At 62.6% G+C, this 232,417-nt stretch overlaps 7 protein-coding genes across 32 annotated transcripts; 4 read left to right on the top strand and 3 right to left on the bottom strand.

Annotated features, from left to right (window-relative positions):
- The first annotated feature begins 6,293 nt into the window (after window positions 1-6,293).
- On the top strand, window positions 6,294-22,351 carry CAPN10 (calpain 10). 4 transcript variants are annotated; one of them, XM_047083518.1, is made up of 13 exons: window positions 6,294-6,618; window positions 8,063-8,115; window positions 8,846-8,977; window positions 10,085-10,281; window positions 11,072-11,289; window positions 12,871-13,012; window positions 13,715-13,881; window positions 14,247-14,527; window positions 14,987-15,189; window positions 15,335-15,590; window positions 16,886-17,085; window positions 17,303-17,348; window positions 17,620-22,351. In XM_047083518.1, the coding sequence occupies exons 1-13, from the start codon at window positions 6,294-6,296 to the stop codon at window positions 17,647-17,649; spliced, it is 2,250 nt and encodes a 749-aa protein (XP_046939474.1). In that variant the 3' UTR covers window positions 17,650-22,351. The 4 variants fall into 4 exon arrangements, with proteins under 4 accessions (XP_046939474.1, XP_046939476.1, XP_046939475.1 ...); XM_047083519.1 differs by lacking the exon at window positions 8,063-8,115 and having other exon boundaries at window positions 6,446-6,618; XM_047083520.1 differs by lacking the exons at window positions 8,063-8,115; window positions 8,846-8,977 and having other exon boundaries at window positions 6,442-6,618; window positions 10,209-10,281.
- Window positions 22,352-35,865: 13,514 nt separating this feature from the next.
- LOC124515372 (G-protein coupled receptor 35-like) lies at window positions 35,866-42,635 on the top strand. Of its 7 annotated transcripts, none has more exons than XM_047084200.1 (3): window positions 35,866-36,051; window positions 36,781-36,930; window positions 41,345-42,635. In XM_047084200.1, exon 3 carries the CDS (start codon window positions 41,355-41,357, stop codon window positions 42,276-42,278), a length of 924 nt encoding a protein of 307 aa, XP_046940156.1. In that variant the 5' UTR covers window positions 35,866-36,051; window positions 36,781-36,930; window positions 41,345-41,354; the 3' UTR covers window positions 42,279-42,635. The 7 variants fall into 7 exon arrangements, with proteins under 7 accessions (XP_046940156.1, XP_046940153.1, XP_046940155.1 ...); XM_047084197.1 differs by lacking the exon at window positions 35,866-36,051 and adding an exon at window positions 36,278-36,389; XM_047084199.1 differs by lacking the exon at window positions 35,866-36,051 and adding an exon at window positions 36,472-36,627.
- A 2,045-nt stretch (window positions 42,636-44,680) lies between these two features.
- Window positions 44,681-48,278, top strand: GPR35 (G protein-coupled receptor 35). Its single transcript, XM_047084082.1, has 2 exons — window positions 44,681-46,199; window positions 47,050-48,278. The coding sequence occupies exons 1-2, from the start codon at window positions 46,046-46,048 to the stop codon at window positions 48,171-48,173; spliced, it is 1,278 nt and encodes a 425-aa protein (XP_046940038.1). The 5' UTR covers window positions 44,681-46,045; the 3' UTR covers window positions 48,174-48,278.
- A 19,098-nt stretch (window positions 48,279-67,376) lies between these two features.
- On the bottom strand, window positions 67,377-71,170 carry LOC124514826 (aquaporin-12B-like). The gene is made up of 3 exons (XM_047083129.1): window positions 70,564-71,170; window positions 68,878-68,994; window positions 67,377-67,582 (listed from the first exon to the last, which is right to left on the bottom strand). The coding sequence occupies exons 1-3, from the start codon at window positions 71,168-71,170 to the stop codon at window positions 67,377-67,379; spliced, it is 930 nt and encodes a 309-aa protein (XP_046939085.1).
- A 7,131-nt stretch (window positions 71,171-78,301) lies between these two features.
- Window positions 78,302-147,659, bottom strand: KIF1A (kinesin family member 1A). Of its 17 annotated transcripts, none has more exons than XM_047083844.1 (48): window positions 147,554-147,659; window positions 139,047-139,123; window positions 138,220-138,399; window positions 137,417-137,482; window positions 136,759-136,937; window positions 135,606-135,717; window positions 134,281-134,358; window positions 133,514-133,579; window positions 132,974-132,991; window positions 126,408-126,483; window positions 124,825-124,903; window positions 124,319-124,461; window positions 123,847-123,873; window positions 122,305-122,516; window positions 120,891-120,970; window positions 120,520-120,595; window positions 118,507-118,586; window positions 118,155-118,261; window positions 117,348-117,431; window positions 116,278-116,458; window positions 116,074-116,146; window positions 115,817-115,910; window positions 114,669-114,817; window positions 114,241-114,419; window positions 112,464-112,601; window positions 111,567-111,833; window positions 104,862-104,980; window positions 102,748-102,833; window positions 101,813-101,951; window positions 101,465-101,636; window positions 101,242-101,332; window positions 99,741-99,859; window positions 98,653-98,708; window positions 98,384-98,492; window positions 98,125-98,191; window positions 97,941-98,025; window positions 95,540-95,645; window positions 85,620-85,734; window positions 84,522-84,655; window positions 83,480-83,541; window positions 83,015-83,160; window positions 82,550-82,750; window positions 82,009-82,086; window positions 81,340-81,464; window positions 80,404-80,556; window positions 79,652-79,844; window positions 78,697-78,815; window positions 78,302-78,344 (listed from the first exon to the last, which is right to left on the bottom strand). In XM_047083844.1, exons 1-48 carry the CDS (start codon window positions 147,657-147,659, stop codon window positions 78,302-78,304), a joined length of 5,445 nt encoding a protein of 1,814 aa, XP_046939800.1. The 17 variants fall into 17 exon arrangements, with proteins under 17 accessions (XP_046939800.1, XP_046939806.1, XP_046939807.1 ...); XM_047083850.1 differs by lacking the exon at window positions 111,567-111,833 and adding an exon at window positions 93,124-93,150; XM_047083851.1 differs by lacking the exon at window positions 111,567-111,833 and adding an exon at window positions 86,967-86,990.
- A 50,417-nt stretch (window positions 147,660-198,076) lies between these two features.
- Window positions 198,077-209,221, top strand: AGXT (alanine--glyoxylate aminotransferase). Its single transcript, XM_047082564.1, has 11 exons — window positions 198,077-198,422; window positions 198,522-198,714; window positions 199,890-199,954; window positions 200,595-200,695; window positions 201,705-201,775; window positions 203,344-203,428; window positions 204,354-204,449; window positions 205,099-205,168; window positions 206,344-206,439; window positions 208,159-208,287; window positions 208,865-209,221. The coding sequence occupies exons 1-11, from the start codon at window positions 198,192-198,194 to the stop codon at window positions 208,970-208,972; spliced, it is 1,245 nt and encodes a 414-aa protein (XP_046938520.1). The 5' UTR covers window positions 198,077-198,191; the 3' UTR covers window positions 208,973-209,221.
- A 6,206-nt stretch (window positions 209,222-215,427) lies between these two features.
- On the bottom strand, window positions 215,428-225,089 carry MAB21L4 (mab-21 like 4). Its single transcript, XM_047082999.1, has 5 exons — window positions 224,606-225,089; window positions 221,883-222,108; window positions 220,672-220,825; window positions 216,425-216,781; window positions 215,428-215,520 (listed from the first exon to the last, which is right to left on the bottom strand). The coding sequence occupies exons 1-5, from the start codon at window positions 225,087-225,089 to the stop codon at window positions 215,428-215,430; spliced, it is 1,314 nt and encodes a 437-aa protein (XP_046938955.1).
- Window positions 225,090-232,417: the final 7,328 nt, after the last annotated feature.

The raw sequence follows: 232,417 nt of genomic DNA, 5'->3' as shown, positions 1-232,417 counted from the left end.
GGGCTGAGCCGGGTTCTGCTTACGGTCGCCCACGGGCTCAGCCTCCTGCAGAGCCTCACGCCAGGCCCAGAAAGGACACATCACCTGGGCCACAGGCCAGCCCCGGGCACAGAGCCGCACTCTGCACAGGGGGCTGGGACTTGAGAGGACTGCAGCGTCTTGCCCAGCCGCCAGGTCACCAGTATCCCGTGGACTTTTCTGCTCTCTAGACCCCTCTGCCCCGGGGGACGGCCCGGTCCCCACGCACCCAGCATCTCGGGTGGTCTCCGTGAGCGTGGGTTTGTGCATCAGGGCTGAGTGGGGTTCCACTCAGCCCAGAAACCTGGGAACCGGAAGGCTGGTCACCCACCCTGCAGGGGACGGACAGGGCCACTGCAGCAACGTCCTTGCGGAAGGGAGAACACAGGAGGCGTCCGGCAGCCCCCGCCCCACAGCAATCCTGGTGCCCTGCAAGAGGCCTCGTCCTGGGCTCTCTGTGGCCCCTCAGGAGGATCCGTTCTCTTCCCAAACCAGGTGCCAACGAGAAGCCCTATTGGGGCTGAGCCGCTCTCTCGGCCTCTTCCCTGCAAGAGGGGAGGTTAATTTCAAGTCTCTAGTCACACCCTTTTCAGTCCCGGGCTCTTGGTCTCATTGGCAGTTCGGCGCTCTCACGATGCCGGTCTTGCCGCGGACTTGCCCGCAGCTCCACGGCCACGGTGCCTTCCCGGATGCTGCTGGGTGCACTTTGCTCCCTGCCTGCCGCCCCACCTGCCCGCTCTCTCCTGACTTTGCAAAGCTCAGAAGCAACTCCCAGCTGTCACAGCTAGCAGGATGACGCCCATCTCCTTGATAATGTCCTTGTCACAGTCCTTGTCACGGTCCTGGCTCTGAGCGACCCTCTGGAGCGAGCCGGAGCACTCCCAGCCCCGTGAGGCCCTGCGTTCCTGGCGTTTCAACATTCCTTTCCCTCCCAGCTCGCAGCCCGGGCACCCTCCCAGCTCGCAGCCCGGGCAACACTTTCTTGGCCCATCTCCTCCTTGTAGTCTCTTGCCCAACGCTGCCTGTGACCAACACATGCTGCTGCTCTCCCACCAGGCTCTCGAGCACATCACACGCCACCTGCCTTGTGAGTCACCCCGGCCGGGTGCTGACCGTGTTGTGCCAGCCACCACGGAACCCCACCTGCCAACGCTTCCACTTCCGGAGCGGCCCCGCCGGCCCCACGCCCATGGCACACGTGTCCTGTGTTCTGATAGAATGGCACCCTCTTCTAGGGGCTGGTTTCTAGGCCACAAGCTAAGTCACACTCCAGCAACAAACACCTCTGAAATACCAACGTTTGCAACAAGGCGTGTTTCTCATTCAGCTACAGGCTAGCAGTTGGGTGGCCTTCCCGACACCATCACTCCTCAGGGACCCACCCATGCTGACGAGGGAGAGGACATCTGGAGCGCTCCAGGCACCTTGCCAGAGATACGGGAGAGCTGGGGAGGGGCTCACACTGGCCACTGCCACCACGTGCACGGAAGGGGGGGGTGACAAGTGGCAGTAGTGACCACACAGGGCTGGGGGCAGAACGCTGGGCAACAGCTGCATTTTCGGGCCAGACAAGGGAGCAGCCAGGCTCCCCAGGTAGGAGGGTGAGGACCCGGGATGCGCAGAACAGCCAGGGCCAGAGGTGGGCTCCCCTCGGAGAACCAGCATCAACTGTGGAAATGATCGTCATGCACGTGACCCCTAGGGCCACTTGGGAGCAATAGGTTGGGGGGGGGAGGGTCCTATTAGGAGCTTGTATTATTATTTTAGAAATGTTATCTAAAACATCACCTGAAAAGAATCCATCCCTCCGTCGCAGAGAGCACAGTGGGCAAGGTCGGCCTGGTCTGAGGTGCTGGCGGTGTCCCCACTATAGCAATGCACCCCTGGGCTGTCGCCTCCTCCCTTTGGGATGTGCGAGGACCACGCAAGCTCAACACAGAGTGTCTCAAAGGAGTTGGACCCTTCGAGCCCTTAGAGGCGGAACCCACTCCTCTTGGAGAACTGACTGCGAGCCGGGCAGGGCAGAGCGGCCCTGTTCCAGCCCGGCCTGGGAAGGCTCCTTCCGCTGGAACCTTCGGGCCAGGGAACAGGAGAGACTTGGGCTTCTAGGGGCCGACGCCCACGCCACCCCGGACGTGCCCAAAGAAGCAGCCCGTATTTGTGGCCCCCGCTGACCACCCCCACAGCCCGGGGCCGTGACCCTCGCTGACCGCCCCCCTTAACCCGGAACCAGCCGTGCACTTTGCGTTTCCTCACCTAATCCCCACAACCACCCCGGGCCCTCTGTACCACAGGGTTTGTGGCCAGGAGCAGCCAGGAGAATCCTTACCCAGGTGACTCCAGAGCGGCCCGGGCTCTGGGCCCCTGGACCTGCTGGGATGGTGGCCCGGGCCCCTGCCATCCCGCAGTGTTCTGAGGGCAGTTGGCTCTGGGACAAGCACGGTGGAGGCGGCCCCTGCAGGCTGGGGACCTCGCCCCTACGCCCTCCCTCATTTGGAGACTCCCGGAGACAAAGACTTGCCCACAGGATCGGGACCTTAGGCCCCTCTCTGGCTGCTGGGGGTGGGAGACAGGGCCCACAGTTCTGTGGGCCAGAAACTGCCCTGCCATTCAGACCCGCCAGTGTAACTGAGAACGTGCCTGGCCCAAGTCCGCGTCAAGGCCGGTCCCTGAACGAAGACTGTTCTTTTGCTGGGAGTTCCAGGAGCTTCCTAAACCGGCAGGGCATGAAGCTAGTCCCTCAATTCCACAGGGCCCGGGGCACCCTCCCTCTCTCTGACTCAGGTGACTAGTCACCAAGCACCTTCAAAGAAACTAAATCTCCTTCTCCATCGCTGCTTCAAACCCTGGGCCTCCGGGCTCACTCTCCCACCCTAGCCTCGAGGACCTCCTCCCGAGCCCGCTGCACAGGGCACGATCCCTTAAAGTGCCTCTGGACCACGCCAGGGCCCGGGCCCCCCAACTGCTCATCCGTTTCCCACGCACGCCCCACTCTCACCTCACCCCTCGGGGGGCTTAACTCGCGTCCGCAGACTCTCTGACGCTCCTTCCCTGGTGTATGCACTGCACTGGGTGACTCGCTCCCAGCGAAAGGAGTGTTGTGGGAGCGATGGAGCAGGACACCTGAGCTGGGTCGTGAAACACCGCAGCTTCCGCCCTCCTTTCCCTTGGGTCGCTTGCTCTGGGAGAACCCAGCCGCCATGATGTGAGGACACCCAAGTAGCTTCGTGAAGGTCCACACGAGGAACTGAGGCCTCCAGGCCCAGCCAACCTCCAGGGGACTTCGGTTCTGGCCAATATTTTGACCGCTATCTCCTCGGAGACCGTCAGCCAGAACCACCCACGGGAGCGGCTGCCACATTCCTAACCCACAGAAACTGTGACATAATACATATTGTTTTAAGTTCCTAAGTTTTGGGGGTCATTGGACACACGGCAGTGGATAATTAACAGAGGTCTCTGCTTCAACAAAAGATCCGATTCAAAATTTACTCAAACAATAAAACTGCATTTACAACCTATGACCAGAAATCCCAAAGTGGACCATTCTAGCGCCAACAAGTTCAGGAGCTCAGAGACGTCAGCAGGTCCTTCATCCTTCTGCTCTGGAGTCTCCGTAACGCTGGCCTTTGTCTTCCGGCTTGTCCCTTGTGGTCACCAGCTGGCCGCAGCAGTTTCTGTTCCCACGTTCCCACACACGGGCATCCAAGGCGGGTTCCAGAACATGCCATCGTGTGCCCTTGGGAAGCTTGGAGACAGCTCCAGCGTCCCCCCCCCCCCCAGGGCTGTTCCCCATGTCCCGTTGCCCTGAGTTGGGGCGCACACCCCTTTCTAACTTCTGACCCTGAGCCAGGGAGGGGTCCGGGCTCCCCGGATGACTTCAACAGCAAGTGAGCTGGCCTCCTGCTGGTGAGGCAGGGTCAGCCACACGGTGGATCCTGACGGGATGTGGCGCGTTGCCAGCCCAGGGCTGCAGCCTCGGCCCAGCTGTCACCAGCTGTCCCTTCCCCTGGGACACCTTGGCCTGCCCTCCCCCACCCTGGGTGAAGTGTGGGCAGGACACTGGTTTTAATCTCTGTGTCCACACGAGAATGCAGTGCCTGGTTGTTGCCCGCTGACCAGAAGAGCTGTGGGGGTTCGAAGAGACAACCCCCAACCCCAGCTGCGAAGCCAGGGAACGTCCCTTGAAAAACAACAAGGACGGTCATCCAGGCACAAGTGTGAGCAAAGCCACGGAGCACAAACACCCCAGAGCAGTGATAACCCGGGGAGGGTGGAGGGGAGCAGGCAGGTTTCAGGTTCCACAGGACCCATGAACACCCACAGGCTTGGGAAAGGAAATGGCTAGACGTGCGCCGTCCACGGGCTGGGAGGTGGTCAGCAGGGAGGCTGGTCCTGCCTGACGGCTGGGGGACCTTTACCTTCATTCTCCTGTAACCTCCCAACAGCACTGTGACATAGGGTGGCATTCCCACCTGACAGTGACAACCCCGAGGCCCACACTTCAAATAACTAACTGCCTGTCGTAGGGCCTGTGGTTGTGGGAACTGGGGGTCATGAACTAGCTGCCTCCAGAACACCTTCTTGTCACACCCCTCAGGCTGCCTCCAACTCCTATTAATACTCCAGGAGCCACAGGCCCCACTCTGCACAGGGCTGCGGGTGGGCCCAAGCGGCAGAGGGGAACACGGGACACACGGGGTGACGGTGGTGTAGGAGCCGCGGCAGGCAGGCCTCAGACCATCTCGGTACTGGCCACTCACCTGTCACTCCGGGCCTGGGCTGATGCCTACCCAGCACCACCTGTCTCCGGGCCACTTCTCTGGGCACAGGCCCACCCCTGGACGATGACACGTCTGTAGGAGGCCGCCTGCTCTCCAGGCCTCACGAGCCAGGGTGAGTGACACAGCAAAGGCCGCTACGTAGAGTCCAGATCCTGGGCTGGCCTCGGTTCTGCCGCTAACCGCCCCCATGTGTTACCTGGGGAGAGGAGTTGTCCGGCACCCTAGGGCAGGTAGGAAATCTGTCTCTTACTCCTTCAGGATCCCTACGAGAAGCAGAACCCGGGGCCTTTACGGATTCCCTCCAGCTACGGCAGCCACCAGCCTGCCAAGGAGTCATTAGCATCTTCTGGGGGAGTTACTGCCACAGGGATGCTGAATGGTCATGCCATAAGTCCTAGCATCCCAGAGGCAGGCGCTGGGCTATGTAGTTTTCTTCTAGAACCGCAACAGGAATATCCGAGGCCCCCCCAAATAGCCTGGGGGGTAGGGCTAACACAATGTCACACTACCACCAGCAGCTGCCACTCATACAGGCCCTTCTTGGCCTCTCAGAGGGAGGAGCTGCAGCTGTCAGAGGAACCTGGGGCAGAGGCTCCGGGACCAGGTTCGGTTTGTTCTCTGGCAGTAGGGACTTTCCAGGTCTGCAGAAGGGCTTCAATCTGACCACCGTTCATGTCCAGGGGGCTGGGTAAAAGTCTGGGAATGCAAGATCTGACTAACCTAGGAGGTGGCACAGAGCTGCCACGAGAAGGGCTCAGGCCGCCTTCTCCTCCCCTGCCCGACCCTCTGTGAAGGCGCCAGACACAGTGAAGCAGGCTTGGAGGGGCAGGCAGACAACAAGCCTCTGGCCGCTCGCCCTCCTTCCCGGGAATGGGGAAGTGCAGGCACCTGCAGCAAAGGTGAATGCTCAGGCAGGTCCCTAAATCGCCGTCCTCGCCTCCCCGCAGCACCGAGCGGCCAGGAGCTATAACCGCACATCCAGCAGGTCACTCACTGTCCAGCCCACCAGGACCAGATGCCCGGTCATCTGCCGCAGTCCCATCCCCTGTCCCGCTCAGGATCCAGCGCGTCCGATCCCAGACGGCCTCGAGACAGCCTCCTAGGCCCGGAGGACCCCGTCCCCCCGCTCCACGGGCCGGCTCGGTCCCGGGAGCACACCACCGCCGCCCACCGCTGCCTTCCCAAGCGACCCGCGGCGCTCGCTTCCCGGATCCTTCCGCCAACAGGCGGCCCGACCTGCCGCCAAGCGCCGGGACGAGCGGCGCATTCTGGGAGGCGGTGCTGCATTCTGGGATCTGTAGTCCGCGGCCCGGACCTCGGCCCAAGAGCCTCTCCGGTCCCTTAAGCCCCGAACGCCCGCGAGTCCAAGCGGCCCCGACGCCCCAGCCCGAGCTGCACCGGCCAGAGGACACGAAGCCCGTCAGCCTCCCGTGAGTCTCCGCCGGGCGAGTTCGCACACACCTCCCGGGGAAAGAAAAGTGCCGCACGGCGATGGCACGGTCTCGCGAGAGCCGAGCTCGGGAGCCACGCCCCCGAGGGTGGGATACTGGGAATGCGTTTAGACTTCCGCCGCTCGAGTGCGATTGGGCCGCTGTGTCACGTGGCCCGGCGGTTACCGCGGCGACCGGACGGGCGCGCGCCGGGCCTCGCCCACCTTCCGGGTTGTCAATGGGAGCCCCGAGCGCCCAGGATGCGGGCGCCGGCCAGGGAGCTGTTCCGAGACGCCGACTTCCCCGCCTCGGACTCCTCACTGTTTTCCAGCTTCTCCACGCCGCTGGCCCAGTTCCGGGAGGACATCACGTGGAGGAGGCCCCAGGTGCGGCCCCTGGCGCGGCTCTCGAGCCGAGGGCCGGGCCCCGGGCGCTGCCTCCCGCGCCGTGCGCGGCGGGAGGGGTGGCCGCGTCTGCCGCGTCTGTCCCAGAAACGGGGAGGGTGGTCCGTCGGGAGGGAGCCCCTCGGAGCTCCGTGCCAGGTCCGTCCCGGGTGTGCGGGAGGGCCAGCGCCTGGCCCGCGCCTGTGAGAACTTGGTTCCGGAGGAGGCTCGGGGCCCGGCGACAGGGCCCACAAACCCAGCCCCGCTTCTGCCCCGACGGGCGCCTGACCGCACTTAGCTTCTGGTGTGCACGGCCCTCCTGGCCGCCAGCGGGCCTGCCCCGTTACTTGTGTTTGCTGGTATCTGCTACGCCTGTGGTCTTCTGGAAGGGTCAGACTGAGCCTACGAAGCAAAGTTGTTTAGGGCTTCGTGCACCTGCATTTTCAGATGTAAACGCTTTAAGGTGGCAATTTGCGGGGATGCTCCGGCCCAGTGCTCTGTTGATAATCCTTAGAAACAGTGTATCTGCCCAGTGAGACTTCTCAGGTACGACCCTCCCCCGTCTGCACGGACACAGCCTGCATGGCCAGCAGCCCTCAAAGCCAGAGCAGCTTGGGGCTGGCGACTGAGGCATTTGGGCAACACGGAAAGTGCCCGTTTGGTGTGGAAGGACGGGAGGGCCAAAGCATGAAGAGCCTCACAGGCCATGCCAGTGGAATTCGGGTTAAAAATGGATTCTAGGCCACTTGGAAGGCCACTGGGGGTTTTAGCAGAGGAGCGATTTGAGTGGGTTTATGTTTGAAGAAGCTCACTTTTACTGCTGGCTGGGCGGTGGATTGACCCGGCAAGCAAGCAGGCGGCCATCTCAGTAGTGATGCTCCTGGTAGCATGGCCACCTAGGATGGCTTCGGAGTGGGTGGGTTTGAGAAGTACTTTGGAGGGGGATTAACAGGTTTTGCTGACCAACTGGAAGTGGAGGGTGAGGATAAAGCCAAGCTCAGGAATGACTTCTAGACTTCGAGACTGAGCACCTGGGTGATGTGCTAGGCGACACGGGGAGGTGGGGGAGAGCTAGGGATGGAACTCTCGGGTTGGGTTTTGCTCTCTCAGGCGCAGACAGAGCTGTCAGAGGCAGGTGGGCATGAGAGTCGGGCACGCAGGAAGTTCTGGGCTAGAGGTTCCCTCTGGGAATGGGCACTGTCACAGGGCTCAGGGCCCTGAAGAGTGTCTCAGGAGAAAGTGGGGCTGGAGAAGAAGAGAGGGCTTGGAACTGAGCCCTGAGGGACCCTCACACTTCCGAGGGTGTCCAAGCAGGTGTCCTGGCAGGTAGCCGCGAGAAGCAGCCGGCAGTGAGGGAAAAGGACAAGCGGGGACACATGGAACCCTGGGAGCCAAGAGGGGACTGTGGGGAAGTGCAGGGGCTCAGCCACTGTTCTGATGCCTGCAGGTGCCAGGAAAGATGAGAACAGAGAGATGCCTGCTGGATTTGACCACACAGAGGTGACCGGCTCAGAGGCTAGAGGGGCCTATGCTGAGGGAGGAGGAAGTAATGAGCAGCTGTTTCAAGAAGTCTGCCAGTGAAGGGAAGCCTCAAGGGGAGCTAATGCAGGGGGGATGGTCTGTTAGAGAGGATGGGGGTTCTCTCTCCGTCTTCTGCTGGTGGGATTCTGCCTGTAGGGGTGAAAGGGGGGGGGTCATGGGAGGAACCCAGGCTCCGAAGACAAGAGGGGGTCAGGTCAGGTTGCTTCTGATGAAGCTTCTGGCAAGGTCATCAGCTCAGAGGGGCTCAGGCAAGAGGGGGGCAGTGTAGAAGTGTAGAGAAGAGGGAATAAAGTAGTCTGGGGAGTGGGCAATTAAGCCTTGGAGAGAAGGGTTTCGGTTTCCAGCAGTATGGAGGACCCATTTGAGATCTGCCAGTGTGGACTTAAGTGAAACCATTTTCTAGGCCAACAGTTAGCTGTTTGGAGAAGGGGGACGTGGGATCCATCCCGAGCTGGGGTTTTGCCACTTAACAAAGGTAGACAGAGAAGAGGACCCTAGAACCTAAGCCAGATGGGATGATGTGAAGCCAGGAGGGCTGACAGACGGAGGCCGCGGAGGCCAGCTGCTTCCCCTCCCCTCTTGGGCAATGCGGATGACCAGAAAAGCTCCTCCCCGGCGCCTGTCGCCTAGATCCCGTGTTCTTCGTTTTAAAGACTAGCCTTCAGACGAGGTGAACTCTTTATTTCAGGAGATCTGTGCCACACCCCGGCTGTTTGCAGATAACCCACAGGAAGGACAGGTGAAGCAAGGGCTGCTGGGAGACTGCTGGCTCCTGTGCGCCTGTGCTGCCCTGCAGAAGAGCCGGCGCCTCCTGGACCAGGTACCTGCGTCCGAGCGTGTTTCTCTTCTGCTCTGTCTTCCTGTCTGCCGAGCACAGGAAGGAAGCGGGAGGCGAGGCAGCCGAACCTCCTGTTCTGCGGGGCTCTGCTGAGGTCGCCCAGCATGGCTGGTGGAAAGGGAGGGCTCTGCTCACAGGCCCCAGGGGCTCCAAGGCACAGACACCGTGTCCCCCTCTCACCAGGGCTCCCCGGTGCTTTCTGCCCTGCCCTGCCCTCCAACACCCTTGGAGGGATGCACAGATGAGCAGGCCAGCCCAGAGTAGGAATGCCCCGGGTTTGGAGTAAGTTTTCCTAGCTGGTTGTTGTTGTTGTTTCTTAAACAAGCTTTGAATGCAAATTGGCAAAAGGTGATTAAAGTGGTTTCCGAGGCTGGGCGGCTAGCACAGGTGTAGGAGGGCTGCTCAGAGTGCTCCCCCAGGAGCACCACAGCTCTTTGTTTGGCTCGTCGCTAGAATGTTACTGATTAATGCAGCAAGGCTGACAGTGGTGACCCATCCAGAGCTCCTCCTGGGTCCCCAGGCCTTGCTAAGCACACCACAGTTGCTGGCATTTGTTCTCCGGGCCTCTCTGGCTTTGACCCCGGTTCATAAGTGAGAGCACGAAAACCACTGCTTTCGTGTTTGTAGCCGCTGAGGGGCAGAGCCAGGACCAGACAAGTGTGTCCGGGGCAAAGCCCACACCTGTGGGGTCACAGCACCAGAGCCAGCAGTGGACGGGCTGGCCCGGATCCCGAGGCACCAGCCTCCAGCCGGGGGGGTTGCTGTGCCCACGGTGACCTGCCGTCTGCCACCGGCTGTGCTGAAAATTGGGTCACTCGTGCCTGTAAAAGTCACGTTTGTTTTGGATTCAGGTCGAGTGCTTATTTGGGACAATAGGACATAATGGTTGGCTTTAAGCTTCTGGAGACACTCGGCTCCCTCAGTGTGGCCCCGAGATACGTACATTGAAAAGTCGGTTAGCTTTCCGTGGGATGATTAGGTTTCTGCAGACCGGCAGGGTCCCCTGGAACGGCTCTCATGAAGGTGCTTGGAGGGCGCTGCGTGCATTGCCTCTCACGGTCTCCTTTTGCCTTTCCCTGTGCACGGTAGGTCATTCCTCCAGGACAGCCGAGCTGGCTCGACCCAACGTACCGCGGCTCCTTTACCTGTCGAGTTTGGCGGTTTGGACGCTGGGTGGAGGTGACCATAGATGACCGTCTGCCTTGTCTTGCAGGGAGACTCTGCTTCTCCCGGTGCCAGAGAGAGGATGTGTTCTGGCTTCCCTTACTGGAGAAGGTCTATGCCAAGTACGCGTGCCGGAGGCTGGAGGGTCGGGGTGGGCAGGGAGCCACAGCGGCCTGAGTCCGCCCCCGGGAAGCACGTCCCCGCTCTCCCTGGGCTGCAGTGTCCTCCTCCGTTCCAGGGACCTGACAGCCGGGCTGGCGTGGGGACTGACTTGTCCAGAGACAGAAACTCTGAGACTCGGCCTGTGGTTTGCCCCATCCCCGGCCCGCTCCCCCTTTCTCCGCACTCATCTCGAAGTCGGGCATGAAGGCATCGCCTCCAGAGGGAGAGGGTGTGCGTTTCCCTCCCCTGGAAATGGTGGGAGGTGGGAGGCCACCCAGGTCGCAATGCTTGTTTAGCCTGGTCCTGCCTGAGACCACGACCCTCACCCGGGGTCTGAATCGAAGAAGCCTCCTCTTAGGATGCACATATCAGCTTGCCCAAAGAGGCTGCACCGATAGGCCTTAGCCCTAAGGGAGCGAGGAAGGCCTGCAGTGATATTGGTGCGAGTGAGTCCCTCCATCCCCTGGCCAGTGTGGGGTTTGATCTCGAGAGGCAAGTAGCGGGTGTTCACAGGCTTGCGCCCCGCACCGCCTCGTGCTGATGTCTGCCCTGGAGGCGGCAGGGCGTTGCTGGGCCGCTGTGCGTTACAGCCTTTGAGGGTCAGGTGATGCCTGGACTTGATGAGAATGAGGCAGGAGTAAAGAGAAGCAATCGAAGTGGTGGGCGAGGTGATCTGGGGGTGTTGGGTGTGGGGATGGAAGGGGCAGGGTACCCGGGCCAGAGGCTCACTGGCTGCGGTTGTCTCCCTAGGGTCTATGGGTCCTATGAGCACCTGTGGGCCGGGCAGGTGGCGGATGCCCTGGTGGACCTCACTGGTGGCCTGGCGGAAAGGTGGAGCTTGAAGGACTTGGCGAGGACCGGCGGCCGACAGGACAGGCCTGGCGGCTCAGAGCACAGGACTTGTCGGCAGCTACTCAGCCTCAAGGACCGGTGCCTGATAAGCTGCTCGGTGCTCAGTCCCAGAGCAGGTGAGACGCAAGCGGGGGGTGGGGGGGGGGCAGCGCGAGAGGCCCGCACACACGTGCGTCTTCTTCTTGCGGCCCCGTCAGGGCCGAGTGGAAAGCAAGACATTTATCCTTGAAAGCTGGTGTCTGGTGTGTGACTGTCCCCGCCACCCGTCCTTCTCTGGAGGGAGGTGTCCCTTGCTCCCCGACTCACCGCTAGGGTGAGGCCGGAGCCCTGCGGGCGGCCGCCGTGTGGAGACTTCGTAGGAGATGGGTGGCGGCAGCATCTGGGGCCGGCTGGCGACCTGGCGGAGTCAGCACTGAGGCTTCCGCCTTGGCGGTCCTCGCACTCGTCAGAGAAAGCTTGTTGAAAGGAAAACAACACGCAAACAGAGCTCCGTTGAGTTTTTCGCGGACTTTAGTAGGTCTTTCCCACCAACACGTGTGTGTTTTGCATTTTGCACCGTATGCCATTTTCTCAGGTGCCATGTAAACTGTCAGTGTCAGTTCCGTTCGCAGATCTGCTGTGGTTTTCTTACTCTTTCCCTTAACGTCAGACCTTTAAGGTCTTTTCGGTTTCTCGCGTTATAGACGGCATTACTGAACGTGTTCATATTTGAGAGCGTCCAGGATGAACTTCACTATGAAAATCATAATGACCCCAGAATAGGGACATTGAAATAAATGGACACGTGTGGACAATTCAGTTGCCCGGCCTGTGCTGAGGGCTGGGTCTGCCCCACCCCCCCCCCCGTGTGGGAAACGAGGGAAGCCCGCGGAAGCCTGTGCGTGACACAGCGTTAGAACCTTCCCTGAGTCTTGGCATCAGCTGCCCCCAGGGTGGGTGGGGTCAGTTCTTGGCGCTCCAGGCTTTGCAGAAGCCCCTAGGCAAAGAGGGGGCTGCGGGAGGTCATCGGGATCCCCCTGGAGCGTCTCAGGGCTGAGGACTGAGGCAGACCCCGAGAGTGGAGGCTATAATGCCGTTGTAAATAAAGCTTTTCAAGACATTCCTGGGGTTTCTTCTCCTTTCTGGACTGCCACCCCCCTTCCCAGGTTGGAGTTCCTTCACTCTTCGGCCCCTCCTTTTGCATGTCTGTTTGTCCCAAGGGCTCTGGGCAAATGGGGTGGTTTCCTCTCTGGAGCCTCCGGTCCCCCTGCCCTACACCACGTGTTTCCTCCAGCAGTACCTGCTGTGCGATGCCGCCCGAGCCAGCCTCGCTGGGAGGTCACAGACCTGCCGCTGACAGTGCTGGTGGCAGCACCAGGGGCCCTGTGCCCCTTGTCGGTCGGCCAGCCGGCCGGCCATCCTCTCTCGTCCGCCCAGGCAAGGACCGAGCCACCGAGAAGGGAATGAGCTGCCGGGCCTGTGGCCGCGGAGCCAGAGTCCAGACCCGGGTCCTTCACCGTGGCTCTGCCGTGGCGAAGGCCGCTCCTAAGCTTGCTTGTCCACAGGGTCGGGAAAGGAGCCCCACTGGTCCGTGGGGATCTGGGTGCTGGTGTGGCCGCAGCAGGGTGGGCTGGAGCAGCCCGCGGGGAAGGAGACAGACCCGTGGGTCTGCTCGGCTTGGGGACTCCCTGCCCACATCCCAGCCGTGTCTCTCCCAGGTGCCAGGGAGTTGGGGGAGTTTCATGCCTTCATTGTGTCGGATCTGCGAGAGCTCCGGGGGCGGACTGGCCAGGCCATCCTGCTGCTGCGCATTCAGAACCCCTGGGGCCGGCGGTGCTGGCAGGGGCCCTGGAGAGAGGGGTGAGTATGGGCGAGGCCAGAACGAGACTGCCGTCAGGCAGGCCGGGAGGGTGGGGCCCCGAGCGGCAACTCAGAGCTGTGTGTGTCACAACCGCGTATGTCCCGGGCTCTGGTGCCGTGGCTCGTGGCAGACCGTTCATAGCTGGTCAGGACGGTGCATGCTTGGTCTCCAGCAAGGCCCTCCTGGCACCACCTCCGGTCCCCTGAGTCCTGTGCTTGGCCCCAGACAACCTTAGGAGGCCGGTGTCGTGCATGGTGCCGGGACCGAGGCAACCCTAGACCCTGGGGTCCCGTCTCGAGGGTGCCCACGGAAGGGTAGGTGCCCCATCGGGCTGCGGGTGACAGGGACATGTGAGTGCTCAGCTTTCTGACCTTCACTGGTGCTGGGAACCTGGATTGAATGAGGGTGCTGGACCCGCTCCCCGTGGCCGGCCGTGGCCGGTCAGCAGATCCGACGCTTGCCCCCGAGCCCAGGCTGGTGGCAGCTCCACCCGAGTCGATCAAGCACATCTCTCGTTCACCTGCTCGGGGACACCGCTCTGGGGAGATGTGTCTAGAGACGGGGGCCCTCGGGGAAGGACAGAGGTGACTGCCTGCGGAAGGGCCAGCGTGGAGCCACCCGAGCCGGCAGGGCACAGGGCTCCTCGGTCAGTGTCGTCCGCTCTCGGATGAGAGGCCCCTCTGAAGTGCCGTGTCTTCCAGGGGCGAAGGGTGGAGCCGGGTGGACCCGGCGGATGAGGCTACACTGCTGTCCCAGCTGCAGGAAGGGGAGTTCTGGGTGGAAGAGGAGGAGTTCCTCCAGGAGTTTGACGAGGTCACCGTGGGCTTCCCGATCACGGAGGCTGGCCACCTACAGAGCCTCTACTCAGGTAAGGGGAGGCCCGCACGCTGGGGGAAGCCCGTACCCTGGGGGAGGCCCGCACGCTCACCCTGGGGGAGGCCTGGTGGGGTGGGGCGGGGGGGCGGCAAGCCGCATGGGCTCTGCCTTCGGAAGTCAGGGCTGAGCGGAGCCCGCGTCCCTCTGGGGGCCCCTGGGCACCAGCCTGGCCACAGGCCCCAATCTGCTTCCTTCAGTGCAGAGAGATGGTTCCACTTCCTCCCGTCCCTGGCAGCTCAAGGTGTTGGGAGGCACGGGGCTCCCTCCTATAGGGTGCCGTGGCTGGTGTTGGTGAGAGTGGCAGGAAGGGCGGCATGGGAGCCCTTTCCTGGAGCTGATGCTTGGTTCTCCGTCTAGAAAAGGAGCTGTGCCACACTCAGGAGCTACCCGGGGCCTGGGTCAAGGGGCAGTCTGCAGGAGGCTGTCGGAACAACAGCGGCTTTCCCAGCAACCCCAAATTCTGGCTGCGGGTCTCGGAACCAAGCGAGGTGTATGTTACCGTCCTGCAGAGACCCAGGGTGCGCACAGCAAACTGGGCAGGCCGGGCTCGGGCACCGTTGAGGGACAACCGTGCCTCATGGACCCCGGCCAGCCTCCCGGGCAAGGACTACCAGGCCGTGGGCCTGCATATCTGGAAGGTAATTCTACCTGGGTCCCAGCTCCCTGCTCAGGGCCTAGGGGCGCTAGGACAAGAGTGACACCGGTGACCGCCAGGAGCCTCAGGTGTCCCCCGCCTACCCCAGGGTCATACACCAGCTGGCGCTCCCACAGACCCGGCCCCGCCTAACGCAGCCGGCCTCCGTCAGACAAAGGGGCACGAAAAGAAAAGCAGCCGGTGGCGGAACCCGCCGGAGGGACCAGGGCACAGCCCTGTCTCGATCCCCCTCTGCTCTCCCCAGAGCGGGAGGGCTTGGAGGCTCGCATCTGGGACAGGGCCACTGACCCCTGGGGCCGAGTGAGAGCCCTGGGTTGGTGGGCGCTTTGAGCCGTCCCCTGCCGTGCTGGGGTGGGGCCCACAGGTCCGGGCGGTTTCTTTGTGCTGGGTGAAGGCGGCAGGCCGGTCTCGGGACGTTGGCACGCGGGCCCCCTCTCTGCAGGTGGAGAAGCGGCGGGTCAGCCTGCCCAGGGTCCTGTCCACGCCCCCCGTGGCTGGCACTGTGTGCCACGCCTACGACCGGGAGGTCCACCTCCGCTGTGAACTCGGCCCCGGCTACTACCTGGCTGTCCCCAGCACCTTCCTGAAGGACGTGCCGGGGCAGTTTCTGCTCCGGGTCTTTTCCAGTGGGAGAGTCTCCCTCAGGTGAGAGGGGCAAGTGGGGTCTCCAGGCCGCACTCCCTCGAGGGCCTCAGCGGAGGAGGGGGGAGCGGCCCGGGCGGCTTCCTGCGGTCCGTGTGCGTCTGCGGCCCATGACAGCCGGGTCCTCCTGTGTGTCTCCCCCGGGCAGTGCCATCAAGCCGGCGACCGCGAGCCCTGCCTCTGGGGAGGCCCTGCCCGCAGGGGAGTGGGAGACCGTGCAGCTGCGGGGCTCTTGGAGAATCGGCCAGACGGCGGGGGGCAGCAGGAACTTCGCCTCCTACCCTACCAACCCTTGCTTCCCCCTCTCGGTCCCCGAGGGCGCAGGGCCCCGCTGCATCCGAATCACTCTGCGCCAACACTGCCGTGACAGCGAGTGCCACCCCATCGGCTTCCACGTCTTCCAGGCAAGCCCTTCCTGTCCCGGGGGGTAGGCGGGCACAGGGCGGCCCTCGGGGGCGCTGGTCCACACAGGCGGCCAGGCCGGACAGAGAGGCCCGGACGCGGTCACGTGGGCACAGCCAGGCTGGCTGGTCCCGTACAAGATCCGTCTCTGGGTTTCGTGAAGTCTGTAATTCACTGGGGTCATAGGTCAGCTTAGAACCCTGGCTCAGAACAAGCGTCACGAGGTCAGGTCTGCTCCCTAGAACCGTGCCTCCCGCCCAGGAGACCCGACGGCGTGCCCCAGGAAAGGCGGTCCGCCAGGAGCCGCCCCGAAGCCATGACGCAGTTCATGGCACAGGTTCGCGGGGAAGAACAGGAAAGGGAGCCCACCCGCCCACAGAGCCGGCGTGAGGGCCTGGCAGACAGATGCCCCCGATCGCAGTTGCTCAGGTGATTCTCAGAGCAGAGAGCTGTCCCCCCGCGGTAGGAGAGGAGGCTGTGTTGAGGCCGGAGTAGGGCCAGCACGTCACAGACGCCACCCCAAACCTCCCTCCACCTCCGTCTGCCCGCCCTGTGTTGTAACGCAGCCGGGACAAGCCCAGCAGACCTGTAGTTGGAGGAAGGGGGACAAGTGCGGTGCCAGAGGTCAGGGGTCGTAAGCCCAGACTCCACGGGGATGAAGTGGCTCCCAGCTCACATTTGTGCCCCTGCTGGGGGCCCCGCTTCATGCTGGGTGCCGAGGAGGGCATGGGCCAGGAGGGCAGCCTGGAGCCGTGTCCTGGGCGCCGTTGTGGGGTGGGCACACAGAGCCCGGGGTGCAGATGATATGAAGGAAGGGTAGGAATTTCTCTGGTTGAGAAGCTTCTGTACCCTTGGGAGGACACTGTGCTCCCCAAGAGCTGAGGGCTCATTCTGGAGCTTCGCTGCCCCCGGGCTGCCAGCGGGGCACCCAGGAGCTTCGATACAAGTGCCAGTGCCAGGAGCCGGTCAGACAACCCTCAGGACAGAGGCCTGGGCAGTGGTGGTCGTGGCGGTCCCCCACGCCTGATGGGGCCGCCCGCCTGACAAGGGCGGTGGGGCCTCGGTGAGTGTGAGCCCAGCTTCTCCAGCTTGGTGGCCCTTCCTCCCTGGAAAAGGGAGTGTGACGTGGGAGACGTCACCGTGAGATCCGGGCAGACTGCACCGGGCGCCTCCCCACCCTGGACACCCCGGCCTCGGAAAGGGAGTGCGGTCCCGAGACTGGGAAGGACTTGGTGGCCGTGGCAGCCCAGCGGACAGCCCCACCCCCCGACCCCGTCTGAGCCCACGCCTCCGCCAGGTTCCGGTGGATGGCGGGAGCCAGGGCGCGTCCCTCCGGCTGCTCCAGGACCCTCTGCTAAGCTGTGTGCCACACTGCTACGCCCAGGAAGTGAGCCGGCTCTGCCACCTGTCGGCGGGGACCTACAGGATCGTGCCCTCCACCTACCTGCCAGACACAGAAGGGGCCTTCACGGTGACCATCGCCACCAGAATAGACAGGTGGGGCTCCGGGGCTGGGGGTGGCCCTCAGTGTCTTAGTATTCACCTGCCTGTTCTCTCCCGCCTGCCCTGCTTGCCCCAGCGCTTGTCTGTCCCCGCAGAGCAGCAGCGGGCAGGGCGTGAGCCTTGGGACCCCTCCTTGCCTGGGAGTCTGGGGGGGAGCGTGGCTGCTCTCGAGCTGGGCGCCAGGAGGCCGACCGTGTCTTCTCTCCCGCAGGCGCTCCATTCACAGCCAGGAAAGGCTGGGGCAGCTTCTCCAGGAGGTACGTGTGGGGCCTAGGGCAGAGGGCCACCCCATTACTCTGCCTCGAGGCCGCCTGGCGCCCTAGGGTCTGAATTACCCCAGCTTCCCCCCAGAGGCCAGGCTGCAGGCCAGGCTGTGCCCGGGGACACCGGCACACCGGTGTGTGAACATGGGGGCCACCAGGCAGAGCCCCTCAGCAACCGAGAGCCCGGGGCTGCAGTCCCAGCGCCTGGCAGTGCTGCTCGGAGGAGGGCGGCCCTGCCCAGACCTCGCCGTCTCTCGTCCTGCAGGCCTCCTTCATGGCAGTTATGAAAACCTAACTGGGTGACCCCCGTGTCGGCTCCGGTGACTGGGGGGTGAGAGGCCCCCTCCCACGGTGCCACCAGCCTCCCTGCTGTGGCTCACAGCCCCGAGTCGGACGGCTGCACGTGCCCGCGGGTCCTGCAGGGAGGTGGCCGTGGGGCGAAGCAGGTGCCTCGGAAAAGCAAAAACCGCTGCATCGGGCGTCCTTGTTCCGTGGCGCTGAGGCCGGAGAGCCTCCCAGAGACCCTCGGCGGCATCTGTCCCCGGCTCCGGAGAGAGGCCTCACAGGGGACAAGAGTGCGTCAGGACAAATCTTGTTTAGAACTAGTTATTACGGCAGACGTTTTTGGGAAGAAACTTTATGAATAAACGTGAGTACTGAGCGGTTTGCGGAGCCTCGTCTCGGGGAGCCGCAGGCCGAGTCCACTCTCCCTGAGGAGCAGGGGAAGGCCCGGGCCCTGCGCTCCCTCGGGGCCCTGCTGGCCTGGGAGGCGGGCAGGCCGCTTGAGGACGCAGTGGGTGGTGGGAGCCTGGAGGGTCGTGGAGGGGCCGTGGGCGCCCGCCCCGTGACGGGAGCAGGAGGGAGCAGCCCAGGGCAGCACCTTGGTGCCGGCCACGTCGTCCGCCCTGTCCCTGCTGGGCCTTACCCCGCCTGGGCGTCCGGAGGGACTCTCGGCCTCGGCCTCCCTTCCGTTTGGAGGTGCCAGATGCAGTCGTTCGCTCTCGACGTGGGAGGAGGCGTCCCCGGGGGCGCCGGGCCTCTGACCGGTTGGACGCGGTCAGCCCCGGTCTCGGCCGGGCCTCTCTCCCCACCCCCGCTGCTTCCCTGACTGGCCAGCGCCGTGGCGTCGCCGTCCTCACCTTCCAAAGGAGGGCTGGGGGCCGCGACACAGGCCCGAGGAAGACCTCGCTGCCCCACGCCCCTTCGCGTGTGAGCAAGACCCCTCGCGGTGACCAGTTCTCTGGGGTCGAGTGGAGGACGGAGGGGCTCCAGGATCTGGAGGTGCCACGGATGGAGAGGCAGCCTGGCAGAGGCGGCCAGACACCAGCCGGGCTTCCAGGACGTGGCTGGGCCGGTGGGGCACGGGCCGTGGCCCCCGCACCAGAGGAGGCTCGTGCCCTCCTGGCCGCCAGCCCCCTGGGCCTGCGCCAGCTTGTGGTTCCGTCGCATGGTTCCTCCGTGGGAGGCAGAGCTGAAGGAGACCTCACCCCCAGGGCATCCTCAACAGGCAGGCAGGCCCGGCTGTCCTGGGCGTGGCCGCCTCCCTCCGACCAAGTGACCTCCAGAAGTAGCTTGTGTTCTCTGGGCTTCGATGTCCTTGCTGAACACGTGTCCGAGCCCTGGCCATACTCAGTGTGCCCCCATGTCTGCCCTGGAGTCCTTGGCCTGGAAGGGCCTGTGGGGTGGGCACCAGCGGGGCTCATTCTGCTGAGGACAAGAGTGACCGAAAGAGGGCTCTTGCCCGCTCCCACCCCACAGGAGGACCCGATGCACGGGCGACTTCCAGTCTCCGTCAGCCACCTGACGTTGGCCCCCCACCCAGCCCGGTGTGAGCTGGGGCTGCAGACCACAGACCCCACGGGGTCCGGGCCGGTGTGCTGCTGTCTCACCCGTCCTCTGTATTGACCTGAGCCCCGCCTCGGACCCGGCCCGTGGCCCCGGGGAGCTGGGCAGCAGCAACCAGCCACGCCCTGGAGGCCTGGTTCTGTGGACGGGCCGGTGGGGGACTGCTCGGGTGAACGGCCTCCCTCCTGTGTCCGGGGGCCCTGGCAGACCCCTGACGGGCAGGTCTGGGTGTGTGCGTGTGGGAACGCCACCTTTTCGGGCCTTCCCAGCAGACTTTGCCCCACACCGCCTGTTTGGTTTCTCGTTTCCACTTCCTGCTTGGGGCAGGTGGACCGTGCCTTCTCCATGGGAGCCGTGTCCTACCCAGTCCTGGCCCTGGGTCTGCTCTCGTTGTCCTCGCCTGCCCTCCTTCCCCTGGGCCTGGGTCAGCTTTGGGGGCCGCAGGGGTCCTGGGCGAGTATCAGGATCCTGGTGTCCTCAGAGCGGCAGTCAGGGAGAGGGCCTGGCTGGGTCTGGGCTTCCGGGGCGAGAGGAAGGACAGAGCTGGAGTGAACGGGACAGGGCCAGCCAGACGGGGCCAAGGTTCTCAGATGCTCCAGCCTCTTTCCTCTCTGTCTCTCTCTCCATTAATAATCATTTTTTTCTCACTCAGTGTCCCGTGTCTGCATCATTTGGTTTTACTGGATTTTTTTTTTCTCTGTAATATTTAACAGATTTAAGCTAGATACGCTGCCTTTTGAAATGAACAGAAGAGTCATTTTTTCCTAGGGACACTTTGGGGGCTTTTTGGACCCCAACACAAGGCCTTGGACGTGACTGCTCCATCAAGGGGAGGGTCGTTGCTGGTTTTGAGGATGAACTTTAAGGGGCAGGCTGGGCCTTCCAGCACCCAGGAGTACTCAACTCAGCGGCTCTGGGGCCCCGTCCCTCCCCAGGGGACCTCAGACGCAGGGCTCTGGCTGGGACCCTCTGGCTGTGCCTCTGGTTCCCAGCAAGCACAGGCTGTTTCTGCACAGACAGGACAGTCTGGCCTGGGAGCCGGCTCACTCAGCGTCCTGGGGAACTCAGACCATGGAGTTTTAGTCAGGACCGTGCTTATGCTTGGTTCCCTAAAGCACCTCCCCTCCAGGGCTGGGGCTCAGGCCATACACAGCCTCAGCTGCCTGTCCCTTCACAAATCACCCAAGAGGGGAGGCTGATGGATCAGGAAACAGCTTTGGCTTGGACTGGGCTGGCTGGTCTATCAGGGGCCGGTCCTAGTCCCTTGTGGGTTCCTGGTGCCTGGGCAGGTGTGACGCTGGGGCACCATGACGTGTGTGTGTGTGTGCGCGCGCGCGCGCGCGCTCACGCGCACGCAATCTGACTGACGTGGTCTCATCCCTCACCCCCCAAGGCCTATTGAGAAGACCCACCAGCACCAACACATCCCTCTCCACTACCCTGATCCCCTGTCCCTTCATTCTGAAGTCCCTCTGTGAGTGTGTGGGGGGTGCTATGGATGGGGCTCAGATGCCCAGTACCCTGCCCTTGAGGACTGTCTGCACACAGATCATCTGGACGGTACTGATGATGAGGGATAGATGATGCATTGATGTGTAGGGGTGGCCCTTGATCAGCCTGGGGTCAGCAGTGCAGGGCAAGCAGGGGCTGGCAGAGGAGTTGAGCAGCCTCAGGAAATGGAAAGAAGCTCTCTGTGCCTGCAGTGCGGCAAGTAGGCTCAGCAACTGTGGCAGGAGCTAAGGCTGGAAAAGTAGGTAAGGGTCTTGAGGTCCATTTAAGGAGCTTGGGTCTCACATCCTGGGTGGTAAGGAGCCACTACACAGTTTTTAAGCAGGACCTGATAGGTGTATATGTGACTTCTCTCTCTGGTCGAAGTCTCTAGATGGGGAGGGGACCAAATAGAAGGCTGTTGCAGACATCAAGAGACAGATGATGGTGTCCTGGCCAGAAGGGAGGTAGGAGAGGCAGAGAGAAGAGGTCACTGTTGAGCTACATTTAGAAAGCAAAAGCAGCAGAACATGATGCTTGATGTTTAAGTAGATTGATCGCCTAGAGCAACATGAAGAGAATTGATACCTTCAAATCCATGAACATGGTATACCTGCCCATTTTTTGAGGTCTTCCTTAATTTCTCTCAGCAATATTGCGTGTCCTGGAGCATAGATATTTTGCACTTATTCTTACCTGCTTTGTTTTCCAACACTTACAAATTATATTGTATGTTAGGTTTCATTTTTCTAATTTTTTTTTTGCTAGTATATAGGAATACATTTTTTGTACATTATTTTGTGTCCTATAGCCTTGTTAATTCACTTATTCATAGTTTGGGGGTTGGGTTGTTGTTTTTTGTTTGGTTTTGGTTTTGATTTGTAAATGTCTTAGGATTTTCTACATACAGAATTACGTCACATGTGAAAACAGAAAGCTCTGTTTCTTCCTTTCTTACCTGAATTCACTTTTTTTCTTGCTTTATTTCTGGAGGCTCGGACCTCCAATACCATTTTGAGTAAAAGTGATGAGAGCCACTTTCCGTGTTCCTGATCACAGTAGGAAAGCACTCAGTCTTTCACCATTAGGTATGATTTTTTTTTTTTTGTAGATGTTCTTTATCAGACTGAGGGAATTTCCCCCTATCCCTAGTTTTTGAGAGTTTCTATCAGAAACAGATGTTGAATTTTATCAAGTGATTTTCTTCCATTATATAAATGCAAGGAAGATCGGAGGAGATGACTATATAAATGTTCCCCTTTATTAATGTAGTCAATTATATTGGTTGGCATTGTGATGTTAAAACAAACCTTATATCCTCAGGATACTTGTGTGCAACGTATTATTTGTTTTATACATTGCTGGATTCAGTTAATATATTTTAAAGAATTTTTATATCTGTGTTCATACATGACATTGTTCTGTATTTTTGTTTTCTTGTAATATCTTTGTTCAGGTTTAGAATGAGGGTATACCTTGCTTTTGAAAACGAGTTTTAAGAAGTGTTCTCCTTCTTTACGTTCTGAAAGTGCTAAGGATTGATATTATTTTATTCTTAAATGTTTGGTAGAATTCACCAGTGACACCATCGGGGTTGGGGGTTTCTTTGTGGGAAAGTTTTAGATTATGAATTCAACAACTTTAATAAATATAGACTATTCAGATTTTCTATTTCTTGTACAAATTTTGACAAGCTGTGACTTTTAAGAAATTTGTGCATTTCAGAGCACCTGAGTGACTCAGTTGATTTCACCTCAGGTCATGATCTCACCGTGAGTGGGACTGAGCCCCACATCAGACTCTGCACTGACAGGAGGGAACCTGCTTAGGATTCTCTCTCTCTCCTCTCGCTGCCCCTCTCCTGCTTTCTCTCTCTCTTAAAATAAATAAATACACTTAAAAAAATAAATTTGTGCATTTCAACTGAGTTGTCAAATATATTTGCATGACATTATTAATGACGTTCTTTTATTATTCTAATGTCGGTAGGATCTGAACTGATGCTTTCTCTTTCATTTCTGATATTAGTAATTTGTGGGGTGTTTTTTACCTTGATCAGTGTAGCCCTAGGTTTATCAACTTCATTGATCTTCTCAAGAAAACCAACTTTCAGTTTATTGATTTTATCTGTTATTTTTGTATTATATTAAATTTCTACTTTTTTAATTTCCTTTCTTCTACTCACTTCATTTTAATTTGTTGTTTTTATCCTAGGTTCCCAAAGTGGAATCTTAGATCAATGATTTTAGGCCTTTTCTCTTTTCTAATATAAGCACTCAAAGCTACACATTTTCCTCTAAACATGGCCTTAGCTTTGTCTCATAAACATTGGTAAATTGTGTTTTCATTGCCATTTAGTTCAAAATATTTCCTAGTTTCCCTTTGATTATTTATTTGGCCCTTGAGTTAATTATGTTGTTTAAGTTCCATATATTTGGGCATTCTTCAGATATCTTGTATCTTTTTGTTATTTCTAATTGCATCATATTCAGAGAACGTACTCTATATGATTTAATTCCTTTTAATTGTATTGAGACATAAGTTGTGGCCTAGTGTTTGGCCTATTTTAGAGAATGTTCATATGTGCACATGAAAGGATTACATACTCCTTTTGGGCACACCGTTCTCTAAGTATCAGCTTGGACAAGCTGATTGTTGTTCAAGTCAGCTATATCCTTATTTGTTTTCTCTCAGTTACTGAGAGAAGAATGTCAGAATAACCCATTGCAGTTGTGGATTTTTCTATTTATCCTGCTAGTTCTGTTAATTTACTTCCCATATTTTGAACCTCCGAAATTAGGTAATACACATTTGGAACTGTTAGACATGCTTGATGAGTTGATCGTCTTATTGGTATGAAATGTCCCTTTTAATCTCTGGTAATATTCCCAGTATTGAAGTCAACTTTGATATTAATTTACTCATTCCAGCATTCTTGAGGTTAGCATTGGCGTTTTTTTTCTCCATTCTTTCATTTTACCTTTTTTTTTTTTTTTTAATTTTTAACCTAACTTTATATTTAAAGTGTGTGTTCTGGGCACCTGGGTGGCTCAGTCAGTTGAGTGTCTAACTCTTAATTTTGGCTTGGTTCTGATCTCACAGTTCGTGGGATCCAGCCCTGCATCAGATTCTGTGATGACAGCGCTGAGTCTGCTTGGGATTCTCTCTTCTTCTCTCTCTGCCCCTCCCCTGCTCACGTGTGAGCTGTCTCTCTTGAGCTCTCTCTCTCTCTGTCTCTTAAAAAAAGAATAATAAAGTGTCGTTCAGACAGTATATTATCATCTTTTGCTTCTTTCATCCAGTTTGAAAATCTTTACCTTTTAATTGGAACAGCAGACCAATTACATTTAATGTAAGTGTTGATACAGTTGGGTTAAATCTACCCCCTGACATTTGTGTACTATATCTCATCCGTTCTTTGTACCTGTTTCCTCCTTTCTTTGGGATCAAATGTTTTGTTTTGTATTCCATTTATCTCCTCTATTGGCTTATTTATTATAACTTTTATTTTTTTCAATGGGTGATATTAGGTTTACAGTATGCATATTTAACTTACTGATGGCTGATGGGATATAGAAGGGAGGGGGGGAAGAAGGGAAGGGGAAATTGAGTATCAAGAATGGTAGTCAAATATCTGGCCTGGGAAGCAAGGGGGGGGGGATCATTCTCTGAGATGGGGAACTTTGAAGGAAGATTACTGTTAGAGCAGGAGGTGAAGGGGGGGTCCTGTCGGTTTTGAACAAGTTGCACTGCAGGTGCTTCTAGGGCATCCAAGGGAAGATGCCTGAGGGGCAGTTCCACGTGTGGTCCAGGAGTCTGGGCTGGAGCTGGCAGCTGGAGTCGGGCATTTGGTAATTGATGAACCAATGGCAGTGGGTATATCTGCTTATGGAGAGTGCGTGATGGGGCAAGAAAAGGGTCCAGGACCAAGCCCCACGCACTCCAACTTTGGGACAGAGGCGTGAGGGGAGAGTCCGGAGAGGAAGGAGCAGAACCGTCTAGTGTGCCACCTTGGAACCAAAGAAGGCGGCAGCTCCAGTTGCCCCTGGGGGGCGCTGTGAGAGGGTTTCAGAACTGGGGCAGGGTGCAGGGGCGCTTGAAGGTCATTGGAAGCTCCGTTTCTTAATTTGTGAACGTGCACGTGGCTGTACATTTAAATCTATTCAATACTTTGTTAAAACACTGAACAATGAAGAACTCCGCCAAATGTCGCTGGGAGTCAAGACGGTGCCCGTTAGGTGCCTGCCGGGGTGCGGACTGCCCACGGTGGGGTCCGGACCTCAGTGTCCGAGCATCGCAGGGGTTTGAGGAGCTAGACGCTGCATGAGGACACCTCCTTCAGGAGGATCTGACCTGCGCCATCACACGGTGCTCTGGCAGGGATTGGCAGACAGCTGGGACCACGGCGGAGGTCCGGTCTCTCATCGAGACTGCACCTCTGGCTCCACACGGGGTGGCTTTCCACAAGCCTGCGACGTGGCTTCCGGGAGTACAAGCCCCACCGTGGCGGGAGCTGGCCTGGAAGAGGAGGCAGGACCCGCTCAGCTCAGCACATATGTGCTGGAGGAAGTTGAAGTGGGCAGGTGGGCACGGGTGGGGCTGGCAGGGAGTTGAAGTGGACAGGTGGGCACGGGTGGGGCTGGAGGAAGTTGAAGTGGACAGGTGGGCATGGGTGGGGCTGGCAGGGAGTAGAAGTGGACAGGTGGGCACGGGTGGGTCAGGCAGGGTGTTGAAGTGGACAGGTGGGCACGGGTGGGGCTGGCAGGGAGTTGAAGTGGACAGGTGGTCACAGTGGGGCTGGCAGGGAGTTGAAGTGGACAGGTGGGCACGGGTGGGGCCCCAGGGAGTTGAAGTGGACAGGTGGGCACGGGTGGGGCTGGCAGGGTGTTGAAGTGGGCAGGTGGGCACGGGTGGGGCTGGAGGAAGTTGAAGTGGACAGGTGGGCACGGGTGGGGCTGGCAGGGAGTTGAAGTGGACAGGTGGGCACGGGTGGGGCTGGCAGGAAGTTGAAGTGGACAGGTGGGCACGGGTGGGGCTGGCAGGGAGTTGAAGTGGACAGGTGGGCACGGGTGGGGCTGGCAGGGAGTTGAAGTGGACAGGTGGGCACGTGTGGGGCTGGCAGGGAGTAGAAGTGGACAGGTGGGCACGGGTGGGGCTGGCAGGGAGTTGGAGTGGACGGGTGGGCACGGGTGGGGCTGGTAGGGAGTTGAAGTGGACAGGTGGGCACGGGTGGGGCTGGCAGGGAGTTGAAGTGGACAGGTGGGCACGGGTGGGGCTGGAGCCAGTTGAAGTGGACAGGTGGGCACGGGTGGGGCTGGCAGGGAGTTGAAGTGGACAGGTGGGCACGGGTGGGGCTGGAGGAAGTTGAAGTGGACTGGTGGGCAGGGGTGGGGCTGGCAGGGAGTTGAAGTGGACAGGTGGGCACGGGTGGGGCTGGCAGGGAGTTGAAGTGGACAGGTGGAACGGGTGGGGCTGGAGGAAGTTGAAGTGGACAGGTGGGCCCGGGTGGGGCTGGAGGAAGTTGAAGTGGACAGGTGGGCACGGGTGGGGCTGGGGAAGTTGAAGTGGACAGGTGGGCACGGGTGGGGCTGGCAGGGAGTAGAAGTGGACAGGTGGGCACGGGTGGGGCTGGAGGAAGTTGAAGTGGACAGGTGGGCACGGGTGGGGCTGGCAGGGAGTAGAAGTGGACAGGTGGGCACGGGTGGGGCTGGAGGAAATTGAAGTGGACAGGTGGGCACGGGTGGGGCTGGAGGAAGTTGAAGTGGACAGGTGGGCACGGGTGGGGCTGGAGGATGTTGAAGTGGACAGGTGGGCATGGGTGGGGCTGGCAGGGAGTTGAAGTGGACAGGTGGTCACGGGTGGGGCTGGAGGAAGTTGAAGAGGACAGGTGGGAAAGTGTGGGGCTGGCAGGGAGTTGAAGTGGACAGGTGGGAACAGGTCACCGGTCCTGGAGGAAGTTGAAGTGGACAGGTGGGCATGGGTGGGGCCGGAGGAAGTTGAAGTGGACAGGTGGGAAAGTGTGGGGCTGGCAGGGAGTAGAAGTGGACAGGTGGGCACGGGTGGGGCTGGCAAGGAGTTGAAGTGGACAGGTGGGCACGGGTGGGGCTGGAGGAAGTTGAAGTGGACAGGTGGGCACGGGTGGGGCTGGAGGATGTTGAAGTGGACAGTGGGCACGGGTGGGGCTGGCAGGGAGTTGCAGTGGACAGGTGGGCCCGGGTGGGGCTGGAGGAAGTTGAAGTGGACAGGTGGGAACGGGTGGTCCTGGAGGAAGTTGAAGTGGACAGGTGGGCACGGGTGGGGCTGGAGGAAGTTGAAGTGGACAGGTGGGCAAGGGTGGGGCTGGAAGGGAGTAGAAGTGGACAGGTGGGCACGGGTGGGGCTGGAGGAAGTTGTCGTGGACAGGTGGGCACCGGTGGGACAGGAGGTTGTTGAAGTGGACAGGTGGGCACGGGTGGGGCTGGAGGATATTGAAGTGGACAGGTGGGCACGGGTGGGGCTGGCAGGGAGTTGAAGTGGACAGGTGGGCACGGGTGGGGCTGGAGGAAGTTGAGGTGGACAGGTGGGCACTGGTAGGGCTGAGAGGGAGTTGAAGTGGACAAGTGGGCTTGGGTGGGGCTGGCAGTCGTTGAAGTGGACAGGTGGGCACGGGTGGGGCTGGAGGAAGTTGAAGTGTACGGGTGGGCACAGGTGGGGCTGGCAGGGAGTTGAAGTGGACACGTGGGCACGGGTGGGGCTGGCAGGCAGTCAAAGTGGACAGGTGGGTCGGGTGGGGCTGGCAGGGAGTTGAAGTGGAGAGGTGGGCACGGGTGGGTCTGGCAGGGAGTTGATGTGGACACGTGGGCACGGGTGGGGCTGGCAGGGAGTTGAAGTGGACAGGTGGGCACGGGTGGGGCTGGCAGGGAGTTGAAGTGGACAGGTGGGCACGGGTGGGGCTGGAGGAAGTTGAGATGGACAGGTGGGCACTGGTAGGGCTTAGAGGGTGTTGAAGTGGACAAGTGGGCACGGGTGGGGCTGGAGGAAGTTGAAGTGGACAGGTGGGCACGGGTGGGGCTGAAGGAAGTTGAATGGACAGGTGGGCACGGGTGGGGCTGGCAGGTAGTCGAAGTGGACAAGTGGGCACGGGTGGGGCTGGAGCAAGTTGAAGTGGACAGGTGGGCAAGGGCGGGGCTGGCAGGGAGTTGAAGTGGACAGGTGGGCACGGTTGGGGCTCGAGGGAGTTGAAGTGGAGAATAGGGCACGGGTGCGGCTGGAGGAATTTGAAGTGGACAGGTGGGCATGGGTGGGGCTGGAGGAAGTTGAAGTGGACGGGTGGACACTGGTGGGGCTGGCAGGGAGTTGAATTGGACAGGTGGGCACAGGTGGGTCGGCAGGGAGTTGAAGTGGATAGGTGGGCATGGGTGGGGCTGGCCGGGAGTTGAAGTGGACAGGTGCTCACAGGTGGGGCTGGAGGAAGTTGAAGTGGACAGGTGGGCACGGGTGGGGCTGGCAGGTAGTCGACGTGGACAGGTGGGCAGGGGTGGGGCTGGCAGGGAGTTGAAGTGGACAGGTGGGCACGGGAGGGGCTGGCAGGGAGTTGAAGTGGACATTTGGGCACGGGTGGGGCTGGAGGAAGTTGAAGTGGACAGGTGGGCATGGGTGGGTCTGGCAGGTATTTGAAGTGGACAGGTGGGCACGGGTGGGGCTGGTAGGGAGTTGAAGTGGACAGGTAGGCACGCGTGGGGCTGGAGGAAGTTGAAGTGGACAGGTGGGCACGGGTGGGGCTGGCAGGTAGTCGAAGTGGACAGGTGGGCATGGGTGGGGCTGGCAGGGAGTTGAAGTGGACAGGTGGGCACGGGTGGGGCTGGCAGGGAGTTGAAGTGGGCAGGTCGGCACGGGTGGGGCTGGAGGAAGTGAAGTGGACAGGTGGGCACGGGTTGGGCTGGCAGGGAGTTGAAGTGGGCAGGTGGGCACGGATGGGGCTGGCAGGGAGTTGAAGTGGACAGGTGGGCACGGGTGGGGCTGGCAGGGAGTTAAAGTTGACAGGTGGGCACGGGTGGGGCAGGCAGAGAGTTGAAGTGGACAGGTGGGCACGGGTGGGTCTGGCAGGTAGTCGAAATCGACAGGTGGGCACGGGTGGGGCTGGCAGGGAGTCGAAGTGGACAGGTGGGCTCGGGTGGGGCAGGCAGAGAGTTGAAGTGGACAGGTGGGCACGGGTGGGGCTGGAGGAAGTTGAAGTGGACAGGTGGGCACGGGTGGGGCTGGCAGGGAGTTGAAGTGAACAGGTGGGCACGGGTGGGGCTGGCTGGGAGTTGAAGTGGGCAGGTGGGCACGGGTGGGGCTGGAGGAAGTTGAAGTGGCCAGGTGGGCACGGGTGGGTCTGGCAGGGAGTTGAAGTGGGCAGGTGGGCACGGGTGGGGCCGGAGGAAGTTGAAGTGGACAGGTGGGCACGGGTGGGTCTGGCAGGGAGTTGAAGTGGGCAGGTGGGCACGGGTGGGGCCGGAGGAAGTTGAAGTGGACAGGTGGGCACGGGTGGGGCTGGCAGGGAGTTGAAGTGGACAGGTGGGCACGGGTGGGGCTGGCAGAGAGTTGAATGGACAGGTGGGCACGGGTGGGGCTGGCAGGGAGTTGAAGTGGACAGGTGGGCACGGGTGGGGCTGGAGGAAGTTGAAGTGGACAGGTGGTCACGGGTGGGGCTGGAGGAAGTTGAAGTGGACAGGTGGGCACGGGTGGGGCTGGCAGGGAGTTGAAGTGGACAGGTGGGCACGGGTGGGGCTGGAGGAAGTTGAAGTGGGCAGGTGGGCACGGGTGGGGCTGGAGGAAGTTGAAGTGGACAGGTGGGCACGGGTGGGGCTGGCAGGGAGTTGAAGTGGACAGGTGGGCACGGGTGGGGCTGGCAGGGAGTTGAATGGACAGGTGGGCACGGGTGGGGCTGGCAGGGAGTTGAAGTGGACAGGTGGGCATGGGTGGGGCTGGCAGGGAGTAGCCTGCTATGGGCGGACTTGCAGGATGGGCAGGCGGGGAGGGGCGAGCAGAGGTGGGGTGCTCCAGTGAGGGTGAGATCTGAGAGCAGGGCCCATGAAACTGTGCGTGTGCGTGTGCGTGTGCGTGTGTGTGTGTGAGAGAGAGAGAGAGAGAGAGAGAGAGAGGTGCAAAATGAACAAACCTTTTGGATTCTCTAAGAGAAGAGTTTGCTTGAACCCAAGTTAGAACAACTGCCAGGAAACACGCCTTCGCAGGGAAGAAAGGCGTCTAGAGAATGAACGGTTTTCCAGGGTTATATACTTTTCACGTCTTGTAAAAGCTCCAAAGGTTGGAGATTAGCGCGTAGCAGGAATCCTGAGTTTTACCGTCGAGGGATGCGGGAGGTAGCAGCATGGGTCCATGTGTGAGGGACAGGATGGTTTTCCTGCAGGTACTTGTTCACAAGGCAGGTGCACAACATGGGCCACAAGCCAGGCTTTTTGGTTTGAACCAAAGCTTGATTTCTTTCTAAGAGGAAATCCAAAATGGCTTCGCTTGTATGCCAGGCCTTTAAAGAGTTTGTCTCTCATCAAACACACACATGGGGCACCTGGGTGGTGCAGGCGGTTAAGTGTCCGACTCCTGATCTCAGCCCAAGTCGTGATCTTACGGTCCCTGGGACCCACCCCATGTTGGGCTCTGTGCCGAGCATGGAGTCTGCTTGAGATTCTCTCTTGCCCTCTCTCTCGGCCCCACCCCTGCTCACGCACCCGTGCTCACCGTCTCAAAATAAATGAACATTTAAAAACAAAACAAAAAACCAACACAAAATTCTGGAAAGAGAATCTCGGACTCCAGATTTTTAGAATAAGCGAGTATCAAGTAAAAGCTCAAGGCTTACCTCACGACTCCTTAATGCTTGGCTCTAACCCTGCCCTAACACAGTCCTAACCCTGACCCTGACCGCCCTCTGACCTCCCCCTCACTCCGGCCCTAGGCCCAACCTCAACCTTGGAGGGGCCCACTCTCCTCCCTCTCCCTGTCCCCGTCACCCTCACACCCCGACCGTGCGCCCCCTCCCCACCTCTGTGGCCCTCCCGCCCCCCACGGCCCACCCGTGTCTGAGGGTCGGCTCAGCGCCCTCGCTGCTCCTTCCCTGGCCTTCACCCCAGGTGCGTGCTGCATCCTCAAGTCTGCACCGGCAAGAGCCCGGGCTGGGCGTTCCGGTTCTCTCCTCTGCTCACCCCGGCACCCTCAGGCCAGTCCCTGCCCCACCTGGGCCTCAGTTTCCCACCTGGGCGGTGCAGGTTCGGAGCCGGGGCTGCAGAGGCTGGTGCCCAGGTGGGTGGTGGAGGCAGCCCAGCCCCCCTCCGGACTCCCCTCCAGACTCTTGGCTTTGATGCCCTGCCCTGCAGAGCGGCCCCAGACCGGGGTTTGCTGCTTGCACCCCTAGGGCGTCACTTACTGTATCCCACGCCCTCTGTGGCTCTTGTCACAGGTGGCGAGCTCCAGGTGCTTCTTCAAGTTCAGGTGTGATGTTTGTTTTTGGCAAGCTACTTGACACATGAAGTGACAGGTCGTTTGTTTTTAAGTTTAAGTGCAAATTCATGGATTTAAGCGATTTTTTTGAGTTCCAATTCATGGAAATGATCCTCCTATTGGTATTCAGATCATCTTATCTTTGGCCAGTGGGAGCGAACTCGAGGTCGCTCCTGAGTCCTCTAGACAGTGGCCAAGAGTGTGGATCTGCTTCGTTCTCTAGGGCGAAATGCAATTCCAGGCTCATTTTATACATGTTCTGACCCAGGCCTGAGAGCGTCCGCTGCCCTCAGGAGCCCCTCTTTCTCTTCAGGAGAAATGATACCTACAGACCAAAATCTGGGTGTTTAGGGTGCTTGCTTTTAGGTCTTGTCAACGGACAGAATTAAGATACTAACTTTTCTTTTTAAGATAGAACACAGTACAAGGATATACTGATACCTTTCACTCAAATTCAGAGCTACATACTTAAAAACTTCTTAACATTTATTTATTTTTGAGAGACGGAGACAGAGCGTGAGCAGGGGAGGGGCAGAGAGAGAGAGAGGGAGACACAGAATCCGAAGCGGGCTCCAGGCCCCGAGCCGTCAGCACAGAGCCCGACACGGGGCTCAAACTCACAAACCGCAAGATCATGACCCGAGCCGAAGTCGGACGCTCGACTGACTAAGCCACCCAGGTGCCCCTCGAGGTCTAGCTTCTATTCGTGGCTCCCTTCTCCTCCTCCCCACCTGTTCCTCATAGGTAATGATTTAATTTTAAACAAATTTATTGGCTTATCCTTCCATTTGTAAAATATAAGCTGTTGGTGTGCTATAATAAATGCACATCAACACTATTTTTCGTTCTTCAATCGAGCCTGGAGAAAACCACTGAGTAATGGATAGAAATATTTCTCCTTCCTTTTTTACGACTTCCTGGTGCCCCGTGGTGTGGACGGCAAGCATCTCATGCCTCCAGGGCTTGATGGACTGACGTCCGGGTGGTTTCCAGGCCCCGCTTCACTACAGCACCGCGAGGGTAGACCCTCGAGTATCCTTTTCAGAACCCCACGGCTCTGTTGTGGGACAGATGCCCGGAAGTGTGGTCGCCGGGTCAAAGGGCAGGGCATCTCCAACGTTGCGGGATTGCCAGGCCCTCTCCGCGGGGAAGATCAGTGGGCCGTATCTGACGATGTTCCCCGCCTTCGATCGCTGCCAAGTGCTCGGACTTAGCTCATCTGACCGGGAGAAGCCGAATTGCCGTGCACTTTGAGTTCACGTTTCTCATTTGAGGAGTGCGTGGGCCCCTTTTAGATCTCCAGTGAGTCCTCTGCATCTCACATCTCCTTTTCTGTGAGTCCGTTCCTGTCTCTTGTTGGCATCTTGCCGACCTCCAAAGGCAGAGGTCCTGGGTGGAGACAAGGACAGGGGCTGACACAGAATGCTGGGCAGAGCGCTGCAGGGTGAGGGCGGGGGGGGGGGGGGGCTCCCTGCCCCGGCATCACCTGGCGCTGGTAAAGCGGGCGCTTCTTGGCCCGCCCCAGACAGACTGGCTCAGACGAGCCCAAGCCGGAGGCCATCTGCCCTTGGAGGAGGGGAGGCAGGGAAAAGCCCTCCAGACAAGCCGCTTTCAAGGGAGGTGGCCCTTCCCCGGCTCGGCGGCCGGCGCTGCACCTTCACAGCTGACTCTCGGGCAGGGGTGAGCCGCTGCTCTCCGCCCATCTCAATCCTCAGCCCGGGGTCCACAGGCATGGAGCCCCCCCACCCCCCCACCTGCGCCCCAGCAGCACCGACTGAAAGAGGAGCCATCCCCGGGAGGATGGCCGCAGGGAGTGGGGAGGACTCCCCAGGCAGGGCAGGGAGCCCAGGGCCCAGGTCGGTTGTGGGGGGGGGGGTGCAGGGAGACCGCAGCCCCAGGCGTGGAACCTGGGGGAGGGGGCAGCCACCAGCCTTGCCTTCGGAGCCGTCTGGGGCTGAGAAAGGGGGAGGTGCCTGGGAGGGCAGAGGAGCACATCAGGGGTCAGCATGAGCAGGAAGAGGCGGAGCGGAACCTGCAGCGGTCCAGCACTCGCCCCACCCCCGGGTCCCCCAGGGGCTCCTCGAGGAGCCAGCCCAGGAGGAGGGGAGCAGGAGCTGTCGGAGTGAGCCAGCTGTCCCGGGCAGCTGGAGGCCGGCACCTGCCCGGGTCCCCGCTCACCCCCATCCCCCACGCCCCGTGCGTGCAGTGGCCGGCCTGCCGATGGGGCACTTTTGTCATCTTCGAGTGTCCAGATGTCCCGAGGCATCTTCCACCCCGGGGCAAAACAAGCAGAGGTGGCGGGAGGTGCCCCGGGTCCCTGGTCCCTGAGTGTCCAAGGGCACAGGTCGGGGGAGGCTGCCCACCGCTGCTGTTGAAGGGGTGGGGTAGGCAGGAGGACGGGCAGGGAGGGCGGCACCCACCGTGCTCCTCGCTGAGCCTGTGCATCTGTGAGGCTGTGGGGTGGGGGTGGGGGCAGGAGAGCAGCCTGCCTCGACCCCTGGGGACCCTGTGCCCATGCTGCCCAGCCAGTGACAGGCCCTAGGATGTCACCGGCGGGAACAGCCCAGCCAAGGTCAGCAGACCTCAGGACCCCCTCAGGACCCCCCCAGGACTCCCTCAGGATCCCCCCAGGAACCCCTCAGGCCCTCAGGCCCCCCTGAGAACTCTCTCAAGATGCCCTCACATTCCCCAAGTTGCCACAGTGTCCCTTGTGCTGTGGTGCCTTCTCCTGTCTGACAAGGCCCCCTTCCCCTCCTTGCTTGGGCCAAATCTCTGTCCAGGAAGGGCTGTGGACGTGCCGTCTGAGCGCCTGACTTGGCCCTGACCCTCTGTCCCAGGGAGGCCTAGCAGAGGCGCTTCCTGGGCCCAGGGCCAAGGGTTGGGAAAGGGGCTCCAGGGGCAAATGTGGCTGAAGGCAGGGTCTGTCTGGGGCACGGAGGGTTCACAAGGGGACGCCGAGGAGAAACGCAGGGAACAAGACCAGGAGCACCGCGCCGGGCACAGCCAGGGCTGCCCGCCCAGGGCTCCGGGGTGCGCATCCCGGAGGCGGGGCCTCTGTCCGTGGGGTGTCGGCGTGTGCCGACTGGTCATCGGCAGCGCGAGAGGCCGGAGGCCGAGTTGTGTCCTGAGCGCCGGCTGTCCAGCCCGAGGCCCGCAAGGCTGTTCTGCCCCCCCAGATGTGTCTGCGGGTCCCTGGGAACAGGGTGGCCATCCTCCGGTGCCCCCTCACAGCCTGTCCCCGCGGGCCTGGGCCTGGGGTTTTGGCTGGAGGCCGGGGGGGTGGGAGGCTCTTATCCTTGACCTTCCCTGCACCCCAGCCACTTCCTGTGGTACAGGGTGGATGCCAGAGGGAGCAGAGGGAGGGATGTCAAGGGGGCAGTGTGGCCAGGAAGGTGTCACCGCCCCCCCCCACTTCCTCCCCCTGGGGAGTCGAGGCTGGTTTCTGAATGCCAAGGGAAGACCCCGGGCTGAGGACGCTGGGAGAGAAGAAGCCCTCTTTTTTTTTTTTTTTTTTTTTAAATTTTTTTTTTTTTTTAACGTTTTTTTTATTTATTTTTGGGACAGAGAGAGACAGAGCATGAACGGGGGAGGGGCAGAGAGAGAGGGAGACACAGAATCGGAAACAGGCTCCAGGCTCTGAGCCATCCGCCCAGAGCCTGACGCGGGGCTCGAACTCACGGACCGCGAGATCGTGACCTGGCTGAAGTCGGACGCTTAACCGACTGCGCCACCCAGGCGCCCCGAGAAGAAGCCCTCTTAATGGGAGACAGTGCCTGGGGGTGACCTAGGGACAGGCCCATGCGGTTCGAGAGTGTTAGCAAGTGACAGGGCCTCATTTTCCCAGGAGGCAGAGGGACCCTGGCAGGGGCCCGAGGGGCCTGAGGAGGGGACAGGGCTGGAAGGGTCTGGGAAGAAGAGTTGGGGGGGCCCAAGGCCGGGCCCCCCAGCTGAGGAGGGGAGGGGGACTCGGGTGCGGGGGTGCTGGGGGCAGCTGACCCCTCCCGGGACCCCTCCAGCCCCTTGCCGTCCTCATCCGGCTCTGGGCCAGACCGGGGGAGGGGGAGGAGGTTCCCAGAGACAGTTGCTGGGGACAGGGGAACAGAAAGTGTCAGCGGTGGCAACGGCTTCCGTGCCAGAGGCCCGGCTGGTTCCACCCCCAGGTGCCTGGAGTTAGGCCGGGCAGGGGTGAGGCGCTGGCCTCTGGCACAGCACCCAAGGGGCTGCCGACAACTCGGGCGTGAGGATTAACCATGCTCTGGTGCCACGTTTTCGTACTCGGAGGCTGATGCGCAAACCCGCCGAGCAAAGGGTGAGCGCGGCCGGTGAAGGCAGGCTGGGGGGCCTGGCGTGCCTCGGCTTCAGGCTCCAACGTGGGGGGACCGGGAGGTCGTGAAAGACCCACCCGACCCCCAGTGTGGCTCGGAAGGCGGCCCCCTGGCCAGCTTTCGGCTCTGCTTCTCGGGGCTCCGCTCAGGCTCCCCCCGCCCCCCCCCACCCCCGAACCAGAGGAAAGGGCCGCGGCTCCGTGCAGACAGTCAAGCCACGCCCCTGCCCGCTGTCCGCCTGAGGCTCCCTTCCTGCTCCTCCTGCAGCTTGCTCCCTCCCTGCCCCTGGCCACCTCCTCCTAGAAGCCTCCGGTCCTGCCCTCTGTGAACCCCCAGGAGTCGGAGGCGATGTGAGTGCAGGGTCCCGCTCCTGGGGCGCCTGCCTCAGCGTGGTGCCCAGCGTGGTGCCCAGGCAGGGCCCAAGCGTGGGTGCAGAAGAGGGAGCAGACCAAGAGTAGACGGTCATTTTAGGTCAGAGGGGACGCACGTTTTGGCTCAGGGAGTCGACCCCGGGCGGCCGCATTGCCCAGTGTCCTCAGGATCATTTGCCCTCTTCCTAGGTGAGGGTCCCGAATGCCCCCGTTCTCAGCACTTGGTTTCCGCGTGACCCAAGTGGGCAGGGGCGCGCTTCCCACCCCAGGAGGGAAGCCCCCCGGAGGCAGGGGCTCAGCGTTTCCTGGGCCCGCCCCTGGGCCCCATCCGGCAGCCTCCTGCGGAGTGACTCAGACCCCCGGGCTCACTTCCCTTGGAGGCTCCCGGCTCTCAGCAGGGCAGTGACGTGTCATCTTGACATCAGCCGAGTGGCCCTTTTCCCTCCAACCCCTTCCATTCGGAGGGGCGAGGGCCAGGAGGAAGGGGCAAGAAGGATCCACCACACGAGGGTTGCCACGTGGGCTCTGTGCGTGCAAAGCAGGAGCGGGGACCGGGACCCCAGGCGGGGGTGGCGGCCAGGGGGTGCGGGTCCGCTGAGCCCCAGTGCCCCGGCTGGTGGCGGCTCTCAGGGGCTCCGCGGTGGGTCTCGGGGCGGCGAGCGGGGCCTCGCAAGCGCTGCCTTGCGGAGGCCCGTCGCTATGGTTCGAGGCGGCCCGGCAGCCAGAGGACGGGCCTGGTCTGGCATCTGGAGCCTGCCCTGCGAGGTCAGGACTCTTGAACCCGCGGGATCCGGTGGGGCTTGAGGGGGAAAGGACCCGGCCCCAGCCCCGCACAGGGAGGGAGCTTGGCAGAGGGAAGGTTCCGACGCCCCAGCCCACCCGGGGCAGACGCTGAGTCGAGGCCGCTACTGTTTACAGGATGCCCGTGAGCCAAGAATCCGGCTTCTCCCTCGGCACGCGTCGCCGGCTGGATTCTCCCTTCGAGGCCGCCGCCGACTGGTTAAAACGCTTTAGGGAGGCCTCACTCCACACCAGGCACTGACAGCAGCAGGCGGGTCCCAGCCACAGGCAAGAACCGAGTACACGGAAGAGCTCTTCTAATTCATGAGAAATTCTATAAGGAAAACCAGACCGAACGGGGCGCTAGGAAAGGGTGGGGCCCCCAGAGAGGGGCAGAGAGGCGGGAGAGGAGGGGGGGCAGGCTGGCTCTGGAGGGCTGCGCCTGGGGCTGCTGTGGTGGGGGAGGGGGCCCTGGCCACAGGGCCAGGAGGCCCGGCCCAGCCACTGCCTTCTGGGGGCCTCGGTTGCTGCCTCCGCCAATGAGCAGGGGTGGTGGTGATGGCTCGGCGCAGAGAGAGAAGCCGCAACGACGACGAGGAGTCGGGTCCCTGCCACACTGTGCGTGCCGCGCCGGGCTAAGTGGGAGGAAGACGCGAGGGCTCGGCGTGAGCTCAGAGTGGGGAGGTCGCCCCAGGAGGCCCCTGGAGCAGGGCCGCCCGTGCGCGCAGAGCCGCAGGAAGTCGCCTGTCTGGGTTGGCACCGCCGGCCCGGAGGAGCCTCTGTGCCGACACACGTCGGTGGGTCGCGGCGGGTGTGCCCTGGAGGGTGCCTGCGCGTGTGGCCTTCCCGCCGGGGGATGCTGGCCTGGGGGCGGGGGACACCGACCTGCAGCCCCGGGGGGCCCCGTCCCAGAAAGGTCCCTCACTCTGCAGGGTGGATGGGTAGAGAGGCTGGGGTCAGAGGAGCGGTCTCGCTCTCTCTCGGGTTGTTTCTAGGACGCCCCGTCTCCGCAGACGTGTCTGGGGAGGCCATGCCACTCCCCACTTCCCTTCCCAGAAACTACCCCGGCAGCCCTGAGCCGGCACAGGTGGCGGTCCCGGCACCTGCGCTCTGTCGTCCGCCAACCCTGCCACCTGCCTGCCTTAAGGTCGGGGGACGGTCGGCCAGGGCTGCCCCTACTTTCCCATCTGGAGCCAGGAAGCTTGGAGGTGAGGGGGTGATGGGGGGGTCTCAGAGGGAGTGAGCGTATGGTGGGGGGAGTCTCAGAGGGGGTGAGGAAATAATGGGGGGGTCTCGGAAGGGGTGGGGGTGTGATGCGGGTCTCTGAGGGGGTGGGGTGTGATGGGGGTCTCTGAGGGGGTGGGGTGTGATGGGGTCTCGGAAGGGGTGGGGTGTGATGGGGTCTCGGAAGGGGTGGGGTGTGATGAGGGTCTCTGAGGGGGTGGGGTGTGATGGGGGTCTCTGAGGGGGTGGGGGTGTGATGCGGGTCTCTGAGGGGGTGGGGTGTGATGGGGGTCTCTGAGGGGGTGGGGTGTGATGGGGTCTCGGAAGGGGTGGGGTGTGAGGGGGGTCTCTGAGGGGGTGGGGTGTGATGGGGTCTCTGAGGGGGTGGGGTGTGAGGGGGGTCTCTGAGGGGGTGGGGTGTGATGGGGTCTCGGAAGGGGTGGGGTGTGATGGGGGTCTCTGAGGGGGTGGGGTGTGATGGGGTCTCTGAGGGGGTGGGGTGTGATGGGGTCTCAGCGGGTGTGAGGGTATGATGGTCTCAGAGGGGGTGAGGCTGTGGTGGGGTCTCGGAAGGGTGCGGGGGGGAGCTCAGGGGAGCATCCTGCCAGGGGTGCTTTGTGAGGACGACGATCTGGAAAGGAGGGCCGCCCTCCATGCGTGTGGGGGGGCGTCCAGCGTGGGCAACAAATGGGAAGCAACTTGGGGTCCCCTCCAGGGCCGGGACTCGCACCTCATTCGAGACCCTGAAACCCACTTTGTGGGCTGGGACCGGCGCTTGAGAAAGTAGAACAGAAAATGTTTGCGCGCCGTATTCCCGCCGCGGGGATCTCGGCTCCGCGACGCTTCGGTCACCCACGCGCATCCGTCCCGGATCCTGGAGTGTTTCTTGCGCGGGGCCCCAGCTCCAGAGGCCTCTACGGTGCTCAGGCCCCAGGGTCTGCACCCCAGCCCCTGCCCCAGGTCCCGCTCAAGGCGTCTGTGGGGCCCCGGGGCCGTGGGGTGGGCCGGCCTCCCGGACCCGACCCCGGGCCCCTGTCGGGTCATGACAGAGGTGCCTCAGTGCAGAATCCAGGACACCTTTTCACTGGCGCGAGGAGGCAGACTGATGGCGCCATCAGGAAGGAAGCGGTACCCGGGAGGTGCCGCTCCCCTCCCCCCCCCCACCCCCCAGCAGGAAGCTCCCAGCCCGTGTCACTCAGCGCTCTGCGCTGGCCGTGCGGCAGTGGGGCCACTAGGACACTAGGACAGCGGGGGCCCTGCCCTGGACGCAGGTCCCCACGCCAGGGCCAGACACAGGCAGGACATGCGGTGCCATCGGTGGCTTCCGGACGGCCCCGTGCCTCTTGGGCTGGACCCGCGACCTGACTTCCCGGGCTTGTACGGGAGGCGCCCCAAGGACACAGATGCGGGCCCCCCGAGCTGGCCGAGTGTTCAGGACCCCACCGGGTACCTTCAAAACCATGCCAAGCCCTGTCTGGGACGGTGAGGAGAGCTCGGGCCACACCGAGGCCAGCCTGTGAGTCATACTCCCAGACACCCAACCGCACGCGGCCCCGGGCATCTCATCCTGCCCCCCCCCCCCAGGTCAGCCAGAAGGCAGCAACCGTTCACCGCTGCTGGACCCGTCTCGGGTGGGGGGGTCCCACGGCGGCACCGTGACTCTGTGGGGCCTTGAGGTACCTTCCCAGCAGGTTCTGAGGAATCTGGGCTGGTGGGGGGCTTTGACTGAGCCGCCGGGAAGCTCACACATGCTTGGGGGGGGGGAGCTGCGGCCGCGAGGGCGGGGCAGGCAACGAGGGAGGATCCCCGTGGTCAGTTCTGGTGGACTCGGGGCCTGTGGAGCTGGCTTGTGGTCTGAGGGGCCTCAGAACCTGGGTGTCACTCAGAACAGAGAGAAGAGCAGACTCCTTAAAAACAACAAAAAAAGGAGAGCACCTCGTCAGGGGCGCGGAGAGCGGAAACCATGGTGAAGGCTCATAAAGCTTTGGTTGCTGGCAGGGCCGCCCTTTGAAAATTCCGGAGATAAAATGGGATGGTTTGGTGGAATATTTCTGTTCGAGCTGAAATCTGTGCTCCCGCTTCCCTAAAGGACTGTGGTCTGGAGGTTCCCAGGGGGCTGCGGCTGAGGAAACGAGTCCCCCTCCCACCCACCCGGCTGCAGGCACTAATGAACCTAATGGTTCTAGATATTTCTTCTCTTCCTGTGTGGGGAGGGCTCAAGGCAGTAGAGCTCGCCCAGGACCCGCCCTTCCTTATCGGCCCAAGCGCAGGGAGCACCCCTCCCCCCAGGGCCTGGTGCTCCTGGGGGCGGGGAGGCCACGCCCACCCGGCCCCTCCAGGCCCTTCCAGCCGGGGGGAAGTGAGGTGGGGGCTCGGTAGTGTGTTCCCTGTGCTAGGCACTGGCACAGCGGTCACTCACACAAGTGCTCCATGACCCCACATGTGTGACACCAGAACCCCTTTGTGCTCGGGAGGCCAAGGCTCACCCGGCGCTCGGGTGAGTCCGGAGTCCAATCCCTACATCACAGGCCAGGCCCTGTGTGTCAGACCCCTGACCAGGTCCACCCCGGCCCTGGGGGACCGGTCCCAGCCCTCCTGGGCCCTGTCGTGGAGCTTGTCCAAGGGAGGGAGGGGACAGTATGGGTGGTGGAGGGTGAGGCCTTAACAGTGGCCTTGATGATGATGGAGCAGGGGACGCCCCAGTGCCACCCGGAGGCCTGTTCTGAACCGTGGGTCTGGACCTCTGACCACAGAGGGCTCAAGGGGCCCTTGCAAGTGGACCCCAGGGCACAGCACTGGGGTGGGCGGGCACTCGGAAGGTGGTGGTGCCCCGGGTGGCACGGGAGGGAGGGAGGGAGGGAGGGGGGACAAGGGTGTTCTGGGGTTTCCCGGGGGGCTGTCCTGAGCCGCAGCCCCGCTGCCTAAACGGCATGTCAGCACCCCTGCAGCCAGAGACTGGGTGGGGGGAGGGGGGAGGGGGCAGTGGACGGCCCTCAGGTCTCTCCTCGGAGCCACCCGGAGAGCGGCAAGGGCTGGGGCCAGGCTGGCTGCCCTTCGGGCTCCCTGTCCTGAGAGCTGGCACCGTGGGGGGCCCTCAGGATTTGGGCGCTGGCCAGTGGAGACTGAGCCCCTGAGCCCCTCCCACCTTCCTCGCCATCCAGGAGATCTAGTCCCAGCCCTGGGCTGGCTCGCTGTGTGACCTTGAGCCCCCCTCAGGCCTCTGAAAGCCCCGGTTCCCCCACTCGTCCAGCGGGCAGGGGTGTGGCCTGGAGGGTGCTTCAGAGCCCCTGATGATTTCTAGGATTTTCTTTGGGAAGGTTCGTTTTGGGCTGCTGGATGTAGCGGTGCGGGGTGGGGGTGGGTGGCGTGCTCACCTCCTGCATCCCTGGCCAGAGGTGGGCGGGGCCTCGCTGGCCCCAGGGGCGCCCCCCCCCCCCCCCCCCCGCCAGCCCTCCTCATCCCTGCTTCTCTCCTGCAGCCGCAGGACCATGAACGGTACCTGTCACTCCAGTGAGCTCACCTGGCCCTACTGGGTCAAGAACGTCGTGGACGCCTACGTGGGCCTGCTGCTGGCGCTGGGGCTGCTGCTCAACGGCCTGGCGCTGTGGGTGTTCTGCTGCCGCGTGCGGCGGTGGACGGAGACGCACATCTACATGGCCAACCTGGCCGTGGCCGACCTCTGCCTGCTCTGCGCCCTGCCCTTCTTCCTGTATTCCCTGGAGCAGAGAACCGAGGACACGCTGTTCTGCCAGCTCTCCCAGGGCGTCTACCTGACGAACAGGTACATGAGCATCAGCCTGGTGACGGCCATCGCCGTGGACCGCTACGTGGCCCTGCGGCACCCGCTGCGCGCCCCCGCCCTCCGCTCCCCGCGGCAGGCCGTGGCCGTGTGCGCGGCGCTCTGGGCGCTGGTGACGGGCTCGCTGGTGCTCCGGTGGGCCCTGGGGGTGCGGGAGGGCGGCTTCTGCTTCCTGAGCGTCTCCCGGCAGGGCTCCAACACCACGGCCTTCTCCCTGCTGGGCTTCTACCTGCCGCTGGCCGTGCTGCTCTTCTGCTCCCTGCAGGTGGTCGCTGCCCTGGGCCAGGGGCCGGCCGCCCACGCGGACCAGGCAGAGGCCACCCGGAGGGCCACCCGCATGGTCTGGGCGAACCTGGTCGTGTTCGTGGCCTGCTTCCTGCCCTTACACGTGGTGCTGGCGGTGCGCGTGGCCGCGAGCCGCAGCGCCCCCACCCCCGCCCTCTGCTACGCCCTCTACGTCACCAGCAAGCTCTCAGATGCCAACTGCTGCCTGGACGCCATCTGCTACTACTTCATGGCCAAGGAGTTCCAGGAGGAGGCGTCGGCACTGGCCTCCATGCCCACTGCCAAGGCCCACAGGAGCCGGGACTCTTTCTCTGTGACCCCGGCCTAGGACGCAAGTCGCGGGCACGCGGGCCAGGTCCCGGGCTCTCCGGGAGGTGCTGCCTGCTGGGGGCGCCCCGGCTCACCGTGGATGGGGGCAGGCTCCGGGGGGCCTGGCGGGGTGGCGACGACCCAGGCACGGACCCTGCGGTGGTGACGCGCCCATCCCCGGGGTGGAAGAGGGTGGGAGGACTGAGCGAGGTCAACCCCTGGGGCCCTGAGATCGGGCCAACACCTGCAGTGCCCAGGGTGTGGTGCCCCTGGGGTACTGGGGTGGACGCTTGCTCTGTGCCCGGAGGCCTCCATGGCCAGCTTTCCGCAGCCAACCTACAGCGGTTGGAATAAAGCTGTTCCCCTGACCTTGTCAGGGCTGTGTGTGTGTGTGTGTGTGTGCGCGCGCATGTGTGTGTGCTTTTGGACACGCGTGTGCTGTCCGTACTCGGATGGTGGGAGGTAGGAGGGCCGGGGCGTCTTCCTAGACGGCCAGCCACTTGGGGGCTCTCCTTGGGTCCTCCCGCCTGCTCCCACCCCGCAGCGCGCCCAGCCACCTGGAGGGCCGGGGGCGGCGCTGCTCTCTCCCTTGCCGAGGCAGGGCCAGGGCCCCTGGACCCCTCGTAGGGGCTGCACAGCCAGCCGCACTAGCCTGGGGGTGGGCTGGGGGCGGTGAGGAACCGGCCGAGGTCTGTCGAGGGGGCACACTCCCCTTGTGCTTCCTTCAGGGAAGCTGGTGGCCCTGCCCGGTGGCCCGGATACCCGCCCAGGCGGAAGTGTGGATGCCCGGCCTGGTGTGCGCTGTGCCCACCTCTCCTCTGCCTCCCCGCGTGGGACCCCAGCCAGAGCCTTCCAGAGGCCGCCCGGGGTGCTGGTCCAAGCAGGGCTGGGGTTCAAACCCCACCCCACCTGCACCCCCGGGCACCAAACAGCCTCCCCGTCCTGTTCTTTCTTCCGCGTGTGTGACCGGAGCCGGAATGGCAGCCGTGTCCTGGCCCCAGGGGCCTGCGGACTCAGGGGGCCCTGCCTTGCGAGGTTGGTGCTCAGGGAGGCCCCCACTCGGGTGGACCCGTGCCCGGGAAGAGCCACACTCAGGGGGGCCCCGTGAAGCTTTACCACAATGCTGCCCGATCCTGCTGCCCGATCCTGGCCCCAGGGGTGCGGATCCTCCCCAGTCTACGGCTTGGAGAGGGGATGTGTGCACAACCTCTCCCTCCGGCCTCTCCTGGCTCCCAGCAAGTGGAGGCAGCTGGACTTTGCACGAAATTCCTGAAGGAACAAGAAATGGGGCAGAAGCAAAGTCAGAGAGGTTAAGCGTCCCCACAACTGACTTCTGAACCCTACTCACGGCCCACGCGCTCAGTATCCTACACCAGAGTCCAGCCTCTGGGCTGTGCCAGGCCAAGTGGAAGAACCTCTATCATGAATGTATGCACAGACCACCCCCAGCCCTGGCCCAGAGGGCTTAGGGGGCAGTCTGGCCATTGATGAGGACTGGGCTTGCCATTAATTAGCAAACGACCGGCGTCTGAAAAAAAGCAGATTCATTCTGAGGCTGCATCATCAGGAGTATAGGGCCCAGAATGTGGGAGGACACAGTTCATTCTCCCTCCACTAGGATTACCCCTGGGGTATTTTATCTGGCCAGGGCACTGTTCTGTACCAGGCCTTGGTCACCCGGGAGAGGGTCTGGAGGGTTCAGGCTGCTGAGGGCTTGGCAACCCAGGCCAGCTGGCCACAGGCAGAGGAAGTATGGGCAGTCAGATAAAGTGAGGTGCGGCCCAGGAAGTGGCAGCATCTGCAGTCCCCGAGAAGCAGATGGGTCTGGGTGGCTGCAGAGGACAGATCCCCAACGGGGAGGGACTCAGAGAACCTCCCAGGACTGGGCAGAATCTAAGTGTCCAATAACGTTCTTTTTTTTTTAACTTTATTTATGTTGAGAGGAGAGAGAGAGAGCAGGGGAGGGGCAGAAAGACAGAGAGAGAATCCCAAGCGGGTTGTGCACTGTCGGCGCAGAGCCCGAGGTGGGGCTCCAACTCACAAACCGGGAGGCCGTGACCCAAGCTGAAACCGAGAGTCGGACACTTAACCGCCTGAGCCACCCAGGCGCCCCGAGTGCCGATAATTATCAGAAAGAGAGAAGGTGTCCCGGGAAGTCCATGCCCCTCGCTGGGGGTTCGAGCCCGGCTGCAGCCGGTCTCAGAAGGCAGTTTGGGGGGGCAGGCCGGCCATTAGTGGGTAGAGCCACGCTTTGTGTCCTGTTCTCCGGGGCCCCCTGCTGCTGTGCCTCGGAGGAAACTTTCCTAAGAGTAAGTGTCCGCGGTCAACGGGGCAGCGGGCGTCAACCAGACGCGGGGCCCTGCAGGGTCTGGGGAAGTGGGTGCCGGGTGGGGGGGGCTGCCAGCCCCCAGGCCAGCCCCCCCCGCGGCTGCAGTGCAGGGTTTGGGGCACCGCAGGGACCCCAGGGCTGCCCCTCCCAGCAGGGAGGGGGCGGCAGATCGCAGAGCTGAGCCAATGGGAAGGTCGGTACTGCAGGGAACTGCTGCCCACGAGTGACCTTTCGGATAAAGGCGCCCGGGGATGGCACCCCAAGTCCACAGGGGAGCACGCGTCGGCCTCCGCCTCGCGTGGGCACGCTGGCCTGCACCTGTCCCCGGCGGCGAGGTGTCTTTCAGCTCCTGCCACCCGGGAGGGTAGGGAGGAGGGCAGAAGTGACACTGAGCACCGCGAGCCCCCCCTCCGGCGGGGGGAGACCTCACCTCGCCCGGCTTTCAGAGCCGCTGCCGTCCACACGGGGCCGCGCCTGCCCCTGCCTCCTGGTCTGTGTGGCAGGCCGTCCCTCTCAGGGTCCCCTGGGCACCCGCCCCCACGTCACCCACCTCACAGCTTCACAGGGTGCCGTGTGCCCCAGATTCGTGGGAGTACGCGCCCCCTGCTTTCCTGAGCAGGGGGTGGGGGGAGGCAGCTTCCTCTGGCCTCCTTGTTCCTTCAGGCGGCCGGGCCAGGTCCTGGGACAGCAGACCCTGTGCCGGCCCCACACCCCCACCCCCAAGAGCCCCTCACACCGGCCCTCTGGGGGAGCTGCTGGTGTGGCCAAGGTCGGGGCCGTGCTGGTGCTGGACAGGAACACACCCCTGCCTCAGGGTGGGTTCCAGAAGCCTCTCTGACGTGGAGACTGGCACGCAGGGGTTTCTGTGGGAGTGCTCTTGGGAACCCCACCCAAAAAGGAGCTGGCCAAGCGGGATGGACGGAGGGAACAGCTTCCGTGCCCATGGGGAGCTCTGGAGTTGTGACCACACGGCTGACCATACAGGGCTACCGTGGGTGCACGGCCTCTGATGTGTCACTTGCTGAAGGTGATTCTGGAGGGGCCTCCGGCCGGCAAGGCAAGCACCATGTGCCTCGGTCGTGACGCCCCCTCCCCCCCACCAGAGCACCCCACACCGTCCACTACAGCCTCCCACCCTGTCCGGCCAGGCGCCCGGACCCCTGGGCCACATGGGTAGGGGCTCCTGGCCAAGGGTCTCTGGGTTCTCCAGCCCCGAACTCTGCAGGCTTCCTGCCCGGGGTCTCCCCGCCCGGTGCCAATCATGGACGCACACAGGCAGGGGGCACCACCCGGCCAAAACGGGCCTGCCTGAAGCCCCGTGCAGGCCGTCCCCCCGCCCCGTGTGAGAGGCACCCTCGGTCCCCATCCAGCCCTGAGCTCCAGGCTGCTGCAGAGGGGCCCAGAGCTGTGGTCTGGGTGTCACAAACCGCAGGCAGAAGCTGCGGGCCCAGGCACACATGGCCCAGAGAAGGGGGGGGGGGCTACCTGCCAGCTGCACGGAGATGGGACCACACCCACTCGAGAGAGTACAAAAGCGCAACCACAGCCTTGGGGCTGCAGAGCAGCGAGCGGCCCAGCCGGAGTCTCCGAGGCCCCAGCCATCCCAGATGGGTGAGTCCGCCCAGGCCTGGAAGCCCCCTGCTGTCGCCTCCATGAGCCCCGTCCTGCCCTTGCCACGCCGGCCGCCACAAAGGGCCCCCGGGAGCGGGGCCGTGGGCCTCATGCATCCCACCCGAGGACCACGCCTGGGCTCCAAGCCCAAGCAGGCGTTAGGGCAAGGGCTGAGGGGGCAGTTAGCTTCTGCGGACGGACAGTGAGGGGGGCCGTGGGGGGGCAGAGGTAGACAGGAGGAGGAGAGAGATAGGAGATGGGGGGGAGTGCAGGGGAAAGCTTTGGGGGGAGGGGAAAAGAGGGCCCCAAGGAGGAAGTGGATAGAGAGGAAGGGCAGAGTGGGGTGGCTGGGGTGAGGGAGACACACACACAGAAGTGGGGAGCCTAACAAAGACAGAGAAGACTGGGGTCAGTCCCGATGCTCTCCTGATGGGCTGGGGTGCTCCCTCTCTGCAGACCAGGACCCCCCGTGGCCCCCGCCAGGGGAGTCTGGGGTCCCGCTCCATGGGTCATGCGTTGAGGGACCTTGGACAGGGCCCCAGGCGGCGGGGGACGGCAACGTGGCAAAGGTCCCCGGCTGAGCTAAAGCCTCTGGTGGAGAAGCCCAGAGAGAAGCCCCCCCAGAGTCCCCTTCGTGGCAGGGGCCACCGTCCACATCTAGGAATGCAGACCCTCTGGGCGGGGCAGGGAGGGCGGCCCCAGTGGAGCGCTTTGAGGTCAAGAGAGGGAGCCCCGGGGCTGGCACAGGAAGTAGGGCAAGGGATGAGGGGGGAGGGGGGAGGGGGGGCCGCGGGAGGGAGGTGAAGGGGGAGGGGCGAGGCCACAGCAGCCTTTCCCTCCCTGCCCGCAGGTGAAGCTGGGGCGCCCACCGCCGTCCCCGTCCCCGGGAACGGCTCTGAGGGCTGCAGCACGGAGAGGAGCGTCCTGTCCCAGGCGGCCACCAGCGTCTCCATCTACGTCATCTTGGCGCTGGGGCTGCCGCTCAACGGCCTGGGGCTCTGGGTGTTCTGGTGCCGCCTGCGCGGGTGGACCGAGACCCGCGTCTACATGGCCAACCTGGTGGCGGCCGACTGCCTGCTGCTGCTGAGCCTGCCGGGAGTCCTGCACACGCTGGGCCAGGCGGCGGGGGCCCAGGAGGGCGTCCTGTGCAGGGCCGTGCAGAGCTTCTACTACGTCAACACCTACATGAGCATATGCCTCATCACGGCCATCGCCACCGACCGCTACGCCGCCCTGCGCTTTCCGCTGCGCTCTCGCGCCTGGCGCAGCCCCCGCCAGGCCGCCCTCACCTGCCTGGCCCTCTGGCTGCTGGTGTTCGGGGCCGTGGCCCTGCCGGCGTCCTGGCTGCGCGCGGGGGAGAGCTTCTGCTTCGGCCGGGGCCGCACCCGGGGCCCCAGGACCCTGGCCTTCTCCCTGCTGCTCTTCCTCCTCCCGCTGCTGGTCGTCAGCTTCTGCTCCTGGCAGGTGCTCCGGCACCTGGCCCGCAAGCGCGCGCGGTCACCGCCCCAGGACGCCGCCCACATCCTCAGAGCCCTGCACGTGGTGGCGGCCAACTTGGCCACCTTCCTGCTCTGTTTCCTCCCACTGCACGTGGCCTTGCTGGCCATGCTGGTGGCCCGGTGGACGGACGCGGCCTGCCCCACTCTCCAGGCGGTGGCTGCCTTCGTGCAGGCGACCTCCCGCGTCGCCAACGCCAACTGCTGCCTGGACGCCGTCAGCTACTATTTTGTGGCCAAAGAGTTCCAGGAAGAGGTGGGGGCCGTCCTCAGCACGTCCCGGCCTTTCCGGGGACGGATGCGGGGCGCTCCTACACGTGACCACCCTGACCGGGCCGTCCGGGCGTGGGTGGAGGAGGACAACGGCGCGGGAGAGGCCCCACGCGTGGCCCTGCAGCGCGCGGCGCGGGGAGCCCCGGGCCCCCCCCCAGGCGACTCCTCCCCCCCCCCTCCCCCCCGCGGCGTGCGCCAGAAATAGCCTCACTGCGCACGTGTGACTTTGGATTTACGGGTCCTGGGGACGCGGACTCTCCCTCAGCAAATAGAATTTAGCCAAGGCATTAAAAAATTGCCACCCCACGGATCTCTTTTCCCAGACGGATGTCTCTTCTCAGCGCCTGGGCGGCCCCCTCGGCAAGAACTGGGGAGGGCATTTCTGTCACCTATAGACGGTGATTAGAACCAAAATCTCTCAGAGGCGACCAGGTCTCTCCTCAGGCCGGTGACACCACTGCAGACAGAATCCAAGTACATCCCATGGGCCGCAGGACGTTCACAGAGACACAGCCACTAAACAAGCTTAAAGACACTCCTTTGTAAAAACCGTTCCGTGGGTTCTTACAGAGCATCGAAGAGGTCCCGTCCTGACCTTCGGGGATTCGGGGTGCTTCCCCGAGCCCCCGTTCTCCCGCACCCCTCATGCCTCCCGGCACCGCTGGGGGCCTCCCACTCTGGGCCGGGCTCGTGGACACCCACAGGCTGAGCTGAGGGTTGGGGGGTGCCTCTCTCCCCACAACGCTGAGGTTCTCAGGAGGTGTCCACCCTGCCGGGGCCCGAGGGCCCGGCTTGGAATGGACCTACGGGATCGGCGCAAACACCTCCGCTAGGAAGCCCGGGCAGGACACAGACCTGAGGGGCCCGTGCTGGAGGCTGGGGGCCCCAAACTGGGGCCGAGGAAGCAGAGGTGGGGGCTCCCGACAGCCTCAGGTGACTAGAGGGAGAATGGGAGACCCGGACCCCTACCCCCGACACCTGCACCCTCAGACCCGTCTGCCTGGCAGGGCCCGCGGCCGCACAGGGAGATCTGTTCCTGAGGAATGAGAGCAGCTGGGCCTCTGGGCTGGGCCCCAGGCCGGACCTGTCAGCCTGCGGCGCCGCCACCTTCGAGCCGAGGCCAGGACCTGCACGGCGGTCGGCACGGCCTGGTGGTCAGTCCTGTTCCGCGTGTGCAGGTGCCCCGCCAAGGCCTGGTCTTCCGCTGCCTGGAGACCCAGGCTTGACTGGCGTCCCCAGCAGCGGCTCACCTTCCCCCCGCCCACTCGTTCTGGTCACCACTCAGCAGGCTCCTCGGAGAGGCCATCTGTGTGGCCAAGGCCGACGGCGGCATCGGTGCCTTTGGCCACCGCTCCAGGGCCGAGGCCGAGGGCAGCTGTCCGGTCCTTGCCCCAGGTGTGGAGCTTGCCGGGGTGCCGAGAGTACGGCCACGGTCACTGGCCCCTCCGTCCTCTTGGGGCTGCCTAAGCGGCAGCTGGCCGACCGGGGCAAGTACGGCCTTGGCCCGCATCGCCCCCCTCCTCACACACAGAGGTCGTAGGGCATAAAGTCCCCGGTCCAATCCTCACCACCAGTGCATCCGGAAGGGGCTCCCGAAAGAGGGGCGCTCCCGTGTCACCATGAGGTGGAGCCCTCCCCGGGAGAGAAGCCTGGGCTGGGAGTGTGACCCCTGGAGGGCCAGGCCCTCCACAGCCACCTGTCGGAGCACACTCGGGGCGGCGGTGAACGGAGGTCCCGGCTCGGCCAGGCGGCCTTCCCCTCCGAGTCCACGGCTGCCGTCCGGCCGCCCTCTGCCCAGCGAGCCCACGTCCCACTCTGGGGAGGTGCGCGTGGGGGTCCAGAGAGGTGGGGGCTCTTGCTCGTTGGGGCTCAGGCTGTTGGCAAGCACGCGGGAGGCACGTGGGCTCACCCCCTTCCCCAGCACCCCCTTTAGGGCGCCTCCCCCCCAGGAGGAGCGCCCCGGAGTCAGCTTGCAGGACTGATCCCTTTGAGACCCAGGCCGTCCCAGCCTGGAGGCAGCGCTGGGGCCCAGCAGGCTGAGGGGCCGCCACGGGGGACCGGACTCCTGGACACCTTGGGTGCTGCTTTCCGGGCCGAGCTCCGGTGTTGACCATCGGCAGCGTATATCGGGACCCGCCATGCTGCAGACACCCTCTAGGCGCTGAGCCCTGAGACGTGCACACGGGGAGCCTCACAGGCTCGCGCGGAGGGGCGGGCAGGGGAAAGGCTGGGTCACGGAGGGCCTGGCAGGGGAGAGGCAGGCCTCGGACGGTGTTCGGGAGGCTTTGCTTCAGACCGGTGCGGCACCTCCTTGTGCTGCAAGTTGGGGGCTGGGCGGCAGGCCCAGGACGTCAGTGGGGGCCCGGGGGTGGCAACAGTGAATGTTGACCAGGATGGGGGCTGGGACTGTGACGGGGGCCAGGCCGTCAAGGGTGAGCTGGGGCGGCAATGGGGGTGCAGCGCTCTCGAGTGGTTTGGCTACGGGGGAAGAAAGCGGGCTTCCAGGAGTTAGGGTGACCCCGGGCAGGTGCGGAGGGGCACGAGGGCCAGGAGGAAGCAGGGGGCAGGCAGAGGCAGGGGACCCAGGCAGCCGGGAGGCAGAGGTGTGACCCCCTGCCCTCAGGTAGGTGCTGTGGGGAGAAGAGGGGGGCAGGGCCGCCCAAGGGGCCATCTGTGTCCCCACTCACCTCAAGGACACGCCCTGCGCCGCGGGCACTGGCCGGGGTATCTTTTCGTCTCACTCACCAGGGCCGAGTCCGCATCGCTGCCCCTGGCGCTGCTCTGCAAGCCTCCACCTGGGCGACCTTGGGGCACCCCGGGCCGCGGGGGCGGAGCCGGAGAGGGGCCTTGCCACCTGGCCCCGCCCACCCCGCCCCCGCCTCCCTCCCTCCCAGGCTGGTGGGTCGGCCGCGGTCCCTACAAAGGTTGTTGCCCGTTCTGTGCGGCTGACGCCGGCTGGTCCAACCCCGTTCTCTCCCTAAAGACGGCTCTGGGTTCCCGAAAAAAAGCGAGGGGCGGCCCCTGGCGCTGGGCACAGGGGCAAAGGTGGGAGAGACCCCCTCTCCCCACCCAGCTGCTCCAGGCAGGATTGAGGTTTTAGGTAATCTAGGGAGGGAATCCCCAATCGACGGGGACGCGCCAAAGTGCAAACAGGCCATGCGTGGTGGGGAGGGCCTGCCAGTTCCCGCGGTCAGCACGGGGCAGGGGTCCGGGGGCTTCAGTCCTGTCCTGAGGTCCCCTGACCCTCCGGTGTCTCTTGGCTCCGGGGCTGTTCTTAAATCTGCTCCAGCTGCCGTATGGGAACACCACGGACTGCGCGGTCTTTATTTCTCATGGTTCTGAGGCTGGAAATCAGACATCAGGGGGGCGATAGGGTCGGGGTCCGGGGGAGGGCGTTCTCCCTGCTTCAGACACCTCCCGGGTCCTCCCCTGGAGGGGCTAGGTGGCTCTGCGCCGTCTCTCTCCTAATCCCATCACGTCTGTAATTGGGATTTCTACCTATGAATGGGGGGGAGGGGAGTGCACGTTCAGCAAGGAGTAAGTATATCACCTAGACCATGCCTGGCGCGCAGTTGGCATCGCAAAGTGTTGGCACTCGCTTAGGGAATTCCACGCCCTCCCAGACAAGGTCCACTTGGGTAGTGAGGTGCCCGCCCCTGCCATTTCCCGGCGAGAAGCAAAACTGAAACCCAGGGTCCCTGCCCTCTGCCCGATTCCCGCCCAGCACACCCCCGGGAGCGCCGCGCCAGCTGTTAACCTGAAAACGACAACTGCGGGTATTTTACCAGCCAGAAATGGTTACTTTGGGAAGAGCAGAGAATTGCAACCCAGGACCAGCGAGCTACAGCAAAACCATAGACAAGTCCAGAAAACCAGCTGCACCCACCGCCCCCCCAGGCAGATCTTTTCTAAGGAAAGGGACTGTTATAAACTAAAAGCCCATTGGAGGAAACTAGGCGCTGGTAGTGGCTTCTTATTGGCTGGGCTGTCTTTGGCTGTGACTGCCTCTCATTGGCTGGGCTGTTGCCAGGGGAGGAGAAAACCTTCCTTCCTCCTGCGGGCAGAGTAAAGTGGTGGCCAGCCACCTGCAAGGTCCCTCTCTTCCTCTGGTGAGAGAAAAACTCTCTCAAGCACTGTTATATGAGGGAAGCCATTTTAGATTTCTTTCTAAGGCAGCATGAGTCTATATTAACTTTATATTTCAACCAAAAGCCCGATTTGTGGCCCACCCACCGTGCATATCTTACACACCTGCTTTGTAAATGAGTAGCTTAAAGGAAAACCATCTTGTCCTGCACGTATGGATCGATGCTGCTACTCCTTTGCATTAATTATACTCATGACATTAATACTCATGATCCTGCCTACGCGCTAATCTATAATCTTTTTGAACTTTAACAAGAATATACCTCTGACGTATTGATTTGTGGCTCTTTATGCAAAAGGTATAGAACCCTGTAAAAACTGTTCACTCTCTGAAGCACTTTCTTCCCTGCGAAGTTCGTGTTTCCTGGGCAGCTGTCTTAATCTGGGTTTGAACAAAATCCTCTATTTTCCTCTTATATTCCTCTTATATTTCTGGTCAGCTTGCCTAGTCACCGGCTGGGTCTGCAATTGACAAACAGCGCTGGGCACGAGAGCTCCCCCTGCTGGCCTCCAGACTCCGTGCTAAACAAGGTTTCCTTCTACTTCCACACCCATCCCACCTCTTCCCATTTTTACCCCACAGCAGCTCCCTCCTTAGTCCCTCCCCCCCACCCCCCAGCCTCTGGAACCTGCCTACCACTGCCCTGTTGGGCTCTGCCCAGGAGTCCAGGGTGCTGGGGCCCTCAGACACTGAGCTTGCACAGGATGGCCCATGGTCCAGCAGTTAAGAATATGGTCCTTGAGGGGCGCCTGGGTGGCTCAGTCAGTTAAACGTCTGACTTCAGCTCGGGTCACGATCTCCCGGTTTGTGGGTTCGAGCCCTGCATCGGGCTCTGTGCCGACAGCTTGGAGCCTGGAGCCTGCTTCGGATTCTGTGTCTCCCTCGTTCTCTGCCCCTCCCCTGCTCACGCTCTGTCTCTCTCTCAAAAATAAACATTAAAAAAAAAAAAAAAAGAATGTGGTCCTTGAACCTGGCTGCTGAGTGCAAATGCAGGGGGCATGCTTACCGGCCTGCTGCCTCTCTACCTCGGTGCTCTCCCATGTGGCCTGAGGACCCTCGGATCCAGGGGGGTCACCCCTAACATTCGTGAGGTCCAGGACATGACTACAGGTGGAGACCCACATGCCAGTCTAAATATTTAAAGCTTACGTCTGTGCCTTTGGAGCCTGACCTTAGCTCCCACCTCCGGTGCCCCCACCCCACCCCTGGCTGTAGGTCACAGGGCCGAGGAGCTGCCCTCTCTCCGGCCCGGACCTGGGAACCTGAGCCATAGCACCGTCTGTGGGACCAGGGCAGGACTCCTGGGGTGACTCCCGAGCGAGGGATAATGGAAGGCCTGCACGGGCACTCCCTCAGCCACTGCAGAACCTCTAGGACCGCCCCACACAGCTAGCAAGTGAGCAGACGGTGCTCTGAGAAACAGCCCCGGCCCTTGTTGGGACGCCCTGTGGGTCCGGCCACTGCAGGCTTTGGTCCCACTGTTTGTGCCATCGGGGTCAGTCCAAGAGGCTGGCCAGCTGCTCACCATCTCTCTGCCAAGATACTGGGGTGGCCCTGCCTCAGACTTGGGAAGCGTGGTCTGGCCTGGAGAGCCCCGGCGACGGCACCGGCTTTGGGCTAGAAATGAGAGGCCGAACATGAGGGCGGGACGGCCCCCCGTGACACGCAGTCAGGATTCCTTTGGTAACACATCCACCTGTATCAAGGCCACAGCCAGAGACCAGGAAGATGCCGTCAGCATCCCGCGTCGGTTTATCGCTTTCTGCAGTGAGGGCGGGGGGCCGCATCTCCAGAAAACGTGGGGCGAACAGAGGCCTCGCGTTTGCGGGAGGATTTGGGCCTGTGGGAGTGACTGGACCTCAAGAAGTGGTCCTCCATGGGGGCCGGACGGGTGATACTGGGTCACGTTTGCAGGGGCCGGATATGCCTTTCTGTCTTGTTTTCATCCCAGACAGAGACCCTTCTCGAATGCTGACCTTCTGTGGGGCCACCCGCGGTGGCTGGGGACCACGACGGCTCAGCAGTGAAGCGGCCGCAGGGGAGAGCAGGGGTCTGTGACGTCACAGCTGCCCTTTGTCGGAACCTGCTTTTGCGGGAGGCCGCCCGGAGGCGGCATCCTCGGTGGGTCCAGAGCAGCCACGGCAGAGCCCTTGAACCAGACAGCCGCCCTGCAGGCAGCCGTCAGAAATGAAGCGCCCCTTCGTCCCGGCGTGGGCCGCAAAGCTGGTCCCGACCGGCCGTCAGCACGCTCCTCTGCAAAGGCTCGGAGACTTGGTATTTTCGGTCTGCTGTGGGGCTCGCCAGCGGTGCCCGCGGGGGAGAGCAGCGCACGACGCCGTGCGGGCAAGGCAAGCGGGCAAGGTCACGTTCCAACAAAACTTTACGAGAAGCGGCAGCAGGCTGCTTTCAGCTGCTTAGCCCGCCCCCGGTGTGCGTGCCGGCCACCAGGGCGGTGGGCGTGGGCAGAGACGTGGGCGGCTTCCTCTGTCGCCCGTGCACGGGCCGTTCTCCTTGATCTGTGCGCCGTGGGCTCTGCTGTAGCCCGGAGCCCCCTGGGCTCACGAAGAAAAGGCAGGGGCTCCGCATTTGCTCAGGCAGCCCTGGAACAGAAGAAGCCCGTGGGGCTCAGGTGCCCGGGAGCAGTGGCCCCCTGTATGGCGGCACTGTGGGGCACGGAGCCGCGGGTCCCAGGGGCATCGAGGGGCCACCCGCTGGTGCCTGAGGGCGGCAGGTGTCCGGGGCGGGGGGGGGGGGGAGTTTGCAGGTCGTGGTCTCAGGTGCCCGTGGTCTCTTACGTGCCACGCAGTCCCTCCTCTCTCCCACCACGGGGAATATTGTAGCCGAGAGCCCACCCGAGTTTCCTTTCCCGATGGGCTGGGTTTGTTGACAGAGTTAGAAGCAGCTCAGTAGGAGTCTTTGATTCATTTAAGGTCCAGTCTCCGGTTTTCCAAAATTGAAGGTTGAGATAAAAACTTGAGGGAAATTTAAGTGTCAAAGGTGACCTTGGGGGTGGAAATCTACCTTCGGAAGTATTTAAAGGAACAGCTGCTACGTGTAGGTCCGCGGGTTCCAAGCGCAATCGAGGGGAAGGACGGGTCACGAAGCAGTGGGAAAGACCAGCGTCCAGCTACAGGAAGGTAAGCTGGTCTGCCGTCCCGGGGAGCCGCCCCGGAGGGGGCAGCAGGGGTTGATGGGACGAACTGGGCGGTGGTGAGGGTTTTGTGACCTCTCTGCTTTGGGGGTCGTGGCCTCACACATATTACAGCTACTCCAACCGGGGGGAGGAGCTAATAGCTAAGTGCTTGTGAGACCACGGCAGCTGGGAGTTCAGATCTGAGGGTCTGAGTGACGCAGAAGCTCTCGGCAGTGGGACCGTGTCGTTTGTGGCTTAGGAGGTTCGTCTGGCCATACGGCTGTAAGGTGAGACGGGGCAGGCAGGCGGAGCCCGGCGGATGTCCCAAGGTGCCCGGGAGCGGCCGGACACGGGCAGAGTGCGGCCCCAGCGCTGCCGGCTTCCAGCTCTGGATTTCGGGCCCAGCACGAGGCGCCTGTGCCCCCATCCCCGGGCGACACCCTGGCGCACTTTGGTCATGTGTGGGGCAGGAGAAAAGGAGGAAGCAGGTGCGGGAGGTGGGGGCAAATGAGTGGCGGCGGGAATAGGACGACCAGAAAGAGCCAGCAGGGACCTCCCCCCAGGTCCGGTGCCGTGGCCTCGGCAGGCGTTGGGAGCGTCCTCCGTGTCCAGATGCCATGGCCTTTTCCAGTGCCTTTTTGTTCCCTGAACACCCGGGCAGCAGCCCACACAGCACACAGGTGGGGGTCCCCGCCTCGCAGCGTCTCCCGGGACGGGCACCTCCCGTCACATGACGATCGCGGTGGGCCTCCTTCCAGGGGACCCGACTGCACAGGAGTTCAGCCTGCTGGGCAGAAACCGGCAGGTGAGTCCAGGTTTCCAAGGGAAATGGAGACTGAGCCTGAACGTAGTCCCCGTCGAGGGCAGGAAGGGCCTCCGCTGGCCCCTGACTGGGCTGCTGAGACTCGGTTGAGCTCGGCAGCTGCTCGAGCCCCGAAGTGGCAGGGTGACCACTGCACTCGGGGAGCAAGTGCCCCCGGGTTTGTTCTGGGAGCAGAGGATCCAAGCAAGGCCTTCTCCGCTTCTGGTCACAAGGCCCACTGAGGGCGGCCACAGGCAGAGCACCACGCATCGCGGGCCCGGACGAGTCTGGTTCTGATCAGCCCAACGGGTTCAGCAGAGGGGGCCCTATGGTTCCTGGAGGGGCCAGAGTCATTCCCTGTCACGCGCAGGCTCGAGGCGGGCCTCCGTGTGACACTGCGACCAGGGAGGAGATCGGAGACCCGTCCCCCTCAGGCCCGTCCTGCTCAGCCGACTGGGGCTCTAGCTGGACCATCTCAGGGACCCACATGGGTGGTTCCTGGGCACCGTCCAGGGCTGGACAGAGCTCCGCGCCCTCTGCGTGGACAAGCCCGCTCACCACTTCCGTGGGCCGTGGATTCCAGGTGGACGAAGTCCCCAAAGCCCCCACGCACACCTCATTCAGGGGCAGCCGTCTGTGTAGAGCTGGGAAGGAGGCCCGCCATCCCTCCAGGTGGTGTGGACGTTTGTCCCTGGCAGTGACGTGCTCTGACAGCGCTTTGAGGATTGAAGGACAGCTGGACGCCCACGGCCGGGTCTCACAGCAGCTCTCCCCAGCCTGACCACAGGGTGGTGGGGAGCTGAGACCAGCACGATTGCCCAAGGCCAACCGTGCTTGTGTCCCCAGGCCCCACCCTGCCGAGTTCTAAACTGACCACATTCTGTTCCAACTGTTACTGGGGATGGCCAGGCCATGGCTGAGGTCAGAGGGGGCCAGGGAGGGGGCGAAAGTGCCATTTGACCTCTTAGGTCTTTTCCAAACCAAACACCAGAACTGAGAGCAGGGAAGGGGGTGGGGGGTTCCTGGAAAATCCTTGTCACCTTCATAATCTGCCTGGGGCAGGCCCGGCTAGAGGGTGGCAGGTCTGACCTGTGACCTCTGCTCAGGGTCACCTGGGGCACTTGCCCTGGTGAGGTTCGGGCTGTCTCCCTGCAGAAGGCCCGGGGAGGTTGGCTACAGCAGATCGAGCCCCACCCCGTGCCCTCGGGGTCACTGCTGGGCTCAGGTCCCCATCGGATGTGCCCATGGGCCCGTCTCGTCTGTGGGAACCCCCAAAGTGAGCTCTGGGGAGCCGGGTCCTGAGACGCTGACCAGGGGCAGAGTGGGGCAGGGGGACCCTGGGTGAGGACGGGCTGCCCGTGCAGGAAAACTCACAGGCGAGCAGGAGATCCTTGTCGGGACCTGGTTCCCGGGGCCGAGGCGGGGAGGCAGCCGCGTCCACAGGGCCGGCCTCCCGGAGCCGACACGCTCACACCGTGAGTGTTGAAGGAAACCACGACCTGTCGTAACGGTGTCCCCCAAACTTTTTTAACGTAAATTTAGTGAGTTGAACCTATCGGTCTCCTGACTAGAGCGAATCCATCTGTCCGTCCACACCCAAGTTCCTGTTCGGGGCCCTGAGAGCCGGCCGCACCCCCAACCCGTCCTCCGGTCCAGGACCCGGGAAGGGACGGGGCGCTCGGAAATTCTCTGCCATGGAAGCTCCGCGCACACATCGCTGTCCCGGGGATGTCAGTCCTGTCCAGCGTCAACCTGAGCGATGGTCCCCTAACCACAGCAGTGACACCAAGTGGGAGGAAATTGCTTTCTGCGAGAGAGCCCAAATATCGCAGTTTCTGGATCAATAGAAGAGACGCGTTGAATAGAGTGACGGGAATGTTCGATTTGCTCCATCTAGAAATCACATGAGATGGGAGCCATTTACTAATAAGATTCACATGTGTGGAACGAACCCATAAAACACCACCCTGAAATGGTAATCTTTCCAGGTCTCCACTTGAGGTGTTGGGTAATCACTTGATAATAACCATGAAACCAAAAGAGAAAAAATTGCATTTATTTTAGGAGACCAAATCTGGCCGTGTCTGGGTTATTGCATTCGTTAGCAACAACGAAATACTGTAATGACACTTCCCACAGACAGAATAACACTGAAGCACTTGTAAGAATTGGCTAAGCCACCTGAGGCTGTAGAACATCATCTGAGAATTATAATCTGAGAGGTTCCCACGTGAGCCATGAATGACCCCTTAACAGCAGTAAAACCGAAAGAGAAAATCAAAGCTATTTCAGCAAAAAGAGAAGCGTCTTCCTGTAGACCTGCATCCTCAGAAGCAGGCTCACTGGAGGGTGGGGGCGATTCGGAGGGACTCCCTTCGGGGACCCCTTGGCGTGGGAGCCCCGTGCGCCGATTCCAGAACCTTCTGGAAGCAGGCTGGGAAGGTCAGGGAGTGCAAGGCGGTTGCACTATAAGGTGAAGGTTTGGATGAAAACTGGAAAGTGTCCGTGAGGGATTCGCATCTCACATCTGCTGTACCTGACCGTGCTGTGGGGACAGACGCTGTGCTGGCCGAGGGGCTCCTTCCCCACCTGCTGCAGTCAGCCAGAAGGCATGTCAACGCCCCCTTCAGCCGGCATTGAAATGGGGGCCAGTAAGTTGGCCCAAGCCCGAAGAGGCTAATATTTCGAAAGAGGATGGGACACCTGGTGGGAAAAAGGGATGGCCACCGGACGCGTGCGCTGTCAGAAGCTGGAGTGCGGGAGGACAGGTGCTCCCTGTGCTATAGCTCTGTGTGGAGCACAGACAGACTATGGCAGAGGCCAGTGAGTGCCCCCCGGGGGCGACCACCGGGATACTGGACCAGAAAATACCCAATTCGCGGGCTGTTTGGTTTTGACTGACGTCGCTTATGGCCAAATGACCTGATCCTGAAACCCTAAATACTCGTAGCGTCCTGAGTGATGCCCGAGAAATCCTGCAGTGGGAGTTCAGTGACCAGAAGAGGCCTGGGACAGGGGGACATTTTATTATGTATTTTGCAGGCGCACATGCCACTACGGGGGTGCAAAGAGGTACTCACGTCTGTGAGCAGGGAGCCCCCCGAGGAGCTGCCAGGTTCCACTGCCGCGTGCGCAGTCCCCGACGTGCAGCTCTCGGCTGGCCCACCGAGGGCTGCCTGGCTTGTTGCTGGCTTGTTCCAAGGGGAACGGGCCGCGTCCTAGGCCACCACTCTGATCAAAGGCGGCACAAGTGAATCGGTCAGTGAACGGAACCGCGTGCCGTCGGCCCCTCTGTTGGGTTTTTACTGATGTACAGGTGGTGGCCGACGGGCTGGCCGTGTGATCGGGTGGACGGAAGATGGAAACCCAGTCTGGGACAGAGATGGCCCCGTGCAAACCCCTGTGCATATTTAAGGGGTGTGTTTGAGCAGGACGTGTTGATTTCACAGGAAGAACTCCCTTCCGGGGTCAGAAGTGACCGGGATTGGCAGGTGAGTGTCTCAGCGCGGCTGCCTGTCGAGGCCACCGCGCCCGCGAGATGGGTTGAAGGGGGGCACACGGAGCCGGGCCGGGTCTGCCCGTGCCCCTTCCGGCACCCTGGAGCCAGGCGTGCCCATAGGAGCTTCTCCGTCCCCAGGAAGAGCGGGTCCGCACACAGCTGTGGGGCAGGCTCCCCGGCGGTGGCTCCGGAAGTGGGCGCGCCGCCGACAAGCTGGACCGACGCCCGGTGGCCCCAGGGGGCCCGGTGGGTCCTGACCGAGTGGGCGCCGACTCTGGACAGGGCTTTACTTACCTGGTGCCCTGGGGACGCAGCGCTCAGAGCGCCGGGGGACAGGAGCAGAGGGCGTCACCGCCACCGGGACCGTGCAGGCCAAAGAGCGTACGTACTCTTATCTTCCGAGTGGCGGTTTGACAGAGGCCTGGGATGGGCGGCTGAGACCCGGGTGGCGTGCATTGTGCGAGCGCACACCAGGCCCCACAGGCCGCAGGGACGCTCCGGTTCTCTGGCAGATCGGGAGGAGGCAGAGAAGCGCACACGCGTCCTTCCGCAGGGGGTGGACTCTCGTGTCCCTGGAGGCCTGGTGCGCACGCGCTGGCCTGGTTTTCTTGCCCGGAAGTGTGTATCTGACACCGCGTAGCCGCGCCTCCTTCACCAGGGCCGGTGTTGGCGTGCTGGGTCTCCCCCCGTCCTCTTACCCTCCACCTGCCCGTGCGGTTACAGTTGATCTGAGTTTCTTAAAGACCGTGTGGATTAGAGCCAGGTTTTTATAGCCATTCTGCCAAGATCTTTCCATTGTGTATTTGATCCACTCACATTTTCTGTAGGTGTTGATGTAATAGGGCTTAATCCTGCCGCATAAAAAACTATTGTTCGTTCTCTCTGGTTTTTGTCTGTCTTTTTTTTCTCCCCACAGATTTTGTTTTTTAGAGTAGTTTTAGGTTTACAGAAAGATCGAGAAGTGCAAGTACTCCCCATATACTCCACGTCTACGGTCTCCTTTGGCTAACGCCTCACCTCAGTACAGTCCGCTTGTTACAACCCACGAACCCATGTCAATTGTGTTCATTCATATAGTTTAGGTTTCTCTGATGTATGTTTCAGTTTGTATGTGTTTCTCTTCGTTTTGCTTTAAGTTTGTTTATTGGAGTGAAAGAGAGAAAGCACGAGCAGGGGAAGGGCAGAGAGAGAGAGAGAGAGAATCCCAAGCAGGCTCTGAGCTGCCAGGGCAGAGCCTGACACAGAACTTGATCCCATAAACCGTGAGATCATGACCCGAGCTGAAATCCAAGGTCAGATGCTCAACCGACTGAGCCCCCCAGACCCCAGTATGTGGCTTTTGTCTAATGTACTTTCTCCGTTGCAGTGCACCAGGCCAGAGATGACACTGTGTTTGATTGTCACGACTCCTCGGTCCTCTTGGCTGGACGGCCTCTCAGACTTCCCTTGTTTTTGATGACCTTGATCATTTTAAGGAGGACTGGCCAGGCATTTCGTAGGATGTCCCTCTATTAGAATTTACCTGACGTTTTTCCCTGTTAGATTGTGGGATTGTGGGTTTGGGGAGGAAGACCAAGAGGTCAAGGCCATTCTCATCACGCCCTACCGAGCACGCATACTGTCGACGTGACGCGTCACAGCTGATGTTGACCTTGGCCACCTGCTTCAGGGGGTGGGTGTCAGGCTTCTCTACCCCAATCTTTTCCTGTTTCCATCCTGCCGTCTTCAGAGGGAAGTCGTTATGAGCAACCCACCCTGTGGGAGTGAGGAGATAGGATCCCTCCCAGAGAGCAGAGTATCCATGTCAAATAATAAAAGATCTGGAATTCTCCTACACAGGAGTTGTCTCCTTCTACCTCATTGATTTATTTACTCAATAATTTATGTATATCGGCATGGATTCACGGGCACTTGCTTTATAGTTTGGGTCAGTAATTCAATATTATTATTATTTTTTTGCTCAGATGGTCTTAGTGATGGGGGGCTCTTTGAGTTGGCCTCTGTATCCCTTTGACACGCTCCCATCCATGTGGGTGTTGGGGGGGCGCTCTCTAACTTCCTGGTGCTACCAGGTGCTCTGGGCTCACTCGGGCATGTCCTGTCCCCGTTCCAGATTCAGCCACGTCTCCACAGAGCCCTGGTCCCATCACTCTACCCCCTATAGCGGGCCCTGAGCAGAGCCCCCACCCCGCAGCTTGCCCCTGGCTGGGGGGCTCCCCCAATAGAAGCAGGGCCCCCCAGGGCCTTCCTCAGCTGCCCATTGGACCCTCTGGTCCACCCCAAATCTCTTTCCTGTGGCCCTGCCTCCCTAGAGGGTCCAAGGCAGAGGCGGGCACCACGCGATCAGAGTCAACGGGCAGTTGGTGCGCACAGGGGCTGTGAGGGCTCAGCCAGGGACGGAGGAAAGGCCCCTCAGCACGTTAGTGGCCTTTTCCCTAAGTGGCCGGCACAGGGACAGGAGCAGGTGCCCAGGCTGCTTCGTTAGAGCCAGTGCCTGCCAGGGGCCAGAGGAGCCCGGGGGCACAGGCCCTGAGGCACTCACCCCACATAGGCCAGCTGCTAGGGGGCCTTCCGGGCCCCTGTCCTGAACGTGCACATTTAAGTGAGCACGTCCACACACACAGACACAAACACGCAGAAACACATACATGTTCCATTACGCACTCAAGGCGATTTCCTGCAGTGGCCACAGGTGGGGTGGGACACGGGGGCCCCTCCGGGTGAGCCAGCCCGGCTGGGTGAGGAAACGTTTCACTTAGGAGAGCGTGGTCGGGCGAGGGGCCCCGGGGGATGGTGGGACAGGGACCCGACGCGCTGAGCCCGCGAAGCGGCTGGCTCGGTGCTGGTCCTGCTGCGGAGGGCCTGGAGGCTCCGCACACGCCTCCAATTTGCAGAAGAGGAAATGAGTGAGCAGGGTGTAGCCAGTGCTCTCCGCGGGCTGACCACACTCAGCTCCCCGGAGTGGCCGTTGGCATTTCTTTTAGTCAAAACGATTGCTATCGCTGAAGCTTCACGCGAGCAGGCAGGGTCTCCCCTGGGCCTGCTGGACGCACGGCTCAGAAACGCTCGTCCGTGTTGCCAATATTTGCCGGGGTCAGCCACGTGCCTGTGACCTCTTCCTGCTTTTCCACCTCACAGCCTGGGCTGCCGACTTCATGAGCCGGAGGGGCTGCGGGCCTCTGACCGGCACCCCGAGCACTCTTATCCCCCGGGAGGCCAGCCCTGGCCCAGGAGGCACTTGCTCTCCAAATCTCTCTCCGCTCACCCACCGTTCCACCATTCAGGATTCACTCCTTTGACTAGATCACAGTCTCTCCACTGGCCCTAGAAAAGGTTACACTTTCAGGCACTGACACCGGACAGGTGTGGGCCCCGCTGGGAAGGACAGTCTGCTCAGGTGAAGCGGATACGAGGCTCCAGGCTTGGTGCCCGGGCTGAATCTAACCCCCTCGAGTGGGCAACTTCCTTGCCACCTGCATGGCTGGCATAACAGTGAGTGGGCTCCCCGGCTCTGTCCCTCTGAGAACCCAGGTTATTTCGGCCACGAGCAGTGACGCCCAGAAGTGGCGAGGAAAGGTCTCAGAGGCAGGGGCCTGTGCCAGCTCTGCGGGAGGCCCTCTAGGTGTGACCCTTGGGTACTATGGTGCCCCCAGGCAAGAGCTGGATGCCTGGCTGTCCCCCTGAGCGGGTCCGGGGTAGCCCTTCGTCCCCTCACCCCCCCCCCCCCACCCACACACGCACCCGGTGCCCTGCGGGCCCAGCCCAGAGCTGCACGCAGGGCTTGGGGCAGCAGCCGCCTGGGGGCCTGTGTGCAAGTCCCAGCCCTGCAGAGTCCGTGGGAGAGAGCGCAGGCTCTGGGGGGTTGGGGCCCGGATGGTGACCCAGCTGGGGCCAGGAGGAGCTGAGGGCCACCTGGGCTGTGGTTTGTCCCCTTGAAGGATGTGGGCCTCCCCCCAGCTGACGGGGACCGGCTGCCACCAGAGGGAGGCGGTCTGTCCCTTCCCTCCACAGCCCAGGCCTGTTCCCGGCCCTGCACTGCGGGAGGCGGGGTCAGGGTGTAGTGTCCTGTCCTAAGGCTCCGGAGTGATGGCCGGGCCGGGAGCAGGGTTTTGTCTGAATTCAGGGGCCCCGTCTTGGGGCCGGGCTCCTGCGGCTCAGCGGGAGCTGCCTGCCCTGCAAGCTCGCGGAGGCCTGGCTTTGTGCAGAGAAGCTGTGGTTTTTTTGGTTTTTTGTGTTTTTTTTTTTTTTTACCACTGTGGGGAGGAACACTGGTACCTGATATGGTTTGCGGTCCTCTTTATGGGCGCGAGCCTGTCGCTGTGCACCGAAGTCCATTTCTATTCATGGTTTGCTTTTTTTCCCTGTTTTTTGAAAACAATGAAAAAAAATGTTTTAATGTTCATTTATTTTTTTAGAGAGACACAGAGACAGAGTGCCAGCAGGGGAGGGACAGAGAGAGAGGGAGACACAGAATCCCAAGCAGGCTCCAGGCTCCCAGCCGTCCCAGCCTGACACGGGGCTCGAACTCACGAACCTCGAGATCGTGACCGACTGAGCCGCCCGGGCACCGCTAAAACTATTTTTTAAAGAGTTCTTTGTACATTAGTCTTCACCCTTTGTGACAAAGGTTGCCAACTCTTTCTCCCTAGTTTGCTATTTGTTATAGGTATCGATGCTCTTTATTGCTTCTGGATTTTCCGTCACGGTCAGAGAGATCTCCCCCGCTCCCAAGTGTAGAAAGAACGTCACCCCCGCTTTCACGTTTTTACAGTTAGGTCTCCGATGGCTTCGAGTCCCTTCTGGGAGTTCACTCCGGTGTGAGGCACAGAGTCAACCCTCCCCCACACGGCCCGGGCACCATTTACCGCGATGTCTGCCTTCTCCCCAGTGACGCTGGGGCCGCGCCCGTCAGATACTGAGTGTCCTTTGTACTTGGGCCTGGTTGTGGACCGTCATCTTTGTCCACTCGCCCGGAGCACGTGCTGTGACTGCAGAGGGTTTGAGCTGTGTTTGGTGACCTGACCACAGTGCCACCGCCCGCCTGTGTCTCCTGCGGCGTTTGCTTGGCTTTCTCGCTGGCTGTTTTCATACTGATCTGGGAATCTGGCATCCAGCCTCAAAGCACTCTGGCGTTATTATTTGTTATTTTTATTACTATTATATATTTACAATTCTGTATTATGTAATTTTATGCTAATGACTTTATTATTATTACTGTATCATCAACATGTATGTGTTAACTTGGGGGGAACTGACATCCTTAGGATGTTGGGATATCGTTTCTAAGAGCAAGGAATGACTTTCCGTGTTTTCAAGTCTTTCGGGAATTAAAAAAAATTTTCACTGGAACCAGGATTTACGCATTCCCTGTTAGATTTATTTCTAAGCTCTTTATAGCTTTGCTGTTACTGATATTTTTCTTCTCATTGTATGCTATGTGAAGCCTGTTGGATGCCTATTTTTTTTTTTAATTTTTTAAATGTTTATTTTTTTATTTTTTTTTTTTTAATTTTTTTTTTTCAACGTTTATTTTATTTTTGGGACAGAGAGAGACAGAGCATGAACGGGGGAGGGGCAGAGAGAGAGGGAGACACAGAATCGGAAACAGGCTCCAGGCTCTGAGCCATCAGCCCAGAGCCTGACGCGGGGCTCGAACTCCCGGACCGCGAGATCGTGACCTGGCTGAAGTCGGACGCTTAACCGACTGCGCCACCCAGGCGCCCCAATGTTTATTTATTTTTAAGAGAGAGAGAGAGTGTGCATGAGCGGGGGAGGGGCAGAGAGAGAGGAGACACAGAATCCGAAGCAGGCTCCAAACTCTGAGCCATCAGCACAGAGCCCGATGCGGAGCTCGAGCTCGCGAACCGTGAGATCACAACCTGTGCTGAAGTCAGACGCTCAACCGACTGAGCCTCCCGGGTGGCCCTAGTGCCTGGTAATGTGACATTCCGCCACCGTCCTGAGGCTCTCCGTGCTTGTGACTGGTTTTGTGGTGCCTATTTCTTCCAGTGTCACTATCACGCTGTCTGCAGATAGGAATTGGTTTTCCTCTAACTGTTCCCTCCTGTCCGGTTTCATCCGATCGTATCTTAGCAGGAGCCGCGACTCCTCCCTGTCTTTCTGACTCGGCCAGACGTGGTCTGTTCCCACCGAGTGGGGCGTCGGGTTGTGGGCGCGCCCTGTGCGCACGTAGGCGTGTACACAGGATTAAGAAATGACCCACCGCTTCCTAATGCGCTAGCATCTTTTAGAACAGGAAACAGATGTTATATTTTCTCAGAGGCCTTTTAAGTGTCAGTGGAGATAATCGTGGGATTTTATTCCTAGATTGATTAACAAGGGAGATTATATTAAACAGTGGCCCAGTATGGAACCATTTTGCATTCTTCGTGTTAAACTCGTCATCAACTTTTTGTAGTAATTTTTAAGTTGCCTCCCACGTTAGTAATCAGTTCATCAGAGCTTCGTATGGAAATTATGAAAATCGTGTTCTTTCCATCAAGTGCAGTGTTCCTTAAATTTAAGTTACGCTTCCCAGCATGTGGGTGTTGCTTTATGACGTTGAAATTTTCCAAAACAAAGACCCTAAACTCCTCAGGGAATTCTGATAATTTGCTGATATTACTTATTACAATGTCCACAGGTTTGCTTTTCCTGTACGAACTCATTGGTTACATTTACTACATGAGTGGGGCGCCTGGGTGGTTCAGTCGATCGAGTGTCCCACTCTTGAGCTCATCTCAGGTCTTGATCTCAGGGTTGTGAGTTCAAGCCCCGCATTGGACTCCTTGCCAGATGTGGAGCCTACTTAAAAAAAAAAAATTTACTAAGTGAGCACCAGAAGCTTCTGTCCTGGAAGTATTTGTGCAGAGGCCACGTTCTATGGGGACAGACGTGCCAGCCAGCCTCTAACCTTGGGCCCCCCGAGGACCCTCTCCTCCTTCCTGGGGCTACAACCTCTGCTATCACCCCCAGCCCCCCGGCCCACAAAGACTCCCTTCAAAGGGAGCTGGATGGCCCCCCATCCTGGCGCCAACCCTGTGTGCACCTGGTCCTCCTTCTGGAAGCTTCCATGTAGCCCCATCAGGCCTTCCAGAAGGCACACAGGGCTGGCCTCAGAGACCTGGGCCTGCTCACCCCTCCCGGAGCAGCCCCTCCGAGGAGGGGAGAGGGAGCCGGGGCCCAGAGGGAGCGGCCTCACTGCCAGGCCAGGCGGAGAGCGGATGAGAAAGGGGCGAAGGGGCAGCCACGGGAAGTGGGGGCGGCGGAATTCTCCTTTCACTCTACCCGGCCACGAGGACCCGGGGCGTGCCGCCCTGAGGGTCGGATGCTGGCGGATGCTGGCGGATGGTGGGACCCGGACCCTGTGTCCAGCCCGCTCCCCTGCAGCCTCAGGCTCCGGCCGCCTTCCGCCACGTGGCCAGCAGGTCTCAGGGCCAGGAGGCTGCTCGGGCCTCCCGGGCGGTGGGTTCTGGGCAGCCAGGCACCACCTGTGGAATCTGCCCCAGCATCTTCTCAGGACCCCGCGACCCACCCTGGACCTCTTGCCTTTCCTCCTCGGTCTTGCCTTTGATCCTAATTCCGTAAAGAGGCAAGAGACGCCCCGTGGGAAGACGGAGGTGACGCAGACCAGCCTCCGTGGCGTACGCCCTTCCCTGCCTGCCCTTCCAGAAGCCTCTGTCAGGCCAGGGAGACGGGCAGGTCTTAGGAATGGTTTATTGACGAAAGGTCTGGGGGGAGAAAGGGCTGCGGGTCCGGTCCCCCCTCGGCTCAGGGACGCCCCAGAGTCCAGCCAGAGCCCCGGCCGTCCCCCCAGACCGTGCTGGCTCAGCGGGAGCCCGGCAGCGGCTGCCCCGCCCCACCCCGCCCAGGCTCCCGGCTTCTGCACCCCTCTGCAGGCGTCTGGGTGTCTCTAGGCCCCGGGGCCGGCTTCCCTCTAGGAGTTCGGTACTTGTTCTTCTGGCTGTACAACAGGTTCCTCTGGAACAGGCGAGGAAGGCGGCCATGATACAGCAGGACGGCCAGGACCATCCCTGCAAGAAACCGGGCGTCAGACCACAGGGCCCAGTCGGCTCGTTGCAGCATGAGGCAGCCCGGGTGCTCACGCCGGAACCCTCAGTGCGACGGGGGCCCCCGCAGGCCTGGGCCTGGGGGAGCCTGCGCACCTCCGTCAGGGAGCCAGCGCCCGGACCCTGGTCTGGCCCTTCCCACACCTCCCTCCCCTCCCCGCCCCCTGCGCCTACCCCTGGGAGACGTGCATGACCCATCGGGAACCGGGCTCACTTCTCGGCCAGCCTCCGGGGACCTGGGCCTGGTGTCGCCGGCACAAATGTCGTGGGCCGCGTGCACAGCCTCTTTCTTCCCAGGGCTGCCTCCCAAGTGACCTGTCATCCCTGTGCATGGCTGTGTTGGGCGTGTAGGCAAGAGTGGAGGTGACAGCGAGGGAGGAGACGGGTGTGGGTGGGGCCGGGGCTGGGAAGTGCAGGGTGTGCTGAGGGCAGGGCCCGGCCCCTGGTCCCCAGGTTCTTCCCTGAACTCGTGGAGCAGAGAATCCTAAATTCTCACGTGGCTGCTAGGGTCACTGGGAAGGTAAGTGGGCCACGGCGGGACAGGAGAGCACATTTTCTTCAAGTGTACGTGAATCTTCTAAGGACTTACACGGGGAAGCCCCCTTGAGCCCGAGGGCTGTTCTCAGGTGCACACGGCCCGTCCCCCGGGAGGCGGCGGGGGAGGAAGTCACAGGGAGGGCCGAGAGTTAGTGCCCTAACTGAAAACCCAGAAGTGGCTCTGCGAGCCTGTTATGTAGGGAAGGGGGAGGGGATAAGGAGACCCTCGCTGCCTCTGGAGGGGGGCGGGGATGCGGGCAGGGCAGGGACTGCTTTCTGCGGACGGACCACATGCACCTGAGGCCGCGGTCAAGTGGAAAGTGAAGTCGCAAATAGGAACGATGGGAGTTCTCATGGCTCCTACAGCTGCCTGGGAGCCCCGGGGAGGCCGAGGCTGTGCTCCCTGAGAACACGCCCACCGTGTAGACAGAGAGAAGTGGAGGAAGCTTCCAGAGCTCCACTGGACCCCGCTTACCCGCCGGGCAAGGTGTGGAGAGTGTGGTGAGGCCGAGGGGCCAAGGCCGGGTGCTGGAGAAGCGGCCCCTGCCTGGGCCCCGGGCTCAGGGTCCGTGAGGGCGCCCTGCAGGCGTGGGTGCGTCCCTCCTGCCCGCCCAGCACCCACGTCCACCACAAATGCTTTGCGTGGCAATCCCCAAGCCACTGTCCAGGCCTGGCCTTGCCTGCTGCCCACGGAGACTCCCAGGTGACCCCTCTGCCCTTACCTGTCAGAGGACCCAGCCAGTACACCTGCATGTACTCCAGCAGGGTGTGGCCCGAGCAGTGGAAGGTGGCCCAGGTGGCCAGGGCCGGGTTGAAGAAGGCGGATGTGAAGGGCCCAGCTGTGGGAGGAGGCACAGACCATCCCCGTGGGGCCCTGCCTGCGGCCGCCTCTCCGGCCAGGAGAGGAGCCACCCCGGAAATCCCCGCCGTGGTTCCCGGCACACAGGCCGGGGCTCAGCCTATCCTCGCCCCCCTGTACTGATGGGGGCGTGGGCAGGAGGGCTACTCGGCCAAAGCCAAAGGTCCCCGGATCAGGGAGCAGCTGGGACAAGAGTCCGTCCGCAAACCTCCCCCACCCGACCCACCGCTCATCTCCCCCAGCTCTTTTCTCCTCTGTCCACCTGGGGGCACTTGTCCTTGAGAGAAAGGGAGACAGAGACAGAGAGATGGAGAGACAGAGACGGTGAGACAGGGAGACAGGCAGAGACAGAGACAGATGGTGAAGAAACAAGAGAAAGGGGAAGGGGCAGGGCAGATGAGGAGGGGCTGGGGAAAACGCCAGCGTCCTTCAACCCCGGCCACGTCCACCGCTGCCAAAGAGCACCGGCCTCGTCCGGGCGGACCAGAGTGGGAAGCACTCTGCAGACCAGGATCTCCGGGAGGCGCCCTGGGTGGCGGCAGGGCCGACACAGGAGCTCCCGGCATCTCCCCCGGGCGGGACCCCAGGCAGCCCGGACGCACAGCCCTGCTCCTGGCAAGTCTCTGCTCACCCGTGCCTCAGTTTCCCCGCCTGTGCGCGGGCTCTCGCGGCGCCTTCCCGGGCACGTGATGTCTGTTCTGTACCAGACCCTGGACGGCGTCTCAGAAAGTCAGCCCTCTGGTTCTGTCCCTACCGGGGCCCGCCCGCCCCCGAAAGCAGACTTGGGAGAGCTGGGCCCTCAGGCCCTTCCAGGTGTAGCCCTAGCGCCCTGAGCAGGAGTGAGCCGCCGGCCACATGACCTGCACCCACCCCCACAGCTCTGTTCCCCTGCCCGGGACAGCTGCCCTGTGAGGTCAGCGGTCCGGACATCCCACAGCTGACCTCAGCTCTCTGCTTGCACCACTGGTGGGAAGGGTGGCTGCGTGGGGTCCGGGAGAGGGGGGCGGTGCCAGGGAGCTTGGTCAGGAGGCCCGGGGCCCGAGGCGCGGGCGAGGATGGGAGGGGGGAGGCGCTGCCCTCCCTGGAGACATCTGGGGCCAAGTGGGGAGGGGGAGGGGGAGGGGGCGGGGGCAGACACGGCGGGACCTGGTGCTCTTGGACGGGGCGGCAGAGGACGCGCAGGGGCTTCCAGAGCGAGGCCCGGCCTGGGCCCTAAAGAAGCCGCACTGGCTGCCCCTCCCCCCGCCCCGACGCGTCCCGGGAGCCGGCCTCCCGAGACGGCCAGGAGCAGCTGGGATGTGGGAGATCCAGCCAGAACGACGTGGGCCCGACGGGGGCCCAGGTCCACCCTGCCGCACCGGGTCCTGTCCAGCCGGCCGCCGTGCCACCACTGGGTTCCCGGGAAAGGGCGGTCGGCAGCTTCCGTGGGCCGGCGGCCCCCCTTGGCCGGCGGCCTCGCCCCCGGGTGTCCGCAGGTGCGGGTGGGCGGGGTGGCCACGCGGGTGCAGAGGCTCTGACGTGGCCCAGGGGAGAGGCAGCCCCGTCTCACCTGTGTGGGTCATGACGGTGGCCAGCAGGGCCACGGCCGGCACCCGGTAGGCGGGCAGGCTGTTCCGGAGGCGGAGGAGGGTCAGGTGCAAGAAGAAGGCGCCGGCGCCTTCCACGAGCGCGCCGTGGGACACGGGCGTGCGCAGGGGGGAGCTGCAGTGCGGGTCCAGGAGGTTCTGGAGGACGTGCAGGTCACAGAGCTCCCAGGCCCAGTACAGCCGGGTCAGGGCACAGGCCGCCCGCACACCCAGCCCCTGGGCCGCCAGCTTCAGCAGCGTGCGGGGCCCGGAGGCCTCGGCCAGGAGGAAGTCCTGCAGGGACACGGTGGGGTTGGCCGCGGCGCCGTCGCAGGTCGCCCCGTGAACCAGGAAGAGCAGGGTGAGCAGGGTGAGCAGCAGGTCGGGGCCGAAGCCCCCCGCCCAGGGGCCGAGCTCCGCCAACATCCGCATCTCCAGCCAGCAGGCCCCCAGCTGGGCCGCGCCCACCGCCTCCCGGGCGAAGCTGGCGTAGGCGCCCGCCGGGAGCAGGGCCTTGCACGCCCTCCTGGCCGCCTGGCAGAGGACGAAGGTGGCGAAGAAGAAGGAGAGGGACACGTTCAGACCGGCCATCGGCCTGGGGGCCCCTAGAGGAGCAGGCCGAGCGGGGGACCCGAGCTGACGTGTCAGGGCTGGCGCGCCCTGAGCCCCGAGCCCCGAGGACGGGGCCGCTGTGGGAGAGTCCGCCTGGGCGGGCTGCCCCTGCGAACGCCACACCTGCGCCCTCACCTCCTCACCCCCGCCCCCCCTCCCCCCACCTGCCGGCCCGGGAGCGGAACCACAGCGGACGCCCATAGGTCAGGCGTCCTCCCTGGGGCCTGAGGCGCGCCTGGCCCCCTGCCCCCACTCGGCCAGCCGCGGGCGCTGGACGCAGCTTCAAAGCCTCCGTCGGAGCTCCGTGACTCACGGCCCGGGCCCTCGGCTCCGTGGGCACGGCCTGGCAGCTCCCTGCCCCTGTGCTGTGTCCCACCTGGGGGAGGGGCCCTGGCTCTGCCTGCACTGTGGGTGCCCTGGCCCCGGGTCCCCCTGCGAAGGCAGCTGCGTGCCGGGCCAGGTGTCCCCACACAAGCGAGGGAGGGAGCCGTGGGCGCTCCGGCCTGGCCGCTCCGGACTCCTCAGGAGGCTGACCCTGCAGAAGTCTGCCCGGCCCACCATGCGCTTTGCTTTTCCTGCCTAGCAGCGTAGACTCATAACGATGCGTCTCCAAGAAAGCCTGGCTGGCTGAGACGTGCAGGTGCTTCCTTCCGGACCCAAGATCACAATGACCTTGGAAGACTAGACCCGTTCCCCCTCGGTAAGCAGAGACTGCCTGTGAACGGCCCTCCTGGGGACAGGCTGTGGGGCCTGGCTCTCAAGCCCAGAGCAACCGGGGACTTTGGGACACCGGCCAGGCTTCAGAGACACGAGCTCGGAGGTCGTAGTCTCAGGGGCTTGAGGTCACCGACACGTCACAGTGACTGTAGGATGCCATCGACCTTGGGGAAGAGCAGACATTAAGCAGTTGCGTTGGGTCACTGACGGCGGCTGGATTCAGCGGCCGACCCCTGGTGGAGGGGTCATTCCAGGCAGAAGGAGATGGCCTGGCACAGTGCAGAGACCGCTGGATGGGGAGCTTGCCGGGGGAGGGGTCTGCCAGGCTGGGGAGGGGCCTCTGGCCCTGAGCTCCTCCCTCAGGACTGGGAGGGGAGGGGGACAGAGGCTGGGAGGGGCGTGGCACTGGGGAGGGAGGAGCTTCGGGGGAAGGCCCGGGTCAAGGTCTCCTGGACACACCAGGCCCAAGGCAGTGGGCACAGTGGGGCGGGGAGATCAGCGGGGCAGGTGGGCCAGTGGGAGATGGGCACCTCGTCCCCTTACCCCATGTCCCAACCCCCGTGCCCCGCAGATGGACAGAGCCATGGAGATGGGCTCTGAGCACAGCAGGTGGGCTTTCCGCAAGGCAAAGGCCCCACCGTCCGGACACCGCTGGGGGTACGGGTGACGCCTCTGCCCCTCCTACCCTCACCCTGTGCCCACCTGGGGGTCCCCAAGGCCTGCAGCAGCACCTCACCCCTCTCTCTCACAAGCCTTCCCTATCCTGCTTCCCCCTGCCCCTCAAGAGAAGGCCGGCCACCCACTTCCTTCCAAGGAGTTCGGCTGAGCAAGACTACTGGAGAAAAGGCTGGGTATGACGTCACCAGGAGGGGGCCCCAGGAGAGCGCCTGACTCCTGGGGGACCGTGACTAAAGTCCTGGACGTGTCCCAAATGGCCCTGTCACCTGCAGCACTGCAGGGTTGCTCGGCAGGGCCCAGCTCTGGACCGCGGCCCCCTCTGGAGCAGGTGCACACATTCACAAGGAGGCCCAGCGGTAGCTCCGCCTCCTTGGGAACCAGCCTTCCTGCGGGGGTGGGGGGGGGCTCGCCTCTGGCCCAGCCTCCGCCCCCCGACCCTCCTCTTGTTTGTGTGGCTCCAGTCCAAGGGCTCCCCCGCCCCCCTGGCAGCCTCCCTTTGCGTGGACGCAGGGGAGACTGACAGCTAGGAGGGGGGTCCAGAGCATGGGCGACAGGTGCTGCCTTTCCTGTGGTTGTCCCAGTAGAGGATTTTGAGGTCCGGAACTTTCCTGGAGGTGGGGAAGGGGCCTGGGCCCCGGGGGGCAGGGGTGAGGCTAACCCCAGAGGAGCCCTGCCTGCTGCTCCCCCTGGAAGGCCGACAACCGTCCAGACCCCAGCCCCAGGAAGGGGTGTGGGGGGCAAGGGGCCTGTTCTCTCCTTTAAGGTCCCGCCCTGTCGGAGGAGCGGGGAACAGGTGGAGCCCTGGGGTCCGTGAGCGGAGAAGCCGGGGCTCCCTCGGGGATCACGCAGAGACCCCCTTCCACCCTCCAACCCCCTGCTCCAACTGGGGCGGGGGGTGGGCCTGGCCCAGTCAGAACACACAGAAAGTGGTTTCAGACCCAGGAAGCACATCACCGAGAACACAAGCCTGGCTAATGCTCAGTGGCTATTCACGCCGAGCGATCAGCGTGAGCTCGATCTTTATTTTTGCCTAAGTTTAACTTTTATTTACTTATTTATTTATATTTGTTTTTGAGAGACAGGGAGAGAGAAAAAGCGCGTACACGCATGCTCGCGCAAGCACACACGGGGGAGGGACGGAGAGAGACAGAGAGGGAGAGAGAGAGAAAATCCCAAGCAGGCCCTGCTCTGTCAGCACAGAGCCCGACGTGGGGCTCGATCCCAGGAACCGTGAGATCCTATGATCATGTGAGCCAAGATGCTTAACCGCCTGAGCCACCCGGGTGCCCCATCATTTTAACGTTTGGATAAAACTTAAATAGAGCAAAGCACACGGTCTCGGGGCCAACTTGCACGCCGTGGGGCGGCGGGATAAAGCCAGGGGACGGGCGACGATCACAGGTGCTCACTCCTCCGTTGTCAACGCGTTCTCTAGGACCACGGCACGCGACTGCAGCGGTGGTCACACTGCTGAGCCTGGCGGCCTCCCGAGGGGGGTGTCGGGGGAGCTCGGACCCTGTTGTGTCCGAGTCTGCTTCCTTTCAACTGCTGCTGACAGAGGACGTCCTGTCTCGCTCCCGGTCCTGAGGGTTCCCACTCCCATCTGCCCGTAGGGACGGCGTTAGCTGTGGGCTGCTGAGAGACGTGCCTTGTCGGGCTGAGGACGTGACCGTCCACGTAAAGGCTCAGGTAGCAACGGACGTTACATTTGGTCAAACGCTTTTTCTGCGTCTGTGATTTTTCTAATTTTTCTGATTTTTCTGATTTTCAACCAGATTTTTGTTGGTTTAACGTGGTGAATCACACTGATCGGTCTTTGAGCCAACCCCGCATTCCCGAGGTTCGCCCCGCCCGATCACGAGGGATTATCCTTCTAGTTAGTAGATTCGGTTTGGCAAAACGTTACCGAAGATACTCGTTTTCTATGTCGCTGAAAGACACTGGTTTGCATCTCATTTCCTTGCAACATCGTCGTGTGGTTTTGGTACCGGGTGAAGCTGACCGTACAGAAAAGCTTTGGGGCCGCCTGGGCACGTGGGTTACGCAGCCAGGTGCGGCCGGGTGCCGAGGGAAGCAGGCGGGTGCTCCCGTGACCATCGCCCCTCACGCCCCTCCAGGCTCTCTTCCCCCCTGCCTCACCGGTGTGGGAAGTGGGTGCTCTCCGGACAGTGCTGGACCTCTGACCCCAGGGGCCATTCTTGGCCGCATCGAACAGAGTCAACACACAGTAAGGCCACAGTGGACACCCGCGGGTCTGACGTTGCATAAGGAGCCACATTTATTTCTTAATTGGACAGATTCTTAAGTGCACACACACAGTACAGGAGCCTAGAGCCTAACACTCAGGTTTAGGACGTCAGGGAACTCGAGTCGTTACGTCGGGATGGTGGTTACAGTGCAGGGGCCAGGGTGTGCCACACAACCACATATGTACAAGCTACGGGGGGACGCGGGGGACGGCCAGCTGCGGGAAGCACCGGCCTGGAAGAAGTCATAGACTCTGCTGATCCCTGGGGGCACTTCCCCGGTCCCCGGGGTAAAAGGAGGGCGCCTTCCGGGGTCCCGCACCGGAGGGGGCGGACGGAGGACCAGCACTGCGATCCGCTGACGCCCGAACCACCAGCGACATTCAGGAACTCTCCCCGAGTGCTTCGCCACGCCCGCCCGACAGGTGCGGAGGGGGAACCGGGACGGAGGGGGAGGCTGCCTCCCTGCGGCCACCCGGGGCGTGTGTGTGCGTGTGTGTGATCGGTGACCGAAACGTTGGCATCTTAGGAGTGATTACTCGGAACACGGAGGCCTTGGAACTTGGGAACACGTCAACACCCCTGGGCACCAGCTGGGTCACACTGCAGCCTGGAGCCCAGCGCCCCCCTTCCTGGGACCACAGCGGATCAGCGGGGGGACTCCCCTCTCCCTGGAGGAGACAGAGGGCTTCTCTGGGTGAGGACGGCTATCCCTCAAAGCAAAACGAGTGCCATCAGGTGTTAAAAAAAAAAAACTCCCAGAGAGATGGCTTTCTGGATCTTTCTTCCCTCCCCACTTGGTGAGAAATGACGGCCACAGCCAGGCCTGACCTTCCTCTGGGAAACCGCAGCCTCCCTCGTCACAGATGTGAAGACTGGCCCAGTTTGCTAAGTGCCGTCCCCTCTGACGGGACACGTCGGGTAGCTTCCGGCAGGGCGGACAAGGGACCAGGTGTTCTGACTCGGATCTCTCTCCCCACCAACTCCGAGGGTCTGGCAGCGGACGGGGGTCCACGTGGCCCACACCCGGCTCGCGGGCACGGGCACCAGGGCCAGAATCAAACGGTCCTGGGGGCACCTCCATGGCTGTGGAGGCTCCCGCGTGTGGGGCGCGTCCCCCCTTCCCTCAGCCCCACGAGGCAGGTGCTCTGCAGGCTGGCTGGCCTCAGACCCCTGCGCCCCGGGTGCGGGGGCCTCGGAGCCTTCCCAGGCCGCGGCTCCAGGCTGGCTGACCTGGGTGGCCTGCGGCCCGGGCCCCGCACCTCCAGTCTCCCCGCGGGAAGGGGGGCTGTCGGGAACCAACTCATCTAGGAGCCACGTCCTCCTTCCCTGGTCCCCTCCCTGCCCTCAAGGCCATCACAGGAGCCAGAATAAATGCTTGCTCTGGACTGTGCCATACCCCTGCCCTCTGCGTCTCGGCCCGGGAACGTCCGGTCTCCGGACGTTTGCTCTCTGTCCAGGATGCGAGCCCTCCTCTGGGGGTCCCCAAAGAAGGCCGCTGGGTCCCCGCGTCCCACAGATGTGGTTTCCTCGGACGCGTTTTCTGCCGATGGAGCGGTGCCGTCAGTGGTGACTTCCGAGCACCGGGACGAGGGGAGCAGCGGGTGGAAGTGACCGCTGACGCGCTGCCCAGACCAGCTACGGGAAAGGCGGGCTCACGGCCTCCAAGCGGCCCGGCGCGGCCGGCGGAACCAGACGCGGCTGCCAGACGGCGCTCAGATGGGGGAGCCCGTCCGCCTGGTCCCACGTCCGGGGCGAAGCTCAAGTTACTGGGGGGGATAACTTTCCCAAAGGGAAGCCTCCAACCGAAACCTGGTCGCTTGGTGTGGGAGCCACGCCCACGCACCCCTAGAGGAAAGAGGCCGCGCACACCTCGGGCCTCAGGGCGCGGAACCCGTACAATATCCACAGGCCTCGTCAGTGCCGCTTGGGGACAGCCAGGCTGAGGGGGCCCCAGACCACTGGCCGGGGTGCGACAAGGTGATCTGAACCAAGTGGGAAAGGGGGTGTCACTGGGGCGCCCTGCAGGGTCTGGCGAAGGCAGCGGAAGGCACCAGAGAACGGCACGGACGCCCAGGTTCCGAGCGGAACCTGCTCGTGGCGGGACAGGGGTTTCTGGATCGGTTGCTGTTTTGACTGGAGTTAGAAAGAGGCCACGTGTGGCTGCGGGCAAGGGAACAGGTCACCGAAGACCCCCCAGACCCCGGGGTTTCTCTGATGTGTTTGTGGCCCGGGTGTGGTGCCCGACCAGACTCCCAGCCTGGGGCAGGCTCTTGCCCCGGCGGCCGGGCCTGGGGCGTGCAGTGCCTGGGGGCACGAATCGGACACTGCAGCAACACAAGGGCAGCGCCCTCAGGTGCAGGAGAGGGGAGCCTCCTTGATGACGGGGGCCCCATTGCTGGCTGCCCTCCCCTGACCCCGTGGGACCTTCTCACTGGGACTCACAGACACTCTTCTCTCGGGGCAAAGGGGGGAAGCCACACACCTTCTTCCCGGGAACCACCTGGAGCTTGAGAAGCTGCACCCCCAGCCCCCCACCGCCCGGACCGTCTCTCCCCCCGCCACCTGCACCCTGCCGGCCTGGACACACCACCCCTGCCGTCCCTGCCGGGAGAGCCCCACAGCCCAGGGGCCCATCTGCCTGGTCCCCTGTCGTGCCCGCAAGCTCCTGGGGAGAAGCTGCCGGCACTGCCCGCGGGGTCGCGTCTCGGCGGCTGCTGTCCGGGTGAGATGCGGATTCTACCTCCAGCTGGGAGGGTGCACGCCACCCCCCTCGCGGCCTGGACCTCGGGCGCCGGGTCCCCTGACGCTCACACACACACACACACACACACACACACACACGCACCCCGGGTGGAAGGCCTCCCCCACGAGCCCGAGCTCGGGCCTGGGTGGACGTGCCCCCGTGGTGCCAACCAGGTGGTGCCCCGGCCTGTGCAGACGCCTCTTCACCGTGGTCTTCCCTACGAGGCTTGGGGATGAGAGAGGGAACAAGCAGGGGACGGGGTCCATCCGAATCCTACGGGTCTATGTGAAGGCATTAGAAATAAATACTTATAAATAGAACACAGTCTTATAGTTAATTTCTGAGTGGCCTGTTTCGGTGTCACTAACTAATGTATATTAATTATAAGTCTGTCTATGCTTAAAAAAATATCAGAACGGCGGCGACGCCCCTGACTTGTGCCCTCCGGCCTCTCTGGCACCTCCCAGCCGCTCCCACCCGGGGCCCGCTCTGAAAGAAGACAGAACGTGGCCTCCGCTCGGGGCAGGATAGGTCTTGCGGTGCAGGCGCCCGGGCCAGAGGTGGCGCTCTGTGGGGCCCCGCGCAGCGTCCCCAACAGGGGACCGGCTGGCTGGCTGGCTGGCTGGTGGGGGCAGGCTGGGCGCGCGTGACATGACGGATGGTGACGAGGACTGGGGGCGGGGCTGGCCTGCTGGCTGTCGTGGGGGCGCGGGGGGCTCCGGCTCAGACCCTCATCTGGGCAGACCGCCGTCTGGACAGCTTGGACCTGCGGGAGGTGGAGACAAGCGGGGGTCGGGATGCTGGCCTCTCGGCGGCGGGCGCCCCCCCTGCTTCCCTGCTCACCCGGAGACCCGGGCTCAGGAGTCGCCCACCCGCCTTCTGCAAGTCAGCGGTGCAGGAGGGGCGGGCGTCCCATCGCCAGGGCTCACTGTGCCCAGGCCTGACCGTGAGTTGTGTTTGCAACCGCGTGAGGGCCTGCCCCCGGGAGCAAGTACATTTTGAACATCTCAGGGGCTCACACGCTTTACCAGCAGCAACGACACAAATTAGGCATTGACGTCCTCAAGAATGCGCCGGGGGGCGGTGCCCTCCCGCCACCTGCAGGGGCAGCCGCGTACCGTATGGTCCCGGCCAGGAGGGGGTTGAATGCGTACAGCCAGTCGTGCATGTCCTTGTCGCTGTTGGCCTGCAGCAGGATGCCGCGGTGCTCCGTGCACACGGCAAACGTGTTGGGTGTCTGCAAAGGCAGGGCTGCCGTGAGACGGCGCGAGGCCTCCGCCAGGTTGGCACGCGGTGGTCACCGCGGGGCATGGGTGGGGGCAGGGGAGGGGCGCCACCGGGACATCCCAGGGGTGAGGGGGCAGGAAAGAAGAACCCGCAGGAGACAACCGCAGTGCACACGGCCCGGTCTGACCCACACGGGGGCGGCCCCCTCGCGGAAGGCTCTGCGGTGGGGACACCCCGTGTCTTCTCCTGCCCCAGGGCTCCCTTGTGGCCTGCTCCGCGTGGTCCCCTGGGATGCGTCTACCCCTCCCGGGCCGAGGTTCCTTCCCCTGCGATTCTGACTCTGCTGCCGTGCCGGCCTCTCCTGCTGAGCCTGAGCCCTGGGTGGGGCAGGTGTGGGCGGCACGCCGAGTTCGTGCCCACCCCCCACCACAGGGCGTCAGAAATCGGCCAGCGGGTGCTGTAGGAGTCTGGCAAAGCCAGGGTCACTGCTGGCTCGGAGAGGGGCAGGGCAAAGCCAGGGGACAGGAAGGCCGTGTTCCCAGGCCCACGACACGGCCGGCCCCGTGGGGCTCAGAGCCCCCGACCCAGGGTGTCCCTGGGGAGTGGGTCAGTGCTCGCCCCATCTGTGGACCACAGCCATGGCGGGCCGTCACCAGGACTAGGTGCCCCGCGGGAGAGCCGAAGGGGGACCCTGTGAGAGACAGGACGTGGGGACCTCGGTCTGGCAGCGAGTAGAAAACGGGCCTACGGGGGACGGGGCCCGGCTCCCACCTCCCGCGGCCCTGCCGGGGGTTCGCCGGGCCTTGGCCAACCCGGGACCCGCCCATCCCATTTCCAAGGCTGTACCTTGAGCATGGCCTGCTGGTCCTCGCTGTACTCCACCTGGGCGGTGGACAGGTTGAGCACGAACCTCTCCACAGAGTCCTTGTCACTGTTGTACATGTAGGCATACGGCCGCCGTACCACCACGAAGCGCTTGGCCCAGCCGGCTGTGTGTGGCTCCAGGAAGTGCAGGTAGCCCTTCTTGGAGACGATGGGGCTGCAGGAGGGACGCCCGCTGGCTCATGTGCTCCTGGCGGTCAGTGGGGGTCTCACAGTGGGGCCCACCACCCTCCACCAGGCCCGTGGCGGTACCGGCCGGGGCTCAGGGGCTATGGGGTACCCGGTAGAACCCCAACCTGGGAGATCGGAGACCAGAACCACCAACCTATTTCTGGGCCTCAGTTTCTCCAGCTGTGAGAAGGAGAAACTTTAAAAAAAAAGCTGCAGCCGCCTTCGCTGTCACATGGGGTTCCGTGACCACAACCTGCGGAGGGTGGCGTTCTTGGGCCACAAGGGCCAGGCAGGCATCTGGCACAGAGGCCAAACTGATAACTCGCAGATGCATTAAACCATCTTTCTGCAGAGGTGCCCGCGAGGTCCCCGGCCCCCTCCTGCCCTTTTGCTGTCTGCTCCTTCTCTGCTCCTGCCCCAGGTCAGGGGTGGCCTGCCTGCCTGCCTCCCTAGTGTGGCGCTGTCCCCGGGGCCTGGGTCAGGGACAGAGCTGGCCGGGTGGTTTTAGAAGAGCCCCGGTTTGGGGCAGGGCACCCCCCACACACCTGACCCGGATCTCCTGGATGTCAGGAACCAGCAGGCGCGGGGGCTCTTTGTCCGCCTCCACGGCCCGAGCAGGGGATGGAAGCTTCTTCGAATCTGCCTCGGGCACAGGCTCAGGTTCTGGGCTGGCCGGCCGGGAGCAGGGCTGCGGGGTCCTGGGGAAGCAAAGTGAAGCCTCTGCACCCCTGCAGGGAGAGTGCCCGCTGGGCCGGGGAGCCACGTGGGACCGGGCTTCCTCCTACACCCAGCCGGGCCCACGGGCACCTCCCAGGGTCTGCCCGGCCGCAGCCACAGCTGGAGCTCGGGGAGGGTCCGGCGTGGCCGCAAGACCCACCGCCCTTCTCCTGGCACTTTCCGGTCCCCGCCCCTGTGAAAGCGGCCCCCTGTCTCTTCAGCTCCCCAGCTGAGCACAGGCCCGTCTCAGATGAGGCCCGGAGGGCTGGATGCCTTTTTATTTTAAGAAGAAAACGTGGATGCCTTGAGGGATTTAAAGTCTAAGGGACCGGGCGTAAGAGGTGCTGGTAAAGCTGAGCAGACACCAGCCATCAGCACGACGGCAGGCCCGTGGGTCTCCAAGCTACTTTGTTGCCGGTTTTCCTACTGACTATTGTACGAGCACTTTCCCCCGAAAAGGGTTTGGCTTTTGTGCCGGTTTGATCCGTTCCCGGTTTTCGTCCCCGGTGCATTTTAAATCTACCCTTCAGCAGAAACTGGCCTCGGAAAAGTAACACAACCGGAGATGGGTGGGGGCCGTGCCAGCCAGGGCAGGGCGCGGGGCAGATCCCTTCCAGCTGGCCCTGCCCTAGATGCCTGTGGCCGTCCCTCGTGCCCGGCCACGCGCGCTCCACGTTCCCCGCACTGTGCGCCTGAGTCACGGCCGAGGTCATCGGTCGGTTCTCAGCACTGGAAGCTGCTCCCGGAGCCCGGAGCTCACTCACCTCAGATCGGCTGCTCCGTACCGCCCCTCCACCAGAGAGGGGCAGGTGGAGGAGGGTGTGAGCGTGGCTGCCCCCAGAGGGGACATGGATGGGTCCCGAAGCAGGGTGACAGACATCTCGGAGAGCTGTGGAGGACAGTGGGCCTTTGGCGGGGGGCTTGCAGAGTGGGGACACCCCTGCAGTGGCTAATTCCTATGCCTCTGCTCACCTTTTACCTCCATTTGGGGCACCCCCATTCCAACTGCAGGCCAGACCCTCTTCCCAGCCCCCCTCGACCTGCCCCTAGCCCCTACACGCCCCTACACACGTCAAAGGTGACGACCGGCGATGGGCCGCAGACTGAGCAGAGACTGCGCACGGCAGGTCCCGAATCAAGGGGGGTGGGGCAGCACAGGGACCACACTAGCTCTGGGGACCGGGATCCGTCCCCTGGTAGGGGAAGGATGGCCACAGGGACGGGGCCTGACCAGCCCAGGACAGAGGCAGCTGGGTGAGGGCCAGGCCGGGAGGCCCCTGTGCTCCACACACCCCAGGCACAGGGAGACGGGGCCCTTGGCTATGACAGTATGTTTCTAAGAAAACCCTTATTTCCTTCTCTGGATATGACTGTGAGTTCTTCTTGGTGACAACAGCCCCGTGATGACCTGGGGGTGGCCCCTCTCTGCCCACCTTGCTCTCGCTGGCGCTGACGCACACGTGGCTGTGGGTGTACTCTCGGTTGAACGTGTGCGTGAGGAGGCGTAAGCACTGTTAGAGGAACAAATGCCCGGAGTCAGGAGGCCCCCGGACCCGGCTCCGCCCCAGGCACGGCCCCTGACGTGGGTGACTGTCCGGGGGCCCAGGCACCTCCACCCTCCGAGGTGACGGCTGACCCGGGGAAGCCTCTCAGAGCAGGCTGGGGGCCGAGGGCAAAGACGGGGGGTGGGCAGCGCTGCCCACAGTCTAAGAGGCCTTCCCCGCGGCCCGTCAAGCGGCAGAAAGAGCCAGCTCCGGGCAGAGGGGGTAAGCTCCCCGTCAGCATAGGTATTCAAGAAAGCAGGTCACTGCTTGGGGGAGGAAACTGTAAAAGGCTGACAAATTCCAGCGTGGGTGGGTGAGGGGTAGGCGAGGGGACTCCCGGGACCCCTCGTTCTCCCGGCTCCTGCTCTGACGGGACAGGGCTGAGTCACCCCCAGAGGGGCCGGGGTCACAGCAGCGCTGCCTGAGCCACCTTGACGGCCAGCTCCCGCTGTCTCTCGTTGGGAGCCTCCAGGGGGGACGGCCGGCCCTCGGCCGAGAGTGGGGACGAGGGGCCGGACGGGCCGTGGGAGCCGGAGTCCTCGCTGGAGGCGGGGGACGGCGCCTCGGGGCCGGGCCGCTGCGTGGTCTCCAGCTTCTCCCGCAGCAGCAGGTAGTGCCTGGTCTTCTCCACCTGCACGAGAGCCGGAGCGCAGCTCAGCCCCGGGGGCGCCCGGACCCACGACCCCGCTGTTTCCCTGGGGCACTGCCGGCACTCGGCCTTGAGCCCCAGCCCCGCAGCCGCCCTTCGAAGCAGCCAGCGAGCTGCCCTCCCCCCGCAGGTGTGCGACCGCCCCGGGGTCGGCGGGGGGTGGAACTGATGGACACTCGAGCCCCCCCACCCCGCCGCCCGTGCACCCTGCGGCCCGCAGTCCGCACCCGATGAGCACAAGCGCACCTCCTGCAGGAGACTCAGCTTCTCCAGCTCCCACTGGTGGTCCAGGATGAGGCTGTCGCTCCGGGGCCTCCAGCCCGCCAGGTTCTCCTCGCCGCGGACGTAGGCCACAGACGTATCGAGCACGCGCCTCCGCCGCCGCTGCATCCCTGGAAAGGGGGCGACGGTCTGGCCACATCCGCGCCCTGGCGCCAGGCCTTGGGCCCCCCGTGGGGACTTGTCCACGGAGGGAGGCCGGCCCCCCGGGAAAGCCTCAGCCACAGGAAGTCATCCAGCACGGCGGCCGCTGGGCTCGCCCCCGGCGCTGCCTCTCCCCTCACGGTCCTCCGGCCTCTCAGAACAACTCCCGAAGTGCAAAGGTGAGCACGTGAGTCTCGAAAGTGAGGGCCCCCCAAAACGGCAGCTTAGCTGATGGACCCCGGGGAACCCTGGCTCCTAACCAAGTGCTCCCCCCCCCCAGGCGCCTACCTGGGCTGCCGGCATCGGCCACATGGCACAGGCTGAGCTCGTACACGCCTGTCACGCGGTTGCTGCGGGGAGAGGGGAGGCGGGTGGGCACCGGGCATGGCCAGGGCCGATCAAATGCGAAGCTGGCACCGGTCCTGCTGACAGCCCATGCCGGGTGGCCCTGCGCGGGGCCGCGGGGGCCCTGAGCTGCAGCCACGCGTGGGCGGTCCCCTTCCCAGACCCCTCTGGGCCCCCTCTTGCCAGGGACCACAATTTCGCCAAGTGCGCGCCACGAACCTTTGCACAGGGGGGAGCCAGGCTCGCAGGCGGTATCCCGTGCTCGCTAGGTGACCCTGCGTGGCCGGGTTACAGCCAGCCCAAGGCCACTAAGTCCTGAGCCCCAGACTCTGTCCTCCTGGCTGTACCCAGGTGTCCCGCACACTGGGGTCCACGAGACAGTGTGGGGAGCCTCACCGAAGGTGAGCACAGGTGGCCTGCTGGTCTCTCCTCACTGCCGTGACACTCTCGTTCACCACCCCTCCCCGCCCCAGGAATGCAGGGACAGGTCAGAGAGCAAGAAGGGACGGCTGGGCCTGGGCCTGACACTCTCCTCCCTCGGGCACTGCCAGCCTCCAATGGCAAGAGGCCCTGTCCAGAATGCCCTCTCTCCAGTCGCAGCCCCAGGCCTGATGGCACGGCCCTGAGGTCCTACGGGGAAGCAGGCCCAGGACCACCCACAGGAGGGCCGAAGGGCAAACCCCCCAGGCCTTCTCCTGCATGCCTGTGGGCAGACTCGGGCTCTCTCACACCCCTCAATGTGCCATCTGTGTCCCATGGCCTCCACTGACCCCAACATCAGGGGCAGGTGAAAGGCTCTGAATGCAGGGGACTGGCTGGGACAGCGGCCAGTCTGCCTTCTGGTCTGGGCCCGCCTGAAGCCGGCGTGTCACTCGAGCCTCTGCCAGACACGCCAGCCGCTCCCCGTGCAGAGTCCGGTCTGTCCTCACCGGGGCCAGAGTGCCGGACAGCAGACCCCCGGGCCATCCCCCGAGGGCAGGCTCACCTCTCCGAGGCCCGCAGGCTCCCGCTGCCAAACAGGTTGCGGATGGAGCGCGAGGCGGGCAGCTTGGCATCCCGAGAGTAGAAGACCATGCAGAAGTCCTTGGTGATGACGGCTGGCTGGGTGCAGTTCTCCATCTGCAGTGGGGGGCAGGGGGGCTCAGGCGCAGGAGCACCCCGCGGCACCCGGGCCCCAGGCCCCCTTCTAACCTCCCGGGGCGCACAAGCCACTGACCGACAGCCCCAGACCTTCCTGGGTCTCTGCCCTGGCCCCCCACCCAGGTGCGAGCTCCCTGCACCACCCCCCCCAGGAGACTTCCGGGAGAGAGCCAGGGCCCCGCCTCCCTGGGCCGCAGAGGGCTGGCGTTGGTGCCGGGGACCCCGAAGGTCCCAGACACAGGCCTCACCCTGTCAGGCCCCCGCCACCTTGCCACGGGATGGGGCAACACGCTCCCAAAAACACCTGTGAAGATCAAACCAGATCCTGGCTTCCCACCCACATTTTAACTCTAGATGACTTCCCGGGGCCCTGACACGCCGTTTCTCACACCGCTGCTTCTCTTGTTTTCCTGCAGCTCAACGGCAGGTGCCGGCAGGGCCGCTGTGGGCCGGGACTCACGGCGGCAGGGCCCAGCCAGTGCTTCCCCAGCAAACCGCCACCCCGAGAGGCAGTCGGGACGCTCCCTTCCCACAGCCGGAGCAATTGGGCTGGGAGGGGAGGTGGAGTGCCACCGTGCCACCAGCTGCCACCCTCCGGGCTGCTAGGTCCCCGCTGTTGCACCCAGCCGGCAACGCCCATGCTCCGGGCCACCCGCTGCGCTTGGCAGGGAAGGCACAGCACAAGACCCTGGGGACGGGGCTGGGCAGGCTCTTGGTTCAGGCTGCCCGGAACATGGACGCAGGCCTCCCGCAACCCCGAGGTCAAAGCCACACTGAACATAGTGCTGGGAGGGGGAACGGCGCCATTAGAAGTACGTGGATTGAATAAGAACTTGACAAGTCCTCTGTCCGGGGCTACCCAGGGCCCCCACTGCCCCTTGGCAAGCATCTCAGACTTGGGGGGCAGCGATTTGGGGGTGCACCCTTGGCACAGATTTCTCACCTCAATGTAAGCCGAGAGGGTCATGTAGATTTTCTCTCGGTACGGGGTGACCCGGTTCAGCAGCAGAGAGTTGTGCATGGAGCTGTCCCACGCGGCCTCAAACTGGTAAAAGGTCCTGGAAGGAAGCAGAGACAAGGTCAAATGTGGCAGCACACGGGCCGCGCTTGTGGGCTGGGGACATGCAGACGGACAGACACAGACAGAGAGACCTATGGGCCACCGGTCAGGAAGCCCGGGCGGCGGGTCGAGGAGAACAGTAGGTTCCTCCTTACTGGGGACCGGGCTGGGTGGGGGACTCCCCTGAGGACGGACAGATGGACGGACGGGGCAGCCGCAGCGCAGACGCTGAGGCGGGGGCAGAGGGGGCAGGGAAAGGAGGGCAGGAGGCAAGCGGGCTGGGACACAGCAACAAAGGGAAAGAGGGAGGGAGAGGAGGGGAGGTGGGGGCAGACAGGGGTGAGAGACGCGGAGAGGGCAGAAGGGGGCCGCCCCTTCCTGCCCCGTCTGAGTAAGGAGGTCCCGACCTGCCCAGGTTTGCCAAAACCTTGTGTGGCCCATCTCCTCCCTTGGGGGAGGACACTTGGAGTGGAAGCGGGGTGGCCCAGGGCAGATGGCCTCGCCCCCGCCCCCCGCGGCCAGGCTCCTCTCGATTTAGCACAGAGCAGGTGGTGGGCCCTGCTCCCTGTCCCCATCTCGAACCCAGAAAGATTGTGAGCAGAGCCGGAGGCCCGTGGCCCCTCTGAGGGCAGCCTAAGCCGCCCCTGGGAGGCGGGACATCACACTCTTCAGCGGCCTCCGCTCCGGGGCAGGGTTTCCTATCAGAGGATAGCTCCTGTTTTCAACCACCCGGCAGAGCTCCTAAACTCTTGTCCGAGGCCGGGTGGGCATTCGAGGATCCTATCTGAGGTGGTGAATTTGCCTCAGTCCACAGTGTGGCCACTCAGCCCCCAGCCTTGCCCCGTTTCCATCCAAGCATCCTCAAAGACACAGACCGCGGGCAGCGGCTCACGCCCTGGCCCCACCGGGCCCCCCCCCCCCCCCCCCCGCCCCACGAGGAGCCGGCCCGGCCCAGGGGCGCGGAGGGCGGCCAGGAGGAGCGAGGCCACGCCGGGGCGCGGACGGGCTCCCCGTGACACGCTCAGGGGCGCGGGGCGAAGCAGTGGGACGGGGCAGGGCCGCTGTCACACACACGTCACCGAGGACAAAGACCCAGGGGAAGAGACGTGAGGACAGCGGGGTGACCGGAGAACTGGCAGAGAGCGCAGGGGAGACGTCGCAGGAGAAAGGGGACTGAAAAGCGGAAGAGGGACGGACCAAGCCAGCGCGGAAGAGAAAAGTGAGCTGTACCTAGTGTCATTTCCGAACGAAACGCTAAAGGTGGAGGCAGCCAGGACACACACGTACACACAGAAGAGATGGACAAGTCAGAACGAGCATGGTCACACGGCCGGGTACAAGCTAACCGACAGTGAGCGGGTGTGTGTGCTGTCCCGCCGGCCGCCGAGGCGCCTCACGGGGCGCCGGGCGGGGCCCTCTCCGACCCCGGCCCCCCGCGTCTGCGCTGAGAGCTTTGGGCCCACCCCAGCAGGACCAGGCGGGTACCCGTGGACCCGTGACCAAGACCTAAAGGGACACCCTCGGTCCCGGGGGCCCCCAGACGCCGCAGGCCCGCAGGCACGGCCGGTGGTCCACGGCAGACTGGCCCAAACGCCCTCCGGACCCCCGGCCTCCGAATGCTCCCGCACGGCCACCCGACCCCAGGCCTTTGCCAGACATCTCTGTACCCTGCTTCCTGGACGGACCACCGGCAGGCACTGGGGCCCCACGGAGACGTGCTGCGGGCTGAACGAGCCAGGACGAGGTGCCGAGGGCGGGGCCCGGGGGTCATCATCCTTAGTCCTCGCCTCCTAGAGGCCCCGATGACACACCGGGGACGGCTAGCCTGGGGCCCCCGCCCAAGTGGGCCAGCCAGCCCCAAACCCTCCAGCTTGGCCCACGGCCTCAGCTCGGTGCGGTCCCCTCTGTCCACCTGCCTCAAGAGTCGCTAAAGAACACCGCCGGCTTCCGTTCCGCCGCAAGTGTGGACCCAGCCTGCCCCCACCGCTGGCCCGAGATCGGGGACCAGCACGGGGACAGCGTGCACTCTCTGGGTGCCCCTCCCAGGGCAGGCTCCTGCTCGGGCATCAGGAGCTGGGTCCCCGCCTCGTCCGGAGCCCCTCAGCCTCGGGCGGGACACTCCAGAGGAACCAGAGCCAGCCCGGTCTGGCCAGCCAGAGACCCAGGGCTCAGCCAGCGGCCTCGCCCCAGGACCAGGCGGGCCGTGCCAGGACTGGCCGGAGCCTCACGGAGAGACTGCACACCTCCAACAAGGCTTGCCGAGGCCGCTCGAAGGTGCCCTTGGCCGGGAGGCCCTCCGTCAGGCTTTCGCCCTGATGAGACTCCAGCGACCAAGAATCCCTCCGAACACCTGGACCTGTGGGTCTCACGTATGAGGTGACGGGGGGTGGGGACCCTCTTGGGCCCACGTCCACAGCCTAGGGTGGCACCTTTCACCGCACCGTTCCCCAGGTGCCAAGATGGCCAGGGTCTGACCTGGCATAGCCAAGCTGCTGCCCATAGCTGGCTCCAAACCACTGGTCAGCCCCCAGCCAGCCGTGGGTGCCAGACCCCGGAGCCCCAGGCAGGAAGGGTCCCCAACAACACTCCCGAGCCCCTGGAGCCTCTGCAGAGGGAGGTCCCGCCCAGATGAGGGCAGGTGTGCTTGGGGTGCAGAGGGCGGTGGCCCCCCCGATGTGGGAGCTAGACAGCCACGTAGGACACCAAGCCTCCAGGACGCAGCATGGGAACCGCTGATTGGTGCCCCCTTTGATCAGGAAGCAGGAAACCAAGACCCAGAGAGCCAGAGAGGGAGCCGTAGTGAGCCAGGATGCCATGGGAGGCCGTGGGTACCATGCCGGACCCCCACTTGTGAACAGGCGCACGACTCTGGAGATCTCTCTGGGCATCAGGTCACCCCCAGAAGAGAGCCCCATTCCCCACGGCACCCCTCACTCTGCCCCACCCGACACCCAGCCAGTCCCTCAGATACAACTCCTGGGGGAACCGTGCAGCCCGGACGTGGGGTCCCCGGACCCGAAGCGGCAGCGCCACTCGGGACGCTGCGCTGTTAGCAGTGCGGGTTCTCAGGCCCCACCCCCAACCCACTGACCCACCGAGGCCGAAACACTGGGATGCGGCCACCTCGTGAGTGGAGCCCCTGAGCCCACTCCGGCGCCTCCCCTTGGGCTTGGCCCACCCCACCAGCCCGCGGGCCCTCGGGATCCAGCCCATTTGGGGAAACAGGCCAGAGCACGTGTCCCTCCTCCAGTGAGGTCCCACCCACGGCCCCAGTCCTCAGCCCTTCTCCGGGCCACCCTTGTGTAGAAAGAGCAGCGGGCAGGGCGAGGCTCGGCCCACGGCAGAGCCCTAGGGGTTCCCACGGGGCCCTCCCTCTGGAAGGAAAATGCCGCCCTGCACAGATCCTTCCGCAGCCGACTGCGGGGCTCGGGATCGAGGCGCCCCCTCCTCTGAGACATCCCTGGTCCGGTCCAGCAGCCTCCAGCGCTGTCTCAACACAGAGCAGCTCAAGCCGGGTGGGGCGGGGTCCCAGGCTGGGAGGTCGCTCGGCCGGCTCTCCTCTAGCCACGCACGAGAGTGGGGCCGCAGGGGCCCAGAAACGGGACCACCCCCAATTGAGTGCCGGGACGTGGAGCTTGATGCTCAAACAAGGGAGGACCCACGTGGGGAAAACCAAAAACTCACTTAAAAAGTTTGTCGACAGAGAAAACGTCACACGCTCTACAACGTTTTGTCCGTGTCGACTCTTGCTCAGAAAGTTTCAGCGGCTACACCGGCCAGGACAGGGGCAGGTGTCTCATCTCCCCTCGGATTGTGACACGGGAGCCCCCACGTCTGCCCTGCCCTGCCTAACCCGACGGGCTGTGCGCCCCCGCGCGTGTCCCCTGGGGCTCAGGTGGGGCCGGACTGCCAGGGTAGGGTAATCGGGAGGTCGGGGCTCCCAGCACACAGGCCTGGGCATTCCCGATGGGACTCTCGCATGCCGGCTGCACGTGGCCTATTTAGACATCTAGACAACCGTGTTGTGACTTGCACCTGGCGCTTGTGACAAGTGTCTCAGTGTCTCAGCTGTGGCAGGTTAGTGGGCAGGCCAGGTGGGCATCCTGACGTGAACGGGTTTGTTGAGAATCTGAAAATTAAACCCATGCTCAAATTTTCAACAAGAAACTCCTAACGCTCTAGGAAGTCCGTTTCTAGAAGAGAATTACTCTCAAGAGTGGCCCTGGGGAAGGCGAACTGACAGGCAGACTTCCAGGACGGAGCCCCCCGGACTGCAGCCGGGACAGCCCTCGTGTCCGGTGAGGAGCGTGACCCCAGCACGGTCACACAGCTAGGAGCAGGGCAACGGGCTTCAACCCCAGCCTTGGGGATTCTGCTGCACCTGACGCGACACATATAAGGCTTAGCGGCCTCACCCACCGTGCCGTGCGAGGGTCCTTGGACCAGAAGGAAAAGGAGAAATGAGAGGATTAAGGGACCGAGGGGACGAGGAAGTGGGGAGGTGAGGGGGTGGGGGGTAAAGGGATGAAAGGATGAAGGCAGGGGGTGAGGGGATAAGAGGTGAGGGGTGAGGAGATAGGAGAGTGAGGGGCGAGGAAGTGAAGGGATGAAGGGGTGAGAGGATAAATGGTGAGGGGTGAGGGAGTAAGGGATGAGGCGATGAGAGGGTGAAGGGTGAGGAGGTGAGGGAATAAGAGGGTAAGGAGTGAGGAGGTAAGGAGATGAAGGAGTGAGAGGATAAGAGGGTGAGGGGCGAGCAGATAAGGCTGAGGGGTGAGGGGATGATGGGTGAGGGGATAAGAGTGTAGGAGGTGAGGAGGTGAGGAGGTGAGGGGATAAGTGGTTGGGGGTGAGGCGTGAAGGGTGGGGGGAGAGGAGGTGAGGGGATGAGGGGTGAGGGATAAGTGGTCAGGGGTGAGGGGTGAGGGGGTGAGGGGTGAGGGGATGAGGGGTGAGGGGTAAGTGGTTGGGGGTGACGGCTGAGGAGTGAAGGGATGAAGGGTGAGAGATAAGTGGTCAGGGGTGGGGGGTGTGGTGTGAGGGGGTGAGGGGTTGAGAGGTGAGGGAAGACGGTGAGAGATAAGTGGTCGGGGCGAGGGGTGAGGGGTGAGGGGGTGAGTGGATGAGGGGATGAAGGGTGAGTGTTAGTGGTCAGGGGTGAGGGGTGAGGGGATGACGGTGAGGGGTGAGGGGATGCGGGGTGAGGGGTAAGCGGTCAGGGGTGAGGGACGAGGTGACGAGGGTGACAGGTGACGGGTGACAAGCAGGAGACCCACAGGTGCAAAGCTGTGTGCAAGCCGCCCTGCCCAGAGCTTCACGTCGCAGCCCGTGTGTGTCACGGCCATTCAGGCAGGGGCGAAATTATCCCCTTTCTAAGGGGGAAGGAGAACAAGGTTCCCGAAGGCTCTGCCACCTGTCCACACTCACTCGGCCAGAGGAGGGCACTGCCAGGCTGTCCCGGGTCCCCGCCCTACGCCGCACACGTGGGACAAGACCCTCCCTCCGCCACCTCCCACGGTCGCGCCAGTCCCCGGTCCCGCCACCACGGTGGCTCCCTGCCCCGTAGGGCCGGGCCCCGCGGGGAAGGCGCAAGTCCGAGTCTTGGGGCTCTGACCCCCATTTCGCTCTCAGTGCCCTAGGCCTCCTCTTACAGGCCAAGCCCACTGGGGCCAGTGAGCCCTCTTCTGGGACTGGGGGGACTGTGCTCCCCGCTCAGGTGCAGGGGTGAGGGCCTCATGACGCTGGGGGGCTAACAAAGAAAGCCCTGCCGGAAAGGAAAACTGGTTCCCTTTCCTGGTGCCACACCTCCCCCTGGCCACGGGGCATTATCTCTCCCCAGAACCTTCTGGAAGGTCTGTGTCTGGGGGGCGGGTTGAGGACCGGCAAGCACCCCTCTATCCTACTGCACTGACTGTGGCAGCTCAAACGTGGACAAAACAGTCACGCCCCCTCGAGCCCTCACACCGACCGGCCTGGAGGTCTCCACTCGTCAAGGAAACAGCCCGTAACTTGGGTCCCGCCCAGGGGAGGAACCCGAGCCAGGGGCTCCCAGCCCAGAGCCTTCTGAGAGCAGCCACACGGCCTTAACCAGCCCGGCTCCCCGCCCGACCTCCTCCAGCGCATGGCCCAGAGAGACAGGTCCCTTCCGGCCTGCACGGCCGTGCCCCCTTTTCTGGGGCAGCCACTGCCACCCTAGTTCTCCCCTGACAGGGTCCCCAGAAGGCCCGCAGAAGGCTCTGGAAAAGATGGGTTCATCCAACAGGTGCGATGTTCGAGTGCGCCCCGAGGGTCACACCGGCGGGACCACAGCCTGCCGCCCTCCCTGGGGCCTAGGCTCCAAGTGCCCGGGTCACACTCACAGTGACCCTCACGGCCATGACTCAGTCCTGCCGCGCCCCCTGCCCCACCCTGGGGCTCCTTCCAGAAGAGGAGCAGGCACCACCCCTACCCGGCTCAAGCTACCATGCAGCCTCAAGGCTCAAACGTTTGCCGGAAGACTTCCAACCGCTCACTTTGCCTTTCAAAACGGCTGTCCTGCGAGACCGCCACCACGGAGCTCTGACCACAATCCACAGGACCCGGAGGGAGACGACCTTGACCCTCTGCCCAGAACAGACTTGGGTCTCAGGGACGGTCCTGATTAGGAACTCTGAGGCTGTCCGTGCCCAAGGCCTCACTGACCCTTGCACCCGGTGGGCACTGCCAGGGGCCCCACTCAACTCAGAGAGGGCATCCCCTGCCCGGGAACCCCTGCCTCCGGGGGGTTTGGACCTGGGGCCACCCAGGAGAGTCCCGAGACCTACTGGGCCCTTCCCAACTTCACCGCCCACCTACTTGCAAACAGGGTGTGTGGTGGCCAGCCTGGCCGGGCAACCGCCCAGCAGCGGAGGGTATGGTGCAGAGGTCCCTTGCAGGGCCGGTACCCGTCTGCCCTCCCGTCCCGGGCCCAGCGCCGGCCCCTCCTCCCCCTTTTCTCTTTCACCTTGCAGGGAGTGGGGCTGGTGCGGCCAGCCTGCATGCGGGGGGGGGGGGGGGCACCGGCTCCTGCTCCGGCAGGGGTGGGTCAGCGCGGGGCGGGCAAGGCTCAGGGATGGGAGGAGCAGGAGGCCAGCCAGTGTCTACGGAGGGGCGGGCGGGAAACTACGGATGCAGCCAAAATCAAGAGTACGGGAAGGAGCTCAGCCAAGAGGGAGGGAGGGGGTGGGAAGAGGAAGCAACAGAGAAAATCAAAAAGGTATTCCGAGGAAAGAAAACGAAAGAAAACGGAGAAACAGGAGGGAAAGGGGAGCGAGTGTAGAAGGGATCAAAAAGCCGAAATTAAAAGTCAGGGCTGCGGGTCTGGGGAAGGAGAGAGGCTGGAATAAAACCAAGGGGGCACAAATGATACCTAGGCATGTCCGAATCAAGAAACTGCCTGCAAAACACAAACAATCACAGGTTAGTGAGGGCGGCGGGGCAGGGCGGCGGGACAGCGGGCAGCGGGGCGGCAGGGCAGCGGCAGCGAGGGGAGGGGCAGCGGGAGAGCAGCCGTCTGCGGCGACAGGCCCGCTCTGAGCAAAGCGTGGGGCCTTGCAGCGGAGGAGGCCGAGGTCGTGGCAAAGCATGAGGACAGCCCGAGCCCCTCGGCCCAAGCCGGGCCTGGGGTCTCTGAGCCCCAGCGTCTCCAGGGGGAGCAGGGCGCACCCAAGCGGCCCATCACAGGGCTCTGAGGACATCAGCCAGGGTTGGGGAAGAGGAAGATTCTCGGGAAGGGGCCTGCTGGCTTGGCCAGCGGAGCCTCGGGATGGCACCTGCCTTGGGCCGCCAGGTGAGGAGGGTCCCCAGGACTTTGCTGGGGGCAAAGCTGGGGGGTCAGAGCAGTCCTGGGGCTATACTGGCGTGGGCAGGAGCCAAGCCTGAAGCCCAAGCAGCTCTGGCAAGGTCTATGGTCCTGCCCCGTGGACGGGCCTTCCTCTACCCTTGGACCAGGGCCTTGACCTAAGACACAGGGCCAGTGGACCCCAGAGCTGCCCCGAGGCCAGCCTCACTTGCCACAGCTCCCAGGAAGCGGAACCAAAGCCCCATCAGTGACGGGTCCTCGGGCCTCTAGGGACAGGGGTGGACCTATTTAGCTACAGCCCTGCTGACCCGAGGTCCAGCCGGGAGCCACAGCCTCCTAAGCTACCCCGGGACGTAGCCCAGAGCCAAGGGCCCCTCGGCCAGGCTGGCTGGACAATGGAAAGGCCCAGAAACACGGTCCTCAGTGTCGAGAGACCGTGCAGGGAGGGAGGCCCAGGGGGAACATACCCACCCCCACTCGCTTGGTTTTGCCCCCACTCCATTTCTGCCCCCAAAGCTAGAAGTTGCCTGGGCAAAGGAAGGGTCAGAGGCCAGGGGGATGCTGAGGTCACTCAGCATGGCAGACAGACCCCTCCCCAATGGCACAGGCGGTCCCGGGGCACCCTCCCCTCTGGGGTCCCGGTCCCCACATCCCTGCAGGCAGCCCCGTGTGGCTGGGGATCAGGCCTCCTCTGACACATTCTCACGGCCTCAGAGGGGCCCCCCAGCCTGCACATCATGAGAACCCCCTCGGCACTCTGCATCCCACTCCTCCCTCCCCTGGACGTGAGGGCAGCGGAGTTTCTTCTGGGAGGCTCCTGGGCAGGGCTAGAACGAGTCACAGCTGCCCCTCTGGGGGTCTCGGACTCCTGGCCCCCCAACTGCCCACACTGAGGGTGCTTCCCTTACAGCCCACTCCTTGGGGCGTCCATGATGAACCCAGGCTCCGTCTGGACCTGGGAGTCAGGACAGGACGACTCCCTCAGGTCCTTTTATGTTTACGGACCCCAGCCTTCATTCCAAGTGTGGGGTCCCCTGTCCCCTCTGAGCACACCAAGCCCTCAAAGTTTTTCCTGCAGACGCTGTCACAGGAACCCGTGAGGACACCCAGAGTGTGAACTCCAAGGGTCAACTCTCAGCTTCTGCCTCTGGGCCAGGTCTAGCCCTCCGCAGCAGCCATCCAGCACTCTGGAACACCTCATCCTTCCCCCAAGTCCCTAGAAAGCAGCATCTCAGACACAGCCAAGCCCACGTCCCCACCAACAGGGCAGCTCTCAGCAGTTAGGAGCTGCCCTCCCCCCGCCCCCCGCCCCGTCAGTCCTCAGATACCACCCCTCACCTCCCGCCCCCTCGCCTCTGGCAAGCCTCAACAAGGCTGGCTTGTCGGGGGCTGCTAAGGGTGTCCCTGGGGGCTTGCATACCCCGACCATTGTCCCAGATGTGGCGGGGCTGGGGCTGCCCGGGCTGCTGAGTCTTGGCCATTAACCACAAGCTCGCAAAGGAATAGCCCAGCGACAAGGAGCGCGTGCCAAATGGTGCCTGGCGGATCCAGGACCCCCAGCCCGAGGGACCCCGGCCAGAGCCCCAGACTCACCCACAGCAGTGTGGTCAGGGAGATTCAGGACCGCCTGTCTGCGCACCACCCCGTGTTGCCCCCCCAAAACTCCTGAGGAGAGAACCCAGCTCACCAACCCCCGAGTCCCGCTGCCCCTCCACCAGGTGACCGAATGGACGGGCCGGACGAATGCGAGAGCCAGTGATGGGACAACGTGTAGACAAACACACCAAAGGACGTGGAGGCCACGAGCCTGCCCGTCCCGCACCTGTTCCAGAGGTGTCGGAAAGGAAGGCCCAAAAGTTTCGGGGCTGGACACGTACCGGACCCTACAAAGCCAGGTCGGCTGAGGGCACGCCCTGGGTCTTGACCTGGACCCTGTCTCCAGGGAGCTGGGAACAGAACCCATTGTCACCCCAAGGGGACTCACCGGTCGTCCTGGGCCGGGTGGATGTAGCCGGAGGAGAGGATGTTGAGAGACAAGATGTTGGGGTCGATCAGGGACTCGTCAGTTTCTGGTGTGTTTCGAATCCGACCTACGGGAAAGGCCATGGGCTCAGTCACCTCTCAGGATAACGGAAGGGGGTGCTGGGTCCCTGCCTGGGCGAGGGCTCCGGAACCGTGACACCGCATCAGGGAGCGGGTTCCCCACGTGCCCACAAGAGCGCCGGACAGGGAGCCCATGGCAAGGTCTGCTACCAGCCCAGGCTTGAGCACCCTGTGGATCACTCCACCGTCGTTCCTCCCGTAATTGGAGTTTTTCAGCTTAGACACTCTCAAGGTCTGTCTCTCTTGCACCCAACTGATAGATTCTAAACACTCGGCCTAGAATGTACAGGCTCTCGTTGGAAAAGAAAATCTTAGCAAGGTAAGGAGAGATTTTCCCTTCAAGAAAGAAAGAAAGAAAGAGAGAGAAAGGAAGGAAGGAAGGAAGGAAGGAAGGAAGGAAGGAAGGAAGGAAGGAACGGAGGGATGGAGGGAGGGAGGGAGGACACCATCTGGGCCACAGATCTCTCCCTGCAGGGCACATTTCCAACAGAAGCCTCTAAGCCGCCCACACTGGGGTGGTGGTCCTAGCCGCTGCGAGTCAGGAATCCCGCTGGCGACCCCGTTAGTAATTTCCTGCCCTGGTAGCATTAGGTTGAATACTCTGTTTCTTCAGGGGACACACACGCACTACATTTTCTCCTTAAGCCCTGTGTGCCGCCCCCCACACAGAGGTGAGGCAGAGCCCGGGACCCGGCCAGGATTCTGTGTCTGTACACGCGGCAGCTGCTGGCCCCACTTCCTGGAACCTTCTTGCAACTGTTGGGCTCTGGGAGAAGGCAGGTGTGGGCTCCCCGAGAAGTGCTCTCCAGCACGTGCCCCCGTGGCTGGAGGTGGAGTGCCCCACGGCTCGGCTGCCGGAAGAAAGCTCGCCACAGTGCCAGCCTCATCCCTGCTCGGCCCCTGGAGCGCGTGCTTCCGCAGAGGTTCTCTGCCCCTTCCGAGCATGGCCAGGTGCTCCGCCTGCAAGAGCGACGCCCCGGAGCCCATTCGCTCCCAGCCCGCTCGCCGGTCCGTGTGGTTTATGAAGCCCAGAGAGGCACAGCCCAAACACCCCAACGTGGAGCGGGGGCCTTGGCGTTCACACCGGCATCTCCCCAGATCCTTTCACCAGCTCCCCTTCTCTGCCCACACACGGGACACACACTCCTGCCTGCATCCGGTCCACGCGCTGGCCGGGTGTCTGCTAACTCTTTAAGTCGATTCACTGTCCACGCCGGCCCTAAACGACATCTGAGATGAGGATTGGCTCGCCTGCTCCAGCCTTTCACCGTGTGAGTGAAAAAAGATACGAGATGTCTAAAACGAAAGCATCTGTCCTGGGTCCCCAGAACCTCCTTGTCCACAGCTCTGCGCTTTCGGGCATAGCACGATGGGTCTCATGGTCATGTCCCCGCTCCTGCACCCTTGGAACCCCCTCTCCAAGCCCCAGGGACGGCACCCTGCAGCTGCTGCCCTTCTGGCCACAGAAATGCCCAGGATGGGGTTTCCAGAGGGATCCATCAATCCAGGAAGGGCAGGGGCGGACAGGTGTCCATGTCCTTGAATGAAAACTGGACAAAGTCTATAGCTCGGCCAAGAAACTCTTCTAGTAGACCAAAGAGTTCACAGCATGAGGTCATGGAAGAAAACCGTCTAAGAGCCGTGGTGACCGCCAGGAGTTGAACTGTGTACTCCCCCCAAAACGGTTGTGTTGAAGTCCTAACCTGCAGGACCTCAGAACGTGACTTTATTTGGTGACAGCGTCTCGGCAGATATAATCAGTTGAGATGGGGTCACAATGGAGGAAGCAGGCCTGAATGTAGCTTCTTCTATAGGAAGAGGCCACGTGAAGTTGAAGCATTAAAGCCGGCGGGTCCCCAAGCCGAAGAGGGACAGACATTCCCCACCAACCTCCAGGAAGGGCTCTCCCCTACGGGCTTCAGAGGGGGCATGGCCACCTGCTGACACCCTCAGACTCAGGCCCCCAGGTCTACGGGAGGATCGTTTTCTGCTGTTTAAGCTGCCAGTCTGTGGTGCTGTGTCACGGCAGCCCTGGTGAGCTGACACGGTGATTGCATAGAAATTTGGAATCATCACCCTAGTCCGAGCTTTCCTTTCCTAGGCTCTTCAGAGAGGCACAGAGAGGTTAAGCGACTTAGCCAGAGTCACACGGCATCAGGGGCAGAGCTGTGGTTAGCAGTCAGCCGCCTGGCCGGGACGGTGGGGGGCGGAGAGGGTGGGGCCCCGTTGCTCCCAGCGGCCCAGCCCCAGCCCCCAAGGCAGCCCCCACCCGCCTCACTCACCCACGACAAGCTCTCGGACTTCCTTCCAGCGGATGTGGCTGCCCGTCTCGTGCAGCAGTGTCACGGTTATCCGTCTCTGGATACCCTGCCAGGCACCAGGAGAGAGGACACGGTCAGATGGTCTGGGGGTCACATGGGGCGGGGCAGGGACACGAGGCGGGCAGGGCCGGGGAGCGCTCCGCACCTGGTGGAGCAGGAAGGTGCCCATGCACGGCATCCCGCCGCGGTGGTCCACCACCGCAGGAATGTAACTAGAAGAGAGAGATGCGTGAGGCAAGGCCCCGCCCCGCAGACACACGCGGCCCCCGCCCGAGGAGCCGAAGGGCCACGGCAGGGAAAGCAGCCCCGCCTTCTGGCGGAGGTGAGGCGGTCCGGCCCGGAGCCCAGAGTGCCCCCGTGCACCACCTGGAGCCCTGCCGACCCCGGCAGGCGCTGGGACTCACTCGCCGTTGGCCTCCAGCTCACAGATCTCGAAGTAGACCAGCACGTCGTACTTGCAGTGACAGGGCCCCGGGCAGGGCCGCGCGAGGGTGCTGAGCTTGGTGGCAGGCACTGGGGGAGGACGGGAGAGAGAGAGGCAGCCACTGATGGGAGACCTGACCTGCCACGTCCTGGGGGCACGCTCAGGAAGGAGGCCCGGGGCGGGGAACGCGTCCAGGGTAGCGTGGGCACCTCCCTCCCCCGGGGGTGGACTCAGGAGGGCTCCGTCTACCTGGCTTGGACAGCGGCATGACCCTCGGGAAATGGCGGCGTGAGGGCCTCAGGGGGCTGTGGAGGAAGAAGAGCCTCTGTGAGGCGGCTGCAGGTGGCGTCTCTGGGACCCTCCAGCTGGAGAGGGAGCCAAGGGCAGGAGGCTGGCAGAGGGCGGTCACGGCACGGTCCGCTCCAAGCCTCCGCCTGACCCCTGCCTCCCAGGGCCTAGGAAAGGCCCCGGGCTCAGGCCCTCCAGCAGCCTGGATGGGGAAGGAGGGCCCCTGGGGACCCCAGACCTTGCCTGGGTGGTCCCACGAGTCCAGGAGAACGGGGCGAGAATGCTGGTTCTCCATCCAGGGGCCTCCAGGACAGAGCCTCCCCTGGCCCTCCCGAGGACAGACGAGGCTCCTGGGGCCACCCCCCTGGAACCAGTACCTCTCATGGCTTTTCTCTTCCTCTACCACCCGGGACGCCCCACTTAGCTCCGGGTCCCCCAGGACAGCTGAGAGGGGGGCAGAGGTGGCCAGAGGCTCCCATACCACAGAAGCCACGTGCCGTTCTCCCTGCGCCCAGGTGGGGGGTGGGGGCCACAGAAGGGACACCCTGGCCTACCCTCAGAGTCCCCCAGAGGTCACGTGGAATGAGGGAGACGGAAAGATATTCCGTCACTCAGTCTGGGGGCCGAGGACTCCGGGGGAAGGGACAGCCGGGCGGTGGAGTAGTGAGCAGGCAGCAGGAGCCGTCTCCCCGTGGGCCACCCGGGCCGTCCTCCCGCCCAACGCCCGCTTCCCTGGCCTGGGGACATGGCCCATGCCCGCAGGGGTCTGGGCCCAGACGGCAGTTCTCTTTAAGAAACTTGCTTTAAGAAACATCCCCGAAGGGATGTCTCTGACTTGCTCTGGGTCCCGCTGACCTTGGGTAACCAGCCGCCCCATCATCAGGGAAAATGGGCGTCTGAGGCCCATGGGTCCTGTAGCCGCCCGACCAGGCCTGTCTGGGGCAAGGCCGGCTTCGCTGGCTGGGAGGTGGAGAGGGCCCATGCCCTGCGGGGGCTGGATGAGGTCTGGGAGGGGGGGCCCCTAGCCCCCCCGACCCAGGGCTGCTGACCTGAGCACGTCCTTGCAGAGCGGGGGGAACGGGTGCTGCTGGTAATGGCCGAAGACCTCGAACACGATGGGCTGGCTCTTAATGTACTCGATGAAGGACTTGGTCACCTCCACTGCGATCTGGTGGATGAGGAGAGCAGGCAGGAGGCCGCGGCCGCGCCACAGTCAAGAGAGGGAAGGAAGGTTGCAGAGGTAAGCGCTCAGCCTCTGCGGAGAACCAGACTGGACACCGCGGCTGGGCCCGACCTCTGCCCACGAAGGGGTGACACTCCTCACCTGGTCCTTCCTGCCCCGCCTCCCCTCCCATCACGCCCCTGAAGGCCGGACCCCCGAGAGTGCCCTTTCAGAACACCGGGCTGGCAAGGGGACGAAGGTCCGTGGCCTGGCCTGAGCCTTCCTGGGCCCTCGCCCACTCCCTGAGAGTTATGTGCCCCCCTCCCCCAATTCCTATGTTGTAGCTTGAATGCCCAGGACCTGTGGCTGGACCTCGACTCTTCAGAGAGATAACCCCAAGTTAGAACGAGGGCATCAGGGCGGCCCTAATCCAGTACGACTGTCCTCGTGAAGGGGGGAAATGAGGACACAAAGACAGGCACGGAGGGAGGGCTGTGTGAGAACACAGAGAGAAGACCGCATCTATCCGCCCAGGAGAGGCCCGGCACGGAGTCCCCCTCGCGGTCACTGAAGGAGCGACCCGACCCGCACTTGCATCTCGGGCTTGCGGCCTCCAAGGCCGAGAGGCAGTAACTTGGTTGTCAAGGCCGCCAGGGCGCGGGCTTTGCCCCGGAGCCCAGGAGCGGAGGCTGCACACCCTCACCCCTGGCCCGGCCTCGCTGGCTGAGAATCACTAGCTCCTTGCTGCCTGAGCGTCGGCACGGGCCGGACCGTGGGGCCCTTCTGGGTGCGGGGCCTGTGACTGCCTGGGCCACACAGCCCGCACCCGCAGGCCGCACCGCTCAGGGTCAAATCCACGCTCCTCGGCGGGCACCCGAGGCCTTGCCCCCCGGCGGCATTCCTTATGGCCAAGTGGAGCGCGTCTCCCCCCGCTACCCGGCTGGCTGGCCACATTCTCCTGCCCCACGGAGCCACTCCAGTCCGAGTCCCGCTCTTCCCGCAGCCAAGCTTGGGACGTGCCCCACCTGCAGCTTCGCTGACCTCTCCGATGCCCTCTGTGTGCCCTGCCTCTCTCTCTTCTTCCCCGGCAGCAGGCCGGCGCCACATGGGGCACCCCGGCCTCCCCGTGCTCCTATCTGCCCCCCGGGTTGCCCCTACCCCCAGGTAGCAGCCCACCGAGGCCCCGACCGTCCAGCAGCAGCCTCCACGGCCCTGCCTGGCACCAGAGGCCCCGTGCCCTCACACCCGGGCACCGCCAGCTCACGGCTGGGGCTCAGGACAGGGAGACGGTATGACGGAGAGTGACCACAGCTCGGCTCAGCTCCGGGGAGGCCCCGCAAAGCCAGAGACCCGGGAGGGGGGCAGAGGCGGGGGCGCTCAGGACGTACGTTCTGGACGTGGTAGAAGCCCAGCGGGGGGCCCCTCCCCGTGTTCTTGAGGGGCTCCGTGGAGAAGGCCTCGTCGTGGCGATGGATGAAGCTGCAGAGTTAAAGGAGATGCTCGGCGGGGTGCAGGAGACGGGACGGGGACCCGTTCCCGGGGACTGGCAGGGGTCACCGGGGTGCTAGGCGCCCGCCCTGGTCCTCAGCCAGCAGGGGGCGCGGGGCTCACTTGAACTGGCAGAAGATGTCCGCGTATTCGGCAGAGATGCTGGACGCCTGCAGGACTGTCACACGGAAGGTGAAGGTGCTGCCCAAGCGCAGGTGGTCCAGGGCGGCGTCCAGGGGCCCGTCCAGGGCGGCTTTCTCAGGGCTGTCTAGGAGGAGGCCTTCTGGAGGCACGGCTGCAGGGGGCCGAGGGCAGAGCAACGTGGCAGCACCCCAGAGGCCTAGAGCCCAGCGTCAGGCGGGGACCCCACGCGGTGTCCTCTCGTGGGAAGGTCTCACAGCCTCCCCGGCCACAGCGGGGCGGGGGCCGTGTCCCAGAGCCCCAGGCCCCGGGGCAGGTGTGGCAACCTACCTGAGCAGGTGTTGTTGTTGACTTCATCGGCCGAGGGCCCTGCCTCTGCACCCTGGCCCTGACCTTCCACGATGCGCAGCTCCTCCTGCGAGGTCCCGGAGCGGGACATCCCCACCACGGGGCAGGACTCGGACTGGAACTGAGTGGGTTGGGGGCCAGAGTCAGGGGGAGCCGGCTCCAGGTGAGGCCACCGGAGTCGGGTCAGGGCCTTTGTGGACCCGTGTTGCAGACCTGCCCCCGCCTAGACGGGCGCCCACCTCCCTCGGCCTCTCCTAGGCTGCCGTGGCCTGTGTTGGCTGCAGTGGGAAAGCGGGGGAGCAGTTCAGGCGGGGTGCCGGGGTGGCCAGGTGGGGGCAGGTTAGGAAAGAGCCAAAGAAGGAGAGGGAAGGAGCCTCCCGGCCTGTGAGCTAAGCCCGGTCTGGGGCCCTGAGCAGGACCCTCCCCCTCCTCCACCCTCTGGCCTGAGAGTAGAAAGGGGAGCCCAGGTGGAAAGCACTTTCCTCTGAGGGAGGACCGGGCCGGGGGCAGCCCGGCACCCGATGTCGAGACAGTGAGGAGGGGCCCTCTAGCTCTCAGTGGGATATTGGCGGAGAGCAAAGATGCTGGTGGAAACAGCATCCAGGAGAGCAAGCCCGAGGAGGGGACAAGGGGGGTGGGGTGGAGGCATCTCGGCGTCTGGGGGTGCACACCTGCTCTGTGTCCCGGCCCGCAGCTGAGGCCCAGGCAGGGAAAGCAGATACAGACCCCGGAGAGGCCGTGGCGAGGACAGAGACAGACCCAGTGGGTCAGGGCAAGTCAGACAGTGAGAGACAGGGGGACATGCCACGAGGCCTGGGGCTTGGAAGGAGAGGAAGGAACACAGGAGGCCCCGGGGCCTGCTGCACAGCTGCCCCCGGCGTTCGTGCTGGGCAGCCGGGCCAAACCCTTCACGGCACCTTTTCGAAATGCTGGTCATCAAAGGAGATTTTGGCGGTTCCTGACTGTCGGACGCCAGAGCCGTAATCGGGGGCCTCTTCATCAGCTGAAATGGGGACAGAGAAGACGGTCGGGGCCCAGCTCGTGCCCCAGGGGGAAGTGGCAGGGCCAGGCGGGGTCGCCAGGTGGGGGGAAGGCACAGGAGCCGGAACAGACTCTGGCCCACACGGGGGGATCCCCAGTGCCGCCCACCGCAGCCCCAGAACAAGGAGGACGCGTCCCAGGCACACCGGTCGCCCGCCCGTGCTGTCCTAGGACCCAGGCGGGGCCACATCCTCAGCACAGCCTCCTCTGATGGGGCCACAGCTCCGTGTTTTCAGAACCAGCCTTATGACCACTGCCCGTCTCCCTGAGTCCTGGCCACCCCCGCCCTCCCCCAGACTCGGCTGCACCAGCAGAGCCGTACCGGGCAAGACCCTTCCGTGGGGTCCTCCTGATCTCGACTCCACCGTCATCCACCCAGACCCCAGGCAGCCCCTGCTCAGCTCCCACGCCTGCTCCCCACACGCCCCCCACTTGCCGTCCTTCATGGCGTCCTGTGCCTTCCCACTGTTTCCCAAGGGACACCCCCCAGACCTGGCTTCCGTCAGCCTCCCCAACCCCAAATCCAGCCACCCCCCTGGGAGGCCTCTCAGATAATCCAGGGGCTCTGACCTCCTCTTCTGGGGCCCCCAGGGGGGCGGGGCAAAACCCTGCTGTGCTCTCTACCCCAGCTGCCCGAGGGCCCGGGGCCGGCCCCTCCACTCGGTGCTGAGGGGTCCTGCAAGCTGACACTTGCAGGACAGGTGTGACTTCTGTGACCACCGGAGCTTTTCCAAGTGGCTCCTTCTCCATTGTAGCCACTAGACAGGGAATGTCAGGTGTGGCCCAAATACACACAGCGTCCGCCTATAAAGCAGGCCACTCTGTGGGACCAGCTGCATCGGGGCTCCCTCTGGTCACAAAGGGCCAAGAGCTCAGGGGGACAGAGCCCCTCCAAGATGACAGAGACAGGGTCCCCCTTGAGGAATGACTGTGGCACTTGGACGTCCCTAGAATCCCCGTCCTCTGTCCTTTCCCCCATTCAGGGTCCCCGGGGGATCTCGGCACCACAGTGACATGACTGGGAAGCGCTGTAAAGAGTATCTGGAAATTACAGGCTAGTGAGAATTTGACAAAAGAATCCTAAAGGTATAACCAAAACCGCCTGAAGTGGCTTCAAGTGGGGTGGGGTGACTCGAGACCCTTTCAGTGGCTGGAGCATTCTGGAGCAGCCCAGCCCCACCTAGTCTGGGAGGAGACAGAAGGAGGCCACGGTGGAGGGGCTGGGGGCCCGAGGGCAGAGAAGGGAGCAGCGGCCATCAGAGCACGAACACTAGGCCCTCTCTGGCCTGCAGCTTTCTGGTGGCTAAGCGTACCCACGTCTGTGTTCTGGAACAATCTTTCGACACTCCTATTGGGTAGGGAGCTTCAAACGGGATGCCATTTACAGGGAAGCAAACCCAGACTCAAAGGCATTCTGTGGCTCTCCTGTCCCGGGACCCCGGCGGGGGGGTGAGGGGAGGGCTCAGCGGCAAGAGGGTGTCCACCTCTGCAGGCCCACAGTGAGGGGGGTTGTGCACACCCTCTGGGGAGAAAGGTCAGCTCCAGGGAGGCCACGGGGCCCGCAAGCGGGGCACACCGGGGAGTCTGGAGAGAGGCTCTGAGGGCTGTCGTGGCCCCGGTCCGGGCTGCAGTCTGCACGCCTGTGCTGGGCTCAGAGGCCGCCGGGGAGCGGCCGCTCCGCACCAGGCTGGGGTCTGGAGCCGGTCGGTCTCTGGGTCCACCTGGGGCTGTCTAATGGGAGGGAGGAGGGCCCCTGAACCGGAGCGGGTTCGGACAGCCCTGGGCTCAGCCCGCACAGTCTCCTAGGACCCCGGCCGACCTGACCCGGGAGCGTCTGGAAGGCCGGAGCGCAGAGCTGGGCGGCAGAGGCTTCTCCTGGAGCCAGCAGCCCGTGTGCCGGCCGGGAGCCGGAGACACAGAGGCGGCCGGTGGCGCTCGGGCCGCCGCGTGGTGCCCACGGGGCCCTCCGCCCGGGCCGCCCCACACGCACCTGAAGTGGCCTGGACGGCCACGCGGAGGAAGCCCTTCACCTCTCCCTTCTCGCTGACGACGGCCACGCGGTGCACCAGGGGCACGGGGTACAGCAGGTTGCTCAGGTACACGAAGGCCCTGGGGGAAGCAGAGGCCAGAGGTCAGGGCCTCTCCAGCGTGCGCGCGGAGCGGCGCTGGCGGCAGCACGGCCCGGGCTCACGACACAACACTGCAAAGCAGAGCGAGGCGCAAGGCAGCCAGGGCAGCGAGCAGGCGGGACGGACACAGGGCTGTGCTGGGCGGGGGCTGGGGGGGGGGGGATCCACGGGCCGCGGAGGACACAGGAGGAGGAGGGCGTGCGCAGGGCGGGCAGAGAGGAAGCGCGGAGCGGGGCTGGCACGGGGCGGAGCCCGCGGGGCCATACCCGCTATCAGAGCTGAGGAGGGAGGTTTCAGCCTGCTTCAAGGAGGAGGAGGACCTGGGGACCCGGCCACGCCGAGCTAGGACCTCACACTGGCACTGATGCCCGGCATCCCCCTGCCTCCCGCCTCTTTCCCAGTGACCCCTGACCTCGGGGCCCCACAGAGGGCTCCTAAGGTGGAACACAGCTCTCGGTTCCTTCTCGGACCCTTGGGGGAACACGGCGGGTGGGAGCGCACAGTGGCAGCCGACGGGGCAGCACCCCCGGCCCACAGGGCACCGCCACCCCCAGGGCGCCCAGAGCCCTTCACATCCCGAGCGGCTCTGCCGCACACCCAGCGAGTGGCAGGCCAGGCCGGCGAGGGGCCACGTCACCCAGGTGTCCACCGAATTCCCGGAGCTGGCCAATGCGCAGAGGTCGCACGGGCCGCCCGGACAGAGAGGACTCTGGGAGACCCGTGCCACGCAGCTAGGTGTGCAGGCTGACGCGGAGCAAAATTCCTCCCTGGTCGGGGGCACCCGTCCCGAGGGGACACCTGACACAGGGAAGGCGGCCCACGTGGCCCATCTGGTGAGAACCCGCAGCTCCGCTCACACATCGGCGCAGGACCTGCCTCCCGCCCGGCCCTCCCCTTCCCTCCCGGCATGACCGGCATTGGGCCCAGCTCGGAGGTGCAGATTTTGATAGCCCCGGGCTTCCAGGGGGGATCTTGGGGCAGTGGGGGATCCCAGGGGAGGGGGAGAGCTTGGGCGAGGATGGGCAGGAGGTGTGGGGGAGCAGGTGTAGAGATGGGGCAAGGGAGTCCCAGGGCTTCAGCCGGGGAGAACACAGTGGGGACAGAAGTGAGAGCAATAGGGGAAGTGGGGGAGGGAGGGAGGGAGGGAGGGAGGGGAGGGAAGGTCACAGTCTGAAGGCCGTGTGGGTGCTGGCACCCAGATGCACGGCCCAGGGCTGAGCTGGGAGGAGGAGGAGGAGGGGGAGGAGTGGGAGGAGAACGAGGAGGAGGACAGGGAAGAGGAGGGGGAGGAGGAAGAGAACGAGGAGGAGGACGAGGAGGGGGAGGAGGAGGAGGAGAGGTATCACCACATCCCCGACCCCTCTTAGCTTGCTTAGAGATCAGACACCACCCAGGCTGAGCCCCTTGGTCTCGCCCCATGCCTAATTTCCTGGAGGAGCCCCTGTGACCACAGGCGTGGGGAAGGGCTGTGCCCCAGGGGCCTGATTCCAGACCCCGGAGCCCCTCTCTCGTGTGGGCTCCAGATCTTGTCCCCCCCCACTCCTGCCGGACCTCTGCCTACAGAAGGTGAGAAACCTGAGCAGCGTCCTGGCTCTGCTCTCAAATGCGTCAGCTCTCCCTCAAACGTAGAGGTCCTCTGTGGAGGACCTGTCACCCAGCTGCTTCCCCCTCGGCCCCCACAGCAGCCAGACGGGGCCTGGCGTTCTGACCAGACTCCCGCACACCCTCGATGCCAGCCAAGCTCCTGCCTCACCGTTAGCCCTACCGCCCAGCCACCCCCTCGGTCCCGGGGCAACCCCGGTGCTCTCCGCTCCCTCCACAAGTGAGGCCTGTCCTCCTCTCTGTTCCCAGCCCCCATGTCATGTATCTCCTCAGAGCCATCTGTCCCAACCTGCGGGGGGGGGCGGTCTCTGCCAAGTGTCTCTTGCTCCCTGGGCACCCCCCAGGCCAAGACAGGCACCAGCTGGAGGAAAGGGCTCACTGCCTTCCGGGGCCCGGATGTCCCGCTGGGGCAGGGGAAGCCCCTGATGGCTTTGTGGAGCCCTTCTCTTCGTCAGCAAGGTGCCCTCTCTGAGAATGCCCCAGGGGAGGGCTGTCCCAGGGGAACGCATCACTGAAAAGCATTTGTGTTGAGGACGGTGCAGGTAGGTCTGCCTGACTGCGACAGGGGCGGGGGCTCTCCTGCCCCTGGCCACCCAGCAAGACTAGGCACGGAAGCTGTCGGCAAAAGCCAGCCATGGCCCTGGTCACAAAAGGAAACCGAGACTCAGCGAGCAGAAGCCCCTTGCTTCTGACAGGGTCTGGCCGGGGCTGGCTGGTGAGCCTCTCGCAGCACTCACTTCCGGACAGGGACAGTGCTGGGCTGCCCTCCCTGGGCCCCCGGAATCCTGGCCAAGGGCCTTTGCTTGAATTTGAGGGTGCGTGAAGGGGGCGGCCACGAAAGAAAGCAAAGCCTTGAGGTCCAGAGGGGGAAGCAGAGGGAGCCCGGAACTCAGGCTGCGGGAACATGTCCCGACCCTGCTCTGCCCCCTTGACTGGGCCCCCGTCTGGCCAGCCCACCACTCTGGACACAGCTAAGGGGACCGAGCAGGACAGCCCCCAGCTGCAGGGCCCTCAAGTCAGCCCCCACCCCATCTCCCAGCGCAGGGCCCACTGCAGAAAGCCCCGTGCTGGGAGGCAGAGAGGAGGCCCCCAGGGGCCCTGGGCACAGACACGGAGGCCGCGGCCTGCCCACCCCCATCGATACTTGCCAAGGAACCAACGGGAGGGCCCTCAGAAGCGGAGGAGCACCTCCCACCGCAGGCCTGTGAGGGCACAGTGCCCGGCACCAGGGTCCTCAGCCACTATAGCCTCCGGGAAGGAGAGCTGAAGGCTGTTCCCACCCAGCCCTCTTCAAAGCCAGGAGTGCCTTCCTAGAAGGCTCCGGGGACCGTTCCAGGGGGGCTGGCTCTGGGCTCCGGGCCCACCCAGAGTGCCGCTCACAGCACCCCAGAGGTGATCCCTACCCCCTTCTGAGCTCTCAGGGTCTGTGCCCACCCGCTTCCTGACTCTCCTCCCCTGTCCCTAACAAAGGCCAGGACAGAGGGAGACCGAGGCAGAGGGCAGGGCCGGGCCCAGGTCAGGGCAGGCACGCCCAGTCCTGGCTCTGTCCTTAGGGCCTCATGGCACAAAGCCCCTCGCCGTCTTCAGGGTGGACGCTTTCTGCCATGTTGCCAATCCACGGGCTCAAGAACCTGTAGCATCGTGCAGATTTGAGGTTTCCCACGCGCCGGCTGGGGCTGGGCCTCTTGTGTGCCCGAGGCCACAATCACCCCGTTGGTGGGTGGAAAAGTCGTGAAGCCAACCTGGGAGCCCGTGCCTCTGAGCTCACGAGGGGCCAGCACCGACACAGCGGTGCCTCCACGGCCCCGGGCAGCACGCGTGTCCTCCTCACCCACGACGCGTCTCAGTTCAAGCACCTGCACCTTCCTCGCCTTAGAGCTGTCGGTACCCATCTCCCAGACCCAAAACTGAGGCACGAAGACAGAGGCGGAAGTGCCTCGGGCTGGGAGCTAAGGCCCCAGCTGGGGTTTAAACCCACAGGCTGGCTCCTAGCCCTACTAGGTAGACAGCATCGTCCCGCTCACCAGCTCGATCGGCTAATTAAGTAGATCAACTTAGCATTTCCTGTCGGGGGCGAAAAAACATCCAAACACCCGTGGCATCAAAAACTGCCATTTCCAACTTCAAACCATTAGACAAATGCAGGCTCGATGTGCTCCCCGGAGGCGGGGCTGCCCAGGGGTGGGGGCCTCGAGGTGCCCCCTGGTTGGAGGTGCAGGACCACACAATGAGGTCGGCCGCGGGGGTCCACGGCCACCCCTCTGCCCCTCTCTGAGCTTCGTAACCCAGCAGTGGCTAAAACACATGCACACAGTCCCCTGGGGCACCCAGCTGGGACGCTCCCAGAAGGCAAAAGAGAGCACGGTGCCGGCCGCTGGGCCCTCTCTCCTTCCTGCCGCCCCTAATCCCCGAGACCTAATCTTGACACGGTGATGGGCACGTTCGGCCAGAAGGGACCCCTGGGGCCCAGCAGCCACCACCTAGTGGCGGCACAGCCTGGAAGGTCTCCACAAGCCAGGGCTGGAAGAGCCCACGGCCCAGGCAGAGCCCCCCCTGGCCGACAGAACCCCGGCCGTGAGGGAATAGGACCCTGGTACAGACGCCGGCCTCCCCTCCACAGCCCTACACGCGCCAGACGGCCCGGCATCAGCGTCTGTCAGCAAAGGGGCCAGAACAGCGTCAGCACCGCCCGGTGGGCCCCGCCAGCCACGGTGCGCCGGCTGCACAGAGGGGCTCACGGCCTCGCTGGCCCGGGACACGGAGGGCCCCCAGCTGGGAGCCGAGGCACTGGCCGTGCCAGCCCAGGTGACACGATGCGGACGCGCAGCAAGTCAGAATCCTCCCACGCAGAGCCTGGAACACTCCCCTCGGACGGTCCCGCCTCACGCCGCCCCTGCCACCCGTCCCCGGGCCCGCCATCCCTGGCCGCCAGCCCCTCGCCCTCCTCTCTGGGGCTCCCTGCCCATCCAGCTACTGAAAGCGACGTTCCGGGCAGGGAGCATTCTTGGGGGAGGGGGGAACCAGAGCCCCCGGGGCCACTTTTGCTGCCTGGGTCAGCCCGTCCCACCTCCCTCCTTCACCTCGCACCCCAGACCACCAGAGGGAGAGGCCACTGGGGGGCTAACCCTGGCCGTGGGTGAGGAGCCCCCCAGGCTGGGGGGGGGGGGCCCGTCCACAGGGGTGAGGGCACCTTGAAGCAGGCTGAAACCCGCCCGGAGAGAGAGGAGACGGCAGAGCGGCAGAGCCAGGGCTGAGTGCGGCGGGAGGGGAGGAGGCAGGGCTAAAACCACGAGGTTGGTGAGGTGCAGAGACGCATGCTGGGGCCAGGAAAGCCTTTCCAAAGGGAGACAAGAGTGGGTGCCCCAATTCTGCTTAAGCTTTGGAGAGAGAGAGCCAGCAGCTACCAGAAGGATAAAAGGAAACCAAAGATGGGGTCCTTCTCAGGGCCTGGGCCTGCACAGCTGCTGCGCGGGAGAAGCCAATTCTTGCCAAACCAAAAAGATCGGGACATTTCCAGATGAAGCCCTACACGGACCGCCCGCCGTAGGGGGGCTGGCCTCTCGCTGACGACTTGGTTTGATTTGGTTGTTTGGTAACATCTCAGATCCACAGAAGGGGGAAAGTGTTGGAAGGACCCAGCTCTTTCTGGCTGAGACTGCAGAGCTCACACCCCGTTTCTCCCGGTGCCCTCGCTCCCCTGCGCCCTGAGCCCACGCCTACCTGACGCCGGAGCCGCCCAGGGCTTTCTAGAGGCCTGCGTGGAGCCGCCCCGGGGCTACACCCCACTCTCAGCGGAGCGGGAGGCCCAGACCCAGGGCATCTCGGAAGGCGAGAGCCCACGTGTTTATGGAGCAGGCCAGCACGCCACACCCACGGAGAGCTAGTCGAAGGACTCCACGACACGCGCCCGTGGGGAGCTGCTTCCTTCCAGGAGAAGCTGGTGGGCCTTCAGTCCAGCGTCTGCGCCCAAGGGCTCCTAGTGTGAACCCGTTATCTGGGGGCCAGCCTCGGCCTTCAGCTTCCAGTACTGGGGCTCCGAGGTCAAAACCTGCAGAAACTCCCATCGGCCTAGCCCACGAAAGCCGTCTCCGACTCAGAAAAGGCTGCTGTTGAAACCCTCTTGTGCTTTCTCCATACGTAAAATCAAAATGAGCTGAGTGCCTTACTACAGCAGCTAAGTTTCTAAATCTTTCCTTCCTCTGTTTTGCCTCCATTCCATGGGAGTAAAAAACATGAATGGCAGCTGCATTTGCCCAATCTGCCTGTGGGGTCTGGGCTTCCCCGGGGCCTCCGCTCCACCTCCTGACCTCGGCCTCCCTCTTCCATCCAGAAAGTGAAACAAGCCCTCTCTGCCGAGGGCATTTCCTCGAGGGCACAGGGCCACGTGTGCCCTCTCTCGCTATGACAGCTGGGAGGTCAGGAGGAGTGAACCGTCCTTACTCTCAGATAGAGAGAGGCTCGGGGAGAGGCAAGGTCCACCCGGGCCCCGGCTTCAGAGGCAGACCCTCCCCTGCCAGCTCTTCCTCCCCCCCCCCACCCCCCCGCCAGGGTGGCCTCCTTCTCCCAGCGGGGAGCTATTGGTCAATAGCAGGTCAATAGCACGAGGAGGCAGAGGGAAGTGAGGCCGCTGCAGCCAGTGGTGGGTGCGCAGACGCAAAACCCCACTCTCCCAAATGCCCCCCAGCGGCCCCGCTCGGGGACTCCTCCCGGGTTCCAGGGCCTGTCTGTAGACACAGCTCCACCACACAGCGCCGGACGGCCGTGCTCCGGGAGCACCACCTCTTCTGACACTGGGGCCCGACTCTCCCTGCTGGGCACACTCCAGGATGGCCAGGAGTCCTCTCGCTCCCTCACACCCTCTGCTCGGGGGTCACGCCCCGACGGCGGTCAAATTGTGCCCGCAGCAGTGCTCCTGCGCAAAAGAGCTGGTTCCTTCCCAGCATGCCGTCCTCGACCTCACCAACCTTCCTACTAAACTGAACAGGGGGGGCCGGTCGTAAAACGGGTCCCGGCCGTCGCACAGCGCGTGCTCCGGAAAGACGTCGTCCTGCAGATCCTCCTCCTCCTCCTCCTCCTCCTCCTCCTCCTCCTCCCCCACGCTCTGCTCCTCGGCAGGCTCGGTGGCGTCGGAGTCGGGGCTCGAGAAGGTGGGGGAGGGGGTGAGAGCAGCCATGCGCTCGCTCATGCATGTGTTGAGAAGAGGGTAGCTGTTGCAGCCAGAGATGACTGAACTGAGGTTAGTGCGACAAGACAGAGAGAAGTTAACACCAGCTACTCGCGGGGACGGACAGGGCGGGGGCGGGGGCTTCTGTTTAAACCAAAACCAAACACACAGACCATCAGGAATGCTGCTTTAAAAGACACGAGAACCAAAAGTGCATCCCGTCCCCAGGCTTCGAAAGAAACCACACGTGTGCTCAGGGGAAGGTCACCGAAAGTTCTGGAAAGTAGCCACTGGCGTGATCCTCGCCAGGTGTGGCTGAGGTCATGTGAGGACCAGGTCACTCAGCCTGACCAAGCCACACATTCACACGCGGGGACACGTGCAACCCGGCGGCCACAGCCCCGCAGCAGGTGTAGGTGGTGATACTGAGACTCCCTCCCCTCCCCGGTCCCCAAATTATAGGGCCCACTGGTCTGTGGACAGGAGTGGCTGGGGCGGGGTGCCTCGGACCCAGGAAGGACGAGGTCAGGGACGTCAAGGTGGGAAAGGGCCTCTCGATGGCTCCCTCCTCATGTCAGGGCCAGGGCCCAGCCAGGGCGCTCGGCCTTAGGAGGACGCCCACTCCCTGCCCCTACCACCTTCTCTCTCTCTCTCTCTCTCTCTCTCTCTCAGCCCAGGGAGGGAAGGAGGCGCCCACCTGCCCACCAGCCGGAACCAGGGAAAGCGGTCGTAGAAGGGGTCTCCGCCAGTCACCACGTTGTCACAGTCCTCGATGACACTGGAGGGCACCTCCGCGGCCCGGTCATACATCTCCCGCATCAGGTCCAGGCGCTGCCTGCAGGGGAACAGGGATCACTGTGGGCCTGGGCGAGCGGCCGGCACGGCACACCTCTGCTGCTGGGGACAGCAGGCTCCACCCGGCTCCGGCCGCAGCTCAGCGTCATCCGGGGTTCAGCATGGTTTGCCGACAGGCCCTGCGCGGTCCTCGCAATCTGTCAACCGTGAGCAAGGAGACCTCCAGGTGAGCATGTGCTAAATACTCTCGATGCTGGCCCAGGGACACCACGTGATCTGTGCAGGCAGGATGGGCCGGGAACTGGAGGGGAAACGGAGAGGGCTCCGGCCAGAGCCACGGTGGGGACGCTCGGGGTGGGGGATCCCGTCACAGAGCCCTGAAAGCTCAAGGGAACGGACAGCAAATCGGTGACGGGATACAGAAACATGACACATTTCAAAAAGCATCATCCCCAGGAAAACCAACAAGTTGTGGAAGAATGGGAACGAAATCGTTTCCCGGTAGGGCTCAGCGGCGATAGGAACGGGCTTGTCCCCGCCACAGCGCGGCCCCGGGGAGGGTGGGGGGCCCTGAGCGTGCGCATCTACTCGCATGAATCTTACGAGAGCGCGTGTACCTGTGTGCGCGCACGTGCGTGCCAGCGTGTGTGTGAGCGTGTGAGCGAGCCATGCGAGAAAGGAGGTGTGCGGGCGTCTGTGAGTGTGTGAGGGTGTGTGTGGGAGTGTCTGGGTAGGACTGTGTGTTTTTACAGCTTTCCTTCTCTGTATTTTAGGGTGTCGGGACATCTGTGGGGCCTTGCTGGCTGGGCCGGTCGGTTCCTGTAGACAGTGGATAAGTCCTGGGTGAGCCCACCTCTCACAAGGAAACCGAAACCACCCCCCACCCCCGCCACCCACCTGTCTGACTCATGCCAAGCCAGCACCCCCTGCCTGAAATCACCCTAGAGCCAGGGACTCGGCATCCAGGGGCAGGCTCTGTGCGCCAAAGCCCTCCAGAGAAATTCAAACCGGACGGTCCCAGCGGTTGGCCCTGCCCTGCCCAGGGCGTGAAGACCCGCACGGAGGCCGCGGACTCGCTTGCTCTGCTCCTGTCTCCCTCCTGATGGCCTGCGCTTCCTCCCGCCCACCCTGGCTCGGCCTACGTGCAGGGGCCTCACGTCTGGGGCACCTCGAGCAGCGCTTGTTCGACTTCCCTCGGACGGCATCACTGCGCCTCACTCAGTCCCCTTTCTCAGGTAAGAGCCACACGTGGGGACGAGCACGCGGGGAGGGTGCAGGCGGAGCCGGAGGAAAGACGCCTCTCGCAGGGACAGCTTCGCCCCCAGCCCAGCCCCCTCAGGCCCTCCCCCGACCCTCGTCCATCTTCCCCTGGGATCCCTACAGCCCCAGGGCGGAGAGGCTTGCAGCTGCCGAGCTCTTCTGAGGACATGTCCGCCCGGCGTGCCCTGCGGCCCCCCGCCCGCCTTCCTGCAGCACCGTCAACCTCATCCGCCCCTTCCTCCATGGAAGCACGGTACACTTGACCGCTGCATCCGTAGGAGGAGAACGCCGATTCTACGCTAACGCTTTTGCCTTCTGACGGTAAAAACAACTCCAGCAGGAGGGAAGCGCAGGGATGCAGGAGCGCCGCGAACCCGCGCCCACCCCTGCCACCCCCCCTCGCGGCCTGCCCACCACACCTGAGCTTCTCCAGCGTCCAGTAGTGGGTGGCCCCGTTCTTCTGGTCCTGGACCTCCACGGCCACGATGGTGCGCGGGAAGGGGCGCGTCTCCCGCTCTTTGGCAGCCTCTGGGGGCAGCAGGTCCGGCGGCAGTGGGGAGTACAGCGTGTCCGTGAGGAGGACAAACTGGAACTGGACCTGTGGCGGCAGGAGGCGGCCGCCCGTCAGCCCCCGGGGGTGTGCGAGCCGGGCCCCACCTCCGGGCTGCACGCCCCACAGGGTTCACCGGAACCTTCTAGCCGGCAGCCGGGGGGGAAGCTGTACTTGCACCCCGGCTGCTCCCGGAGCAGGGAGGGTGCGCATTCGCCTGGGTCCATCCCCGGGCCTCCCTCGCTCTGCCCACGGCTGTACGGGGCCCGGGTTGTGGGCGGCGGGGTGGGGGCCCACCTTCTTCTTGAGCTCCACGCTGATGGCATTGGCCTCTTTGAGGAAGATGGCGTTGCCCCACAGCAGGTCCCGCAGAGACGTGAACTGGTACCACTTCCACTTCCGGAAGGCCCACAGCGCCAGCTCACACTCCCTCTCCGTCCACTGGACTGCGGGGACAGGCACGTGCGGTCGTCACGGAAATGCCACCTTACCCCACTCTGGCCCGGGGCCCCCACTTCTGCACTAACTGTCTCAGGCTCTTGGAGGGAAGGAAACCCACAGAAGGATCCGCCCCGGGGGGCGGCCTGAAGGCTCCATGTGCCCCAGAGGGGCTGACCAGAACCGGACATTCTGAGAGTCAGAGAAGCCCAGCGGGGCTGGGGGGGCGGGGGGAGGGAGCAGCATTGGGGCCACGTGCTCACAGGACAGGCAAGAGAGCACAGTGACCTCCCACCCTGTCCCAGCTCACACACCTTTGTCTACTGTGTCCCCAAGAGAAAGGGAGCAGGGACACCAGGAGGGGCCTGTCCAGGCTCCCAGGCTCCGCCCCTCTCATCCAGGGCTCCTGCCCCGAGGGAAGATGATTCCAGGCAACGGGAGGCCAAGGTCACATCTACGCAAAGGTGCTGACCAGAGGGGTCAAGCTGGACGCGCATCCTGTGCCTGACTCCACCCCATCTGCCCTGCCTGCGGGCCGCCCTCGTGCCCCACAGCAGCGTGAGGTCCTCCCCCCGTCACAGGGGGGGCTGCCCAAGCTGATGCTTGGAAAGGGGGTCCCGAGGTGAGGAGCGGTGACCTAGTCCTGGGAAAGAGCACCAGCCTGTGCAGGCAGGACACACGGCAGGGCGGACGAGCAGACACCACAGCCTGCCCGCACCGTGCTCCCCACCACCTGGGCCGTTCCTGCCATAACCTGCGTGCGCGAGCACACGCCTGTGTGAACACGCCGCACGAGCACACGCCTGCGCTTTCCCGCTGCAGCGCAGCCTCCCCCAAATCCTGCCTCCGTGGGTGCTTCCCGGGGACGAGGAGGCCTCGCTCCCTGAGGGGCGGGCCGGGGACCCCGAGGGCAAAGGCGCCGACCAGGCGCCTGGGGGCTCCTCGTGCCCGAGACCCCGCCCGGCCCCGGCCCAGGCGCTGCCCCCCCCCCCCCCCCAGCCTCTCACCCTCGTCCTCCGGCTCCTCGTCCTCCTCGTTCGCTTCAGAGAAGCACCTGGAGCCCATCTGCTTCTGCAGGGCCTCCAGCTTGCTCTCGTAGTCCTGGCCACGGAGGGAGGAGTGTGGGCCCACGTGGAGGCGGGCCCCTTCACGCCCCGCCCCCGGGCCTGACCCCTTCAGGCTCCCCCGCCCCCGGCCCGGCCCCTTCGCGCACCCCCCTCCCGGCCCCCGCCCAGGCCGGGCCCGGCGGGCGGGCCGCCCTCACCAGCCTCTGCTGCTCCAGCAGGTAGGTGGCCTCCTCTCGCTCACGGCGGTACTGGTCCTCCAGCTCCTGGAGCCTGCGGGAGGGGGAGCGGGAGCGGGCGCGGGTGAGCGGGTGAGCGGTGAGCGGGGCGCGGCGTGGGGGTGGAAGGGGATGGAGCGCGGCAGGGGAAGAGGGGGTGCGGTGACCCGCAGCCTCGGGCCTCACCTCTGCTCCATCTCCTGCTTCATGTCGATGCCCTGCTTCTCCAGCAGCTCGCGCTGCGCGAAGGCCCAGTCCACGGGCTCAGCGGGCGTCTCTGCGCAGGGCGTGCGCTCGCGCTCCTGCCGTGCCTGCTCGGGGTGGTTGAACCGGAACACGTGGCTCTTCCCCATGATGATGCGGTTTCCTGGGGGACAGAAGCAAGGCCGGCCATCAGGGGGTATCCTGTGGCCTTGGGGGTGGCCTCAAGGGGTCAGGGCGGGAAGACGGGAAAAGTGGAGCACGGGCAGGTCCCCCAGGCTGGCCCGCCCCAGGGAGGGCCACCAGGAGCCACCCGGGTCGGCTCCGGACCAGCCAGCCACCTACCCCGTGGCCGGGACCTGACTCTCTCCCCAGACCCACCCCCTCACCACCCCCCCCCCCCAATATACAGCAGCCAGTGATGTTTGCAAAACAGTCCTGGGGCTTTCTCCAACGTGCGGTCCTGTGCACAGCCCGCACATGTCACCCCCAGGCCAGCCTGGTCTCCTGCCCCCAGGCCCTGGCCCTGGCCACTCCTCCACACCTGTGCGCTGTGTGCCCCCCCACCCCCACCCTGCACGATGCTGCAGCACGGGCTCACGGGCCCTTCCCCTCAGTACCCGCCTCGATGGAAGCAGGGCAGGGGCCAGGGCCCCCCGTCTGTATGTGCCCAGGGCCAGGGTCCCCCGGTCTGCAGGACCCTCCAGGCAGACACGTCCGCCAGGGCTGTAGCACCCACCGTCTTGGACAGTCCTGCCCACAAGGGCTCTTTGGACAGCCTGGCTTCCTTCCGACTTAGGGCCCGTGGAGCAGGCTCAGCTCCTCCCACACCAGCCCCTGGTGTGTCCTCCCTAAAGCCTCCCTCAGCTCATCCCCCGCCACCTTGGCCAGCCACCCCTCATTTAGTCACCCTCACTTGTCCTCCCTGCCCTGGGGCCCAGGTACCAGGAAGGAGACACCGAGCTGAGGCCTATCCTCCTGAGTGCGTGGACCCCAGGCCTAGTCCCGAAACTGCAGGGGAGAAAGAGACACCTGTCTCCAGGCCCTAGCCATACCTGACCGCAGGATGCTGGGCTCCGTGACTTTCTTGCCATTGACATATGTGTCTGCCCCCTCACAGGGTTCCAAGGTCACCACGGCTACGTGACAGAGATGGGGAGGGCAGAGAGTGAGGGACTGTCATCCTCAGTGGCCATGCCCTCTGTCCGCATGCAGGGCTCGGCTCAACCGGCTACCCAGGTGTGGCCCGCATCAGGCCTCTCTCATCCCTGCTAGCTGCAAAGCCTGATGGCCGCCAGACAATACATCGTGTGGGCCCTGGAGAAGCCAGAGGAGGGCTACACCCCATACAACAGGTGAGGGTGACGCCCGATGGGGAGGTACCTTTGTCCCAGTCAGAGAACCAGGTGGGCACGGACAGGAAACAGTGGCTAGTGTGTCCCCAGGGGTCCCAGAGCCCCCTAGAGCTTTGCGCCCATCCCAAAGAGGAGGGCAGGCGTTGGAGACAGAATTCTGTCCCCAACCCTGCTCAAGGCCATCGCCCTGAGGCGACTGGCAGGCAGGCTGGGGACACGGACAGATGGCCGCGCCACAGCCAACAGGAGAGCGCGGTGTAAAAATAGTCCTCCAGCCCGGATGGAGGTTCATTCCTCACGGCTCCCCATTCTCCTGCCCACGGAGACCCCCAGACCACTCGCGGCGTGGGGAGGGAGCTCCCGCGTCCACAGCCAAGCCCTCGAACACCGTTGTAACGGAAGGGCTTTGCCGGGACGGACTAAGGAGCGAGGGCTGACCCACAGCCCCGCTCAGGCCTGACGGTCAGTGGCGCCAGAGCAGAGGTGGGGACTGAAGGGCAGAGGTACCTTCGCTGCCGCCCCGGGAGTCACTCCGGAAGACACAGTGCTCCTCCTTGATGAAGTGCCCACTCAGGACGATGTCCTGCCGCCTCTCCGCATCTTCCCGGCCCACCCTGGGGAGGGGCGGGGGACGTCAGCACCGGCAGGACCCAGCGCACCCGTGCCGCCACCCGCTGGCCTGCCCACGCATCCCCACAGGGATGCCCCGAGCACCGCCCCGCCCGGGAGAGCCACGTAGCCCAGGGTGGCCTTCGGCATTGTCTCCAGCAGCCATCACGGGGGACGGCAATGCTACAGCGCATACCCAGGCTTGGCGGCCTCTCTGCCAGGGAGCCTGCCCCACCCTGACGACCCCCACCTGGTGATCCCGTCCTTGATGTAGTACAGGAGGCACTCGGACATCAGCGGGTCCTCATTCAGGTTGACGAGATGTGGTGTCTGGGGGGAAAGGAGGGTCACCTCTCCTGGGGAGGCGCCAGGGCCCAGCACTGACGCGCACCTGACCTGTCTCTCCTCAGGTGCCAGACCGCCACCAGCCTAGGCCTGGCCTCCTGGGGACGCAGTGTCCTCCCGGCCTGGCTCCCGTGAGGAGCCCAGGGAGCTCAGAACCGGGCAGTAGGCGCTTAGGGGAGCTGGGAACCTGGGGGTTCCGAGGGCTGTGGCGGGCCCTCAGATGTGCAGGGCGCAGGCCGGGTCCTGCAGGGCCCATGGCACCAGGCTCTGGGTCTGTTGCTCCACCCTACAAGGGGGCTACAGGCCCTCAATCCAACTGAAGTGCCCAGGAGCTGAGGTCCCAGTGGATCTGAGAGTCCAGAAGGATTAGGACACTGGCCAGGGAGGGATCTGGCCTGGGGGCTTGGAGCACAGCTTGTAAAGGAAGTCCCTGCTGAGCCACCCAGCTCGGACCCGCTCTCCTGTCCACGGGCCCACCAAAGGCGACCAGCACCCGCCAGCTGCCCTGCCCTCCGCAACCTGCCTCCCTCCCAGGGCACTGGGGCCCTAGACATGCTTCCTGAGCTCAGGAACGCCACCCCTGACTGTGTCCCAGGCCAGGGTCCTACAATATGGTGGAGGCTGGGACAGCTTCCTCGGTTTCCCACTTGGCACCTTGGAACGAACCGCCTCCACTTTGAGCTATAAATCCCACGATGCACCACCAACGCTCCTGTGCGGGGCTGTGAAGTCCTGGTCATCAGACACTGGGGACAGCGGTCCCCAACCGCCCCCTCTCCCAAGCAAGGGGAACGGTGCTCGCCCTGCAGGGCTGAGTAGGGGGGTCCAGCTGGCACGGGCACTTCCCCAGAGCCCCAGGAATGCTGCCCTTCTCAGAAGGAGGTGTCCTCGGCGGTCCCTAGGGCCATCCTCCCACTCCTGGGCAGTGCCCAGATCCGGGGCCACCAACCAAAGGCACCAGGGTGCCAAGTGTCCCAAGAGCACCTGCTCCCACAGCCCCGGGGTGCACCCCACCCTCCGGGAAGGGGCAAGTTTCCCCAGGAAAACTCAAGGCCTCTCCAGAAGGCACATGAAGCAGGGTGTGACCTGCTTCTCAGCCTGCCCCGAGTCCTTGCAAGCACTCCCACCCCCGCCTCTGAGCCTCAGCACTGCTGCCCCCCCAGCCTGGAGCGCACGAAGGCGGAAGAAGCCCGAGGAGCCTGGCCCTGTCCCCAAGGAGCGGACACCTGGCCGATGCACGCATCACATCGGCGTCCACACATCTCTTCCCACAGGGTCCCCGACGGCACCGTGGGGGCTCCATGTGTGTCTGGCTTTGGGCATTGGTGGCACAGAGCACCCGCCGTCCCAGACAGAGCCAGGGTGAGGGGTCAGCCACACGAAGATGCTCCCAGGAAGGCGGGCAGGAGCTTCCTCACTAACAAAGTATCGAGGGCAGGGCCCAGAGAGTCCGGAGCTGTGGTCAGAACACACGGCCACCACCTCCTTGGAGGCTCCCCGGCTTAGAACGTAGCTCCTGAGGGCTCGAGGCTCTGGCACTCTTTGGGGTGGGTGGGGGGCCTGGTCCTAGAATTATCAGAGACAACTTCTCCCCAAACGCTCGTGCTGTGCCCCACCTGAGCTACTGAGGAGGACAGTGCTCTGGAGGCCCCCCTAGTGACGGGGCCAGGTCCTGTGAGCGAGCTGGGCCCGGGCGGGAGAAGACTTGAGTGCCAGCTGGGATAGCCAGACCCGACTTTGGCTGAGCTCCAAGAGGGTGTCTCCCACACTGGGGAGGTGTGGCTGTGGGCGAGCGTGGCCCCCGGTGCCTGGACCTGACCCCTCTCCTCCCAGAGGAGCTGACACCTCACAAAGGGCTGTGGGCCGCCCGGCCCTGTCCCGGTCAGGGCTGCACCCCAGAGCTAGAAAGAGCACCTACCTTTTTTGGAGAAAACACACCCAATGTGCCGCCGTCCTCCCTCATGGCCACGCCCATCTCGGCCAGCAGTGCTTCCCTGTGGAGACAGTGTCTGGGTCAGCTCGAGCCTTGAGGCCGCAGGACCTGCCTGGCCCCCAACCGACCAGTCGGCCGTGGGCTCTGGCCACACGGCCCAAGGCGGAGCCCGAGTGGCGTCCCATCCGGTCAGAGAGTTGAGGTGTCCAGTTGGAGGGACTGGTCTCCTGATCAGGGATCAGGTCAGTGGGGCCACTGGTGATGGGGCAAGAGTCACCGGGTGAGAGGGCATGGCCACTCCCAGGAGCGGGGGCCCGGGCTGGAGCTCTGGAGTCCTCGGTTTCCCCGCCACCCACCTCTCCATCCGGATGGCTTCCGTCCGCCGCAGCTTCTCCTCCCAGGTCTCGTTGAGCTCGGCTATGATCTTCTCCGTCTCCTGGGCAGCGGAAAAGAGCACAGTGAGGTGAGGGACCTGTGCCAGGAGCGGAGGCCAGGCGGAAGGGCACCGAGACCCCAATCCCCAGTCTGGTCAGGCGGCACAATGCCTGAAAGGTCAGGGTGAAGGGCTGAGGAGCTAACGTGTCCAAGGACACAAGTCTCTGCCGTGGACACAGCCAGACAGTAGAGGAAACGGCAAAATAAACCTGGAGGGAGAGAAACGCACACATACGAGGACACTGAGAGACACATGGGGACCCTGTGAGACACGCAGGACACTGAGAGACAAGCAGGGATGCTGAGAGACACGTGGAGACACTGAGAGATATGCGGGGACCCTGAGAGATACCTGGGACATGGGGAAGCACACGGGGACCCTGAGAGACACATGGGGACCCTGGGAGACACGTGGGGACACTGAGAGACACACGGGGACCCTGGGAGACACGTGGGGACACTGGGAGACATGTGGGGACACTGAGAGATATGTGGGACCCTGGGAGACACGGGGGGACACCGAGAGATACCTGGGACACAGGAGACACACAGGGACCCTGGGGTACACATGGGGACCCTGGGAGACGTGGGGACACTGAGAGACATATGGGGACCCTGGGAGACACGTGGGGGACACGTGGGGACACTGAGAGACACAGGGGGACCCTGGGAGACACGCGGGGGCACTGGGAGACACACGGGGATACTGGGAGACACATAGGGACACTCGGAGACATGCAGGGACACTGCGAGACACATGCGGACACTGAGAAACTGATTCCGAGGCACAGGTGACCCTCAGCCGCTGCCGGGACAGGGGACGAGCACTTCCGACATCCGCACCAGCTCCCGGTTACCTTCCCAGCTGCCCCCCCCCACCGTGGGCAGCCTGCCCCACCCGTGCCCCACGCCAGCCACGGTCCAGTCTCTGTCCAGCCTCCGTGCTTCTGTCTCCGAGGCCTGGACCCCCCCCCCCAGCCCCACACAGCCCGGCACCCCAGTCATCCGCTGACGGAACGCCAATAAACGAAAAGGCAGCCCGCCCACCGCTGGGCCGCCGCGGGCCAGGGGAACGCTCCAAGCAGGTGCGAGCACAGAACCCCCAGGACCCGCGCCTGCCCTGCTCAGCAGGCGGGGACCCCTCGGTGCTGGGCGCCGGTGGGGGCACCGGGGGTGGGGCCCAGACTCCGTCTGCACCCATCCGTGCGGCCGCTCCGCCTCCAAGCCGGCCCACCCCGCGCCGTTAGCACGGCCGTGCCAGCGGGAGAGGTCCCGGGCCTGCCCCCCCCCCGTCCTCCCCCCCGGGGGTGGCGTCCCCGCCGGCCGAGCCCTCACCTTGAGCCTTTCGATGGCCTCCTCGCTGCCTGGGGCGAACAGCATGCGCTCGTGCAGGCTGGACACGGAGGCGGCGCGGCTGGACAGGGCCGAGAGCGAGGACGAGGGGCTCATGCCCACCAGGGTGTTGGTCACTGTGGAGAGATTGTCAGGGGCTGGACTCAACTCCGCCCCGCCACGGTTACGGTTATTGTTCTCAAGGTCGGACACGTCTATGGGAGGAAGGGAAGGAGAGGGCGGGCAGACAGACGGGAGGGAGAGAAAAGAAAGACCAAGTTGGGAAAAAGCAAGAGGCAGGTGAAGAGAGGCAGGAAACAGACACGGCCGGCGGGTGCAGCCTGGGGCCCAGCGCCGCACAAGCACATGCAAGGCTGCCCACCACCTCCCCGCCAGGGCGCAGCCCCCCGAGCCCGCCCACCGCCCCGGCACCCGCTCGAGCGCCTCTACCCTCCGCACCTGCCCGGCCCTGAGGCCCGTCTGCTTTCCCTGCGCCTGCTCCCAGGCCGCCCGGCGGCCTCTGTCCGGGAGCGGCCTCCCCGCACCCCCACCCCATCCACCACCCTGTGCTGTCGCTGCCCTGCGGCCTTCCTATGCCCGGGGCCCCGACACCCGTCCTCATCCTCCCTGCCACGGGCGCCCGCCCCTGGCACCCATCACCCGCCTGGCCGGCCATGCACCCCCCAGCTGCGGGGACTGCGCTGTGCTAACTGTCCAGCCCCACCGGGCACAGGAATCTGCCCCGAGAACACCCTGGAGGAGAGGTGAACTGGGAACCCCCTAGGGAGCACGTTACTCCTGCACCCCGGAGAGCCCGCTCTGGGACCAGGGTCTCCTGGCACTGGGGTGCCCAGAGAGCCCGAGGCCTGGGAACTGAGCTAGGCCACCCCTGGTACGGGAGATGCCCAGAGCCCTCCTGGCAGAAGCAGACACACAGCAGAGCAGCGGCAAACATAGGACAGCACGGGGCGCTGGGGCAACCGAGGGCACCCTGCGGCCCCTGGGTCGGGCAGGCACCAAACCACACGTCCATGCCGCAGGGAGCCAGGCCCAAGGCCAGAAGGGCACACGGGCGCTTCCAGGGGAAGGCGTGTGCGGTGTGGCCTGGGGGAGGCCGGAGCTGGGAGCCAGGGGACAGGCCCCGGGCCTCGGCAGGCCCTCCAGCTCTCCCGGCCCTCCGGTGCCAGCTAACATTCCGAGCTTGCCAGGCCTCTGGCACTGCGGGGCGCTCGGACAGGCCGAGTTCAGTCACTTCCGGCCTGGTAGGGCCTCGACTGCACCAGGCCTCCCTGTGGCCTCAGTTTCCCACACAGACACGGGACTGAACCCGGAACGCAGGCTCACAAGGCAGCATGGCCTGCATCCACCTAGAGGGTGTCTGCGAACAAGACGGCCGTTGTCCCCAGCCCCTGAAAGAGGGGAAGGCAGAGGAGGGCTGGGCGGGCCCCTCCCCGCCATGCTGCCCTACGCCCCGCCGTGCTGCCCTACGCCCCGCCGAGCAGGCACAGAAGCGGGGATGCGGAGAGCAGTGAGGGGGATACACACATTTGGGTCCTCCGGGCACAGTGTTGGCTATGGGGAGGGGAGGCGTGGGGGAGGAGGAGAGACAGAGAAACAGAAGAACAGGTTTGTCTCCAGAGGGTCTGAGGCACGCCGGTCGCAGGCCGGGCATCCGACAGGGTGGCGGGGGTCTTCGGGGGACGCACGGAGACCGCTGCAACCCCCCGCACCCATGGCATGCCCACGTGGCTTCCGGGAAAAACGTCCGTGGCCTGCCTGGGCCAGCTCCAAACCCGAACCATGCAGTCCACCCGGGGCGAGGACAGAAACCCCAGCCTCCCGCCAGGGGGGCCTCGCACGGGGACTCAGAGCAGGGCTAGGATTCCGGTGGCAAGGCCACAAAGGCCGCCTGACCGGTCCCGGCCGGGCCGCAGCCGGCGAGCGGGTGGCCGTCCCCAGGAGGGAGGCCACTCTGGCCCGGCTGCCCTGCCCAGGACAGGCGGGCACAGACACTCACTGTCGGTGATGTCCCCGAGACCCTGGGCGTACAGCAGGTCCCGCAGCCGGGTCACCTCGTCCTTCAGCTCACGGATCAGCTTGTTGTTGGGGTCCTCGTTGATGACGGCGTTACAGCGTATCTGTTTGGCCCGGTCGGCGTACCTGGACGGCCAAGGGAACTGTGGGCTGTGCCCGTGCCGGGCAGGCCCGAGGGCACCCGGAGCCCTGCCCGGGGCAGAGCCGTGGTGGGGAGGGCCTCAGTAGCGGGGACCCGGGGGCCGTGACACAGGGCAGGGGCTCATGCCACTTGGAGTCAGTGGGGCCACTGGACAGAGACCCACAGGGGGCCTCACCTAACCCTGCCCCCTTTCGGGGGAACTGAGTCCCCAGGAGGAGAAGGGACAGGGTGGTATCTTCTCCCCGTGGCGGGGCCTTCGCGTCTGGGCCTGTGGTCCCAGGGACGAGCGAGCAAGTCCCATTGCCGGGGGGCGGGGGGGACGGGGCCCACCTCCCCGGAGGACACACCTCAGCGTGCTCAGAGTCTCGTCGTAGTTGATGTCTGCAGGGCTCAGGGCCGCTACCATCGCGGTCCTGGAGTTCCCACCTGCGGGAAGAAGGCCAGCTCGCGGGGGCTCCTCCCCCCACCCTCCCGCCCCTCCCCGCCTGCATGTACAGCTGGGGAAGCCAAGGCTCAGAGAGGTAAACTGCGTCACGGGCCAACTGTGGGAACCGGGGGTCTGACTTCATCACCGCAGCGGGTACCTCGGTCATTTTTCTCCCGCAGAGTGCTTTGCTCGAATTTGGGTTTATTTCACAACCACCAGTCTTCCCTCCCCACACTGAAGAGAGGAGCATTTCCTCTCACGCTCAGGATATTTCTTGAGAAAGTCAACGTTCGTTTCAATTCAACTCCAGGTGCAATGATTTCTTTCACTTCTATCTTCCTCATTTGGAAGATTTTTCTCGGTATTTAAGGTCAGATTCCCAGCCCGGGGCAGCGCGGAGCCCGGCATCAGGTTAACACACTGCGCGAGGAAATGGATGTTCGACTTCAGTTCAGACGCCGAAGGATCACTCGCAGGCTCTGAGCGGAGCGGGGGCTGGGCCGTCGGCGCGGTCGGGTCAGCGGCCCGGGCAGCCCTCGGGACGGCTGCCTGTCCGTGCTCAGGGTTGGGACCGATGGCCTCTCCATTGTGACCTCAGGGACGCGTGTCCCGGGAGTCATGTGCCCAGGGTGTGGCCCCCACACAAACTGTGAGGTGACAGCCTAAAGGGCTCGGGCGCCAGGCTGGGCTGTGGGGGGCTCCCCCTGTCCCCACCCTGGGGCCGGCCCCCGCCCTGCGGGAAAGGCCTCCTTCCTGGCCTCGGGTGAAGAAACGCATTCCTGGCACGTACCATCCGCTCTCGGTGGGGCTCACCTGCCTCCCGGAGCGCCCAGGTGGCGCCCATCGCTAGTCTGAGCTGAGGAACAGCCAGACTGCTTCCGGGGTGCAGGGTCAGCCGGCCGGGGCCCCCACACCACAGCCGTGGAGCTGAGGAAGGCTGTAGATCCCAGCTGCCTATGTTCACCGGGTCAGCCCGTGACTCAGTTTACCTTCCTGGGTGTCGGCCTCCCGAGCTGTAAACGTAGCCAGGGAGGACCCCCACGGTTGTTTTCGGGTTGAAGGGCTCGGGATTGGGAACGTTTCAGTCTCCATCTCCCTCTCTGTCTCCCGGTGGCCCAGAACTCGGGGAGAAGGCGTGACGTGTGGCACCTCCCAAAAGCCCAGCAAGCAAGCAGGGCTCCCCAGAATCGCGGAGTCCCCGCGAGGCGGGGGGTGGGGGGACGTGGTCCGGGTGTCACAGGCCTAAAGCGGGAGCAGCGGCACAGGCGTGTGTGTCCTGTGGCCCCGCGGGCCACGCCGCGTCCCCGCACTTGCTCTCCTCGGCCCTTCGCTGGCCACCAGCCCGGGCCCTCCGGAAGGACCCCCCAGGTCCGCCTCAACCTCAGCCCGGAAAGGGTGAGGGGCCTCCTGGTGGCTGGACGCCCCTCCCCGGGAGGGAGGGCGGGACGGCGGCCCAGGGTGGAAGTTAGAACCCGGGGGATAGGCGACCCCGAGAGTCCTCACCTAGGTTTTCCCGGAGCAGCCAGGTCAGCACGGAGTCTCGGTAGGGAATGAAATCGGTCTTCTTCTTTTTCTTGTTCTGGGGGGGAGGAACATTCGAGGTGAAGCCTGAGCCCGCCAGAAGGGAAGGGAGCTGGAAGGGCAAAGCACGGGGCCTGTGGGTGGGTCCCCCAAACCGAAGGCTGGTGTGGAAGGCGGGGCCGGGCCGGTTCTCAAGGCCTCTCCCCACCGGAACCCCAGGGTGCTGCCCCCGGGCGCCTGCACTCAGGGCTGGGAGCAGACCTGCTGACACATCCCTCGGGTTCCCCCGTCGCCTGTCCCGTCGCGCGTCTGGGCCGCGCAGCCCGGCACGGCCGCGTGTCCCGCCTCTGCTCCGTCGGAAGGGCCGGTCTGAGCCCACCGCCCCCTCCTCGGGCCCCACCGTCAGTCCCGCTGACTAAACAGCAAAGGCCCCGCTGCTTCACGTGACAACGCGGGCCTCTGCCCACGCCCGTCGCTCACGTGTCTCCCTCACTGAACTCACCTTCCCTCCCCTGCCCTGCGGTCCAGGGCACAGGCCCCTTCTTCGGTAGCCGCTCCTGCCCCCGCCCGCCGGCCCCAGGACGAAGCGTCCTCCGCACCCTCGCCTACTCCTGTGCCTCTTTCTTCCTCCATTCCGGCAGACAGAGGACATTCAGAACCCGGACTCCGGCCACGCGACGGCCGCTGGGCACCGCGCCCCGTGGACACTGCCTACGGACTGACTGAGGGAGACCGCTGACCGCTCCCTGGGGACGCCGCTGATGGAACGAGGGAGTCCACTGACCGAGGGCACCCGGTTACTTTCCACCGTCTCCTCGTTCGTGCACACAGTTGCTTTAAAGTATTTGTTGAGCCCCTGCAGAGGCCACCGGACACGACCCCGTCCCCCAGAGCCCTCCCGGGAGACGCACACGGGCGCCACCGCAAGGGCTGTGCCTTTTCTCTAGACGCAGGCTCCTCCGTCGCTGTTCTTCAGGCTGATTTCCAAGAGGCGCTCCCCTAGATCTCAGAGGGCGCCTGGGGCACCGGGGCGGTTCAGTCGGTTGAGCGTCCGACTTCGGCTCGGGTCACCATCTCACGGCTCCTGAGTTCGAGCCCCGCGTCGGGCTCCGTGCTGACAGCTCGGAGCCTGGGGCTGCTTCGGACTCTGTGTCTCCCTCTCTCTCTGCCCCTCCCCTGCTCAAGCTCTGTGTCTCTTTCCCTCAAAACTGAATACACATGAAAAAATCGTTTTTAACTGTGAAAGCTCTCGAGGCACGCGATCAGAGCCCGCAGAAAGGCCGCGCCGGCTTCGCTGAGAGCGGGTCTCAGGGCCCATCTCACAGCAGCTCGTCGGCGCCCGGGGCCTTCTGTTCTCCTTCGAAACGTGACGGATGAAGGCTGTATTTCTACCTCGTCTTTCGGTGATTTGACTCCCGAGGCCGAATCCTCTGCCGCGTCTGTCACATTCCTCCTCCCCACGGTGAGCGCCCTCTGGGCACACGGACCCTTCAGCAAGGACCCCCGCAGTCACCTTCCATCCCGCGCGCCCTCCCCACGGCTCGCTCCGTCCGCCGGCAGCCCCGGATCGCTCCCGCTCCCGCATCTCCCGGAGCCGCCCCCCCCCCCCCCCCCCCCCCGCCTTCCCCGCCTCCGCACCCGGATCCTCCGCGTCCTTCCGGTCCTCTCGCACCCGGATCTCCGCGACGCCCACTTCCGCTCTCCCGGCGGCCGCGCCAGCCCGCCCGCCCGTCCCCGGTCTCCTCCTCGCGCGGCGGCCCGAGCAGCCGGGCCAGATTCGAGCGGACTTCGCGGGCCCCGCTCGAAGCGCGTCCGCTCGCCCCGTCGAGCCGCGGTCAACCGGCGCCTGACGCGGACCTCCGGGCCTCGCGTCGGACCCCCGCCCTCCGCCGGCTTCCTCGCCTCACGGGGACGGGTCCCCGCGCCCCCCGCTCCGGGCCCTGGTCCTCAGGAACTTCCTCGCCCGACTCCCGCCCAGGTTTCCACCGCGGCTGCCGGGGTGCCTCGCCCGTGAGCTCACGGCCCCTCCCTCCGCCCTCCCGCGGCGCCCCCCACCACGCGGCTCGTGACCCGGCTCCTCGCGTGGGCCCCTCTGCACACGCCCCGACACGCTTCCCCGGAGGGCACGCCGTCCCTCGCGGTTCCCGAAGGGTCCGCACACGCACCTCCCACACAGACCCCGCGCCATCTTCCACGGCTTCGCGTGCGTCCCCTCGGGGCCTCTTGCGGTCCTCCCGCAGGTCCCTGGCACGGCTGCCACACCTCCCCACCGTGTGGCCGCGCTCCCACACCGTCTCTCGGGGTTCACGCACCTTTTCTCGCAATGCCTCGCACGGCGCCCCACACGGCGCCATCGCGGTTTGTCACGCGGTTTCTCTCCCGTCCTCCCAGCCCCCCACACCCAGTCCTGCCCGGCTGCTCACGCTCCCCGACGTGGCTCCCCGCGTCGTCCCAGAGCCCCGCACCGTCCTCCAAAAATGTCCCCGGGAGTCGCTCCCACGCTTCCCACGCGGTCCGCCCACACCATTCCACACGCTTCTCGCGGCTCCACGAAGCGCCTCACAGCCCTCCGCTTACACCCTCGGCTTCTCGCACGGTTCCTCGCGCGTCCGCCACACCGCCCTTCCCTGGCCTCCCACCAAGCTCCGCACACGGGTTCGCGCCCCGTTCCCCACGGTCCCCCCCACACGCGTCCACGCGCTCTCACACGCCGTCCCCGGGATTCCTCGCACGGCTGGCTCCCCGCACGCCTTCTCACGCGTTCCCGCACGGCTCTCTGTAGGCCCCGGGAGTGTGCCTCTCGCTCCCTCCCGTAGTTCCCGACGCTTCCTTCACACGGTTCCTCCCAGTTCCTCAGTCTGTCACACGTTGTCTCTCACGGTTCTTCCCAGTGCCCTCAGGCCCCCGCAGAGTCCCTCGCGCGGTTCCGCGCAGTTCTCTCTCACGCGCTTCTCCACGAACGCCTCACGATTCCCCTCCTAAGTCACCGGTTTTCCACACGCCGTCCACACCACCACTCCCCACACGCTTCCTACGTGGCTCCTCACACGGTTCCTCACGGTCCTTCACACGGTTCCTCACGCTTCCCCACAGGTTCCCACGCGGTTCCTCAGAGCTCCTCACGCCTCGGGCTGTCACACACACGCAGTCGCACAGTTGCTCACGTTCTCCATACAGCTCTTGCCCGGCTCCTCACACCATCCACGCAGCTCCTCACGGTTCTTTCACGGCGTTTCACGCGTGACTCCCCACTTCATACGCTTCCTCATGCAGGTTCCCCGGACAACTCCCCACACGGATCCCCAGAGGTTGCTCACATGGTGCCTCTCACAGACCGCAGTTCCTCACACAGCCCTCTACGCAGCTCCTCAGAGATCCCTCACGCCGTCCCCGCGCTGTTTCACGCAAAGTCCCACGGTGGCTCACGCGGTCCACGTACAGTTTCTCACAGTTCTTCACATGTATTCACATGCAGTCCCCACAGATTTCCCGACACAGCATGTCCGACTCCCGGCACAATTCCTCCCGCGGTTCCTCACGGTTCCTCCCACAGTTCCTCACACGGTTCCTCCCGTGGTTCCTCACACGGTTCCTCACGCGGTTCCTCACGGTTCCTCCTGCGGTTCCTCACGGTTCCTCCCGCGGTTCCTCACGCGGTTCCTCACACGGTTCCTCACGGTTCCTCCTGCGGTTCCTCACGCAGTTCCTCACAGTTCCTCCCGCGGTTCTTCCCACGGTTCCTCACATGGTTCCTCACACAGTTCCTCCCGCGGTTCTTCACATGGTTCCTCACGGTTCCTCCCACGGTTCCTCACAGTTCCTTCTGCAGTTCCTCACACGTTTCCTCACAGTTCCTCCCGCGGTTCCTCACACGGTTCTTCCCACGGTTCCTCACATGGTTCCTCCTGCGGTTCCTCCCGCAGTTCTTCACACAGTTCTTCACACGGTTCCTCACGGTTCCTTCTGCAGTTCCTCACATGTTTCCTCACGGTTCCTCACGGGGTTCCTCACGTGGTTCCTCACACGGTTCCTCACACAGTTCTTCATGTGGTTCCTCACAGTTCCTCCCGCGGTTCCTCACGGTTCCTTCTGCAGTTCCTCACGCATTTCCTCGCGGTTCCTCACGGGGTTCCTCACGCGGTTCCTCACACGGTTCCTCATGCAGTTCTTCACACGGTTCCTCCCGTGGTTCCTCGCAGTTCCTCCCACGGCTCTTCACGCAGTTCCTCCCGTGGTTCCTCACACGGTTCCTCATGCGGTTCCTCACAGTTCCTCACACGATCTTCACGTGGTTCCTCACACGTTTCCTCACAGTTCCTCCCGCGGTTCCTCACACGGTTCTTCCCACGGTTCCTCACATGGTTCCTCCCGCGGTTCCTCCCGCAGTTCTTCACACAGTTCTTCACACGGTTCCTCACGGTTCCTTCTGCAGTTCCTCACACGTTTCCTCACGGCTCCTCACGGGGTTCCTCACGCGGTTCCTCACACGGTTCCTCACACAGTTCTTCATGTGGTTCCTCACAGTTCCTCCCGCGGTTCCTCACACGGTTCCTCATGCGGCTCCTCACAGTTCCTCCCATGGTTCTTGACACGGTTCCTCCCGCAGTTCTTCACATGGTTCCTCCCACGGTTCCTCAGAGTTCCTCCCGCGGCTCCTCACGGTTCCTTCTGCAGTTCCTCACGCATTTCCTCACGGTTCCTCACGGGGTTCCTCACGCGGTTCCTCACACGGTTCCTCATGCAGTTCTTCACACGGTTCCTCCCGTGGTTCCTCGCAGTTCCTCCCACGGCTCTTCACGCAGTTCCTCCCGTGGTTCCTCACACGGTTCCTCATGCGGTTCCTCACAGTTCCTCACACGATCTTTACGTGGTTCCTCACACGTTTCCTCACAGTTCCTCCCGCGGTTCCTCACACGGTTCTTCCCACGGTTCCTCACATGGTTCCTCCCGCAGTTCCTCCCGCAGTTCTTCACACGGTTCTTCCCACGGTTCCTCACGGTTCCTCCCGCGGTTCCTCACGGTTCCTTCTGCAGTTCCTCACACGTTTCCTCACGGTTCCTCATGCAGTTCCTCACACGGTTCCTCACACAGTTCTTCATGCGGTTCCTCACAGTTCCTCCCGCGGTTCCTCACGGTTCCTTCTGCAGTTCCTCACACATTTCCTCATGGGGTTCCTCACGCGGTTCTTCACACGGTTCCTCCCGTGGTTCCTCACGCGGTTCCTCACGCGGTTCCTCATGCGGTTCCTCCCGTGGTTCCTCACGTGGTTCCTCACGGGGTTCCTCACGCGGTTCTTCACACGGTTCCTCCCGTGGTTCCTCACGGGGTTCCTCACGGGGTTCCTCACGCGGTTCTTCACACGGTTCCTCCCGTGGTTCCTCACGGGGTTCCTCACGGGGTTCCTCACGCGGTTCTTCACACGGTTCCTCCCGTGGTTCCTCACGCGGTTCCTCACAGTTCCTCACACGATCTTCACGTGGTTCCTCACAGTTTCCACACAGTCCCTCAGTTTCCTCGCATAGATATTTGTCCATTTAGCTCCCCACACCATTCTACACAGCTCTTCACACAGTCCACACGTTTACTCATAGTTCTGCGTGCAACTTCACACGCATTTTCTCAGCTACAGTTACACGTTTCCACACGATTTCAATTCTCTCCGGTCCCTGACACAGTCCATCACACGGTTCCATAGTGCCGTGCTCGTTTCCCATACTTCCTCACATAGCTCCTCACACAGTCCTACACACGGTATCTCACAGCTGCCACAGTTCCTCACAATTCCCTCAGAAGTGCCATCCTTGCCCCACCCCCACCTCACGTACTTCCTCTCACAGTTCCTCACACGGTTCACTCTTCCACACACACTTCCCTTACAGTTCCTCACGCAATCGTCCACATAGTTCCCCACAAATATTCACACCGTTTCTACAGTTAGTTCCTCTCAGACCCTCGCTTAGTTCCTCCCATGTTTCCTCACAATTCCTACCGCATGTCCTCACACAGTTCCCCACACATAGTTCGTCACACACTGCCCCTCATCTCCTCACACAGTTCCTCGTGCTTCCTCACGTTTCCTCACACACAATTCCTACACAAGCCAACGTTTTTCCACTTTAGCACCTCACACTGGGCGTTCCAGCTACGTGGCTGGCTCCCCCCCGCTCCTCAGGTCTCAGCCTTAAAACTACGCGTAAAGCTTCCTTGGCCACCCCGACTAAAGGCCGTCTCACTTGTGCGTCACTCTCACAGCCCGTCTTTTTCCTTTATGAAAGGTATACCAATTCGTAATTTTTTTTTTCTGTGTCCACGTCTCCACATCTCCGTCCCCCATTGTGCTGTGGCCCCGGAAGGGGTGTGTTGTTCTGGCACAGCGCCCAGCTCAGCGCTGGCTCGATGTGTCTGTCTGTGAGGTGCACAAATGAAGGAGCACTCTTACGACCGAGACCTTCACAGGACAACCGGAGCTAAAGGGGCTCCTTGCTTCCAGCCCCCAGCCCTGCCCTGGAGGGAGATTCCTCCCCCTAGAACTGAAGAAAGCAGCTTACCTTGTTGGGCCCAGAGTCCTGGAAAAGAAAAGACAGAGTCTGAGGACCTGGGGCCGGCCTGGGGACACAAGGTGTGTGGGGAGGAGACTGTGGCAGGCTCCAGAGAACAAAGGAGCAGGAGAGGCCTGAGCACGTGCCAGGGGTCCATCCCTCCTCACCTGGCCACCGCTGGCCACCCGGGTCCCGACGGGCCAAACGACAGCGCGACCTCTCGGGTTCCTTCACCCCTAACAATCTCAGAAGGGTAGGGCCTCGTAAGATTCGTCCCTCTCTGAACAAAGGCCTGGGTGTCTCGAGTGGCCAATACTGGTAGGGAAACTGAGGTTCCAGGGAGTAACAGGGATCACTACCCCGTCTGCAGCCTAGCGACACACACCCCTCACACCTTCGGGCTTTCCCTTGAACCCCGGGCTCCTTGCCAGAGACAGGGCCCGGGGCAGGTATGACAGGCCCCCGGCATCCTCCACAGAAGACAGGACAGGGCGCCACCTCCGCAATCCATCCCATCAGCCTAGTTCTAGAAACCCAAAGCTGGCTCACCATTTCCGCCAGAGCAGAGATGACCTTCCCCAGCGTGGTCAAGGACTTGTTGATGTTGGCTCCCTCCTGTGTGCAGAGAGGACAGGAAGCCTCATGAACCTCTTGCTCCAGCGTGATCCCATGGGGCCTGACCCGCGTGACGTTGGTCTGAGGCCACCAAGCCCTGACCGTTGATCCCGGGGCTCCTTGGAGCACGGGAGGCTCTGGCGAGAAGCTGCTCAGAGGCCCACCCCGGCCAAGGGGGTGCAGCGCGCCCAGTGTTTGTCCTAGTCCCCCAGGGAGTCCTTAGAACACCTCCCACGAGCCCCGCTGGTACAATTTCCAGGGCCCCCTCCCGTCCCCCAGGTAACGGCGGGCACCAAAGGGAGGCTGAAAATGAAAAGTCTCCTTCCCGACACCAAGGACCGCTTTGACCAGACACTGTCCGCCTCGCAGCCTGGGTTCTGGCGGGAAAGCGCAGACACGGGTGGCCGGGGTCCTGTGAGGGCCCGCACGGGGCCCAGCCTTCCCGCCAGGGCCTCCGTCCTCCTTAACCACTAAGCCAGCGTGCTGGGCGCGGCCCTCTGGCTACTGGCCTCCTCCCACGCCCTCACCCTCGCCCCCTGCCCTCCCTGCCCGGGCTCGCCCCGGGTGGCGGTGCTCCCCAAGAGGGGCCCTCCCGCCCGGCCCACCCTGGAGCAGGCCAGGCTTGGAAGATGGGACCTGCCGGATGAGCGAGGCGTGGAGGGGCCCGCTGCCGTCCACAGGCATGGTGGCCTGGCCCCTACCTTGAGCCGCGTGCCCTTGGCTCCCGTGGAGTCGGCCCGCTCGCTCCCCGCCAGGTCCACCAGGCTGATTTTGCTCACCTGAAACGCAACGTGTCAAATGCAGGAGATGCTCAAGGCCGCTAGGGGGCGCCCTGCCCCCTCCGAGGCCTGAAGTGCACACTTGAGGGGCCGTGGCCAAGCCCCGCCTCGGGGGTTTGCCGGTCTCAGACCCCGCGGTTTCCCTCTGTTCACAGCGCACCGGAGGCTCTGCCTGGGGTTCAAAGCCCACCTCCCCAAGAGGCTGCGTGCCCCTCACCCCTAACACTCACGATGCTGCAGAGACGCTGCCCTCGGTGCGCGGGGCTCTGCACGTGCTCGCACGGAACCCCCACAGAGCTCCCCAGATGTGTCCTGCCCCCCTTTTCCACGGATGGGCTCATCATCCGCGGTGGGATCTGAACCCAGCTCTGGCTCCGTTCTCTCTGCCCACCCAGACCCTGCCGGGCCATCTCTGGGAGGATGGCACCAGGCTGAGAGGACCCTGGCGCGATCGGCGACGAAGCGTGGCAAACTTCCCCGGGACGTGCGGACCCTGGGGGGTTGCCTGCTGCCCGAGAGAGCACTGCCCACCAGGCGGCGGCCGAGGCGCCCCGGGGAGGAGGCCTGGACAGTGGGTCAGGGGAGGTGACACAGAGAAAACCTGACCCCAAGGGACAGGGCCACCGATGGGCAGGAAGAGGCTCTGAGCCTGCCGTGCGGCCCCTTCCGGGGCACGGAGACCACGTGTCCAGATAAAGGTCCCAGGGGACCGTGCTCCTACCCGGGTTCCCTGAGAACGCCAAGGCGCGTGGGAAAGGCATCCGGAGCCAGGGGCGGTGGGCGGGGTGGCGCTCAGACCACAGCCTCTCCTTTGTGCTTGTGGATGCCGGGGCCCCCGCTCTCCTGCCAGTCGGTCACCGTCGTGACAGGCACTCACTCCACCCACGGCCCTCTGCTTCCAAGGGCCACTGGTATCCTCAGCGGTGCGGCCGTGGGGACACCCTTCCTCAGCCCCCACGGTCTCCACCAAAACCACCCGGCAGGAGGCAGACCCCGGGTCCACGGCCCCTCCGCCGTCAGTCCCTTCTACGCCCAGACGGTGCCAAATACCGAGACGAGGTGGCCCCGCAGGCCGGCCAACTTCTCGGAGGCCCACGCTAAGCAGGGGGTGGTGAGGGCCCGGCGCCCAGGGTGAGGACGCTGTCCGAGCCTCGCAGGCCGGTGGTTCCCTGGCCTCCTCGTCCTGCCCGATGGGACTGACCCGTGCCCCCGCCCAAATGGCCCACCTCTGCCAAGGCCACGCTCACCTTCTCTGTGGTGATGTTGGTCTCCGCGTCGTGGCGCTTCTGGGTGAAGATGATGTTGAAGACAGCGTGGGAGCGGCTGCTGGTCTCATTCATGTTTGTGGCCGCCACGGTCCTGGGGGAACGGAAGCCACACGTGGTTACCTGTCGTCCTATAGTCGGGCAGGAGAGTCGCTGACGGTGCTACCCAGCTGGACCAGGTCACGGGGCATCGGCTCTCCCAGGGCTCCCGGGGCTGCCCTACCCAGCCTGGTGGTGACTGCGTGTCCTGTCACAGTGCGAACGGGGCCCCTGCCCTCCCGGCCACCAGCTCCAGCCTGGTACTCGGGCGCCGTGACAGGGGTCAGCAGAGCCCAGGAGCACTCACGAAACAGGGAGGGGGCCCTGTCGGGCCGAGATGTGGAAAGGCCCCGCCCAGGAGGGAAAGGAGGCGCCCACCTTCTGTCCCTTCGGTCCCCGTCTGGGCAGGGCCGGCAGCAGACCCCTGGGGGACAGAGCCCAAGGCAACTCGAGGGGAGCTGCAGGGCTGCTCCCAGGGCTGCCGACCTGCCGGGACCTCAGGACGTGTCCCTGATGGGGATTCGCTGACAGCCCACAGAAGGGACAGGCCTCACCAGAACCCTGCTCCTGCGGGGCTCTGACCCACGCGAGGTCGTTCACCGTGGGGGCGTCCCTGGGCGGCAGAGAAGGCGACCGTTTCCGTGAGCAGCCGGGCAGACCCCCCCCCCCGGGGCAGTGCCACCAGTGCCCGTGGCCAGCAGTGCCTTACGGCTGACCCTGCCCCCAGGCCCCCACCTACGCCCCCCGCAGAGCGGGCAGAACCAGGCGTCACAGCCTCCTGACCACTGGGCCCAACGGGGCAGCTGCCCACAGGGAAGGACCCCGGGGAGCCTCACAGATGATGCCAGTCCCCCCCAGGAGGAGCAGCCCCTGTGGAGGTGACAGGGTGGGGGTCTGGAGGCCCCTCCCAGGCTGGCCCTTCAGTGGCCTCAGGCCCACGGGGTCCACCCTCCACAGGGGTGCTGGACAGACCCCACGGGGAAACCGACAGGTGCCCCAGGAGCAGGCCTTCCTCAGGGAGACTCACAATGGCGGTGGGGGGGGGGGGCGGCGTTTAGGGTAGAGAACTGGGGGAGGGCGAGCCCCCGGCATGCACCTGGCCTTGTTCCCTGAGTCCATGAGGTCCTGGATGTCATTGTAGGAGGTGACGGCCAGCTTGGAGAGGTCCTCCACGTACGGCCCCATCAGCGGGTGCTCACGCACACGCAGGTTGCCCTTGTTCTTGGGATTCAGGAGGTCACGGACGCGTTCACAGTAAATCTCCATGTAGCTGACCTGCAGGGCGGAGATGTACCATCAGGGCCCCCCAAGGTGGGGGTGCAGGGTGGTTACCAGGGACTCTTGGGATAGGGGTGTGGGGGCCACCTGCTGGCAGGGGGAGGCATGTGCGAGTGCAGGGGTCAGGTGAGTGCAGTGAGCGCGCAGGGAAGTCGGCCCACCTCCTGCTGGTCCCCCCCACCTGCGCTCATCCTGGGGCTTGTCCGACGTGGACACACCGCGGCCATGGCAGAGCCAGGTCCCGCGGCTCTGAGACATCCGTCCCTGCCCCTGGTCCGGAGCAACTACTCAGTGAGACTTGCTGAGCAGAGGACCGCCCCTCGCTCCCGTGCCCGGTGTGGGTGTCACATGCACGAGGGAGGGACGAGCCAACGGCACAGACCAGTGGTGGGGACTTGCTTTAAAGCAGAAAAGCACCGCTGTCCACGCCCGAGCCCCCCGCTGTGCTGGCAGAACGGATGCTCGGGGAGCCCTACCTCCACGGAGTAGGACATGTTGTCGTTGGTCGTGTCGTTGATGCGGGAGAACAGGTCTTCACAGAGCTATAGGGCCGAGGACACACCGTCAGGTGATGGGGACAATGGGGCTGTTCCTGGAGCCCTGCCCCCGGGGTGCTGTGGGCAGCCCGAGCCCAGGCCAGACGCCGCTCTCCGGGCCCCTCTTGCTCATCACAGTCCACCTCAAAGGCACTGAAAAGGCCTGCAGCCAAAGAGCGGCTGTCTTCCGCTTAAGTCATGGAGTCCCCACGGACCATCTGTGATCCCTTCCTACGCTCTTCGGGCCGTCCTTGTCGCCACCGGGTGGGCTGGGGTCCCCCGTGCTACAGGCTACCCGGTGTTCTCTCCTGCCCTGACCAGGTCAAGCGCTGACCAGCTCGGATCCAGAAGCCTGCCCGGGGTCCCAGCAGCTCAGGGCCCCCGAGTCATCCATGTCTCAGCCTGCAGTTAACCAAAGGCCACCCCTTGTCCCGGGCGTCTCTCCCTGTCCGCCGCCAGCCTCCACAGCTCCCGGGGGAAGGGTCAGCGGGACAATGACTCTCCCGACTGCCCTGTCTTATGGATGTGATCCGGGGGGCACGGCCAGGGCTCTGCCCCTCAGCACCCCCCATCGCAGGGCCTGGGGCTCCAGCCCGCCTCGCAGTGTCCCTCCCCTCCTGGCCCCCTTCTCTCCGAGGCTGCTCCCCTGGGGCGCCCTGCCCGGCCCTTCCCCGCTGGGCTCCTGCAGCCCTGCCCGTGCTGCCGTCCCCCGGCCTCCCGCCCCAGCCCCGGGGCCCGCGTGCCTGCGGGATGATGCCCTGCTGGTCCTTCTCCTGCTTGCCCATCATGGTGTAGGACTTGCCGGCCCCGGTCTGCCCGTAGGCGAAGATGCACACGTTGTAGCCCTCGAAGGCGTGCTGCAGCATCTCCTCGCCGATGTCCCGGTACACCTGCTTCTGTGACGCGTACTTGATGTCCTCCGGCTGCAAGACAACAGGGAGCGAGGCTGCAGGAGGCCGGGTGCGCCCGAGGCTCAGCCCGCTGTGTTCTCCGAGCACCCGCCTCGCAGCCCGAGGCCTCCCACTGGGGAGGGACGCCCGCCCCACGCCCCGGCGCGCAGACGCCCCGGAGAGGGGACCTAATCCTGCCTGGCGGGGTGCAGCTTCCTGAGGGAGGGGTTGGGAGGGGCTGGCGGGGCGGAAGGGCATCTCAGCAGAGGGAACTGCCTGTGTGAAGGTTCCGAGGCAGGAGCATGGGACATAAGGCTCAAGATCAAGGCTGGGTTGGCAGCCTTGGGAATGAGAAGTGGTGGGGCTGGAGGCCCTGGGAGCCCACAGATCGGTTAGGGCGGCCGGATGCTCTCCCAACAGAGGATTATTTAGGCAGGTCCGGGGCGTTACCATAACCATGCCTGTCACTGCTCAGGGTGACCTTTCAAGCACACGGGGACTTGAGGAGGTAGGCCCCTCCCCCCCCCCCCCCCCCCGGGCAGGTGCTGCTGGCCCCTTCCCCTGTCCCACCCTCATGTCCCAGGTCATGAGCTCAGGGAGGTTAAGGGACTGGCTAAGGCCCACACACAAGCGTCCACACGACTGCGGCCCACCCCCCTGGATCCCAGCCCTGGGCTTACCGAGGTGTGTGACCAGTAGGAATAGTCGAAGCTGAAGCTTTTGGGTGTCTCCTTGGGCTGTTTGGGGTTAATGATGGCTGCGGAGGGGGCGGGGGGGAACAGGCGTGGCAGTTAATGCTGTGCCGGGGGGAGAGACGACCGGTATGCGGTCCATACCCACCAGGAGGTACCCAGGGCGGGGAGGCGGGGTCCCCGGTGGCCTCTGGCCCCAGACAAGCCCCCCCCACAGCGGGATGGGGCCAGGGCTCCAATTCCAGGCAGACGAGCCCCGTCTGCCCCTTTCCTCGGTCGGGTGGAGCCTGCAGCCCACCCCCACCGCTCGGTCCAGCCTCCCTCGCCGCCCACCCCTCTGGGCCTTACACATCCGCTCCGCGTACACGTGCCCTGGAAGCAGCCGGAAGGCCGGGCAGGCTGGGCAGCCCGGCACGGTCGTGCCCTGCTCCCTCCGGGCCCTGTCGTTCCCACGTGGCTCCCGTGTGCCGTGTGCGGCCCTGGCTGTCCCCGCCGGGGCACCCCATCACAGCCTCCACCACCTGCTCCTCCCGGCCTGTGCCTGCAGGCTCCCTCCGGGCTCGCGCTCCCGGGCCCCCCGGGGGCCGTCCTGTGCGCGCCCCGCCCCCGCAGCGGGCTGCACCCCGGGCTGACCAGAGGCAGCCCTGGGAACGAGGCCACGAACGCGTGCTGGTGCCGTCACACACCAGCCGGTGCCTGCCGCGCGTCCCAGCGGCCCCCGGCCCGAGCCCGCTCTGCCCCCGTTGCCCCAGGCCCGCAAGAGGCGACTGCCCTGTGGCCAGGCAGGAGGGACTGAGGCCTCCACCCCCATGGAGCCACCCCGCCCGCTGCCTACCGGAGCACCATCTGAACCTTTGAGGTCTGCGTTGACCTTGACGGAGGACTCTGGGGCCGGGGGTCTGTGCGGGCAGGCCCCCGGGGCCACTAGCTCTGGCTGACGGGCCTGCTCCCAGCACGGGCATCCCCTGAAGCCCTGTCCCCAGGGCTGACTTGGCTTTGGGACCCAGACCCCAGGTTTGAGGAGTTCCGGGAGATAACCAGCACCTTGGGAAAGCTAGCAGGAAGGAGCAGGTGACTGACCACCCCAGCGCCGTCCTCGGGGCCTCGAGGGGGTCACATCCCTGCTGCCTCCAGGAGCAAGGCCAAGGAGAGCAGGCTGTCCTGCTGTCCACTCCTGCTGGGACCTGGGGACACGGCCACCGGAACCCCGGGTGCAGATAATGCCAGCGCCGTGGAAACAACAATCACGGCACCCCCCCCCCCCCCCCCAGGCAAAGTCCGGGCTAGGACGCGGCAGGGGCCCGGTCCCCTCTGCTCCTCACCTCCCTGCCTTGCAGGCCTGGCCCCCTTACCCTGCTCCCGAAACAGGCCCTGATCCCTATCCCGGGTCCTTGGACAGGCCCGCTCCCCAACCCTGCTCCCTGGGCAGACCCGGGCCCACCTGGCACACCGTCCCCGCCCCCCGCCCCCCGCATGCCCAGACACAGCCGATTTCGCCGGAGAAACAGCTTCCTTCGCCAGGGTCTCGAGTTTCTCCTTGTCTGGGATTGAGGAGGGAGGAGAGAGGGGGGTCCTCGGGGGCTCGCCGAGCCGGGGACGGGCTCCCACCAAGCCTGGGGGGGCTGGGGCCCCTCCAACGAGCACACAATGCCGGGAGAGCCGCCCGGGGTGCACGCCTGCAAGGGACAGACATGTGGGGGGGGGGCAGCTGGAACAGGGAAGGGACGGCCGGGAGGAAGCAGCGGAACGGAAGCCGTTCGTCTCCGTCTCAATGTCCCTGCGACCTCAGGCCCCACCAGCCAGCGTGTGCTGCTTGGGCCCCTTCCAGCCAAACACTGAAGACTTTTGTGAGCCTGCTGTCAAACCGTTGTAGCTCGAAACTAGCCGAGGGGAGAGTATTTATACCACGTAAATCAGGCGACAGGTGTGTGTGGGAGAGTGTGAGCGTGTAAGTGTGTGAGCGTGTAAGCGCGTGCGGGTGTGTGCAAGCGTGTGTATGTGAGAGCGTGTGAGCATGTGTGAGACGGCGTGTGAGAGTGTAGTGAGAGAGTGTGTGTGTGAGCGTGAGAGCGCATGTGCACAAGCGAGCTGCCTTACCAGCAGGCCGCCGCCTCAAGCGTGCAGGATTTGGGAGGCGGCCGCCCTCATGGAGCGGGACCTCGGCGGGGCCTCGGGGAACAGTGAGTCCCACACCCGGCCGCTGGCATTCCTCGCGCACGGGACAGCCCCCTCCTCACCTTCTCCCGACAGACCAGGAGGCTCCGTGGCCATCTGATCTGGTTCACGGCCCCTGTGCCCTGGCCAGCCCCCTGCACCCCAGCCAACCCCCTGCACCCCGGCCAACACTGCTGCACCCGGCCAGCCCCCTGCACCCCGGCCAACCCCCTGCACCCCGGCCAGCCCTGCTGCACCCGGCCAGCCCTACTGCACCCCAGCCAACCCCCTGCACCCCGGCCAACACTGCTGCACCCGGCCAGCCCCCTGCACCCCGGCCAACCCCCTGCACCCCGGCCAGCCCTGCTGCACCCGGCCAGCCCTACTGCACCCCAGCCAACCCCCTGCACCCCGGCCAACACTGCTGCACCCGGCCAGCCCCCTGCACCCCGGCCAACCCCCTGCACCCCGGCCAGCCCTGCTGCACCCGGCCAGCCCTACTGCACCCCAGCCAACCCCCTGCACCCCGGCCAGCCCTGCTGCACCCGGCCAGCCCTACTGCACCCCAGCCAACCCCCTGCACCCCGGCCAGCCCTGCTGCACCCGGCCATCCCCCAGCACCCTGGCCAACCCCCTGCACCCCGGCCAGCCCTGCTGCACCCCGGCCAACCCCCTGCACCCCGGCCAACCCCCTGCACCCCGGCCAGCCCTGCTGCCTCAGCCAGCCCCCTGCACCCCGGCCAACCCCCTGCACCCCGGCCAGCCCCCTGCACACCGGCCAACCCTGCTGCACCCGGCCAGCCCTACTGCACCCCGGCCAACCCCCTGCACCCCGGCCAGCCCTGCTGCACCCCGGCCAACCCTGCTGCACCCGGCCATCCCCCAGCACCCTGGACAACCCCCTGCATCCCGGCCAGCCCCCTGCACCCCGGCCAGCCCTACTGCACCCCAGCCAACCCCCTGCACCCCGGCCAGCCCTGCTGCCCCAGCCAGCCCCCTGCACCCCGGCCAACCCCCTGCACCCCGGCCAGCCCTGCTGCACCCCAGCCAACCCCCTGCACCCCGGCCAGCCCCCTGCACCCCGGCCAGCCCTGCTGCCCCAGCCAGCCCCCTGCACCCCGGCCAGCCCTGCTGCACCCCGGCCAACCCTGCTGCACCCGGCCATCCCCCTGCACCCCGGCCAACCCCCTGCACCCCGGCCAGCCCCCTGCACCCTGGCCAGCCCCTCTGCACCCCATCACTGTGCCTCTTGATTCTGCAAGGCACAGCCCTCATCCACGTGTGCAAGGTCCGCCTCCCTGCTGGAACATCACCCCTGAGGGTGGTAAGAGCCCCTGTCCTGCCCCCCTAGGGCTCCGTGGGGAGAGAACTTGTTACTTGTTCCATGTAAATCGCCAGCAGGTAGGTGAGTGTGTATGTGCGTGTGTGACAGAGAGAGAGAGAGAGAGAGACAGAGGACACATGCCTGGAAGCTCGTGCCCAGCACACGCTTGCTGACAACATGAAGGGGCCCCCTGTCCACTTTCCTGCATGGCCACACGTGATGACAGGCCCTCACAGACCCTTGGTTTCCCCGTCTGTGCCTCGGAAACGGTCCTCATCCCCGCGGGGACAGCAAACAAGGTCACCACTGTGACCCTGTGAGCGGAATGGCCATGGTGACCCTATCGGGTGGCAGGCATCCAGGAGAGAAGGCAGCTGTCCCAGGGCTCCTCCCTGACACCGCATCGGCCGTTCCTCCCACGAACAGGCCTGCAGCAGCACCACTGCCTCCTCAGCCACTGCCGGGTTCCCTTCGGTGGCCTTCTGTTCCCAGTTTCACTCTATTTGGAGCCAAGAACATTCTAGAACAGTGATGGCAAATAGGGGCTGACTTAGATGAATTAGGTGTTTGCAACACCTGGGTCTGTGCACAGGGCTGCTGGTTGACAAAGGCCTTTGGGAGAAAGACCACTGTGAGCAGAGGAGAAGGGTCCGGAATGTTCCAGCGGGCCATCCAGAACGGCGGTGCATTGCCTGATGCCCACCAGGACCAGCTCACAGCATCCAGGAGGAGGGCTGGAGGCAGGAAGGTCGGGCTGGGTGTGGGCCTGGGGGGCCTGGATGATCAGCCCTGCCGTGGCCTTCCGCTCCAGAGGCGGTGTCCTGGGTGAACAGCGTCCTCCCCAAATTCACATCTACCTGGAACCCCAGAAAGTGACCTTTGGAAAAAAGGTCTTGGCAGATGTAATTAGTTAGGATGAGGTCATGCAGATTAGGCTGGGCCGTCCATTCAGTGACCGGGGTCCTTATACGAAGGGAAAGCACACGGGGCGCCTGGGTGGCGCAGTCGGTTAAGCGTCCGACTTCAGCCAGGTCACGATCTCGCGGTCCGTGAGTTCGAGCCCCGCGTCGGGCTCTGGGCTGATGGCTCGGAGCCTGGAGCCTGTTTCCGATTCTGTGTCTCCCTCTCTCTCTGCCCCTCCCCCGTTCATGCTCTGTCTCGCTCTGTCCCAAAAATAAAAAACAAAACACAACAAAACACAACAAAACAAAAAAAAACGTTTAAGAAGGGAAAGCACAGACAAGCAGACGCGTAGGGAAAAGGCCACGTGAGGACGGAGGCGAGCCCAGGCCCGCTGGCAGCCCCCACAGGCGGGAGACAGGCCAGGCTCGGATGCTCGCAGAGCCTCAGAGGAAGCCGGCCCCATGGACAGCCTGGTCTCACACTTCTGGTTTCTGGGGAAACAATTTCCATCCCAGCTTTTTTTTCCTGGGAAAATGAATCTTCCCACTGGTGCAGAGGGTCCAGGGATGAGGCCAGTCTGAAATGGACACAAGAGACGCTGCGATCCAGGCCCAGCCTCGCTTCGGGGCCCCAGGGGTACAGGGGCAGGGGTGGGGGGCCCCCAGTCCTGAGGGTTCCTCTGTATAGCCGGGACTCAGAGAGAAGAGAGCAAACCCTTCCAGAAGTTTCAGTCTGTTCTTATGTAAAGCGGGGATGTGGGGGTACTCACAGGACCTCTGTACCCCCGAGTAACCTACACCAGACCTGCCACGTAGGCACAGAAGCATACGCTGCGTACGATTTGGTTGGCTCACAAAATTACTAGTTTTGGAACGTTCCAGTGAACGGTATTGTTCATCCAGGCAGTGAGTATGGGACGGCAAATTAAGTTCACCTCTAAATGCTTCTAATCTGCGCCTCACGATGGAGGTTCAAGGGGTACATTTAGGGACATGGCATCTCCTGTGCACACCCAGTCTTGAGGTTCAAGAAATATGTCACACCCCTGACACTCACGGCCTGGCACCGGATGCCGTTGGGCAAATCCACTTACGGAGCCCACCGGGTGTATCACTGGGGAGAGTGGCTCCCTGCTCCACACTCCTCTGCTGGCCCTCGAGGCCTCGCACAGCCTTACCCAGCGGAGCATCGTCCCCACCCTTTCTCATAGGCCCCACAGACACTGGCAAGGTGGCCGCCCAAACCCCGCCTCTGTGGGTGTCCACCCCCCTGCGCAGCTCTGCCCCGGGGCGGCCAGGAATAAAGCCCGTCCTGCCCTCTGACCCCGCTCCTCAGACACGCTCTTCTGTGCTAAGGGCTGGAGGGCACTCTCCTTGCCTCTGGGTTTCCTCAGCCTTCACCCCCACTTCTGACCTGGCTTCTAGCACTTTCTATCAGTACCATCACTGCTTTGTTTTCTCTGAAAATGAAAATAGCTCCCAAAGCAAGTGTCCTGATTATCCATTCTTCTGACACTCCTCTCCCTCCCTGTCTGTCTCTTCATCTCTGTCTCTCTCTGTCTCTCAGGCCAGAGGTAGGTCAGAGTTTTCACCCCCCACGGCCCATCATCTCCTCCAGCCATTTGCTTCCGTGACACCCATCCCATCCTGTCCTAGACCACTCCCAAGTTCCAGGGGAGACAGGGGTCCGACTCTGATGTTTTGTTCTTTCTGTTTATTCTGCAGGCTCTTACAGGGTTTGGTTGCCTGTGAACCCCTCAGGCCAAGACCCTCAGCTACTGTCTAAGGTGGCGACTGTGCTGGTCAGGCCTGGCCCAGGTGTGAGCAGGGACCCCCATAGTCATTCCCGGTGTCCTGGGTCATCCAACACTGACACGACAGACCCTGTCAGCTCCTTGGGCCGGTGTCCACTGCCCACCCAGGGCCAGAGCCCCTACTAGAGGTCGCAGTTCCCGCCAGGGGTCACCGTTCTCACCCAAGAGGTCACCTTCCCACCCAAGAGGTCACCTTCCCACCCTGGGTCACGGTTCCTGCCAGGGGTCACGGTTCTCACCAGGGGTCACGGTTCTCACCAGGGGTCACGGGTCCCACCAGGGGTCATGGTTCCCACCAGGGATCACGGTTCCCACCAGGGGTCGTGGTTCCCACCCAGGGGTCCCAGTTCTTGTGCAGCTCTTGGCTTCCCACCTCTAAGGTGAGAGTCACCCTCCTGAGCACCTTCTCTGGCCGCGAGGAAAGCAGGCCCCTGGACCGACCCTCAGCTCACGCTGGGGAGACGCCGGACAGGCAGCCAGCCTCTGGGGACAATGACTCAGAGATGCATTCTCTAGGTCAGGGGGTCCCGGCGACCGGCCCCCGCTGCCTGTGGTGCCCCCTGCCCCCCAGGCATCAGCGCCCTCCGCATTTCCACGTTCCCTCCCCACGTGTCCCGGACCACTTCCCCGGTAAACCCTTCCGAATCCTCCCGTCAGGGTCTGCTTCCAGGGACCAAGCGGAGGCGACTCGGTTCCTGAAAGCCGCGACAAAACCCGGGGGCCTCCACAACCTGCCCACACGGACGAAGGGACGTATGGGCGCCACCTCCCGGCCCCTCCCCCTCCCACGGAGCCTAAAGGGGCCCAGAACATTCCCAGAGTCTCCCCAGTCCTCACGCCCTCCACACGCCCTCCCCTCGGCCAGCCCCTCCCTCCAACCTGGTGGCTAACAGGCGGGGTAGGGTTACGTGGGGGTGCAGGGCACCCGAGGACGGGCGAGGCCTCCATCCACCCCACGACCTGAGGACGAGGCGCGGAGTGAGCAGCTGGCGTCGAGCACACAGGACAGCTTGTACCCCCGGAGCCCGCGGGTGACAGCTGCCGTAGCCGCTTGAGGGACCCCGGGGGCAAAGCGCCTGGCTGAGCCCTGAATTCTCGTCGTACGTCAGCGGTTGTGGGGACAGGCTATCAATCAGCGGGAGATATCAGCCAAACACGGCTGCAGTTTCCACGGGACCCTAGACAAGCCCCGCTAACCCACGGGTGGGAAGCAAGGGGCGGGGGGCCTTCCGGGTGGCTGGAGGTGGGGGGGTCTGGCAATGCTCTGCTCAGGCTGTGAGACCTCCGGGCTACGCGCTGTGCTCCGCCTGCACGCGTCTGCCTGTGTGCTGCCACTCAACACGAAAGTTCAAAGCAAAAGAGCAAAGGACAGGCTCAGAGAGAGTGCTCCCCGGACTCGGAGGGAGTGCTCCCCGGACTCGGAGTGAGTGCTCCCCTGGACTCCAGCAGCCTGCGTGTGCCCTAAAGAAACCCTTCGGGGCACATCTGAGCGTGAAACCATCATCTTCCCTCTTACTGTCCACGTGTTGACTGCAGGCCTCCTACTTCTCAGGCAGTTTTGAGGCGACTTACAGTCACAAGGCCACAGGACAGACAGAAATAAAAGAACGTGTCAATGGAGGGCAGCTGAAACACGATGAGAAACCAGTAACCTCGCGTACTGGGTTGGAAAGCGTGCCCCCAAATTCACGTCCACCCTGAGCCTCAGAACATGACCTTATTTGGAAAGAGGGCTGTTGAAGATGTAACTAGTCGCTACCATGAGATCAGACTGGATTAGGGTGGGTCCTAAATCCAGTGATCAGCGGGGTTTTGTCTTGGTCGGGCTTTTAGTTAAAATATAGTGTGATACCGGTTTCGGGAACAGAAATTCAGTGATTCGTCACTCACGTGGGATCCCCGGCGCTCGTCCCAGCAAGCGTCCTCCTTAATGCCCGTCCCCCGCCCACCTCCCAGGCGATCCGTGCTCTCACGTGACGGTCACCTGAAGATGCCGGCTACAGGCCCAGATGGCCAGACCGGCAGAAGCCACCTCCTCTAGAACCTCAGAGGCAGCACGGCCCCGTCAGCGCCTTGATCCCCGACACTGCCTTCAGAACCGGGAGAGGACGCATCTCTGTCACTTTAGCCTTCCCGCCCCGCTGGTGACTGGCCACCGCGGCCCCCAGGGAGCCAACACGCCAGGCGGACAGGGAGGGAGGTGGGGGCCAGGGCGGCTGCTGTGTCTTGGGGGGGAGGCCCAGGACCCCTGGCCCTGAGCGCCCAGCAGCCGACGACAACGCCGTCACGACCCGTACTCACTGGTGGTGCTTCCAGACATCTGGATAATGCACTTGGAGTCTCGGCTCATCTCCCTGGAATTGAAGGGGCGGACACGCACCGCCACCTTCACTGAGGCCCCGGCCATCTCTCCGGCCTTCGTCGGTCACCGTCAGCAGCGCCGGGAGCCCTGGCGAGGGCGGAGACACCTTGGGAGAAAGGGAGACACAAATTAGAAGCAATATCCAAAGGCAGAACGGTGTTTCCAGTTGGGGACTGAACCTTCTCCCTTCCGAAATCCCCCTAAGTGATACGGGCACGTGGTGCCACACCACAGGGGCCAGGAACTGGAGAGGGCGGCCACAGACGCGAAACACCAACATTTTAGACAAGAAAGCAGACAGGATGAGCGGAGCCTGGCTTAGCGAGCCCGGGAAATCCAGAGCCCAACAAGAAATAAGCCGATTCACGCCGCGGGACCTGGAAAGACTCTAGGTGCCTCCGAAGGCTCGCGTCTGGGTGGGATCAAAGGCGGGTGTTTGTGGAAAATCAGCATTAAACCTGCTATGGGTTGGCTTACGTCCCGTCAAAATTCCTGCGTTGAAGTCCTAAACCCCAGGACCTCAGAACGTGGCCTTATCTGGAGACGGGGCCCTTGCAGATGTTACTGGTTAAGATGAGGTCACACTGGAGTCGGATGAGCCCCCGACCCAATACAGAGTCCTTATAAAAAGACACAGAGACACAAGGAGAGTGCCATGTGGAGACAAAGGCAGAGATCGGGGCGATGCCTCCACAGGCTAAGGAACGGCAAAGGTGACAGCAAACACCAGGAGCCGGAAAGCCCAGAACAGTCTCCCTGACGGCCTCAGTAGGAACCAGCCCTGTTCACACCTGATCTCGGGTTTCCAGCCTCCGGACCGGGAGACAATAGTCTCTGTTCTCTGAGCCACCGGTCTGTGGAACTTTGTTACAGCAGCTCGGGCAGGCCGGTGAGGACCCCTAGCCCCCCACCCTCCCCCTGCGGACATCCAGGACCCTGCCCTCCACCACCACCGGGCAGGAGGTCAGAGGCCCTGCCCGGCCCGGGGTGCCCGAGGGCCGGACGAGGGCAGGTGCGGAGCGCCCACTGGAGAGGGGCTGAACGAAGGCCACGGAAATGCGGGTGCAGGGCTCTCGTCTGGGGAAAGCAGCCAGGACCATACCCTCTAGCAAGAAACAGAGGCTAAAACAACCAGACAATGAATGCAACAGCAAGAGACAGTGCAGGGAACAGAAGGAAAGTATTTTCTTAATGCCTTGTAACTAATATTCTCAGAAAGGAAAGCTACCAGGTCCACGAGCGAGGGGAGGACGCTATTTGTAAGAGGACCATTTAACGAATAAGGCAGTTCTTCGAAATGAAAACAGAAACTTTACAAGTTGGAATTACCAATTTTCCATGAAAGGGGACGGACGGAATTTGAGGGTCAGTGAAAAGCAGCCACTGAAGAGATAATTCAAGCAAACCTCCCCGGACTGTCAGTCCCGTCTCCGAATTCAAAGGGCCTACCCACCCTGCCGGCCGTAAAACGTCACACACCAGGCAAATCGTGAAATTTCAGAACTTCGGGGTTAAAGGGAAGATTCCATAAGCTTCCAGAGGCACAACAGACCACAGAGGATGGAGAATCAGAGCGGTATCTGTATCTCCTCGGCCACATGGTGATGAAGAGATGCTTCCAAACTGCCGAGGAGAGGTGTCCTGCCACCTCCAGTTCTAAACTCAGCCGACTGCCTTTCTTTTTTTATAAATTTATTTTTTTTTTAATTTTTTTTTTTTTCAACGTTTATTTATTTTTGGGACAGAGAGAGACAGAGCATGAACGGGGGAGGGGCAGAGAGAGAGGGAGACACAGAATTGGAACCAGGCTCCAGGCTCCGAGCCATCAGCCCAGAGCCTGACGCGGGGCTCGAACTCACGGACCGCGAGATCGTGACCTGGCTGAAGTCGGACGCTTAACCGACTGCGCCACCCAGGCGCCCCAGCCGACTGCCTTTCGAGTGCGAGGAGAACGAAGACCCGGAAGACTGTGGAACATGCCGGGATCTGTGCTCCGGCAAGTGCGGGAGCGAACAGGGAACGTGAGGAAGACGCGGGTCCAGGCCCAGGGGATGGCACAGGGGGTCCCAGGAGGACGCTGGGGCTGCCTCAGGGGGCACCCCTGATGGGAGGGGACATCAGTGACGTCAGCGAGAGGGAGCCTAGGTCCGAGGCCAGGGAGAAGTGGCCGTCAGAGTGTCACAGGGTTTGACGAGAGCAGAGGAGGCACGCGCGGAGCAGAGAAGGGTCCTTACTGGTCCTACCGCTGCAAACACAAAGTTCTAACTCAGGAACTGCACAGGAAATGCGGCAGGAAGATGGGGATGGAGTTGTCGGGCCGGGGGGGGGGGGAGGGTCTCTGCTGGAGTGATGCTACGGGACAGCTGAACCTCCAGAGTAGCTAAACCCAGGGGCGCCTGGGGGCTCCGTCGGTTAAGGCCCCGACTTCAGCTCAGATCGTGATCTCACGGTTTTGGGGTTCGCGCCCCGCGTCGGGCTCTGTGCTGACAGCGCAGAGACTGCTTGGGATTCTCTTTCTCTCTCCCTGTCTCTCTGTCCCTCCCACACTCACACACTCTCTCGTGCTCAAAATAAATCAACATTAAAGGCAAAAAAACAGATTAGCTAAATCCAGAAACCAAAGACGTGGCCACCTGAGCGGACTTGAGAGACGGGGGAGCACACACCAGAGCCGGGAGCGGGGAGGGGCGGCAAGCGGGGCCGTCCCTCTGTCCCTCTGTCCCTCTGTCCCTCCCGAGGAGCCTCAGCCCCGCTGCCTCGGGTGCCACGTCCACATGTGCTACTTGGTGAGAAGTTTAGGAACCAACCAAAGGACGACAAGTAGGAGAGACACGGTTGCTGGAGCCCCGGCGCCACCAGGCCTGCTCTGTGACAACCTCGGTGAGAGTGAGGCCGACCTTCACGTCCCTTTGGAGGTCAGCCTCACGCTCACGCCAAGGCAGCGGCTCCCCGAGGATGCAGGCCCGGGCTGGGCTCCCGCCAGCTGGACACGACAGTGTCTGGGCTCTGGAAGCCCACAGGCCAGGGGCGGGCGAACAGTCTTTGCGGCAAGACCCGGGCGAGACGGGACAGGAGGAAGGAGGCCGAGGACGGGGCCGCAGGGGGAGCAGGCCTGTGCCTGTTGGGGGGCACATGACACCTCATCGTCCCCTGCGGGAGGCGGCCCCTGCGCATCCCCCTGCCCACCCTGCGTGCCCAGACTGAGGCTCCTGGAGGGAGCCCGGAAGCGGGGCGGGCGCGGGTGGGCAGGACTCACGGCGGAGCACAGGCCGCCAGCCCTCTCTCCGGGCCTCGATGCCAGCGAGGCGCCGGTGAGCTTCCTCCAGACATCGGACTGTGCTCGACTCCCTGCGTGCCAAGGTCAGGGCAGGGGGGCAAAGAAAGAAGCCGCCTGGGGGACCCCGGGGAGGCCGGGGGCGGGGTGGGGGGAGGCACGCACAGGGGTGCGGGGACTGGCACAAGGGGACGATCCCATGATGCCGGGGCACACAGAGCCCCAAACCCCACCCGGTGAATATTCACAGGAATCACAAAGGTACAGAAAAATCTTGTTTTCCCTAAAGCCACAGCTGCCGAAGACCAGATGACTCACCGGCAAGCCTCCCGAGGCAGAGACAGGGGCCTGTGGAGACGCACGCGTCCCCTCACGGCCAGTGGGCCCAGGGAAGCTTCCAGGGGGTCCCGGGAACAGAACCACCTTCAAGCATCTGTTTCCACAGAAAATGCTGCCAACCGGGTCTCTTGAGCGCCCCCAGCCACGGTCCCCCGGCCCCGGACGCCAGGACAAGGCAGGGCCCGAATGAAGAGGGTCGGGCAGCCACAGGCAGCAGCAGACATAGAGCCCCGGTGCCCTCAGACTCACGCTCCTGAGCCCTGGCCTCGCCCATCTGGCCAGGGACCCGGCGGGCACGCGGGCAGCAGGCACAGCCGTCGTGAGACACAGATGCTCTTCGAGCGGGAGCGTGGCCCTTAGGTAGTCTGGGCCTTCGAGGCATCAAGAAGGGTCGTCAAGGTGCGCTTCAAAATCGAACAGGGTTCCAGAGTCTCCTACCGCACCCTACACCCTGGGGTTCTCGCTGGCAGCCGCAACCACGAGTATGGCCTCCACACTAGCAGGGAAGGAAACGATTCGCTCGAGAGCAGACCGAAAGGACGGGGCAGGCAGCCCTCAGCAACGAGACGGGGGTCTGCGTGTCGGCGTCATGGGCCACTGCGCACGGCTCGTGCCGAAGGCGCCCGGGGTATTCCCGAAGCCCCATGGACGCCCCGTTGATGAGGAGCAAATTGCGTCATAGACGATTAGGGGCAAAGCAGGGACCGGAGGACCCGGTCCAGGTCCTGCCTTTATCTCCGCTGTGTGACTTAACCCCTGGGCCTCGGTTTACCCACCTGTGAAATGACAGGCTGAGGTGGGTGGCCCCCAAAGTGAGTCGGAGTCTCGGGTCCCGGGCCCCTGAGGAAAGCTGGCAGAAAACTCCCTGCGGAACTCTTCTGCTGCCGCGGCCACGGTGAAAGGCCGTCCCACAGGGCGCTGCCGGGGCTGCCGGCCTGAGGCTGCGGCGGGCCACCCCAGGGGGGCTGGGGGCCCGAGGGACGGGCCCCTGGGGACACAGAGAGGGACAAGCTCGGGGCAGAGAGCTGGTGTTTACAGGAACGGCCAGAAGCACCGGGAAACAACTCAGCCTCACCCGAAGAGGCGCTCGGGGCTTCAGCCGTCTGAAATGAACTCACATGCCCGTTTAGCTGCGAACCCCCCGTCACTGGAGGCATCCAAGTAGAGCAAGGGCTCGGGGACAGGTCTTCAGACTCGCCCACACTGAGGCTCCACGAAACCCGCCCTCCTGGAAGGGGCACCTCCTGCCTCGCCCTCCTCACCTGCGACTCCCACCCTCAGGAGAATCTGCCCCGAAGACCCCTTTCCAGCAAGGACCCAACCCCCGCCCGTGAGGACCTCTGGGGACCCAGGACCAAGAGCAGAGGGGGCCTGCGGCGTGTCCCGGGGCCTCTCGGTGCAGGCGGAGGGGAGCCCCCCGGGGGCGGGGATCGGTGCAGGTTTCAGGCGATAAACTCCCAGGCCCTCTCAGGGCCAGGGCCTCGGCCCCTCAGAACTCTCCGGAACACGGAGCGGAACCCATCCCCTCGGGCAGCCTCAGCTCTTCCACAGGCTGCAGGGAGAGCAGGAAGCCCAGGGCAGCCGACCGCGGAGGGCCAGCAAGCGCAGGACGCGAGCGGGAGCCCAGGCGGATGGAGAGGAGCAGGGGGTCTGGGCTCGCCCCGCCACACCCCGGCGCCCCTTACAGCCGCAGCGCTTGTCCACACAGCCCGAGCGCTCCCAATAATTTCCCCTTCCTCCCTCCGCGAGTGACCACCCAGGCGGGGACTGGAGGGACGTGCCTCCCTGACAATCTGCTTCCTCATGCTGGAAAATCTCTGTGCCCTTGAAACGGGGAAAAGTCTTAGGACATTCCAGCCGGGGTGGGAAGAGCGAGACCGAGGTCACGAATTCCTGGGGAGAATGTAAATTGGAACGACATTTCTAGCATTTGCCAGCGTGCCTTGTGCCCTAAAAAAGGAGGCTGGGGCGCCTGGGTGGCTCAGTCAGTGAAGCGTCCGACTCCTGATTCGGCTCAGGTCATGATCTCGAGGTCTGTGGGTTTGAGCCCCATCGGGCTCCGCGCTGACAGTGCTCGGGACTCTGTCTCCCCCTCTGTCTCTCAAAATAAATAAATAAACATTAAAAAAGAGGCTATATCTGTAGAGTAAGTAATGTTCAGCACCGAAATAGGAAATCATCAGGAATGAGGAAAATATTTATGAGAGCAGATATTCAATTCAATATTGCAAAATTTTCAGCTCTCCCCAAATTTAGCTACATTATTTCAGTGCGATTCCAATAAGCAAAATACTCCAACAGGATTTTCAGTGGCATGTTGCAAAAGTTCAAAAGACAGCTGTGGAAAAGAAGGACAAAGGGCATATCCTACCAGGTATCAGACTCGCTGTAAAGCTACAAGTTGCGAAGTCCAGTGATGACACAGGCACAGAGATCAACAAAAAAGACTAAGCCTGACCAGAGACAGACAGACGATAAAACAGCATTTCAGGTAACGGGGTGAGGCTGGTATTGGAACGATTGGCTCCCCCATATTAAAAAAGAGAGCTAGGGGCGCCTGGGTGGCGCAGTCGGTTAAGCGTCCGACTTCAGCCAGGTCACGATCTCGCGGTCTGTGAGTTCGAGCCCCGCGTCGGGCTCTGGGCTGATGGCTCAGAGCCTGGAGCCTGTTTCCGATTCTGTGTCTCCCTCTCTCTCTGCCCCTCCCCCGTTCATGCTCTGTCTCTCTCTGTCCCAAAAATAAATAAACGTTGGAAAAAAAAAAAAAGAGAGCTAAAGGGGTGCCTGGGGGGCTCAGTCGGTTGAGCATCTGACTTCGGCTCAGGTCATGATCTCACCCTTCCCGAGCTCGGGCCCCGCGCCGGGCTCTGTGCCGTCAGCACAGCAGTGCCCCTCCCACCATGCCCAGCTAGAGAAGGCGGGTAAAATCTTACAATCTGTTGGAAGGAATCAAAGAGCTACTGAAACCATGCAGGCGAGGAGGCCAAGATTCCGGAGATGGGGGGCTGCCGGGGCAGGAGACAACATTCCGGCACTCCGCAGCACTTTCTCCTTAAATGCATTTGCATTCTGGGCACAGGGCAAGAGGCTGGGAATCTGGAGTCTTCCCAGGCAGGGGGCCGTTGCCGAGGGATGGAGAAACCCGCTGAGCTTTTGGTCAAAAGAAGCACACTTGAGAGACCAAAATCCCAGAAGAAAGAAGGAGTGGGGAACTTCACTTGGCCAGTTCAAGCCTTAAGACATGTGCCGAACTCTGAGGGTGTGAGGGGTGGAGTTTAAAATCTCAAGCAGAAAGCTTCTGAAAATCCACCAGGAGTCTTTCACGGTCTCAGGTGTTAAGGAGACAGGGATTAGCATTCCGGATCCTCTTGTGATCACACCACGGCCTGGTCTGAAAGCCCGGGGAAGCACACAGTCTAAAGGGAGGCCAGAGCCACAGGGAGGATTAACCTTACCCAAACTGCAAGGCCTCCCTGACTCCACTTAGTCTCTGCCTGAATCAGGGATGACGTCTACTCTGCCCGTCTGGAAGGAAAGGAGCAAACCATCAGAGCCTCTACAGTGTTTTAACAGGCGAGGTCTGACAATACCTCCAAAGTCATAGGACATGAGAAAAGACAGGACTATAGGATTCAAAACAAATTGGGGGGGGAAAAAAGAAACATATCTACACATGATCCAGATCTGGGAGTTATCAAACAAGGACTTTAAAATGACCACAACTTATATATTCAAAATAAAGAGAAAAGTACGGAGAAATTAAATGGAAAAAAATGAAGAATTTTGCAAGAAGACTTGAAACGATAACAAAGAATTTCTAATGGGAATTCTAGAACTGAAAACACAATAACTGACATTAAGAGGTCAAGAGATTAGACACAGCTGAAGGCAGTGTTCATGAACTGGAGGACAGGCCAGCAGAAATTACAGAACAGAGGGGAAAATGAATGGAAAATACAGAAAGTAGAGTCAGAGTAATATAGGACACAGTGAAGCAGCCTAACATGCATGTAATTGGAATCTAAAAGGAGAAGAAATAGGAGAGAATCAATACTTAAAAAGATAATGATTAATTGTCTAAAATTGCTGAAGCTGGGGTGCCTGGGTGGCTCACTCAGTTAAACACCTGACTATTGATTTTGGCTCAGGTCATGATCTCATGGTTCATGAATCCGAGCCCCACATTGGGCTCTGTCCTGACGCCACAAAGCCAGCTTGGGACTCTCTTTCTCCATCTCTCTCTGCCTCTCCCCCCACCTCTCAAAACATAAACTTTAAAAAATATTTTAGGGGCGCCTGGGTGGCTCAGTCGGTTAAGCATCCGACTTCGGCTCATGTCACGATCTCGCAGTTGGTGAGTTCGAGCCCCGTGTCGGGCTTTGTGCTGACAGCTCAGAGCCTGGAGCCTGCTTCGGATTCTGTGTCTCCTCTCTCTGCCCCTCCCCAACGTGTGCTCTGTCTCTCTATGTCTCTCAAAAAATAAATAAATGTAAAAGTTAAAAAAATATTTAAAAAAATACAAATAAATTGCTGAAGCAAGGGGCGCCCCGGTGGCTCAGTCGGTTGAGCAACTAACTCTTGATTTTGGCTCAGGTCATGATCTCACAGTTTGTGAGATCAAGCCTTGAATCGGGCTCTGTGCCGACAGCATGGAGCCTGCTTAGGATTCTCTCTTTCTCTCTCTCTCTCTGTCCCCCCCTACTCACACACACACACTCTCAAAATAAATAAACAGTTTAAATACATATGTATGTGCATACATACACACAATTGCTGAAACAGATCAACCCATAGATTCAAGCAGCCTTGCAAAAGCAAAGCAGGATAAACACAAAGAAATCTACATGAAGGTGCATCATAATAAAACTGCTGAGTACCAAAGATGAAGAATCCTAAAAACAGCCAGGAAAAAAAAAGAGACATATAACCTTTAAAGGGACGAAAACAAGCCTGACAACTGACTTCTCCACAGCAATGACGGAAGCCACGAGACAGGGCTCAGGCATCAGCATTATCAGGTAAGTGGAAAAGCAGCAATTTATATTAGACTCTCAAGTATACGCGTTTCAACTGCTAAGGTAATCATCAAAAGAGCAGAAAAAGAGACAATTTAGCAGCAAGAAAAAAACAGGAAAAAATGTAAATCCTTTTGTTAATCCAATAGAAGGCAACTAAGGAGGAAACATAGAACAACAACAACAAAAGTTAGGCCAAATGGAAAATGAAGACTTAAGACTGCAGACAAAAGCCCCATTAGTATAGACGAAATTTGTATGAAGTAAACACTCCCAGTAAAATGTAATTGTCGAAACAGGTCTTTAAAGACTCTATGTTGGGGCACCTGGGTGGCTCAGTCGGTTGAGCGTCCGACTTCGCTCAGGTCACGATCTCACGGTCCGTGAGTTGGAGCCCCGCATCAGGCTCTGTGCTGACAGCTCAGAGCCTGGAGCCTGCTTCAGATTCTGTGTCTCCCTCTCTCTCTGGCCCTCCCCCCGTTCATGCTCTGTCTCTCTCTGTCTCAAAAATAAGTAAATGTTAAAAAAAAAATTTTTTTAAATAAATAAATAAATAAAGACTCTATGTTGTTGCCAAGAGACACCTTAAATAAAAAGACACAGAGAGGTTGAAAATAAAACAATAAAATTTTTTGGTTTGCGTGTTCCATCAGCTACTGAGAAGGAAAAATATATATCGCACACATTCTTTTAAAGTGCATGCAACACGTACTAAAATTAGCCATCTGCTAGTCATAAATCAAACTCTAACAAATTTCAATTTAAAATTAAAATCAAGGGGCCCCTGGGTGGCTCAGTTAAGCATCCTGTTAAGGGTAACTGGGTGGACGGATAAGCATCCGACTTCGGCTCAGGTCATGATCTCACGGTCCGTGAGTTGGAGCCTCGCATCGGGCTCTGTGCCGACAGCCCGGAGCCTGGAGCCTGCTTTGGATTCTGTGTCTCCCTCTCTCTCTGCCCCTCCCCGGCTTGTGCCCTCTCTGTCTCTCTCTCTCAAATATAAATAAACATTAAGAAAATAAATAAATAAATAAATAAATAAATAAATAAATAAATAAAATTATACTCACAAGGTGCATAAAACGGAACAAAACAAAACAACTTACAACATCCCCCAACTGCTTGGACACGAAGCAGTACAATTGTAACTAACCCATGGGACAAACAAACAAACAAAACTCATCAGATATGAGAAACTATTTTGAACCGAACAACAGTGAGGATACAGCATACGAAAACTGTGGGATGCGGCTGAACCACAAGCCTGGGGTGGGGGGGGGGGGTTCACACCGTCCCGGGGGTGGGGGGCGCTTCACTGTTCCCAAGCAGGTTTGGACCCCGGCGTCCCTCAGGGAGCTGCAGGTTCGCCAGGGGGGGACCTTCAGGAGAGTTTTCCTGGAGAAAGGCCCAGGTCTGTGGACCGGCAGCGGAGCCTCTGATAGGGCAGGGGGCTGGAGATTCGAGAAAAACTCTACTAGGGAGGGGGCTGGACTCGGTCACTGAATCAGTCACTGGTGAGCACTGACTAAGTCACGGCCGAAGGGTTAGAAAGATGGAAAGAGACGGAGAAGGAGCAGTGGAGAAGCCTTGGGAATCCAGCTGCCCCTTAAGCAGACTTCGGGCAGGTCCCCTTGAATCTCGCCCTCACTGCCACAGGCAGCTGGGTGCCCAGGTCCTGGGCCTTGTGGGGACACCACAGGTCGCTTCCCGGTTTCCCCTCGGCCTCCTTGGCGTCCAAGGAGTCTGCCGTCAGTCACCACGAGGGTTCCGCTTTTCGTTTTCCAAAATGCGGTTACTGTGCCTTCTCTGGTCTTTCTTCCCGCCCGGAGACTTCAGGTCTTTCTTGAGTTTACCTTTGCCCTTATCTTGGTGGCATTTCAAGAGGGAGAGAAGATAAATGGACGAATCTCACAAACATAACACTGAGAAAAGAGGACTCAAACACAAAAGGTACACACTTTATAATTCCACTTATGCAACTTCCAAACCAGGCAAACACCATTCAGCAGAATAAGCACATTATTTAGCAGCGCGGAACAACGGAGCGACTGAGCACGACACAACAGCCGAGAGAGAGAGAGAGAGAGAGAGAGAGAGAGAGAGAGAGAGAGAGAGCGCGAGCTGATGGGGACGGAGACGGACACCTGCTGATTCCATAAACAGGTTTGGCGGCTGTATCTGACCCTTCTAGGCTGTGGTCACACTTACAGAATTTGTTTTAATTACCAAACGGTTCAGGTAAATAAGTAGGTAAATAAACAGACCTCCTTTTGGTTGACAAACACCGGCATGTGCAAAGGCAAAAACAGTTGGCTCATCAAAGTTAGTATTTCTAGGGGCACCCGAATGGCTCAGTCGGCTGAGCAACAGACTCTCCCCTGCTCTCACTCTCTCTCTCTCTAGAATAGAATAGAAAATTATAAATAGATAAATGATAGATAGATAGATAGATAGATGAATGAATAAATAAAAGTCGTATTTCTCAACCAACAAGGAAAACAGGTGAATTTTTTCTGGGTTTTGCCTGCTGAATGGAGGCTGGCGGGTGTGGCCTCAAACACACACAAAGTTGGAAGTGGAACCAAATCGTGTGACAAGGAAGGCTGGGGAAAAGCCACCTGTCATCAAAGGGACCCAGGGGAATTACTGTGACACCTCTCAGCTCCCTGGGGTGGAAAAGCCAGTGTTTCCAAGACTCCGAGGTCACAGACCTGTCCTCGTGCAGGTTTGGGTCTCAGATCTGCGACCCCTGCACGATCAGCGAAACCCAAGTTTGAGAAGTGACCTCAGAGCGGGGCTCAGCCGCTACAGCACATCACAACCACAAGAACAAATCTCCTGAGAAACAGCTTAGCCCTCGGGGCGCCTGGGGCGGGGGTGCTCAGCTGGTTAAGTGTCTTCGGCTCAGGTCACGATCTCACGGTCGGTGGGTTGAAGTCCCCGCATCGGGCTCTGTGCTGACCGTGCGAAAGTCTGCTTCAGATCCTCTGTCTCTCTCTGCCCCTCCCCAACACTCACACACATCTCTCTCTCTCTCTCTCTCAAAAATAAAGACTAAAAAATAATGATGATAAATAAAAGAAACAGCTTCCTCTTCTCGGGTCCCCAGGATTCCCACAGATGATCAGTCAAATGGATGCTTACAATTAAATATTACCCAAACGCCAGACAAGCAATTCACCATGAGCAAGAGTTCTGGTGGGGGGTGGGGGTGGGGTGGGGGGTAGAAAAGGAAACGAAAAAAGAACCAGAATTAGATCTTCAGCCTGGGCTATCGAAGATTACAGATACTGGAATTGTCAGCCACAGGTTATAAAATACGTGTGCCTAAAATGCTTAGAGAAATAAACAGGAATGGGAAATGATGGTGTAAAATATGGGGCGAAAACCGTGCAGGACTTTTAGAAATGAAAATGTAACCATTCAAATTTCAAAACTTAGCAGACGTAGTAATCAGCAAATTAAATGAAGCTGAGCAGAGAATTAATGAACTGGAAAACATATCAGAAAAAATTACTCAGAACGGTCCCAGAGAGACAACACGATGAAAACATAAAACCAAGGTTAAGGGTCATGCTACACGAAAGAATTCATTAACTTATCATGACGGGAATTTTAACGAATCCCTCACTAACCGACAGATCAAGCAGACATAATTAGCAAAGATGTAGAAAACCTGAACGTGATAATCACGAACTGATGAACACAGGTGCTGTCTTCCTCTGGAAAATGAGAGAAACGGTCCCTTTTCTAACACCCATGGAACATTTACATTTCACCACGTAGTAGGTCACAAAACAACTCCTAATAAATGTCAAAGACTCTGTGTCTAATGGATCGTGTAATTTGAACACAATTAAAAATCAATAAAAGATCATTAAAGACCTGTGTTTAGAAAACTTCAAAAGAGGGGCACTCAGGGGGCTCAGTCTGTTCATCGACCAACTCCTGATTTTGTCTCAGGTCGTGAGATAACATCCCACGTCTGGCTCTGTGCTAGGTGTGGAGACTGCTTGAGATTCTCTCTCCCTCCTCTTCTGCCCCTCCCCTGCTTGCACACACATCTGCATGCTCATGCTCTCTCTAAAGAAAATAAGATAAAATGAAAATAACTTAAAAAAAGAAAATTGAAAAATAAACTTCGAGATAGCTAATACACAAAAGAAGAAACTTCCGGCACTTCCACATTCAGCCACGATGGAAGCTACAAGGGTACCTTTAAACTCTCACTGTAAATAACAACTCAAAAACTGAACAAAATGTATGAAAATAACTGTTTTCAGACATTGTACAGCAGGCAGTGCACGGCTGTGATCACAGAGAGAAGGGAAACAGACAAGAGGAAACCTATAATCACTCCCAATCTGCCCAGAGGCAATTTCCAGATTTCAGGCTTTGGTAGGTAGGACCCAAGCAGCTTTCATGACTTGAGGAGATGGAGGCCAGAGTTTGGGTAGTTTGAAGCGGCTGAACGTCGTGGAGCAGAGTTCTGGAAAGGAAATAGCGGCTGGGTAGCAGAGGTTCCCTTGAGTCTTTGTAGAGAACTAGTCTGTTCCCATGTAGTCCAGGCAAAGAAGACACAGGTTCCCAAAGCTCACATAAAAGAAGGTATCTGTGCATCAACCAGCCAGAAGAGAGTCCTCTCGAGCCCTCCCTCCCAGACATTCAGTAGAGACCCCAAAGAAATCATACTTCAGCAGCAGGCTTCACTGTCCCTGGAGCGACATCTACTCTAGAGTAACTCTAGGAAAGTTTAAAATCAGGTCTCAAGGATCAAATTATCTCAAGTAATTTGCTGCCTGCCAAACTAAAGCCCAACATGCTTTCTAAGAAGAAGGCATAATTCAGACACTCCACGATGTAGAAATGTCTAGAATCTGATAAAAAAAAAATTATTATGCATGCCAAGAAGCAGGGAACGATGATCTACAACCAGGAGAAAAACTACTCAGTGGGAACCTGAATTTTCCTATAACTATTAACGAAGTTGATTCAATAGTTTAAAAATCTACCTACCAAAAAAACCCAGCAGACACAGACACTTTTTGCAAGTGAACCCCAACACACATTCAAAAACCTAGGTAATTCCAATCGTAATCAAACTCTTTAAGAGACCAGAAAAATGAGAGGCAGACAGAGGAAGGGAGATTATACTCCCGACTCATTCACTGACGCCGATATGACCTTAGCATCAAATTAGACAAAAGAAATTTGAAATTTGAGAAAAGAAGACCATAGACTGACCTCACTGATGAACATAGATACAAAAGTCTGAAACATTAGCAAGAAGGCCAAGCAGCAAATAAAACGGATAACGCGGTAGGTTTACTCCAAGAATACCGGTATGATAACATGTGTACAGTTTAACATAAGTACATCTATTAATAGAATTCACCACATAGCAGATTAAAGGAGAAAAATCCAAATGAGGTACTCCATAGATACTGAAAAAGCATTCAATAATTTTCAAAATCTGTTTATGATAAAACTCTTGGCAATACGAGAATAAAAGAATAATCTTTAATCTCATGATACGTATCTGCTAAAACCCTATCCAAACATCATACTTAATGCTAAAATATTAGGAACATTTCCTTTACATTCAAAAACAAGTTTGGGATGCCCATCACACTTCTATTTCACATGGAAGTGGTGGTTCTGGCCAGAGCGATAAGACATGAAAAAGAAACAACAATGACAAAATACAGATTGGAAAGAAGAAACCCAAATTGCCATCATTTACAGACCATTTGCTTATCCACACAGAAATCAAGAGGATCCACAGACAAATTATTTGAATTGGGGAGGGTACGGTAAAATTGCTAGAAACCAACCACACTGGAATATACTAGAGGCAAAGAGTTAAAGATGTGTGTGTGTGTGTGTGTGTGTATCTCTTTTTTGAGAGAGAGAGAGAGAGAGAGAGAGAGAGAATCCCAAGTAGGCTCCATGCTTAGCGCAGGGCCCTACGTGGGGCTTGATCTCATGAGCATGAGATCATGACCTGAGCTGAAATCAAGAGTTGGATGCTTAACCGGCTGAGCCACACTAGTGGCTAAAATATATTTTTAAGGTACCTTTGAAGAATAGCCCAATTCCCTGTCTCCCCCCCTCTCTGCCCCTCCCCTGCTCGCTCACTTTCTCTCTCTCTCTCTCAAAATAAATAAACGTTGAAAAATTAAAAATAAAAATTGACCCAGAGCATATAGGACCTTGATAGTAATAAATATCACAAAAGATGTGCATAACTTTTATGAGGACATTTTTAACCTTCACAAAAATTTTATAGAAAATCTAAATAAATGAAGACCTATAACTTGTTTGTGGAAAATTTTCAGCGTCTTTTAAAAAACGTTTATTTTCACCCGAGTGAATCAAAAATTCACTGTAATTTCAAACGAAACCTCAAATACATTTTTTTCTGGAAAGTTGACAAACTCTTTCCAAAAATTTCTACGGAAGAGTGAGGCGCTGTGAATACCGAAAACCGTCTGAAGAAACACAAGAGGGTAGATGAGGACACGCCCTCCTGGTATGAAGATTTAATACAAAGCTATGGTGGTTAAGATGGCGTGGCTGGGACCAGGTGAGTCACCACCAGGGTAACAGAAGAGACCCAGAAACACACGTGCACAGACCCAGCCCTTCGGAGAGCGGACCAAGGGGGCTGTGCAGGTCAGCGGGGAAGGGAGGGATCCGGAAGCTTCATGGCTGACAAAACTGGCTATGGACTGAACGTCCGTGTCCCCACATTCCTGACCCAAACCCTACCCCACGGGGTGGTATGGGGGAGGCAGTGGGAGGCGGTTAGGGTCAGATGAGTTCGTGAGGGTGGGCCGCACGAATGGGATTAGTGCCCTTGTCAAAGTCCCAAGACAGCCTGCTTCCGCTCTACAATGGAGTTGGCCAACTGCAACCCAGAGCGGGCGCTCGCCAGAACCTGGCCCTGCCGGCACCCTGACCTTGGACTTCCAGCGTCAGAAGTGTGAGAAATCACTGGGGTCTATGAGCCGCCCAGCCTGGCGTGTTCTGTTACAGCGGCCCGGGGGGATGAAGACAACTGGCTGGCCATATGGAGAAACACAGAATTAGATTCCTTCTTTATACCAAATCCAATTCCACCCAGACTCAAGACCCGAACGTGAACAACAGTTTGGGGAGAAAACGAAGACGGGTGCTATCTCCACGTTCTCCTTTGAGGCTTCAACCCACAGAAGACTCCAGAAGGAAAAGCCCAGACATCGAGATACCATCGTGGGTGCAGAGACGCTCAGGCGCCCGGAGATGTCTTTAGCACATCTAATCACGCGGACTCGTGTGCAGAACATACAGACAACACACAAAAACCAAATAAACAAACAAAAAGGTCGAGAAAATAGCAACGAGATCTGAACAGGTAACTTGCAGGACACGACACTCAACCACCACGGTAATCAAGAGCGTGGGCTCCAAACCACACCCCTCGGGTCCCAGCGTCAAAGCATGTGGCAACACGACCTGTCGTAAGGACAGGTCAATGGGAACAGCTCACCGGCATGACCGCCTTAGAAACAACACGGGGAGACACATCCAGTACAGTCGCAGACTATGGGACCGGCCGCTCTGTGACCAGACGTGTACCCCAACACTGCAGTGTCTGCAGCAGAAAGGAGAAAGAGGAGGGAAGAGGGAGGGGATGGAGAGACTGGCTGTCCACCGACCGGAGACAGGACAGGTCACACCGCGGCTGTCCAGATGGGACCGAATGAAGCAGAGACACAGTCCCTGGGAACGTCATAAACAGCAAACGTCACTCAGACAGCCCGGCGGGACACGGACGGACGCGTGAGGGGATTCGGCCCATGCAGGGCTGCACACCCACGGGGGAGCCTCGGGGTCCATGACGCAGCTCTGAGCACGCGGAGGGCAGTCTGGGTGACGGTGAGCCTTCAGGTCAGGTCAGGAGTCTGACCACGGGTGCCGCCGAGGCTTTGATGTGGCCCTCCGGGTCTGCAAGGCGGCCGGGCCCCAGAGCCCCCTCGCGAGGGTTGGGGGGGCGGTCGCCCTCAGTGCCGGGGAACCGGGGAGCTGCTGGAAAAGCTTTACCTCCGAAGTTGAGGGTGGACACGTGGCTGTTTGTGGACACGCTCTGTATTCTTTTTCGTGAGTCCTATCACATAACAACAGTGTTTAACTTCTTTCGAGAAGTCTCGCCACGAAGGGGAGCAGGAAATCAGGGTGATGAGGCGGGGGGCGGGGCCAGCCCGTGACACTGACGGCAGGGGGCGGGGCTGCCGGCGGGGGGTGTGAAGGTGTGGGGCTGGGGGGTCACCGCCACAGACAGGCCACAAGCTGGAGAGCAGGAAGAAGGCCAAGCTCCCCTCCCAGCGCCTGGTGAGGCGTCTGAGAGGACACGGGAAGGCAGAAAGCGCGCCACGGTCCCTTTAGGGGTGGAGGGTCACGTGGCTGCAGGTGCCGCAGAGGGCGGCCGGGAGGGCGTGTGCAGGGGTGATGAGCAGGCCAGCCCGGGCTCAGAGCCGGGAGAACCACGCAGGTGCAGGGAGCATGCCAGAACCCAAGAGGAGCCCGAGGAACTGTTCCAGGGGGCCCCCGATCCACGAGGGTCTGCCCCGTGGCCCGAAGAGGGCTGCCATCAGTGTCTGAGGGCGACAAGACCTGGGCTGCATCCGTGAGAAGTGGGGCAGAGAAGACAGTCAGCAGAAGGACGAGAGGGGCCAGGCGACAGCAGGCACGCATGTGGACGAGGAAGTGACGATGGTCAGGGCCACGGGGGAGGGACACCCAGAGCCATGGGCCAAGGCCCCCGGGTTAGGAGGGGAGTTGAAATCCGTTCACTTGGTGAAAACACGCGGAGGACCCAACCGCGGACAGGTCACTGCGGACACAGAGGATGGGACCAGCCCCTCGAGGAGCTCACGTCTGTTTCTCAGGGCCCTTGGAGTATTTCTCCAAGGAACAGGACAAAGGAACGGAGCAGGGGTGTGGGCAGCATGCGCAAGCAGAGGCCAAACCTCTGTGGAGAAACGGACGAGCAAAGGCTGCCCGAGGCCTGGGGCCGGCCCCTGCACACATCCGCACTGGGCGCCAAGGCCTCCCTGGCCGCTGTCCCCTCGGGCATCGGTCTGCCCCCCCCCCCAGCCCAGCGGCACACCCTGGAGCACCACAGCAACGCAGCACCTCCTCCTGAAACACTGATATTTCCTGAAGAGTTTGAGAAAAGACAAACTAGCTTTTCTTAGTATTACAACAGATATGCATTGCAGTCCATGCCGGCCGGGCCCCTAGACCCCTCAGAAGGGTGAGGAGGACCCCCGGTCTGCACGAGTGCCAGGCATGGCCAGGGGTCACTCTGGAGGCCCCAGAGCACGCCAGTGAGTCACCCCAATGGTGAAGGGCAGGGGAGAGGCATCACCCATGACCTCAGGCCCTCATACCTTTGTGGGAGGGGGCGGAGCCAGACACGGCCCAGAAGGGGCTGGCACACAGCAGGGGCCTCGGGGGCTCCGGGCTCGTGGGCTCAAAGCAGCCAGTGGAGGGCAGGGGCAGGAAGTGAGGCTGGAGAAAGGGTCCTCAGTGTAAGTCGGCCTGTAGAACAGCCACATCAGTAAAACTTTCACCCCCTTCCCTGCCACCCACCCTCACAGAGGGCAGTGGCTGCCAACACTCTCAGGCACACAGCTGACGTTTCTTCTCACAGACATGGAAGGAAATGCCCGGTGAGAGTGAATGCTTCAGTGTGGATGCCGGCGCCCCACACTCCAGTATGAGGGAGCAGGACAGCTTGGATCCAGCTCCTAGCCCTCCAGACCAAAAGCAAAGGCTGCCAGTGGAGCCTCCACAGCCCACACCGAGTGCCAGTCGGAATCCCACTCAGACCTGGGGAAACCAGTGGCAGCACGCTCTACTACCCAGTGGCCCACAAGGACTTCCATGTACAAGACAAGAATAAAAAGTTTCAAAGGTAAAGACCAGAATAAACCAGCAGAAAACAAGAGATAAAGCACAGAATGGAAGCAAAAACAAGCAAATGAAAAAAAAAAAAACCCCTCAATGAATATACTCAGAACGTTTCAAGAAAATAGTACATTTACAAAACAAGAACAGGATGCTGTGAAACAAGAACAGTTAGTAACAAGAAAGAAGGAGCTCTTAGAGATGGAAAAGGTAGGTGCTGAAATACACAATTTCAAGAAGAACTTTCAAATGAAGTCCAAAACTGCCCAGAAAATAAGACCTAAAAAAGGAGACACGATATATGAAAGAAAAGAGAACAAGATGAAAAGACAATGCATAAAGTCGAGGAAGAAAACAGGAAAAGAAAAGGGGTGGATCTTTGCTCATAAGGAACTGGATGCAGCAGGCTATGAAGCCAATGTCGAGTGCTCTGAGTGGAATGTTTAAGGAAAACAAGTGCCGCCGGAAAAACCATGTACCCAGCGTGAGGACAGAGCAGAGACGCAGACACATGGCCCAGAACTCATCACCATTTTCAGGAAGTCACACAGGACAGGAAGCCAAAACCAGAGTAGCTCTGGGGTCCGAGAAACAGAGCCACTGACCCAGGGGATGTGGTGAGCAACAGGCAGGCTGGCACGTGGCAGGTTACAGACAGGAGGGAGACAGCAGGGAGGGGGCTCCAGGGGGTGTGGGAGCCAGGAAAGAGGGGACCTGGCAGGACAGAGTGTGATTGAGGGCTGGGGAATAAGACGCTAGTGAAGAATGTCCTGCCCAAGCATAGACCTCATGCAGAGGAGAGGGAGGCCCTAAGTTTCCTCCTCCGCTCTGGGCCTGGCCACCACATCACTGCTCATCCCGACACCTTTCAGGCACCAGGGCCTGTGTCCGTGCTGTGGCCCAAGCATCAGGAGCAGGTGGACAGTGAGGATCAGATGACACAAAGCAGATGACAACCCCCATGCCCCAGCCCCACAGGGGCCCCTCAGATGCCTGGTGCTCATGGACCCACAGCCCGTGGGCACTGATGGCCCAGCCCTGCCCCTCACCATCCTGGCGGAGCTGACGACAGCTAGGGAAGAACACCGATGCCCCCCTGAGCACTACTGGCTGGGCTAGACCTGAGAGGGGGGAGAGGACTCCCGACACCCCCCTAGGGCACTCCTGGGCACCAGCAGCCTCACTCTGAAGGCAGGAGAGGGGTCTGCAGGTGCAGTGGGGGCCATTCCCACCCCCTCCCCAGAGCTGCATTTCGGGAGCCTCACAGGACACCCAGAGCAGGGGGGCTCTTTCCTCAGGAAACACAGGGCCCTAAATGGGAGCTGTGAAGGCACACAGAAAATCTGCACCTGAACAGGGCGGTGGCTGCCTTCTCTGGGCACACAGGAAATGGACCACTTGGGCTAAAACAACCAGCTCAACAAGAAAATAGCATTTACTGGACGCCTACTGTTTGTGAGGTGGGGTGGGTGGGGCACTGGGACAGAAGAGTGTGGTGGGGATGTGAGGGAACAGGTAGGGGTGGTGGGTGGGATAGTGGGGGTAGAGGATTGGGTTGGGGGTTTGGGGTTGGGGTATGTATGGAGGGGAGGGGTGGGGGTGGGTGGAGTGAGGCAGTGGTGTGGGGGGTGGGGGGGGGGCCAGTGGGTGGGGCAGGTGTAGAGGGTTAGGTTGGGGGGTGGAGGGGTGGGTTGGGTGGGAGTGAGGCAGTGGGGTGAGGGGTGGGGGGCAGGCCAGTGGGTGGGGTGGGGGTAGAGGGTTGGGGTGGGGCGTGGAGGGGTGGGGGGATGGGAGTGAGGCAGTGGGGTGGGGGGGCAGGCCGGTGGGTGGGGTGGGGGTAGAGGGTTGGGGTGTGGGGTGGAGGGGTGGGGTGGGTGGGAGTGAGGCAGTGGGGTGAGGGGTGGGGGATGAGGCCGGTGGGTGTGGTGGGGGTAGAGGGTTGGGGTGGGGGGTGGAGGGGTGGGGTGGGTGGGAGTGAGGCAGTGGGATGGGGGGGCAGGTTGGTGGGTGGGGTGGGGGTAGAGGGTTGGGGTGGGGGGTGGAGGGGTGGGGTGGGAGTGAGGCAGTGGGGTGGGGGGGCAGGCCAGTGGGTGGAATGGGGGTAGAGTATTGGGGTGGGGGGTGGAGGGGTGGGGTGGGGGAGCAGGCCGGTGGGTGTGGTGGGGGGGGTAGAGGGTTGGGGTGTGGGGTGGAGGGGTGGGGTGGGTGGGAGTGAGGCAGTGGGGTGGGGGGCAGGCCAGTGGGTGGGGTGGGGGTAGAGGGTTGGGGTGGGGGGTGGAGGGGTGGGGTGGGGGGAGTGAGGCAGTGGGGTGGGGGGGCAGGCCAGTGGGTGGGGTGGGGGGGTAGAGGGTTGGGGTGGGGGGTGGAGGGGTGGGGTGGGGGGAGTGAGGCAGTGGGGTTGGGGGGGCAGGCCGGTGGGTGGGGTGGGGGGGTAGAGGGTTGGGGTGGGGGGTGGAGGGGTGGGGTGGGGGGAGTGAGGCAGTGGGGTTGGGGGGGCAGGCCGGTGGGTGGGGTGGGGGGGTAGAGGGTTGGGGTGGGGGGTGGAGGGGTGGGGTGGGGGGAGTGAGGCAGTGGGGTGGGGGGGCAGGCCAGTGGGTGGGGTGGGGGGGTAGAGGGTTGGGGTGGGGGGTGGAGGGGTGGGGTGGGAGTGAGGCAGTGGGGTGGGGGGGCAGGCCAGTGGGTGGGGTGGGGGTAGAGGGTTGGGGTGGGGGGTGGAGGGGTGGGGTGGGGGGAGTGAGGCAGTGGGGTGGGGGGGCAGGCCAGTGGGTGGGGTGGGGGGCATAGAGGGTTGGGGTGGGGGGTGGAGGGGTGGGGTGAGGGGAGTGAGGCAGTGGGGTGGGGGGGGCAGGCCGGTGGGTGGGGTGGGGGTAGAGGGTTGGGGTGGGGGGTGGAGGGATGGGGTGGGTGGGAGTGAGGCAGTAGGGTGGGGGGTGGGGGGGCAGGCCGGTGGGTGTGGTGAGGGTAGAAGTTTGGGTTGGGGGGTGGAGGGGTGGGGTGGGTGGGAGTGAGGCAGTGGGATGGGGGGGTAGGTTGGTGGGTGGGGTGGGGGTAGAGGATTGGTGTGGGGGATGGAGGGGTGGGGTGGGGGGGCAGGCCCGTGGGTGTGGTGGGGGGGTCGAGGGTTGGGGTGGGGGGTTGAGGGGTGGGGTGGGTGGGAGTGAGGCAGTGGGGTGGGGGGCAGGCCAGTGGGTGGGGTGGGGGTAGAGGGTTGGGGTGGGGGGTGGAGGGGTGGGGTGGGGGGAGTGAGGCAGTGGGGTTGGGGGGGCAGGCCGGTGGGTGGGGTGGGGGGGTAGAGGGTTGGGGTGGGGGGTGGAGGGGTGGGGTGGGGGGAGTGAGGCAGTGGGTTGGGGGGGCAGGCCAGTGGGTGGGGTTGGGGGGGTAGAGGGTTGGGGTGGGGGGTGGAGGGGTGGGGTGAGGGGAGTGAGGCAGTGGGGTGGGGGGCAGGCCAGTGGGTGGGGTGGGGTGGGTAGAGGGTTGGGGTGGGGGGTGGAGGGGTGGGGTGGGGGGAGTGAGGCAGTGGGGTGGGGGGGCAGGCCAGTGGGTGGGGTGGGGGGGTAGAGGGTTGGGGTGGGGGGTGGAGGGGTGGGGTGGGGGGAGTGAGGCAGTGGGGTTGGGGGGGCAGGCCGGTGGGTGGGGTGGGGGGGTAGAGGGTTGGGGTGGGGGGTGGAGGGGTGGGGTGGGGGGAGTGAGGCAGTGGGGTTGGGGGGGCAGGCCGGTGGGTGGGGTGGGGGGGTAGAGGGTTGGGGTGGGGGGTGGAGGGGTGGGGTGGGGGGAGTGAGGCAGTGGGGTTGGGGGGGCAGGCCGGTGGGTGGGGTGGGGGGGTAGAGGGTTGGGGTGGGGGGTGGAGGGGTGGGGTGGGGGGAGTGAGGCAGTGGGGTTGGGGGGGCAGGCCGGTGGGTGGGGTGGCGTCGAGGGGTGGCAAGGAGGGCAGGAAGTACTAAGAGAAGCCATCTCCGGGGTCTAGGGAGCTGGGTGGGCTCTCAGGGCCCCCGGACAAGCCACAGGCCCATCAGGAGCCTTAGTCTCCAGATCTGAGAAACGGGAGAGCACCGCCCGAGTGGCTGGGGGCTTGGGAGCCCCCCATGAGGAGAGGCCCATGAGATGTGCAACGCAGTCTGCACCCGTAAATGCCTACTTCTCTCCCCCGACCCACCACCTACAGTGGGGCCTTGCAGCTGGCTTCAAGGTGGTGGCATGTGAGGGGGTCCAGGGACCTCCCGTGGAGGCTGGGTGGAAGGCTCCAGAGAAGAGAGAGGATTAGGCAGGAACAAAGACAAGCGAGGGCTGTGTGCGTGTGTGCTCGTGTGCGCGTGTGAGAGGGAGTGGGGGGGGTGAGTGTGCGAGAGTGAGACTGGAAGAGTGTGTGAGGCCGTGTGTGTAAGAGACAGTGAGAGGGTGAGGTTGGGTGTGTAAGTGTGTCTATGCGTGAATGTGAGTGTGCGTGTGTGAATATGTGTATGAGTGCGAGTAAGGCCGGAAGCATGAGCGTATGTGAGTGAGTGTGCGTGGGGGTGTGTTGAGACTGAGCGTGTAAGGGACTGTTGTGTGCACAACCAGCCCAAGACCAGTGCGGAGCAGGATGAGGAGTAAGGAAGAACAGGAGGCGAGGGTCCTGGCCAGCACCCCCACCCCCGACCCAGGGGGCCCTGGAACCCAGCAGGCGGGCAGTGCGGGCACTCTGCACCCCTGGGCTTCTGTCTGCATGGAGGGGGGGGGCGGGCAGGGCTCAGGCAGCCAGACTGCGGGACCAGGATTAGCAGATTAAAGCCAGGCGGAGGAGGCTTTCGAGAAGGCGACGGCCCCTCCTCTCAGATACCCAGCCACCCAGGCGGCAGGTAAATCCCGCCCAGTGCCAGGGACAGCGCCCAGTGAGGCCTCACCAGCTAGCAAGGGGCTCCCAGGGGCTCGCATGACAAAACCAGGGTGGGAGCTGGCCGGGGCGGGGGACGTGACCGTGGAGGCACACAGGAAGGGCTGGAGAGAAACCCAGACGGGTCAGAGGCTCAGCCTCAGCGGACCGTTGACCTGACCGTGCCCTCCACACTTCCAGTGCTCCCCGTGCAATGGCCCCTCACTGAGTTCCTGAGGCACCTGGGGCGGGGGTGGGGGGGAAGTGCCCAAAGCCAGAATCACGGTCCTGTTGGGAGTTAAAGTGCAAACCTGCTAGGTCAGGTGGGGCAGTGAGTCACACGCCCACACCCCCGACCCTTACGCCCTGCCTGCCACCCCAGCCCCGCTGTGGGGTGAGGCCCCTCAGCTAACGGGACAGAACAGACCCACCTGCCTGGCTCTGCCCCTGAGCACCCCAGCCAAGCTGAGAGGTTTGGGGCAGGGTGTGGTCCAGCCCCAACCAGGCCCTGAGATGCTCCTGGGTCTGGCTGGGGAAAGGGATGCAGTGGATGTGGGTGGGGATCCACTCCCTTGGGCCCATGAAACCTAAATGGGGCGGTGCTCTAGGGAGCACTCGGGAGTGGGCAGGAGGACGACCGTGCGCTCATCCTGGGGGTCACTAGCGGCTGAGTGACCACTCTCAGAGGTACGGGGTCTCAGGCATGAAGGGCATGGTTCCCAAAGCTGGTAGTCCCTCCCCCCCACAGTCCCCAATCCGGTGGTCCCAGGGCCCCATCTCGCTCTCCTTCCAAAGGACATGGTCAGCCCTGGGTCTGCAGTGGTGACTGAAGGGGGTCGAGGCAGAGTGGACGGGCCCCTGTGTCGGGTGGCATAAATTCTAGCTTTGTCCAGTCTCCGACTGGCTGGGGCTGGCCCAGGGCAAGGCCCCAGGAGGGGCAGTCTGTGGGACACTCCAGTGTGGGAGAGGGGACAGGGCACACAGCAGACGTTCAGCAGGCCCTCGTCGCGCCCCCACCCCACTGGGACTCTTGGGTTCGGGGAGCCCTGACTCCAAGCCCGATCCCAGTCTCTCTGTCCTGTGGACCACACCCCACAGAGGACACCCCTCCTGTCTTCAGATGCCGGCAGAAGGCGGGACAGAGCTGCTCACCCGGTCCCTATCTTGAACCCAGTGCCCTCCGCAGACCTAGCATCCGGGTAGAGGCTGACTCCCCCCGCCCACCCCCTCTGGGTCTCCCAGCCCTCGGCCTCCCTGCAAGCATCAGCCCATCCTGGATCTCGACCCTGACCAAGAGCAGACCTGGCGCCTGGCCCTGGCCCTGGCCCTCGCAGCATCCCTCACCCGCCCCTGCAGACGCTGCGCCCCGCTGCCGGCGCCACGCCTGCCCACCCTCACCCCGCGGCCCCGGCCGAGGCGGGTGGCCAACCACACCTGCAAAATGGCCGCCGCAGGTGCGGTCCCAGCCCCCCCCCCCGCTCTGGACCCCAGAGCTGGCCTTCAAACCTGCAGCTGCCTTCTCGGGCCGAGAGGCCAGGCATCCGGGCCAGGCTGCCCCGGCAGAGCCCCTTTAGGCAGACAGACAGCAGGGCAGGGAGAGCGGGTCGGGTGTGACCGCTCCGCAGGAGCGGGCGCTCTGTCTTGCAGTCCTCCCCCGGGGTTGGGACCGGCCAGCCCTGCGCGGCGGGGACCTCCCCGCACCTCCTCCTCTCCGCAGCCGCAAGGTCCAATTGGATACCCTAACGGGCCTCTGGTCCCAGCAAAGCGGGCGCGCCTCGGAGGGGGCCGCCTCTTGGGGAGGGGGCCACCGGTCTCTCGGGAAAAGTCCCTATTTCTGGAAACGAGGACGCGCGTCGGGTCCGCGCCGGGGCGACGTCGTGCCCGCGCCCAGCAGGCCCCATGACTTGGCATTCCCTCCCTCCCCTCCCCCCTACTCGGCCCTGCGGCCCGCTGTCCCCCCACCCCCACCCCGCCCACCCAGCGCCCAGGGGATCGCAGACCCTCGCTCGGCCCTGGGATGCCTCCGCCGCCCCTTCTCGAGCACACGGGCTGCGCCCCTGGTTTGCGGTGGGAGGAGGGAGGGGGAGCCGCAGCCTAAACGGGGAGTCCGGGGGTCCTCGCGTCCGCGCTGGTCCCTGTCACACGAGTCGGGCGGCCCCGCAGCCCCCTCCCTGCCCGCCGCCGGGCCACACCTGTTACTGGGGCGCCGGCTGCGTAGATACAGGCCTCATCCGCTGACGGCCCCTCCCAAGCCTTTCTAGAATGGAGCTGGGGTCTCTCCCGAAGAGGATGCGGCGGGGGGAGGATGAAGGGCACCCCCCCCCCGAGGTGCGCACGAAGCGGGCCTCCCGCCGCAGCCCCCGCCCGTCCCGCCCCGCCCCGCCTGGTAGGCTCCGGGCTCCAGCACCCCCTCCCCCACCCCGGGGACCCGGGCAGCTGCCCCGCGCCCCCGGCCGCGCGCTCTCCGCTTCGCCCCGGCCCGCCCTCCCCCGCGGTCTAGCCCGGCGGCCCCTCTCCAGGGAAGGACTAGGGCGGAAGCGACGGAGGGGGCGTCTCGAGAGGCCACCGGCGGCGCGCGCCCTCCCCTGGCGACCCCCGCCCCTCCCGGCGACGGTCCCGCCCCAGCAGGGGTCGCGGCGACGGGGCCTTTCCCGAGGGTCCGGCCGGGCCGCGACTGAAGGGCGGTCACCCCTGAATTTGCCCCATTGTTCTCCTCGGGGACGGGGAGCGTCGGGGGGAGAGCAGGGGCCGCGCGCGCGGTGCCGGCGGCGACAAGGACGCGGCTCCGGGGGGGGGGGGGGGCGCAGCGCAGGCAGGTGCGGGCAGCGGGGCGCAGGGGCGAGGCCAGGCGGGCGGCCGCCTTACCTCTCCGGCGTCACTGGCGGCGGCCCGGCATGGGCGCGGGTCCCCGAGCGCGGAGCTGCTGCCGCTCCTGGGCTGCGCTGGGCGCTGTGACGGCGGCACCGCGTGACGGGCTGCGCGCCCCCGGCCCGGCCCGCCCCGCGCCCCTCCCGCCGCGCTGGTTGGCTGCGCGCGGCGCCCGAGCCCCAGCCGCCAGCTGGTTTGTCGCGCGGGGAGAGGGACGGGCGTCGCGGCCGCCTCGGGGAGGGGGGCTGGGACCGGAGGGGGCGGGGGGCCTGGAGCCGAGCTGTGACATCACCGCCGACACCGCGGTCTGCTCGGTGGGAGACGTGGGGAACCGACCCCGGGCTCGAACGCGGCGCCCCCTCCGCCCGCGCAGTCCCCGCGCGCCACCCCCCCCGCCCCCCGCGGGGGTGAGTGACCGGGCGGCGCCCTGCCCACCCGCACTTGCCCAGAGGCCCCCTGCCCACCCGCACTTGCCGCGGATCCCGCGCCGGGCCTTCCCCCAAGTGTGACCCCTTTCTAGTGAAATCTCCGCCTGCCCCCAGCCCGCCACCCGCGAGGCTGGCAGCACGAGCGCCTGGTCGCAGAGGGACAAAGACTCGGTGGGGTCCCTGCCGCAGGGAGGGGCGGTGGGGGGCGGGGAGCGGACACCGACTCCGGTGTAACAGGTGAATTTTAATCGCGTCTGCAGGCTCGGTCCGGCCCTGGAGGGGACCAGAGCATCGCGCACAGCTCTTCTCGCAGGGATGATGCAACCGGCCGGCCGCCTCCCGCTTCTCCTCCCATCATGCCTTGGGTGGAGACCCCCACCCGCTGCCCGCCCCACTTCTCCAGGTCATCAGCCCCCACGGTCCTCACACCCTGCCTCCGCAGCCTAACTTCCGTGGACCAGGTCACACGCTGCTGCCGGGCCACACGGGCAAACCCAGCCTGCGTCAACCCGTCCAGCGGCTTCCCAGGCCACCCAGACCGACTGGCCTCGCCGCTGCCACCGACCTCCACCGGCCACCCTAGGGGGTGGCACCTTTGACAGAGCCTCCAGCCAGCTCACCCACCGGAACTGCGGTGGGCGCGGTGACGTTATGCCTTCGCCGAAGCGGGGTGCTCAGCTCCCTTTCCAGCCCAGCTCCTGCCATCAGCTTTCTCTGCATCCCCGTGGCTCAGCCTCCCCCAGCGCCCAGCAGGTGCGGGACGCTGCCCCGAAGGTTTTAGTTAACCATTGAATCCCCACCCCACTCAGTGAGGGCTGGGGGGCTTCGCCTCGATTTGCACCATCTGTGTGGCACATTCCTCCAGAGTAACAAGGTGCCCAGGTCCCTTTCCAGCCCAGCTCCTGGAATATGCATCCTGCCAAGGAGGCCACCCTCCCACCCCATCCCCCAAAGCCCCCCCCCCAACTTTTCTTCTTTTCTTCTTTTATTTCATGGAACCACCTACATAAAAGAGAAATTCTTGTTTTTCCAAACTATCTGGGCGGGGCATGGGGGGGCTTTATCATTTCCATTTTCATCATATTTATTGATCTGGTCAAGTTCTCTCTTTCTTGAGCCAAATTTTACATGTTTCTAGGAATTAATCAATTTCACTGAGCTTTTAAAATTACCAGCATATACTCATTCTTATGTCAATCGCTTCTCTAGTTATTTCTCCTTTTCAAATTCTGTACTTTGTTTACTTGCGTTTTTCTCTGTTAATATTTTTAAATATTTTCAAGGGACCAACTTTTTGTTTAGGCCGTCTTCTCATCTTTCCTCTTGTTTCACTCATTTCTGCCCTTGTCGATGATTTCCCTCCTTCCTGGTTCTCCGGGTCTGTATGTTGCTTCCGTCTTGAGCTAAGTGCTCAAACTCATTTATTTTTAAACCATCTAATTTTCTGACGGATATATTTAAAACTGCAAACTTCATTCTACAGCACAGCCTTATCAGGGCTCACAAATTTGGACATATGATGTTTCATTATCACTCAGATCTAAATATTTCTCTTTTTATTTTAATGTTTATTTATTTTGAGGGAGAGAGAGAAACAGAGCACGAGCAGGGGAGGGGCAGAGAGAGAGGGAGACACAGAATCCGAAGCAGGCTCCAGGCTCCCAGCTGTCAGCACAGAGCCCATCGCTCGGCTTGAACTCACAAACCGCAAGATCATGACCTGAGCCGAAGTCGGACGCTTAACTGCCTGAGCTACCCGGGCGCCGCAGATCTAAATATTTTTTTTTTAATTTTTTTTAACGTTTATTTATTTTTTTGAGACAGAGAGAGACAGAGCATGAACGGGGGAGGGTCAGAGAGAGGGAGACACAGAATCTGAAACAGGCTCCAGGCTCTGAGCTGTCAGCACAGAGCCCTACGCGGGGCTCGAGCTCATGGACCGTGAGATCATGACCTGAGCCGAAGTCGGCTGCCCAACCGACTGAGCCACCCAGGCGCCCCAGATCTAAATATTTCTAATATCCCTGATGATCTGCTTTTAAACTCGTGGGTTATAAGCCCATGCCTTAGTTAATAATGTTATTTACTTTCCAATAGCGTTTCTTGCTCGCTTGCTTCGGTATTTCTTTTATCGTAACTTTTTGTTACCAGTTTCTAATTTAATCGCATTACCGCCTGAGAACAAAGTCTGTGTTCAGTCAGGATCCTGGCAGGAGGCAGATGGCACACTCCAATTAGGTAATGTGAGGAGTATTTGATAAAGGGACTGTTTCCAAAGGTGTAGGTAGGAGAAGGGAAACCCCAGGACTGAGTGACACCGCAGTGACGCTGTGGCCGACTGCAAGGGGTGGGAGGGAGGAGAGGGAGCCGCCCTGGCGGGAACAGAGGCCTTAGCTGAGCACTCGTCAAGGGGGACCAGAGCAGCCAACCCCTGGCCCTGGACCCCACTCTCCTCCTCTCTGGACCTGGGAGTGCCCCCTTTGCCGGAGTCCAGGGGCAGCTGGAAGGCTGGGGCACCCACTGACGAGGTCCATTCAGCATGGTTTCTTAGGACATGGCGCAGAGGGGACCCTGAAGCACAGGCCAAACATCGCAGCCCGCCGCATGGAATGTTGCCCCAGAAATTTACTGAGGCCTCTTCAGCTCCCAGCACGTGGTCCTTTTCTGTAACTATTCTACATGTGCTAAAAGGTTGTACTCTCTGTTTGATGGGTATAGAGTTCTGTAGATATTCATGATTTTCAGATTATTAATTACGATGTTCAGGATTTGGAGACTTCTAGTTTTTGTCTGCTTGGGCTACTAATTTTTTTTTCATTAAAATCTCTAGTGACAACTGTTGAAATACCTATTTCTCCCTGCAGGTCCGGCAGAGCTTGCGTGACGTACGTTGAGACTTATTCTCGGGTATTTAAATGATCCTGATGGACGTGCACTATTGTTCTGTGGCCCATTTCATCAGAATGCATGTGGTGTCCCATGTGGGTTTAAAAAAATTTTTTGGGGGGGCGCCTGGGTGGCGCAGTCGGTGGAGCGTCCGACTTCGGCTCAGGTCACGATCTCGCGGTCCGTGGGTTCGAGCCCCGCGTCGGGCTCTGGGCTGATGGCTCGGAGCCTGGAGCCTGCTTCCGGTTCTGTGTCTCCCTCTCTCTCTGCCCCTCCCACGTTCGTGCTCTGTCTCTCTCTGTCCCAAAAATAAATAAACGTTGAAAAAAAAATTAAAAAAAAAAAAAAAAGACAACATCTCAGGGCGCCTGGGTGGCTCAGTGGGTTAAGCGTCCGACTTCAGCCAGGTCACAATCTCGCGGTCCGGGAGTTCGAGCCCCGCGTCAGGCTCTGGGCTGATGGCTCAGAGCCTGGAGCCTGCTTCCCATTCTGTGTCTCTTTCTCTCTCTGCTCCTCCCCCCTTCATGCTCTGTCTCTCTCTGTCTCAAAAATAAATAAACTTTAAAAAAAATAAATAAAAAAAAATTTTTTTGTCTTAAATTTGAAAGTCATATCCAGTTTCCTTCGGTTCACATCTGCCTGGCATGTCTTTTGCCAACATTTTATTCTAAGCTATTTGTATCTTTCTCTTTTTTAAAGTTTATTTATCTATTTTGAGAGGGGGGAGGGGAAGGGTCAGAGACAGATGGAGAGAGAGAATCCCAAGCAGGCTCCTTGCCGTCCAACGCATGAACCGCGAGATCATGACCTGATCCAAACTCCAGAGTCGGATGCTCAGCCGACGGAGCCACCCATGTGCCCTTGTATCTTTCTTTTTAAGTGTATCTCTTTTAAGCTACCCATCGTTAGCATTTTTAAATCTAATCAGGTTGTACCTTTTTTTTGGGAGGGGTTACCTTTTAATTGGAATTTTATCCACTTACATTTATAGTAATTAACTGTTATATTGAGATTTGGTTTGCCAGCTTATACAAAATTTTATTTATTGTATTTATTTTTTTCTATTTTTCATGGAGTATCGTGAATTTTCTTGTGCTTTATCCTTGGTCTTACTTTTATTCTTATGGCAATTGCCCTAAATTTAACACCATTTTTACTTACCCCGTGAACCTCTGTAGTCACATATTGTCCCTAACATTCAAGTACCTCAGCTTGCCAAAGATTCTTTACTCCAGGGCCCTGATTGTCTAGGATTATGGTTCTGAGTTATTGTGGACATACTCTTTTTTTTTTCCTTTGGTCCTCACTTTTGTTTAAAATAACTAACACTCATCCCCAGGAATGTGGTCATTGTTATTTTCCATACCCCTGGGAAGCCTCTCCTGCATTTATGTTGTTCATGAAATACACCGTATTTTTAACGTGGGTTTTGGGTGAAAAATATGTTGAAGCTTCAGGTTCCTGAGAAGACTTTTATTATACTTTCAATTGGGCTGGATACAAAACTCTAGGTGCAAAGCTTGTTTCCTTCAATTTGTATTTTTTTTTTATGTTTATTTATTCTTGAGACAGAGAGACAGAGCGCAAGCGAGGGAAGGGCAGAGAGAGAGGGAGACACAGAATCGGAAGCAGGCTCCAGGCTCTGAGCTGTCAGCACAGAGCCCGACACGGGGCTGGAACTGAGAAGCTATGAAATCATGACCTGAGCCAAAGTCGGACGCTCATCTGATGGAGCTGCCCAGGTGCCCTGTTTCCTCCAATTTTTAAAAAATATTCTTTCGTGGTCTTCTTGTATGCTATCGAGACGTCCCATGTCCCCTGGGTTCTTGTTCCATGTTCTTTCTCTCAGGATGCTTCTAGAACTTCCTAAAGGTGTGGATTTTTCTGTGAGCCCCTCTTTTTAAAATTTATTGGCATGGGGCGCCTGGGTGGCGCAGTCGGTTAAGCGTCCGACTTCAGCCAGGTCACGATCTCGCGGTCCGTGAGTTCGAGCCCCGCGTCAGGCTCTGGGCTGATGGCTCAGAGCCTGGAGCCTGTTTCCGATTCTGTGTCTCCTTCTCTCTCTGCCCCTCCCCCGTTCATGCTCTGTCTCTCTCTGTCCCAAAAATAAATAAACGTTGAAAAAAAAATTTTTTTAATTTATTGGCTTAATGTTTTTATTTTATTTTTTGAGAGAGAGAGCCAGAGCACAAGGCGGGGAGGGGCAGAGAGAGAGAGAGAGAGGGAGACACAGAATCCGAAGCGGCCTCCGAGCTGACATGTCAGCACAGAGCCTGACACGGGGCTCGAACCCACGAGCCACGACATCAGGACCTGAGCCAAAGTCAGACACTTAACCGACTGAGCCACCCAGGTGCCCCCCTGTGAGCCCTTTCAATCTGAGGTTGTTTATTTTTCTTTCATTCCAGAAAATTAATCTGCATGGTTTTTCAAATATTTTGACTCCTCTTGGTTTTAATATTTTTCTGACTTTGGGACTCCTAGCTTCTGCATGCTGGCCCTCGCATCCTTTCCAACTCCTTCTCTTGTCTTTGTACTTTCTGACTCTCCTCTCCCCTGGTGGAATTCATGCCCCTCCCCCCAGCAGCAAGACTGGACTGGCCAGCAGACCCCGCATGACTTAGCCCTGAAACTGCACCCTCCCCTGGGCTCTTTCAACCCATACCCTGATTGCCTTTCGTGGCCATTCTTGTGGGCTTCACTCTCCATCAGCTGTGTGACTCCAGACAAGGTCAGTCACCCCATGTCTGTCACCACTCCTCAAATGGGGTAAGAGTCGTCCCAACCTCACAGGTGGGGCTGGGGGTTTGCATGTGAAATGCTGAGAGCAGGGCTGGGCACACAGTGAGCCCTGGGCAGACGACAGCTGTAACGGAGACACAAAAGGACTCCCGTGACAGCAAGGGACGTGCACAGTCCCCTCCACTCCACTCAGAAGCATCAGCCGCTATAATCGCAAATGAGAGAAAAAAAGGCAAAAGTATTAGGAAGGAAGAAACAAAATTATCATTCTTTTCAGATAATGTGATTGTCGACCTAGAAAACTTTAGGGATGAGCGAAAAGCCACAGGAAACAGTAAGTTGGGGCGAGTAGGAAACATCATCACTGACAGGGCAACAGTTTCCGAAAAGCAAGCAGGGTCACCAGTATAACCAACCAGTTAGAGCCTGGAATTGAGGAGTCCGATCACAATAGCACTGAGAAATGTAAAACATCCAGAAACAACAAGAAATGTGCCAGTTTCTCATGGGTAAAGAAACTGCGTACAAAAATTAAAAATCCACTGAAAAGAGGTAAATTAATGGCAAAGCACAGCATACCCCCGGAAAGAAAGAGGCAATGTTGTAAAAGGCCCAGTTTTCCCTAGATTAAAAGGACGCATTTGATTCAGTCTTAATTAAAATAGCAACAAAAATTCACCTGGAAAAAAAGGAACATACAAGACTAATCAGGAAATTTGTTTAAAAGGAGAGGAATCTGCCCTATTAGACGTTAAAACGGAAAGTTCCAAAATTCTAAATTGTGAAAGATATAGATCAAAAGTTTAGGATATCCTTTAAAATGATTTGGGGAGAGTAGATGACTTGGTCCCTGGTATCGGCCACTGTGGGAGATCTATAACATTGAATACCGCCTGCCACGACATCAAGAAAAGCTTCTGGTGGAGTGAACATTTGTTGTAAAAAAATGAAACTTTAGGAAATGAGAACGAAGCAGGATTGGACACATTCAATATCTTGGTGCGGACAAACGAGGACCCATGACTTGAAAGTGCTAGAAACCGACGGACCACGTGAAAACGGAGCGTCTACATGGCCCAAACATCATAAACGAAATTGAAAGACCAGCCCCATACTGAAAAAATACTTCAGAACATATGAAGATGAAGGGAATTTTCTAAAGCTACAAAAAGCCCGTGCGACCTAACAGCACAAAATGTAAACACCGGCAGAGAAATGGCCAGATACTGCGAAGGGACACTTGACAGGAAGACAATGGGTCAATAGCAAAGGTCATCACAGTTAAAGGGATAGAGATCAAAACAGGGAGATATTTTTTGACCTACTGAATTGTCCAGAATGTAAATGTCTGGTGATGTCCAATGAGCAAGGGTGTGTGGAAAGGAGTCCCTCTACAACATGGTGGTGGCAGTGGCCGGGACAAGTATCATTATTTTTCTTCAGTTTGTCGAATTGTTTCCACACTTAAAGTGCTCCTATCATTCTTTTTATTTTTGCTTAATTTTTAAAAATTTTTAATGTTTGTTTATTTTTGAGAGAGAGAGACAGAGCACGAGCAGGGGAGGGGCAGAGAGAAAAGGAGGCACAGAACCCGAAGCAGGCTCCAGGCTCCGAGCCGTCAGCACAGAGCCCGACGCGGGGCTCGAACTCACAAGCCGTGAGATCATGACTTGAGCCGAAGTTGGATGCTTAACCAACTGAGCCACCCGGGGGGCCCCGACCCGCAAGTGGGGCTCAAATTCACAACCCCAAGATCGAGCATTGCATGCTCTACAAACTGAGCCAGCCAGGCGCCCCAAAGGTGCTCCTATCCTTGATTCAGTAAGGCTGTGGCTAGATATTCGCCTGCGGTATCTACGCACAAAAATTTGCCCCCAAAACTGGAGATAATCTAGGTGTTTTCCCGAAGGGGAGTGGTTCATTGAATTGGGGGTATGTACAGGAGAGATTTTTCTGAAGCTACTAAAAACAATGAGTCCCAAATTATGTGCTGACGTGCAAAGATCACAAGGATGTTTGCTAAATTATTTCAAAGGGGCACAGAAGAGTGTGCATAATATTCACCTCCCTCTCTTGTATTTCCTGAACGGAAGCGCCAGAACCGGGAGACGGTATTTGCCACGGCTGGGGCTGCTGCTGGGGAGAGGAGCGGAGAAGGCCTTCGCTTTTAAACATGTTTATATAGCCTTTCTGTATGTGCAGTTTGAACTTGCTAATCTTCTTTGGGTATACAGATACATTTTTTATTTCGGCGGCTCCAAGAGTAGAGGTTAAGACCCATGTTCACTTTTACCTTCTCTTTGTACCATTCTGAACTTACAATAACAAATCCTACATTAGAAATCAGGTTTTTAAAATCCTGTCCGAGCTGTAGACAAAATGCTGTAGAGCTGAACAACCTGGAAAGACCCCCCAGTCACTCCAAACGTTAGGTTAACTCATGACACCCTTCATGTGCAACTATTTTTGACCTACAAAAAAAATGGTCATTTCAAATGGTTTCACTTAATAAAAACAAATTGTGGAAAAATATATCGCAGGATTCAACACACACAAACCAAGCTTGCAAACAGAAAAGATAAACCGCCCAAGTGCCACAAACCCATGGTGTCGGCTCAGCCGGGCTGAGCCCCTCAGGACCAGCAGGGACTGTAATGTCTGCACAGCAGCTCGGAGGGTGCAGAGGGGACCTGAGGAACAAAGTGGGGACGGGGTGCCGGCTACTTGGGAGAGCTTTGTGAGCACCAGGTCCCACTGGGGTCACCGTGGAGCAAAGGTGGGAAGAAAAGCAAAGCTCGAGGCTCCTGCCTGGCGGGGAAGGGAAGCCTAGGACTGTGGGCCCGCGCGCAACAGAAGCGCCGAGGCAGGGCGGTGGGGTCGGGAGAAATCTGGAAGCCGGGTAGGAGAAGCCCGTCACCTGTGCTTGAGAAAGGGCTCCTGAAATTCCGGAAGGAGGAGTGGAGAGACATGGAAACTATATTTGAAGAAATATTGGCTTCGCATTTTCCAGAACTGCAGATAGACAGAAATGCTCAGCGAGAAATCAACGTGATCCCGAATGAGAAAAAGAAAACCAAACCTGCAGAACGCAGGACATCATCATCATCATCCAAAATAGAAGTCAGAGTGACAAGTTACCTGAAAAGAAGTGACAATTGGACCGTTGGGGGGGAGGGGGAGGTGCTGGGGCAGCCGTCGTCTGCCCAAATTACGGCGACCTTGGCTCTGGAGGTGGGGGGATGTCTAAGGGGACAGGTGCAATTCGGAAGATGCTGCGAGGCCTCTAGCGCCCGCCAGCAGTCCGCAGTGTCCTCTCGGTGGATGGGCGGGGCCGGAACTCCCGACTCCTTTGCCCACTCGGGGACCTCCAGCCCCGGGTCTTTGGCGCCAGGGGCCCCGAGCCCCGCCCCTGGAGGCCCCGCCCAGTGCGGGCCTCGCCCCGAGGCGGCAGCGCCTGGTTGCCTAGGCAACCCCCGCAGCCCGGTGCGGGGCCCTGCGCGCCCCCGGGGGACGCGGCTGCCAAGGCAACGGCGGGGCGTGTCTCCGGGCCAGGGAGCCGAGCGGGGCGCGCATCCCCGCGGACAGCGGCGCGTGTGCGGGGGCTGCTGGCCTTCGCGGGGCTCTCCTGCTGCGGGAGAACAGACACCGCCCCGAAGGCGGGCCCGGGGCTGCGGGGGGGGGGGGGTGCTCTGTGGGCTGGAGCTGCATCGCCGTGGGGTTCCAGATCCAACGCTGGAAGGCGTTAGCTGCATTTTACAGATGGGGAAACTGAGGCCAACACGGGAAACCGAGGGAAGGACTTGCGCGGAGGCACTGCGCTCCTGTCGAGGCAGGACCGGCTGGCCTAGTGGGGACCCTTCTCTTCCCAACTTGCTCAGCGGCTCGGGCTGCGGGGGTTGCCTAGGCAGGTCCAGGCCCCAAGGGGCGCCTGCGTGGGACAGTTTCCCTGACCTGGAGCTTGGATCCCGTGGCCACACAGCTCCTCCACCTGGCGGAAGCCCCCTTGTCCGTCTGGTCCTTGCTTATTCCCTCCAGGTGCCTGACCAACTGCCCCACTGCCCACTCCATGGTCACGCCTTCTCTTCAGCTTCTGCGGACTTCCTCTAAAGCTGACAATTCCTATCCTCCAAAGCCCTATTAGGATGCCTCCTCCATGCAGCCTTCCTGCCTCCGACACTGGATGGAACATTCCCATCCCCCAGTTCTCATTCGTTCCATCCCCTGAGAGTCTCAGGCCCTTGTGTTTAAAGTGGGGATTGTACCCTTGTTTGGGTTTGGAGAAAAGTAAAACAAACGAGCCAACAGGGAGTGTAGTGTGTAAGCTGAGAACCAGGCTGTCTGGGCACGGACTCCCCAGGCTGGCAGGCCAGCACATGGGCAGAGCATTCAGGAACCTCACAGAGCCGTGGACAGGTTTCCTGCGCTCTGTGGGGCCACAGAGATGGGGTGGTGAGTGAACAGGAGCCACTGGTCTGGGTGCGGCGGAAGGAGACCCGGCAGAGCCCCGGGCACTGGCCCAGCATAGGCAGTGGGGCTGGGGCCCAGGAGCTGACCACAGACTCGAGTCCTAGGGCTGCGACTGTCCACCAGGCTGATCTGAGGGCAGCCCGAGGCTGGGCATGTGGGAACGCCGAGAGGCAGCCCCCAGACACCTGTTCCTAATTCTCCCAGCACCTGCATCAGAATTTGCAAAGTGCTTACTTTTGAATAACGAGCTTGGTTTACTCCTGCTGTCTTGCATAGGGAGGCACAGTTGTCGGCCCCATTTTGCCCAGGAGGAAAGCAAGGCTGAGAAACTTGAAAAGGCCCCTGAGGGTCGGGGTGCGTGAAGTCAGTGCCAGTCAGGCCCTTGGCTGAAAGCTCATTCCCAGACTCCAGGAGCTTCTCCGGGGCCAGAGCCCCAGGGGTTGAGGCAGCCCTTGGGGGATGGTAGGAAGCAGGTTTCGGGGTACCCAGTCCAGGCTTTAATTAATGGAGGCTCTGGTTCACAGCACCCTCCCAGCCAGCAGGGAGGAATCTGTATCTGGAAGAACACACCTGTCCCTTTGCAATACCTGCTCTCACTTTACTGCTGAATCACCCCGGAGGGAGGACCAACGTTATATTCCATTTTATGAAGGAGTGAGATGGCCTGAAGGAGACGGGCATTGCTGGGTGTCAGACTCGGAAGCCTGGAACCGTGGGTGGGACAGAGCAGAACCGGGTGGAGATTGGCAAGCTCCCAAGTGGACGGGCCCCTGAGCTTCTGGCCCGGGAGGCCCAGAGGGGCCCTGCACCGCGTGTGGACCGCTCGGCTGGGCTCTGTTTGCCAGATGCTGACTCAGTGTCTGGCTGGCAGCAGCTGGCAGCTGGGCTGAGCCAGAGCCCATTGTGGGGGGACCGTGTCCACAGAACGGCTGCTTCTGGGGGCTCCTCGTGTGACCAGACCAGAAGGAGGTCCCTAAAGGCCAATCGGAGTCCCCACCTGGAGCTCCCCTGTCCCCCCCCCTGCACATCCACAAAGACCCTACAAGCTCTGAGCTGTGTCTGGGGCTTGCAGGGGGAGGGAACAGGAAGGGCTGTCCTTCTCTGTGTCCTTAAGATGCCGTCTGTTAGGTGGGGCTACATCAGGACGCCCCACTGCCCGCAAAGAGCTGAGCAGGGTTGGGGGGGGTGGGGAAGAAAGCAGACTGAGCGCTCCCGGAAAATTCCAGGACGGATTCTGCTGCTGGCAGGGAAAGCCGAGGGGGTGGGGAGGGGGTCGGGGGAGCAGCAGTCGGGCACTAGACAGAGCCTGGAGGTCAGAGGTCCCGTATGCCAAGAGCGTTCAGCACACCACCAGATGCTGCCGAGGGCTTGGCCTGAGCAGTCTTAGTGAAGACAGGCCCTTCCACAGGAACTTACAGCGAGGCAGGGGACATCCTGTCACGGCCGTGCCCGGGGGTATGCAGGGTGGGGACCCCCTCCAGACCTGGCCCCTGCTTCCCCAGTCAGCCTCTGCCCGCTCTGTCCCCGGGGGCTGACCTCTCTGGGTCCTCTGACCTCCCTGGTTTCAGCCAGTGGGAGGGTCCAGCAGGAGATCAGAAAGCAGGAGGAGAGGGCGGGGTGCGGGTGCAGGGAGGTGTCCCTCGTCTCCGCCTTTTCAGAGCACCCCTAGGGGTTTGCCATGCTCGTTGAGGGCTTTGGACCCTCCACGGCCTACTCCGGGTTCCAGTACGGCCCCCGCCCTGTACCCTCCAGGACCGGCGAGGCTTCTCAGCGCAGCTGACGCCTGGGACTCACCCCCAACTCAGGGGGCCCGTAGCCCTGCCCACGGTGACTAAACGCCCTTCGCGGACTCCGCGAGCCCGCTGACAGGACCCTCACCAAAGCCCATGAACACTGACAGCATTTCAGTTAGGCCTCGAGCCCCACCCCCCTCAGACGTCAGTAAATTATTCACAGAAGAAGTTGTATAGGTCATCTTTTTCTGAGTCCAAGGTAATAAAAAAGAGAGCAAACCAGAAAAACACAGCCCAAGGAGAAAACATCAAGCACTTTGGAAATGAAAAATGTATTTGGCTAAAGGAGGAGACAGAAGTGAAATGGCACTCTGGGTAGGGGTGAAGGAGGGGGTCCTCACTGGTGTCAGTCCGATGCAGCCCCTGTGTTAAAAGAAGCAAATGAGGGGCGCCCGGGTGGCTCGTGCGTTGAGCGTCTGACTCTTGGTTTCTGCTCAGGTTCTGATCTCACGGTTCGTGAGCTCAAGCCCCATGTCAGGCTCTGCGCTGACAGCACGGAGCCTGCTTGGATTCTCTCTCTCTCCTTCTCTCTGTGCCCCTCCCCTGCTGGCACACGCTCCCTCTCTCTCTCTCTCCCTCTCTCTTTCTCTCTCTCTAAAGAAATAAACTTAAATAAAGGGACACAAACGCAAGCCTTAAATGCTTTGATAAGAACTATTTTTAATGTTTATTTACTTTTGAGAGAGAGAGAATTTGCGCTGGCACGCACAAGCAGGAAAAGGGGAGAGGGAGGGAGGGAATCCCAAGCAGGCTCCACGAAGCACAGAGCCCTGCTCCAGCTCAACCTCACGGGGCTCGATCCCACGAAGTGTGAAATCATGATCTGAGCGGAAGTCAAGGGTCCGACACTCAACCCACTGAGCCACCCAGGCCCCTCTGATAAGAATTCAAGAAGGACTGAAAATGATTGACTTATATTCAACCCCAGAATTCGGATGGTAAGTAACAACAACAAAGTTCAGCAGAGAGTTTTCAAGAGATAAGGTAAAACCTGGAGTTATGGAGGAGAAAATAAACAACATCCAGACTTAGGGGGAAAAAAAAAGGATTAGTTATTTGAAAAGGAGAAAATGTAACTCAGAACAAATGCACTTTAAATCTTTATATAAAAGGTGAAAAGCTAAACAAATTGGTAATCTTTTTTTTTTTTTTTTTAACCGGTGGGGAGGGTCATGGATTTACACTGAAAACAAAGGAATGAACTTTCTTTCTTTTTATTTATTTATTTACTAATTTATAAATTTGGGGAGAGAGAGCACGTGTGCGCAGGGCAAGGACAGAGAGAGAGGGAGTGAGAATCCCAAGCAGACTCCTCACTATCAGCTCAGAGCCTGACTCGGGGCTTGATCCCAGGGACCATGAGATCATGACCTGAGCCAAAATCAAGAGTCAGTCATTCAACCAACTGAGCCAACCAGGCGCCCCCCCCCCCAAGTTGGTAATTTTCCAAGCAGGTGTTAATTAGCAAGGTTTTCTCACAGGAGCTAATAGACTGAATGTTTATGTCCTCCCGAAATCTGAATCCCCTGTGGGATGGTATTAGGAAAGGGCTTCGGGCAGGGCACCGGATCATGAGGGCGGAAAACCGGAGCATAAGGTATCCAGACGTCGTGAAGGACCAGCCCAGCAGATGTGGCCACGTCAAAATCTGGAACTCGAATGTGACAGAATCAACCAGCAACACTTCAAGGACAAGAAATATCCAATGAGGAGGAAATGTTTACAACGTCTGCAGAGGTGTTTGGCTTCTATTCCGCGAAGGTGTGAACAACTCCCGTCGTTTTATTTTTTTTAATTTTTTTTTAATGTTTATTTATTTTTGAGACAGAGAGAGACAGAGCGTGAACGGGGGCGGGTCAGAGAGAGAGGGAGACACAGAATCTGAAGCAGGCTCCAGGTTCTGAACCGTCAGCACAGAGCCCGACGCGGGGCTCGAACTCACGGACCGCGAGATCGTGACCTGAGCCGAAGTCGGACGCTTAACCGACTGAGCCACCCAGGCGCCCCTCCCCTGTCGTTTTAGATCACGAAGCTGCGTCAGGCTCGTGTCCGGCTCGTGTCCGGCTCCGTGGCTGCAGCGGCCACCGCACGCACATCCCACGGGAGTCCGGCCGTCCTGCTCCTGTTCACGAGCGCGTGCAGCACCTGCTACTCTCGGGCCGCCAGGAGCCCCTTCCCCTCACGGCGCTCCCGTGGCCACGTCCCTGACACAGTTTTTGTACTCAGAGGTCGTTCGTTCACGTCCGTGTGTCTGGCTGTCAGGATCTTCCTGCCTGTGTGGCCCCCAAATCTGTGTTGTTTTGCACGTGATGATGTGCTTGTCGATCATTCGGGACGGACCCCTTCTGCACAGACAAAGCTGTGTGTGAAAGGCCTCCGACGCCCCTCTCCTCGGCACACGGGGCTCCCTCGGAGGGTCTTCTGCTCGCCTCAACCAAGACGACGCGGCGCCCAGGGTGCACAGGGTGTAATTCAGACTCGCGGCTCGGAAGATGACATTGCAGAATTGAAACTGGCAGCAGAAGTGACTGAAATTAAATCTTTTCTTAGATCTTGGCAGAAAGGAGGCTGACCTTGGAGGAAGGAGTTTGAGGATCAATTCCTTTCTCGTTGGTTATTCGAGAGGATGTGTGAAGGAGCCAGGAGGCCAGTCCCGACGACAGTGACGGTGCTGTTTGCTGAGACTTCTCGGGGAGCTGGTGTGAGCGGGCCGCACCCCGCATTGCTTGCCCCGGGGATTCAGGCCTCCTTGGAAGTGGCCGGGGGCCCCACCCAGGTGCCTTCGCTGGGGGAACGTGGGCGAAACGGCGGGGGCCGTGTGGAGGGGCGTCCCGGGCCACGGTGGAGCAGAGACCAGGGTCCCCCCGGGGAGTTCAGGGCCCAGGGCGTGGCCTGTGCAGGCCCTGCTAGAGCAAGCTCCCTCTGCCAGATATGCATGGGACGAGACCCCAGTGACCTCGGGGTCTGAGCCGCATTCTGGGAACAAGGGGGGAAAGAGGTAGGACCCAGAACACATCTAGAAGTGGTAGGAAGGCTTAGCGGAGCCCTCCCAACAGGGACGTGCTGTGCGTGAGCCGTAAGCAGCCTCGGGCCCCGACTGCCTCCGGGAGCTGCCTCTGCCTGGCTCCCTCCGCGGAGGCCCAGGGCCCTGGCCCAGCTGGAGCAGACGGGCCCGACTCCTGGGGAGACCCCAGCTGGAGCCCTGATGGCAAGCACGTACCTGAGAGTGGCCCAGAGCTTTCTTCCTCTGCATGGTCACCTGGGGCCGGGGACAAGGAGCCCCGCCGGTCACCACGAATGGAAGCCCACGGCGGCCCAGTGGCCCAGTAGAGCTCAGTCCAGGGGGGTGAACTGCTCCATGCCTCAGTTTCCTCATCTGTAAACAGAATAGCAGCAGACTTTCTTCCAGGGGATTCAACGATTGGCTGAGTTCAGTTCTGTAAAATATAAGGACAGGACTACCACCCACCCACCGCCCGTGCTTCTAGAACACCCCGGAACCTACTTCCCACCTGGGCTTTTGGTTTCAACCTTTCCCAGATGGATGCAGCAGAAGAGGGGGGCCCGGTTCCCCCCAGAACTCTCTGTGACCCGCGCTTTTGGCCAGGCAGTGAGAACAGCTTCCTGTCAGGGGTCCCAACATCACCCCCACGTCTCCCCAGGCCTTGTCTGCAGCCTTCCTGCTTGCATCAGCGGTCACTGCCGCCGTGAGTCCCCGCAGGCTCCGGGCACAGAAGGTCATTGTCTCTTTGCTCACACCCAGAGCACGGCCGGGCTCAAAATTCTTCGTGCGGGAAAGTGAGCATCCAACTGCCACCTGGGACCGACGTGCACCCACGCAGACCTTCCGCCCAGCTTGCACCCGTGCCCCCAGACCCCCAGCCTCGCCTCTGCCCCACCTGCAACAATCCTCCTACGCGGCTTTCTCCAAGCTCCCCGTGGGGCCTCAGTCTGGCCACTGGGTGTCGCCGTTTCCCGCGGGGCCAACGTGTGGTGTTCTCACCTCTGTCCAAGCACAGGCTTTTGGAGTTGAATGACCTCTGACCCCAGACATACCCACTGAGAAGCCTGGTCTTCTCGGGCTCCCTGCTGAAATGTAGATTCTTGGGCCTACCCCAGTCTTCCGGAACCAGAAAGTCTGGGCATTCTGATACTCATGTTTGGGACACTGTGCCCTCCAGACACAGGAGATTGCCCGAGAAGAGGCACCTCCCTTTCCTGGCCGACTCTCGAAGCACTTTCTTTGCTGTGATCTGTGACTGTCATAGGTAAAGTCCGTGATTCCGTGGGGCTCTCCGGAGAAACCACGCAGGGCCTCCCTCTGTTCCTGACTGTGCCCTGCTCCACCGGCCTGGCCCACTCTGCACCCCGCCTTTACAGCCCTGGTTAACCTTTCTCCCTGTCAGATCTTGTCTCAGACGTGCTCCTGCCAGAAAGTTTCCCGGCCCGCCCGCTCCCACCCGGAGTGCGTGCGCTCGCTACCCTGGGTACTTCCCCGAGGCCGCAGGCCCTGCACCACCCGGGCTCGCGCCCTGGAGCGGCGAGGCCACTCGGCTCCGGCATCTTGTTCAGAATTGTTCATTCTCGTGTGGTTGACACACAGAAGGCACGTGAATGGTGCTAAATAAACAAAAATACGAACCGATGACGCAAAATGCCAGAACCTCTCCCAGAATGTTTCCGGAAGAAATGAGGCAGACGTCTGTCGCGTGGAGGACGGAAATGTGGGTCTGTTCACACGGTTGTGGGTGCTAAGGGAAAGCATTCAATTTCCCGAGGTTTAAAAAGTCAATTGCACATACTTGTTGGGGTCCCCAAGACCACCCGGCTCGGTGACTCACGGGGGCCCCCCGAGACACAGCACAGGCCGCGCTCCCGGCTGGGATTCACAACACAGAAATGGTAGGGCGCGCAGGAAGGGAGAAGTCGGGGGAGCAGGCCTGAGCTCCCGGGCGCCCTCCCTGTGCACTCACACAGGCCACCACCAGGTGCCTGTGAGAGACGCAGCGCCCGGGGTTTTAATCGGGGGCTGGGCACGGGGCCCCCCGGGCCTGGCGCAGATTCCGGGTGCCCGGGCGGAAGCGGGTGCTCAGCTCGAACCACGCCGGACAGACCGCACAGACGTCAGGGGGCAGCGAGGTCCTCTGATCCGTGAGTGCCAGCCGCGGGCCACCCGGCGGGCGGGCGTTCCGAGGAGGGCAGCGGGGCCTGCTGGTCAACCCTTTCCTGGACGCGATGTGTGGGTGCCCTGGGTCTGCCGTAACGGGTGACCTCAAACGGGGAGGCTCAGACATGGCAGTTTATTATCTCTGTCCTGGAGGCCAGCGTAGGAGAGGTTCCTGCCCACGTACGTCTCCCAGCGTCTCTGCTGCTGGCGGTCCATGGCTCGCGGCCCCGTCGCTCCCATCTCTGCCTCCGTTGTCACATGGCCTCTTCTGTGTCTGTGCCCAAACTTCCCCCTCCTCGTGAGGACGGCGGCCATTGGGTTGCGGTCCCCCCTACTCCAGTGTGGCCTCATCTTAACCTGATCACATCTGCAGTGACCCTGTTATAAGTCACATTCACCAGGACTAGCACATACACTTGGGGAGGACCCCATCCAATCGACGACAGCCAGAAACCACTGGGATCTGTTTCCCTGGCGCCAGGGCAGAATTTTCCAGCACTGGGAGTGGCAGCCTTGGTGCGGCGCAGGGCAGTGGGGCCAGCCCCGGCGGCGTCCCCCGACTTTGGCCTGGATTCTGCTCATCTCAGACGGGAGAGTGCTGCTGGGTCGTCCTGACGTGGGCATATCTCTCAGGCTCGTGGAAGCCTTAAATCCCTAAAAGTCTGAGTCCCGGAGCCAGAGGAGTGTGATGGGGGCCCAGAGGCTCTGTAGTAATTGGCACCCTGGTCTCCCCTGGTCCCTGTGGCCCTTGGTGCCTTCCCTGACTTATGGATGAGGCCACTGGACGAGGACACTGATGAGGCTGCAGGTGACTCCAGACACCTGCCCGGGCCCCCCACCTCCAGGGGAGAGGGCCCGGCCCCTCCTCTCTGAGCCCCACCCTGAGCCTGTTCACAGCCCTGTGGCGGGGCCCCCAAGGGTCCTGAGGATGGGGCCAGGAGGCTTCTCTCTCTGAGAACCAGCAGTGGGTCCCCGGAGGGCACAGCTGGGCCCTACCCTCGCTCCCCCAACCTCACCCCAGCTCGGTGCAGCCTGGGCAACAGACGAATCCATGAAATTCTAACTCCTGAGCCCTTCCAGAACTTAGAGGCTGCGCCCATACCCCCGGGGCACCCCCATGCGTCCCCCTCCTTACCCTGGAAGGGGTGCTTCACCCAGCACGCTCAGGCTGACCAGGGGCAGCACGGGAAGTGGGTGGTGTTTTGGGGGGAAATCAGGGAGAGCCCGGGGTCCAGGGTGGGCAGAGCATCGGAGCCCGTGTGCAGCCTCGGAGGCGCAGAGAGATGGGGACGGGGGTGACCTGGGGAGCCGGCGCTCAGACAAGCGGGCAGCGGTGAGGATGCGCTGGGCTGCCCGGGAGAGGACCCGCGGCCGCCGAATTTCCCAGCCTTCCCGGGCGCAGGGCTGAAGCCCGTGGGCCGTCCCCACGTCTCAGCGCTGCCGCACGGGGCTGGGCTCCCGGGTCTGCCCTGCAGGTGCACGTCCTTCACTCTCGGACCCCTGTGTCCCGCACCCCAGGGCGCCCTGTGCCCCAGGGAGGCAGCTCAGCGGGGCGGCAGGGGGCACCGCCAGCAGACGGTCAAGACGGGCCTGTGGCGCCTCTTGCCACACAACTAAGCCATCACCCAGGGACACAGTGTCTTCTCAGGGGCCTCTCAGTGGGGCAGGCTCTGTATGACACATCCTGGGCAGAGACCCCTCCGTCACGGCCTGAACACCTGGGGCTGGACACTGCCGAGCTGAAAGCCACACTTCACAGCAGGCGGCCCCTGCTGGGGACGGTCCTGCCCCTCGGGCTGAGACGGAGGTTTCAGGCCAATCCCTGCCCCCTCCTGGGACCCGGCGGGCTATCTGTGGGAAGGTGAGCACAGGGCCTCTGATGGCCTTCCCTGGCCTGGGGTGTCCCAGCAGGCTGGCTCTAGCCGTAGTTTGAGAAACAGCACCTTGGAGACGCCGGGCAGGAGCGGGCAGCCGGCAGAGGGGAGTGGGCCTGTGTGGCCCACAGACCGGGTCACCGTCCACCTCGAGCACCGGGGGACAGACGGCACGTGCCCTGCCTTCCTCACGCAGCTCGGGGGCACGGCGGGCAGCAGACCCGTAGGCAAAAGCAGTCACCTGCACTTTTCACGTCCACTGTGGAAAAGCGGAGGTGAAAACACAGACTCTATCACGGCGTGGCAGGCGGCAGCCGAGGGGCCCACGGCCGAATGGAGACGCAAGACCGCCTGGGCCGACGGGGAGCTGGCCAGGGAGGACCACCCAGGCGCCGGGGGGGGAGGACTCCACACCCCACCCAGGCCCTGGCTGACCGGCACACTCTCCGGGGTGGGTGCTGTCCTTGGTCTTGGGTGCCTCGCTTGGTCTGGTGTCGAGCTGAGGTCGAGGCGCACCTGGCCAGGTGGCCCTTATCTCCAGGGCTCCGGAGACAGAGGTCGGTTGCCTGGCCGGCTGCCGGTTGTCGTCACGGGCTCCCTCGGCTCCCAATGGGCTCTTGGCCTGAGGCGACGCCTCTCTGGATTGCAACAGCTCCCCCCTCCGCCCCCGTGTCGCTGACACAGGGTTCCTGTTTGGGAACAATGCCCCCCCCCCCCCCCCCCCCCCCCCCCCCCCCGGCTTCCTGGCCTGTGCCCACCCACCCACCTGCCGGGACGAACCGGCCAGTCCTCCCAGGCCCAGGCTTCCCCCTCCCTCCCACGTGCCGTGCCGCACCGCACAAAGCGAGGTCCTTCCCCGGGGGTGGGGTGGGCCGGACCGCGTGACCCGGCTGGCATGCGGCACACGGCTCGGCGGAAGGGCGTCCGGGGGACCCCACGCAGCTGAGATGACTCCCTGGACGGGAGGCTTGGCCACAGCCCAAGAGAAGAGCAAGCAGGGTTGAGCAAAGAAAGGGACAAGCATTCCAGGCAGAGGGAAGAGCACGTGCCAAGGCACAGAGGCACGTGTTAGACTGGAGCGAAGGGGTGTGTGTGCCTGGAGGACACAGGGGGAGATGGTGCAGCCCCCCAGCCGGGAGGGAAGGGGGCCCAGAGGAAGGGGTGCCGCCACCAAGGGAAAGAGCCAGGGCAGCTGCTGAGCCGAGGGTGCCCGGCCCCGGGGAGGGCATGCTGTCCTTGTTCTTAGCGGGCAGAAAGGCGCACGGTGCGGTGTGTCCTGTCTGACCAGCTCAGGGCAGCGGAAGGGTTCACCAGGGCCGGGCCGGGCTGACACCGCACCGTGACACCCGGGGCCCAGGGCTACGCAGGCTCACCAGGCTGTGGTGGGGCAGGTGCCATGGTGGGGCAGGACCTGAGAACGCCGGCTCCATTAGGGGGTCTGCACACGTCCTCCTGACACGGGCCTCCAGCTGCGTAGACCCCCCACCTTTGTCCCTCGGCCCCTGCAGTTCCCCCCGGGTCCTCACTGCCCTCCTGGCCCTGGGACCGGCACCCTTCCCCATTCTCGAGGCCCCCAGTGCCTCCCACTCCACTTTGACCTTCTCCTGGCAGCCCCCTGGGGTTCTCCCCTCTTCCAGGCTCTCGGCTCCCAGCACCCAGGACTCCTCTAGTCCCCACTCCTCCCCTACCTATTAGGGCTTCTACTTTTCCTCTTGCTGATACTACATCAGCTGGAGAAGCCAGACGGGTCCTGGTCGAGAGTGAGTGCTCTGGGAGAGGGGAAGGAGTGGAGGGAGGGAGGGAAGGAGGGAAGAGGGGAGGGAGAGGAGGGGAGGGAGAGGAGGGGAGGGAGGGGGGAGAGAAGGAGGGAGAGAGAGAAGGAGGCAAAGGGGAGGGAGGGGAGGGAAGGAAGGGGGGAGGGAAGGAAGGAGGGAGGGAGGGGAAGGAGGGAAGGGGAGGGAGGGAAGGAGGGAAGAGGGGAGGGAGAGGAGGGGAGGGAGGGGGGAGAGAAGGAGGGAGAGAGAGAAGGAGGCAAAGGGGAGGGAGGGGAGGGAAGGAAGGGGGGAGGGAAGGAAGGAGGGAGGGAGGGGAAGGAGGGAAGGGGAGGGAGGGAAGGAGGGAAGAGGGGAGGGAGAGGAGGGGAGGGAGGGGGGAGAGAAGGAGGGAGAGAGAGAAGGAGGCAAAGGGGAGGGAGGGGAGGGAAGGAAGGGGGGAGGGAAGGAAGGAGGGAGGGAGGGGAAGGAGGGAAGAGGAGGGAGGGAAGAGGGGAGGGAGAGGAGGGGAGGGAGAGGAGGGGAGGGAGAGGAGGGAAGGGAGGGGGGAGAGAAGGAGGGAGACAGAGAAGGAGGCAAGGGGGAAGGAGGGGAGGGAAGGAAGGGGGGAGGAAAGGAAGGAGGGAGGGAGGGGAAGGAGGGGAGGGAGGGAGGGAAGGAGGGAAGAGGGGAGGGAGAGGAGGGGAGGGAGAGGAGGGGAGGGAGAGGAGGCGAGGGAGGGGGGAGAGAAGGAGGGAGAGAGAGAAGGCGGCAAGGGGGAGGGAGGGGAGGGAAGGAAGGGGGGAGGGAAGGAAGGAGGGAGGGAGGGAAGGAGGGAAGGGGAGGGAGGGAAGGAGGGAAGGGGAGGGAGGGAAGGAGGGAAGAGGGGAGGGAGAGGAGGGGAGGGAGAGGAGGGGGAGGGAGGGGGGAGAGAAGGAGGGAGAGAGAGAAGGCGGCAAGGGGGAAGGAGGGGAGGGAAGGAAGGGGGGAGGGAAGGAAGGAGGGAGGGAGGGAAGGAGGGAAGGGGAGGGAGGGAAGGAGGGAAGGGGAGGGAGGGAAGGAGGGAAAGGGAGGGAGGGAAGAGAGGAGGGAGAGGAGGGGAGGGAGGGGGGGAGAGAAGGAGGGAGAGAGAGAAGGAGGCAAAGGGGAGGGAGGGGAGGGAAGGAGGGAAGAGGGGAGGGAGAGGAGGGGAGGGAGAGGAGGGGAGGGAGGGGGGGAGAGAAGGAGGGAGAGAGAGAAGGAGGCCAGGGGGAAGGAGGGGAGGGAAGGAAGGGGGGAGGGAAGGAAGGAGGGAGGGAGAGGACAGAGGGAAGGGGAGGGAGGGAAGAGGGGAGGGAGAGGTGGGGAGGGAGAGGAGGGAAGGGAGGGGGGGAGAGAAGGAGGGAGACAGAGAAGGAGGCAAGGGGGAAGGAGGGGAGGGAAGGAAGGAGGGAGGGAGTAGAGGGAGGGAGGGAGAGAAGGAGGGAGGGGAAGGAGGGAAGGGGAGAGGGAGGGGAGGGAGGGACGGAGGGCAGGGAGAGAAGGAGGGAAGGGGGGAGGGGGGAGGGGAGAGAGTGAAGGAAAGAGGGAAGGAAGGAAGGAAGGGGAAGAAGGAGAGGGAGAGGAGAGGAGGGAAGGGGGAGGGAAAGGAGGGGGAGGGGAGGGGGGGCGGGAGGAAAGGAGGAAGGAAGGAATGGAAGGAGGGAAAGAGGGAAGGAAGGAAGGAAGGAAGGAAGCAGGAAGAGAAGGAGAGGGAGAGGAGGGGGGGGAGGGGGAGGAAAGGGAGAGCAGGGGAGGGGAGGGGAGGGGGAGAGGGAGGGCCCACTGAGCTGGAGAAGTCCAGGCCAGCTGTCATGGCGGGCATGCCCGGGGCGGCTGGGACCGCAGCTTCCCTGGGGCCGCCGGGGCTGCTCTCTGCCCAGGGCGTGGAGCCTGCTCCTGCGCCTGCTTCCTCGCCCGTCGGATGGACAGACCACCGCTGCTTCCGGAGGCTGTGGAGGTTCCCGGGCGCTCAGGCCCAGCCTGGCTCGGGCTCTCTGGGTCCCCGGGGCTCCCAGGACGCCAGACAAACCCAGACCCATCCAGGAGAGCTGGAGGAAGGGACTTTGCTGGGCCGGGGATCGAGCCGGCACGGGGAGGTCGGTCGCGTGCCCGGCCCCAGGGGGAGGGTGCCGCCTCCTGGGTCGCCGTGAAGTCTCCTGCGGAAGCCCCGATGCTTCCCTGTCCCCGCGACCGAGGCCCAGGGCGTCAGAGCCCTAAACACGGCAGGAATCCACGTGCTCCCGGCAGCCCCGTCGAGAACTATGCGAGGCATGGGTGCTGCTCAGGGGGCACCAGGTCGGGCTCCGGCCTTTCCTGGCTTCCCAGGGCACCTGGGGCTCCACCGCACGGGTGCCTGTGGCCCGGCTGGCCTGGCTCCCTTTCCTGCAAGTGGTCGAGCGTTGCATTTATTCCAACCACCTGTCGACTTAGCAAGCGGAGGACTCCCAGACAGATGTGCCCTCGGGTACGTGAGTGAACACCAAACGCCAGGGCCGTCGGGAGAGGAGAGGCCGAGGAGACCCTTGTTTCTAAAAGGGTCAGGAATGACTGTGCCCTCGGTGGGTGTATGTGCGTGTGCGTGTGTGCGTGAGAGAGGGAGAGTGTGTGTGTGTCTATACAGACGGGGCATATATATTTTCCAAATTAAGCCTCTCCCTTAGGTCAGCAAACTGTGGTCCCTGGGCCAAATCCGGCCCACGATTCGTATTTGTAAATAAAGTTTTATTGGCACACAGCAACACCACTCTAGCCACTTTTGCACGGCCACAGCAGGATTGAGTGGCCGCAACGCAGCCCAGAAGGCCTGCCAAGTCTGAAATATCCGCTCTCTGGTCCTTTAAGAAAAACTCGGGGGACCCCTGAGCCCAGCAGGATGCACTTGGCTGGGGCCGGGCATCATCGGGACCGCTGAGGAGCTGGGAGGGGCCGGAGGGCAGAGGGCAGCTTGCCAAACTCTGTTTCTCATTGACCGGACTCTGAAGGAACCTCCCCCGACCGAGGGTTCAACGCCCTGGCTGTCAGGCCCCGACATGCAGGAGAAGTGTCGATAAGGGGTCAGGTAACAGCGACAAACAGCGAAAGGCAGAGAGGGTGCAGCGGGGGCAGCCCATCGACCGGCCTCCGGACACCAGCTCGAGGCCAGCTGGGAAATGTTCCGAGCGCTGGCCAGGGCCAGTGCGACCCTGGGGCCCCAGGTGGCCGGTTGGGCACGGACCATGGCCACCCGCCAGCTGCTGGTGGCCCCTCCGGAGGCCCTGCTCAGGCCCCTGTCCATCCCTAACCGGCTGCTGCTGGGGCCGGGCCCTTCTAACCTGGCTCCGCGTGTCCTGGTGGCCGGGGGGAAGCAGATGATTGGCCACATGCACAAAGAGATGTTCCAGGTAGGCCACGTAGGTGGTGGCGGTGGGTGTCCTGAGTGTCCTCCTCAGGGGGGAGAGGGCAGAGGCGTAGGGTCTGACCTGCGTGCCCACGGCCCCCAGATAATGGATGATATCAAGCAAGGCATCCAGTACGTGTTCCAGACCAAGAACCCCCTCACCCTGGCCATCAGTGGCTCGGGGCACTGCGCCCTGGAGGCCGCCCTGTTCAACATCTTGGAGCCAGGGGACCCCTTCCTGGTCGGGGTCAACGGCATCTGGGGGCAGCGGGCTGCGGACATCGGGGAGCGCATCGGTAAGAGACGGGGCAGAGGGCGGGGTGTGGGCCCTCGAGCCATCCTTCCCCAAGGCCTCCCACCTGCCTCCCGCCCGGCAGACCCACCGCACACGCCCCAGGCGCCAACCGTGGCCCCTCCGCGGTAAGTGCCCGTCCCCTTCACGCACCCACCCCCGCCAGGCCCGCTGCTGCCTCCTCCAAGCGGGCGCTGGGGTGCTCGAGAGACCCCCGTCTCCCAGTCGCCCAGAGCTTGAGGACAGCTGTTTCCAGAGCATGTGGGCAAGCCTCAGGTTTCCGCACAAACCCGAGACAGCCCCCGCAGCTCCCCGGGGTCCCCGGGCTTCACCTCTGCTCTGTGACAGGACAGGGTTCTGGAGGCTGACACCCCCTCCCAGGGTCTAAGGAACAGCCGCCTCTCAGGAGTGGCCAAGTAAACAGAGGCACCGACGAGGTGTTCACTTCCAGAGTAAAACTTTCTGAAGAGGGACCGAAATCAAGAGCAGGAGTGTGCAGCGGGTTTAATGATTGATCGTGGCCTTTGGAAACATCCTGCACGGTCAGCTCCACACATAGCCGCACTCGGTCCTGGTTAATGGACAGCCCCCCACCCCTCACCCGTCCCCTTCGGTTCACACGCCGGTTTTCAAGGGGAGGCGGCGTTGGGCAGAGGCCAGGGCCCCTAGCGGACCTCACAGGCTCCCCCGTTCCAGAGGCCCTGCCTGACCCCTGCGCACCCCGGGCGAGACCCTTCTTGGCCCCCACCCGCACCCCCGCCTTGGGCTCCCCCCTGAGGCTCGGTGGTCCCACGGCCTCCTTCCTTCTACACCGACTCTGGAGCCGCTGTGCAGGGGGGCGCGGGGGCCCGAGAGGGAGAGCGGGACGAAGGCCTGCCTCCCAGAGCCTCACTCGTCCGTCCGTTGCTCCATCGGCCCATCACCGCACGCTGCTGAGGCGCGGCCCACCCACCAGGCCTTGTACAAATGCTTGTCTACTGGCCGGGGGAGGTTAGCCCGAGGCGGGGGCAAAGGAGCTGAGCCTGGTCGCTCTCATCCCGCGCACCCCCGGAGCCTCAGCTCCCTGAGCACACCCCACTTCCTCTTCCCTGCGCCCGCGGGCCGGGGCGGTCAGCACAGACCCCCGGTCTCCACACTGGGGTGGAGGGTGCTTACCTCTCACGCTGCCCCCGCCCCCAGGAGCCCGAGTGCACCCAATGATCAAGGACCCTGGAAACCACTACACTCTGCAAGAGTTGGAAGAGGTAGGGTGGGGCACATTGGCCCTAGGGAGGGGAGGAGGCCGGCTGGCCGAGGGGGCTCGGGCTGGGAGACTGGGGCTGACCCTCAGCTCTCCCCGGAGCAGGGGACCGTGCACAGGAGGATCGTTCCAGTACTTAGGGGCTGGTGGGAAGCCTGATAGGGAGGCTGCCTGGCAGGGAAACTGAGTCAGGAGCCCGGTTCTGTGGGCTGGGCGAGAGGGGCTGAAGGCAGGAGGTGGGAGCAGGACGCCCTGACACTCAGGATGCCAACTCTCCCCGTCGGGAAAGGTCCGTCCCAACCAGCCAAGACCCTGGGGACTCAGCTGACCTCACCGGGCCCCAACAGGACAAGGCAGGAGAGGCTGGGCCCATTCCGGCTCTGTCTCGGGTGGGGCGGGGGGGAGTCCTTCTCCTCCCAGAACCAGCCCACCTCCCAGAGCCCAGACGCGGGCTCAGCACATGAGGCCCATCCAGTTTCCGCCGCCCAGATCTGCCCCATCCACGGGGAGGAAAGGAGTGTTAGGGGGGCAGATCCTGCCCTGCCCTCGCCAGGGAAAGTCTTTCTGGGAGGGGCTGGGGGGCCCACGGGGAGGCGCCCACCCCCTCTGGCTGTGCCCACAGCTGGCACATCCGTCCCACTCAGGCCCTGGCCCTGCACAAGCCGGTGCTGCTGTTCCTGACCCAGGGGGAGTCCTCCAGTGGCGTTCTGCAGCCCCTGGATGGCTACGGGGAGCTCTGCCACAGGTGAGCCTGGCCCAGGGGGCGGGGCCGGGGGGCGGAGTCAAGCACATCTCAGAGTCCGGCTGGGCGTGGGGGTGCAGGCAGGCCCCTCCGGGCCAGGGGGCAGCAGGGGAGACCCGGCTCCCCCCATCTCCGTCAGGCACAGTGAGATGCAGTCGGTCCCGGGGTCCTCCTCGCTCCGCACTGAGTCTGGGTGGGCTCCACCCAGCTGAGGGCAGGACCAGGTGCTCCCACCTCCACTACCCTCCTCCAGCCTCCCCACCGTGGCAAGGGGCGGGCCGGACCTCGGGCGTAGTCGAGTGGGATTCAGCTCTGGAGAGCTGACCGCAGGATGGGAGGAGGGAGCTCTCCGCAGCCAGGCAGGCTCACCCTGCCAGGACAGCCCGTCCCCCGGGGTCTTGTCCAGTAAACCAAGCCTGGGCTGGGACCCTCAGGACACCCCCCTGTCCCCTCCATGCCCAGCGTGGGATACTCTTTATGCTTCAAAAGAATTTTTTAAGTCATCTCGGTGCCCAACGTGGGACTCAAACTCATGACCCTGAGATTAAGAGCCACACGTCTACTGCCCGGGCCAGCCAGGCGGCCCCATGCCTCTGTCGTTTCCTAAGAAAGTGTGGAGGTGGAAGAGAGTCAAAGTTTCCAGCTCAGCTGTTTCTGGACTCTGTCCCCTCTGGGCTCTGGCTACACGGCCAGCGTGCTGTTGCCAGAGGGACCAGTCCCTGAGCCCTGGGCCCCACGCGGGCCTGTGGGCCTGAGTGCTCAGAGCCCCGGCCGCCCCCAGGACCACACGCCGCCGGGGCGGGCCCTCGCGACTCCCAGACCCCCAGGATGGGCTCTGTGTGGGAACCAGGGTGGGCCGACGGGCGGGTGTCAACGCCCCTCGACAGCAGTTCTCAACCTCCAGGAGGAGGCGCCCTGGGGGGAGGCCAAAATTCCTCCACGCTTCTGTGCGGGCTTTCACGGCCCCTCCAGGAAGCCTCCCCTGCCTCACTGTCCTGCCCTGTGCCCCCAGGTACAACTGCCTGCTCCTGGTGGACTCGGTGGCATCCCTGTGCGGGACCCCCATCTACATGGACCAGCAAGGTAAGGCGTGTCCCCTGCACCCGGCCACCCTCCCCACCACTGCCGGGAGGGTGCAGAGGGCCCTGGGGGGGAAGACTCCTGAGGCAGTGCCTACCAGCCTGTGGGCAGCGCACCCGTCGGATTAGGACCCCAGGGGACGCTCTTCTCCTCGCCGAGGCAGGACCGGCCCATGGACTGGTCAATACCCCAGCGTCTCTGCGGCCCCGTTACAGGGAGCAGGCGGAGAAGCTCCCCCAGCGTCTGGAGCCGCACTCAGAGCCCCTCAGGGCTGGGTGGGAGAAGTGTCAGGGCCGCTGTCAGTCAGGCCGGGCCTCAGGGTCCCCACCGGCCCGTCACACGCAGCAAGCACTGTTTCCAGGGTCGCCTTGCAGGCCAGCCTGGAGAAGCCTTCCGGGCCCAGCGTTTCCTCCCAGAAGAAAGTCCCGATCCACAGGGGGTGGGGCCTGGCCACAGCCACCCCTCCCCCGCTCCATCGGGCAAGCTTCTTCCAGAATCTTTTCTTACCAGGGCGCTCTGGGCCGTCAAAAGGGAGATTTCTGGGCTGGCCCTCAGAGCCTTGCTCCGAAAGGAAGGGCTCGGGGAGGGGACAGGGCTGTCCCCGGAATGCCCACACTGCGCCTCCCGGGCTGGCGGTCCCCGTGGTGCCAGGGAGGAGGCTCCAGCCCAGATCCCAGGTGACAGTGCAGCCCCGAGGAGCCAGGGTTGGAACCCGGGACGCCCTCCGCACCGTCCCTGTCCCTGCCTCCCCGTCCTCAGTGGAGGGTGTGGACCTCAGGGAAGTGTCGGCGAACGCCGCTCGCTCGGGGCGTTCGAGGCCCTTACCGTCCCTGTCCCTGCCTCCCCGTCCTCAGTGGAGGGTGTGGACCTCAGGGAAGTGTCGGCGAACGCCGCTCGCTCGGGGCGTTCGAGGCCCTTACCCGTCAGTTTCAGTTCGCAGGATTGAATTTGCGTGAATACGCCAGGCTCACCCTTTTCCTGTCAGTAGGCCTCTGGGCTCCTTCTGGGTTGACGCTTTCAGGAGTAAACAGCAGGGGGCGCTCCTGCACAGACAAGGCTGCTGGGGACGTGTGCACACAGCTCCCTCAGCCCCCGGCTGCAGGGCCTGCGAGGCGGTAGACGTGAACCCTGTGCCTTGCCAAGAACCTTCACAGCCACCTAGAGCGTAAATCTCAGGTGGTGACCTCGTCGGTTTTCGCGACAGTTCAGCGGCCGCCTGATGTGGCAAGAACACCTGTTTCGTCCTGTGTTCTGCCACACGCTCGCTCACAACACTGACGCCACGCGTGGGTTCCTCCACCCGAGCCGACCGTGGGCGGGTGGCCTGCAATTTCACTCCATCTGCGTGGAGAGGGCGTCACGTCGCATAGGTCAGGGTCTCACTCCTATAAGACCGTCCAGCCTGCTTCACACAGCACTTGTGCCGCAGGTCCCCAGGTTGCCCAAAACTTCTGTTCGACTTGCTGGGGTCTGGTCTGGGTGGGCACCCTCCCCCCAACCCCCCACCCCCACCATGATCCCACCCGGGGCGGAGCTTGGCCCCCAGGAGCACACGCCCCTCCTCTCCACAGGCATTGACGTTTTGTACTCTGGCTCCCAGAAGGTCCTGAACTCGCCTCCAGGGACCTCGCTCATCTCCTTCAGTGACAAGGCCAAGTGGGTGACTCCTGGGCCCCTGACCTAAGGTGGATGTGCAGTGAGGCCGGAAGGCCCCTGAAGCGGGAGGTCGGAGCAAGAGAGGGAGGGCTCAGGGGCTGTGCTCAGAGACACCTCTGGCCTGTCCACCACCCACCCTGGACAGGTGCCCACCCTGGACAGATGTGCCCAAGCTCTGAGTTCATAGGGCAGGGGGTAGCCAGGGCACGGTGAGGTCCCGGTGTGAGGCTGGTGGCCTGGCCAGTCTGGCCTCCAGAAGATTCTCCTCATGGAGCCTGGGCTTGTGTGTGAGGGTGCAGGGCCTGGCATTCTGGAAGTCCCCCAGCCTCGAGCCAAGGACTGGGGGTCCAGTGCCTGTCTCCCATGCCTCCACCCTTGGCTCAGGGCCCACGAGCCGACGCACGAGCTGCTCGACGGGGCGGGTGTGGCCCACCTTTGTCCAGCAGCCCCTGAGCCAGCCCCCGGTCCCCAGTGTGCAGCCCCTGAGCCAGGCCAGGCCGGGATGGGGGAGGACCCAGGGATGCGGCGCCGAGACAGTCTCGGATGGGGTCAGGGGTCGTCTGTGGCCGTGGGAAGTCTGACCGCCTGCGGGAAGGTCCAGGAAGCGGCTGGTGGTCTGAGTATGGAGCTCGGGTAGAGGCCCTGTCTGTCACGCCCGTCTGGAGAACAGGTGTATTTAAAGCTTCAAGATCGGCTGCATTCCTGGGGCCTGGGAGGAGAGGGGCCGAGGTCCCCAACCATGTCTGGCCCCCCGAGGTGCAGCGGCTGGGAAGACACACACCCTACCTGGGCCTGAGCACAAACACAGGGGTCCTGGGGGCACCTGCCCCTCGGGCTCGCTTCCCGGAGCAGGCTAGCCTGACGAGACCACCCCCAGGCGCTCCAGCCCGACAGGCGGGCACTCACGCTGCTCCTTCCTTCCCAGAAAGAAGATTTACACTCGGAAGACGAAGCCCGTCTCCTTCTACCTGGACATGAAGTGGCTGGCCAACATCTGGGGCTGTGACGGCAAGCCCAGGATGTGAGGACCGCAGGGCCGGGGCCAGGGCCATATCTGGTGGCGGGGCGTGGGGGTGACCTCTCTCTGCACCCAGCTTCTCGTCAGCTTTACACCCTGGGTTCGGGGCCCACACCCCAGCTGTAGCCGCAGGACTCACCAGAGTCAGGCCATCGATGCCCCCGCTCGGTTCGCCCACCCCTCCCTGGCCTGGGAGCTCAGGTCCAGCAGCACAGCCCCTACCACCCTTGCCCCGGGCCCCGTCCTCCCAGACCCAGGGAACCTCTGGACGCTCTGGGCCTGGCCCTGCGACACCTTCCCATTCCTGGGCCTCGGCTTACCCGCCTCTCAAAAAGAGGGGCTCAGCCAGGGGCTCCTTGTGAAGTCGCTTTCGCTGTAACCCACACAGGGATGGGGGGACCAGGAAGTGTGCCCTACTCAGTGGGCACAGCAGCTTCTCGGGAAGGACAGGCTGGGTGGGGAGCCAGCCCTAGGCGATCGGGCCAGTGTCCCTGCCCTGAGCCTCGCTCTCCCCAGCCCTAGCTGCCTCTCCAGCTGAGTCCGTACCCCCAAGCCAGACAGCGGCCCCCTGGGAAGCGGCTAGACCCGTTGTCAGGGGGCCTGGCCACCCCCCACCCGGTGACACTGGACCAAGTCCCCTCCTGTCTTCCAGATACCATCACACGACCCCTGTCGTCAGCCTGTACAGCCTGAGAGAGAGTCTGGCCCTCATGGCGGAACAGGTGAGGGGAGTGGGGCGGAGAGCCGCGTGGAGCAGGGACTCGGCGGGTGCAGGACCCCTAGGGAAGCATTCTCAGCTCCCTGGAGTCTCCGTGCCGAGGCCGGTGGCCTCTCAGAGGCCCCTTCTCCTGACTCCCTCAAGCCCTTCTGAGGACACAGATAGGAGGGATTCTAAGTGCCGGGCGGCCTGCCGCGTGGGCCTGGCCTGCACCAAAGGAAGAACGGGGTCCACGGAGCAGCAGAGAGAGGGGGCGTTGCAGCAGAGGGTGGGCTGCATGCAGGAGCGCGGGGAGAGGGGGTGGGAGGGCCGGCTGCGGGCAGAGGGGTCCTGGGGGGGGACAGAGCACTTTCCCGCAGCCCCCTCCAGCTCCCGGGGTGGGGCAGGGGCCAAGCGGGGACACGTGGGTGTCTTTGTCCGGTGCAACGACCACGCTCCCGGGGCACAGAGTGTGTGGGCCCTGCGGGACAGAGGACAGGAGACACTGCCCCCAGCATAGCTGGGGTCATCCCGGGGTCTCCCGGGAAGCCTGCAGACAGCAGCCCAGAGGCGGGAAGAGCGCCATGAGTGGCCGGCCTCCCCAGGAGGCTGCACGCTGTGTGGGCCTTGTGTGCCCTTCCGTGCCTGCTCATGGAGCTGGCACCCCAGGGCCCGGCCAGCAGGAGCTGAGGAGTCCCGTGAGCTGGGGGGGGGGGGGCGGGACACCGGCACCCAGGCTGGCCGTGCACCATGGGGGCGTGTGGCTGAGAGGGGTGAGGACAGCGGATTGTGGGGTCCGTGCACGGGGAAGACGGGAGACAGGACAGCGTGTGACTCAGAAGCCCCTTTCTCTCCCCTGGCCAGCGTCCCACCTGCAGCAAGTGATCCCACCTGACACCCTCCGGGCGCCACAAGGCTCCAACCCGTGGCTGGGCCCCCCACTCGCTTCCCCAGGCCCAGACTATTTCCACTGCCTCAAGGTGGCTCCAGGTCTGGCCCCTGGGGCAGAACCGGGGCCCCGAATCTGGGGACTCAGGGGTCTCTATGGGGATCAGAGTCCAGGCTAGGAGAGGAGCCCCTCCGTAGTCTGAAGCTGCCCCCACTATGGATGAGACACAGTTTCCCCTCTCTCGCCACCGAAGGAGGGACCCCACCCTGCCCTCCCCTGCCCTGCCCACTGAGTGTCCTCTCCCCTCCCAGGGCCTGGAGAATAGCTGGCGGCAGCACCAGGAGGTGACGGCATATCTGCATGGGCGCCTGCAGGGGCTGGGCCTGCAGCTGTTCGTGAAGGATCCAGTAAGGGGGGCAGAGGGCAGGGGGCAGGGGGCAGAGGGCGGGGAGCAGGGGGTGGGGGGCAGGGGGCAGAGGGGTGGAGGGCAGAGAGCAGAGGGCAGGGGGCAGGAGGTGGGGGACAAGGGGTGGGGGGCAGGGGGTGGGTGGAAGGGGGTGGGGGCAGGGGGTGGGGGGGCAGGGGGTGGGGGATAGGGGGCAGGGGGGTGGAAGGCAGAGAGCAGGGGGCAGGGGGCGGGGGGCAGAGGGGTGGAGGGCAGAGAGCAGAGGGCAGGGGGCAGGAGGTGGGGGACAAGGGGTGGGGGGCAGGGGGTGGGTGGAAGGGGGTGGGGGCAGGGGGTGGGGGGGCAGGGGGTGGGGGATAGGGGGCAGGGGGGTGGAAGGCAGAGAGCAGGGGGCAGAGGGGTGGAGGGCAGAGAGCAGAGGGCAGGGGGCAGGAGGTGGGGGACAAGGGGTGGGGGGCAGGGGGTGGGGGATAGGGGGCAGGGGGGTGGAAGGCAGAGAGCAGGGGGCAGGGGGCGGGGGGCAGAGGGGTGGAGGGCAGAGAGCAGAGGGCAGGGGGCAGGAGGTGGGGGACAAGGGGTGGGGGGCAGGGGGTGGGTGGAAGGGGGTGGGGGCAGGGGGTGGGGGGGCAGGGGGTGGGGGATAGGGGGCAGGGGGGTGGAAGGCAGAGAGCAGGGGGCAGAGGGGTGGAGGGCAGAGAGCAGAGGGCAGGGGGCAGGAGGTGGGGGACAAGGGGTGGGGGGCAGGGGGTGGGGGATAGGGGGCAGGGGGGTGGAAGGCAGAGAGCAGGGGGCAGGGGGCGGGGGGCAGAGGGGTGGAGGGCAGAGAGCAGAGGGCAGGGGGCAGGAGGTGGGGGACAAGGGGTGGGGGGCAGGGGGTGGGGGATAGAGGGCAGGGGGGTGGAAGGCAGAGAGCAGGGGGCAGGGGGCGGGGGGCAGAGGGGTGGAGGGCAGAGAGCAGAGGGCAGGGGGCAGGAGGTGGGGGCCAAGGGTGGGGGGCAGGGAGTGGGTGGAAGGGGGTAGGGATGGGGGTGGGGGGACAGGGGGTGGGCGATAGGGGGCAGGGGGGTGGAAGGCAGAGAGCAGGGGGCAGGGGGCAAGGGGCAGGAGGTGGGGGACAAGGGGTGGGGGGCAGGGGGCGGGTGGAAGGGGGTGGGGGCGGGGGGTGGGGGGTAGGGGGTGGGGGATAGTGGGCGGGGGGTGGAAGGCAGAGAGCAGAGGGCAGGGGGCGGGGGCAGGGGCAGGGTAGTGAGGGGAGAGGCAGAGGGTGTGGGGGAGGGGAGAGCTCCTACCCAGCCCCCTCTGAACGGACACAGAGTCCTGGGGTCACCTGGGTGGTCATTTTCACTGTCACAGTGGCCTGGCCTCTGATCTTAGGATGCTTAGCTCAGTGACCCCACTCTCCCCGACAGCCTCCGCGCCCAAAGTAACGATGGGCGATCTCTGAGCCGGAAGACGCCCGTGGCCCCCGGAGCCCCGGCAGTCCAGCCGGGGGGGGGTGGAGGGCGGAGGGTCCGCTCGACTAGCCAGCCAGTCCAGGTTTCGGTAGGAAACAGGAGAGATGGTGACCCCGTGTCTTTGGGCCCCTTCTGCCTCCCTCCGTGCCCTCCCCCGTCTCTGCCCGCCCCTCTGGGGCCTGAGACCAGGGCTGGCCGGGCCGGGTCAGGTGGTGCTGGCCGCAGGCGGTCGTGGAGGAGGCTGAGTTGGGCCTTCCGTCCCGCAGGCGCTCCGGCTGCCCACCGTGACCGCGGTGGCCGTGCCCGCTGGCTACGACTGGAGGGACATCGTCAACTATGTCATGGACCGTTTTGACATCGAGATCACCGGCGGCCTTGGGCCCTCGATGGGGAAGGTAAGGGGCCAGCTGTTGCTCTGAGTGGCCAGGGGTGAGGGCTGGCCACGCCTGCCACGGAAGTTACATTCTCCACCCCCACATGGAGCGCCTCATGCGCCAGGCCCAGGCCGAGGTCGGCGGTCATCGGTTCCCCAGGACGGCAGGGCCACCCACACGGGAACATCCTCCTCTGAACCCCAGGGGTTTTGCAGGGGGAGCTGGGCGAATGAATTCTCCTGCCCCCTTTCGCCCCAGCCTGGTGAGGTTGTGGGGTGTGGCCCCTCCGATTCCACCCAGAAAGTCCTTCCCTCCGAGCGGGCAGACCAGGCTGAAGGCGCCAGGCCTGGGTCTGGCTGTGCCCACTGAGTGGGCGATTCTGAGTGACCTGTAACTGACCGTCATCCTGACCTTCCTTCTGGAGCTCTGTGCGTGCGGAGGGAAGAGAGCCACCCCTGCCTGGGTCTGGGAGGGAGGGGGGCTCCCTGTATAACCGGGGGAAGCTCTCGGTGCCGGGGTGGGGGGGGGACCTGGCCCTGCCTAGACCTCACTCAGGGTGGGGCTCACATCTGCCCCGGACCCTCCCCCACCCCTGCAGGTGCTTCGCATCGGCCTGCTGGGCTGCAACGCCACCCGGGAGAACGTGGACCGAGTGATCCAGGCCCTACGGGAGGCTCTGCAGCGCTGCTCGCGAAACAAGCTGTGACCTGGCTGCCTGTGTCCCGCCCTCCCGGAGGGGCCGGCCGGAGGCACCAGGAGCGAACAGACTGTGCTGTCGGTCAGGGCCCCCGGGGGGCGGGAAGGCTGCCGTCCCGGCCCCAGGAAGTCCTTCTCCTTTCGAGCGGCACCTCCTGGAAGCGGACCACGTGGGCTCGGGACCCACGGCGCCTCCCAAATGAGCTGCAACCCCCACAGGCCCCTGGCAGGTGGACACTCAATAAAGAATCGTCGGTCATCTGTCCTCACTGTGTGCAGGGTGGGCGGCAGGAGTCTGGCCCCCGACTGTGCCCTCATGGGGGTTGCTTGGGGGCAGTTCCTTGCCTAGGGCCTCCCCAGGGCTGGAAAACAGTGTGTAGGGGCCCTGTCACCGTACACCCTGCCCCAGATCTCGCGCCTGCAAAATACCGCACCCCCCACACCGCCAGGGCCCCCCCATGACCCACAGGGCTTATTACTCATGACTTGTGATGAGAGTCACAGAGATTAAGGCACCAACATGCCTGGAGCACACAGCCAGGACTTGACCTGGGAAGACTGAAGGTCACGACGTAGGCACACGGGCTTCCACGTGTGCTGAGAGTCTGGGGGCCTCAGATGCATATCCGAGCGTGGCCTCTGCACCCCGACCCCTCCCTGTTCTTGGCTTGGCCCCCTCTGGCCCTCTGGCCCTTAACTGCCCCCCTTACTTGGGGTTTCTGCCCGGGCGCCCTTAGCTTCTCCTAAGACTTCTGGAACATGCAGCCTCGGCTCTACTCGATCACAGCCACACCCGTGCCTCCACATCCTCACTGGTCCTAAGAGTCCCCGGAGGAGGGCCTCAAGCGGAGGTGGACACCCACAGCCCATGACCTTGTGTAGGGCAGGGGTCGGCCTGGCTCGCCCCCCGTCACTCACCCAGGTGCCGGCCGGCACGGTTGAGTGCGCTGGGGTCGTGGGGGACGTCTGGAGGCCGCTGGGGTCACGGGGATGACCGGAGGCCGTCCGCCCCGTGAGCTCACGGACACCAGGAGAGACGCACACGGGAGCTGAGGGGGCCGAGGGTCTGAATCCAGAAGTGGAAGGTGGGTGGAGGGAGGCTCTTCCAGAGAAGGCTGGACAGGGCCGTGTGGGCCACCTTGGAGACGTGGCCTTTGTCCCGACAGCAGCCCTGTCCTGATTGGGTTTTTCCTACAGCAGACATGGGGATGAGAAAGGAATCCCCATCCGGTGGCAGGTGCCCTGTGCCCCCAGCCGGTCAGTGCCCCCACCGGACTGTCAGCACAGACCGGCTTTGTGGGTGTTTGCGTGACATATTCCCTATCGTGTCTGCTGCTTTCATTTAACACTCTTGACGGTCACGCATGTTGCCGTGGGGACGCGGGGACACTGTCTTCCTTGCTGGTGCTTTTCCCTTGTACGGATAGATCACAATCTGTTTATCATCTGCTGTGAAGGGACCTTCCCGTTGGGGACTATTATGAATAAGGCTGTGATAGACTTTCCTACACGTGGCCTTGCACAGACACACGTGTTCACTGCTCTTGGGAAAATAACTACGAGGGAATCGGGGTCCCACCGTAACCCTTCAGCTTCATAAGACGCCACAAAACCCTCTGAAGTGCTCCTAACATTTTACATCTTCACCAGAAGCATCCGAGAGCCCCAGTCCCTCCACAGCCTCACCGATGTCTGGTGTTGTCTTCTTGTCTAGTGGGTGTGACAAGCGCACGTGATTTGGTTCTCATTTGCCTTTCGCCGATGACCGGTGATATCGAGCATCTTTTCACGTGCAGACTGGCCACGTGTGAGTCTTCTTGTGAGACTTGTCGGCTCAAGCATTTGCTCCTATTCCTTGATTGTCCTCTTTTTTATCGTCATTTTATGGTCGTTATTTTATAGATTCGGGATACTGCCGGAAGAGTGGCGAGCATTTTCTCCTTCCCCGCAGCTTACCATTTCATTTTCTTAATCGTGTCTTCCAAAGGGCAGGTCTTTTCCTTTGGTGAGCTCCTGTGGCTTCTCTCGTGGTCCGTGCTGTCGGGAACCTCTCCAGGACACCTTTGCTGACATTGATATCTTCATAGGAAGATTCTTCTGGAAACTTTGCGGTGTCAGCTTTTGTGTGGAGGGGTTCATGGTGCACTTTATGTTAATTTTGTGCATGGGGTGGAAAAGAGCCAGGGTTTGCTTTTTTTCCACGCTGACAGCCAGTTGTTCAAGCAACGATTGTTAAACAGACTCTCCTTTTCCCACCTGACTGGGGCGGCCGCTTTGCCACTGACCATCAGAGCAGACCTGCTTCTGGCCTCTCCCCCGTGTCACGGCCTCCTCCCTGTCGCGTACCGCCTTCGGTAACGCAGCTTCGTGAGCCGTCTTGAAACCAATTAGTTCAAGTCTTCCGATTCTGCTCTCTCTTTTGAAAGATTGTTTTTCCTCTCCTAGATCCTTTGAATTTTCGTGTAAATTTGGAATCATCTTGTCTATTTTTTCAGCATAGCTCCCTGGAATTTTCATAGGAATTGCAGTAAATCTATGCATCAAGTTAAAGACAACGGAAATCATCAAAATATGAATTCCTTTCCATGAACATTAATTTGGGTCTTTTAAATTATACTCCACAATGTTTCAGTGCAAGGGCTTCCATAGCCTTCGTTAGATCTGTTCCTGGGTGTGTTAGTTTTGACTACCATAAATCGTATTTTAAAACTTTTATGTCCAATTGTTTATTCTTAATGTATGCAAGGGCAGTTGATTTTTCTCTATTAACCTGTCTTCTAACCTTGCCAAATTCACAAGGTTTTTGTGGATTCCTTTGGATTTTCTATGTAGGTGAACGATGTATCTAGGCAAAAGACAGCTTTACTTCTTTTCCGATATCTGCGCCTTTTACTTCCTTCTCCCGCCTCGCTACACGGTGAGGACCCTGTAACACGTGGCTCGTGGTGGGCGGCTCAGGTCCCAGAGTCACCTAGGGTCTCGTGGCCAGTGGCTCATTCTCCACCGGGGCCCGGCACCGTGACGGACGCTGCGCTCTGAACCGTGAGTGGTTCTGTGCTCCAGATGGCGCACCCTTGCTCCCGTGTTAGAGTTCTCAGAGATGCCGTGTGGTGTCCCCTTCTCCCAGGGGTACCCTCAGGGCAGTGGTCATATTGCAGCATGAAGAGCTCACCTGCGCCCCGGCCCCACTAAGAGCCTTCTGCATCACCTGACACAGGGACATTCCAAGTAAGATGCACACAACCTCCAAAATTGGTGAGGCCCACCTGGCATCGTCCTTGCTCATCACAGGAGGTGGGGCAAGGCATCAAAACTTCCGCTACTCCTTAGAGGCAATGTCTTGGCATGCCCAGACCCCCGAACCTCTCAAATCGCCAGCTATGGGACAGACCCTTGAGACTCTACCATTTCTCTCCCACCCTTTGGCATAAACGCATCTTACAAGGCATCCAAAGCACTTGCCAGTCAATGCTCCCCAGGTCTTATTAGCATGATGTCATCAAAAGAGTGAGCCAGCAAGATACCCCACAGGCCCAGTCCAGATGACAAAGGTCCATGGGGCCTATATTGTGACACAGAGCAGGGAGGTCAACCTCAGCCTGGGGCAAGACTGGAAACATAACTTCTTGCCTCTTCCAAGTGAACACAATTGTTTCTAACTGCTCCTCCCACCCGACGGGGGCTGGAAAGAACTTTCCACAGGTCGGCCACCACGAAGCACATGCCACAGGCTGTGCTGTCCTGTTCTCCTAAATCCGTAACACTCAGCACCCAGCACAGCACCTTGGTTACAGGCTAAAACTTGGTTCAGTTGAAGGGATCTGCTGTCATTCATCATGATCCAACTGACATAGAACATTCTAAATTCATTTGATTATTTAGACTTTATTTTCAGGGGCAGTTTGTAGACACACAGCCAAATGGAGAGGAAAGTACAGATTTCCCATAACCCCCTGCCCCCACACATGCACAGCCTCCTCGTCCCCAACAGCCCCCACCAGAGGGACCATGTGTTACAGGTGACGAACCCACGCAGACATGTCAACATCACCCAAAGCCCCTTACTCTCATCAGGGCTCACTCCTGGTGTTGTGCACTCTGTGGGTTTGGACAGACGCGTCATGATATGTATTCATCAGTTTAGTACCACACGGAGTATTTGCACTGCCCTAAGAATCCTCTGTGCCTCACCTGGTCATCCCTCCCCCCTGGCAACCACTGATCTTTCCACTATCTTTTTCAGAACGTCAGAGTTGGATTCATGCAGAAGGTAGCCTTCTCAAATTAGCTTCTTACATTCAGTACTAAGCTTTCGTTAAGTAGTAAGCAATCATTTAAGGTTCCCCCCTGACTTTTCATGAGTTGATGGCTCAGTTCTTTTCAGCACTGAGTAATCTCCCCTTGTCTGGATGGACCACTGTTCATCCATCACCTACTGAAGGACACCTGAATGGCTTCCAAGTGTTGGCAATTACGAATGAAGTCACTGTAAAAATTCGTATGCAGGTTTTTGGGCAAACATGGGTTTTCAGCTCCTTTGGGTAAATACCAAGGAGTGCAATTGCTGGATCGGGCGGTAAAAGAGTGTTTAGTTTTGTAAGAAACCATCAGCCTGCATTCCTCCCAGCTCCTGGGCCAGCGTTCGATGCTGTCAACGCTCCAACGTCGGCACGTGGAGTCTCCTCCCAGTTGTTTTAATTTGCACTCACAGATCGAGTTGAGGAGAACAGACATCTTGACAACCTTGAGTCTTCCTATCCATGAACATGGGACATCCATTTATTTACCTCTTCTTTGATTTTGTTCATCAGAGTTTTGTCATTTTCCTCATACAGATATTTGGCATATTTTGTTGGATTGATACCTAAGTGTCGCGGTTTTGATTCATCCGATTTTTGCTAAGGTTATACTGGTGCATTCGGGTCTTTCGGGGTAATGCTACGTTCTGCTATTGCCCCTGGGAGACAGTGTGTTTTGCTAGACTGTTTTGGCCATGAGAATAGATGTGTTTTTGAACTTTTCCCTTTGGCCTTCCCCACTATTGAGGCCCTTAGTTCTTCCAAGTACAGGTGCCATGAGACACACTCAGACACTGAGGAAATGACCGCAGGGTGGGCCTGGACACTTTGTCCCCACCGTGAATCGGATTGGACCAAGGTCCTGTGTTCTTTTCTTTTTTTTTTTTTTCAAATAAGTTATCGTCGAATCGGTTTCCATACAACAGCCAGTGCTCATCCCAGCAAGTGCCCTCCTCAGTGCCCATCACCCACTTACCCTTCTCCCCGACCCCCCATCCTCCTTCAGTTTGTTCTCAGTATTTAAGAGTGTCTTATGGTTTGCCTCCCTCCCTCTCTGTAACGTCAGGGTCCTGTGCTCTGACAGCCTCTACTCTCATGGCATTTTGTGTCCCCCTGTATTCGTGTCAGCTCAGGTCCCGAATCACACAGCCTTCAAAGGCCCTGGCATTTCCTCTCCTCTGTGTGTGGCGATTCGGGCACTCGGCCGGGGGCTGCTTTGCAGGACGTTTGGGGAAGGTGTCGCTACACGCATCGCCGTGGGGTTGCAGGTCCCTCTACAGGAGCCAGGGTGCGGGCTGTGGCTCAGACGCCGGGGCATAAATAGCACTGAGAGGCAAAGAGGGTGGAGAGTGGACACTGTCTGCTAGGCGAGGGCACACGAAGGTCACGTGAGAGCTCAGCGGGGAAGGGGCTGCAGGTGGCCGTCATGGGCCGATGAGAGGGCGCGGGGTGGGGACACGGAGCCCTGAGAACAGAAGGGGGGTTGGCGTCAGATGCCAGGAGATGCTACCTTGCGTAAGACGGAAGACGCCCCACCTCGGCGGGACCAGCCCCTGTTGGCAGAGGGAGCCGCAGGCGTCCCCTCTGCTGGCTTCAGGTTCCTCTATGAGGAGAAGGTGGGGACACCTGGCCGTTTGCAGAGAGTGGAGAAAGCTGGAGATTTTCTGTCTGCACAGAATTTCTGTCAGCCTCTTCTACTTCCGTGTCTACGGGGGAATATTCTCCACATAGATACACAGAAAGTGGTGGCTGCCGTCCCCACCGAGCCTACCCGGGGCGTTAATTTATTCAAGATCAGATATATAGTATTACATCACCACGGAGGAGCATGGGACCCAGGTCGGGACAAGCCCTCGAGCTCCAGGTCTCAGGCAGACGCTTGGCTCTGAGAGTCTGATGACATCACACAGACCCACACGCGTCTTGTGAAATACAAGGCGCCTTCGACCCAGGCCCTGGGGAGACCAGGCAGCTGCTCCGGGGGACCTGCTGCCCGGCGCTCCCAGAGTCCCGGGAGGCCATCCCCCGGGCAGTCTGAGGTGGACGTCTCTACCGCCCATCACCTGCCTCGGGGTGAAGCCCATTCCCTTCCCCAAGTGTCCCGGGTCCTCCGCGGGGCCGTGCAGCCCGGCTGTGGGTGGTGAAGACCGAGCAAAGGCAAGGCCGCTCAGCACTCCTTGCCGTCCAGGGTCTTGGTCTTCCGGAAGATGCTCTGCATGGCCGAGATCCGGTCCTCATCTTGGATGTTGAAGACCTGGAACTGCAGACGGGGCGGGGGACAGAGGGGTCACAGGGGCACCTCGGAGCCCATCGCAGGGTCCTGGACGCGGCGCGGGACAACACGTGCTCCTTGGCCACCAGGACTTCCTGCGTCTGGGTCTCTGCCTGCACGGTCCTCTTGACAGGTGGACCCACGCAGGGCCCTCTCACCCGGGGGCGGTGGGGGGGGGGGGCTCTTCCTCACACACAGATGTCCCCGGATGGGCCCGACACAGAGGAGGCCCCAGCAGGTGCTTGTGGAGGACGGGGCACGCACCAGCCCTCCTGCTGCCGTCCCCCGGGGCCCCACGTGTCCTGCAGGGAGACCGGGTTGGCTCTTTGGGGTGAGGGTGGGGTTTGGCCCTGGGGGAGAGGAGCGGGAGCGGGCTCTGCGGGAGCAGGGGAGGGGAGGGCCTAGCGAGCCGGCAGAACCTCGGAGACTCAAGGAGGTGCGGTCGGCAGAACAGCCGGGCGACCCCGGAACACCAGGCCGGACGCAGGATGCAAAGTCCGAGGACACGGCGTGGGCCTCCCGAGTCTCGGGATGGGCAGGAAACTGGCCCCGTGGGGCCCAGGGACAGCCACACCCCTTCCTGAGGAACGGAGTCCAGCGCAGGCAGGCGGGGTTTGAGCACTTACCGGACGTGGGTTTGGGGTGGTTCTGGCGGGCGATGGAGGCACATTTGGACACGCTACCCTGGGGCCCTGGGGCACCAGTGGGCAGGGTCGCTCGTGGCCTGTCTGACCTCCGGATGTCACGTCTGCCCCGGCCGGCTCTTGCCGGCCGAGGACCCGCCCGGCCGGCCTTCCTTCAGCTCCTGCCCCCCCCCCTCCCCGGGGGAGCGGGTCCCCCCCACCCCCGCGTGTCACCCCGGGCCCGTCTGAGACGCCCCTGCCACGCCCACCTTGTCCAGCAGGACATCAAAGTAGGCGGTGGCCCAGTAGGCAGGGTCGCTGGCAGGTAGCTGCAGGAGGGCCTTGACCCCGTTGCCGATGCGCGGCGGGGGGCCGCGGCCCAGGTGGGTCACGTGGATGCGCAGGGACGCCTCGGGTTGGCTGGCGAAGCGCTCCACGCGCTGGTACAGGGCGTTGAGGTCCAGGCCGGCGTCGCTCAGCAGGTTCCGCTTGGGGTAGACGAAGTGTGGCAGGTTCCCGGTGGCCAGGCAGCAGAGCAGCACCACCAGCAGCCGGTACACGGCGCCCTGCAGCTCCGCCCAGTCCTCGGGCGCCGGGAAGAGCGCGGACGCCCACAGCAGCACCGTCTGCAGCGGGGCGGGGGACGCGGTCCGGCCCAGCCCGCCCTCCCGGCCTCCCCTCCACCCGCGTCCCTGCCCACCTGCGGCCCTCCCGGCCTCCCCTCTACCCGCGCCCCTGCCCACCTACTTGTGGCCCTCCCGGCCTTCCCTCCACCCCCACCCCTGCCCACCTACTTGTGGCCCTCCCGGCCTTCCCTCCACCCCCACCCCTGCCCACCTACTTGTGGCCCTCCCGGCCTCCCCTCCACCCCCGCCCCTGCCCACCTACTTGTGGCCCTCCCGGCCTTCCCTCCACCCCCACCCCTGCCCAGCCACCTTCAGCCCTCCTGGCCTTCCCTCCACCCCCACCCCTGCCCACCTACTTGTGGCCCTCCCGGCCTTCCCACCACCCCCCGCCCCTGCCCACCTACTTGTGGCCCTCCCGGCCTCCCCTCCACCCGCGCCCCTGCCCACCTACTTGTGGCCCTCCCGGCCTCCCCTCCACCCGCGTCCCTGCCCACCTACTTGTGGCCCTCCCGGCCTTCCCTCCACCCCCACCCCTGCCCAGCCACCTTCAGCCCTCCTGGCCTCCCCTCCACCCCCGCCCCTGCCCACCTACTTGTGGCCCTCCCGGCCTCCCCTCCACCCCCGCCCCTGCCCACCTACTTCTGGCCCTCCCGGCCTCCCCTCCACCCCCGCCCCTGCCCACCTGCGGCCCTCCCGGCCTTCCCTCCACCCCCCGCCCCTGCCCACCTACTTGTGGCCCTCCCGGCCTCCCCTCCACCCCCGCCCCTGCCCACCTACTTGTGGCCCTCCCGGCCTCCCCTCCACCCGCGCCCCTGCCCACCTACTTGTGGCCCTCCCGGCCTCCCCTCCACCCGCGTCCCTGCCCACCTACTTGTGGCCCTCCCGGCCTTCCCTCCACCCCCGCCCCTGCCCACCTACTTGTGGCCCTCCCGGCCTTCCCTCCACCCCCACCCCTGCCCAGCCACCTTCAGCCCTCCTGGCCTTCCCTCCACCCCAACCCCTGCCCACCTACTTGTGGCCCTCCCGGTCTTCCCTCCACCCCCACCCCTGCCCACCTGCGGCCCTCCCGGCCTTCCCTCCACCCCCACCCCTGCCCACCTACTTGTGGCCCTCCGGGCCTTCCCTCCACCCCCACCCCTGCCCAGCCACCTTCAGCCCTCCTGGCCTTCCCTCCACCCCCGCCCCTGCCCACCTACTTGTGGCCCTCCCGGCCTTCCCTCCACCCCCGCCCCTGCTCACCTACTTGTGGCCCTCCCGGCCTTCCCTCCACCCCCACCCCTGCCCAGCCACCTTCAGCCCTCCTGGCCTTCCCTCCACCCCCACCCCTGCCCACCTACTTGTGGCCCTCCCGGCCTTCCCACCACCCCCGCCCCTGCCCACCTACTTGTGGCCCTCCCGGCCTCCCCTCCACCCGCGCCCCTGCCCACCTGCGGCCCTCCCGGCCTCCCCTCCACCCGCGCCCCTGCCCACCTGCGGCCCTCCCGGCCTCCCCTCCACCCCCGCCCCTGCCCACCTGCGGCCCTCCCGGCCTCCCCTCCACCCCCGCCCCTGCCCACCTACTTGTGGCCCTCCCGGCCTCCCCTCCACCCCCGCCCCTGCCCACCTACTTGTGGCCCTCCCGGCCTCCCCTCCACCCCCGCCCCTGCCCACCTGCGGCCCTCCCGGCCTTCCCTCCACCCCCGCCCCTGCCCACCTACTTGTGGCCCTCCCGGCCTCCCCTCCACCCCCGCCCCTGCCCACCTACTTGTGGCCCTCCCGGCCTCCCCTCCACCCCCGCCCCTGCCCACCTACTTGTGGCCCTCCCGGCCTCCCCTCCACCCCCGCCCCTGCCCACCTACTTGTGGCCCTCCCGGCCTTCCCTCCACCCCCGCCCCTGCCCACCTACTTGTGGCCCTCCCGGCCTTCCCTCCACCCCCACCCCTGCCCAGCCACCTTCAGCCCTCCTGGCCTTCCCTCCACCCCCACCCCTGCCCACCTACTTGTGGCCCTCCCGGCCTTCCCTCCACCCCCGCCCCTGCTCACCTACTTGTGGCCCTCCCGGCCTTCCCTCCACCCCCACCCCTGCCCAGCCACCTTCAGCCCTCCTGGCCTTCCCTCCACCCCAACCCCTGCCCACCTACTTGTGGCCCTCCCGGTCTTCCCTCCACCCCCACCCCTGCCCACCTGCGGCCCTCCCGGCCTTCCCTCCACCCCCACCCCTGCCCACCTACTTGTGGCCCTCCCGGCCTCCCCTCCACCCGCGCCCCTGCCCACCTGCGGCCCTTCCGGCCTCCCCTCCACCCCCACCCCTACCCACCTACTTGTGGCCCTCCCGGCCTTCCCTCCACCCCCACCCCTGCCCACCTACTTGTGGCCCTCCCGGCCTTCCCTCCACCCCCACCCCTGCCCAGCCACCTTCAGCCCTCCTGGCCTTCCCTCCACCCCCGCCCCTGCCCACCTACTTGTGGCCCTCCCGGCCTTCCCTCCACCCCCACCCCTGCCCAGCCACCTTCAGCCCTCCTGGCCTTCCCTCCACCCCCACCCCTGCCCAGCCACCTTCAGCCCTCCTGGCCTTCCCTCCACCCCCACCCCTGCCCACCTACTTGTGGCCCTCCCGGCCTTCCCACCACCCCCGCCCCTGCCCACCTACTTGTGGCCCTCCCGGCCTCCCCTCCACCCACGCCCCTGCCCACCTGCGGCCCTCCCGGCCTCCCCTCCACCCCCGCCCCTGCCCACCTACTTGTGGCCCTCCCGGCCTTCCCTCCACCCCCGCCCCTGCCCACCTACTTGTGCCCCTCCCGGCCTTCCCTCCACCCCCACCCCTGCCCAGCCACCTTCAGCCCTCCTGGCCTTCCCTCCACCCCCACCCCTGCCCACCTACTTGTGGCCCTCCCGGCCTTCCCACCACCCCCGCCCCTGCCCACCTACTTGTGGCCCTCCCCACCTTCCCTCCACCCCCACACCTGCCCACCCCCCTGTGACCCACACCACCTTCCCACCACCTCCACTCCTGCCCACCCGCAGCCCATCACCCTTATCGAAGCTGTCCCCTGGAAGTCTCCTGACCCCTGCACCTCTCCCCCACACTCCATACCTCCCCCCAGAGGTCCCAGAGCGAGCCCCAGCCCCTCTCCACTTGTTGTCCCCATCCTGCCACCTCCCCAATTCCCCGAGGCACTGCCACTGAGTCCAGGCTCGGAGGGACCTGGGGCCCCCACTCTGGCTTCCCATCCGTGGTGCCCAGGACCCCTCTCAGGAGATTCTGAGGCTCTGCCCCTCCTCTGGCCCTTCCCATCGTGCCCTGCGCCCTGACTGCACTCCTGCTATACAGAGCAGCCTGAGCCTGTGGCATCGTCCTGGCCCAGGTCTGCATCAAAGCCGTAAGAGTGGACCTTCCTCCCCCTGTCCCTGAGCCCCCCAGCCACGGCCCCTCCCCAGCCACAGTTGGGCCCTCCCACCAGCCCCCATCATCCCTGCTCACTATGGGGCTCAGGAGCCACAGTGGGCCGGACGCCAAGGGCCCTCTTAGAAGCTGCCGGCCCCTCGGGGGTGGGATGAGGGCCCGCGAGGGTGGGGAGCGGGTCAGACGGGCTCTCCTGTGCAGGCCAGGCCACCTCTCTGTTAACCCCCAGCTCCCATCACGGAGCGACACTCGGCAGGCCTCCGCACCCCACCGCGGCTCGCTCCAGGCAGAGACCCCGCCCGCTTCCCCTTCCCCTTGCCGGTCTTGTGCCCCGGCTCTGGCCTTCCTTTGCTCTTCTCGGCCCCTGACGGTCACAGGGGCCGAGGAGGACACGACTCCAGCCATGTCATAGCGGCCAGTGAGCAGCACAGGGCTCAGAGTGGGGACCCCCGGCCGGTAACACTCACGGCCACGGGGGCCAGTGTGCCCACGAGCCCCCTATGCGCACCTTCAGGTGACCGAAGGTCAGGCCGGGGCTCTGGCCGCCGTCGCGCCAGCTCTCGTGGTTGACCCGGTCCAGGATGGAGAGGCCGTCCAGACGGTGGCCCGGGAGGGAGCCCAGCGCACCGAGCAGCCTGGTGAGCAGGTAGTCAGTGGAGACCCTGGGGGCCGGGACAGCACACATACTCGGTCAGCGTCGGGGCTCCGGCCAGCCATCCAGGGACACGCTGCATCCCCAGAAAGGAAGGCCCCCAGCCGTGGCCTCCCCGGGATCAGGTCTTGAGCCCCACAAGATGGTCCAGGCCACGGCAGGGACTGTGCCACTGCACTCGGCCCGGCCCAGCCCCACGGATGTCATCCGCTGCCAGGGATTAACTGTGAGAGCGACCCCTGCTTACTTCAGCCCCGGGCTGCGTCCCCGAGCGTGGGAGCCAGTGGGCATCGCCCTGGCCAAACCACGGCGGCCTTGCTGTTTAAGTCCTGTCAGAGCTGGATGGGGCTCGGTCCCCGGCCCTTGGTTCGGGGTCTCAAGGGGAGCTCAGCCTCTGCCCCACGTCCCCTACTCTGTCTTTCCTGCTCACGGACACCAACTCGGGGTCTCCCTTTGCCGGCCGGAGAGGGAGGGGAAGGGGCATCCGCACCTCCCCCAGCTCGCAGACTCCTGGGGTGGAGACGGGGGGGGGGGGCCCACAGGGGCTGCTGGGGCTCTGGGGCCAGGCGGGGGCGGGGACACCACAGGTGGCGGTCTCCTGGCGGGAGGACCTACCGGCTCCTAATGGGGAAGGGCCACCGGGACAGGAAATGCTAGCAAATTCCCGGTGCGATCGCATCCCCCACCTCACTGTGTGGACACCCCTCCCGACTGTCCCCGGAACCTGTGGGACCCTGGGTGAGTCACCCGGCCTCTGGTGTCCAGAGCCTTCTGCGTTTCTCTGAGTGTCCCCTCACAGCCCGCCCTGGCCCCCGGCTCGGGCGGCAGGGGGCACGGCTCCACCCTCCCCGCAGCTCCAAGAGGGGCGAAGCTGACGGTGGACAGTGATGACCCCACGTCCCCCAGAGATCCCAGGGACGTCAGCGTGGCACAGAAGCCTATGGGGCAGAGGCGGGGGGAGGGGGTCCCCGCAGACCTTCCTGCCCGGAGTGGGAAGAACAGGGGGGTGGCAGCCCCCTTCCCGCCGGCTCCCCAGGACCCCACAGACCCCAGGACGCGTGTCCGACCTCCAGTGCTGGGCGCTGGCTGGCACCAGGGCCGCTTCTTGGCTGATGATCCTTTTCAAGCTGCCTTCAGGGAACCCGCGCATCCACTGAGCCCTCTCCAGGGCGGGCACCCAGAGCTTCCTCCGCACCATGGGCACGATGTTGAACCGGATGGTTCGCCAGCCGCTAGACACGAGCAGGGACAGGTGGGACTCCTTCTCCTCCAGGCTGTCTGCGTTCAGAGAACCTGCAACAGCCCGCCGTGCCCTGGAACCCTCATCTCAGACGGCCCCCCGCGCCTCTGGGAAGGGGCTGGGCAGGTGAAGGACAGGGCCAGACCCGGGACCCCAGAGGCCCGGTGTCGGCAGATGCGTGCCTGGTGCCCCGCGCCCAGGAGGGCCTGGATCCAAAGGCTGACAGTGGACGCGCCTGGCTCCCACTCGACACCCCGGGTCCCCAGAGCCACACGCCAGATGGCGCATTCCAGTGAAGATGCTTCCCGCTCCCGTCACCCCTCGGACCCAGCCCAGCACCCGCACCCAGAGCCCAGAGCCCCCAGACCACCCAGGAGGGGACATTCCAAGGGTGACAGGGCTGGAGGCTGGCGAGGCGGAGACACTCGGGGATGACCCGGGGCCCTCTGGCCTTCCTCCTCAGCTGTCCCTTCCCCCCCAGTAAACAAACTAATACCACAGAGAGAGGAGGGGAGCTGAGCAGTGTGGGGGACACTCCTGTCACCGGCCCTTACCAACCCCAGCCAACGCCAGACTCGGAGACGTCCCTCCTTCCCTCCCCAGCACTGCCCAGTGAGGGTGCTGGTCAGGGGTCAGGGGACCAACCGTCTGGGAGCCATGTCCCAAAGGGAACCCCCAACGTGTGCCTTGAAAATAGGTCTCTGCAGGGACGGAGCACGGGGGGTGGGACTCCTCACGTCCTACAGCGGCACGCAGCGCGCCCTGGCCCACCCACGGCGTGGGGGTCTTGTAGGAAGGAGCCTGGGCCCCGTTATGCAGACCGCTCCCCCCCAGACCCCTGTGGGGTGTTCCAGGTCCTGGCCCTGCCACCGGACCACTCCATCGCCTACATGGGCCTCAGTTTCCCCATCGGTTACAGGAAGGAAGGAGCTCAGTGACCCCTGGCCCCTTCCAATTCAGGGTTTGAGGCACTTGTCATTCAGAGCCACTACTGGTGGCTTCATTTCCCTTCCTACCATTGGTCACACATTCTGTCCCGGAGGCGGCTTGGAGGGCGGCCAGCCACACCCGCAGCCTGGCCCAGCCACTCCCTGCCTCAGCCCCCAGCCCGGTCTCACCGGTTTGTTCCCAGGTGCGGGCAGCCTGAACCTCGTCACCTGGGGTTGCTCTGCTTCCCTTTTAAGGTAAGTGTCTGGGAGCGATGCTTGGAATTTCCCTGCGTGCCCAGCTCGGCCGGCCCCTTGGGCGTGGCTCCCAGCCTCCTCTGCTTTCTCGGCCGGGCCGGGGGGCGGGGGGCGGTGGGGACCTGGGAGTGGCAGCTCAGAGTGTGCCTGAAAGGCCCAGGGCTGGGCCATCCCAGCAGGCGGGGCAGACGGCCTGCAGGTGACAGGGCCAGGTGGGCATGGCCACCGTAGATCGTGGAAGAAGACAGCAGTGGCCCTGCCAAGTCACCTGCGGTAATTGAAAGGTTCAGAAGATGACCAGAGAAGATGTCCAAGGGGCCTGATGACAGGTTCCGGCTGCCCTGGGAGGGCTCTATCTACCGTCAGCTCTGAGAGGGTGGCCACCCGCCCGGGTCACCAGGCAGGTCTGGAGAGGGGCCAGGGTTGGACGTCGCCCCTCTTGCCGTCGGGAGACCGTCCAGAAGCCTCTCTGAGCAGCCCGGGGCAGGCCACTGTCCCCGCGACGGGCTGACCGTCCACCCCCGTTCTCTGACGTTATGAAAGACACGAGGACCAGGCGGCTGCCACCGCCATGGCCTGTTCCTTCCCAAGGGAAACGGGACTTCTGTTTGCGTCCCCACTTCTCTGCCAGGACAACCCGATGTATTTGCTCTGGCCCCCAGGAGGGTGCTCTGCTGTCCTGGGCCTGCACCCGCTGCACCCACGCGCCCACGCTGTCTTCCCGCTCCGTGCACTGTGACCAGATGCCGGAAGCGGGGACGCCCGTCATGCTGAGCTGGAACTGATAACAGAACCACCTGCCCAGAACTAGCGCAGGGACCGCCATCAAGCGGGTCAGCGGGAAACCCCGTGCCCCGGACTTAGCTTCTAGCTGTTCGTCAAGTAACATCCGTTAACGTGTTACCGCCAAAGTCACCATGTGAAAATCAGGCAACGTGGAAATGGGTGACCTGCGTTCTTAGAAGTGTTTGGGGGGCGCCTGGGTGGCGCAGTCGGTTAAGCGTCCGACTTCAGCCAGGTCACGATCTCGCGGTCAGTGAGTTCGAGCCCCGCGTCAGGCTCTGGGCTGATGGCTCGGAGCCTGGAGCCTGTTTCCGATTCTGTGTCTCCCTCTCTCTGCCCCTCCCCCGTTCATGCTCTGTCTCTCTCTGTCCCAAAAATAAATAAACGTTGAAAGAAGTGTTTGGAACCGGAAAGGATCTCAGAGCGGGATCCCCCAGCCTGTGTGCCCTGACACCCACTGAGCCATCGCGCGTCTGTGCACACGCACGCAGACGCACACCCCCTGAGCCATCGCGAGTCTGTGCACATGCACGCACACACACACCGCAGCACACGCGCGTGCCCAGTGTATCCCGCCCGCTACCTGGCGTGACGAGGCTCTGGTGTCTGCAGTGCACCACGGCCGCCACCAGAAGGTCCTTGAGGACGCGCAGGACCTTGCTGGGCGCGATGTGGCCGCGGCACCCGGCGCCACCCTCGGAGGAGACGCTGAGGATGTCATCGGCCATCCGCCGTTCCGGGCGGGCCCCTTCCCTGGAGACACCCAGGCGGCAGGGCGCAGGGCCGTCGCCCGCCTCGGCGGCCCCCACCTCCTCAATCAGCAGGGCGTCCGCCTCCACCCGCAGGGGCACCTCCACGTGCAGGGGCTCCTCCGAGGTGCGCAGGGCAAACTGGAAGGCCTCCAGGTCACGGGAGTAGTCCACGAGGAAGCGGGGGTCCAGGTGGTGCACGTGCTCCAGCACCGTGAGCAGCACGTTCTCCGCGCGCTGGAAGTCCTGCGCCCGCCGTGCCCCCCGCGAGCGGATGGCCTGCAGGTAGTGCTGCCACAGGGGCACCTGCACGGCCATGGCCGGGGCGGGTGTGGACGGGACGGGGGGAGGCACCGGCCGGGCGAGGAGCACTCTTCGGGCGGGCCGGCTCCCCCGAGAAGCAGAATTCCAGAGTGACGGGGGCTGCGGGCCTGACCCAGACCTTTGAAGCGAGGCTGAGTCAGTCACCGACGATTAGGAATGTCACCGCCGCCGCAGCCTTGGGCGGGGAGGCGGGGCCTGGTCACCACCCAGCCCGGGGCCTCCCTCCTGTCACGCTGACTCCGCCTCTTGGGCCCAAGGCACCTTCAGGCTCCCGACCGCCCCGGAGAAAAATCAGTCGGCACCGCCACTCGGGGTGTGGCCACCTCCCGCCCTGCTGTCCTGGAGGTGGGGACCCCGTTCCTGGCGCCCCCCACCCTCATGCCAGCAGCCACGGGGTGTCTGTGGCATGCGGGCCTCCCTGCGAGCCTGGGGGAGGGCCGCGTGGCATCCCATCGCTCCGAAGAGAAAGGTGAGGCCCGGGAGGTGGCGTCCCCAGACCTCCTGCGTGGGAGGCAGCTGGAAATCAGCGCTGGGACTGTTTCCACGGCGACCTGAGCAGCCCCCTCGGGCACCTGTGCCCCCCTGCGAGCTCTGGAGCCTCAGACGGCAGCCCGGGCCGCAGCCCGCCGTGAATCCTGCCTCCTCTCCCGTCAGGGCCACACGTCCAACCCCCCGGCCGGCCCGAGGCCCTCAAGCTGCCTGCCCCCCAGCCCGCACCCACCTGGCTCTGCGGCCGGAGCGAGTCTGACTCCAGGAGCCGTCTCCCGGCCCCTCCTCGCTGGGCGGAAAGCCTCGCCCTGCCGAACCCCTCCGGCGCCGTGCTGGGAGCGCTGCCCGGCCCGGCCCGTCTCCCCGCTCAGGGCCGGGCAAGTCCCAACCAGCAGGGGGGACCGCCCCCGCCGACCCTCGGCCCTGCTGGGCTGGCCCGGGACGCTGGGTGCCCCTGCCGGGGTGTCTGCAAACAGCGAACCTGGACGTAGCCCCCAGCAAGGCATCCTGGAGACGCTGCCCTGCAGCCCTCCGGCGGCGGCCTCGCCCCTACCCACACAGGGGCCTCAGACGCCGGGTTGCTGCAGGCAGAGCCTGGAGCCAAGATGCTCACTTCCTGGTGCTCGGAAGCCCCGGTGACTGGCTCTCTCTTTCCGCACCTCCCCGGTCGGGGAGCTCACCACCTCACAGAGCAGCCCATGGCACGGCCAAACAAGAGACCGATTTCCTGCCTTAACCTTGGCCCCGTCCTGTCCTCTGGGGTTGCCCAGCGCACGTCCGTCCCTCTCCCAGGGCAGCTGCTGCCTGTCAAGGACCCAGACTCCCTTGGCCTGCCTCACACCCCACCTATACCCCGTTCTGTTGCCCCCACACACTCTGCCCTGGCCCCTGCGTCTTCATGGGACCCTGACCTATGGGGCATTGCTGCAGACGCGCTGGGAACTGCGGTCCTGACCCTGACCCTGGGTCACAGGGTCCCGTCTGTACCCTGGCTCCACCGTCTGTGACCCGATGATCCCATGTCCCTTCAGCTTCTTTTCGCGGGAACCTCACGGCAATCCCGAAGTCACCCGGGAGACCCTGAGGCCCCGTCTTCCAAAGTGCCCACTCTGGGGACGATGCCGCAGGGACCTTCCCCATCGGGGGCAACCCCCACGTTGTGCCCCCAACCCCCTGTCATCCGGGGAGCTCTCCTCCCTTGCCCCCTGCGGCCCCCTCTTCCGGACAGTGACACAGAAGCGCCCGAGGCCTGCGGTCCACGTTCCCCTCCTCCGCCGGTCAGCTGACCCTCTCTGCTGACCCCCGTTCTACAGCCCCTGCACCTGCTCCTCGGTGCCCCACGGCAGCTCCGTGTCTGCCCCCGGACTGCCCACGGGCACCTCGCACCCCGTCCCCTGGGAGGGCAGAGGAGGGCAAAGACGCGGGCGCCACCCCGGCCCGCCGGGCAGAGTCTGACCACAGAGGGACCGGGACCGCCACCCTGCAGAGCCCAGGGCCAGCGTGGCGAGTGACCGGGGGGGCTGCAGACCCAGGCCTGGGCGGCCGGGCCGCGGGGGGAGTTTGCTGGCTGGAAGATGTGCCGACCACCAGCACGTGTTTGTGCTGCTACCTCCCCGGAGAGCTCGGCTCAGGGCAAGCTCACAGATCCGTGTCTCGGGAGCTCCCAGAGGCGCTGCAGAAAGGGACCCGCACCGAGCCCGTGAGGTGGGCCGCACGCTGCCTCGGCGTCGCGGGCTCATCTGGAGGGGTGGTCCCGGGCGGGTGCCACTCAAAGTCCACGCGTCAGTCTCCCGTGGCGGCGGTGACACATCACCACACACCGGGGCGCTGAGAACAACACGAGCCTGTTCTCTCCCGCTTCTGGGGCCAGGGGTCCCAGGTCAAGGTGTCGCCGGCCCCTGCGAGGCTCCCGCCTGCCTCTTCCAGCCCCGCCTGTGCCTGCGCGCCCACGCGGCCCTCTCCGTGCGTCTCTGTCCTCGCCCTCTGCCTCTGTCCTACAAGGACCCTTGGGAGGGACGGCCCCGGCCGGCCTCACCGCACAAGCCTCAGCTCTGCTCACCCGGGACCCTCTCTGCCTGGTCGCAGCGACGGGTTCCAGGCGCAGGGAAGCAGCCACTCTTCACACGCATCGGACCGTGTCCCGCGACCTCCTCCGGGAAGCCGCCTCGCGTGTCTTGCGCTCCCCCGCCCCTCCGCTCAGACTCCCAGGCCCCCGTCCAGACCACGCTTGTCCAGTCCCCGCACGCACGGCCCCGGGGGGCCCCCGGGACACACAAGCAGACGCTGCCTGAGCTGCCAGTGTGGTCCCCCAAAACGGTCAGTGTTGCCCGTGGGGACCCCTCCCTCCGTGCACGGTGGCGGGCCTTTCCCTCAGGGCCTCGTGGTCTGGTTGAGCCCGCGTGCCCGGAGCACCCGGGCCAGAAGCCGCTGGCGCTCGGGAGGCACACGGAGCGGTCAGGCCTCAAGAGAGGACACGCTCGGGGGCCATTTGACGCTCCGCGCGAGCCGCTGCCGGCCCGGCCTCAAAGCCGTCGCGGGGAGACGAGGAGGCCACACGGATGGGCCCCCGAGACGCCTCCACGCTCTGACGGTGACGGTCGGCGACTCGGAACCGGCCACCCCTTCCACACGATGCCCGTGAGCTGCCGAAACGAGCGGTCTGCATGTGGCCGGCGACAGAGGGCCCCTCCCACACGTGGCTTCCGTCGGCTTTAGGCTGGAACAGCAAGGCTCGCCAAGCTGGACGAACTGGAGCGCTGGCTCCCACGAGGGTCCCTGCAGCCCCACCGCCACGGCAGCCCACCGTCCCGGGCAGTCCCACTGTCCCGAGAAGCCCCACCGTCCCGGGCAGTCCCACTGTCCTGAGAAGCCCCACCGTCCCGGGCAGTCCCACCGTCCCGAGAAGCCCCACTGTCCCCGTCAGTCCCACCGTCCCGAGAAACCCCACTGTCCCGGGCAGTCCCACCGTCCCGAGAAGCCCCACCGTCCCGGGCAGTCCCACCGTCCCGAGAAGCCCCACCGTCCCGGGCAGTCCCACCGTCCCGAGAAGCCCCACCGTCCCGGGCAGTCCCACCGTCCCGAGAAGCCCCACCGTCCCGGGCAGTCCCACTGTCACTGGCCATCCGGTCGTCACGGGCAGCCCCGTCACCGCCTAACTCTGGTGTGCGGTGGCCCGAGGACACACAGGACACACACACAGTCAAGATGGACATAGTCTGACGTGCGTGTCTGACTGGCATTGGACGCGGCCGTGGGCGCTCGTGTGCTGCTTCTGCGGGATATTCAAGTGTGACGGGCCGTGTACGTGCGTCTGCCAAACCTGGCCCCCTTCTCTCGTTTGCCCCTGGAAAGGGTGAAGCAGCAGAGGAATGGGGGCCTTCAAAGAGCCACACTGGCTCCAGCCGCTGGCCCTTCCCAGCCGCCTCCAGCCTCGGGTCCAGGGCTCGGCCTCGGCCTCCTCCTCTGCGGGGATTAGAGGCAGAAGGTCTGCAGGAAGCACGGAGGCCGGGAAGGCAGCCGGGGCGGGTCAGGGGAAGAGGGAGAGGAGGGCGGCGGGGCCAGCAGGGGCGCGGCCCTGGCCGCAGGAGGGAGGCCTGGGCTCCAGGGCTGGGGCTGCTCTGAAGCGGCCTCAGGGTGGGGACCGCAGGAGCTGGGTCCTCTGTGCCCGCCGACCGACCCGCCCCGTGGGGCGGCTGCCCCGGGGGGAGGGGGAGAGACAGGCAGGAGCCGGCAAATTAAAAGTCACCGTGGGAGGGCGAAACACGTCCCTTCTGGCCGAAACCAGCCCAGGTCGCCGGGCCATCCTCCGGGCCAGCAGGAGCTGACGAAAGCGTGGGGTCCGGGGTCCGAGGGCCACGGAGCAGGAAGGAGGAGGGCTCAGAGAAGGCGCGGCCCCGTGAGCCTCAACATCGGGACCCTTGCCTGGCAGGGGGAGGGCTGGACAGCGGTGACCCCCCCGAAGTAGGGGGGCTCGTAAGGGAGGGAGCCAGCCCCCCGATGTGACCACAGCCAGCACCCCTGCCCGGGCTTGCCTCAGAGACTTCGCGGTGGGTGGGAGGGTGGGGTCGGAGTGACAAGGGAGCTCTGCCCTCGGCTGCCCCTCGGCGCCCACACGACATGCCGCATCCTTGTCACTGGGCGTCAGACTCCCCGCGGCCCGAGAACCAGCGATGCCTGGGGTTATTCTGCCCTTGTTTTCTGGTGATTCCTCAAAGGCGTCGTCTGCTGGGTTGCAGGACGCGGGAGGCACAGAGCACAGGAGTCACATCACTGGCCCTTGTCCCCCCAGGTCCCAGGGGCTCTCCCCACCGACCGCCCCCCGCCCCCGGCACTGCCCAGGGGCCCCGCCCATCCCACCTGTGCCACTCCATCAGGCAGGGGACTGTGGGGCTACATGTGGGAGGTGACGGGGCACCTAACACCAGCAGTAATGGGGGGAGGGGGCGCTGGTCAGGAAGCAGCAGGCCCCCTCGAGGAAGGTGCACGCGGAAGGTGCCCGAGGTGGTGAGCTGGGTTGTGAGGGTTCATCTGTGTGGTGGGGGCTGCCCAGGGGGTGGCCCGAAAGGTGAGCCATCCAGGTGTTTGTGGACACTTGGGGTCACCCGAGGAGAAGCAGCTGTGTGGCCAGCCAGCACCGTCACCCGGAAGGTGGCCACCCCCGGCCAGCGGCAGAAGCAACGGGGAGCGGACAGCTGAGCCACGAGGCTTTCCAAGCGAGAAGGAGTCTGGGGGAGTCCACAGCCCAAGATGGGGGCCGGCGGGGGCCCGGGGGGAGAAGAGGGCTCCCAGGGTCTCAGTACAGGGGTGGGGAGAAGGGGTTGTGAGAAAGGAGGACCCCAGGCAGACGATCTCTCAGGCCCGAGGAGCATTGATGTGGGTCCCCTGTGGTCACGCGGGGCCCAGCTCTGTCTGTCCAGGGCCCAGGTGGTCAGCGCAGGGCCGGACGGGACTTCTCCCCGACCCTCCTCTAGACCACGGGACCCACAGCACGGCTCAGACCAAAGAATCAACTGGATTTCCTTCGAGGCTGCCTTAGAACTGTGGCAGAAGGGTCGCCCCCGGTGCTGCAGGCAGGGCTGAGTTTGGTTTGATTTGGTTTGATATTTTTCATGGTGATAAAAAGCATAACGTAAAATTTACCTTCCTAACAACTGTAAGTGTGTAATTCAGCGACATTAAGTGCGTTTACATTGTTGCTATTATCATATCGTTGTGCTCCTAACGTCGCCCCCTGCCGTCTCCAGAACTCCTTCCCAAACGGAAACTCTGAACTCGTCAAAAACTAGCTCCCCACTCCCCCGAACCCCCCGCCCCCCTGTTCTACTTTCTGCCTCTATGATTTTTTTTAAGACTTTAAGGTATCTCTACACCCAACACGGGGCTCGAACTCACAACCCCGACCGAGATCCAGAGTCACGGGCACTCTACCGACTGAGCCCGCCGGGTGTCCTTCTGTCTCTATGACCTTGACTGGTCTAGGGACCTCATGTAAGTGGAGTTGGCCCTGTTGTGACCGGCTAATTTCACTGAGCGTAACGTCCACAAGGTTCACGCCTTGTGGTTGAATAACTCTCCGTTGGACGCACAGATCACACTTTGCTGCTCCGTCCATCGTCCGTGCGCACTTGGGCTGCTTCCTCCCGCTGGCTGTTGTGAGCCTGGGTGTCCAAATCTCCCTGGGACAACCCGCTTTCGATCCTTTTGGACACATACCCGCAAGCGGGACTGCTGGGTCCTACGGCAACGCCACGGCCAGCCGCGTGAGGGGCCGCCGTAGCATTCGTCGTGGCGGCCGGGCCCTTCTGCATTTCCACTCAGGGGATGAGCGTCCGGTTTCTCCGCACCCCTGACAACACTTGCCATTTCCTGGGGTCTGTGTTACAGGAGCCCTGATTATGCGTGTGGACCCCGCTGTGGTTTTGATTCGCGTTTCCTTCGCAATCAACGAGCATCTTTTCAGTTATCGGCCGTCCGCGCCTCTTCTTTGGAGAAAGGTCGATTCGGGCCTTTGCCCCCCTGTTGCTCAGCTGTAGGAGTTCTTTACAGATTGTGGACCTTCATTCCGACATCTGATATATGATTCCCAAATACTTCCTCCCGACCCGAGGGTCACCTTTTTGCTCTCTCGATAGCTTCCTTTGATGCACACGAGTGTGTCAGTGATCCGATTCACTTTTCTCCCCCGTGTTCTCTGTGCTTTGGTGCGACACCCAAGAAATCGTGGCCACGGCGCTTTTCTCCTGTGCCTTCTCGTCAGGGCTCTGTGGTTTGTTCCTCTGACGAGTCCTCAGCAGGACTAAGCCCGGCCGCCCCAGCTCCCAGGTGCGCAGGGCCTGCCCACGGCGGCCTTCTCCGGCAATCGTGTGAACAGACGCCAACAGGGTGGGTTCCGCCCCGGGGAACCTCTCAAGACTCGCTCCCAGGCTGCCCCTGCCACGGCCAGGGCTGACCGGCGCCCCTGTGGTCCTCTGAGGGCGGACTGGATGCCGAGAGAGGCCCCACGAGCCGGCCCGAGAGGGAAGGATGACGCGTCTCTCCCACAGCACGTGTGCCCGGGGGCCCGCTTGGGGACGCCCGGAGCCTCACCCAGGCGCGGACCCAGATGTGAGCCTCCCGGTGGCCCCTCAGATCCCACCTGTCTGCTACAGGCCTCCACCTCTGTCGCATGGGCAGAGGGGGCAGACGCACAGACAGCGACCAGTCGGCCTCGGCACCGGGCAGCAGCCCCGGGCGGCCCCCGAGCCGGGCCCAGAGCAGGGCCGCACTTAGTAGACGGCCTGCTTTCCTGTCCGCACCTGCAGGGGACATGCCCGCTAGAGGCCTCGAACCCCGGT

This window comes from Lynx rufus, unplaced genomic scaffold, assembly GCF_022079265.1.
Source record: "Lynx rufus isolate CCGP_SWC_20201006 ecotype Redwood Valley unplaced genomic scaffold, mLynRuf1.p SCAF_2, whole genome shotgun sequence".
Taxonomy (NCBI): Eukaryota; Metazoa; Chordata; class Mammalia; order Carnivora; family Felidae; genus Lynx; species Lynx rufus.
This window is presented reverse-complemented; position numbering and strand designations above follow the sequence as displayed.

What these genes read in the sequence shown, in the direction of transcription:
- LOC124515372 (XM_047084195.1), top strand. Translation starts at nt 39,270, where the DNA reads ATGCGGGCCCCCCGAGCTGGCCGAGTGTTCAGGACCCCACCGGGTACC. An exon ending in GGCCACACCGAGGCCAGCCT is followed by an intron (nt 39,383 to 41,344) that starts GTGAGTCATACT and finishes TCTCTCCTGCAG; the next exon opens with CCGCAGGACCATGAACGGTA.
- AGXT (XM_047082564.1), top strand. Translation starts at nt 198,192, where the DNA reads ATGTTCCGAGCGCTGGCCAGGGCCAGTGCGACCCTGGGGCCCCAGGTG. An exon ending in CTCTGCAAGAGTTGGAAGAG is followed by an intron (nt 199,955 to 200,594) that starts GTAGGGTGGGGC and finishes CGTCCCACTCAG; the next exon opens with GCCCTGGCCCTGCACAAGCC. An exon ending in TGGCCCTCATGGCGGAACAG is followed by an intron (nt 205,169 to 206,343) that starts GTGAGGGGAGTG and finishes CTCCCCTCCCAG; the next exon opens with GGCCTGGAGAATAGCTGGCG.
- MAB21L4 (XM_047082999.1), bottom strand. Translation starts at nt 225,089, where the DNA reads ATGGCCGTGCAGGTGCCCCTGTGGCAGCACTACCTGCAGGCCATCCGC. An exon ending in TGACCTTCGGTCACCTGAAG is followed by an intron (nt 216,782 to 220,671) that starts GTGCGCATAGGG and finishes GCCCCGCTGCAG; the next exon opens with ACGGTGCTGCTGTGGGCGTC. An exon ending in TTGATGTCCTGCTGGACAAG is followed by an intron (nt 215,521 to 216,424) that starts GTGGGCGTGGCA and finishes CCCCGTCTGCAG; the next exon opens with TTCCAGGTCTTCAACATCCA.
- CAPN10 (XM_047083518.1), top strand. Translation starts at nt 6,294, where the DNA reads ATGGCACGGTCTCGCGAGAGCCGAGCTCGGGAGCCACGCCCCCGAGGG. An exon ending in CCTACAGAGCCTCTACTCAG is followed by an intron (nt 13,882 to 14,246) that starts GTAAGGGGAGGC and finishes TTCTCCGTCTAG; the next exon opens with AAAAGGAGCTGTGCCACACT. An exon ending in ATCGCCACCAGAATAGACAG is followed by an intron (nt 17,086 to 17,302) that starts GTGGGGCTCCGG and finishes TCTCTCCCGCAG; the next exon opens with GCGCTCCATTCACAGCCAGG.
- GPR35 (XM_047084082.1), top strand. Translation starts at nt 46,046, where the DNA reads ATGGCCCAGAGAAGGGGGGGGGGGCTACCTGCCAGCTGCACGGAGATG. An exon ending in GCCCCAGCCATCCCAGATGG is followed by an intron (nt 46,200 to 47,049) that starts GTGAGTCCGCCC and finishes CCCTGCCCGCAG; the next exon opens with GTGAAGCTGGGGCGCCCACC.
- LOC124514826 (XM_047083129.1), bottom strand. Translation starts at nt 71,170, where the DNA reads ATGGCCGGTCTGAACGTGTCCCTCTCCTTCTTCTTCGCCACCTTCGTC. An exon ending in CACCGTCATGACCCACACAG is followed by an intron (nt 68,995 to 70,563) that starts GTGAGACGGGGC and finishes CTCCTCCCACAG; the next exon opens with CTGGGCCCTTCACATCCGCC. An exon ending in CTGGCTGGGTCCTCTGACAG is followed by an intron (nt 67,583 to 68,877) that starts GTAAGGGCAGAG and finishes GGTTTCTTGCAG; the next exon opens with GGATGGTCCTGGCCGTCCTG.
- KIF1A (XM_047083844.1), bottom strand. Translation starts at nt 147,659, where the DNA reads ATGGCCGGGGCCTCAGTGAAGGTGGCGGTGCGTGTCCGCCCCTTCAAT. An exon ending in CGAGGAGCCGGAGGACGAGG is followed by an intron (nt 114,818 to 115,816) that starts GTGAGAGGCTGG and finishes CTGTCCCCGCAG; the next exon opens with TCCAGTGGACGGAGAGGGAG. An exon ending in CTCTGCAAGGACGTGCTCAG is followed by an intron (nt 98,709 to 99,740) that starts GTCAGCAGCCCT and finishes CTTCCTCCACAG; the next exon opens with CCCCCTGAGGCCCTCACGCC.